At 43.9% G+C, this 288,358-nt stretch overlaps 2 protein-coding genes across 5 annotated transcripts; both read left to right on the top strand.

The window, feature by feature from the left end:
- The first annotated feature begins 24,907 nt into the window (after positions 1-24,907).
- Positions 24,908-241,050, top strand: dip2a (disco-interacting protein 2 homolog A). Of its 4 annotated transcripts, XR_005944546.1 has the most exons (39): positions 24,909-25,031; positions 112,223-112,294; positions 140,336-140,479; positions 154,985-155,104; positions 158,902-159,111; positions 176,264-176,395; positions 177,955-178,074; positions 179,491-179,688; positions 179,956-180,047; positions 181,935-182,045; positions 182,174-182,297; positions 183,039-183,148; positions 187,077-187,179; positions 188,765-188,829; positions 193,195-193,288; positions 194,733-194,852; positions 198,843-198,957; positions 199,711-199,850; positions 200,765-200,901; positions 204,301-204,381; positions 206,303-206,430; positions 206,954-207,068; positions 209,701-209,902; positions 211,735-211,844; positions 214,301-214,381; positions 215,428-215,551; positions 217,451-217,572; positions 219,977-220,088; positions 220,778-220,887; positions 222,126-222,256; positions 223,816-223,984; positions 224,728-224,898; positions 227,363-227,424; positions 232,700-232,757; positions 234,080-234,154; positions 235,861-236,035; positions 236,515-236,638; positions 237,900-238,606; positions 239,183-241,050. XR_005944546.1 is itself a non-coding variant. In XM_041200489.1 (38 exons), exons 1-38 carry the CDS (start codon positions 24,953-24,955, stop codon positions 238,150-238,152), a joined length of 4,689 nt encoding a protein of 1,562 aa, XP_041056423.1. In that variant the 5' UTR covers positions 24,909-24,952; the 3' UTR covers positions 238,153-241,050. The 4 variants fall into 4 exon arrangements, 2 of the variants coding, with proteins under 2 accessions (XP_041056423.1, XP_041056424.1); XM_041200489.1 differs by having other exon boundaries at positions 237,900-241,050; XM_041200490.1 differs by lacking the exon at positions 234,080-234,154 and having other exon boundaries at positions 237,900-241,050.
- Positions 241,051-264,842: 23,792 nt separating this feature from the next.
- On the top strand, positions 264,843-271,402 carry LOC121284734 (UDP-glucuronosyltransferase 1A1-like). The gene is made up of 5 exons (XM_041200286.1): positions 264,843-265,676; positions 265,831-265,962; positions 267,827-267,914; positions 268,943-269,162; positions 271,114-271,402. Exons 1-5 carry the CDS (start codon positions 264,843-264,845, stop codon positions 271,400-271,402), a joined length of 1,563 nt encoding a protein of 520 aa, XP_041056220.1.
- The last annotated feature ends 16,956 nt before the right edge of the window (positions 271,403-288,358 follow it).

The raw sequence follows: 288,358 nt of genomic DNA on the forward strand, positions 1-288,358 counted from the left end.
GTGTGGATACAGTGGGCCGAATGGCCTCCTTCTGTGCTGGAACCATATTGTGACTCTGTGGGTGCTGTCAGATTGATGACAAACCTGGGATAACTGTCTATAGCCCAATACGAACATCTGCGTTCACTGAACTAGCTCTTTGTAACGGGTACAGGAGTTCAGGGAATTGCTGTCTCTAATGCTGCCACTTCATGGATGCCACCAACAGCACTTCATGGATTGCTGACCCACAAGTACATTTGAAGATGCTTTGAACTTTGGTGTTTGTGGAGAACATTAGATGATGTCAGAGAGAAAATTGACTTTTTTTTTAGTAGAATGAATCATGGGACGTTCAAATAAAGCAGCTAAAAGTGCTCAAACATTATTTAAATAAAGAAAAAAAGATTGGCATTTCAATAGCACGTTTGACAAAGAGGCACTTGATACTGTTCTTGTTCCAGAGACCTCGGGTAATGTTCTGGGGACCTGGGTTTGAATCCCCCCCCCCACCCACGGCAATTAATTCAATTATAACCTGATGAAAACCATTACCAATTGTTGTAAAAACCCACCTGCTTCACAAATGTCCATTTAGGGATGAAAAATCTGCTGTCCTTACCCAGCCTGGCCTCCATGTAACTCCAGACCCACGCCAATGCGGTTGACCCTTAAAATGCCATGGGCAACAAATGCTGGTCCAGCTGGTGACGCCCATGAATGAATTAAGAGAAAAAATCTCAGGACATTCCGCAGATCTTTACGGTAAAATGAAGTGTTTTACTGAATTGTTGTAATGTAGAAAATGTGGCAGCCGATTTTATGCAGTGAGGTCCCATGAGCAGCAACAATGGAATAACTAAGTAATCTGTTTTAGTGATGTTGCTTGAGGGATAAATATTGAACAGGACGCTTGGGAGAGGAAACCATTTACCGAGCCATGGCCACATGTTTTACTGTGGTCTTGGCTGCCCAGTGATTTTCTAGCAGTAAGAAACACTTTGCAAAAAGGCAAAATAACAGATGCCAAATTTACTGAGCTGTTATTAAGGGGAAGTGCATTACCCGCTGCAAAGACTCACATTGTCCGCTGGCAAAGAGAGGGAGCTTGAAGCGGAGAGGATGAACTCCCATTACAGAATGAACTGCAAAACGTTGAGGACTTTAAAATGGGAATTTGATGAGGGCAGGAATTGGGTGCAGAAGGGGGGAGGAGGAGTGAAGTAATTTAAACCAAGGGACATCAATAAGTAAGTAAGTATAAATATGATCAGAGTAATTCATTACATCTAAAATTAAATAAGCAGAGAATATCAATATTAAAGAAATCTAAATTGCATTAAATAAAAATTGGGTACACAAATAAAAATGAGATAGACTTGCAAGTAAACGATGGGAGAGCTGAGACCTGCGCCTGTAATTCCTGCTACTGCTACTCATTGGCCTTGGGTAAATTAAGAGTGCAGGGAGGGAATCTGTCCACTCGACTTCAAGAGGATGGTTAATGGTTGGCCATCTGGCAGGGTAGGAAAAGGCAGGGATTGTCGGCAAACCCCGCCAGTGTGGTCCTCACAAACTGGTTTTTGTAGCATAAGGATTCGGTACAGGAAGGGTTAACCTGGCACTGACTACAGCACCGCCCACTGGCGATGTAAGGAGGCATCTGACCTAGAGCTTAGGTCAGCAGTCTGGAGCTAGGTAGCAACATGTAAGGAAGCACATGCTGTGGAATCCTCTCCATACCTGTACCCGCTACTGTAAATATCTTCGTAGTTCAGTAACTGTAATAAAGACTTCTTGGTAACTTGTACAAGACTGCTTAACGGTGTCTAGGCAGCACACACCCACAGGTGGCAACAATCCAACAATACATGGTGGCAGCTGGAGATCAACATCCTCGTCCCCTGTAAAAAGGCTGAGGAAATCAAGAAAAGGACACCAGCAATCAATTTCTGCTCTGACAAAAATCTCGCTTAAGAAGCAAGAAGCTGAGAAAATTCAGCTGAAAAGCTCCAGAGACAGAAGACACTGGCAGCAGAAAAAAAGGCAGGCGTGAAGTTAAAGTCTCCACTGGGACCCTGTAGAAGTAGCTTCAACAAAGCAGAGCTAGCAGCTGGCAGCCTGAAGGGTGAGATACAACTTTCTTAAAGTTCCAGGGAAGCCAGTCCTGTGAACTTTTTCTTTTAAAAATCAGTCAGGCGGGAAACTCAGTTGCACGTTTGTCGCTGGCCCGACCTCCGACTTGGCGGCCGTTCCACATGGCCCCTGAGTCCGGACCGCAGCAGAGGATAAAAAAAACCCATTGAACACGCAGAAACCCCTGTTTAATGAAAGCCTGCATGCCTCGCAGAATTTTCTGCCTCCCGGTCAGCAAGACTTCTACCCACCTGATCCGGACCTGACCCACATGAAAATCTTCTCCACGGCAATGCTGGCGACGCCTTTTTGAAAACCCCCCTATCTCTTAAATGGACATGCACACTTAAAACTATTTTCAACCATGCATCATAATTCCACTACGCCAAATCCAACAGGACTCTTGGCATCCTTGAGAAGGGATTTTTCACATTATTTGACTGCACCAGGCATTAGCAAGAAGATCAGAGCGACACCAGGATAAATGCTTCTTTAACTGGTTTGGTGACCTTGCAAATCATGTCGTCCTAATGTAGGGCATTGACAAATTCGACATCAGTCTCAGGGAGCTGTTAACAGCCTTTGATGGATATTTTAATCTTCAAGCTGAGGAGAATGCAGACCTTGAAAAGAGCCATAAAAAAAAACGAAGAAAAGGCAAAAGGCGAAACCTGAGCAAACCACATGAGGGCGCCAATGAGGCACCCCCCCCACCACACCACACCATTGCCCAAAACCCCAGCCAAGTTATCCGAACGGGGACCTTGGGCCATGAAGACTGAGGTGATTACTTTCTTGACGACCTAGACCTGCTTCCTGACCTGTACCAACGTCTGGTAGGGGCGAATGAGGGAAGAGCTCTGTCTGAAACAGCACAGATGCAAGCCGAAAACGCTTGCCTCAAAGCTGAGCTGGAAGACCTGAACGAGAAATGCAGCCAGGCACGACCGCTGGCAAGAAAGGCGCTCGCCGAACTCGTTGCCTTGAAAGACTCTTTGACAAGCCAACACATACCCCTTAAAGAAAACGAGGAGTTGGCAAAGGCCTTGAAGGCGACTTTGGAGAAAGCGGCGTTGGAGCTGTCAGCAATGACCAACATGCTCACGGTTACACAGCTCGAGAAGGCGAGAGCGGAACAGGAAAATAAACAGTCGAAAGAGCCGCTACTTGCCCTTCGAGAGCAGATTCAACATAGCCCATTACCCTTTGGCAACGTAACGAAATACGGAACACCCGGGGCAATAGGACAGTGGAACAGGCTCGGTGAGACTCTGCTAAATTACAAAGGGACTCAGAATGAAGTACTGGAGCCCCACAGTGGAAAGGAAAACCCGTCAAAGGACCTTCGCACGCGACTAGGATCCCTCAGGTTCCCGTTTGTCCCTCGGAAACATTACGAAGTGAGGCAAAATAAATGAACTATCGACCCAGTTTTCACGGAAGGCTCAGGAATGTTCACTATTCCGGGAGGAAGCCGAGAGGCTTGACCATGAGACTTGGAGCGCTGAAGGAAACGGTTGCACATCTGGAAGGAACCTCGGAACAACGTTACATCCCCAAAGAGGCCTACGGACAGCCGAAGGTCAAGAACGGAGAATGGCAAGCGAAGGCTGAAGTTCTCATTAAAGAGCGTGATTGCAAAATTGTCAAACCAATTGGCAGAAGAGCAATCACAGTATGTGCCCTTGAAAGGTGGCATCGAGGAATTATACTCCACCGGGGAAGAACCGATCACTGGAGACAACACTTCACAGGGCAGAAAGCTGCCCTCAGCCGTAACCCAGCTGAAGCAGCATCCTCCCAAAGGCTCAACCACAAAACCACATTCAGGTGTTGACGTCGTTTATAACCTCTCTTCGCCGGTCGCAGAGATCTGTCCTTCTCCTTTTCAGGTCCCCGAACCGAACCAAAGGCCAGGCCAACCCACAGCACAGGAGGTTACCACAGCCCCTCCAGAGGAGGTGACACCAGAGCCAGAGAGACTTCTAGCAGAGGCTCTGCCTCCACCAGCCACCGGTTGAGCTGGTGGCACACGGCTCCAGCAAGTCCCCCCCCCCCCCACCCCCCCCAGACCCCCCCCCCACCGGAACCAAGTAGCAGCCCGACACAAACACGACCCAACAAAGGTGAGCCGCCTCTACGCTCTTCTTCCATCCACAGGACGGCTTCGACCACCCACCCCCCCCCCCCCAACCAACACCAGAAGGCTTCCAGACCCCGGAAAAAAGTGCAGGAAGACAGAGAAGGGACAGTCGGACGGATACCACTCCCATCCTCCCAGAAAGGAACAACCACCACTCACGGTGCCAAACAACCACTGCAGCAACCTGACCGACAAGGTATGGTGAAACACTCGCCGATGGAAGAAGTGCATAAAGCCGGGCCTGCTCCCGACTCCAACCAACGATCCACCACCAAGATCAACAGCCCCTAAACCCTACCCCCCACACCCCCTGAGGGGACGGAAAATGAGATGTGGCAGGGGTTCAAGACCTCCAGACTGCCTCAAACGTTGATTTCAAAGACTTGAAGGGGGGAGATGGGGCAGTGTGAACTCTGTTAATGCATGCTGTTAATGTTGCAATGTTACTCACAAAGTAGTCGAGAGCGAGAATAGCTATAGTTGCGACACCAAAGTTAAGTACACAAGCCTTTTAACAACACAAGAGTTGAATCAAACTGTAAGTAACTATTGTCAGTCTATATCTAGGGGATAAAGACTTGGGGGCAGGTGCAATAGAAGGATCCGAGACATGAAGGGTTAACCTGAGTACAGTACCACCCACTGGTGATGTAAGAAGGTACCTGACCTCGAGCTAAGGTCAGCAGGCTAGTGCTAGGTAGCAACATGTAAGGACCTGCCATGGGACCCTCTCCATACCTGTACCCTCTACTGTAAATACGTGCATAGTAATGTTAATGAAGACTTCTTGGTAACTCCTACAAGACTGCTTAATGGTGTTTAAGCAGTACACACCACAGGTAGTGACAACCCAGCAAAACAGTTTTCAGTGCTGAATACCCATGTAGTTCACTCAAAGGCCTGTCATCCAGAGCAAATCACAGCAACTGCGGACTGCACAGGGGCACAGAAAAGCATACAAATGCAGTGATCAAACCAAAGTTCAATAGTTTGGGGAAATGGTGGTATAGTGTAGTGGTAGTGTCACTGGACTAGTAATCCAGAGGCCCAGGCTAATACTCTGGGGGCATGGGTTCAAATCCCACCATGGCAGCCAAAGGTATTTAAATTGAATTAATAAATCTGGAATTTGAAAGCTAACCTCAGCCCCTTTTGACCCACTAATTCCTTTAGGAAAGGAAATCTGCCATCCTTACCTGGTCTGGCCTAAGTGTGACTCCAGACCCCCAAGAACATGGTTGACTCTTAAATGGCCTAGCAGGCCAAGCCATTCAGTTTGAGGGCAATTAGGGATGAGCAACAAATGCTGGCCTTGCCAGTAATGCCCAGAGCCATGAAAGAACAAATGAATTAAAGTTAGGGGGATAGACAGGTGTTTAACCATTGAGATGAGTCTTGCATAATGTGTTGCCTCTGGTGGGGAAGAGTGGTCATAAAGAAATATACTGCAAATGCTGGAAGTCAGAAATAAAAACTGGAAATGCTCTGGAGAAAGAAAATTAGAGTTAATGTTTCATCAGGCCACTGACCCAAAATGTTAACGCTCTCCACAGATGCTGCCAGACCTGCTGAGTATTCCCAGCATTTTCTGTTTTAAACACTTAAATGGTACAATTTTAAAGGGGGTGTAGGAACAGAGAGACCTGGGTGTGTACACCTCTGAAGGTCAAGTTGAGGTCGTTGTTTTTAAAAAAAAAAGCACCCTTGCCTTTCCAAACGGAAGAATAGATTACAGAACAATAAAGTTATGTTAAATCTTTATGGATTACTGGTTGGACCTCCAGCTGGGCTATTGTGTTGAATTCTGCAATCTACACTTTAGGAAGTATGAAAGCCTCAGAGAGGGTGCAGAGAAAAGTTTTTTTTTTATTCATTCCTGGAATGTAGGCCAGCATTTATTGCCCATCCCTAAATGCCCATTGAGAAGGTGGTGGTGAGATGCCTTCATGAACTGTTGCAGTCTGTGTGGAGTAGGTACACCCACAGTGCTGTTAGGGAGGGAGTTCCAGGATTTTGACCCAGCGACAGTGAAGGAACGGTGATATATTTCCAAGTCAAGATGGTGAGTGGCTTGGAGGGGAACTTCCAAGAGGTGGTGGTGTTCCCATCTATCTGCTGCCCTTGTCCTACTAGATGGTAAAGGTCGTGGGTTTGGAAAGTGCTGTCGAAGGAGCCTTGGTGAATTCCTGTAGTGCATCTTGTAAATGGTACACACTGAAATGAGAGCAGGGGTAAGGGACTTCAGTTACATAGAGAGCTGAGGGAAGCTGGGGTTATCCTCCTTAGACCAGAGAGGGCTAAGGGGGAGTTTAATAAAGGTGTTCAAAATCCTAAGGATTTTGATAGAGTAAATTAGAAAAAAACTTTTTATTGGCAGGAGGGTAAACAGATGACACAGATGTAAGATAATTGGCGTAAGAGTTAGGGGCAAGCTTGTTTTTATAAACATAAGGAATTGTTATGATCTGGAATGCACTGCCTGAAAAGGTAGTGGAAGCAGATTCAGTGATAACTTTCAGAAGAGAATAGGAGAAATATTTGAAGGGGAAATTCTTACCAGACTATGAGGAAAAGGCAGGTGAATGGATTGAATTAAATAACTCTTTCCAAGAACTGGCATAGACACAAGGAGCCAAATGGCCTCCCTCTGCTGTTTCATTTTATGAACAGCATTGCAGAGATTTTGAAAAAGGCATCTGTGCACTTGAACATAGGAACATAGGAAATAGGAGCAGGAGTAGGCCATTCAGCCCCTTGAGCCTGCTCCACCATTCCACTAGATCACGGCTGATTTCCTCACTCAATGCCATTTTCCTGCAGTGTCCCCATATTCCTTGCTATCTTTAATGTCTAGAAATCTATCGCAGTATCACAGTATCTTTACAGTTCAAAACGAGGCCATTCGGCCAATTGAGTCTGCACTGGCTTTCTGAAAGAGCATTCCATCTAGTCCCATTCCTCTGTCTTATCCCCATAACCTTGCACATTCTCTCTTTTTCAGTAGCAATCCAATCTCATAGAAAACATAGAAAAATAGACAATAGGAGCAGGAGTAGGTCATTCAGCTCTTCGAGCCTGCTCCACCATTCAATACGATCATGGCTGATCCTCTATCTCAACGCCACACTCCCACTCTCCCCATATCCCTTGATGCATTTAGAGTCCAGAAATCTATGTATTTTCTTCTTAAATATATTCAGTGACTTGGCCTCCCCAGCCTCCTGTGGTAGAGAATTCCACAGGTTCACTGCCCTCTGAGTGAAGAAGTTTTTCCTCATCTCAGCCCTGAATTGTCTACCCTGTATCCTGAGACTGTGACCCCTTGTTCTAGACCCCCCCCCCACCCCCAGTCAAAGGAAATATCATACCTGCATCCAGTCTGTCCAGCCCTGTCAGAATTTTATACATTTCAATGAGATCCCCTCTCATTCTTCTAAACTCCAGCGAATACAGGCCTAGTCGACCCAATCTCTCCTGATACAACAATCCTTTCTTCCCAGGAATCAGTCTGGTGAACCTTCGCTGTACTCCCTCTGTGGCAAGTATACCAAAACTGCATACAATATTCCAGGTGTGGTCTCACCAAGGCCCTGTACAGCTGCAGCAAGACATCCTTGCTCCTGTACTCAAGTCCTCTCACAATGAAGGCCAACATACCATTTGCCTTAACTGCTTGTTGCACCTGCATGCTTGCTTTCAGTAACTGGTGTACAAGGACACCCAGGTCCCTTTGTACATCAACATTTCCCAATCTATCACAATTGCAATAATACTCTGCCATTCTGTTTTTCCTATCAAAGTGGATAACTTCACACTTATCCATGTTATACTGCAACTGCCATGTATTTGCCCACTCATTCAACCTGTCTAAATTGCCTTGAAGCCTTTTAACTCCTCCTCATCGCTCACATTCCCACCAAGTTTTGTGTCATCAGCAAACTTGGAAATATCACATTTGGTTCCCTCAACCAAATTATTGATATATATTGTAAATAGCTGGGGCCCAAGCACTGATCCCTTTGGTACCCCACTAGTCACCGCCTGTCTTGAACAAACTCAATGACTGAGCCTCCACAGTCCTCCGGGGCAGAGAATTCTAAAGATTCACCACCCTCTGAGTGCAGTAATTCCTCCTCATCTCAGTTCTAAATGGTCTACCTGTTATTCTGAGACTGTGTCTTATGGTTCTAGACCCTCCAGCCAGGGGAAACATCCTTTCTGCATTTACACTGTTGAGCCCTTTAAGGATTTTTACGTTTCAATGAAATAACCTCACATTCTTCCAAACTCTAGAGCATGTAGGCCAAGTCTCCTAAATCTCTCCTCATAGGACAATCCTGCCACCTCAGGAATCAGTCCGGTGAACCTTTGTTGCACTCCAGGTAAGTCAAGTATATCCTTCTTTTAGTAAAGAGATCAAAACTGCACACAATACTCCAGGTGCAGTCTCACCAAGGCTCTATATAATTGCAGTAAGACTTCTTCACTCCTGTACTCAAATCTTCTTGCAATAAAGGCCAACATACCAGTTCCCATCCTAATTGCTTGCTGCACCTGCATGTTAGCTTTCAGGGACTTATGACCAAGGATACCCAAGTCTCTTTGGACATCAAAATTTCCCAAGCTCTCCCCATTCAAGAAATACTCTGCATTTCTATTTTCCCTACCAAAGTGGGTAACTTCACAATTTTCCACTTTATATTCGATCTGCTATGTTTTTGCCCACACGTTCTTGAAGCCAGTAGAAGGTTTCTCTTTAAGCCGGAATAACTCAGTGGAAAATGGCCTTCCAATTCAAAGGTTACTCCGGCAACAGGCTGAGAATAAGCCAGTCTGTCCGCAACCTTGCGGTCACAATTGATTCTGAGATGAGCTTCTGACCTCATACCCATGTCATCACTGACTGCCTATTCCCGCACTTGTGACTTCTGTCCTGTCTCAGCTCACCTGCTGCTGGAACCCTCTTTCATGCCTTTGTTACCTGGAGACTCAACTATTCCAATGGACCCCTGGCTGGTCTCATGTATTCCACCCTCTGCAAATTTGAAGACACTCAAAGCTCTGCTGCCCGTGCCTTAACTACAGCAAGTTCCATACCCCTCTCACCCCTGTGCTCGCTGACAAACACTGGCCCCAGTCAAGCAACACCTTGAGTTTAAAATTCTCATACGTGTTCAAATCCCTCCACAGTCTCGCACCTCCATTTCTCTGCAATCTCCTCCAACCCCACAACCCTCTAAGATATCTGCGCTCCCCTAACTCTGGCCTCCTGAGCATTTGGGATTTTAATTGCCCCACCACTAGTGGCCATGCCTTCATTTGCCTTGGCCTTAAGCTCTGGAATTCCCTCCCTACACCTCTCTGCCTTTCTACTTCACTTTCCTCTCTAAGAGATTCCTTAAAACCTACCTCTATGACCAAGCTTTTGGTCACCTGGACCCAATATCACCTTATGTTGCTTGGTGTCACACTTTGTTTGGTAATGCTCCTGTGAAATACCTTGGGAGGTCTCATTACCTTAAAGTCGCTACATAAATACAAGTTGTTGTTGTTGTATTTACTTTTGCTCCAGTGGCAAACTGGAAGACCAGTATGCTCCAGGCAGCGGATTACTTCCCAGCACTTAACGCTGCTCCATTTCCGTTCTGAAGTCTGCTGCAGTGGATGTGTTCAGGAGTCATCTCAAGAGAGAAGTGTTGCCCTATCCCAGTGTCTGACACATCGCAGTGGTAGATTTAGAGACCGTCCACCCTCTATTGCAAAACTAGAACAAGAAAAATACAAGCGTTAGTCACTCAAAACTCCACCTCTCTACCAAAGGCTGGCAACAAGTGAGAATACTTTGAATGCACTGAAACCAAACAGAATATCGTAAAGCAGCGATGGGCAACCTAGGCCTGTGACCGGGCCACAAGGTTGAAATCGGGCATGCGCACTAACCATGGCCCCGTGAATAGGAATTTGCGGGGCGTGCCGATTGAACCATAGCAGCGCTTTGACTGGACACAGAGGGAGTGCACGGCTCTCACGGTCAATGTGGTGCGCAGTCAGCACGTAACCTCACTTCACAGGCGCTTGCCTAACGTGCATATAGCTTTAGTAATACCGGTAGGAAAAAAAAACTATGCGGGTGGAAACCAAAGGAATCTGGCCACCCTGTTCATGGGCAATGGTCAACAAAACGTCGCGCAGGCCGCAGTCTGATGGGCCGGATGTGGCCTTCGGGCCACAGGTTGCCCACCACCGGCATAGAGCTTTCTTTCCACACGGAGAATCTGCGCTGAAGGCACGACTAGCATCCCGAAGGTGCAGCACCTGTGTGTGGTACACCTTGGGGATGACAATTCCCCATTTCCACATGAGTATTTGATCGTCTCACCTGCTCTCCTTATTCGAGGCCTACAAGCGAACGAGAATAAAATACTTCATTTCCTGACTTAAAGGGACTTGCAAATGTGCAGTTGTGCAGTGTACTATTTTAAAAATCAGGAACAGGCCAAACTCCATCCACCTATTGGTAACAGACGGTTACGTTTCAGGAGTTTTGATGACTTGATGGAAGAGGAATTTTCAGTAGCTTATGGTGACTCATCCTCGAGGAAACTGAGCTCAGGAGACACAGCCTCCTGGGCATTCATGGCAGGGAACCTTCCAGAGATGCCAGTCGCTCCACATGCAGGCAGCAGCACTGATTGCTTAACTCTCACTTCCAGGACTGCTTGGCTGCTAGTAACTAGTAACTAATAACTAGAGGTTGTTAAGTTAAATTTAGCACTCCAGAGGATGCACTCTCAGAATTTGTCCAGGTTGGTGTTTATTTGCATTCCACAACAGCTTGAGATTAATGGAGTTTGTTAATCATTCCAGCAAATGTTTACCCATGTTGTGATGGATTCATGTGAAGCCTGGGTGATGAATGAAGAGCAGATGCTAGGAGGGCAGTCGCTTGTTTAATTGACAATTCCGTTGGCGAGCATAGTCAGCCACGTCGGAAGTCAGACAGGATGAGAACTCCTTTAATATAAAAACAAAAAAACTGTGGATGCTGGAAATCCAAAACAAAAACAGAATTACCTGGAAAAACTCAGCAGGTCTGGGAGCATCGGCGGAGAAGAAAAGAGTTGACGTTTCGAGTCCTCATGACCCTTCCACAGAACTTGAGTTCGAGTCCAAGAAAGAGTTGAAATATAAGCTGGTTTAAGGTGTGTGTGTGGGGGGCGGAGAGATAGAGAGACAGAGAGATGGAGGGGGGGTGGTGTGGTTGTAGGGACAAACAAGCAGTGATAGAAGCAGATCATCAAAAGATGTCAACGACAATAGTACAATAGAACACATAGGTGTTAAAGTTAAAGTTGGTGATATTATCTAAACGAATGTGCTAATTAAGAATGGATGGTAGGGCACTCAAGGTATAGCTCTAGTGGGGTTTTTTTTATATAATGGAAATGGGTGGGAAAAGGAAAATCTTTATAATTTATTGGAAAAAAAAAGGGAAGGGGGAAACAGAAAGGGGGTGGGGATGGGGGAGGGAGCTCATGACCTAAAGTTGTTGAATTCAATATTCAGTCCAGAAGGCTGTACTCCTTTTCTATTCTTAGTTACCACAAGGATGTACCAGCGTCATCAACCCAAATCGAAAATTAAGTGAACAGAAGTGCCCTTTTTTAAGATGGGCACGAACAATAGGCACTCGATTTATATAAAGGGAACTTATAAAATTCATTAAGAAAACCCTCACAATCGCGATGGACTCCAGTCCCTTGGGTGCCCACTGGTTGCAGAAAGCCTTGCAGGTAGTTGTGAGCAAATGCATATTACTCCTTCCGGGAAAACTTCTTTCCTATATTTAACCCATCTAGTTCCATGGATTTACTTGTCAATGAAGCGAGGTTACTGGTGGAATAATGCTTTGCTAATGTTCTGTTACCAGGAGTGTCATAAACAGATTGAAGTTCATTGTCAACTTGATCTTGTTTTGTCAAGTATTACATGAAGCAATGCCCATTTGCTGATTTACTGCTGCCCTTATCCCACTAGTGTTCATCAGTCAACCTTCTCAAGCTAGTATGTGTGAGGGGAGCTGATGGTGTAGTGGAAATGCTGTTTAGCTAGTAATCCAGAGGCCCAGGCTCTAGGGGCATGAATTTTATGGGATGTAGGCATCGTTGACTAGGCCAGCATTTATAGCCCATCCCTAATTGCTCCTTGAGAAAGTGGTGGTGAGCTGCCTTCTTGAACCGCTGCAGTCCATGTGGTGTAAGTGCATCCACAGTGCTGTTAGGGAGGGAGTTCCAGAACTTTGATCTAGCGACAGTGAAGGAACTGTGATATATTTCCAAGTCAGGATGGTGAGTGGCTTGGGGGGAACTTCGAGGTGATGGTGTTCCCATGTGTTTGCTGCCCCTGCCCTTCTAGATGGTGGTAGTGGTGGGTTTGGAAGGTGCTATCGAAGGAGCATTAGTGAGTTCCTGCAGTGCAACTTGTAGATGGTACAAACTGCTGCCACTGTGCGTTGGTGGTGGAGGGAGTGAATGTTTGTGGATGGGGTACCAATCAAGTGGGCTGCATTGTCCCAGATGATGTCCAGCTTCTTGAGTGTTGTTGGAGCTGCTCTCATCCAGGCAAGTGGGGAGTTTACATCACACTCCTGACCTGTGTCTTGTAGATGGTGGACAGGCTTTGGGGAGTCAGGAGGTGAGTTACTCGCTGCAGGATTCCTAGCCTCTGACCTGCTCTTGTAGCCACAGTATTTCTATGGCTAGTCCAGTTTGTTTTCTGGTCAATGGAAACCTCCAGGATGTTGATAGTGGGGTATTTAGCGAAGGTAAAGCCATCCATTAAATGTCAAGCGGCAATGGTTAGATTCTCTCTTGTTGGAGATGGTCATTGCCTGGCACCGAGCACCTGAAGTGGCCGAGCAAGCCACTCAGTTCAAAGGCAGTTAGGGATGGGCAACAAATGCTGGCCTTATAATTGCCACCAAATCCCATGAAAGACTAAATAAAATGTAAAGACATATGAAAGAATACAGTATCTAGTTCATGTAACATAAGATTGCATAGTCCAACACCTGGATCCGCTCAATATAATTAGATACTGGATAGTAAAGGCAAATTCCTTATGATAAGGGATATGGGATCTGCTTACAGGAAAGGTAGAGGGTGCTGAAGCTGTGTATGTCCAATGCATACCCAAAGTTTATACCACAAACTTGAACTTGAGGAAACATAATAGAATGAGGGGTGACCCAGCTCTATTGCTCTCACAATTGGGTTGTGAGGTTTCAGAAATGGGGCCTCTGGCAGGTAAATAATTGGGCAAAATCAGTTGGGAAGTCTTCGGCCTATTCACTGTTTGAAGATATGTGAACGTTGTTCAATCCGTGTCCAAATGAACCATAGCTTGTGCAACAGACAGAATACAAATCTTCCTTTTCAATAGCGTAGGCCCTTGTGAGATTGCTTACAAGTGCTTTTGGAGAAGAACTAGCATTAACTGCACAGACTCTCCCATGAGAAAGCCAGTAAGGAGAATGTTTCCAGGCAGTGAGTAGCATTACTTTTCCGATGAAGGAATGAACGTTTATCCCCGCCGATAATCAGGAGTATATTTACTCCAGGCTTTCCAAGGACGTCTCATCTGGCTTTTGATATTGGAGCAAATCCTGTCCAAAATAACTGACATGTACTGGACTGCATTAGCGTTAGAGTGTAGCTTTTAAAAAGCCAGATCTGCCTGAATACAGCAGCAACAGAATTGTGAACCAGCAGGTAAATAAGGTACTGTGCTTGGCTCCCTTACCTGACTATCAGCTAATTCGATCGCACATCTCGTGAATCTCTTGCTGCCAGTGGAACAGAGCCAAACAGTACAGCGGGCCTCAGGACAGAAGGTTATGCAACTTCACCGTGTCTCATCTGCAAGGCCTCCTGAAGGAAGTTGAGCTCAGCAGACAAAGGCTCTTGGGTGTTCATGGCACGATACCTTCCAGATGTTCCACCTGGAGGGAGCTGCACTGATCGTCAATGCTCACCCCTCGGGCTGAAGACCAGTTGCTGCAAGTTCAATTACCTCACTCAGGAGAAGGGAGAAAATTGGGAAATGTATTACGACAGAAATTGATGAAAGAAAGCCCAGGCACTGATGTAAAACTTTTGACTTCATAGTTCATGCATAATGGCACAATAAGCAGTATTAAACGCTCAATACCTTTTCACAGTCGGTACATACAGTTTGCTTATGATAACAGGTTGCAACTGACTCAGAGTTGAAAGGCTGTCTGTAAAAGTAGAAATGCGTACGGCAGCTGGAATGTGCTGGTTAGCTGAGAGATCTCAGTCTCACAAAGCTTTAAATAACAATTTTTGTGTTGGTGATGAATTAAAGTCCACGTTGTACAAACTTGCCAAGGCCCGCTTGTGAAATGTAACAAGTGCCAGGGGCTCCAGTTCCTCCTCCTGGCAGCTCTACTGGAGATCCAGGTGGCTGCTCTTCTTTCTGTGCTCACCAGAGGAAGTGCCATTAATAAAAGTGCCTGACCTGAAGATAAACGGGGTCGGACCTGGCTGGCATTTGGTTGCAAGGCTGCCTGGGGCTGTGAGGTGCAGTAGACTTGGCTTGCCACCAGAGGCTGATCAAAGCTGCATGCTTAGCTTGTGCTGCCTGGCCATTTGGGAGACATGTATTCCTCTCCATTGTTACCAGAGGTTTTCAGCAGTGCCTGTGGCTCTTGTTTCTGACGGTGATGCCAGGCGTCAGAGGATTCTGTTTTCCTCTCAATCGCTACACACCCCCCTCCTGCTGGTTATCGCTCCGCAGTTCGCGTTGGACACCTTGCCGCTTGTTTTCATTGATGGCCCACCGAGAATCTAGATCACTTTGCACCCCGCCAGCCTCCGTGTGGGACTGCAGAACTCGAAACCCAAACAGACCAGCCATGATCTTGTTGAATAGCGGAGCAGGCTCGAGGGGCTGAATGGCCTACCTCTGCTCCTATTTTGTATGTTCATACGCATTCAACAGGCCATCCTCGGCCATTTCCGGTGCAATGCCATCATCAAACACATCTTCCCCTCTCCTACCCTTTCAGCATCTTTTTCTTTTATGTAGAATCTAGATTGTGTGCTTTGTGACAATTTTCATGCTATGTATAGTGCCTGTTCCTCTTTCTAATCATTACCCCTGTTTCTTGCAAAGTTATGACTTGTGCAGTTTACCTCCATGACATTTATATCTCCCAGTCACATGCAGTGTATTTCTGTTAATATATTTTAGTGCCACCCCCACTAGGGCTATCTGTACCTTGCTCGTCCTGCTTTCTACCCTTAATTGGCACATTCCTTAGTTAATATCACCATTTTCAACACCTCTTTGTCCTTTTGTCTGTGACATCTTTTGGTTATCTCCACCTATCACTGGCCCGCTATCGAGCTCTTCTTGTCCCCCCACCCCCTTAAACCAGCTTATATTTCACCTCTTTTCTATTTTTACTTAGTTCTGTTGAAGGGTCATTCGGACTCAAAACGTTAACTGTGTTCCTCTCCGCAGATGCTGCCAGACCTGCTGAGTTTTTCCAGGTATTTTTATTTTTAGTGTCAGTTTGGCATTTTTTTTTGCAAAAATATACATTATTCATAATATCTCTAAAAGAACATTACAAAGCATTTCAAAATGGTTGTTACAGAAAGTGCAATGGTATTTAAATTATCTACATACATCATGTTGCACTCTCAGGTGCTTCAATATAATTGTGATACATTCAATATTCACTGCATACACTCATTGTGAGTCATACAGCCCGAGGGGTTGATACAATTCCCAGCCCCTCGGTGCACTATGGCAGAAAGGTCTTAGACAGAGACCTTTTCCTATTGCACCTTTGCGGCGACTGCCCCAAGCTTTAGTGCGTCCCTCAACACATAGTCCTGGACCTTGGAATGTGCCAGCCTGCAACACTTATTTGAGGACAACTCACTCACTGGAAAACCAACAAGTTTCAGGCAGACCAAAGAGCGTCTTTCACCGAGTTGATGATCCTCCAGCTGCAGTTGATGTTTGTCTCGGTGTGTGTCGCTGGGAACAGCCTGTAGAGCACAGAGTCCTGTGTCACAGAACTGCTCGGGATGAACCTCAACAAAAACCACTGCATCTCTCTCCAGACCTTCTTTACAAAGGCAGATTCCACAAGGAGGTGAACAACAGTCTCTTCCCCACCACAGCCACCTTGAGGGCAACATGCAGAGGGGGTGAGACTCCTGGCGTGTAGGAAGGATCTGATGAGGAGGACCTTAGTGTCAGTTTGGCATTGTTGGTGGAGCTCATTTCTGGATCAGAGGTTGTGTTCGAGTGCCACTCCAAGGTTTCTGCCCCTTAATCTAGGCGAACATTTCACTATGTTGAGTGCTGTGCTGCCTTTCTGACCAGATGTTAAATTAATGCTCTGCTTTCCCATGTGAACAGAAAGCATCCCAGCAGTCTCTTTGATGAGTGGTTGGGAGTTCTCCTGGTGTTCTAACCACCGCCAAAAACACAATCTAGTTATTCATTCATATATGCTTTCTCAGGCTCCACTGTGAGAAAATTTGTCCACAGAACAGTTACTGTAGTTCAGAAGTAATTTGGCGGTTGTGGAATGTATGGGGTAGCTTGAGGATGAGAAATGTGCTATATAATTTTTTCTATTCATTCATGGGATGTGGGCGTCGCTGGCTGGGCCAGCATTTATTGCCCATCCCTAATTGCCCCTTGATAAGGTGGTGGTGAGCTGCCTCCTTGAACCGCTGCAGTCCTTGTGGTGTAGGTACACCCACAGTGCTGTTAGGGAGGGAATTCCAGGATTTTAACACAAGTGCTTTCCTTTCTTCCAGTCCTCCTTTCCCCCCTTCAGCAATCCTTAACATAATCCTTTTACAACTCAACCCCAATTCTGACAAATGCAGAAATATTGTCCTTTTTGGCTTACATTAGCTTTAATCTAACGTAGATCTGATCGATTCATTTGTCTCCTTAAATCAACAATAGCCACTCAAGCACTTTTTCTACTCAATAAACTTTTAAATCCTTATAAAATGGATTGTCTTTTCAGGCTATTATGAACCAGGTAGGAGACATGTTCAGCAAATCATCGATGGCAGACACTGAAGACCTAAACCAGCAAAGATTGCTGACATGTATCTATAATTCCTCTTTAACATTCCATGAGGTCTTTATGATATTATAGGTAAATTGTCAGGAATTAGGAAGAAAATCTACACTTTCATACCACATCAATTGTGTTGGTTCCATCACTAAGGGCATTTAGAGTAAGTGGGAAGCGAATTCTTGTTCTTGGTCATATTGGATTCCTGAAGATCCTTCAGACTCTTGAACTCCATCAATCTTAGTTTATGCATTCCAGCGAGAACCACTGATCTGAAAGCTACAGTGAAAGATTAATTTTACGGAGGCTATCTTGATAGCTGGGGAAGGCACAAGGAGAACGCTGAAAGAACCACTTGCTTTTATGCTTATTTTGAAACGGTTACTTATATCATATCACACGTAGCTTATACTTTTGCATTTGTATCACTTAAGTACAAGCAATTGTTTCAGCCTGTAGAAAGTTAATTTTCTAAGTGATTGACTGACTTGGAGATTGGACCAGAAAGTGTGGAGGAGCACAGGGATTAAGATCCCCATGTAGACAAGTCACAAATAGATAATTCAGAAGGTACAAAAATGAATTAAAATCCAGCAAGTGGAATGCTGGCTGTTAATTTAAGGGGATTGAAATACAAAGGATAGGAGGTTATGCATCATTTGCATGCAGCCTTGATCAGGCTGCATCTGGAATACTGCATTCAGTATTCAATTCTGGACAATGAGTTCATTTTTGTGGGGGTTCGGGTTGGGGGGGAGGAGTTGACGGCGGTGGGGACAAATTTTTGGGATGCTTGGTGCTGTAGGATTGAAATCCCCTCCAACTGGGAAATTCGTGGAACATAATTTCAAACCCACAGGCATGTTTTGACCTCATGATTGGAACTATAAATTTCAAAAAGCTGCAGTCAGCAGTACAGAGCTGGGCAGCAAGGGGTTAATTCAGACATTTAGTGAAAACACAGTGACTCATCAAAAGGACATTGACTAACCTGATCAAGAAGCCTGATTACCCAATACAATAGCACAAGGGACATATCATCAATACAATACACTCAGGGAATTATTCAACCACAACAGACAATAGTACTGGAACAGAGTCATTTAAACCCTCATTAACTTTGAAGCCAGGTGTTGTTACTGTGCCGCCTCAAACAGCAGAAGAATTGCTCATACAATGAGAACTAATAATATTTCGTCTGGATACATCTTCCATGGAAAACCCTGTATTGTTTCAACCAGCAGGAGCTGATGACATTTGTCTGGACTTTGTGTGGAATCAACTAAAGGAGCAAATTGGAACAACAGGAAATATGTTTTGACATGTTGGAATTAAATTATTGTAAAGGAAGAGCAGATCTGAGGTTTTGGGCTGCAGTGGGAAGAAGGGTCGAGTTTGGTCAGTTTGACTCAGGCCTACAGTCAACACTGGACAGACCAGCCGTGTCGGGGATTGTAATTTTCAGCCAAATTGTAGTGATGTTGGTCTGAGGGTTTTGTGAAAGTTTGGAGGAAAAACTGGGTGTTTTTTTTGCTGGTACCTTGTAACTTGTTTCAGCCATATCTTGGTAATATTGGTCTTAGGGTTTTTTTTTCTTAAGGTTTCAGGACAGGACATGGTGTTTTGCCTGTGTTTTTGTAAGTTTTAACTGAGTCACGATGATGTTGTGTCGGGTACTGGGAATAGGTTGTTTTAAATTTTGTGTTTTGTGCTGTGGCGTTGTGGGTGATTCAATAAAGCAATCGTGAATTATTAGGAGAAGCTTGCCTTGCTGGTCATTCTGTTCAAGCCATGCACTTGTGAATCTGACATCATGAACTTGAGTTTGGGGAGGGTCCCTGAGGGAAGAGGGGAACCCCTATAGTACTAACTGGCCTACCCAGAGCCCTTGCTCCCGGTGCCTGCCATTAAACTGTCTGTTTCCTGCCCAGATATCGTCTGATCTGTTGTGTTTTTCAGGTATTTCCTGTTTCCATTTACAGGTGATAGCTGACACGCTGGGAGTTTCCAGAATGTTCTATTTTTCTTCTCAGATTTCAGCCCCGTGGTATCTTGCTTTTCCACCTAGGAACCAATTCAAATTCACCCACTTCCATTTTTGGTTATGTTATCTTCACCAAGTTTGGGAGTCCTGTGCAAAGTTCTGGTCTCTGTATCACAAAAAGGTTATGGAGACACTTATGAAAATATAAGAAATATTTACAAGGATATCAGAGCCATGGGAGGTTATGATTATCAGGAAAGACTGATCAGGCTGAGGGTCTTTTCTCTTGAAGGACTGAGAGTTAGCCCGATAAGGCTCGTTAAATTTATGAAGGCGTTCAGTAGAGTAGATGTGGAGAAGATGTTTCCATGACTACATGAGGAAGAAATGACTAGAAGGCTGTACTGATGGGGTTTAGATTAAAAATTTCTAATATTTATTATTTATTATATATAACTAAATATTAAATGAACTTACAACACAGAAACAGGCTGGTGAGGTTAGAACCAGGGGACACATTCCCATAATAATTGGCAGGCCATTTAGAACAGAGATGAGTAGGAATTTCTTCACTCAGAGGGTAGTGAATCTTTGGAATTCTCTATCGCAGAGAGCTGTGGAAGCTCAGTCATTGAGCATGTTCAAGAGAGAAATTATTAGATTTCTGGATACTAATGACTTCAGGGGATATGGGGTTAGTGGGAAAAATGTGTAGGGGCAGATGATCGGCCATGATCTGTTTGAATGGCGGAGCAGGCTCACTGGGCTGAATGGCCTACTCCTATGTTCTGTTGGGCCCATCTAGTCCATGCCGGTGTTTATGCTCCACATGAGTCTCTTCCCAACCCACTTCTTCTCACCCCATCAACATATCCTTCTGTTCCTTTCTCCCTCATGTGTTTATCTAGCTTTTCCTGAAGTGCATCTATGATATTCACCTCAATCACTCCTGTGGTAGCGAGTTCCACATTCTCTCCACTCTCTGGGTAAAGAAATTTCTCTTGAATTCCTGAATGGATTTATGAGCAACCATCTCATCTTCGTGACCCCTAGTTTTGGACTCCACGCAAGTGGAAACATTTTTCTTTAAGTCTAACCTATCGAAACCTTCATAATTTTACAGACCTAGCATCATACAGCATGACACAGCAGGAGGTCATTCAGCCAGTTGAGTCCATGCTGGTACTGTGCAGGAGCAACTCGCTTAGTGTTACTCTCCCACCTTTCACCCTGTAAATGTTTCTTCTTTAAAAATGATCTAATTCTCTTGAAAGTCACAATTGAATCTGCCACCACACTCTGAGGAAGTGCATTCCAGATGCTAACCACTTGCTGTGTGAAAATGCTTTTCCTTGTGTTTTCCTGGGGGAATGGCACTAAGTCAGTTGCTCTTGCACAGAACTGTCATGGACTCAACTGGCCTCCTTCTGTATAGAAAGGTTTATCCTTGTGTTGCCGTTACTTCTTTTGCCAGTCACCCTAAATTTGTGCTCTCTGGTTATTGATTCTTCTCCTAGTGGGAACAGTATCTATTATATTCAAACCCCTCATGATTTTGAATACCTCTATCAAATCTCCTCTCAATCTTCTTGCTCAAAGGAAAATAATCCCAAGTCCTCCCATCTATCTTCATAACTGAAGTTCCTCATAACTGGAATCTTTTATGCACTCTCTCTAAAGCCTTCACATTGTTCCTAAATGTGTGAGTCCTAGAATTGGACACAATACTACAGTTGAGGCCGAACCAGTGTTTTATACAGGTTTAACATGACCCGCTTGCCATTGCACGATCAGGTGCCCTCTCATTCTAGAGAAAAGGCCGTAGCCTGTTGAGTCTTTCCTGATGGTTATAACCTCTTGGTTCTGGCATCATCCTGGTAAATTTTCCTTGCACATTCCCCAATGTCTCCGTATCTTTTTTAAATATAACAATGGACACCAGAAATATTTACAGATCCTCAAAGTGTGCTCTAATCCAAGTTTTGTGCAAGTTTAAATACTAAGATAAAAGCAAAATACTGCAGATGCTGGAAATCTGAAACAAAAACAAAAATAGCTGCAAAAACTCAGCAGGTCTGACAGCATCTGCGGAGAGGAACACAGTTAACGTTTTGAGTCCGCATGACTCTTCATCGGAACTAAAGAAATATAGAAATGTGGTAAAATATAAGCTGGTTGAGGGGGGTGGGACAGGTTGAGCTGGAAAGAGGGCCAGTGATAGGTGGAGGCAAAGAAGAGATTGCCAAAGATGGCATAGACAAAAGGAAAAGGGGTGTTGACTGTGGTGATATTATCTAAGGAATGTGCTAATGGTGACATTAAGGGTAGAAATCAAGACAAACAAGTGGCAGATGGCAAGAGTGGGGGTGGGGTGGGGAGAAGGGATTGAAATGGGCTAAAAGGTGGAGATAAAATGATAGATCGAAATAAATTTAAAAATAGGTGGGAAAAGAAAAATATATTTAAAAAATAAATTACTGGGAAAAGGGGGATTGGAAAGGGGATGGGGATGGAGGAGAGAGCTCATGACCTGAAGTCGTTGAACTCAACGTTAAGTCCGGAAGGCTGTAGCGTGCCTAGTCGGAAGATGAAGTGCTGTTCCTCCAGTTTCCATTGATCTTCACTGGAACATTGCAGCAGGCCAAGGATGCACATGTGGGCTTGAGAGCAGGGTGAAATGGCAAGCAACAGGGAAATCTGGGTCATGCTTGCGGACAGACCGAAGGTGTTCTGTAAAGCAGTCACCCACTCTGCGTTTGGTCTCTCCAATGTAAAGGAGACCACATTGCGAGCAGCAAATGCAGTAGACTAAATTGAGGGAAGTGCAAGTGAAATGCTGTTTCACTTGAAAGGAGTGTTTGGGCCCTTGGATAGTGAGGAGGGGGGAAGTAAAGACGCAGGTTTAACACCTTCTGTGGTTGCATGGGAAGGTGCCATGGGTGGGGTTGAAGTGTAGGGGGTGATGGAGGAGTGGACTAGGGTGTCCCAGAGGGAATGATCCCTGCAGAATGCAGCTGGGGGGGGGGGGTGAAGGGAAAATGTGTTTGATGGTGGCTGAAAAGGCGGAGGATGATCTTTTGAATGCGGAAGCTGGTGGGGTGATAAATGAGGTCAAGGGGGACCATATCATGGTTCTGGGAGGGAGAGGAAGGTGTGAGGGCGGATGCACGGGAGATGGGCCGGACACGGTTGAGGGCCCTGTCAATTACGGTGGTTGGAAAACCTCGGTTAAGGAAGAAGGAAGACATATCAGAAGAACTGTTTTGGAAAGTGACATCATCAGAATAGATGCAACAGAGGCCAAGGAACTGAGAGAATGGGATGGAGTCCTTACAGGAAGCAGGGTGTGAGGAGCTGTAGTGAAGGTAGCTGTGGGAGTCGGGAGGCTTGTAATGAATACCGTCCAAGGGCCCAAACACTCCTTTCAAGTGAAGCAGCATTTCACTTGCATTTCCCTCAATTTAATCTACTGCATTTGTTGCTCCCAATGCGGTTTCCTCTACATTGGAGAGACCAAACGCAGACTGGGCGACCACTTTGAGGAACACCTTTGGTCTGTCCACTAGCATGACCCAGACCTCCCTGTCGATTGCCATTTCAACACTCCACCTCCACCTTGCTCTCTTGTCCACATGTCCGTCCTTGGCCTGTTGCGATGTTCCAGTGAAGCTCAATGCAAATTGGAGGAACAGCACCTTGTCTTCAGACTAGGCACTTTACAGTCTTCCGGACTTAACATTGAGTTCAACAACTTCAGATCGTGAACACTCTCCTCCATCCCCACCCCCTTTTTCTAATAATTTATTTTTTAAAATATATTTTTCTTTTCCCACCAATTTTTAAATTCATTTCGATCGATCGTTTTACTTCCATCTTTTATCCCATTTTGATCCCTTCCCCCCACCCCACCCCCACTAGGGCCATCTGCCACTTGTTTGTCCTGCTTTCTACCCTTAACGTCCCCACTAGCACATCTTTTAGATAATATCACCACCATCAACACCTCTTTGTCCTTTTGTCTATGACATCTTTGGCAATCTCTTTGCCTCCAACTGGACCTCTATCCGGCTTTACCTGTCCCACCCCCCTTCAATTCCACCTCATTTCTATATTTGTTTAGTTCTGTTGAAGAGTCATACGGACTTGAAACATTAACTGTATTCCTCTCGGCAGATGCTGTCAGACCTGCTGAGTTTTTCCAGGTATTTTTGTTTTTGTTTCAAGTTTAAACACAACTCTGTTCAATTTCCCCATTTCAGCACCTTGTTTTCTCACCTAACAACTACTTCCACCCTCCCTCCACAACTGTTTCTCAATGAGAAACTCGCCAAAGCACAACAACCCAGCGCAAGCGGGAATCCCGGAGCAAGCGCGTTTCCCGCCTCCCGTTTGTTTTCTCCCACAGCGCCCGCTCCGCCTCCAGCGCCTCCCCTGCGCCAAATAGAGGGCGGCTGGCCGGCAGCTCCCTCAGTGATTGGATACGAAGGCGCGTGGCGACGGACCAATGAGAAGATGCGCAGTGCCAGGCGGACCAATGAGGATGTGCGCAATGCCGGATGGACCAATGAGATGCTGCGCAATGCTGGACGCGGGTTTGCTGGGGGTGGGGTGCGGGGGTGGGGCAGAGGCGGGGGTGGGGCGGGTTGGTCGGGCATTTGGTAGCCAATGAGAGGGGGAGGGGGCGGGGCACAGCCATGTTTAATTTTCTTTGGCGTTGCTGGGAAGCGCGAGGTAATTGGCGGTTGGGCGGTGCCAGCCTGCGAAGGCCGGGTGGGCGGTGCCAATGTGTGTTGACAAATGGGCGAGGGGGGGGGGCAGTGCGAGATGATTGGCAGGTGGGGCGGTGCCAGCTGGATGATCGGTGGTAGGGTAGGGTGGGCGGTGCCAGCCAGTGACTGGCGGGTGGGCGGCCCCAGCGTGCGATGGGCGGGGCGAGGCGGGATGGGCGGGGAGGGCGGTGCCAGCGGGTGATTGACAGCGGGGCGGGGCGAACCAAGGGGGAATGATCGGCGGGAGGGCGGTGCCAGCGGGTGATTGACAGCGGGGGCGGAGAGGGGCGAGCGAGATGATGGCGGGAGGGCGGTGCCAGCGGGTGATTGACTACCGGGGCAGGGGCGGGACGAGCGAGATGATTGGCGGGAGGGCGGTGCCAGCGGGTGATTGACTGCGAGGCGGGGCGGGGCGAGCGAGCGGGCGGGCGGTACCAGCGGGTGATGGACAGCGGGACGGCTGGCGCTTGCGCTCTGGCGCACAGCGTGTGCGTGTGTGTGTGTGTGTGTGTGTGTGTGGGGGGGCGGGGTGGGGTTGTCCTGGGCGGTTAGGGGGAGGGGGGTTGGGGAAGGGAAGGGCTGTCGGTGCGGCGTACTGGCGCCATGGCAGCGCCGAGCAGGAGCAAGAGGAGGAGGAGGTCGGCAGCGGCGGTGGTGGTGTGAGCCGGAGAGAGAGAGAGACAGAGAGATAGAGCGAGAAGTGGTCTGGGAGAGGAGAGGAGCGGGGAGCCGAGCCGAGCCGAGCCGGGCCGGACCAGGCCGGGGGCGGGGGGCGGGGGGCAGGGGCAGGTTGCCATCCATCCATGGCCGGTATGGAAACAGCCAGCCTCCCTCGCGATGTGAAGGTGAAACTAGCCGAGCTGGAACTGGAGCTATCGGAAGGTGAGAGCCTGTTCCCCCACCCCTGTCTGTATGTATATGTGTGTGTGTGTGTGTGTGTGGGGGGGGGGGATCCCCCGGGCAGACCGGCGGCACCCTGAGCGGGGGCGGGCTGGGTGGGGGGCACACACACACTGCGTTCCCGGTGGCACCGCGACCCCAGTGCCTGGTCCGGGAAGCGAGGGGCGCAGTCTCCCCCTCCCCTCCCCTCCCCTCCCCTTCCCTTCAGATGCCCTTGCAGCTTGCAAAGCATTGGGTTGTGCTGCATGTGGGCTGGGCTGGAGAAGGGGGGAAGGTAGGAAGAGGGGGTTTGTGAGGAGGGGGAGAAGGGGGAGGGGGGTGGTGAGGAAGGGGAGAAGGGGGGGTGGTGAGGAGGGTGGTGTGAGGAGGGGGAGAGGGGTGTGAGGAGGGGGAGGGGGTGTGAGGAGGGGGAGGGGGGTGGTGTGAGGAGGGGGAGAGGGGGGTGGTGTGAGGAGGGGGAGAGGGGTGTGAGGAGGGGGAGGGGGTGTGAGGAGGGGGAGGGGGGTGTGAGGAGGGGGAGAAGGGGGGGTTTGTGAGGAGGGGGAGAAGGGGGGGTTTGTGAGGAGGGGGAGAAGGGATTTTTTGAGGAGAGGGGAGTGAAGAGGAGGAGGGAGGGTGTGAGGAGAGGGGGGAGAGGGGGGTTGTGAGGAGGGGGAGAGGGGGGTTGGGAGAGGGGGGGTGTGAGGAGGGGGAGAGGGGGTTGGGAGAGGGGGGGTGTGAGGAGGGGGAGAGGGGGGTTGGGGGGGGGTGTGAGGAGGGGGAGAAGGGGGGTGTGAGAAGTGGAGGTTTGTGAGGAGGGGGGAGTGAAGAGGAGGAGGGAGGGTGTGAGGGGAGGGTTGTGAGGAAGGGGAGAGGGGGGTTGTGAGGAGGGGGAGAGGGGGGTTGTGAGGAGGGGGAGAGGGGGGTTGTGAGGAGGAGGAGAGGGGGGTGTGAGGAAGGGGGTTGTGAAGAGGAGGGGGAGGGGGGTTTGTGAGGAGGGGGAGAAGGGGGGGTTTGTGAGGAGGGGGAGAAGGGGGGGTTTGTGAGGAGGGGGGAGAAGGGGGGGTTTGTGAGGAGGGGGAGAAGGGGGGGTTTGTGAGGAGGGGGAGAAGGGGGGGTTTGTGAGGAGGGGGAGAAGGGGGGGTTTGTGAGGAGGGGGAGAAGGGGGGGTTTGTGAGGAGGGGGAGAAGGGGGGGTTTGTGAGGAGGGGGAGAAGGGGGGGTTTGTGAGGAGGGGGAGAAGGGGGGGTTTGTGAGGAGGGGAGTGAAGAGGAGAAAGGGGTGAGAAGGGGGTTGTGAGGAGGGGGAGAATGGGGGTGTGAGAAGTGGGGGTTTGTGAGGAGGGGGAGAAGGGGAGATTTGTGAGGAGGGGGGAGTGAAGAGGAGGGGGAGAGGGGGGAGTGAAGAGGAGGGGGAGAGGGGGGAGTGAAGAGGGGGGGAGAGGGGGGAGTGAAGAGGAGGGAGAGAGGGGGGAGTGAAGAGGAGGGGGAGAGGGGGGAGTGAAGAGGAGGGGGAGAGGGGGGAGTGAAGAGGAGGGGGAGAGGGGGGAGTGAAGAGGGGGGGAGAGGGGGGAGTGAAGAGGAGGGAGAGAGGGGGGAGTGAAGAGGAGGGAGAGAGGGGGGAGTGAAGAGGAGGGGGAGAGGGGGGAGTGAAGAGGAGGGGGAGAGGGGGGAGTGAAGAGGAGGGGGAGAGGGGAGTGAAGAGGAGGGGGAGAGGGGGGAGTGAAGAGGAGGGGGAGAGGGGGGAGTGAAGAGGAGGGGGAGAGTGGGGAGTGAAGAGGAGGGGGAGAGGGGGGAGTGAAGAGGAGGGGGAGAGGGGGGAAGTGAAGAGGAGGGGGAGAGGGGGGAGTGAAGAGGAGGGGGAGAGGGGGGAGTGAAGAGGAGGGGGAGAGGGGGGAGTGAAGAGGAGGGGGAGAGGGGGGAGTGAAGAGGAGGGGGAGAGGGGGGAGTGAAGAGGAGGGGGAGAGGGGGGAGTGAAGAGGAGGGGGAGAGGGGGGAGTGAAGAGGAGGGGGAGAGGGGGGAGTGAAGAGGAGGGGGAGAGGGGGGAGTGAAGAGGAGGGGGAGAGGGGGGAGTGAAGAGGAGGGGGAGAGGGGCGTGTGAGGAGGGGGAGGGGTGGTGTGGGGAGGGGGAGAGGGGGGGTGTGAGGAGGGGGAGAGGGGGGAGTGAAGAGGAGGGGGAGAGGGGGGTGTGAGGAGGGGGAGGGGGGGTGAGGGGAGGGGGAGAGGGGGGGTGTGAGGAGGGGGAGGGGGGGGGTGTGAGGAGGTGGAGAGGGGGGGTGTGAGGAGGGGGAGGATGGGGGGTGTGAGGAGGGGGAGGATGGGTGTGTGAGGAGGGGATGTGTGAGGAGGAGGGGGAGGGGGGGTTTGTGAGGCGGGGGAGACGGTGGGGCCGTGAGGAGGGGGAGACGGTGGGGCCGTGAGGAGGGGGAGAAGGTGGGGCCGTGAGGAGGAGGAGAAGGTGGGGCCGTGGGGGGTGGGGGGGGGGGGAAGCGTGAGGAGGGGGAGAAGTGGGGGGGGCGTGAGGAGGGGGAGAAGTGGGGGGGGCGTGAGGAGGGGGAGAAGTGGGGGGGGGCGTGAGGAGGGGAGAGGGGGGGCGTGAGGAGGGGGAGAGGGGGGGTTTGTGAGGATGGGGAGAAGAGGGGGTTTGTGAGGAGGGGGAGAAGTGGGGGGGTTTGTGAGGAGGGGGAGAAGGAGTAGGGGAGTTGGGGGAGGGTGTAGCGGGATTTTAAGGAGGGGGATGGGGTAGGGGGAGTTTAAGGAGGGGGAGGGGGTAGGGGGAGTTTAAGGAGTGGGTAGGGGCAGGGGAGTTTAAGGAGGGGGTAGGGGCAGGGGAGTTTAAGGAGAGGTGTAGGGGGGAGTTTAAGGAGGGGGTAGGGGCAGGGGAGTATAAGGAGGGGGGTTAGGGGGAGTGTATGGAGGGTGGGGGGAAACAGCATCCCAAAGTGACAAGTTCCACTTTGCAGATGCACCAGGGGAAGCAACAGCTTTAAATGCAAAAAAAGAGGGGAAAAGAAATTCAGCTGCAGTATTGCTTGGAAGGTCCCCAGCATGACTTATCTTTGGAAAAACTCAGCAGGTCTGGCAGCATCGGCGGAGAAGAAAAGAGTTGACGTTTCGAGTCCTCATGACCCTTCGACAGAACTTGAGTTCGAGTCCAGGAAAGAGCTGAAATATAAGCTGGTTTAAGGTGTGTGTGTGGGGGGCGGAGAGATAGAGAGACAGAGAGGTGGAGGGGGTTGGTGTGGTTGTAGCGACAAACAAGCAGTGATAGAAGCAGATCATCAAAAGATGTCAACAACAATAGTACAATAGAACACATAGGTGTTAAAGTTAAAGTTGGTGATATTATCTAAACGAATGTGCTAATTAAGAATGGATGGTAGGGCACTCAAGGTATAGCTCTAGTGGGTTTTTTTTTATTTTATATAATGGAAATAGGTGGGAAAAGGAAAATCTTTATAATTTATTGGGAAAAAAAAAAAGGGGGAAACAGAAAGGGGGTGGGGATGGGGGAGGGGACTCACGACCTAAAGTTGTTGAATTCAATATTCAGTCCGGAAGGCTGTAAAGTCCCTAGTCGGAAGATGAGGTGTTGTTCCTCCAGTTTGCGTTGGGCTTCACTGGAACAATGCAGCAAGCCAAGGACAGACATGTGGGCAAGAGAGCAGGGTGGAGTGTTAAAATGGCAAGCGACAGGGAGGTTTGGGTCATTCTTGCGGACAGACCGCAGGTGTTCTGCAAAGCGGTCGCCCAGTTTACGTTTGGTCTCTCCAATGTAGAGGAGACCACATTGGGAGCAACGAATGCAGTAGACTAAGTTGGGGGAAATGCAAGTGAAATGCTGCTTCACTTGAAAGGAGTGTTTGGGTCCTTGGACGGTGAGGAGAGAGGAAGTGAAGGGGCAGGTGTTGCATCTTTTGCGTGGGCAAGGGGTTGTGCCATAGGAGGGGGTTGAGGAGTAGGGGGTGATGGAGGAGTGGACCAGGGTGTCCCGGAGGGAGCGATCCCTACGGAATGCCGATAAGGGGGGTGAAGGGAAGATGTGTTTGGTAGTGGCATCATGCTGGAGTTGGCGGAAATGGCGGAGGATGATCCTTTGAATGCGGAGGCTGGTGGGGTGATAAGTGAGGACAAGGGGGACCCTATCATGTTTCTGGGAGGGAGGAGAAGGAGTGAGGGCGGATGCGCGGGAGATGGGCCGGACACGGTTGAGGGCCCTGTCAACGACCGTGGGTGGAAAACCTGTCTGTCCTTGGCTTGCTGCATTGTTCCAGTGAAGCCCAACGCAAACTGGAGGAACAACACCTCATCTTCCGACTAGGGACTTTACAGCCTTCCGGACTGAATATTGAATTCAACAACTTTAGGTCGTGAGTCCCCTCCCCCATCCCCACCCCCTTTCTGTTTCCCCCCTTTTTTTTTCCCATTAAATTATAAAGATTTTCCTTTTCCCACCTATTTCCATTATATAAAAAAAAACCCACTAGAGCTATACCTTGAGTGCCCTACCATCCATTCTTAATTAGCACATTCGTTTAGATAATATCACCAACTTTAACTTTAACACCTATGTGTTCTATTGTACTATTGTCGTTGACATCTTTTGATGATCTGCTTCTATCACTGCTTGTTTGTCGCTACAACCACACCAACCCCCTCCACCTCTCTGTCTCTCTATCTCTCCGCCCCCCACACACACACCTTAAACCAGCTTATATTTCAGCTCTTTCCTGGACTCGAACTCAAGTTCTGTCGAAGGGTCATGAGGACTCGAAACGTCAACTCTTTTCTTCTCCGCCGATGCTGCCAGACCTGCTGAGTTTTTCCAGGTAATTCTGTTTTTGTTTTGGATTTCCAGCATCCGCGGTTTTTTTGTTTTTTTTTTGTTTTTTTCTCTGACTTATCTTTGGATGGACGGCTTTTCAGTTACTGCTTGCTTCAATGGGGGCAAAAGACACTGGAGCGAATAAGTGGGATCTTTAATTTTAGAGTCAGCCTTACAGGCTGGCATGATTTGACAAGAATTACATTGCCATTGTAAGGGACGCTGACTTTTTTTTCCCACCCCATTTTTGGATTTTGGTCCACAAATGCCGGCTTGCTTCTGACCCTGTTTATTGCTCACTTTTTGTATACTGGTTGTTGTGTGTTGACATCATTTGACAAGCCTAAAACTGAGCTGATGACTAGATTTTCAATATGCTGATTTAAAAAAAAATGTTCTCGATTTTTTTCAAATCCTGTGGGAGTGCTGCATTTGGTCAAATCCCTGTTAAAGATCCAGGGTTGCGAATTGCATACATTTGCAAACTCTGCCTCAAACAATTGCCTCCACCCCTCATATCTGCTGATCTGCTAATGTGGCCTTTAACAGGTGATGTTTCGGAAGGATGTTCCGTGAATCAAAACTCAGTAGATTGCATTCTTGCAGTGTGTGTGTGTACAGCATAATAATGGACATCTGAAAGTAGTTGCAAGCCATTACTTCAGAAGTCCAGATTCTTCAGCAGTGGTTTTCAAATGCGATTCGAAACCCCCCCTCCCCACAAGATTGATTAACTGACTGTAAATAATTTCCCTGGTTGTTAATTCCATAGGATTTTTTTGTGTTTATGTTGGGATTGCTTTTGGTTTTGTGTGGGTAATGATTCTGTGATGTGCATTGAAGCTCTCATTGGCGTATTAATGGCTGCAGCTTTATTTAAGAATAATCTGCTATTGATGTTAGCTGGAATTTTGGATGGATTACAAGTATGTCACTGCTTTTGTATTTTTTTTTCTGTGGAATTTTTTTGATTTTGGCTTTTTCAAATTTGAAGCAGCTCAGAAGCACTAACTCTTTGAAATTATGAAACCCAGGTATTAGCCAACATACAGATACATTTGTGTGTACTTGCTGATCAAATAGGATTTTGTATTGATGGAATTTCTTTTCCAAAGATGCCTGTGCCAGTTTATAAGATCATAAGATGTTATCTGACTTACGCCGAGCCCTTAAGATCATGATCATAGGAAATAGGAGCAGGAGTAGGTCATTTAGTCATCGAGTTTGCTCCACCATTCAATAAGATCATGGCTGATCCGATTGTAGCCTTAATGTCACTTGTCCTCTCTGTCCCCCGTAATCTTTGACTCACTTGTTGATCAAAAATCTATCTAACTCGGCTTTGAATATATTCAATGACCCAGCCTCCACTGTTCTCTGTGGAAGAGAATTCCTAAGAGTAACGGCCCTCAGAGAAGAAATTCCCCCTCATCTCTCTCTTAAATAGGAGACCCCCTTATTTTTAAACTGTCTCTCCTAGTTCTTGATTCCCCCATGAGAGGAAACATCCTCTCAGCATCTGTCTGGTCCAATTTTTCAATAAGATCACCTCTCATTCTTCTAAACTCCAGTGAGTATCTGCTGGACCTTTCCTCACCCCAGGAATCAGCTTAGTGAACCTTGTCTGAACTGCTTCCAATATCAGTCCTTAAGTATGGAGGTCAAAACCACACACTACTCCAGGAGCGGTCTCACCAATGCCCAGTACAGTTGTAGCAAGACTCTCCTACTTGAATGTTTCCAACCACCTTACAATAAAGGCCAACATTGTATTTGCTTTTCTAATTACTTGCTGTACCCACATGCCCACTTTGTGTGATTCATTCATGATGTGCTTAATTATAAAATTATCATAAATTAAACTGTCAAGTTAATGGTGGAGATTAAGATGATACTCAGTTGGAAGAGTTAGAGGGGTGAGATTAATTGAGGAAAACTTTGAGGAAGTAACAGGCTTCAAGTTGAAATACTTGGGGAGCAAAATGATTACAGTAGGGCCATAAAGAGTGAGACTTCAGTGAGCAGAGCAGGGCAGTGACGATCAAGACTTCAGTGAGCAGAGCTGGGGCTGTAAAGAGCGAGACTTCAGTGAGCAGAGCGGGGCTGTAAAGTGCGTGACTTAGGTGAGCAGAGCAGGGCCGTAACGATCGCGACTTCAGAGAGAATAGAGCGGGGCCGTAACGCTCGAGACTTCAGTGAGCAGAGCAGGGCCGTAAAGAGCGAGACTTCAGTGAGCAGAGCAGGGCTGTAATGATCGAGATTTCAGTGAGCAGAGTGGGGCTGTAACGATCGAGAATTCAGTGAGCAGAGCAGGGCCGTAAAGAGCGAGACTTCAGTGAGCAGAGCAGGGCTGTAACGATCGAGATTTCAGTGAGCAGAGTGGGGCTGTAACGATTGAGACTTCAGTGAGCAGAGCGGGGCAGTAACGATCGAGACTTCAGTGAGCAGAATGGGGCAGTAACGATCGAGACTTCAGTGAGCAGAGCAGGGCCGTAAAGAGCGAGACTTCAGTGAGCAGAGCAGGGCTGTAATGATCGAGATTTCAGTGAGCAGAGTGGGGCTGTAACGATCGAGAATTCAGTGAGCAGAGCAGGGCCGTAAAGAGCGAGACTTCAGTGAGCAGAGCAGGGCTGTAACGATTGAGATTTCAGTGAGCAGAGCGGGGCTGTAACGATCGAGACTTCAGTGAGCAGAGCGGGGCAGTGACGATCGAGATTACAGTGAGCAGAGCGGGGCTGCAAAGAGCGAGACTTCAGTGAGTAGAGCGGGGCTGTAAGGATCGAGACTTCAGTGAGCTGAGCGGGGCTGCAAAGAGCGAGACTTCAGTGAGCAGAGCAGGCCTGTAACGACTGAGACTTCAGTGAGCAGAGTGGGGCTCTAATGGTCGAGACTTCAGTGAGCAGAGCGGGGCAGTAACGATGGCGACTTCAGTGAGCAGAGCGGGGCTGTAACGATCGAGACTTCAGTGAACAGAGCGGGGCTGTAACGATCGAGACTTCAGTGAGCAGAGTGGGGCTATAACGATCAAGACTTCAGTGAGCAGAGCGGGGCTGGAAAGAGCGAGATTTCAGTGAACAGAGCGGGCCAGTAACGATCGAGACTTGAATGAGCAGAGCGGGGCTATAACGATCGAGACTTCAGTGAGCAGAGAGGTGCTGTAAAGTGCGAGACTTGAATGAGCAGAGCAGGGCCTTAAAGAGCAAGACTTCAGTGAGCAGAGCGGGGCTGTAACGATGGAGACTTCAGTGAGCAGAGCGGGGCTGTAACGATGGAGACTTCAGTGAGCAGAGCGGGGCTGTAACGATGGAGACTTCAGTGAGCAGAGCGGGGCTGCAACGATGGAGACTTCAGTGAGCAGAGCGGGGCTGCAACGATGGAGACTTCAGTGAGCAGAGCGGGGCTGCAACGATGGAGACTTCAGTGAGCAGAGCGGGGCTGTAACGATGGAGACTTCAGTGAGCAGAGCGGGGCTGTAACGATGGAGACTTCAGTGAGCAGAGCGGGGCTGTAACGATGGAGACTTCAGTGAGCAGAGCGGGGCTGTAACGATGGAGACTTCAGTGAGCCGAGCGGGGCTGTAACGATGGAGACTTCAGTGAACCGAGCGGGGCTGTAATGATCGAGACTTCAGTGAGCCGAGCGGGGCTGTAACGATCGAGACTTCAGTGAGCCGAGCGGGGCTGTAACGATCGAGACTTCAGTGAGCTGAGCAGGGCAGTGACGATCGAGATTTCAGTGAGCAGAGCGGGGCTGTGAAGAACGAGATTTCACTGAGCCGAGTGGGGCTGCAAAGAGCAAGACTTCAGTGAGCCGAGTGGGGCTGCAAAGAGCAAGACTTCAGTGAGCGGCATGGGGCTTAAATTTAAGGAAATATTCTTTTAATTTAAAACAAACAAGAAATATGGCAAGGGAGCTCAGCCCCGTGTGTTGTAAGGCCTGCAGATGTGGGAATTCTTAGACACTCCTTGCAGTCTGGATGATCACGTGTGCAGGAAGTGCCACTGGCTTGACCAGCTTGAGCAATGGTTTTTGGAGTTTGAGTTTGAGCATCAGCTGGAGACACAGTGGTGCATCCACGAGGCTGAGGGTTATGTGGATAGCATGTTTTTAGATGTGGTCACTCTGCAGCTTCAGGAAGTGCAGTCAGAGAGGGAATGGGTGACCACCAATCAGAAGAAGGGAGGCAGGTAGGTAGTCAGGAAAGCCCCAGAGCGCACCTCACTCAAGAACCGTTTTTTCTGTGTTGGAAAATGGTAAGGGTGCTGGCTCCTCTGGAGAATGCAGCCAGAGCCTAGTTCATGGCACTGTGGGTGAAATAAGAGTGCAAGAGCAATAGTGGTAGGAAACTCAATAGTGAAGGGTGCAGGCAGGCGCTTCTGTGGCTGTAGGCGTGACTCCAGGATGGTTTGTCGCCTCCCTGGTGCCAGGATCAAGGATGTCACAGAACGGCTGCAGGGCATCCTGAAGGGGGAGGGCGAACAGTCAGAGGTCATGGTTCACATTGGTACCAATGATATAGGTAGAAAGATGGTTGAGGCCCTGCAACAAGAATTTAGGGAGCTAGGTAGCAGATTAAGAAGCAGGACCTCAAAGGTTGTAATCTTTAGATTACTCCCTGTGCCACGTGCTAGTGAGTTTAGGAATAGGAGGATAGAGAGGATGAATGCGTGGCTGACAAGATGATGCAGGAGGGAGGGCTTTAGTTTCCTGGATCACTGGGTCTGTTTCTGGCGAAGGTGGAGCCTGTACAAGTTGGATGGGTTGCACCTGAACCGGAACAGGACCAACATCCTTGCGGTGAGGCTTTCCAGTGATGTGGGGGGTTGGGGTGTAAGTTAATTTGGTAGGAGGTGGGATACAGAGTGGAGGTACAGTAAGGGGTGATGCACAGCCAAATATAGAAGAGAAACTAAGTCAGGGCAGAGCAAATATAGACCTGTTAAGGCACAAGGGAATAACGCAAGGCTGGATTGCTTTGATTCTAACGCAAGGAGTCTTACAAGTAAGGCAGATGAATTGAGGGCGTTGATTAACACGGAATATGATATTGTTGCCATTACAGAGACATGTTTGAGGGAAGGGCAGGACTGACAGCTCAATATTCAAGGGCATAGAATCTTCAGGTGTGACGGGGGGGTGGGGGGTTGGTGTGGTGGTTGTTGGATGGGTATAAAAGAGGCGGTGGCATTGCATTATTGATCAAGGAGTCAATTACTGCAGTAAGGAGGAATGGTACTTTGGGCTTCTCAAATGAGGCTATATGGGCAGAACATAAAAGCAAAATGGGGGCAATCACTTTGCTGGGAGTGTACTATAGGCCTCATAACAGTCAGGATGAGAGAGAGGAGCAGGTATGTAGGCAAATCTCAGGGAAGTGTAAAAATAATAGGGTAATAATAGTAGGGGATTTCAACTTCCCCAATATTAACTGGGATAGTCTTAGTGTGAAAGGTTTAGAGGGGGCGGAATTCTTAGTGCATCCAGGAGAGCTTTTTGAGTCAGCACATAGTAAGTCCTACAAGAGAAGGGGTGGTACTGGACCTAATCTTAGGGATTGAAGCAAGTGGTAGAAGTGTCAGTGGGGGAGCATTTTTTGGATAGCAACCATAACACTCTAAGATTTAAGTTAGTTATGGAAAAGGACAAAGATGAGCCAGAAATAAAGGTCCTGAATTGAAGAAAGGCTGAATATGATAAAGCAGGATTTGGCCAAAGCAGACTGAGAGCAGCTACTTGTAGGAAATATACATCAGACCAGCAGGAGTCATTCAAAAAGGAAATAGTGAGAGTTCAGGGCCAACATGTTCCTGTAAAGGTGAAGGGTAGGACCAGGAAGTCCAGAGAATCCTGGATGTCAAGGGATATAGAGGATTGGATAAGAAAGAAATAGGAGGCTTTTGGCACACACATGGCTGAAAACAGCAGAAGCCCTAGACGAGTATAGAAAGTGTAGGGGTGGGGGGAGGGCGCTACTTAAAGTAATTAGGAGAGTGAAGAGGGGGGGATGAAAAAACACTGGCGGGCAAGATAAAGGAAAATCCTTTATCTTGCCCGCCAGTGTTTTTTCATCCCCCCCCTCTTCACTCTCCTAATTACTTTAAGTAGCGCCCTCCCCCCACCTTTTTGAATGACTCCTGCTGGTCTGATGTATATTTCCTACAAGTAGCTGCTCTCAGTCTGCTTTGGCCAAATCCTGCTTTATCATATTCAGCCAAAGGCATATGGGATACTTGCCTTTCTTAACCAAGGCCAAGAATATAAGAGCAGGGAGGTCATGTTGGAGCTGTATAAAATGCTAGTTAGGCAACAGCTGGAGAACTGTGTGCAGTTCTGGTCACCACACTATAGGAAGGATGTGATTGCACTGGAGAGGGTGCAGAGGAGATACACCAGGATGTTTCCTGGGCTGGCGCGTTTCAGCTCTGAAGAGAGACTGGGTGGGCTAGGGTTGTTTTCCTTAGAGCAGAGAAGGCTAAGGAGGGACCTGATGCAGGTATACAAAATTATGAGGGGCATAGACAGGGTAGATGGGAAGACACTTTTCCCCTTAGCAGAGATGTCAATAACCAGGGAGCATAGATTTAAGGAAAGGGGCAGGGGGCTTAAAGGGGAATTGAAGAAAAACTTTTTAACCCAGAGGGTGGTTGGAACCTGGAACACACTGCCTGAGAGGGTGGTAGAGGCAGGAACCCTCACAACATTTAAGAAGCATTTTGATGAGCACTTGAAACACCATAGCATACAGGGCTATAGGCCAAGTGCTGGAAAATGGGATTAGAATAGATAGGTGTTTGATGGCCGGCATGGACATGATGGGCCGAAGGGCCTGTTTCTGTGTTGTATAACTCTGACTCTCAGAGATAGCCTGATGAGTATTAACCTCAACTACTTGTACCAAGTACTGTGACCATGGTGACAAAGTGCATTGATGTACAACTTGGGAAAGGGTAATTTTTGCAAGTGGCTTCTCTTTTTTTTGCATTGTTTTTAAGCCTGGCTAAGTATGACTGAACGGCACAGTGAAAAGATGCTGTAATTACAGTTTACTTTTGAGGGGTATTTGGGTTCAAATGATAAAGTGATAACTATGCCATCATCTCCCCCCACCTGAGGAAGGAGAATGTGGTGATTTTGAAAGGAAGAGGCAGTCACTTGAGAGAGGGAACTGTTTTCAGAATTAACTTGGGAGTTGAGGATGAGAGGGGTGGCATACTGGAAGATAAGTTGAGTGGTTAGAATCCAAAGAAAATATCTTTATGATGACATGGGACCAAAGACCACTGACATTTATTTCTTAATTCCTGGGATGTGGGCGTCGCTGACAAGGCCAGCATTTTTTTTTTTTGCACATCCCTAATTGCCCTCGAACTGAGTGACTTGCTCGGGCCATTTAGGGGACACTTAAGAGTCAGCCACATTGCTGTGGGTCTGGAGTCACATGTAGGTCAGACCGGGTAAGGACAGCAGATTTCATTCCCTAAAGGGCACTAGTGATTGATGGTATAGTTTCGTGGTCACCGTGGTCATTTATTAATTGAATTTAAAGTCGTTCCCCCCCCCCCCCCCCAGTGGGATTTGAATCCATACCTCCAGACTATTAGCCTGGGGTTTCTGGATTCCTAGTCCAGTGACATTACCACTATGCCACCATCCTCCCCCTAAAGTGATGTGTTCTTGATGGCTGTTCTACCTGTGCGTCACTTTCACTTCAGTTCCTTTCTTTGCTTGCACCTGCAAAGACTCCTACGGCAGCTGAAGCTATTAACTCCAAGCTTTGTCTTTGTTTCTGAGAAGGCATGCAGCTCTTGCCCCTCAGGATGCCATGGCACAGACATGGCTAATGACAGGGTTGCCTTCACACCTACGTTGTTCTGCGAATTGCTGCTGGCTTGCCAGTGGGAAATCAGTGTGGAAATTGAGAGGAATTCTATATTAAGGTTTTTGTTTACAAGAAGTATTCAGGGACAGGTACGGTGGAGTTAAATCAATTTGAAACCCGTGTGATTTGCTTGTTGCAAAGACTTCGGTAAGATGCTTTTGAATCAACGGGAGCTTGAAAGGCTTACAGAAAAAAAACTGGCATAAGAATTTGATGACGTGTACAGGATCTGGGGACCAGACAATAAAAGAAAAATGAAATCCGTTCACAAATCACTGGTGTTACTGAAACTAATTGGGACTCAACATTAGACTGGAGTTGTAACAATTGAGCACAAGTGCAACTGAAGAGCAGATGAACATTCATCTAAAATAAATGCGCTTTTTATTACCATACTCTAAAGACAAATTTGTACATGAGTATGCCAAGATTGCACAAGAATTGACATTCTTGTCATTCTATATGATCCAGATGTTTCATCGGTGAGAAAGCTTCAAACAGCCCCTCCTGCTCTGGTTCTTTGAGATGGTGCCCACTGTGTGTAGGACTTTGAGTGGTGCTTAAACCTGCATTTGCACGTCCAGGGTTCTTAGCGCATCAATTTGCATAAATGGGAGTTCACTGGAGTCTAATTCCTCTTAATCATTCAATATACCCCCAACCACTAGTGTTAAATCTATACCTTTCCCCATTGCAGTTGTTTTCAACTGTCTTCGATAATGTCACTAATTAACAAAGAACTACTTTGCATCCAAGAATGCAGAAGTAGCATTTCCTAAAAACTGCTCTCTGGTCAGATGTTGATGGGCGCTGCAAAGCCTTTGAAATTACCATTCATTATGAGACAAGTAATTTGCTAATTGGGATATATCGAAGTTTTGTTGCCTATCTGAAGCCATGTTGCAGAGCAGACATTTCGCTAACAGTTTCTGGTTTTCTCAGCAACATACTGAAAACTTGTTATTTTTATTTTGTAGGAGGAAAAACTCGCAGAAATTGTATTTTGGTATTTACCGTGTGTACCCATTGATATTCCTGAATTGAATTTGTTACACTTTAAGCTCCTCTACTTTTTTTTTCTGTTTAAAATTTTTATCTGTCATTTTTATGACATAGTCACTGGCAAATTTTTTTCTGGTCTTTTCTTTCTAGCCTCCTTTACACCAAATAAACTGCATCATGGAATGCACGTGAGAACAGTGGCTTAACAACTACAGATCATGAAATTAAATAGCTCCGGGTGAAGGTTGAAAATGGCTATTCGTGTGGGAAAGGTCTTTTGACTAAGTTAGGCAAAAGGAAAATCCTAAGTTTTAAGAATTATTCACATGGATGGTTGGCATAGTCTCACGTTTAACTACGGCCTTCAAGAAAAGGACAAAGTTCCTTAACCTTGGTTCCCATACCCACGGTTGCTAGCAGCTGTGAGACGCACTATTTCTGTTCATTTATTTGAGCACCAGACGGAAGCAGGTACTAGCATGGTGAATTTTCAGTTTTACAAAAAGGTTGCCTTGAAAATAAAAGCCAAAGCACAGCTCAGGCGATTATTACAGCTTGTTTCTATGTTTATTTTTTATCCCTATTTCTCTCCAGCGAGGCTCCCAAATAAAATATATTCTGATCATCAGCTCCTCGGGCTGGTTGTTGGGACAGTTTTATATCCTTTATGGCTCCATTGCTTCCACAAATAGCTACTTGTGAGTCTTAGAAATCTCTCTCTCTTGGTTTTGAATGGGAGCTGGTTTTCCCGAAATTGCAATTTTAATCCTTCAGTTTCCTAGAATTAATAATTTGGCTTCGAGAGCCCACTATCACCCATGGTCTTCACAGCATATTCAGTAGTATAGTTCAGGGTGGCCTATACACTTAAGTACGACCAGATCAGGTATGATCTTATTGAATGGTGGAGCAGGCTGAAAGGGCCGAATGGCCTACTCCTGCCCCTGAGTCCTTTGTTCCAGACTAGCTGGCAATGAGGTGGCCATGCATCTAGTTATTGCCTCAAATATTTAATATTGTAGTGTCTTATTCTAAGAGGTTTCTTTTCAAGGGGATTGAGATCTAGATTTTTACGATATCTAGTATTCAGTGACTAGTGCTCTGCCCTTTTGCATTAAACAAAATTATTTCGTTGGTATGAAACCAAACATGCTTCACACCAGATTTATTTTCACAAACTCTTCTCAAAGTGTAGAATGGATTCCATCAGCTTAATGGGAAAGAAAAAAATGTGGCTTCAAAAGCTTTAGAAAGAGGGAGTTTGCTGCACTGGCTGAAGCATTTGAGCCACCTGGGTGTGAGTGTTAGTCCTGGCCTGTGCTGAATTAGTTATTCTCAACCAGGACATTGACATCATGTTGTAAAGGTATCTGTTGCTTGTTGTAGTATCTCTGGGTGAGGGAGGGGAAAATTGACCACGGAGCATTCTCTGTGTATCAGTTCACTCCCACACACATGTAGCTTAAGTCTAAATGTGTTCGTCTTTAGCTTCAGGGGAAAAGTCCTGTGTAGACATTTTTTTCCATGGTTGAATATATGGAAAAGTAAACGCACTCCAAAGCAGTGCATTGTGCTCCTGAACTCATTGAAATTGTGCTTAAAATCACAGAAGCATTGATCAGTGTAGTGGATGGAATGGACCTGTCTGTGATTATAAGAAGGCCAACTTAATTCTTTTCATGATACACATGTGAGCTAAGACTTGTTGCTGCTTGTGATTGACCAACCTACTTCTGTTTTTATAATGAAATCCATGACATGTTGGTGGATTGTACTCCCTTTCCAAAAAATCAATTTGAAGGGCTGCTTATTTTAGTTACAGATTGTGCCATAACATTTTGGAGAAAAAATTTGAGTATTTATTGTTGAAAGGCATGTTCTCTGCAAGACGTTGGCCTTGAAGTAGCACACTCAGCTGTGGATCGAATGTTGTGGATTCAGACTTCATTCAGAGACTTGAGCACGTAATGTAGGGTGCAGTGGAGAGGGAAACACACTGTTGGAGGTGCTGCTAAACCGAGACCTCAGCTGCCTGCATAGATTATGAAGCATATTGTTTTGTATTTCCAGCAGCTGAAATTAAGCAATAAATTCAGGAGAGTAGAGCATTAATTTTGTTCCTTTAGTACAACTTGTATACAATTTGTGGTGTGATGTGATGTATTTCCCCATAGACAAAGAACAACTGGAAACATGTCATTGTATTGACCGTTGCAGCCTCTGTGAAAGTCCTGCTGCAGTGCTGTAAAAATATAGCTACAATATCTTTCTCCTCAAGAAGGTAATAAGCCACAGTAAAGCCTTTATGGAAGTAAATGTTTCCCTTATTCTGAATGAGATAGAGGCTAGCAATAAGATATCCCAATCTCTGATTTTTCACTTTGAGTGGCTGTATTCCATTGGTGATTGTCCAGTGATCCCAGAGGACTAGGTCATTGTATTTATCATTGTATTTACCAGCCTAATCCCACTTTCCAGCATTTGGCCCATTCTTCTAGCCAGGGAAGGGACATACATAGCAAGAGCTTCTCAAATAGGCAGAAACATGCAAAGGGACAAAACATGTCCGAGGAAAAACAATCATTCTATTCTTGTGCTTTGAAATACAAGACGACATGTCAGAGAATAATCAATTGTGCCATTTCACCAGCCATTGTGCAGGTTATGGTGCTTGAGGTGTGTATCCAGACACCTTTTTAAACATCTGTTTATTCCACTCCTACTCAGATACACCTTCAGAGTTTCTTCTAATCTTGTTTGATGTATGCATGTCTTTTTGTGCTCGTCATGTTTTCCAGTCAAGTTTTAGGACAGGTGAGCTGGTTACACTGGCGTTATTGATCCTTTCAAAATTTGTTAAAAAAACACTTCTTTTCTTGAAGGTGAAAAAGTGTCTGTTTTTGAATGAAACTATATTCCAGAGCCTGCTTGCCTAAAATAAAAGCAAAATACCGCGGATGCTGCAAGCCTGCAATAAAAACAGAAAATGCTGGAAAATGTCAGCAAGCCTGGCAGCATCTGTGGAGAGAGAAACAGCGTTCGCATTGAGTTGAACAATGACTCTTAAGTTCTGAAGAAGAATCACATTTGGCTCAGTGTTAACTCGTGTTTCTCTCTCCACAGATGCTGCTAGTCTTGCTGGGTTTTCCAGCATTTTCTGTTTTTACTCCAATGTCTTGCCTGTTTACGTAATTTGTAATGTCAAGCCTATTTGCTATTTTTTCTATTCCCATGAATCTTCTGTAAACAGTAAGCGTGGAATTCAATAATTTGCTGGATCAGAAAGAATTCCATTAGATTTGAGGCATTGTATGTTACTTCAAAAACCTTGATGAGTATTCTGTTGGATAAACATTTAATCACATCCTGAAAAGATCTCATATGTTCTTTTACGACTGATCTTAGACAGACAGGCAGGCAAAACTCCCTGATTTGTATCTTGGCCATTGTTTCAATTATGCATATTGTTAAGTCCCTTAAATTAACCAAAGCTCTTTTGTTTCCTCATTCATTTACTTGAATGTTCTGCTTTGTTCCAACTGGACCAGGTGCCCTGTAACCATTCAATGCATTGGATTTCTTAATGCTTGGCTGACTTCATATATATTGGATCATAAGCCAAATTGGTGTGGAAGTTTTCATGTGTCTTTTGTGAAGAAATAATTTAACACTCCTCAGTTTCCTGTTCTGATACACTGATTTTACTTATGATCCTTTGAAGGATTTATATGGCCTTTTAAAAAAAAATTGTGACACTAAAAAGCCATTTTTTATATCTCTTTCTGTTGTGACATTTTAACTTAACTTGACATCTCTTTTAGTTGTTTTCAGCTCCCCTATGTGATCACCCACTTCTGTTCTTTTTACTTCCCCCTGTTTTTGTTAAATGGAGCAATGGATGAAGGTCTACTCTTAGCGTGTCTGTAAATGTCCCAAAAGTATTAGGTTCAGGCAGCTTCATCCTGACTTTCACAACATAAACTGCCCACAGATAGAAGTAACAGGCAATTTCATTTTGATATTGCAAGGTTTGCAGGTGTTAAAGTGGAAAAATTGTATTAGTACGGAGTAGATGAGGAGAAATGGCACAATTGATTATTCTCTGACATGTTGTCTTGTATTTCAGAGCACACGAATAGAATGATTGTTTTTCCTCGGACATGTTTTGTCCCTTTGCACGTTTCTGCCTATTTGAGGAGCTCTTGCTATGTCCCTTCCCTGTCTAGAAGAATGGGCCAACAATATACACCAGACATCTGCCGACTCTACTCTTGGTTCAGCTGCTAAAATGCACAATTTTGACTCAGCACAGGAACTGCTTCCAATAGTTTTGAACTTGTTACGTTTTGTGTATCAGTGACACGGATGTGATGACAAAGTGAAAGGAATTGCTTTTGTCATTTCCACAAACAATTTGTTAGTGCTCCAGCAAAATGGGACTAAATAATTTCCTTACATGATGGAATTGGTAGCTTAGTGTAGGGTCAGATTTGTGTACTTCAATGTCTGCACATTGCCTTGGTGCATCCTAAAGTCATGAAAGGTGCTATATAAATACAAGTTTTCTTTATATGTTTCTCCACCTGGCATTGTATTTCAGCTGTAATGCAGAAATTTAAAAATACAAAAGCAATACCTTATGTAGTCAAAGTTTAATGGTGGTATGTAAATGTGGGTGTTGTAATATAGTGAGGGTTAAGCATGCATTTGAATGCATAGGGCTGCAATAGAGTATAATCTACACTAACCACAAAAATCTTGCAAAGGTATAATGGGAGCATCATGTATAAAAATCAGTCAAGCTTTGCAACCGTAGGTTTCTATTTAGATTTTCTGAGATAGAGGGGAAAATGCTAAAAGCCCAATTTCAGATTTCAGTGCAACAAGCATTGAACTTATTTCACTGAGGAATGTTGGAGCCAAATAGCTGTGATACACCACTCAAGATGCCACTTAAATCACCATTCACCATTTATCCATATTTTCTCCAATCATTTTCTTCCCTGTTCTCTCTCTCCCCAACTCTGATTTTATCCTCTCCTCCACTGATGGCGTTCACTCTTGATTGGGTATGCAGAAGAAACCCTCTTATACCTCTGTCAAATAGCCAAAACAATAATAATTCGCGCTGTTTAATAGGGGAAGGTATCAACGCAAGTCAACACCAATTGAGACAATCTGAGGTGCCTGTTTTGGTTACATACCATGCAATAATGTTTTTTTTTCCCCTTCCATTCTTTCTTGGGATGTGGACATCGCTGTCAAGGTCAGCATTTGTAGCCCATCCCTAACTGCCCTTGAACTGAGTGGCTTGCGAGGCCATTTCCAAGGGCAGTTAAGAGTCAGCCACACTTCTGTTGGAGTCACATGTAGGTCAGACCAGGTAAGGATGGCAGATTTCCTTCCCCAAAGGACGTTAGTGAACCAGATGGGCTTTTAACACAATCAATGACAATTTCATGCTCACCATCGCTGAGGCTAGCTTTCAATTCCAGATTTATGCCATAAACTGTGTTGTAGGATTTGAACCCATTTCTCTGCAGCATTAGGTTGGACTTTTGGATTACTAAGTTGTGTGACATTACCACTATGCCACCATCTCCCCCACTTATCAACTATGTGATTTTTTTTTACATTACAGAAGATTACATTTTGTACTTCTGGTATTAATTTGACTTTGTGGATGTTATTATAAAAATGTGAAAAAGTTGAGTTGTTGATTTTCTTTTGTTTTGGATGCACTTCCCCATTCCCCAATTTCGCCCCCCCCCCACTTGCCGGCCGTGGTAGAGAGCCACATTTGGGATCCTGATAAAGAAATTGGAAGGCAGGAGCAAGGACTGTCAGATGTTAATCCCATTAACTACAAAGGAGAACTTTTTGAGGTGTTAAATTTATTACCCATTTTCCAATGGGCCAAAAAAAAATCCCTTTCAGTGGAAATTATTTTCTAGGTCAGTTTTCTGTCCTGCACTCCTGCATGGAAAACATTTCTGTAATAGCAGCTAAAACTCCTCGAGTATCATGTTCAGTTTTGGTTGGATTATGATTTTGTTACGATTGTGGGTTTTTCACAGGGCCCTGATCAGTTCTCTATCTGTGCTGTAATTGATGGCCTGTCCCTTTTTTGCTTCTTTTGACTTATTTTTTCTTCCAATAAGTGTTGAAATTCTTCAGGGGTTCTTCTCTCCCACATCTCCCACTGTCCCCATGGATTGAGCCTTAGCCTGACTCCTTTAAAAAAGAAACCTGGTTTTGAAACTGGACTGAAATCTCCTACCTATCGTAATTTAGCTAGCCTTCATGTCAGCAACAGAAAAGATCATTATCTGAGGAGCAGCATTAGAGGTGAGCATCTAGGTCATAATTTGGAGGAACTTATTCTGGTCAAATGATTTCAAGGCCATGGATAAAATTGTCATCTCCTACCTGGGAAGCACTCTGAGGAGGTTTAGATTAGAGGAACAGCAGTTCCTTCAAGGCAGAATCATACCATCATCGAATGAGACAGCATAGATGAAGGAGGCAATTGGCTCATTGTATCTGTGCTGTCTCTTTCATGCCTAATGAGTCTCCCCCCATTGCTCTTTACCCATAACCTTGTAAATTGTTTCCCCTTCAAGTATTTCTTCAGTTCCCTTTAGAAAGTTATCTTCGTATCTGCTTCCACCACAATTGGAGACAATGCATTCTGGATCACACAAATTTGCTGTGTAGTTTGTTTCCTCTTCCTGTTACCTGTAGTTCCTTTGCTGATCGTCTTAAATCTTTGTCCTCAGGTTATTAACCCTTCTGCCATTAGAAACAGTTCCTCCTTAATCAGTCTATGACTGTTCGTACGAACATATGAATTAGAAGTGGAAGTAGGCTATTCAGCCCCTCTAGCCTGCTCTGCCATTAAATGAGATCATGGCTGATCTGTTTGTATTTTGAATACCATTTTCCCATCTGTCCCTGATAACCTTAGTTTCATGTTAGGTAAGGGAATCTATCTACCTCTGCCTTAAAAGCATTCAATGACCCCGCCTCCACTGCCTTCTGAGGCAGAGTGTCCCAAAGTCACACAACCCTCTGAGAGAAAGCAATTCTCCTCATCTCTGTCCTAAAAGGGCAACTCTTAGTTTTAAAACAGTGCCCCCTGGTTCTGGACTCACCCGTAAGAGGAAACATACTTCCCACGTCCACCTTGTCAAGACTGTCCAGGAACTTTTATACTTCAATCAAGTCGCCCCTCACTCTTTGAAACTCAATGGAGACAAGCCCAGTCTGTCCAGCCTTTCCTCATAACACAACCCACTCATTCCAGCTATCAATGTAGCAAACCTCCTCTGAACAGCCGCCAACGCATTTACATCCTTCCTTAAATAAGGAGACCAAAACTGTACACGGTATTGGAGGTGTGGTCTCACCAGTGCCCTGTATAACTGAAGCATAACACCCTTACTTCCTTCATGATTTTGAACATTCATCAAACCTTCTCAACCTCCTCTGTTGTAAAGAAAGCAATTCTAGTTTCTTCATATAATTGAATAATATCCTGTGCACCCCCTCTAACATCTTGATATTCTTTCTAAGTTGTGGTGCCCAGAATTGAACACAGCACCCCAACGGAGGCCTAACTGGTGTTATATAAGTTTAGCATAACATCCTTGCTTTTGCACCCTACACCTCAATTTATAAAGTCAAACATACCATGTGCTCTTTTAACAGCCATCTCAACATGTCCTTTCAACTCCAAAGATTTGTGTACATATACCCTCAGCTATGTGTTTCCTATATCCCATTTAAAATTGAATAATTTAACTTATAATACCTCATTCTTCCTACCAAAATTGTCATGTCACACTCCACTGCGTTAAATTTCGTTTGCTGTGTGTGCCCATTTTGCCAGCCTATGTCCTCCTGAAGTCTGATGACCCTTCTTGCTATTTATTACATTTGAGTTTCATGTCATCTGCAGAGTTTGAAATTATGCCCTGTATGTCCAAAACCAGAACATTAACATGTATTATAAAGATTAGTGATCTTAATACGGACGCCTGGAGAATACCACTGTTTACTTCCCTCCAGTCTGAAATGCAGTATCATGGGCATTACTGCTTGCTTTCTGTCCTCCAGCCAATTTCATATCCACGCTGCCCATGTCCCTTTAACCCCCATGAGCTTAATTTCACTAATGAGTCTGTTATGTGGTACTTTATCAAATGCCTTTTGACAGTCGATTTATGAAGTATCAACAGTACTACCCTCACCAACCAGCACTGTTAGTTCTTCAAAACACTAAACCAAGTTAGTTAAACATCATTTGCCTTTAACACATTCGTGCTGACTTTCATTTGTTAGCACATACTTTTCCAAGCACCTGCTTATTTTGTACATGATTGTTGTCTGTGAAAGTTTCCCCTACCGCTGATGTTAGGCAGACTGGTTTACCCCTGTCACCCCTCACCTATTTTTTTGAACATGGATGTAATATTTGCATTCCTCCAATCCTCTGGCACCTTTCTCATATCTTTTTATCTCCTCTAAATCTGAGGAATAGAAGGTGTGGCCAGAGCCTACCCAATTTTCTCCCTCACTTCTCTCAGTAACTGAGTTGCATTCTATCAATTAGCCTTTCTGCTTTGATTACTTCCATACTTTTAAATACTTTCTATTTACAAATTTTTACCCTACCCAATATTACTCGTCTCAAATGAAGACAGCTGCAAAGTGCTACCTGTTTAGCACCTCAGCTGTGCCCTCTGTCTCCACATGAATACCTCTTTTTTAATCCAGAGTTAGCTTCACCTTCTTTTGCCTACCCTGGTAATAGTTATTTATCTATCAAAGACATTTGGAGTCCCATATATGCTAGCCAAAAGTCTCTTCTCGTAGCCTCCCTTTGCCCTCTTCTTATCTTCATTAGATCTCTGTATATTCTGTCTTCAAGATGATGATTTGGGCAATGTTGCTGTCACTGCTAACATTTTTCTGGCAGTGAGAAGTCACAGTGACCTCGTGTTGCCAGTAAAGGATATGTTGGCATTACACGAGAGCACAATTTCTGTTTGTTTAAAAGAGGCTAGAGAAGCTGAGTGCATTTTCACATTGTTTTTAATAAATCAAATGAAGGGGAAGTAGCAAGGTATCACAAAGTTAATGCAAAAGCTTTATTTCTAAAGGTGTTGTTTGTGTGGTTGGCTGTGCTCATGTTTATTAGGTTACAGGACACCCATTAAATTCAGTTTTGTATATTTATCAAACTTGCTTTTGCAAATAATCTCTGATATGCTTTGTTCATTCTGACTGAATTTCCTTATTCCACACCCAACTGTTGTCCTTAAGCTGACTGCAAGAATGGCTGTTGGGAAGCCAAGGGTATGGTTTGAAAATCTTGGCTTTATAACATCCGCTTAAGCGAAGTATTGTTACTTTTGAAACAGTACTGTTGGGCAATTGCAGCTAAATTGCAGGTATTGCTTGCTGTGATGGTGCCTTACTTTATAACCTAATAAAGATCTGCAGGATCTTGCTTTGGTATAGGAGTAACGGAGTTTTGGTGTGGTGCTGGACAAGCAGACTAGAGGCTGTGTGTTCAAATCCACCAAGTTGTGAAACTGAGCTCTGATAAATATGCCAACTTATCGGCTTGCTCCACTGAATGACTATGAACACTGCTACATTATTGTTAACTCGATTGAAGCATTACTGTCCTCAGGTCAGGAAACCCTCCAGGCTTACCAGTCTGGCCTATATGTGGCTCCAGTGGCACACTGGCTGATTCCTTCCTTAATGTCCTCAGGGCAACCAGGGGTAGGCAATAAATACTGCTTTGTCAAGACTGGTCCAATCCCAAAAAGAAAGGAAAATATATAGAGATATGTGCCATCGCAAATTCATAATAAATCTGCATGTGTCGTGAAATTGAACCATCAGAAACTTTAAAAGATGGCAGATTGTCACCTCTTGTCATCCTTGGCCTCTCTACAGCCTTAGACAGTGTTAACCACACCATCCTTGTTCAGACCTCTCTTTGGTTGTCTAGTTCCTTGGCACTGCCTTTACTTGATTCCACTCTGGGTTTTTGATTGTAGCCAGAGCAACTTGAGCAATGGTTTCTCTTTCTATCCCTGCACTGTCATCTCCAGAACCCCATTAGGATTTAATTTGTTTCTCATTTCCATATTGCCTCTTGACCAACTTGATGCACAGGTGAGGTCTGCTTCCATGTGCACTATGTTGCCCAGCTCTACTTAGTTAGCCCCTCTCTTGGACCTTTATGTCCTACATAATCAATGTTGATCCTTGGATGAGGTAGAGCTTCCTCCAGTTAACCATAGGGGCCATTGTCCTGCCCTTTGCTGCAGATTCTACTGTCTTGCTACCAACTCCATTCCCCTCCCAGGCGGAACCATATTGATAGCGACCACAGCATCCTGAGCTTTCAACCCCATATCCTGTCCATGACGAAGACCACCTACATAACATGCTTCCACCTCCGTATGCTTTTTCCAGAAATCTTTGTTCATTGTTTTGTCTCGTTCAAACTCCATAACTTCACTGGTGCCCCTCTAATGCAGCTCCAATAACCTCCAGCTCACCAAAACCTGTTAGTTGTATCCTACCTCTAAACAAGTCCCACTCGATTATCAATGCTGTCCTTTCTGAGCTACATCGGCTTCCAGTCTGCCTTTAAAATTCCTGTCCACTTATTTAAATCCTTTTGTGTCTTGGCCCCATCTCATCTTTAACCTCCCCTACCAATGTAACTCCCAACTCTCCATTCTTCTCCAACCACTCCCACCCCCATCCCCAACCTCCCCCAAGCTCTTCACTCCTTTGGGCTCTACAGAATAGGTGACACAAAAGCCAAAACTATCTGCTGTGTTGAGAGGAAAAAAGGACAAAAAAACTTAGCCAGTGATTTTTAAAACGTAGTACTGGATGACAAGGGTACCTGTCTGAAGTTTGCAGCCTGGTACAAGGCAGCTTGAGTGGTTTGTTGAGTCTAATGCACACAGATTTCTCCAGGCTTGACTTTCCCCCTCCCCCACAACTCCAAATTTGGGATAAGAGGGTCATTGAGTGCAAATGAGAAGATAAGTCCAGTATTCATGGAAGTGGCATAGTGTGCGCTGAATTCTCTCTTGTTTCTCTATTGTATGTGTACTTCAAGTGATGCAATTAGTGTATCCGTTTTACTGTATGTTTTGGCTGCTGCCTGTGGTAACTCTGCTACTGTTAAACGTTAGCTCTTTCCTATTTTTGTGACAACTTCCTGTTGTAAAGCCTTCCCGTGGCTCTAGTTTTACCATTCAAACCTGAACAGACATTGTGCTTTGTTATGGCTGTGGCTTTTTCATTTTCATTCTTCATTTTTCATTAATAGTGAGAAAAGGTTGGAAATTGGGGTCAAGGTAAATCGAAGTTCCTAGGGCCAGAGGCATGTTGTTGTTTTGGCACTTTTAGCTGCATATCTTCACAAAAGCATTTATTTAATGAGATATTATGGCAGCCTAACCATTTAATCATCCAGCCTCTAAATCTAGTAAACACCAAGCTTGTTTTAGCAGGCTATTGACATGTCATTAAAAAAAAGATGTATTTGATGCTTTTTTGGCTTATTGACTATAATCAATGCATTAATTTTGCCTTCAGACAAATTTATGTTTAAACTGCTGGTTGAGTTACTGCTATAAATAGACATGGAATGAAAATCACAAATATTTCACCTTGTATGCTCTACTGAAAGCCAAGTGACAAGTTTCTCTTTGCATCCCTACACTGTCACTTCCAGGATTTGGTCTTTTTCTCATTTATATGTTGTCTCATGATGCACATATACGAGGTCAGCTTCTGTATGTACTATGTTGTCCAGCACTACTTAGCTACCCTCTCGACCCTCTGTGTGCTGTCGGATTCTTGGATGAGGTAGAACCACTGCGGACATCGTCAGAGCTGCTGTCCTGCCCTTTACCACAGACTCTCCTGCCTTGCACCATCTCTATTCCCCTTCCAGGCTGAACTATACTGGTAGAGACAATAGCACCCTGAGCTTTTAACCCTGTATTCTGTCCATGAGAAGGACTGTCCGTATCCACCTACATGACATTCTTAGGCTTTGCTTCTACCTCTATACGTTTTCCCCAGAAACCTTTGTACATGCTTTTGGCCAAAATCCATTACTTCGCTGCTGTCCCTCTGGTGCAGCTTCTGTAAACTCCAGCTCACCAAAACCTGTTAGTTGTATCCTATCCCTAACCAAGTCCCACTTGATTATCAACACTACCCTTTCTGACCTATGATGGCTTCTGGCCTGTTTTTAAAATTCTCGTCCACTTGTTTAAATCCTTTCACATCATGTGTTGTGGATTAACATTCCTTTCTCAAAGCTTCTAACTGTCATATTAATATTGCTCTATTTCTTAAAGCTTGGAATCCATATGATGGTTGCTTTTTATGGCTCTTATGCTAAATCTGAAACCTTGATGTTCCAATATTTGTCTCATGAAGCCAATGGCTACTTCTGATTTATGTTCCAGCGTATCCATATTTGTGATTTAGCTGCTTTCTGATTGACCTCCCACCTGCCCAACCCCATATCATGCTCCATTTGGTGGCAAAAAACCTGGCAAGTTCCCAAGGGGTGTCTGTGGAAGATGTGAAAATGACCATTGCTAACACAGTTTCCACCCCTTCCATGTGGAACTGCCTTGTGCTTTCCTACTGAGGGCTGAAACTGGGAACATGGTACATGAGAAGATGTTCTTGTGATCTCACATACTGGCATTCAGTGTCATAACATGCAAGTACACCTATGGTGCCTCTGCATTCAGTATATCAAAACCCTCATCAAACAAGGGACTGTTCCTTCTGCTATGCCTTTATGCATGTATTCCATCGAGTCTAGACAGACAATTCAGCAATAAGAAGACACTGCATTGTTAATCAGCATACTTTGAAGGAATTGTTAAATTGAGCCCCTGTCTGCCTGACAATAGTGCTATGGAGTGGGAGGGGTGGTGGAGGGTCAGGGACAGCAAAAGGGGAAAGGTCAGGTGGGTTAGAAGACAGGCAAGATTAAATAACAAAGATATCATGGAACAGAAGGCAAAAGGAGAGGTCGTGGTTGTCTTAAAAAAACAAAGCATGAATCCTGCGTAAAAGTTAATGGCAGAATAAAGAACAGCTCTGCCTGGAAGCAAAAACATGAAAACTCTCTCTTGTTTCCCCTCCCCATCCAAAAAACCAACCCCACCCAGCGAGAGCTGTTCAACCTGGGTGTAACACCTGTCATTTTGCCTCTTTTCTCTTCACTGTCCAAGGCCCCAAACATTTTTTCCAAGTGAAGCAGCGATTTACTTGTATTTCTCTCAATTTAGTATTTACTGTGTTCACTGCTCACAATGATGTCTCCTCTACATTGGCAAGACCAAACACAGACTAGGTGACCACTTAACAGAACACCTCCGCTCAGTCCACAAGCAGGACCCTGACCACCTGCTTTCTTGCCATTTTAAATCACCGCCTAGTTCTCACACTCACATTTATCTCCTCAGCCTGCTGCAACATCTCGGTGAAGCTTAAGGAACAGAATCTTACCTTTCAATTAGGCATTTTACAGCCTTCAGACTCAATATTGTGTTCAACAACTTCAGACCAGGAACTCCATTTTGATACTTTTTTTTCGTCAAGCACCAGTATGTATCTTGTTTTCATGCTTTTGCTTTCAAGACAGAGCTGTCCTTTATTCTGCAATCAGCACTTACTCTGGCCCAATATCTTTTTTTACTATAACAATTACACTCCCTTTGCCTTTTGATCCATGACATCCTTGTTACTTGATCTTTCCCGTCCTCTAACCTATCCCTGACCTTCCGTTTTGTTCTACCTGACCCTCTCCCTCCCACTTTGTTCAACAGCATAAAACCCATCACATTTCTACCTCTCTTTCCAAGTAAGAGTCATATTGGACTTGAAACATGAACTCTCTTTCTCTCCCCACAGATGTTGATGGACCTGCTGAGTTTTTCCAGCAGTTGGTGTTTTTATTGAAAGGTAGTTATGTCGTAATTTAGGAAACATGGCAGGCATTTTGCACACAGAAAGCTTGCATAAACTATAATGAGATAAATGACCAGATATTCTTTTTATTAAGTAATTTTGAGGGGCAAATATTAGTCAGGACATGAAGGAGAACCCCCCCCCCCACTCAAAAGTAATGCCGTAGATCTTTTCACGCCCATTTGAGGGGCAGCCTATTAATGTCTTATCAATTACATTGCTAAGGTTAGTTAACATCAATTACATTGCTAAGGTTAGTTAACATCAATTACATTGTTAAGGTTAAAAATAGGTGATGGGTATTAATTGTCTTTGAGCACATATAAATGGGTGGGGAGGGGGGAAGCCTCTTATTTATTGATTTTTGTTTAATTTATTGCCTTTTGTTTTACTAAAAGAGTATAAATAGGGGACAGCTGGGACACTGGGTTGGGTGGGAGTGGAGCTGTGAGACTGAATAAGACAATAAACTTTTTCAATAAAACAAAGTTCTGTGTTTTGGCTTCGGCTTCACCAACTGGCTTGGATCCTGTTAACACGGACAAGACCTTACTAGATATTGCATCCAAAAAATGGAACCTTCGGCAATGCAACAACCACTTAGTACTGTGCAGGCGTATCACTCTGGAATATGCCCTCAAGTCGCTGGAGCTGGGCTTCAGCCCACAACTTTGAGTCAGTGGTGAGAGTGCTGTCAGTTGAGCCATTGCATTTGCATCCAGACTTGTCAACAGAGGAAAACTCCAGGCCATAGATTCACCAGCCCCATACTTCTCAGTACAGTTTCCTTGTCAATATCATTTTAGTTTTTGTAATTAATTTAATTATATCCATTATGCACCATAGATATACTCCAGTCTCATTGAAATATTACATTGCTATTTTCTTCAGTTATTTTAATTATTGTTAATATGGTAAATATGCATTTCCTGAGATTAGACTAGTCTGCTTCTATCAACACAAAACCATTGCTCCTTAGCCCATATTAACACTGCAGCTACTGTATATTCCCCTCATTCCTATACTTACAGTTTGTTCATTCTGACGCAGTTCTGCTGTACCATGGTTTTATTCTCACCCTTCTGGCAGCTTAGCATTCACTATAAGTACACAGTAAACAACGGCTCGGCAGTTTTATTCATTACATGTGCTGCTATGCAAACGTTTTTCGTAGTTTAGGTATCAGCTACTCTAGCAAATTGGTGAAAACAGTGCTGACTACTTTACTGATTAATTTAGTTAAATGACTTCTGTACTTCAAAGACAACTAACTCTCTCCCAAGTCTCTACGCTTAATGCCAAGATACTGAATCTGGTAATAACAGGGTCAAAAACTGATTAAATAGCAGCTAAAAGACACAGCCCACTAATTCAGCAGAAACTAAACCTGCACAATCTCTCCACATACAGCTATTTGCCGGAGGCGGTTTGTAAAAAGTCCACACTAGAAACTTCCCATGTGTGGGAGCACAATGCACCAAGCGTGTGATTGTGGAAGGAATTCAATGGGACAGGACTCAAATGCTGACTCGCAAAGAGTGATCACATTTCAATTCAGCTGGGTCAACTTCAGCGATATTGCCTCATGCAAAGATCTGTTAATGAATGCAATAAATCCACCTATCAGCATTCTGCTGCCTGTTCTGCGTCTATCAAGCTTGGATACTAACACTGAAATTGCTGCATTGCAGATCGTATGCATGCTGAACTCTATCCAGAGTCTTACAGGGTTAACCGTAGAAATGCCCGATTTTTTTTCTTTCTCTCTCTGCTGTGTTGGTTAACCTTACAAAACTGAGATTTTTAAAAAAGGATACTTTTCAATACATTTCCTCCTTCGAAGCAGCTGGCTCTCTCATAGGATAGCCACAATGAAAAGATACAATGCAGCTTCCTGTTGCTATAGGAAATATGCTGATCTGCCGCCTCAGTACTCAGCTGCAGATTAAAGCACACAACTATACTTTTGAATTAACATTATTTCTAAAAGTGTGAGATGGGGAAGATGAATCCAAACCAGATTCATTTTCAAAAAGAAAAATGTAATTAACACTGTAACACTATGACAGTTGTTTAAAGACACTTCTACCCTGACTAGCTGTGAAAGATGTACACAACTATTGTTACAAAATACAGAGAACTTATTTAAGCCTCTTTTCATTTCCTGTGGTTTGATATTTGCGATACAGAACAGATAATAAGCTACAAAAGAAAACTGTTTTTTCCCCTCAGTAGAAACAAAATGCAAATTAAACTTGTGCTAAGCAGCCTCTGCACCAGAGTTGGGCTGTTTAGGGAAAACAAGAAACCTGCGCCAGAATAGGAGAAAAAGTGGCTGAAAACAGCTCCTGCAACAGCTAGGCTAACAGGGCGCACATTTTGTCTTGCTACTTCCTTCTCCTCCCATAAAATTCCCTGAACATCCACCTCGATCACCCAACTTTTAGCCAGTCCTCTTAATATCTCCTTGCCAAAAAAGGCTGAATTCAGCATCAAGTTGCATTTAAGACAGCTCCACATACTGAGTCATTTCTGTCTGTTCTGCTGCCCGACCCAATTGCTCATGATCATGTTGCTTTGGTGTCAGTGAACAGCTTTGGCCCCCTTAACTGAGGAAAGATATACTGGCATTGGAGGCAGTCCAGAGAAAGTTCACTAGGTTTATCCTGGGGATGGAGGGATTTTCTTTTCAGGAGAGGTTGAGTAGGTTGGGCCTGTGCTCATTGGAGTTCAGAAGAATGAGGCGTGACCTTATTGAAACATTTAAACTCTTAGGGGGCTTGATAGGGTAGATGCTGAGAGGTTGTTTCCCCTTATGGGAGAGTCTAGGACCAGAGGACATAATCTCAGAGTAAAGGGTTTCCCGTTTAAAACAGATGAAGAGAAATTTCTTCTCAGGGCAGTTAATCTGTGGAATTCTTTACAGCAGAGGTACTGTAGAGGCTGGGTCGTTAAGTATATTCAAGGCTGAGATAGCCTTACTTAATCAGTAAGGGAATCAAGAGTTACGGGGAAAAGGCAAGAAAGTGGAGTTGAGGATTATCGGATCAGCCATTGAGTGGCGGAGCAGATTCGATGGGCCGAATGGACTGCTGCTGCTGTGACTTACAGTCTGATAGGTCATATTCCTGAACAGGTGATAATTGCTTTATACTTTGAAAGAATACTCTTTGTTACAAGAGGATTTGAGCATAAGAGTAAAGATGTCTTACTGCAATTATATAGAGCCTTGAATTCATCTGGAGTACTCTGTGCAGTTTTGATCTCCTTACCTAAGGAAAGATACACTTACCACAGAAGGTTCTTTCAATTAATTCCTGGGGATTGTTCTATGAGCAACAACTAAATAGACTGGGCCTTTATTCTCTGGAGTTGAGAAGAATGAGAGGTGATCTCATTCAAACATACAAAATTCTTACAGGGCTCGACAAGATAGATGGAGGAAGGATGTTTCCCCTGGCTCAGAGTAAGGGGTAAGCCATTTAGGACTGAGATAAGGAGGAATTTCTTCACTCAAAAGGTGGTGAATCTTTGGAATTCTCTGCCCCAGAGGGCTGTGGAGGCTCAGTCACTGAGTATATTCAAGACTGAGATTGATAGATTTCTTCATATTAAAAAGATCAACGGATACGGGGGGTAGTGCAGGAAAATGGTGTTGAAACAGAAGAGCAGCCATGATCTTATTGAATGGTGGAATAGGCTCGAAGGGCCGAGTGGCCTACTTGTCTTTCTTATGTTAAAGTATTCTGAAGGCTCACACAGTATGAACAAAGTGGCTGATATAGTAATGGAAGCATAGAACGTGGGGTTTCATTTGTTGCCCTCGAAGTCATATCCTGTTAACAGTGAATAAAATGATGGCAAAGCACAGAAAGATGCCTGGCAAGAAATGTATAAAAAAGAAAGAACTTTCTTTTATAGAGTGGCCTTCCGTCTACACCCCAAACTATTTCACAGGCAGTAAAGTCCTTTTGAAGTCTAGTTGTAATTTAGGAATTACAGCAGGTAATTTGATCACCGCAAGCAACGTTGAAATAAATGATAATCTAACGAGTGGAGTTGGTTGAGGGCTAAAAGTTGGCCAGCACACTTGATATATTCCCCTGCTGAAAGTGCCAAAGGACTGTTTATGCCCATCTCCGAGAGCATGCAGGGTCTCTGTTTTTAAACATCTCATTTGATACACAGGACCCTCAATAGTGTAGTGTCCCTCAGTACTGCACTGATGTGTCAGCCGTTATAGACACTGAAGCCTCAAAGTGAGGCTTGAACCCACAGTCTCGCGATTCAGAAGTGAGAATGCCACAGTTGACCCAAGATTAACCCCTCATGAGTTGTAAATACGACTTGGAAGTAACAGTGGTTTCAAGTTACTTTGATGTTGGCACTGGTGCCCTGAATCTGCCCTGTAATATAAATGGGGCAAATATTAAGAAATCTTCAGCTTCACCAAATTGTAGCATAAGACACTGATGAAAATAAACAGAGGTGGTGCTTTAATAAGTTGTGTGAAGGTCAGAAATTAATAAGAAAATTAGCATATTAGCCACAGAAGTTGCATGGAGGCTTCCGTGGTGTAGCCAATTATCATTGGTGAAATTTTGAGATCAGTTGCTCTGACCTGTAATTTGTGTTTAGACTGACCAATTTCAAATTAACGTTTAAAATGCCATGATTGTTTTACGGTGCAAGGAGATGGAAATTAGCAATGAAATGCAAGAAATGTTTTCTAGTTCTTTAAGTGACATGAGGTATTGACTGAGGAAGCAAAGCAGGACTTGGTTGCAGGAGAAAAAGTGTAAGCAGGACAATCGTCATGTTTTAGCTTGCGGTGATATCTACAGAATGATACCAGTGACAGCAAAAAGTCACCTGGTAAGCAGAAAAACAACCAGTGGTTGGAAAACAGAGAGCTGTTGCTACAGGACTTCATTCGTGCCAGCTGGTTCACTGAACTGCCAGTACCATTCATCCTTGTTTACTTAAGAATAACTCTGTCTGAGGATGCATTGTACTGTGGTTTGCCTTTACAGTTATCTGGGATAAAGTACTGTGATTGCACGTGTGATAATCCACCAGTCTGTATGTTGACAATGTTCAGAGTAGTTTGTTTTATTCGTTCATTGGTTGTGGGCGTTGCTGGCTCATTCCCAATTGCCCTTGTTCATGGGGCATTTAAGAGTCAACCACATTGCTGTGGGCCTGGAGTCACATGTAGGCCAGCCCGGGTGAGGACGGCAGATTTCCTTCCTTAAAGGACGTTAGTGAACCAGGTAGGTTTTTACAACAATCGACAATGGTTTCATGGTCACCATTAGACTTTTAATTCCAGATTTTTATTGAATTCAAATTCCATCATCTGCCATGACAGGGTTCGAACCCGGGCATTACCATACATCTCTGGATTACTAGTCCAGCGACAATACCACTATGCCCTCGCCTATGGGAAATTTGTTATTGTGTGTGGAATGATTTAGGCTTGGTTAAATATTGGGTAAATTTCCTTTTAATAAGGCACCGACTTGCATTGGGAGAGGGATGGGTGGAGAGTGAGGGAGCTACATAAAATCAGTTTCTTGTATTTTTTTAAATTGAGAAGGGTGGAGAGTCACATCAGACTAATTGGCTGAATACAGTGGTGTGTTGCTGGACTAGTAACCCATAGGGCCAGGCTAATGCTCTAGGGGCACAGGTTCACATCCCATTACGGAAGCTGGTGGAATTTAAATCCAATTAATGAAATCTGGAGTTGAAAGTTAGTCTCAGTGATGGTGACCATGAAATTATCATTGATTGGTGTAAAAACTCAACCATTAGGAAAGGAAATCTGCCATCCTTACCTGGTCTGGCTTACATGTGACTCCAGATCCATAGCAATGTGGTTGACTCTTAACTGCCCTCTGAAATGTCCTAGCAAGCCACTCAAGAAGGGTAATTAGGAATGGGCAACAAATGTTGACCTTGTCAGTGATGCAGACAAGCTACAAAAGAGTAAAGAATTCTTGGTTACCTCCTCTATTTTGCATAATTTTGTGCTAAAATTGCAGAGATTGAACTTCAACTACTGGATTGGCTACTTGTGTAATCGATAGTGATGTTTTTGAAGTTAACAATAATATGGTGAGGAGAAATTAAAATCTAACCATTTTTGGGATTTTAGTGATGACTCAGGATGAATGGACTGTGTTACTGGGCAGGATTTTCAGGTTACTGCAGTATATAGACACTATATTTACTTGCTGGTTCCTCCAGACTGTGGAGGTGATTTCTATGCTATGCATTTTAAGTCATTGACATAACCAATGTGCAATCGTTGGCACACCTCAAAAATTTAGAGACATGCTATGTGATGGAACTGTGCATGCCACTCACTGGGGCAGTGTAGGGGAGACAGTGAAATGCTAACTAAGTGTTTAGATTTTTGAAATATATGAAAAAAGAAAATGCAGGAAGCACTACAGCGTCACAAAGCTGGGAACATTCAGCAGGTTTGGCAGCATCTGTGGAGAGAGAAACTGAGTTAATGTTTCAGGTGGTTGATCTTTCATGGGATCTGTCCAAAAATATAATGGAACAGTGCAGGTAGGTACAGATCAGCTGGTAATGGTGTAATGAAGGCCTCGTGATGTGAGTTGGAACAGAGTAGAGATGAGTTCTGATGAAAGGTCATTGGCCTGAAATATTAACTGTTTCTCTCTCCCCAACTCTCTCCACGGATGCTGCCAGACCTGAATGTTTCCAGCATTTTCTGTTTTTATCTCAGATTTTCATCATTTGCAGTAATTTTCTCCTGCTTTCGGAGCTCCATTGCTTGGCTGCAACTGAGTGTTAGTGGATAAACGTTTGAGACAACATGAAGGCTGTAATGTTTTCCTGATTCCTGGCTTTCGAAATTTACACACTACTTCTGGATTTCCCCTTGTTCCCCTGTTTGAGAGAGGAAAAATATTCACAGTTCAGTCTGAGAAGACCATGTGTTATGCAGCATTTAAATGCTTTTAATCATTTGAAAATTGATTTAGTACAGAGTTGAGCACTGAATTCATTTTATAATGCTGAGAGGTTGTTTATGGTTTCTGGAAGTGATAAAGCACTAGTCATTCAGGCATGCAGGTGCAGAGTTTTTAATAACTGGTTCATCAAGGCTGATGTGATCCAAAATTGAAGTAGCTATTCTCTTGGGCACTCTAAAAAGGGAGTTCTTATATTAATTTGGATCTGTGGTCCATCAAAGTTTTTAGTTTTAAATGTTATTTACTTAATTTATATGAATTCCCAAGGAAAAAGACGCAAGTTGAAAAGATTCAAAGGTAAGCACTGGCTTGAGATTTGAATGACTGATGTTACTGAGCTTAAAATGTCCTTTTTGTATTTTGGAAAAAAATTATGAAAGGTGCCATTATCCCAGTTTGCAATCTTTTTAAATTGTGCTTTAGCAGTGTGCGCACGCATCTTTTCTATGTTTATTTAGACAGTGCTTTTTGTTTACCTATCTGCTTGTATGGTTTGTTCTCTTTTGACAACTTGTAAAGGTCAGCATCCTTGACTTTTCACTCTAAGCATTAGGAGAGCAACCACCAACAACTTGCATTAATGTAGCACATTTAACATAGGAAAAGGTTCCAAAAAACTTTGTGGAGATATCAACAGAAGGACAAAAATGGAAGATTAGCCAAAAAGATGATCCGAGTGATCACCGAAAGCTTGAGCAGAGAGATGAGTTTAAAGAGTCTTAAAGGAGAGAGAGGCATCGAGTGGGGTTCAGGGAGGGAGTTTCAGAGAGTGGGGTTGAAGGCAAGACTGGCAATGTTGGGATTTGAGACCGGGGAGCTGAATGCAAAGAAAAAGGGCAGAAGCAAAGTAATATATAGTTCTTCAGGGGAGGTTTCTATGATTGGAAGACGTTGGAATAGCATGGGGAAATGGCCATGGGAGAGGTTAAATGAGGCACAAGTGCCGTAGAACAACGAAGGAAGGATGGATGGATGGTTGGGAGTTCCTATTAGGATGAAAGTAACCAGTTGTTGCACCTTTTTTTCATATCTTCCATGTATTTAGCTTGGCCATGCATCAGCTGAAATTATTTGCCCCTTTCAAGCTTTTGCCAGTTCTATTATTGAATGATTTTTTTTTAGTGGTGCATGTGTGCAAATTGAAGATTGTGTGATTAGATTTTAAGATCCCCATTATCAGATGCGACTAGTTTCATTAAAGCAGTGTGGTTGATAGTGACAATGCAGCAAACTGGCAATTTATAGCATTGCATTTTTGGTGCTCCAGTGTTTTATGCATATTATTGTTGTGAATTCCTTACTTCATTGACTAGATTGTTTAGGAATGTCAGACAGAAGTGGAACTAGCCTGCGAATAGCATAAACAGTGTAACGTTGAGAAATATATAAGTGAAGACCTGTGAATGGAGCAGTTCAGGGAGAGATTTTTAAAGCTATATGCAAGAATGTTGAAAATTAGATTAAAATAGTTGATCTCCAAAGGAAAAAGACTTGTATTTATAGCACGCCTTTCACGGCCTCACAACGTGCCAAAGCACTTTGCAACCAATTAAGAAAAACCAAAGTGTAGTCAATATTGTAATGTAGGAAACTTAGGCTTAAGAGATTTGGCTTCCTGATAATGTTAGTTCTATGTCAGAACTGCAGCCTTAATTGTAATTCTATATTGTAGTTTACTCAAGAAGTGAGCATTGTCTCTAATTTCCTTTGCAGATGAAATTACTCTTGGTGGTTGCCAGCTTATCAGCTCTGGTGGGTTTATGGTTTATATTTTGTCTACTCCACTGGGCAAGGATTGGCACAAGATCATTATGTTTGCATTGGCTGATGTTCTTTGGCCTGGTTTTCTTTTGCTGGGTAATGAAAACATTTATCCCTTGTCCCTGTTTGCATGCTTTTTCATTTGATCAGAATAATGTGTGCTGAAATTCAGTTGAAACGACAATTAAAGATTAAAGTGTAACCAACTATTATAAGGTAAATCCAATAATGTTTGTAGAAGTCATGTGACCTCTGTCATGTGATTGGATGTCACGGCATTTGATGTCACAAATCATATGGTTGGAGCATCACTCACTCAAACCTCCAGGAATGCCTTCAACCAGAGTTAGCAGCCTTCCCACCAGTATCTTGGGTACTGATGTGCCACCAATAATCCCCACCCATTTCTCAGCACCTGGAGCGACGAGGTCCCAGACAAGGGCCTACGGGACATGACTTTCCCCTCAGTTTGACTAGGATTTTTCAGGTGCTCTGGGCCTGCAACAGCCACCTTGCCCTGCACATTCTGCCACCATGGCAGGTCCCAGGGTCAGGCCATCCCTTCCTTGATGGAGAAGGACCATGAGATGACAATGTATTGGGAAACCCAATAAGAGAACATGAACTGAAATCACACATTACTGGAAGGACTTCATACTAGGCACGATCCCAATTGAGAGTGGAAAGGAGCAGCAGCGCTGCAGGAAATGAAGCCAATCCTAGGATAGTTGGCTCATTCAGTTTACTGTATATACATTGATCATTTTGAAATAAAGGACACCTGATGCAAGCCCTTTAGGTGACCTTAATTTTCAGGTTTCACACTGTTGGGAAGACCAAGCCCATTGTCTTTGGTCCCTGCCACAAGCTCAGTTGCCTAGCCACTGATTCTATCACTCTCACTGGCCATTGCCTGCCTACTCCTAACCTCACCATACTGTTTGATGCTAAGCTGAGCTTCCACGTTTCCTCTTGATCACCAAAAACCACTTACCCACTCCGCCATCATCTACTGAAATTCTCACCTGTACTTTTGGTACCTTTTTTATTTAGAATTGAGCATTCAATACTGTCTTGGCCCACCTCCTACTTTGCACTCTATGTAAATTTGAGCTCAACTAAAACTCTGCACATATCCTAACTCGCAACAAGTCCCATTCACTCAAGACTGCTCTACTCATAGACTTACAGTACCTTGATTTTAAAACTCTTACCCTTGTTTTCCAGAACTTTATCTTTCCTTGTCTCTTCAATGTCCTGCTGCATTACAGTTGTCCATGGTCTCTACATTCATGCGAATTCTGGCCTGTTGTGGATGCCTGATTTTTATTGGTGCAACATTGGCAGTTGGGCTTTTAGCTCCCTGTGCTCTGTAATTCTTTCTCCCCCCCCCCCCCCCCCCCCCCCCACCACCACCAAATGTCTCCACTTCTCAAGATCTCTTTTTTCCTTTAAGATGCTCATTCAATCCTACCTCTTTGACCCAGCTTTAGGTCATGTGTCCCAATATCTCCTATGTAGCTCAGTGTAAAGTTAAGTTAATATTCCTGTGAAACACCCTGGGACTTTTTTTTTTACTATGTTGAAGTTTTTGGTTAAACTTAAAACCACTAGAATGCAAGGAAGATTATGTTAACAGTTGCTTGGTAGTACAGAACTTGAATATTGCTGAAAAGAAAACGGTTTTGCTGAAGCTTTTCATCTTGCACTCACCTGGACAAATGCAAGAATGCTAAATTTCAAGCAATCCTCACAACTTATATCACAGGAGGAAAAGGTGCTGATTGATTGAGGCGTTGCCATGGAGAAAGCAACATGGAACTTTAGGCTCCCCAAGCTTCCAGGTGATTCTGAAGAAGTGCAAGGCTTAAGCATATTTTTGTTTGCAGAGAACAGGCCCCTGTGTGTGAATGTATGTTGTTGCTAGCAGGCGAAATGAGCCATGTTATGAGCTCAACTGATCATCTTAAATTGTTTGTTAGTGTAGCTGTTAGCACACTGCGCACTGTTCAACAAGTGTTGCCCAAGCGTGGAATCACATGTAACAGTAACGTTCTGCTTTGGGCTGTGCAAATACTGGCCGGTTGAGTATGGTCTGCACTCTGCCTATTCCGAGCAACCGAAGGGTGTATTACTAATAGCTTGCTTAACAAGGAAGTGAGCAGAGATGGCCTTATTTGTAATTGATACTATGGGACTAACATGAGCACGTGAGATGGCAAGGTATAGGGGGTGGCTGTGAATATAGAGGCAGGGATTTAGGGAGGATAAGAAGTTGGTGAATTTGGAGGAGAGAAAATGATAAGATGAAGGTTGAAATATAGAAGAATGGTTGCAAATGTAATGCGAACCTGTAAGGAGAGATGTAAGCAAATCTCAAGTTTCCACAGCGTAGAGAGAGGACAATTAATGGGGAAAACATGTCTGAAATATTAAGTGGTTTGGACAAGGTAAATCCAGAAGATGATAATGATAGGCCAGATGCTGGAACCAGAAGTTGTAGTACAAACTAGTAAAACGTACATTTTATAAAAATCTGGTAAGTCTCTGAACTTTTCCATACAATTGTCCATAAAAGTCTGGAATAATATGCCAGGCAATTGAGAAGAGGTAGAAACTTTAGGGATACTTCAATTTTAGGCTGGGAGATTTGGCCAATGACAAAAACAGATTTTCTTGCATACAACCACCTTTTTTCACCTGCTTAAGTTTTGTTGACTTTTTTCATCATAAATACTGCTGATAGCTAATTATTCAGAAGGGATAATGTATCTATACTAAATAAAAGTGTCAATTCATTAATAATTTTGCTTTCTGTAGAGGTGTACTACTGAGAGGCTTCTTTAGTAGAACAACAAACTTTATTTCCAGAGCTGCTGTATTAGCTGCAGGCCTCCAGCAAGGCTACAATACACATTCTAGATGAGGAAAATTCCACCCCTTATAAGCTTCCTTGTGCTCGGTGCTGATTAGCTGCTCTGGCCATGTGACCATTACTCAGGCTGGCCTTAAAGCAACAATCACCACATTCCTCCCCCTTTAATTGCTTGTTTTACATTCCTATTTACACATTACTTCATACGGGTGAATGGAAAACAATTTCAAAAATCTTAGAAATAATCACACTGGTGCTTTGTCATGAACTCAGATTATGCACTTATATACATTGGTCCAGTAATTACAAATCAAGTTGTTGTGGGGATTTTCTGTTCCGGGTAGTGCGGCCTGAGGCCCTCCTACAGCATCGACACTAACAGGAACTTTGATGATGGGTACCTCTTTTGGCACAGGCAGTCCATCACTAATTGATTCAATGGAGACATCAGTTATGTCTTTAACAGGTCGATCAGTTACTTTAGTGTTTACAGGTTCGATAACATTTCTTGGTGACAACACTGACTTTGGAAGCATCTCCCTGCTCCTCAGGTGATCTATGTGTATATGAACAATCCAGCCTTCCACATCTACTTGGTATGAAAGGGGTCCGGTCTCTCAGACAATAATCCCTGGGATCCAACTTGGACCATTATTGAAGTTTCTTACATATACGGCTTTATCTACCATAAATTTCCGGGCTCTACTATGCAAATCACGGCTTGTTTTCTGATTACCTTGGCTCTTCTCTGATTGTACAACAACATGCCCAGAAATCTTTAAGTAAAGACTTTGTTGAACACCAATTACCTTTTGATTTCAAGATGTTCCTTTTTTGTCCACCCTCCTTTTGTGGAAGATCAGCCTTGACATTGTTAAAATTCAGAGTGGGCTTGAAGGGCCCCAACGCCTACTCCAACTCCTATTCCTTAGTTATGCTTTTGGCTAAAAAGCATTGCTATCTTCTGGCAAACTCTGATTTCATAACTAGGTGCAGCGGTCATTCCAATTGTCCCTGTTGGAATGTGGTGATGTAATGAAATATAGGTCCCCATATGCACTGGTTTGGTGAGACCTTTCATTATAAGTTAGACTGCTTACAAGGTTGCATGAATTGTCTGAAGACTGGCAAAAAAAAACAATCGCAAAGATTCAGAAGAGAGAGAGAGATTTGGAGCAGGGGGGACAACAATTTATACTGCATGAGATTAGTTGCTAATTGGTTGGCTGATTGGTGGAAGTGTTGACATGGAGAATCCAGTATGGAGCAGTTAACTGCCCAGCTTTGTTCAAATTTAAACTGGGCATTAGCCAACCAAGTCAACACTCTTATCTCATGCAGTATAAATTGTTGTTCCAACATCACTGTTGGAAAATTCTTGTAGGCTGACCTGATGAGTGCAAGACAAAAAGCTTTGATAGCGTGTCTCTTTTTTCAGCAAGTTCTTCTGATGAGTGCAAGATGAAAAGCTTTGATAGCATGTCTCTTTCTTAAGCAATACTGAAGCTATAGAGTCATAGAGGTCTACAGCACAGAAAAAGGCCCTTCGGCCCATCGAGCATGCGCTGGTGAAACAAGTACCTAACTATTCTAATCGCATTTTCCAGTACTAGGCCCACAGCCTTTTATGCCATGGCATCACAAGTGCACATCCCTGCAATCTCCTCTGCTCCAGGGAAAATAACCCCAGTCTATCCAATCTCTCCTCATAACTAAAACTCTCCAGCCCAGGCAACATCCTGGTAAATCTCCTCTGCACTATCTCCAGTGCAATCACTTCCTTCCTATAATGTGGATTCCAGAACTGCACGCAATACTCTAGCTGTGCCCTAACCAGCGTTCTGTACTACCAAACGACTATTTGAAATTATTAACGTGGCTGCTTTTGTAACGTGGTAGTCACTGTTGAAAGTATGACGTTGTGCAACATAATGCATATTTTCCAGATATATAGCTGACCTTGCATTGTCACGTATAACTGGTCCTGAAAATTAGTGAGTTTGTTGCATTTAGAGTCATAAAGTCATAGTTATGCAGCACAGAAACAGGCCCATTGTGTCCGTGCTGGCCATCAAGCGCCTATCTATTCTAATCCCATTTTCCAGCACTTGACCTGTAGTCCTGTATGCTATGGCGTTTCAAGTGCTCACTTAAATGCTTCTTAAATGTTGTGAGGGTTCTTGCCTGTACTGCCAGACAGTGTGTTCCAGATTCCTACCACCCCCTGGATGAAAACATTTTTCATCAAATCCCCTCTAAACCTCCTGCCCCTTACCTTAAATCTATGCCCCTTGGTTATTGACACCTTTGCTGAGGGGAAAAGTTTCTTCATATCTACCCTATCAATGCACCTTAAAATTTTGTATACCTCTGTCAGGTCTCTCCTCAGCCTGCTCTGCTCTAAGAGAAACAACCCTAGCCTACCCAGTCTCTCTTCTTGGCTGAAACACTCCAGCCCAGGCAATATCCTGGTGAATCTCCTCTGCATCAATTTTCCACAGTTGCTCAGACTTGGTGGAAGGAAAGAGTATCACGTGAATGATAAATGTTTGCAGTATATTGGATTTTTTCATAACATGTAAAATTGCAGGTCTGGACATTATCTTTATATTGCAGTTAATAAAACATAGACTGCAGAAATTCACTTTCCTTCGTGCTCCAGATGACAGGGTTTACATGTCTAATTGCAGAAAGCCTAGGTTTTATTCTCAATCACCTGTTCTTTCTTGAAATAAAAGTAAAGCAGTCCAGCCTTACAGTATTCAAGATTCTGCAACCTATCTGTGTTTTGAACCAGGAGACTGCAAAAAAGCAAAGTCTGTTGAAAACTACTTATGGCTCTGGCTTTTGAAACTGCAATCTTGTGTGTGAGGTGGAACTCCTCCATTGCTTTCTTAATAATTGTGCATTTCACCTGACCATTCACATCAGTTACATGATTCCAAAATAAAGTAAATTCTGAGATAGGATTTTAGATCTTTATTGGTCCAGATAATGACATGCATTGTTTGAAAATTATTACTTGCTGCTGTGCAAAATACTTGTTACCCACCTGGCTGAATGTTCAAGGATTACTGTATAAGTATCCTGTTTTTCATAAAAGGATATTCCAGTTAAAACGTGAAAGCTTGTTTGCATTGGTTGGAGTTCAAAGTGGATCATGGATGTGACAGGACAGAAAGAGGGAGCAGATGAAATAGAGATGGAAGCTGGTGTACCTTTTGAAATTTCAAGTTATTTTCACATTGGAATTTTGTGATGCCTTATCTTTTGAAGTGGGGTACTAATTTTCACAATATGAGGAAAACATTTGTAATGTAATGCACATAAAACAAGCCTTGTTGTGGTTTATTTTAATTTCGGGAATGATCCTGCTGCTTTGGTATGCAGTGGATGTTACCTTCTTGAAACCCATCAAGTCATGCAAAGCTTGTATTGGATTACTCAAAATATTGTTAACTCTTAGCCTTCTGAATAAACAGGAGCTGCAGTTGCAGAGCAGACTTGGAAACTAATCCTTAAAGGCAGCGTGTGTGGTAATGTTTCAGAGCTTGAAATTAACACTTGCTCGTTGGAAAACTAGTAATTTTAAAGACCACCCACATTGCAGAGTCTGATCTCTTGAACTAAGTGCAACCAGTTTGCAGTAGTTCATCTATTAATGTCAATTGATGGAATCGCATGCTGGTATCAGACATCAGGAAAGTTTGAAAGTTAAAAGTTTGTCTTGTTATAAATTTATTCTGATGTTTAGTCATTTCAAATGGTTTGTGGTGATAACCCAAAATGTGATCTAACACTGGCTGTTAAATCTGTTTTTTGTGGCACTGGGTATCGTAATGATTTTAGAAAGCAATTATGTGAATTGAGTTTCACCGATAACTTTGGTTACTAAGTTGCTGCTTTGTAAATAATGAGCCGTGTTTCACAGGAACGCTAACTATCTCACAGGAATTCTCGTGTCTTAGAGACTGTGTAGGTGAACAGATGAATCTGCGATTTGAATTTGTCTGTGAGAATCTTGCCAGCTGGGCAGCAGCCAGTGGACTTTGTGATCGCCTGTCATAATATTGGCACACATTAGCTTGAAAGGAAAGCAAAAGCAATCCTCTTGTGTAATGATGAATGCAAGATCAAAACTGGTTAACTAATTACCCAGATAGTGTTATATTTTTCCTGTGTTAAGATGTGAATCTCTACTGTGTTTGTTGAACAGTGCCCAGAGGACCACATCTAGCACGTATTTATTATTGTTCTGGACTAAGGAAGGTCCCGGGTGCCTGTACAACCTCTATACCACCTTTTCATTTCTGACTGCAGCCTAAATTTCGGCTGTATGTGTGTAACCTGCACAGCACAATCAGATATTCAGCTAAGTTTAGATACTTTGTCAGTTGATGTGCTGCTGTTTTGTTCCAGTAAGCAGTGTAACTAGTCAAGTGTGTACTAATCAACCTCATTTCCTGCATTATTGTCTAGGGCGCACAATCTGTAAATACTCAAGTGTGAATATGGTCGCAACAATAAACTTGTTTGATCATTTATCAAATGGACTGCATAAGATCAAAATAAAAAGTTCACAACTTGTCAACTGCATTTTACTCGAGAGGGTTAACTTGAGACTGTGGATATCTTTGTGGATTGAAAGGATTTGAAGGAAAGATTCCTCCTTGTCTCCAGTTCTACAGTGCTCTCTACTTCTGTAAATACCATGAAATAACGTCTGGCAATGATGCAAGAATATTATCTCAAGTAATAGTCTTTCTCCCCAAAAAAAACCAGGCAGATCCGGATAGATAAATTAACAGATGTTGAAGTATGTTTACTTGGGGAGACTGTCCTTTCAGTCATTTATATTTTAAAAAGAGCTCTGTTTAATCATTTGAGGATGTATATTTTACTAATATTCCTTGGCATGGATATGAAAGGGTGTACACGGTTTTACATTACCATCACAAGCTACTTACTAATGAGGGAGGTCATTTGTTGTAGGGTAGATTAAATATATTCCTACTTGGAATTAAGACATGCTTCTGAAATTGCTAGTGGTGATGGAAAGAACAGAAGAACGCAACAATGTTCTAACATCAGCGCAAGTGCCAAAATCAGTTTAAATAGTAATTTGCTCATCCTCATAGTGTCCCAAAGCATTTCATAGCCAATGAGTATCATTCAAAATGCAGTCACTATCATGTAAGCATATGCAGCAGCTGGTTGGAGGAATTAGCTCATCTATTTGTTTTTGGGAGGAATGTTTGTTATGACACCAGATATGGCACTGCAGTCTTGTACATTCACAAGAGCAGGCAGGCAGGGCCCTTGTTTTCTATCTCTCCGCCCCCCACACACACACCTTAAACCAGCTTATATTTCAACTCTTTCTTGGACTCGAACTCAAGTTCTGTCGAAGGGTCATGAGGACTTGAAACGTCAACTCTTTTCTTCTCCGCCGATGCTGCCAGACCTGCTGAGTTTTTCCAGGTAATTCTGTTTTTGTTTTGCCCTTGTTTAACATCTCATTTGAAATGCAGCATGGCCATTAGTGCAGCACTTCCTGCAGTTCTGCTCAGTAATGGATTATATGCTGAAGTCCTCGAATGTAGCTCACATCCACAACCAGAAGTTTATATATACAGAACAAGAAGATGCATCAAGTCCTTAGATGCTTGCTACTGCCGGAATTCACCTGCGAGGACCAACCCTCCCATTACTGCACCTCTTGCAGGAGGTGGAAAAAAAACCTGAGCCTATGAATGCTCCCTTGGCCTTTGTCCCAACACTTGTCTTTGACCATAGCATAGAGTGATGGAAAATACTTGTATGCCTCAAACTGTCCTGCCCCTGCAACCCCACCCAAGTCCCAAACACACACACATTGTTCAAACTTACAAAACCTGCATGTCGTGGGTGATATCCTAATTTTTGGTGTTTCGATCCTCTTTCACTACTTTTGAGGGTTACACCATAGAATTTCCTCTTGCATCCTGTGACATTGAGAGCAGCACTGCAAAGGAACTCGGGAATGTTTCAGGTTTGTTTTGAAGTATCATCTTTGTCAGTAGAATTTGGTTGAATGTGATGTGATAGCTGCACGTGGCTAATTGTGTTTTTAATCAGTACATCAAAAATGCTAGCAGCAGGGATACCTACACATGAGGTGCCAACCTGATGAAGCTACAGCACAGGACTGTGTACACGCCAAACAGTGGAAGCAGCAAATACTATTGACAGGGCTGAGCGATTACACATTCAGTGGAACAGATGAAAGTTCTGTGGTCCTGCCATATTCAGTTATGAATATCCTTATCATGATGATGGAGCCCAGCACATGAATGCAAAAGTCAAGGCTGAAGTGTGCAAATATCTTCAGCCAGAAGTATCAAATGGATTATTCATCTGTGCCTCCTGCTGAGGTCCCCACATGCCAAACTTCAGCCAATTAAGTTCACACTACGTGATGTCATGTGATATGCCAAGAAATGGCTGAGCACACTGGATACAGCAAAGGCAGTGAACCCTGATAATATCCTAACTGTAGAGCTGAAGACCCATGCTCCAGAACTAGTCACGCCTAGTCAATCTGTTCCAGTATTGCTGCAACACTGGCATCAATATGACAAAGTAAAAAAACTTCCCAAGTACGTGCCGTGCTCAGAGAGCAGGACATATCCAATCCAACCAATTGCTGTCTCATCAGCCTACTCCCTCAATCATCAACTAATTGATGGAGGGTGTCACAGTGCTATCAAGCGACATTTACACGCCAATAACCTTCTCACTGATGCATTTTTGGTTCAGCAGGACCACAGCTCCAGACCTCATTACAGCCTTGGTCCAAACCTAGATCTGAATTGCAGAGGTGAGATGAGAATGATTGCCCTCGACAACAAAGCAGCATTTGACTGAGTGTGGCATCAAAGAATTCTCATAAAATTGAAGTCGCTGGCAAACTCTTTGCTGGCTGCAGCCATACCTAACACAAAGGAAGATAGTTGTGGTTGTTGGAGGCCAATCTTCACAATCCCAGGACATTGCAGGTGTTCCTTAAGGCAGTGTCCTAGGCCAAACCATTTTCAATTGCTTTATCAGTAACTTTCCCTCCATCATAAGGGTAAGAAGTAGGGATGTTCATTGATGATTGTACCGTGTTCAGTACCATTCAGAGTTCTGCACTCACATGCAGCAGGACCTGGACAATATTCAGATTTATGCTGATAAATGTCAGGTAATGTTTGTGCTACACAAGTGCCAGATAATGACCATCTACAACAAGGGAGAGTCTAACCACCACCTCTTGACTTTCAGTGGCACCACTATTGCTGAATCCCCCACCATTTTACATTCTGGAGATCACCATTGACCTCTTAACTGGATGAGCCACATAAACAAACACTGTGGCTATAAGAGCAGGTCAGAGGCTGGATATTCTGCAGTGGTCAACTTTGCGCTTCCTGCAAGTTATAAGCCAGGGATGTGATAGATTTACTCTCTATTTGCTTGGGTGGGTGCAGCCTCAACAACACTGAAGAACCTCAACACCATTAAGGACAAAGCAGCCTGCTTGAGTTTCACCCCTTCTACTGCTTCAAGCGTTCACAACCAGAAGTGTTTATAACAAGAAGATGCATCAGGTCCATCACCAATGACACACCATGGCTGTAGTGTGTACCATCTGCAGCAACTCAGCCACCTCAACAGCACCATCCAAACCTTATGATATCTCCCACTAAGAAGGGCATGGACAGTGTGTGCATGTGAGCATCACCACCTGCAAGTTCCCCTTGAAGTCATGCACCAAACTGAGTTGGAACGATATCGCCGTTCCTTCACCGTCATCCTTACCTAACAGCACTGTTGGTATAGCAACAGCATGTGGACTGCAGCGGTTCAAGAAAGCAGTTCACATCACCATTTTTTCCCAAGGGATTTAGGAACAGGGAATAAATGCTGGCTCGATGCTGCTTCTCATATCCTGTGAAGGTATATATGAATAATAAAAAAGTAGCCACTAGCCACATGTGATTAATTGGAAGCCCAGATGTGTTTAGTTGCATTTTTGATTCGCATATAAAAATGAGTAATGGACATCATCGTTGGCCATATAATCTCAGTGCCCATTTTCGCGGTGCCTGCATATTTACTTCATTCTTTTTGGGCATTTATAAAAATGGTAAGGCATAAAACGGTTCTGGAGCATCAACATGCTCAACCATCACCTTGATGAAGTCAAAGTGCTGCTTGCAACTGCTGGATAAAAAAGATTCAAAGTTATACTAATGTTCTGTGTCTGATTTGGTCAAATAAAATTTTGCATTAAATGTATGTAAATATATGCTGAAGCACTTTTATCTGAGCTATGCATAAGGTGTTTTCTACTAAAATTAGTGGATGTAGCTAAAATGGTGTCACCATAGACATGCCTATGGGCAATCACTGCATTCTATTGACCAAAACTGTGGTGGAGGCAGTGAGCTACAAGTTAGCACAACATTAATTATACCTAATAAATTAACGCAGAGTTGTAGGCCTTGTCCTTGAAGGTATGACTTGCAGTGTTTCCTATCTGTGTCCCAGAATTTCAAACACAAGTACAATTCTGGTGTTGCAGATAAAATGCAAGGCAGGAAGTGGAAAGTAGTGATTAGCAGCATCCAGGAAAAGTACTGTCTTCCTTTTAAGGAATGACAGGCAACTGTTTTGAAAACTCAACTTAGAGTTGCAGTGAAAATTTTACCTTCCTGTATTTGCATAATTGTACTGTAACTTGACTGTTATTTGTAGTTGTACAGCTTATGCACTAGTGGTACTGGGTTTATGACGAGTACAAGTTTGTTCTATTTAAATATTGTTATGAAGGTGATTAACTCAGTAAATTTGTTGTCGGTGCTTCATTTTGCAATGAATTTCATGTTTCTGTTGCAACTGAATAAATACATGCTGTTTGAATTGGTGCTAATTTTGAGCTAAGTACCAAATTAATGCCAAACTGAATATGGTTCTGAATTGATAATTCGTTTGTGCTTATGGGATTGATTCTTCAATGTCTAGTTGTTAATATTGACTCCACGCTTTTTTAAAGAAGACTTTATTTCTGTTGAATTATAATTGCACAAGTAATTGCGGGGAGGCAGTGGCATAGTGGTATTGTCACTGGACTAGTATTCTAGAGACCCAGGGTAATGAGTGATGGACGGGTTTGATTCCAACCACAGCAGGTGGTGAAATTTGAATTCAATAAAAATCTGGAATTTAAAGCCTGATGAGGACCACAAAACCATTGCCGATTGTTGTAAGAACCCATTTGGTTCACTAATGTCCTTTAGAGAAGGAATCTGTCATCCTTACTTGATCTGGCCTACATGTGACTCCAGACCCACAACAGTGTGGTTGACTCTTAAATGCCCTCTGAGCAAGGGCAATTAGGGATGGGCAATAGATGCCGTCCTAGCCAGCGATGCCCATATCCCGTGAATGAATTTAAATAAAGTATCCAGTATCTTAACCAGGTGGCTATTTGAGTTTGAACCTTGTTTGTATGTGCAGTTTCCTGCAGAAGTTATTTGATAACCTGAGCTGATTTCCTCTACACCTCCACGAAAACCTAGTACTGGGATGAGTTGTAGCATTCCAATTCCCAGTGTGAAGATTGCTAACTCAAGTTAGACTGGGAATTGATTCTTGGTGATTCTTGTCTGTTTGGTTTACACGTGCTGTTAGCAGCCGGGTGCAGAATTTTGATTTTTTTTTTGTCAGTTACTATTGCGCTCTGTGGTTCAAATTTCACAGGAAATCTGAAAATGTTTCTCTAGAATTCCTTTCCCAGTTGCAATTATTATGATCCAGTTAGGGACCAGTCATTTTTGTTGTCAAGTAGGCAAAATTTGAAATCCCAAGTATTCACTAAGAGAATAAAACCACAAGATTCCATGGTTTTAAACAAACAAAGAACTTTTTCTATACAGGAGTCAACAAAGCAAACAGTCAATACTCTCGATGTTGTACTCTAACATCTAGAATTATCATGAGATAAACACGAATTAACAGGCAAACTTGTTGAACATGAACTACAAACTACACACCAAATGGCAGACACAACCAAGACAGATCCCACAGATTTCTTGGCCATCCACCCAGACATCAGTGATCACTGAGTCATTCTAACTTGGTCTTCCTCACGAGGGATTTCAGCTCTCTTTTGAGGATTTAGCCTTTCATTTCCCTAAAACAGCAACTCCAACTCACCCTGGAGGCCCTCTTGCTGCTTCTGCCTGCAGTGAGTTTTCAGGCAACGGGTCTCCAACTTAGAATGCTCCAATGACTGCTCACCACCTAGTTGCTCAATCTTTTCTCTTCAGACTGTGTCCCACTGGATTTACAAGGCTATATCCCAGCATCTCATCATCGGCATGATCCCAGCTTCATGGCAGCACTGAGCAGGCAACCACTGCTTATGGCTTTTCTTTGCTCCAATGCCCAACTTCACTAAGCTAATGACAGTCGCTGCTCCCAGGCTTCTTTGAGCCTCAGCTGCACCGAGCAACTACTGCACCTCGGTCTCTCTGAGCCCCAATTCCCAGCTGTGCCAAGCAACAACTGCCCTTCAGCCTTGTGCTCCTGCTGTTTCTCCAGCTCAGCCTAATCGTGTCACATGGGTTCACTTTCGTGCCCAAAACTCTGGTCACCTGAGCAATTTTTTGTGCCATCTCCCTCGATCATGTGGTCCAGTTTTCACACCATCTACGAGCATGCGCAGCCTGTTTCTCTGCCGTTCTCTGCACCGGAGCCCCGAAAACACACAGAAAAATCTGAAAATATCAATTCCCTCACACACAACTTGCCAAGGATTCACACGCTATCCAAGAAAATGTTTAAAAATTATAGCACTAAAAAATTGTTGCCCCTGTGTTTAAGTAGAATACTATGTGGATCCTGGTGTGATAACCACATAAAACAAATCATGAATTTAACTGGAAATAGTTGCGTGTTTTGCCATTAGTTACACTGATGGTTTAAATATATTACACTGGGTAGTGTGGATTTATGAGGTAACATTGGCTGTTTATACAGCTCCCTGTGCCTAAAGTGAATTAAGTATTTTAAGTATTTATATTATTAGTTGTTTTTGACATAGTATTATGTTATGATCTCATTGAGGTCAACTTGAGGTACATTTCAACTTGTTTGCTGTTTTCTACTCGACCTCTAAAAACTCTTTCCTATACTTCATTGTCAGTAGAACATACTTGTGTGGGCATTTTGTTTCCTTTCCTTCCTTGGCTCCTTTATGGGGCCCTAGGAAATGGATCAAACGTTTGAAGTTTATTGTCTCTGTGGAAGTGGCTGTGACAAAAACTGCTTAAGCTAATTTGAGCCAAAGAAATTCCAAACTTTGTATCAAACCTGTGTAACGTGAATTTAGTTAACTTATGATGACTGCATGTGCATTCATAGCTATTCCAGCAGGACAAACCCTGTTATTTTTCATGTTTTGTACAATTGCCATGTGTTTGGGCTATGCTAATTTTAATGGCATAATCTATGTACAACCTTGGGTATTGCTGAAAAAAGATATGTTGAAACTTTTCGTCTGAATTCATCAGGACAGTTACATACACTGTGCCTTTTCCAACTAAACAAAATGGCAGGAAGCCGTTATCTGGTTCATTCCCTGGGTCAATGCTTTGACCAAGAGTCAACCTGCTTGATTTGAATTAAAACAAAGCTTGGCAGTTAACTGTCAGTTATCAGTTAACTGGTGCATTCTCTATGGCAACGCCTCTACCAATCAGCGTTCTCTTCTCATTCAGTATAAATTGTTGTTCCCTTTACATTTGGCCTTCTTGCGAATTGTCCTGATGAGTATGAGATGAAAAGCCTAGACAAAAAAGTCTCTTTTTTCAGCAATACTCAAGTTCTGTACTATAAGACGACTGGTTATATACAACCTGTTGGGGACACTAATTTTATTTTATTATATGGTCTAAATCAGATATAAGGAATATGAATAAATAATAGGGAACAGAATATGATCAGGCTGAGATGTAAACTGAAGAAAACATTATCGTTCTAGATATAAAAGAAAACAGAAATTCACATTCTTCTACCATAAAAGAATAGTGCTATACGGATTTCTTCTTGAGTAATTTTTCTGATGCCATACTCTGCCTGATCTACTCAGACTCGCACATTAGTTTAGAGTCAGGGGTTTTTTAACCATTCAAAATTTGGAAGTAAGAGTAAGATAAATGTACAACAAACCAGATCCCTATGTGCCTGGTTTTTAAAAAAAATACAAGAGTCTTGTGGCCAGGTTAGTATACCTCAAGAAATATTTCAAAGTCTGTGATGAAAAGGACTTTTATTTTCTGACATTGCAAATTTTAGATCCTGTATTAAAAGCCTCTTAAGCTACCGTCAGTCTTGTACATGGGCAAAATAATCTTGTTTAAGATTTTTGCAAAACACCAGGCTGAACACAACATCATTGCTCCCCCGCAAACCACCAGGTCATGGGTTACTATTGTTAAAAATCTAGCTTCACATCTATTCTGTGTTATTCTTCTTGTTCCCAGAAGTTGTAAATAATTTTAGACTCAGAATGCTGGAGCCTCATAAGTGTATTTCTTACAGTTCTCCATGTGGCTGGTGGACTGATAGATTATTGCTTGGCACCTGACTGCAGTGTGGTAGCAAATGTGGCACCTTGAATGCAAATTCACTAAGCAATAACTAACTCTGAATAATATAGCAATATAACACAGAGCCGCCAGTTTCTTTGCTCAGTACCTAGGAGCATTCTCCCCCTTTTCAAAAGGCTCCAAAAAAGAACGAATCTCTGGGACATTGTCTTCAGTTACCCCAATCTTCAGTCATCACTTCACATGGTGCAGTTTTGCTTGTATGGAGTAAGCTATAGCTGTGTGCATCTACCACACTTGGACTGAACATATTACTGTGCTTATGCAGACTCTAACCCTGTCTGACAGTGCTGTTATGCAAAATTCCAGAATAAATTGAAAATGCATTTGTGATCGTTACAGATTACGTAGCACATTATTGTGACGATGCAAATGAAGTGAAGGATCATCAGGCCTGTACTAGAAACCTGTTCCATGGAACAGAATTGAAATTTTAATGTTTTATTTGGTTTATAAGAGAAGATGAATTAATTAATCTGTTGTTCAGAAAAGCGCAAACTCAATAAGTAGATTGTACTGGAACAATATAAGGTTGCAAACTCATAGGAGAAGCATCTTATGTTGGATTTGTACTTTTCCAAGGGGGGCATTGGACATGGATGGTAAATGGCCTTGAAGACAGCTTACCAAGATGCAAAAAAAAACACAAAACCAGCTGTTGCAGACACACTCACCAGAGCCAACAGTGCCCATCAGCTTCATTCACTGCTGCAATATTTGACCACATGACAGACTCTTAAAGCGAGAGACCAAAAGAACTTATAAAAGAACATGATAGAGATAATTTTACCAATCTGCATTGACGGCGTCAAAATGATAGTACTTATTTAACAATTGTTTATGCATCTCAAACCTTGGTTTTCTTTTCTGACTATAGCTTCTCGCCCTCCTCGAAGATTCAGTGTTGGGTGAGCCCTGATCACATAACTATCCCCTCACTCTAGATTTCCCAATCACTCTACCTCACTTGACCCTTGAATTGAGTCACTGGTGTTAGCCTCTAGAATCTTAGGAGGTATGGAAGTGCATGTAGAAATAATCTTGGACTTTCAAACTTGTCACTATCGATGGGTGTATCATTAGCCTGTGAATGTGTGTCTGCAGATTCACTTGGTATGAGCTCTTGACTGTCCTGACTTTCCAGGTATTCTAGACGAGGATTGTTTTACTTGATGTTTCCACAGATTTCTGTTGCACTTGAATCTTGTAATTGAGTGAACCTTCCCTGCCGACTGTGGTTCCTGGGATCCTTTCCTAATTGCTGATGTGATTTGTAACAAACACTACTTCCCTCCTGAGAACTCTGTTTGCCAACCCTGCTGTGCTTATCTTGGCCGCATCTCAGTTTGTGCAACTGCTCTTTATAATGGATATCAATGTTTGGGTGCATGTTGTCCAAGTGTATACATAGGGATCCGCCCATGAATTAAGGGGAGATGGTGGTAAAATGGTAATGTCACTCGACCAGTAATCCAGAGGCTCAGGCTAATGCTGTGGGATATGGGTTCAAGTCGCACCATGGTAGCTGGTGGAATTTAAATTCAGTTAATAAATCTAGAATTAAAAGCAGCTCTTAGTAATGGTGACCATGAAACTATCATTGATTGTTGTAAAAACCCACCAGGTTCACTCATGTCCTTTAGGGAAGGAAATCTGCCATCCTTACCTGGTCTGGCCCACATGTGACTCCAGACCCACAGCAATGCCCTCTGAAATGGCCCAGCAAGCCATTCAGTTCAAGGGCAATTAGGGATGGGCAACAAATGCTGGCCTTGTCAGTGGCACCCACAGCTCATGAAAGAATGGGCAAGGTAGATGGAGATTCCTTGTGAATGAATAGTGTTTCTGTAAGCTAACAAGGACTTGGCTAACCTAGTCCAGATTGAACTTCTGCCCTGCCTAGCTGCTTGCCTTGCCTGTATCAATGTTTGAAAAAGGTGCTCTGTTGTCCATTTGTGCTTGGATGATGTGATGTGCTGAACTTGTGTTTTATATGTGCATAAACTGTTGAAATTCTTCAGACATGAATTGACGACCATGAGGTAATCCGTATCTACTGAACAAACTCTGCAGAGTAGCAACGGTGTACTTTATTGTCAAATTCTTCATGGTAACCACTTCTGGAGACTTTGAACAAAACATCCAGAAAGGGTCTGCAAAATCAACATGGACTTGTTCCCAAGGTTAGGAAGCATATATCGAAGGGTGTAAGGTATCCTGTGTAGGATTATTCTGTATGACTTGTCATGATCCACATGCTTTGGAACACCGTTCAATCTGGGGCCACCCGACCTAATCTCTTGGGATGGATTTCACCTTCACAGCTCCCAGATGACCTTCCTGTAGCTTGGAACAGTGCTGCGCAGCTTGACTGGAATGATAATTCTCATTCTCCACCTGAGAATTCCGTGCTCCGTCTGATGCTTTACTTATGATTGCAGAAGGGTTTCAAATTCCCTCCTTCCAAGAGCTTGTTTGGTATCCAAGGTATACCTCATGATTTTAGAAAGGACGGTGTCCTTGTGCTTTTGTTTGCAGATTTCTTCCCTAGTGCACGGCAAAACGTAAGCATGGCATACCGATACATTTGATTCATGCGATACCGAATCTGCGTTAGTACCAGCTAACCTCGACTAACAATCCGCATGGGTGTTTTCCTTTGAACTGCAGTATTTAATGTCATATTCAAATTCTGAGAGATATATTGCCCATCTTTGCATTCCCTCATCTGCAAGTACTGGTAACCCTTTGTTTGGGCCTATCAAAGCAGCTTGTGGTTTATTATCCATAATGAGTATGAACTTGTGTCCTTATAAATGCATGTAAAACCTTTTCCATGTAAATGTGTTTATTAACTGAGGCATAAAAAAGAAGAGAAGGGAGTGTTATGACACAGCAGGTGGATCAAGATAACAAGGGAAACTTGATCACGTAGTCACAACTGTTTTGCAATTTGTATTTTATTTTGAGATGCATGCCCTAATTGAGAAGTAATAAGACTACCACAACTTGAGGTTTTTAGAAAACTAAATTAAACATTTATTAGCAAAAGAAAATATTTCAAACACTTACATTGGTCTACAAATTACGACTATAATAACTCCTAAAACCCCTAATTAACCTGGCTCCCAGGTACACCTCTGCTAAGGCAACAGTAAAAAAGCAAATAGATTTAAACAGATCCAGGCAAAGCAACACAACACCTTAGACAGTGAGTCAGCTTCGGTTCCTGTAACTTGATTCGCAGATGCTGGAGGCTTTTCCTGCTTGTGTTAGATCTTAGTATGCCTTCCTCTCTTACACATAGCCTTATCTCCTTTTTATATGTTTACCCTTTTTAATGCAAAGCCCATTGTTCCAATATATCTTTGGAACTTTACTGTTCTCATAATATAAATCTTTTCATAGCACTAATTTTACCAGTAATCTTTGGAAAAATAAATACAGTTTGGCTTAGCTTCTTCTGGCTAACATCCTAACATCTGTTTGAAATTCAAACTACCCTAATTAATCTAAGAACACAACTTTCCTTATACCTCACATTTGAAAACTTCAGCCATGTTTATATATTTAGCATTTCAAACCTAGCTTTTTTGATGACTCAAAGCCTCCAGACCAGCTATCTCCAATTCAGTTAAAACTCTCTCTCTCTCATTCTCTCACTCGCTCACACACTCTTTCTCTCGCGCACTCTCACTCGCGGGCGCGCTCTATCCAAACCCCACTATTAACCTACCTTTACAATAAATCTCAATATTATGAGAATTATTATATTTTCAAGGCAGGAGGTTATGCTGGAACTATATAAAATTCCAGTTAGGCCACAACGGTGTGCAGTTTTGGTCACCTCATTACAGAACATGTGAGTATTGGAACAGGAGTAGGCTATTCAGCCCGTCAAACTGGCTCTGCTATTCAATTAGATCATGGCTGATCACCTACTTCAAAGCCATCTTCCGGCACTATCTCCATATCCCTCGATGTCGTTAATATCCAGAAATCTGTTGATCTCTGTCTTGAACATGCTCAATGATTGAGCTTCCACGGCCCTCTAGGGTAGAGAATTCCAAAGATTCACCACCCTCTGAGTGAAGAAATTCTTCTTCATCTCAGTCTTAAATGGCCTACCCTTTGTCCTGAGATTATATCCCTTGGTCCTGGACTCACTAACCAGGGGAAACATTTTACCTCCATCCACCCTGTCACGCCCTGTAAGAATTTTGTAAGTTTCAGTGAGATCACCCCTCATCCTTTGAAACTCTAAGGAATGCATACTCAGTCTCCTCAATCTCTCCTCATAAGACAATCCTGTTATCCAAGGGATAAATCTGGTGAACCTTCATTGCACCCGCTCTATGGCAAGTATATCACTCCTTAGATAAGGGGACCAAAACTGTACACAGTATTGCAGATGAGGTCTCACCAGTATAACTGCAGCAAGAGATCTTTGCTGTTGTACTCAAATCCCCCTGTGATGAAGACCAATGTACCATTTGCTTTCCTAGTTGCTTGTTGCACCTGCATGCTAACTTTTAGTGACTCATGAACAAGGACACCCGGGTTCTTTTGGACACACACACTTCCCAACTTCTCGCCATTTAAGAAATGTAAATGTAGTTGAACTCGAGAGAGAGAGAGAGTACAGAAGAGATTTACGAGGATATTGCCAGGACTAGAAGATTGCAGCTATGTAGAATAATTGGATAGGCTGGGATTGTTTTCCTTGGAAGTGAGGAGGCTGGCGATAGATTTGATTGCGGTGTACAAGGTTGTGAGGGGCCTGGATAGAGTGGATGGGAAGGACCTTGCTTCCCTTAGCAGAGAGGTCAGTGACTAGTGGTTTGGATTTAAAGTGATTTGAAGGGTTAGAGGAGAGCTGAGGAAAGATATTTTTCATTCAGAGGGTGGTCGAGGTCTGGAACTCACTGCCTGAAAGGATGGTAGAGGCAAAAATCCTCAACTTATTTAAAAGATGTCTGGATATGCACCTGAAGTCCTGTAATCTCCAGGGCTATGGGCAAGTGCTGGAAAATGGGATTAGGCTCGATGGCTCGTTTTTCGGACAGTGCAGACACAATGGGCAGTGTGGCCGCCTCCTGTGCCATAATTTTTTCTGTTTCTAAATATCTGAAAAGGAGCAATGTGCAGGGATATGGGAAGAGGGTAGAGAGTGGTAATAGCTGAATTGCTCCTAAGGAGAACCAGCATGAACAAGTTGGGCCAAATGGCCACTTTCTGTGCTGTAACAATTCTATGATTCAATGAAACACAATAGCCAAAGCTTCGCGCTGTATCTGAAGATATTTCCGCTTAGTTTTTGTTAACGGTTTTGACACAAACTGTATCCTCCTTTCATTTCCATTATGAAAGATATTTGAGAGATCTGCTCCAATGCTGATACAACTTTAATCAGTAGCAATCGTTATTGATGGTTTTGGGTCAGAATGTGTCAAAAATGCTTTATCTCCGAACAACTGCTTCAATCGCATGAATATATCATCATCTTGTGGCCGCTCATATTTCCGAGTCACTTCTTGCAGTGCATCCAATGGCGCAGTTTTATGTGCTAGGTTCAGTACAAATTTCTGATAATTAAGTATTTTCGGGAATGACCTGAACTGAGACATACCTGTAGGTCTAGGCATGTTCTCAATTTGCTGTAACTTCTCTTCTAACTTGTGTACCCCTTGTGCATCTATCATGTGTCCTAAGAACTTGACCAAGCCATGCATGCATTTACGCTTCTCTTTCTCGAACTTCAGGCCTTGCCCCTCTCAGCATGTGAGCACTCTGTCTAGATTTATCATCTGCTCCTCTTATGTCTGACCCTTGACCAAAATATCATCCAGATATACCTGCACCCCAGGTAGTCCTTGAAGAACCTGTTCCATTGCATTCTGCCAAGAAGCTTGTGCAGTAGTAAAGCCACATACCAATCTAATCTGTTGAAAGAGACATTTCTGGCTGGAAACGACCTAGTACTGCTTTGACTCTTCATCTAGCTCTAACTGACTGTAGGCATGTGATAGGTCTAACTTGGAAAATACTACTTCACTCAAATTTGAAACTATGTCTTCAGTATTTATATTCGAGGCTGGTGCTGAGCTCAATATCTGATTAATGGTACAGTCATACAGTCACAGTTGTAACGTACTGTTTTTGGGAACTCGACTCACTGTGGGACTGGTGGCAGGACACCGGATGTTTGGAGACAATCCACCTTCTGTTCCACTTGCCCTTTGGTTGCATAAGGAGCTTTGTATGGCTTTATTCTGACTGGAATAGCACCTTCTTTCACAGCCATCTTTGTCTTGACATGCAGGAGCTTATCTAACTCTCCATCGAACAAGTTTGAATGCTTCTCCAACAGGAAACCTATGTACTTCTCCCTACATTGTAGACCTGCCTAAAGACTTCCACTTCAAAGGAATTACCTCCAATTAATCTCTTCCCAGCAATATGCACTTTGTACGTTGTACAGCACGTGTGTACGTACGTGCGCGCGTACACACACACAGCTCATCTTTGAAGTTAGCTTATCTAATCTTCATCTTCACCTTCACCTTTCCAGTTGGCTTCATACCTTCCCCTGTGAAATTGACAAATGACTGTCTGCTCTTAGCGTAGGTAGCCTGCTAGCTTCATAGAAAGCCAAAGGTACTATTGTCACACTGGACTCAGTACTTTCCATGGTAACCTTGCCCTCTGTTGGAGTAGTCCCTTTTCCAAAAATTGCATCATCGTAGAACTTCAACCTGTATAGGCATATTTATGGGTACCATTATTCTCACTCTTACTACCACCTGTACTTCATCCCATTTGTGAGTTTCTTTATTTGCACTGTCTTTGTTTACCCTGTCTTTGCCTCTGCTTGTATGGTTCTGATGTGCCTGTGGATTTTTCTTGGGCTTCAGCATTCCCTGTGTCCAGTTTTTGAGTACTCTCCGTAAGTAGCTGATTCTTCCCTCATTGAAAGCATGATTTTTGCTTGTCACAACTCTTCTCCTTGTTTTGCGAATTCCTTTGTGGCTTTCCATACTCAATGGTTACCATGTTGTCCGATTCTCCCTGTGTGGGCATAACTGCCATCCCCAGTGATTCAGTTCTACAACACGTCCTTGCTGGACACCGATCCAGATTTTGAAGGTGTGTGTTTCAGATCTCCCACTGAGGACAGTTGCAGTCATATCACTATGCAGCAATTGCAGGATTGTGGTGAACTTTCTTGGACATCCAAATCTTTGGAGCACGTCCACAGATTTACTGAATCAAATGCTTTGGTCAGGTCAATGAATACAATGAAGAGTTCTTGGTGTTATTCTCAACATATTTCTTGGACTTGCCTGGCAACAAAGACCCTGCCCCATACTATTTACAATCTTACTGACAGTGATTACTTATTTCATCAAAGACCGTCTGCCTTCTGGTGTGAGTATTAAATACTGTCCAGATGGAAAACTCTTTAACCTCTTTCGCCTCCATGTCAAAACTAAACTGACCGCCATAGATACACATGATCTATGGTGTGTGGATGGCTGCAATGTTGTTGCCCGCTCTGCATCAGACTTGCAAGCCACTCTTGACCTCTTCAATTCTGCAGACAAACTTGGCTTATCCTTGAATGTTGCCAAAACAAAATACAGTTATCAAGCACACCTGCTCAGCCAAATATTCCACCTCCTGTTTATGTGAAAAGAGACACCCTGGAATATGTTGATTGCTTCCCATATCTTGGCAGCCATGTCTGTCCAAAGGGCACCATAGATGAGGAGACCCAACACCAGATCAGCTGTGCCACCTCAACCTTCTACAAACTACAGCAGTGAATGTCTGACAACAAAGACCTCCGCAAGTCAACAAATGTCCTAGTGTACAGAGCAGTTGTCGTCACCACACTCCTGCAATGCAGTGAAACCTGGACTCTGTATCAGAGATGCAGAGCACTAGAGAAATTGCATCAGCAATGCTTCCACCGCACCCTCCGGATTCATTCGGAGGACTGTTGAATAAATGTGAGTGTCCTTGAAGCCAATTCTGCAAGGCAAAACTGCTGCAAAATCAACTTTGATGGACTAGACATTGTGTCCAGATGGCCGAAAAGTATCTTCCTCACCAGGTCCCAGTTTCTCAACTCTGAAATGGCCAACTTTCCGTTGGAGGGCAAAAAAAAACATTTCAAAGACACTCTGAAGCTTTCTTTGATGTGTGGCAGCATTGGCATTAATGACAAGGAGGAGCTTGCTACCAGTTGTTCAGAGTAGTGCCAGCTTGCCCATCAAGCTGCATTGTGCTTTGAGCCCCACACCTCAGTGCTGAAGTAGAATAACAGCAGAGAAAGAAATGGAAGTAAATCCTGTACTCTGGATCCCACTACATTGTGTGTCCAAAGTTCTGTGGAACAAAAATCAGCCTGTTCAGTCACATGAAGACCCAAGGGAGAAACTCGAGATCCTGAGCAAACATCATTCTTGAATTGAGGAACAGTCGATGACGATGATAGTTCAGTTCTCATCGCCTGTGTCCCCCCTGCTGTTACTTCACATGCAAGCCTGTGGACCACTGCATCTCAAACCATCAGCCTTGGGTCTGCACTCACTCTTTCAATAAGCTTGAGTGACTTGGATTTACTCTATAGAGCATGAATGAAATGATCCCGCATTGGCATTTTTTTTTTTCAGGTGTTTTCATCGTATTCTCAGATAATATAATTTGCTGCTGGCTTTGTCTACTAATATAAGTCTTTCAGTACGCCATAATAGTGTGCTCCTATTGTATTCAGCAGAATAGTCACCACCTGCATGTTGTTTGCAATATTGTCTGTACCAGGCATCTCCATGCCATTTGCAACAACAATAATATATAACTCTTGAGTCTTCATTACCATTGAAATGTTCTTAACATGGGCTAATCAGCAAATGATGGCATTCCAACCGCCATACGGAGTGAGTAGGAAGCAGTGACGAAGATGCATGTTCTTCCTGATGATTGCTTCTGCCTTTTGCTGTTTTAGTCTTCAGCAGTCACTGGTGCTGTAATCATTGAGTATTGTTAATGTAATTTAACTGTTCATTTTTAATGGTGTCAAACACTTGAGAATGTTCACTTCTAACTGGTGTACAGTTTGCATGCAGCTGTAGGCATGTAGATCAGTCCTTTTAGTACAAGGTGTGAGTGAGTTACTTGGTTGGCTGTTTCTAAATTTTCAATGGGCAAACTACCCAATGATAAAATTGTTGGTAACTTTACACATTTGGAACAAAAAGGAGATTTCCATTGAGTCATGAGCCTATAATTGTCTAACCCTGTTTTAGATATTCAAATGGTGTTTTTTTTCCCCTTCCCTTGTAAAGGTTTAAGAAAATACAGAGCACTCTGTGTGTTTGTGTGTGTTTTAGACAGCTGTAGCCCTAGATACAATATCTAGTGCATTTTAAGCTGAAGAACCGATTGAAGTAGGATTTCCTGTTTGGCTTTCATTCAAAATTTGCTCAGCGTATGCACTGCAAAGCAATGCAACACATTTTGTTGCAGACCAGGCTTGCTAGATTTGCTTCTATTTTGCCCATTAGTTTGTATATAGTAGCAGTCAAATCTTTTGAAAATTTGATTCTATGTTAGACTGAACAAAATACAATAATACTAACAATAAATATAATACTCAATATCCTAGAACCATGTTTATTCAGTTGAGTACATTTTGTAAAGTTGGTTGATAGTTATTTCATACAGTGAATTGAATTCTATTGTGCTTATAGTTGATATGGTGATATACGCCCCAATTCAGGTAAGTTAATGCGAATGCAAAACAAAAACAGAATTTCCTGGAAAAACTCAACAGGTCTGGCAGCATCGGCGGTGAAGAAAAGAGTTGACGTTTTGAGTCCTCATGACCCTTCAACAGAACTGGTCTTTCTTTACAAGGAGAGGGAAATATAAGCTGGTTTAAGGTGGTGGGTGAGGGGCGGGAGAAGTGGATGGGGGTGGGTGTTAGGATAGGAACAGATCATCAAAAGATGTCACAAACAAAAGAACACAGAGGTGTTGAAGTTGGTGATATTATCTAAACGAATGTGCTAATTAAGAATGGATGGTAGGGCACTCAAGGTATATCTCTAGTGGGGGTGGGGAGCATAAAAGATTTAAAAATAATGGAACTAGATGGGAAAAGAAAAATCTATATAAATGATTGGAAAAAAAAAACAAAAGGAAGGGGGAAGAAACAGAAAGGGGATGGGGATTGAGGAGGGAGCTCAAGACCTAAAGTTGTTGAATTCAATATTCAGTCCGGAAGGCTGTGAAGTGCCTAGTCGGAAGATGAGATGCTGTTCCTCCAGTTTGCGTTGAGCTTCACTGGAACAATGCAGCAGGCCAAGGACAGGCATGTGGGCAAGAGAGCAGGGTAGAGTGTTAAAAAGGCATGCGACAGGGCGGTTTGGGTCATTCTTGCTTAAAGACCGCAGGTGTTCTGCAAAGCGGTTGCCCAGTTTACGTTTGGTCTCTCCAATGTAGAGGAGACCGCATTGGGAGCAACGAATACAGTAGAATAAGTTGGGGGAAATGCAAGTGAAATGCTGCTTCACTTGAAAGGAGTGTTTGGGCCCTTGGACGGTGAGGAGAGAGGAAGTGAAGGGGCAGGTGTTACATCTTTTGCGTGGGCATGGGGAAGTGCCATAGGTGGGGGTTGAGGAGTAGGGGGTGATGGAGGAGTGGACCAGGGTGTCCCGGAAGGAACAATCCCTACGAAATGCCGACGGGGGGGGGTGAACGCGCATCCACCTTCACGCCTTCTCCTCCCTCCCAGAAACCTGATAGGGTGCCCCTTGTCCTCACTTATCACCCCACCAGCCTCCGCATTCAAAGGATCATCCTCCGCCATTTCCGCCAACTCCACATCTTCCGTTCACCCCCCCCCGTCGGCATTTCGTAGGGATTGTTCCCTCCGGGACACCCTGGTCCACTCCTCCATCACCCCCTACTCCTCAGCCCCCACCTATGGCACTTCCCCATGCCCACGCAAAAGATGTAACACCTGCCCCTTCACTTCCTCTCTCCTCACCGTCCAAGGGCCCAAACACTGCTTTCAAGTGAAGCAGCGTTTCACTTGCATTTCCCCCAACTTAGTCTACTGTATTCGTTGCTCCCAATGCGGTCTCCTCTACATTGGAGAGACCAAACGTAAACTGGGCGACCGCTTTGCAGAACACCTGCGATCTGTCCGCAAGAATGACCCAAACCTCCCTGTCGCATGCCTTTTTAACACTCCACCCTGCTCTCTTGCCCACATGCCTGTCCTTGGCCTGCTGCATTGTTCCAGTGAAGCTCAACGCAAACTGGAGGAACAGCACCTCATCTTCCGACTAGGCACTTCACAGCCTTCCGGACTGAATATTGAATTCAACAACTTTAGGTCTTGAGCTCCCTCCTCCATCCCCATGCCCTTTCTGTTTCTTCCCCCTTCCTTTTATTTTTTTTTCCAATAATTTATATAGATTTTTCTTTTCCCACCTATTTCCATTATTTTTAAATCTTTAATGCTCCTCCACCCACACTAGAGCTATACCTTGAGTGCCCTACCATCCATTCTTAATTAGCACATTCGTTTAGATAATATCACCAACTTCAACACCTCTGTGTTCTTTTGTCTGTGACATCTTTTGATGATCTGCTCCTATCCTAACACCCCCCCCCCCCCACCCCCCCCCCTCCACTTCTCCACCCCCCCCCCACCTTAAACTTGCTTATATTTCCCTCTCCTTGTAAAGAAAGATCAGTTCTGTTGAAGGGTCATGAGGACTCGAAACGTCAACTCTTTTCTTCTCCGCCGATGCTGCCAGACCTGTTGAGTTTTTCCAGGTAATTCTGTTTTTGTTTTGGTTTTCCAGCATCTGCAGTTTTTTGTTTTTATATTAATGTGAATGCATCCTGACATTCAACTAGCAAAAGATGAGCATGTATAACATGCCTAATAGAGGAGGAAAACAATCCTGCAATCTGACATGATGGAAAGGAAGATCTGGTTATCAGGGTGGTTCTTTTGAATTCACTTTGAGAAGGGCTGACTCATCTCAATAATAGTTTTTCACCAAACTATTTGTATTGGGTTTGACCATTCTTTAGCTAATTTATTCTGAATGTGTATGATGCTGAGTGAGATTTTGAGCCATGTTGGTAAATTCCAACTCTAAATTAGCCTCTGAGGAGCAACACTTTACATGCATCAACCTTAGCTTTGCTTTGATCCTCAGTTTAGATGTATCTTACCCGATTTAGACCTGAGTTTGACCGTTGACTTCCGAAGTGTCATTGACCGCAAGCTTCAAAAGAAACCTATTGGAGACAGCTCAAGCCACCATGGTCTTGACGCATTAGTGGTAGCACTATGAATGCTTTCTGCTTCCAGATCACTCACCATAACTCAAGTGTCAATGTTCAATTAATGGGTGTATGTATGGCACTTGGTGTTGAGTTGTGATTCTCGCCATGCCAAGTTACTTCTGCAGAGTTCTTAAATCCTAGCTCTGTTCAATCATCAAAAAACACTCCTGACACTGGGTTATGTTGTGTGTTGAGTTTGCATGCATATTTATGGAGGCTTGCCTTAGTTAGCTTCCCAACAATAGAAACAGCAGCCTGCTTATCACCCCACTAGCCTCCGCATTCAAAGGTTCATCCTCCGCCGTTTCCGCCAACTCCAGCATGATGCCACCACCAAACACATCTTCCCCTCGCCCCTCGGCAGCATTCTGCAGGGATCGTTCCCTCCAGGACACCCTGGTCCATTCCTCCAACACCCCTACACCTCAACCCCCACCCACGGCACCTTCCCATGCAACCGTAGAAGGTGCAACACCTGCCCCTTTACTTCCCCTCTCCTCACTGTCCAAGGGCCCAAACACTCCTTTCAAGTGAAGCAGCATTTCACTTGCACTTCCCTCTGTTTAGTCTGCTGCATTCGCTGCTCCCAATGTGGTTTCCTCTACATTGGAGAGACCAAACGCAGACTGGGTGACCCCTTTGCGGAACACCTGCGGTCTGTCCGCAAGCATGATCCAGACCTCCCTGTTGCTTGCCATTTCAACACTCCACCCTGCTCTCATGCCCACATGTCCATCCTTGGCCTGCTGCAATGTTCCAGTGAAGCTCAACGCAAACTGGAGGAACAACACCTCATCTTCCGACTAGGCACTTTACAGCCTTCCGGACTGAACATTAAGTTCAACAATTTTATATCATGAATTCTCTCCTCCATCCCCACCCCCTTTCCGATCCCCATTTTTTCCAATAATTTATATAGATTTTTCTTTTCCCACCTATTTCCATTATTTTTAAACGTATTTCCATCCATTGTTTTATCTGTACCTTTTAGCCTAGGGCTATCTGTACCTTGCTCGTCCTGCTTTCTCCCTTAATGTCACCTATTATCACATTCCTTAGATAAAATCACCACCTTCAACACCTCTTTGTCCTTTTGTCTGTGACATCTTTTGGTTATCTCCACCTATCATTGGCCTCCAATTCTGTCGAACGGTCATGAGGATTCGAAACATCAACTCTTTTCTTCTCTGCCGATGCTGCCAGACCTGCTGAGTTTTTCCAGGTAATTCTGTTTTTGTATTGGCCTCTATCCAGCTCTACTTGTCCTACCCCCCTTAAACCAGCTTATATTTCACCTCTTTTCTATTTTTCCTTAGTTCTGTTGAAGAGTCATATGGACTCGAAACGTTAACTGTGTTCCTCTCCGCAGATGCTGCCAGACCTGCTGAGTTTTTCCAGGTATTTTTATTTTGGTCTGGTTCCCTGCATGCTTTGTTGTGAAAGCCGAGGCAAGACTGCATCCTAGAATGAAGTCCAAGAGGAATGTTATTGTCCTTTTTTATGATGGCTTTTTAGGCAGCAAGAGAAAGAAAAAAGCCTGACTATGAGAGCAGGAATTACCAGTGCAGTTCCTCCACTCCCGCCCCCACCCACCAAATCTCGGGAGTCGAGTTGTTCTGAGCAGTCTGGATTATTTGCTGTGCAGATGGCAACAGTGTACAGGAGTCTTCAGTATTGAACAATGTGGGTGAATTTTTAAGATTCATTTCTGGGATGTGGGTGTCGTTGGTTAGGCCAGCATTTGTTGCCCACCCCTTATTGCCCCTTGAGAAGGTGGTGGTGAGACGCTGCCTTGAACTGCTGCTGTCCAGGTGGTATAGGTACACCCACAGTGCTGTTAGGGAGTTCCAGGATTTTCGTCCAGTGACAGTGAAGGAACAGAGATACATTTCCAAGTCAGGATGGTGAATGGCTTGGAGGGGAACATCCAGGTGGTGGTGTTCCTATGATATCTGCTGCCCTTATCCTTCTAGATGGTAGTGGTCATGGGTTTGGAAGGTGTGGTCGAAGGAGCCTTGGTTAGTTCCTGCAATGCATCTTGTAGATGGTACACACTGCTGCTACTGTGCGTCGGTGGCGGAAGGAGTGAATGTTTGTGGAAGGGGTGCCAATCAAGTGGCTGCTTTGTCCTGGATGGTGTAAAGCTTCTTGAGTGTTGTTGGACTGCACTCAACTAGACAAGTGGTGAGTATTCCATCACACTCCTGACTTGTGCCATGTAGATGGTGAACAGGCTTTGGGGAGTCAGGGGGCGAGCTACTCACTGCAAGATTCCTAGCCCCTGACCTGCTCTTCAGCCACAGTATTTATATGGCTCGCCCAGTTCAGTTTCTTGTCAGTGGTAACCCCCAGGATGTTAATAGTCTGGGATTCAGTGATGGTAATGCCATTGAGTATCAAGGGATGATGGTTAGATTCTCTCTTGTTGGAGATGGTCATTGTCTGGCACTTGTGTGGTGTGAATGTTACTTACTACTTATCAGCCCAAACCTGGCTATTGCTGTTAAAGGGGAAGTTAGGATACTGAGGGCAGAGTTGCAGGTTGCATTTAGTCCTTACATGAGCTGTGGATCATCTTTTTTGCATTATCAGAATTTGCTTTGAAAGGATCTCCAAGCTGACCGCTGTTTTAGCTTAATTGCCCCTAAATATTAGTTCACCATAACTATTGAACTTTTAAACTGGAGTAATATCACATTTCAGTCAGTATTTTGTTTTAGAATGGCTGTTTAGTATATGATTTATGTAAGCCATTTTAATTTTTCTGTGCCAATTGGGATATTTGTTTTATAGTTAGTTTGCTAAGTCTTTTGAAGTGGATTGCTGTGTTTATTTGAGTAATGGTTGTTCATCAGTCATTGTGATGCTGTTATTTGTGCAATGAGTGCTATCTCTTGTGGTCACACAACTTTGGTCTGCGTTGTAAAATTTTGCTGATAAATTCAGTACTTGAACTGAACAAGTACTCATTCTCAGTCAGTACTTGTACTTTTAGGCTTTGAAGGCAAAGATAATAACATAGGTATAATGCATGAACCTTTGATTTATTGTATACACACCATTACCTTGAAAATAATGGAAACCTGTGGCTGCTGGTGTGAGGAGATATGTAAACATTGCACTCACCAAAGGCAGTATTTGTGTTTTGTATGTTTGTGTTTTCTCCCTCCTTGGGCCTAATCTAAGTCCTCCTTTCAGAACTCAGAGGGACTGTTGTGGTTGTATCCTTTAAAAGGCAAAAATCTCCAGGACTATAAAACTTAAGATCATTTTTCATCTTTCTCCTCTTCTCCCCCCCATCTCCATTCTGCTAAATTATTCTCCTCAGATGGATAATTGTTTGTCGATTTCAAATTCCTTAATCTGACTGGCATTTTTCCAGGTAGATGTAATGAATCCAAGACCGTGGTGACAGCACCATTGGCAGGCTTATAGCTTGAGGTTTGGTCTCCAAACTTGTCCTGTAGGTCCTCGGAGAATCCTGGTGGTTGTTGGCTTTATGAACCAACGTGCTACGTTTAACCCCTGATTTCCCTGTGCTAGTATTTCCATTTGGCTGCATTTCAACAAGCATGTAACATGTGGGCTGAGCATCTGACTTCATTGGGAGGACAGTGTGGGACACATATTGTACAAGGGAAGGTTTACTGGAAATGCCTGAAGGTTGTATGTGGTGAGACACATAATTTGTGTAATATGGTCACAGACTATCATAAATTATGTAGCAGTATCCAGTATATGCTTGAGCCAACATGTGCTTTCAGTTTGGCTAATGGTGCATCCTGCTATTTATGTGCAACTTCAGCAAGGGTAGATGCACAGTTAACCATGGAAACCCAAAAGCTGCTGTCAGTCAGCTTGGTGAAAATGGCACCTTGCTATCAGGCTCACCATTGAAATATATTGAATGGCATGAAGTTGCTGTATTTGTATGGTGGTTACCAACTAAATTCACCACAGAAAATTAAATCTTCCCATTTCAGCCTAAGTAACATATAATGATGCGGTAAGTGTTAATTACTGCCAGTCAACCCCTCGGGCTCTGAAAATTAATTATTACAAGGGTGGAGTCTCATACCTTAAGGTTTTGATCGTTGGAGATCTTAATGTAATATTTTAATTGTTTCCTTTTCCTTTCCCTTTTTTTGAATTCCTCTCTTAATCTAGTCCTGCTTTCTTTCTCTTTCTGTACCTGAATGCTCTGATCTAAACATCCTTCTCACGCCTGGTGCTATTAATTTCACAGCCCTAGAATCTGATTTGTTAAGGAGATGCACTTTCCCTGGCCCTGTTCACTCGTGTCCCACATTCTCTGTTTCCTTTGCTGTCATTTTGTCAGCTTGAGCTTTCAGGGCGGAAGTTGGCTTGCAAAAAATTTCAAAAACTTCCATGTGCAACAGTCTCTTAGTTTTGCTCCCGTAGCAAATTATTGCCGATAACTATCCTCCCTGTAAACACCTTGTCTTTCATTTAGTACCTCCCAAATTACCTTTGCTGTTATTAGTTTGTGTAGTGCAGGATTAAAACTGCTTTTCCCATTACTGTGGTATAGCACATTGAAACTTCACAATTACTATTTAAAAAAAAACTAACCCAAATTGAAGACTGAAAGGCAAACGAGAATTGTTTCCATTTGCAACAAAAACATTTAAAACTGCAAGTGATTAGAATGTTAGGAAAATAATCGATTGGCTGAAACTTTTTCTCTGAAGTCACAACCACGTAAGAAACCGTTTGTTTTATGCAAGATAGAGGTTAATTTCTGTGAAGAAATTGAGAGCATTAATAAAATAGTTATTGCTAGAATACATTTGGAAGCTTGAATCTTTCCCATTTGCCTCATTTGTTCTCTTTCTTCTTTTTCCCTTCTGCTATTGTAACTTTTTGGCCTGTTTTGGATACTCTCTGGCATGACCATGCTAGTCACATCTCTAGGTTGTCTCTAAGTGCTTTGTCTTCAGTGATGTGCCCGCAATGTCCTACATATAATGATAGGGTTCTCTTCTGATCTGAATGGGATATCATTTCTTTTGGACATAGTCTCAGACCCTTCTCCAATGTTTCTGAAGGCACATTCAAACATCTAGTGAAGGGAAGCCAGGTGTGAATTATTCCAGAAGCACCAAGTGAACATGAGCTAAAGTCAAAGCAAATCCCATTTTAACTACCTCTTTCTTTCCTCAAATAGAAACAAGAGTGGCCATTTAGCCCCTCGTGCCTATTCTGCCATTCGGTTAGATCATGGCTGATCTGTACCTCAGACTCATTTACTCACCTTTGTTAGAAATTTCCTTGCTACCCTTACCTAACAAAAATAGTAATACTATGTTCCTTTGATGTCTTGCTGAATTGTTTTCAGCTTACTTTTCTTTCCAGAGACCTGGATAACTGCAAAATCTGGCCTGCTTTTATTTTTGAAGGTTCTAGTTTCCAAACTTGTGCTTCACATTCTCTTGTTGACACCTGGAGGAGGTGTAAGGAGGGGAGAGATGCTGGAAGGGAAAAAAGCTTGTTGGCATAGTAGGCTCAGAAGCAAGTGTTCCATTCATTGAGGGCAGCTCCTTATCCACCAAATCATTTATTCACCAAATCACGCAAATATTCTTTGCTGAGCATGTCGAAAAGAAGCATTGTCACCCCCAATGCACTGTATGAAGATAGAAGTCAAAGACAAAAGCAAAATGCTGCGGATGCTGGAAATCTGAAATAAAAACGGAAAATTCTGGAAAAGCTCAGCAGGTCTGACAACATCTGTGGAGAGATAAGCAGAATTAATTGTTCAAGTCCGTGTGACCCTTTTTCAAAGCTGAGGACAAGGTTGGTCAAGGCATGTTTCAGTTGTGGGTCTGATGTTTGCTGGCCCAGTTAGCGAGAAGATGTGCTGTCAATAGTGGAGTTTGAAACCTTTCTCTTGTGCGAGATGCACACAATGAGTCTCTGAATAAGCAGGAAATTCTCCATCAAAATAAGGGTAACTATCGGTCACTGGAAATTAATACAGCATTGTATTTAGTGACTTAGGGTTAAATTGTATGATGCTGAATGTTATCCTGACAATGAAAGGAGACCCTTATGAGACAATTCCTTTAAAGATTTCCATAGCAAGAAGTTGCTAGGCAGCATCTGTTACTCAGGGCTGTGAGTAACTGAGAGTTGGAACCTTGTGCACTAAAGTTGCTTGTGTGTGTGTGTGTGTGTGTGTGTGTGTGTGTGTGTGTGTGTGTGTGTGTGTGTGTAAGCTGTGTGTGTGTGTGTGTGTGTGTGTAAGCTGTGTGTGTGTGTGTGTGTGTGTGTGTGTGTGTGTGTAAGGTGTGTGTGTGTGTAAGGTGTGTGTGTGTGTGTAAGGAGTGCATAAAGCCTGCAGTCAGAACTTCCTTGATGAAGGGCCTTGACCTTTGATTAACAAGCTTGAATCAGCCCCGCTACACTGATCACTGTGTGCCTGTACTTTTTATTTCGAACTAGTTATTATTTTATCTTCCTTTTAGGAGGTGTATGATAATAATCACCTCACCATTTATTTGAGGAGGGAGAGGAACTGTGTGCATTTATCAGTTTAATGTGAAATAACAGCCAGGCTAGTAAGACAAATCTAAGAATTCTACAGAAAGACTGAATGCAAACATTGACCATAAAATGTAGTTTAAATCTCTTCATTGAGGATTGCATTTAACTACATCACGGTTCTTTAAGCCATTTTAGTGGAATCCAACTTATCTCTTCTGCAGATATCCATAGTACAGTCTTATTATTTTGAAGTGCTCACAGATGTAAAACCATATTAATGATTTGTAGGATACACAGTGCCATTATGCTGTCACTTGAGATTCCTCGGCACAAAATATAAGTACTCTTAAATGTTACAACTGTATGTTATCTAAGCTGAGCTGTTAAAGCTTATTTAATAACCGAATAAAAATTGTGAAAAGTGACATTTGTAACTCCTGTTGCAAGCATGCACCTTATATTCATACTGTTTACGTTTGGGACTATCCATTGAATGAAATCTGAAAAAAGTGTATCAGTGGTATAGGAGAACTTCAAAATAAGCCAAAAGGGGGAATTAAGTAGATTTAATATAAGCAACAGTATAGTAATTAAAAAAAAAACTTCAGGTAGTTAAACCTCCGGGACTTGAAGGTTCAATCGGGTGTTAAGAGAAACAGGTGAGGGAATTCCAGGTGAGTAAGCCATAATTTTACAAAGCAGTGTAGAGTTGGGAATTGTGCCAATGCATTGGATAATTGCAAATATCATTTCATTAAGACAGGATGGAAAGAGCAACAAATAAATTAGAGATTTGAGAATTTAACATCTGTTGTGTAGAAGTTGCAAGAATCTAACATCAGAAAATAGGTGAGCATTTACACAAGTAAATGTCAACATGGTTTTGTGATGGGTTGGTCAAATCTGACTAAATTTGTCAGGTATTTGATAAGGTTCCACATGAGACTGTTAATGAATATTAGTGTGCACAGAACTGAAGACAACCTTAGGACATGGGCTGATGGTTATTTGGGAGATATTTCTCCCAAATTAGCCTCCATGATATTTGTGCTCCTCTAATTCTGTCCTCGATCAGAATTGCTCTCATTGGTGGCCATACCTTCAGCTGGCTGGGCCCCAAGCACTGGAATCGCACCCCCCCACCCCCGCCAGCCCCACAGCTCTCCACCTCTCTACCTCGCTTTCTTCCTTTAAGGCGCTCCTTAAAATCTACATCTTTAACCCACCTTTCGATTATCTGCCCTGGCATCTCCTTATTTGGCTTGATGTTAAATTTTGCTTGATAACAATCCTTTGAAGCACTTTGGAATGCTTTATTGCATTAAAGGCACTATATACAAAACCACATTGTCATACATAAAGCTGTGAAGTCTTAAAATGAGTGTTTACTGTTGTTTCTGTTCTGTTGATCTCTTTGCCATTTTGTAATCAGAAAGTGCTGGATTCTCATTGAGATGAAGGATGTCGGGTGAGGGAGGGTAGAGAGGAGCTACATTCAAACTGTTAACTGTTCACTATTCTTTCTGTGTTAAAGCATGTTTGGTGAATTGACCTTTCTACTTGCCAGCTGTTTTTGGCAGGGAGTGTCACCACCACATTCTGTCTATGGTACGGCATCTCAATTGAAACCTTGTATGAATATGTGGGTGAAAAATGATAATCTCAGTAATGACGAAAATTCTTTTTTTCAGTTCAGGGCATGCTAATAATGGTTACTTTGTTTACTAATAAAATGAGACTCAAACTTAATGAGGTAGGGTCAGAGCCTTTAATTTGCTGGCTAGAAAATACATCACACTAGAAGACTTGTTTTTTTTGGGAAACACGGGGCCCTGTCACGGTTACTTGGTGGTTGGCTGCATCTCGGATTTCACTTTACTGGTTGTTTTTGAAGAGGATCAGCTTGCTATAGCTGGGAGGTTTCACACCTTCTGCTTGCCCTAGATGTCTGTATTGCCGTCACAAGACAAATGAAAGGGGGGAATGTAGCCATTAGTGTGAGCGTTGACTTACTGCACTCCTGTTTGATTTAGGCAGGCCTGATAACTTCGTAATAACCAGTCAGTAGTTTGCCATTTGCTCTGATTGCACATTGGGAAGACCAAAACCATTGCCTTCAGCCTCCACCACAAAATCCGTTCCCTCGTCACTGATCCCTCTTGCTCCTGGGCCACTGTCTCAGGCTTAATCTGACTGACTGCGACCATGATGTCCTATTTAACCTTGAGCTGAGCTTCCAACCTCATATCCTCATCACTGCAAAGGCCGCTTAGTTCCATTTCCATAACATCACCTTGCACTCCTACCTCAGTTTATATGATTCCGAACCCATCATCCATGGTTTTGTTACCCCCAGACTCAGTTATTCTGATTTCTTCCTGCTGGCCCTCCCTTTCACCATCTTCTATAAATTTGAACTCATCCACACCTCTGCTGCCTTGCTTTCTAACCTGCATTGAGTTCTGCTCACTCTTCACCTTTGTGCTCACTGACCTGCATTTAGCTCCTGGTCCACCAACCCTTGGATTTTTAAAATTTTTATCTATGTATTCATTGGCATTGCTGCTCCCTATCTCCATAATCCTTCCAACCCTACAACTGTCCAAGAATTCTGCATGGATCCAACTTGCAACTCTTGTGTATCTTTCACTTCCTGACATTGGCACTTAAGTCGCTTTAAACTCTGGAAATCTCTCCCTAAAACTTTCTGCCAACCCACCTCTGTCTTCTTTTAAAACTTGCCTTAAAACCTTTCTCTTTGACCAAGCTTTTGTCACCTGTCCTGACATATCCTTTGGTCCTGTGTTGATTTTTGTCTTTTTGCACTCCTGTGAAATGACTTGAGGTGTTTTCCTACATTAAAGGTTTTCTATAAATTTAAATTATTGTTTAATTATCCCCGAAGTCTGTATGTGAGCTGATTAATTGCTTGTATTAGCTTCAGACACTGATTCACATGGGGTGGGGGAGGGGGCAGGCGGAGGGGAAGGGAAGGGTGGTAGTTGCTGCAGGAAAGTACACTATATGTCCAAATTAACGATTACAGATCGTGAATTGCGCAATGTTACTATGGTTAAAAATGCTAAATTACATACATTTGCTATAGTGCTTTGGAGGTTAGTTGGTGTGGTTAGCGTTTGCCGCGTTCCTGCTATTTAACAATTTTTCAATGCCCCATGCACATTTAAGATTTGTGTGTTTAGGTGGTATAACCAGATTTTTATTTTTGTGTTCTGTCTTAATGAAACGCCTTAGCAATACAAAGTGCTTTTAGGTTATTAAAGCCCAATGAATAGTGAGTTGGTTGCAGTTAGAAGTAAAAACCATGGATTTATCTTGTTTTAGTGGCACTGCTAATAAATTATTTTGGGCCTTTGTGAGCTACCAGCGAATTGATTGATTGGCTCCACATCTGATGGCGAATGACATTGGGTGGGGATGTAAATGCGTTTTAGGGGGTGGGTTGGGGCTGCAATAGTGTGGTTTGAGGTTATACCAAGAAGGCAGTTTGGGTTGCTCTCCTGAAATCATGAACCTCAAAGTTAAAGCATGTTGTGTGAATTAAATATTATCTGGGAGATGCACGAAGTTGTTCCAGTGCCAGTCGGAAATGTAATTTAGCAATTAATGAATCTGCAGCATGCCAGGAGGGGTCTCGCCGCAGCGTGATAAAACAATGACCTCGCACTTGCATAAATTATCAGCCCTCCGTTACTTCTGACCTGCTGAACCCTGTGCTCAGCTGTTTGCCTTGATTCACACTGTGGTGTCTCAGCTAAACTGGGGTAGTAGCTGCATTAGACTGCTTTGTCACATCTTAATAGACTTTGAGAAAGCTGCCAGAGCTGAGTGACGACAGCTGCTTGCCAAGTGTACCAGATGTGCCTGGGGGCTGAGATGAATTTTGGGTTGGGGGGGGGGTGGGTGGGATTTGCTAGAGCTCTGGGTGATGGTCTGATTGCAGAGGATGTTAGTGCTTTGTGTTTAGGAAACCATCGCGTGGCACATTCAGCCTCTGAGCTCTTAAAACAGGAAACAAAGAGGCTGCACTCTGTACTGTCTTGACTCGGACGGAAAGGGATTGATTGGCCGGAGCTGCACATCCAAACCACTGTGTTCAACTCTCTTTGACTGCCTCTGATACAATAATTGCCTCAATGCTGTTTCTTGCTGTGGTGTAGACCTTGCCCATGATGCTGTTTTATTTTTTAAAAATTTTTTAAAAAGCCTGGAGAGCGTTCAGATCCCTTCTTGACATGACTGTGACTCCTTCAGCGGCAAATTAATCTGCTTGGAAAGACTTGGAAATTAAAATCAGTTCTGCAATTAGCTTAAAAATAACTATTGATTGTATGGATTGGCGCATGGAGATTTGTGGTTTGCACACTGTATTTGCAGTGACACTATAAGGTATGAGAAACTGCCTCTTTGTGATCCAACAATAGTAATGGTGTGTGTTTGAAAAGGAGTAGTTTGCCTCTGGCTCCTACAGCACTATTAATTTATTGAAAGCTGCACATGGTCACACTTGGTATACGCTCATTTGGTTCAGTTCTTTTTAAACCTTTTCCTTGCAATTGTTTGGCGTAATTGTCATGTTTCTAGTAACTGATAACCTAGTGTAGCAACTGTATGCATTCATTCTGCTAAAAATCTGAAATGTTTAATTTATTTAGTTTTCAGTTACTGAGCTGACTGCAAATCTGCTCCAATGTTGAGATTTTTTTAAAACAAGTTTTTTACCCCCTTTGTGGCCATTTGATTGGATTTCAGTGATCTGTTTATGTTACACCAAGTTTTTCCTCTGCAATGACAATGAAGCAGCTAGAGATTTGTTTAGTGTACTTTTTAAAATATTTCTACTCTTGCCTACTTTTGTTTCATTTGGCTGTCAGTTTGTGTGCTTCTGGCTTGTGCTCTCTCCCTACCCTCCCCCCTCCCCACCGAGCTGAATTGTCTGATTTTAGTTCCCAGCTGGCTATCTATTTTGATACCCTGCTTCATTGCCCCATTACGCTGTAAGTTTTGAAGCCTATCAGTCTGGTTTTGTTGTACCCCTATTTTCCTGTTTAGTCTTATCAAATCAACAACTTGAATTCATATTTTGGAGGATAGCCTTTTGGCTGTGATGCAGGTGGGAGGTTTTTTAAAAACCAGCTAAAAACCAGAAATATTCTTGATCGCGTGTAAGGTAGGTTCATATGATGCCACAGCTTGAGCTCTGGTCCTCTGAGTGATGGGTCATTTGCTACCCCACAACACTTATTGGATTGTTCTCGAGCTGTCATATGCTCCATTTCCAATTTATTATCTAAGTGAATGGAAAACCCTTTGAAATGCTGCACTCTTTTGAGGCCAATATCACAGCAGATAACAGTAAAAACAACCTGTATGTACATAGTGCTGTTAACAGAGTAAACTGTCCCAAAGTGCTTCACAGAAAGGTCAGTAAGAGGCTCACGGTCAGAGAGGGGAGACTTTGGCCTGAGTGAGACAGAGACCGAATGATTATATTTAGGAATTTGGTCCACAGTGGGAATTCAACTGGTAAATTTTTTTCAAGTTCAATTTTAGAGTAAGAGTTAGATTCTGACCTAGAACTAGCAACTTTTAATTAAGTTAAATAGCCTAGTTAATCCGGCAACTGCCTTAGTGGCAGTTAACTGTCAATCACCTGAAAACCCTTGCCTGAATAGGTGTTGATTACTGTAGCAGGAAGCTAAGCTAGAGAGTGACTCATTACAGTTCTATATATGTAATGAAGCCAGACAGGTGGCTGAGGTGGTGGTGGGGAGCATTTTAGTGACAGCGACCACAACATGCTACAGTTTAAGCTTGTTATGGACAAAATTGCAAAAAAAGTGTTTTGGATTGGGGGAGAGCAGATTTTAGTAAAATAAGGCAGCGCCTGGCCAAGGTAGACTGGGAACAGCTACTTGTGGGGAAATCTACAGAAGAGCAGTCGGGGGTGGGGGGAGGCGTTCAAAAAGGAAATGGGGAGGGTACAGGCTCAACATGTTCCCTCTAGGGTGATAGGAAGGAATAACAAGCCCAGAGAACCATGGATAACCAGAGATATTAAGGATACGCTGAGAAGGAAAAGAGAGGCTTTTAGTAGGCACAAGAGAAGCAAATCAGCAGAGGAATTAGTGGAGTACAGTAAGTGCAGGGTGGAGCTTAAAGTAATTAGGAGAGCAAAGAGAGGATATGAGAAAGCACTGGCTGGTAAAAGTAGGGAAAATCCCAAGATATTCTACAAGTAAATGGATGGGAAGAGGATAACCAGGGAAAGAGTAGCGCCCATTAGGGACCAAAGGAATAATCTATGGGTGGAGCCAGAGGACATCGGTAGAGTGTTGAATGAATACTTCACATCCGTCTTCATCCAAGAGAATGAGGATGAAGGTGTCGAACTGGGGGAGAGAGACTGTGAGGTTCTTGAGCAAATTGATATAGGGAGTGACAAGTTATTGGAGGTGTTGGAAGCTTAAAAATGGACAAGTCTCCAGGTCCGGATGATTTGTGTCCCAGACTGCTGAGGGAGGCAAGGGAGGAGATCGCAGGGGCTCTGACCCAAATTTTTTATTCCTCTCTGGCCACAGGGGAGGTGCCAGAGAACTGGAGAACAGCTAATGTGGTTCTGCTATTTAAGAAGGGTTGTAGAGATTAGCCAGGGAATGACAGGCCGAAGAGTCTGACGTCAGTGGTAGGGAAACTATTGGAGAAAATTCTGAAGGAGAGAATCCATCTCCACTTGGAGAGGCAAGGTTTGATCAGGGATAGTCAGCATGGCTTTGTCAGAGGGAGGTCATGCCTAACAAATTTGATTGCATTTTTTGACTAGGTGACCAGGTGTATAAATGAGGGTAGTGCAGTTGATATAGTTTCTATGGATTTCAGCAAAGCCTTTGACAAGGTCCCACATGGGAGACTTATAAAGAAGGCACATGGGATACAGGGTAATTTGATAAGGTGGATTCAAAATTGGCTTAGTTGTAGGAGACAGTGTGAGATGACAGAAGGATGCTTTAGTGACTGGAAGCCAGTGTCCAGTGGCGTACCACAGAGATCTGCGATGGGTTCTCTATTAGTTGTCATTTATATAAACGACATAGATGACTATGTGGGGGGTAGGATTAGTAAGTTTGCGGATGACACAAAGATTGGCCGGGCGGTTAACAGTGAGGTTGAGTGTCTTGAGGAATATATAGACGAGATGGTCAAATGGGCAGATAAGTGGCAGATGGAATTTAACCCTGAAAAGTGTGAGGTGGTACACTTTGGAAGGAGTAATTTGACAAGCAAGTATTCAATGAATGGCATGACACTAGGTAGGAAGTTCTGAGGACCAAAGGGACCTTGGTGTGTGTGTCCTTAGATCTCTGAAGGCGGAGGGGCATGTTAATGGGGTGGTGAAAATGGCAAATGGGACAATTGCCTTTATCAATCGAAGCATAGGTTACAAAAGTAGGGAGGTCATGCTGAAGTTATGTAGAACCTTGGTGAGGCCACACCTCTGGAGTACTGTGTGCGTTCTGGTTGCCACATTATAGGAAGGATGTGATTGCGCTGGAGAGGGTGCAGAGGAGATTCACCAGGATGTTGCCTGGGATGAAACACTTAAGTTATGAAGAGAGGTTGGATAGGCTTACATTGTTTTCGTTGGAGCAGAGAAGACTGAGGGGCGACCTGATTGAGGTGTACAAGGTTATGAGGGGCATGGACAGGGTGGATAGGGAGCAGCTGTTCCCCTTAGTTGAAGGGTCAGTCACGAGGGGACACAAGTTGAAGGCGAGGGGCAGGAGGCTTAGGGGGATGTGAGGTAAAACCTTTTTACCCAGAGGGTGGTGGGTGGCCTGGAATGCGCTGCCTGGGAGGGTGATGGAGGTGGGCTGCCTCACATCCTTTAAAATGTACCTGAATGAGCACTTGGCGTGGGACAATTGCCTTTATCAATCAAAGCATAGGTTACAAAAGTAGGGAGGTCATGTTGGAGTTGTATAGAACCTTGGTGAGGCCACAGCTCTGGAGTACTGTGTGCGTTCTGGTCGCCACCTTAGAGGAAGGATGTGATTGCACTGGAGAGGGTGCAGTTCAAAGCTATGGGCCAAGTGCTGGTAAACGGGATTAGGTAGGTAGGTCAGGTGTTTCACACGTGTCGGTGCAGACTCAATGGGCCAAAGGGCCTCTTCTGCACTGTGAGATTCTGTGATATGAAAGGGATTTTTAAGGCGCATGGTCAGAGAGGGGAGACTTCGGCCTGAGTGAAACCGAGAATGAGCGAGTATATTTGGGAATTTGGTTCCAAGTGGGAATTTGATGCATCAGGGGGAAAGGTGCTTTTGGTAAGGTTTACTGGAAGAAGTAAAGTGTGCTGAGTTGGGGAGTTCGGTGAATTGTAGGGAGGAGGTGCTTTTATCTTCTACTCTTTTTTTAGCCTCCAGTATTTGATTTCCACCTTGCAGCAAAAGATGTAGGTAAACCAGTAACTGGTGGTATTAGTTTTATCAGTATTGTAAGTACAGTGTTGTGTAGTTTACTGGCAGTGCCAAAACCTATTGGAAGGTGTAGGCTTTAGTAATTATAATTAATTAATTAGCAATTATTAATTAACAGATATTGGAGATGGCAGGGCAGTTGAAGTGCTGCGATTGTAGGATGTGGGAGCTTTTGGATACCGGTGTGATCTAGGGCAAACATCTGCGGTAAGTGTTTGCGGCTGCAGGAACTTTGGCCCTGAATTATTGAGCTAGAAGCCAAGCTGCAGATACTGCGGCACGCCAAGGAATGGGAAAGTTACCTGGATGCTTTATTCCAGGAGGCAGTCACACCTCATAGGATAGGGTCTTCTGATTTGGTCAGTGATCAGGGACAGGAGGGTGTTACTGCACGTGAACGAGGTAATGGGACCCGGTGCCAGGGTTCAGGACGTCTGCCCAGGGCTGGAGAGGAACTTGTAGTGGGAGGGCGATGGCCCAGTCATTCTGGTCCATGTTGGTACCAATGACATAGGCAGGACAAAGAAGGAGGTTCTGCATAGTCAGTATGAAGAGCTTGAAACCAAATTAAGGAGCAGAATTTCAAAGGTCATAATCTATGGATTATTACCTGAGCCATGTGCAAATCAGCATAGGACAAATCAGATTTGGGAGATGAATACTCAGTGTGGGAGACCTGGATTCCAGTTCGTAGGGCACTGGCACCAATACTGGGGAAAGTGGGATCTGTACCGTTGGGACAGTCTGCACCTGAATTATGCTGGGATCGATGTTCTTGTGAGCTGTATAACTAGGGAAGTAGAGAGGGTTTTAAACTAAGTAGTGGGGGTGAGGGATCAAACTTGGCAAGATGTGGTAAATGAAAGAGTAGGGACCAAGCAAAAGAGAAAGGTATTATTATGGGAAATGAAAAACAGACGGTGACAGGAAGGGATAGAGAGTACACATCTAACGGTAAATCAACAGATGAGGCTAGAGGTTATAAAAAACATGAAAGGATAAAACTAAAGGCTCTGTAAAGAGTACATGAAGCATATGAAACAAAACAGATGAACTGAGAGTGCACATAGAAATAAATAAGTACAATTTGATAGCCATTACAGAGGCGTGGCTGCAGGAGGACGTGGATTGGCACCCTGAATATTAAGGGGTATAGGACGTTTAGGAAGGACAGGATGTGAGGAGAGGGTGGGGTGGGGGGGTGGGTGATGGGGTGGGTGGGTGGCTGGCTGGCTGTGTTAGTTAAATATGGCATTAGCACAATAAAGAGGGATGACCTAAGTTCAGGAAACCAGGATGTGGAAATGGTTTGGGTAGAGATGAGAAATGGTCACTTGTGGGAGTCTTATACAAGCCCTCTAATCATAATCACATGGTAGGATGGAGCATAAAGGAAAAAGTAATGGGAACTTGTCGGAAAGGCACAGCAATAATCATGGGATATTTTAATCTACATATAGGCTGGAAAAGACAGATGGGCAAAGGTAACCTGGATGAGTTCATAGAACGTTTCCGGGATAGTTTCTGAGAACAACATGTTCTGGAGCCAACCAGAGAGCAGGCTGTACTAGACCTGGTATTGTGCAATGAGATGGGATTAATTAATGATCTCATAGTGAAGGCACCCCTAGGCAGCAGCGACTATAATATGATTGAGTTTTACATTCAGTTTGAGGGAGAGAGGAGTGGGCCCGAGACTCTTTTTAAACTTAAGGGCAATTATGAGGGCATGAAAGCAGAGCTGGCTAAAGTAAATTGGAAAATTAGGTTAAGGGATTATCAATAGAGATGCAGTGGCAAACATTTCAGGGGATATTTCAGAATACACAGAATAGATGCATTCCAACGAGTAAGGAAAAGTCCAAGCGACGGGGACACCATTCACGGTTAACTGGAAATGTTAAAGATCTTACCAGACTTACAGAAAAAGTATATAATTGTGCAAAGATAGGTGGAAGGCCAGAAAATTGGACAGAATATAAGGAACAGCAAAGGATGACTAAAAGTTTAATAAGGAAGGAAAAATTAGAGTATGAGAGAAAGCTATCCAGAAATATAAAAACAAATAGTGTTTTTATAAATATTTAAAAAAGAAACAAGTTAACAAAGTGAGCATTGATCCTGTAGAAAGTGAGTCTGGAGAACTGATAATGGAAAACGAGGAAATGGCAGATGAATTGAACAGGTATTTTGCATCAGTCTTCACTATAGAGGATACAAGTAACATCCCAGAAGCAGCTATAAATCAGGAAATAGACAGGAGGGAGGAACTCGGGAAAATTACAATCACCAGAAAAGTGGTACTGAGCAAATTGTTGGAGCTGTGGGCTGACAAGTGCCCGGGTCCTGATGGACTTCATCCTAGGGTCTTAAAAGAAGTGGCTAGTGCGATAGTTGATGCATTGGTTTTAATTTTCGGAAACTCCTTAGACTTGGGGAAGGTCCCATTAGATTGGAAGATAGCAAATGTCACTCCATTATTCAAAAAGGGAGGGAGACAGAAAGCAGGAAACTACAGGCCAGTTAGCTTAACATCTATCGTAGGGAAAATGTTAGAAGCTATGACTGAAGAAGCTATAGCAGAGATAAGTTCAAGGTAATCAGGCAGAGTCAACATGGTTTTGTGAAAGGGAAATTTTGTTTAACCAACTTACTGGAGTTCTTTGAGGAAGTAGCATGTGCTGTGGTTAAAGGGGAACCAGTGGATGTACTGTACTTAGATTTCCTGAAGGCATTGATAAAGTGCCACATGAAAGGTTATTGTGGAAAATAAAAACTCATGGTATAGGGGGTGACATATTGGCATGGGTTGAAGATTGGCTGGCTGACAGGAAGCAGAGAGTAGGCAGAAATGGGTCATCTTCAGGTTGGCAAGATGTAACGGGTGGTGTGCCACAGGGATCAGTGTTAGGACCTCAATTGTTTGCAATTTATATAAATGACTTGGATGAAGGGATAGATGGGATGGTTGCCAAATTTTCTGATGACGCAAAGATGAGTAGGAAAGTAGGTTCCGAAAAGGCCATGAGGCTACAAAAAGATATAGCTAGGTTATGTGAGTGGACAAAGATCTGCAAATGGAGTATAATGTGGGAAAATGTGAAATTGTCCATTTTGGCAGGAAGAATAAAAGAGAAACATATTATCTAAATGGTAAGAGATTGCAGAGCTCTGAGATGCAGAGGGACCTGGGTGTCTTAGTGCATGAATTGCAAAAGGCTAGTATGCAGGTACAGAAGAATTAGGAAAGCTCATAGAATGTTATCATTTATTGCGAGGGAAATTGAATGTAAAAGTAAGGAAGTTATACTTCAGTTATACATGGCATTAGTGAGACCACATCTGGAGTACTGTGTACAGTTTTGGTTTCCTTATTTAAGGAAGGATATAAATGTGTTGGAAGCAGTTCAGTGAAGGTTTACCAGACTAATACCTGAAATGGGCAGGTTGCCTTATATGGAAAGGTTGGACAGGCTAGGCTTGTATCTACTGGAGTTTAGAAGAGTAAGAGGTGCCTTGATTGAAGCATATAAGATTCTGAGGGGATTGACAGGGTGGATGTTTCCTCTTGAGAGGATCTAGAACTAGAACACCGCTTAAAAATAAGGGCTTACCCATTTAAAACGGAGATAGGACAAAGTTTTTTCTGAGGGTTGTGTGTCTTTGGAATTCTCTTCCTGAAAAAAGTGGTGGAAGCAGAGTCTTTGAATATTTTTAAGCCAGAGGTGGATAGGTTCTCGGTAAGCAAGGGGATGATACTCTGTTATCGGGGGTAGGTGGGATGCGGATTTCAGGTTACTATCAGATCAGTCATGATCTTATTAAATGGTGGAGCATGCTCGAGGGGCTGAATGGCCTACTCCCCCTTGTTTGTATGTTATCAAATAAAATTTGACACAGTGCCACATGAGACATTCAGATGGCCAAAAGTTTAGTTAAAGTAGGTTTTAAGGAGCATATTAAAGGAGGAAAGAGAGGTTTATGGAGGAATTTCAGAGCTTAGGGCCCTGGCAGCTGAAGGCCTATCTGTCTTCATTGGGGCAGATGTGCTGGTTTAAGTACAAATCCAATTGTAAATGATGCATTCAGATGCTACAACCTCTGTGTAATTGTCACGAACTGCTTCAGAATAAACCCATCCCTGACCAAACTTTTTGTCATTACTCCGAATATCTCCTCAGAATCCAAACTTTCTCCTTGCTATTCTTTGGATGTTTTCCCATGTTGAGGATGCTATCTAAATAGGTATTGAAGAGGAAACAATTTTGTTAACAAAGATATGTGGGATTAGTTAATAATTAGTTCGTGACATGGGAGTGGTTTGATGTCCGCTGAAAGATGTTTGTGTGTGTGTGTGTGTGTGTGTGTAGTAAAATTGCATTTGCATTGGAAGCAAAGAGCATTTCATTGTTTGATGTTCTGTGCAGTAAGCTGGTAACTTGGAGTACAAAGTTGTTTGGTGTTTAACCCTTCTCTTTTGCACATTAATGTCACTGATTCATGAGGACTACGGGAATATATCGTTGTCATGTCTGGGGGAGAAAGAAGTAGTTATCTTTTGCGAATGATCTTCCTTCTGAAAGTTTTCACATAGTTAACTGTTGTGTTGCTGCTGACGCAAACATTATTGATGTATGCTTCCCTGATGTTGGTGGAAACCAACAATGCAAAAATGCCCTCATTTGTCAAGCCCAGTAACGACAGGCTGGGACTGTAAGTGGGAAGACTTGACTTCCTAGATAGTTGGCTTGACTTAATATCCCACTCCACTTTCATCCTATTCAGCTGGGTTATTATTGAGCAATAAAAACTTTCGTGGGAGGAATTGCACAAGCACTCATCACCTCATGCTTGGGTGTGGAACATATGAAATATGTCGAAACAAAAACTTTATTAAGCATAGCACTTCAGAGGTGATTTAGTATACTACTCAATGTATGTTAGGCTAGAAGTGGTGGTCCTGATAAATATTCCTATGGCTACCAGAGATATATCATCAAAACCTAACCCACTATGCTGTGGTGTATGAAGTGAAGAAATGATACATACAGTACACATTAGGGAAACTTGAGTATTGCTGAAAAAAAAGACATGCTGTCGAAGCTTTTTGTCTTTGAACTCATCAGGACAGTTCGCAAGAATACCAACAGTAAAACGAACAACAATTTATACTGCACGAGAAGAGAGTGCTGATTGGTTGGCAAATCGATTCTGATTGGTAGAGGCATAAGGGAAACATAATGTGGTACAAGCACACTAAGATGCTCCAAAGATTGAGCAAACAATGTACAAAAGCCGTGAAACATTCCTGTTTAATGTTAACAAACAACTGTTTTCATATCCATTGTAGGGAGAAATCTATGCAAATAAGTATATTTCTGCTTAATACTGGTAAGATAGATGATAGTGAGAGCACCAAAGTGTAACAGGTTATCTTGGTGGTTCTCTTTGTTACTGCACTTCAAGTTTTATACTCTGATTCACTGAAAATTGGTGAGGCCAGTGTCTAGAAATCCAGAAAGACAGAAGGACTGATGTGTTTAACTCTTGATCAAACACTCAAAGCCTTTCAAAAGCAACAATCTTAACCCAAAAAGCTTTGTTCTGACATTGCTACACGTAAAATTTTTAATACAAGTTAATTGTTCCCTTAATTTTCTTACTACTGTAAGTTTTTTGATACTGTTGTGATCCTCTTGAGGAAACTGTAAACCAAATTTACCAAGCGACCCCCAAATGAAAGTACCAACAAGATTTCACGTATTGTAACTTTTCTTTTAACTCACAACAGAATTAACACAAATTAACCATGAATTAACAGAAAAATGACACTTCAGATGAAAAGGTAAATCTCACTTTTAATAGTTGATACAACAAAGATTCGTCTTATGCAACCACGAGCACCCGCATCACTTCTGGCAGACATATGGCACTACATTGGTACGCAGTTGCACAATATGCTGTTATTTATTTACGCAGGGTAGGTCAGGAGTCCGATCTGACAACAGCTTTCACCTTTTAGTTTCGCAGGTATGATTGTCATCAGCAAGGCACACTTCCACAACCCTCTTTCCCTCGGGCCCTGACAGCTCTGATGGTGGAGCTTTTCAGAGTTTCTTTTCAACCAATCAATAACAACCTGGTTCATGGCTTGGCCACTTCTGGGAAAACATTCAGCTCTTTAGTGTCTCTAAGCTATTCACACACATTTCCAGGTTTTAGACATTTTTTGCCAGCTCATCCAGCACTTCCACGAGCTCCTGTCTCCTTTTCTGCCAAACGGAAAAACTGACGACCTCCTGAGAAAAATTTGCTTTTCCTCCTCAAGAATTTTCTGTGTTCCCCTTTCTCTGACTGCTTTCTCTTTCTGTCTGCATCTGTGCACTGATAACCTTCATTCTCCAGCTCTTCTGCTTGTAGCTCCTTTGTGCCTGCAGCTCTCCTTTGTGTCTGTCAGCCTCATGACATCTTTCTTAACTTTCTTCTTGTTGCTACTGCTTCCAGATCAAGGGTTGCTAGGTCATTGGACCAATATTTTATAACATCCAAGAAAATTACAGTTGGTTCCTTTGTAATTGATGCAAACTCTAAAGTCCTTTATTAAGATTCTTAAAAACAATTGCAGATTCCACAGACCTTTTAAAGAAATTAAAAATTTTCCTTGCTATATTGCTTCTGGGTCAAAGTTAATTACTATACAAAAGTGAATGTTTGTTATATTGGTTTACGAAATGATAAATTCAGAGGTTCAGATGACCTAAACAGTGCGATGAAAAATTTGAGACATTCATGTAATTTGAGCCTCTGAGGCTGCTTTCATTAATATTTTAGTTCGTGTGGCAGATTTTACTCTGATTTTGTCAAAGTTTTTTTAGTCAATATCATGACAAAAGTTAACAGGCATTGTACTCCAAATCGTATGGTTAAAAATGCAGTAACATACTAAAGGGAAATTCATATAAAGTGAATATATTGTTCAAACACTAACTGCATATGCTGCCCAAACTTTTTTTGAAGGTTAAATTTTTGTGTGTCAGAATTTTTGTTTGAAAGAATGGAACAGTGTTATGTTTTGGACACTCAGAATCAAAGATGAACATTCTGAGACTAGATCTTGCGTTGCCAGATGTGGAATAAATCCACTCTGCCCCAACAATGTGACTAAACACTCTAGTCATAAGAGGTATTCTCTATTGCACCACTGTTTGCATATCCCACACCTGCCACCCTTCTGTCACTGTTAATTGATGCCAGATACTGTTCACATTTGTTTGTGGATTGTCACCCACTGGATTGCACCCAGATCAGTTTCGTTTTAGTCTCTCACAGCTGGAAGAGGAGAACACACTTTCATTCCATCAGTTTGGCGTGGGTTCAAGGCCAGGTCAACCAAAGCATAAAAATAGTCTTGTAAGCTCATTGCACCTCCCAGCAGCCTCCAATCCCTTCTAACAATGGCCTTTTTTCAGAAATCTTTGTGCGATTCTAACCCTTACGCAGAGTGCAGGTAGTGTTTGCGTGTCAGGTAGACCAAATGAATTGTGAACTTAACCATCATTTTAATCAGAAGCAGAGCTCCCTGAGTCATGTCTCCATCATTGGCAACAGTGATCCTGTAAAATAACTGAGCATTGGGTTAGCAGCATTGTTTTGGTATTGTAAGTATTGTTAACCAAATGTTGAGATATTAAGCCTATTTTGTTTCTTTCCATTCAGGTGATATCACTCAGAAGGGCTATGAAAAGAAAAAGGCCAAACTGCTGGCTCCATACATACCACAGACTGTAGGTAAGATGACCAAGATTAACACAGTTGTTGATAAATGAAAAGGAATTGGCTCAATCTTGGTCACAAAGACTATCTGTTCAGCCACCGGTGCCATATCCCTCCCCTCCCCTTGTCACCATCTCCTGTTTCTCTCCTATTGCTCCTCATGCCCTCTCTGAGCTCACCATATCCACGAGACCCAACTCTTGCTCTCTTGACCGTATTCTCACTAGATGACTGACCAGCCAGTCGCCTGACCTCCATGCTAACTGTTTTTGTTAGCTGTTCCCCACCCTTTTCAATCTGCGATCATCACTCCTCTCCTCAAAAAACCCACCATCTTTCCTCTGCCCTTTTTAAACTACTGCCCATCTCCAACCTGTTTTTCCTTTCCACCATCCTTGAACTCGTTGCTTCCCAAACTCATACCCACCTTTCCAGCAACTCTCATGTTTGAATCTGTCCAATCGAGTTTCCCACCACTTGGCAACAGTGGCCTTAAGTAATATTTCTCTCCTTATTCTTCTCCATCTTTCTGCATTCTCTGACACAGCTAACCACAAAATCCTCCTTCAGTGCCTCCTTTGTTGCCCAGTTTAGTGGAATTGCCTCACCTATTTCCACTTACCTATCCACTTGTAGCCAGAGAATCTCCTGCGATGGCTTCTTTTTCCACCCCCACGCCGTTGCCCCAGAGACCCGCAAGGCTCTATCCTTGGCCCCTCCCTATTTCTCATCTCCATGCTGCCCCGAGGCAACATCATTCGAAGAAATGATGTAGGGTTCCATATGTATGCCAACGACATCTAACTGTTATTATCCATCATCTCTCTTGACCCCTTCACAACCTCTGTATTGTCAGACTTCTTTGTCTGACAATGTGTGTTGGAATTTCTTATAATTAAGCTTTGGGAAGACTAAAATCATTGTCTTCAGTCTATTCTACAAACTCTGTTCCCTAGCCACCAATTCTGTCCCTTCCCTGGCCACTACCTCAGACTGAACCAGGCAGTTCCCAGTCTCTGTACCCTCTTTTTACCTGAGCTGAGGCCCAGTCTCTCATCCTGTCCATCGCAAACACTGCCTAATTCCATCTCCGTGATACCTCTTGCCTGCACCCCTACTTCACCCCATTTACTGTTTAAACCCTCATCGGTGCTTTTTTTTTACCCTCCAGGCTTGACTATTTCAGTGGTCTCCTGGTCAACTCCCCTATAAACTTTACTTCATCCATCACTGCTGTGCTTGCTGGTCCATCAAACACACGCATTTTTAAAATTTGCATCTTGACATTCAGATCGCTCCAGGGTCTCATCCCACCCTATCTGTATAACCATCTCCAACTGTGCAACTTGCTAAGATCTCTGCATTTTTCCAACTATGCCCTCTCATGCATTCTCCCTGTGACACATTTTCACTTTCACAATGCTCACTAAAACTCTCTACCTTCTTTATGACGGTCCTTAAAACTTTTTGTTTGACCAAGTTTTTAGTCTAGCATCTCCACCTTTGGCTTGGTATCCTATTCTGCCTTTAGTTGCGTCCATGTGAAGTGCCTTGAGCCTCTTTGCCACATGAAAGATGCTATATAAATACCAGTTGTTGTGTCTACTTCATAATGTTTTCGTTCTGACGTGAGGGTATAAATATAATGGGGCTTTATATTTCTGCTGGTGTTGATTCAGTTGACAAAAATAGACTTGAGATTTGAATAGCAAATTAATGTGTGGACCAACAGTACAATGGTAATGCGGGAAATAAACAGAAGAGACCTTATGTGGGTTCTTGTCGTGCTTTTGTCAAACCTTAAATCATCTCTGTAAAGTGGTGGGGAGGTGCAACCATTACATCAAGACTTTGAAGGACAATAGGATCTATATTGTGGAAAGATGGATGATTTTTGTAGATTGGTTATCACGAAATCTCCTTTCCGAAGGCTGCACAACCAGCATCAAATGAGCTGAGTGTCTCTTTCCTGGGTAGAAAATTTTCTGTGATTTTTGATTTGTTCCTCTCTACGTTTGAATTGTTTCCTATATACTGAACATTGTTCAGAAAATCTGGGGATTACCATAATCCTAGTGTTTCCAAACTGTCAGGGAAGAACTGTTTCTGGACTTGTTGTGGGGGGGAAATAAAAGCTGACACTTTCTTTGGATGTGGACTACGCATTTTGCTAATGGTTTGCCATATAATTGAGCCTTCATTGGGTGGCTCAGTTTGTTTTGTTGGGGTACCAGCCAAATTAAATAAATATTGTCTTTATGAAACTTTACAACAAGAAAGGACCAGTTGCCCAATCAGGTTTGTGCCACATAATGATGCCTGCAGCATCACTTCCTTACCATCTCCGTTCCACCACACCCTGCCGAAACCACGTAACCCAGGAAAAGCAAAGATAACCAGGGCCCGTAAGAGGGGGAAAAAAATGCTCAATGTCCCTGTCTGACCCCTTCAGGTGATCTAAACCAGTCCAGGAGGTCACATGAGACAGATGTTATACGGGGAGACACTGTGATGCAATCTTTGCCCAGGTGAAGAATTCGGTTGCTAATTCTTCAAATTGTCTATGGAAAGCCTTCACCATAAAAATGTAATGATCCCATGGGGACTTGCATTAGGATAAAAGATTACAATGCTTTGGTTATGATATTCTGTCCAAACCAATATATTGACGATCATAGTTTTCTCATCCTGCTTGTCAGCACTGCCTGTCTCTCCTTGAATGCTCTCTGCTTCCAATATGTTTATCTGCGAACTGTTTCGGGATTTTTTTTACATTAAGTGTAGAAATGAAAGTTGTCATTGTCAAGCTGAGATAATTTATAGGCCGGTTAATCTTGCTTCAGTTGTTGGTAAACTGCTGAAGGCTGTAATATGGGATTAAATTGTAATGTGGGATTGAATTACTAAATACTTGGAGCAACATGATTCAGTCAGTACACATTTTTTGATTATGTTTGAGAGAATAATTGAAAGAAATGTAGTGGATATTATAGATAATTATTTCAATTTAAAATTATGGCACATGTAATTAAATGGATGTTGGTGCATGAATAAAGAGATGGTTGGAGGGAAGACAGGCAAAAGGTAGCAGTTAGGCAGGTTTCTTATGTTGGAAAGATTAGTGGTTTTCTGTCGAGTCCTGCGTTTGGGCTATTTTTACTTATCGGATTTGCAAGTTGAAGGCAGTGTATTGAACATTACCGATGGCCTTCAAATTGGTGGTTGCTGATTTGTGATGAGAATTGTGGAGGATGATAGGCTAGCAGAATGGGCAGAGATCACAAACGTGGGAAGTGATTTTGCAAGCAAGAAAAAGCAGAGAAAATAAATTTTGAATGCTAAGGTTTTAAATGACGAACAAAAATTGCTGGAAAAACTCAGCAGGTCTGACAGCATCTGTGGGAAGGATGACATAGATAGGCCATGGTTTGCAGATAATGGATCAATAAAGAGAGGTAAGGCTGTATAAAGGCAAATAAAAACCCTGAAATTGTACCTAGAAAAAAAAACACAGGGAATGAAACATTGCTGAACTTGCATAAGATATTTGTTAAGATGCTGTTGTTTCTTGCTTTTGGGCACCTTTTTAGGAGCAATATCAAAGCAAAGTAAAAGTTGCACTGATAATGAGAGGTTACAGTTATGAAGGGCAACTAAAGGGATTGGGGGCATTTTTAACTTGAGGTGAGAAGTTTAAGGGATTACCTGTTAGAGGACTAAGATGATGATCGCAACACCCAGTTGGTCCGTTTTTCAACTTTGAGGTTTGGCATATGTGCAGAATAGCTTAGAAATCTCAAGTAGCTATCAATGATTTCGCACTCTTCCAGGAGGGAGTGCTGTTGAGCCCCACTCCCCCCCACCCCCCAGAGTGAAGTCTGAAGTAACCCAGTAAGTCAGGAAAACTTCCACTTCCATGCTATTAGCCTCACTGTAAAAACCTTTGCAAAACTTCCGCACTCATTCAACAAAGTGTAACTGTTTTTAATGGCATATTAACTTCGTAATTAGTGCCGGATACCCTCAACATCCCTACGAAATTAGTTTTATGTTTGTGGGATGCCAAATTTCTCCATTATAATTCCCCATTTAAAAAAAAAAAATTTTTTTAAGGAGTTTTTAAAATATTTTTATATTGATATTTTGGCTTCTATTTAAATCCAGTCATAATTTTTTTTTCCATGAAAATTGAAAATAAAAAGTTACGGATGAAGTGCTTTTAATGCTGTCTGCAAGAATACTTCATTGCGATTGGCTGCTTACGCTGCTTTCTGACATTGCTGCTGCACTCTTGGCGATTCCCCACAGTTTAAACCGATGTTGGGGAAGGGGAAGCCGGCAGCATAGATTTGTTGGTTCTTTGTGGGCAGCATTTTTTGAGGTCAGTGGTGAGCTTTGTTGGTTCATTGCTGACCATAAAATCTAGCTCATCATGTGGGAAGATATCCACAGTGGTTTGTGGAGGCGTAAGGGAAAAATAAATAGCAAACCAAAGCTGGAGATATTAGGAAAGGGTGACTTCAAGTTTGCTGCAAGCTTGGAGGGATTTATGGAGTTGAAGGCTTGAGTGACTGAAGACATGGCTACAAGCAATGGGGCAGGCATGCGTGCACAAGTCTAGAGTCCAAAGAACAGGTTGGGGAAGTTGACATGGGAAGAGGCAAGGCTGTGGAAGGTTTTTAGCACTGCTTTGCAAAGGTGTTGATCTCCTGGTGGGTCCTGAGGATGATTTTGATCTTCCCAGTGTTTAATTGGAGGAAATTACTCATTGAAGATGGGAAGTTTGACAAGCAACCTGATTGGCAAGGTTGTGGAGGGTTAGAGAACTGTGTAGAACTGTGTGTCATCAGCTTGAAGACTATGGAAAATTGTGAACTGTTTCTACTGGCCTATCAAATAATGAGGGAGCACAAATTTGAGATAATCACAAAAGGAATCTTAAGTTTAAACAAAATTAGAGGATAAGTGTAGTGTGCAATTTTCTGCTGGAAGTAGAATTTGTAAATAATTTTCAAACGGAATTGAGTAGCTGTTTGAGAATAAAGAATGTTAAAGGTTGTAGGCAGTGAGAAAGAGAGTGGGATTAGATTAGATGGCCTTTATGGCAAAAAAAAACTACCAGTTCAGATTTAACAAGCCAAATGATTGTATGACCTTCTGGCTGTAGTTGCATGACTCCTTTTAATATGGATAAAGTAATTTATCTTTAAAGCTATGGAATTGTTTGTGTAAATGAACATTTTTCTCTCGCTTAACAATAAATATTTTGTCTTGTTGTGCCTCATGTCACGAGCCACCTTACTGTTACCCAACCATATCTTGGGTCATTATGCTTCTGCAGATGCAATTTGGCCTGCTTTGGGGGCCTTGTGCTACTTCTGGACCATTGTATTGTCCTGTTCAATTTGTTTCAGTTCCAGTTTCTCTTTGTTTCAAAATAGTATGTCAGAGGTCAAAAATTGTATGTGCAGCCCCGTTGGCGAAATCAAACCATTTGGTAAATGGCTTTATGTAAAAGTGCTTGTTTTCATTACAGTAAGATTTAATAAACTGACGAAAGGAGTAATACATGTTTAGTAATGGGGACATGTTTGCCGAACATGAGATTGAGCTGAAATTGTTGAGTGGCTGAGGTTTTCTTGACTCACTTCCAGCACCATTCAACAGTCAAGAGAGCAAGACTTCTTTGGCGTAGTCCATTGTTCCTCAGCTAACCGATAGCCTTTGCTACTGTTCACTCCAGTCTGAGCAACTTGCAGCCTACATTTCACGTTCGTTGTTTTTCAATTAGCTGAGGCAGCTTCATCCATGGACAGAGCATACTATTTCCATGTGAGTCCATTCTCTCCAAAAAAAACCTTCATTTTCTCTGCTTGTCTTTTTTTTCCAAGTTTCCTTGTGTCACCCACCCACTCATCTCTGACCAAGAAGGTGGAGGCTCCAACTATTATAGATCCTGCCAATATTCTTTTGTGACCTGCGACAGTGGTTCTCAAAATGGGGTCCACACATCTCTTGGGCGTATGCAGATACATTCCAGGGGCCTGTGACTCAGAGCTGACCTTGTGAGTAAACGACTTGGGCGATTGCCAAGTTGTTGTGGTCAGGAATGAGAGAGTGAACAGCAGCCAGAGTTGTGCTCAGTTCCCCTTGCCCCTCTACTCCTGCACTCCCTCTGGACTTCTAGTGCTCCCTTTGGGCTTTCCTAGCATTTTCTCCAATATCGTCTTCCTGAGCTGCTGTTACTTCTATGTTGTTGCCAAAGATAGGTCTGCAGTGAGAAGCAGAGCCATCTCACTGATATCCGTAAGCAAATACCAGTTTTCTTCAAAGAATTATTAAAACACTTCTTTACGTGCAGCGTTTTCATATTATGAGTATCATATACTATTATAATTTGGATGAGGGTCTGTAATTCTTAATCCACTTGAAAAGGGGCCCTTAAGCGGAAAAATGTTTGTGTACCACTGATCATCTTAGCGTCAATCTGCCCTCCTCCATGGTTTTTCCTTCAAACTGATTCCTGTTAGTCCTCAGCAGCATGGGGCTCATTTGCTATTCATTTCCAGATCTACAGCAGTGTTGGTCCAATAGAAATTGCTGACTAGCCGCAGGTGTGGCTACACTGGCATCATTTAAGCCATATGCATTATTGCAGGGGAAAACACCTTACACACAATACTGGTAAATGCACCTTTATGTATATTTAACAGACGTGCACTGCCATTTAGTGAAACTCTGAAAACATTCTGCATCACCAAATTTCCAAGTTCCAGCATGAATGTGTAAGACACAGCACACCTTGGTGCAGTTTCTAGGTTTTTATCTATAACTTGAGTGATGCTTTGATTTTATCAGGGTGTTTGCAGAGAATGTTGAACTGCATGAGCTGTACCATGGTCTTGACATTCTATGTTGAAGCTGCTCATTACCAATTGGGCTTGTGTTCTTCTAGCCTGGAATGGTTTATTCAGATTGATCAAGTTGACCAGGACGACAGCCTCACAAAATGCTGCCAGAGTTTGTTTTGCTGAAGTCGGGTGTTTGCACCCAAGTTTTGCATCATTTTGGCAGGTAACCAATAAGCAGTAGCCAAGGAAGACAAGTACATAATCAAAAACAAAGGTACGCTCTGCTTTTTGTCTCAGCATTTTACCAACAAATTCACAAAAAGAGGTTGAAGTCCATATGTATGCTGTGCCATTTGAGTAATGAGATCTCATTCTCAGCGACCATGTCTCACTCAGTTTTATGTACTAACCAGAAATGCAATCAGCCATGTTGTTAATTAACCACATGTGGCTGGTGGGAACCATGTTAGACCATACTGATATCCACAGTTGCAATTGCAGCATTACCGACAGTGATGGCTGGTACTAGATTTATCATTTTTGCAACTATTGATTGTGATGTTTGATTATTTGGTAATTGAATGCAGCTACAATGAGCCTGAGAAGAAACAAGCTGCTCACGCACTCTTGCATTCTTTCTTACAGAATTATCTTTCAGCAACTTCCATCTTTTATGTAATGCTTCATGAATGGTGACCACTAGTTCTCCATAGCTAACAAATGTTCAGAGCTCCACAGGGGCTAGTACTGCTTCACAAAATATCCCAAAGTTTTACCTCAATGACATGGCCCAAACCTTCACGATACAGCCACTTCACCACCGGTATTGTTCTTGTGCATATAAAAAAAAATCCAAAGGATGGAATTACAGTAAAACCCTGCTGAGTTGAATCCCATGGGATCCGCCCATAAATTTGTGTTAAATGGAGCTTTGTACTCGGTAAGGAGGCCCCATTCCCATATGGCTGCATCTCTATGGAACCTGATGTGCCTCCAAACATGGTCTATGTCAAAAACAACAGATTCAAATGAAAACACAGTAAAGCAGTGACAAAGTCTTATTCAATTTGTTCACACCTTAAAATGGCCTGACCTTGGAAAAGGTCGAGCTTTGCATCGACAGATGCCAGGAATTAGCTCCGGGCAATCTCCGTAATCTTTCTCTGTTTAACACGTTGTTTGTGGACGTGTGTGATACAGTCCGCCATGTCTTCAATGCTGTCAGTGTTTTTGTGTTGCTGAAATCCCAGAGCGCTTCTATGGCCCTTGTGGCATCAGCTGGGGAAACAAGTGGGCGAGCAGCCATTGGACTCTTCGGGGTCCTCTGTCTCCTCGGTTGAAGAACGTACTGCATCTACGATGCCATTATCTGTCAGTTCCATCATGCATCCTATGGCATTGCCCACCTTTGAGTAAATTTCTGTTTTTGCCTCTGCTGGAATTCCCATGCTGGGCTCCTGCAGGTGAGCGAAAAGTACCTTGTCATCAGGTTCATTGGCCTCAACTTGCTCCTTGTCGTTCTCGAAACCTTGTGCAGCCGTAACCTGTTTGAACCCAGCATGGTGTAAGCAGTTGGTGATTGTGGCTTCCATTACCATCTGCCCTATCTTTTTCATCGTGAGTACAGCCTCTAGTACAGTTGATTGAACTCCCCCTTATCGATGGCCTCAATAACCTTAAAGATCAGCTGCCATCAGTAGTGGGCTTTCCAGTTCCTAATCCTGCCTCCGACCCCATTGGTTGGAGTTGACCATGGTTTTGGGAAGCAAGAACATCAGCTTGATGCTCTTCAGAACAATGATGTCAGGGTGTGCAGGGTAGTTGTCTGTAATGATGATAATGTTCCTTTTCTTTTGTTGATGCATTTTGTCCACTTTCCTGATCCATGCTTCAAAAACACGAGGGGTCATTTAGGTGGCTTTGTTAGTGACATTGGTGAAGCAGTGTGGCTTTTTGAAGTTTCCCAACACAAAAAATGGCAGCTTTTCGGTACCATGCATGTTGACACAGACTGTAGCAGGGACACGTTCCTTGCTCCACTTTCCACCAATACATGTTTCACCTTTAGACATCAAAGAGCGGCCTGGCAAGAGACAGTAAAACAGTCCAATTTCATCCGCATTAAAAATGTCTCTTGGTACATACTCGTTCAAGACTTGGGTGAGACCATTTTGGAGCCAATCATCTGTCATTGCTGCCATAACTGCTGTACCCTCACCACTTACCGTGTGGAAAACAATGTTATGTCTTGTCTTGAATCTGTCCAGCCATTCATTGCTGCAGGTGAACTTCATGTGGCCCAGCTTCTTTGCCGGGGTAGTTCCCCTTTCCTGCAGATTGAACTGGAGATGGGAACGTTGTCTATGCGGTCTATGCTGGAAAGAATGCCTGCTTGTTGAACTGTTCCTGTATGTTCACCTTGTGTTTCATAATGGTGGACAAACTTGAAGGCGGAATCTCCCACTCCTTCACAATGTCCCCTTTCTGCTTCGTGCCACGTTTTTCCACTTGGTGTATCAACTTCACCTTCTCTCCGGTCGACAATATTTTTAACTTTCTCGCATGTTTAGCCATACTCGCAGGTTTTGCATGTCCTTTCACAAGGAAATCATGTTGTCAAATGATGGCTTGCCCAGCACACCATAATTTTGCACCCTTGGTGCAGCTCCATTCTGGCCGGCGTGGTCATATGACGAGCTTAGACAAGATCTACCAATCCGGAGTTATCAGTGTGGAATTTCGATTTATCACGGGCATCAGTCGATGGGATTTGCTATTCTGCCAGCAGGGTTATTTGACGACTTCAACATAACCAGAATTTGGTGTCATCTGCGTTTGACATGGTTTCACTGTTTTCAAATGCCTTTTGCTGAACAGCATGGCCAAATGTGCTGCATGTTTCAAATTGCCTCATCGGTTTAAAATGTCATTGAACAGTTCTGGTCTCCATATTATGAAAAAGACATAGAGGCACCGGAGGAGGTGCAAAAAAATGAGGAGATTCAGTAAACAAATGGTTAGCAGAATGTGGTGTTTCGTTACATTTTGCGCTGTTTCATGTACCCAAGATTTTTGGCAGACATAATTATTTTAAAAACAAGCGTCAAACCATAGAAACATTGTGTTGAACTGTATTTTTGCTTTGGTTACCTTTTTAAAATGAATCAACTTCTGTTTTTTAATGGAAGCCTTATTTATGTTCACTTTTTCATGAATGGAATCCAGTTTCCTTTTACTTTAACACTTTACATTTTCATTTATGAATACAATAGAAAACCCCTCCCATAAGAGCAAGACAGATGGCAAAGATTTTTATTGATTGTTTTTAAACTGACTCTTTCATCGGTGTGATTTTCCAAATTCTTAATTTCTATAAAACTGTTTTAGTAGCCCTCAAAAAAAATCAAGTTGGAATTATTTATTAAAAATGTTTAACTGTCACAAGAGACTGTAAGTATGCATATACAGTTCTTTTTGCAACATTTCCTTTACTCCCTATGCCACCTTGAAAAGCAGAAGTAACCATTTGGGTGGCCAGACCTTTTCCTTCACCCACCACATAATATATATTTTACTAATTTTTCTCCTGGATTCATCCTTCTAAAGTAAGCAAAATAACTCTGAAGTTGAAGCCCGAAACTTGAAATTATTGGGTACTTCCTGTGTAATTGTGAATGTGTGTGCCCATATGTTCCAAATATTTGCTGTGTGCTTCTGTTACTGAATAATTGCCACGTATCTGTGTGCACATCTATCAGAAGGTCATTGTTGCCTGTGTCTGTCTTCTGCAGAGTAATACATCAAAAGCACTTGATGATTATATTGTATCTTTGTTCTGAGGTTTGCATCGAATGTATTTGCTATTAATGAGGCATGCATGTTATATTTCTGCTACATGTATTTGGATATTTACACTGGGTATTGACTAAGATTTGCAGTGCAAGTATTTGCACTTTGGCTACTTATGGTGCTTACTTACATTGAGAGCCTGCTGATATATAACAGGATATTATGGCATTACTGTATTAGATGTTTAAATGCATTTGTGGGTAGTAGCAGTGTTTTTGGTAGCTTTGTGATGTTGGGGAGTAATGACATAACCAATTCCAGCCTGAAGTTCTGTTGTGAAGTTAAGAAATGCATGCCAAGTGTTTATATTTGTTGAGGTTGCTAACTGATCACTTGATTTCAATCTTTTATCCAACTTGTAACAAGCTAACCTCAATGCACTTCGATCGTCAAGCCTAAAATGCCGAAACTTTCACCAGCAGGACTATTTGTGTCAACATGGTTTGCTTTGCTGCAAAGACGTGTTTATAATATTTTCCTGCTCATTGCATGACACTCCATCTCCTATCATCAATGTATGGTGCACTCATGTGATTTAGGCAGAAGTATTTCATTCCCCCTGGTTAGGTTTAAGGTTTTGTCTAAAATGATCCTTAGCAAACAATTAAGAGAAGACTGATGGATAGAGCTGAGAGATGATGTGAAATATCCAAATCATTACTGAAAGGCAAGTCTTCAAAGCAGTCTTTGAAGATGACATTGTACAGATTCCTTGAGGGTGCTGTGTAATGCCGATGATTTTATGTGAGGTTTGCATATCTAGATGAGATCATGAAGGAATGTTGGTAGTTGAACAGACTGCTTTGTAATGTGATTTTCAGACATCTCAGCTATTACCGAGTCCCTGCTTCTGACTCACAATGGACCACCTTCATAAGAATGTAATGTTTCCCCTAATGAAACCAAGTCGACTTGCTGCTTCTTGACCTTTCCCACAGCTGACAATGCCAAAGTACAGACAGTCTCTAATGACATAAATGACTGTAACAACCAAGAATCTGACTGCACCATAGAAATAGAAACTTTTATTTACTGTTTTATAACCCCAAAATTGTTCCTGTTATTGTCTAAAGAAATGGCCTATCTTTGTTCAGCATTTTGACATCTGTTGAGTGCATAGATTGTCCTATTGTCAACTGACAATTGCATACTTAACACCGATGCTAAAATAAAATACTGCAAATTTGAAATAAAAACGGAAAATGCTGGAAGTACTTGCCACGTCATGGAACATATGCAGAGAGAGAAATAGCATTTCAGTAACAATCTTCATTAGAACTGGAAGAAGTTATAAATGTGAGTGGTCATAAGCAACTACAGAGGCAGGGAAAGAGGTGGGGACAGAACTATAAGGAAGGTTTGTGATAAGGTGGAAAGCAGGAGAGATTAAGTGACATGGGATGATGGTGTAAGGAGAAAGGAAAAAGAAATAAAGAACAAAAACAAAAATACCTGGAAAAACTCAGCAGGTTTGACAGCATCTGCGGGGAGGAACACAGTTAACGTTTTGAGTCTGAATGACACTCCTTCAGACCTAAGGAAAAATAGAAAAGAGGTGAATTATAAGCTGGTTTAAGGGGGGGTGGGACAGGTAGAGCTGGATAGAGGGCCAGTGATAGGTGGAGAAGCAGGACGAGCAAGGGACAGATAGCCCTAGTTGGGGGGGGGTGGGGGCGTGGGGGGGAATTGATTCCCCACCCCACCCCAACTAGGGCTATCTGTCCCTTGCTCGTCCTGCTTTCTACCCTTAATATCCCCATTAGCACATTTCTTAGCTAACATCACCACCGTCAATGCCTCTTTGCCCTTTTGTCTATGACATCTTTTTGGCAATCTCCACCTATCACTGGCCCTCTATCCAGCTCTACCTGTCTCAAACAACTTGACTACGCTCCTCCTTTTCCCACTTCCTGTAAGGTCTTTTTCATTCTCTGTTTCTCTGTCTCCATCGTGTCTCATCTGACAATGCCACCTTCCATACTCATGTTTCCTCCTCAGCCAAGACTTCTGTTCCACCATGGTTGAAAGTGCAGAGAGATGCCATTTCAGCCTATTGTCTCATTCCTGCCCTTAGGAAGAGCAACTCACTTTGTCCTGCTCCTCTGCTGTTTCTTTGTAGCCCTGCAATTTTTTCTCCTCAAATAATATCTCCTCTTCTCTTCACTCCCTCTTCAAGGAAAACAGTCCCAACTTTTCCAATCTATACAGATAACTGAAGTTCCTCATCCCTGGAACTATTCTTGTAAATTGTTGCTGTGCCCTCCCTAAGGCCTAAAGTGTGGTGCCCAGAACTGTTTACAATACTCCAGCTGAGTCCGAACCCATTTTTTTATACAGGTTTATCAAACCGTCCTTTTTACTGTTCTCTATGCCCCCTTTTATAAAGCCCAGAATTCCCTATACTTTATTGACCATTTTCTCAACCTGTCCTCCCACCTTCAATGAATTGTGCACATATACCACCAGAGCCCTCTGCTCCTACATCTCCTTTAAAGATGTTTCCTTTCATTTGTACTGTCTTGCCTCCGTCTTCCTACCAAAAATATCACTTAACACTGCTTTGCATTAAATTTCATCTGCCACTTATCTGCTAATAACACTCACCTGTCTGTGTCCTCTTGACACAGAATTGGTTATCACTATCCTCTTTACAGTTCACAATACTTACAAGTTTTATGCCAGAGCAAATCTTGAAGTTACGCCTTGTACACCCAAGTTGAGGCATTAATCATCAGCATCCTTCCATCTGCGTAAGATGATGGACGTGCAAATCCATTGGGGATGGGATAGCTTCAATGGTGCACTTCTGCTGTTGGCTGACAAGACCAATCTGAGAGAGGCAGGTTCTAAAAGCAGGGGTCCTAACACCAACCCTTGGAGGATTCCATGATATACCTTCCCCCAGTCTGAATAAGAACAGTTCACAACTACTTTCTGTTTCCTATCACACTGACAATTTTGAATCCATGCTGCTAATGTCCCTTTTATTCTATGGGCTCTAAATCTTTGCAACACCCTGGTTCACTCCTCAATTACCCTGCAACATCCCTTCCCCCTCCCATGACACCTTCCTGTGAAAGTGCAGGGGGTGCAACACCTTTTCTTTTAACAACCCCCCCCTTCCCATTACCCAGGGTCACAAACATTCTCCAAGTGAAACAGCGATTTACATGCACTTTCAATTCAGTATACTGCATGTGCTGCTCAAGATGGGGTCTCCTGTATATTGGTGAGATCAGACATTGACTGGGTGACTGCTTTGTGGAACATTCTCCATTCAGTTTGTATGTAATTTTAATCACTCTTCTGATCTCTCTATCCATAGGCTCTTGCCCTGTTCCAATGAAGCTCAACAAAAAGTTGAACTTTTGGTTAACCTTTGGATTTGGATATTTACAACGCCCCAGCATTCAACTTTGAGTCCAACAATTTTGGATCATAACCTCTTTCTCTGTTATTTGGAAGCAGCTCCCAGCAATGATTCTGCTATTCCCATTTACTCCTCTTCTTGATGTATCTTTTGGTTCTTGTTCCATTACCATCCCCTCCTTGCCTTACTCTATCATCCCTTTCGTCATTTAATCTTTCCACCTTATTACAGACCTTCCTTTTTGTTCTCTCCCCCTCCCTCTCCCCTTTTCCTGCCTTTATACCTGTTTTAAACCTGTTCAATCTCTTACTTTTTTCCCCCCCCCCCCCGAGTTCTGACAAAAGGCCTTTAACCTGAAATGTTAACTCTTGCTCTCTCCACGATGCCAGACTTGCAGCACTTTGTTTTTATTGCACACTTAACACCTTTTGGCAAATTCCTGTGCCACAGTTTGTTTGCTGCCGGCCATGGCACTATACATGATACGCATCTAACCTTTCATTTTTTTTAATTAAAAATAGATTATGTTGTCAAAAAACATTCTTGTAATTGATTGTGTTTGAATTCTGCAGCGAGCCACTTGTGATTAGAAGTGTACTGGCTTTCATGTACTTGATGCAGAGCTTTGTGTTGAGAACTGAAGTATTGAACTAGGCACTTATATGGTCGAATTTCTGGACAGTTAATAAAGCCTATTTAACAGTTGAAGTGCACAAATTTGTGAAACATTCTCAGGAAGAACTTAAAAATACAAATTCCAAGTCTTCTGTCACTAAGTGGTATAAAAGTTATATTCTTTCTGCTGAAGCAAATAGTTCTTGATCTTTGCTGACCCCTAGATTGGCAGACGCTGGCGTTCACAATGTACTAGCATTGATGTCATGGTGAGCGTTCTGTTAGAACTGATATAGTAGTTATTAGATTTGCATTACTACTTTGTTCAATCCATTGTAGCAAATCATCTTTGTTTATGTTTGACGTAGAACTGGTTTATTGTGAAGAATTTCCAGTGTTCAAATTATTATACATTATATTGTAACCTGAAGGGAATAATGGTGCTATGCTTGCACAGATTTTCCATTGTTTTGTTTGCTACAGGCATCCTAAGAGTATGAGTGAAAGCACTAATTCTTGCTGTGGTAAATACAGTGAACTGAATGTGCTTTCTCTATGAATATTGATAACGATGTGACATGGTACCAGCAACAAGTTGCACCTTCAAAGTGCCATCATTATTTATGGGACAGCAATAATTTTAGTAACAACATACAATGATGGACTGAAATGTTCTTAAGGTTTTGAGTTTGCAATTGCTAAACAGTAACCAAAGAATTATTCTGCATTTACCATTTGTGTACATGCAGAATTCTGCTTGCCTTAGCTTTTGAGTCAGATTTGTTCAAGTAATGTTTACTTGCTGCAGTACAAAAGGATTGTGCTGGGGCCATACAATTAAACCGTTTGTCATTGGATCAGGGAACATCTCTACCGAACAATTGAGGAGTTTGGATAGGAAGACTTTTATTATAATCAGAAAAGAGCAGAATTGCAATCATCAGTTTTGCATCTACTAACAAGGATGTATTTCAGCGCAAGAAGTGTTATGAGACTCTGTGGTACCATTCCAACATTTATACTTATATGCCACCGATATTTTTAAATTGGAATACTGAGCCTTTGAACAGTAGCGATGTGAAAGCCTTTATGAGGAATATAAATAGATTCAGATGGTGAATGGAAAATATTAACATATGGTCTGACTGTTTCTCCACATGGTGTCAGGAAGAAAGGTGAGTCTGGCCCAAACAAGCCTAATTTTCAATAGTTATTCATTATTTCCATCTGGTTTTGCATATCCCAATCTCAAAACGGAGCCTCCTTTTTTTTTCCTGGTAACCCAGTTTAGAAGAATTAATAGTTGCTTATCTGGGCACAGTTCACTTCAGGTCAGCATTATGTACCACTACCGTAAGAACGCTCTTGATCTGTAAGACTACGCAGGATTTAAATGAACTTGATCTCTGCCGAGAAATGACACATTAAGCAGCAATGAAGGGCACGAGGCCACGCCTTCCTACCATTCAGCAAACTTTGTGTACGGATTCCATGGTGTGCTTTCAAAACCCTGTGTATAAAAGATACACTGAATTCTTTTGGAAGCAATATTATGCATATTTAACGGTTGCTGGAGCTTTTGATGAAGGTATCTTGTGGTTCTTTTAGTTCTAATCTTCTTGGTCTGCAAAGACTGAGGGTGTGCACAATAATGAGGAGTAGCCTAATCTGTTTGCTGGCACATAGCCAGCCGGCATGTTCATGATATAAAGCTCTTGCCATGTTTTATTGCTAATGTGATAAATCAGAGCCAGAGGTAGTACTTAGTGGGGAAAGAGCAACTTCAGAGAATACTTTCAAGTTTGGAAGTCTAGCAGTGCTGTCTTTTCAAGGCAAAGATGATGCTGGTTATTATCATAGAATTGCAGCGGAATTCGAACATGGAAACAGGCTGGTCGGCCCAGCCATCCTGTATTGATGTTATTTAACCGTGTGAACAGCAATCCTTGTCTTATGCACCGACACTTAGCAAATCTCCTTATTTCCATTTCCTTCAATCACCTATGCCTTTTGAACCTGAACTCTTAAATCTCCCTGCTCTCACATATCACCCACTCCTTTGCACCACTATTTTATCAGTGTCCCCTTTCTGCTTCCTTTGGTCTTCGATCGTTTACAATGGCTTTTTTAATATATTTACATCGCTCCCTCAAGCCCGATATCCAAATCAATGATGTAACCAGTAAAGAAAAGCAGCTTCAGAGCAGGGCCCTGTGGGCCACCAATATCCACGACCTGCCACTCCCTCGAGAATTTTTAATTCAGTTTGCTACCTTCTCCTAATTGCATGATCCCTAATGTTAAATAGTGTCCTTTGTGGTAACACGACAGAGGTTCTACAAGTCCATGGACACTGCATCCATATCATTTTCCTCATCTATCATATCTGCCATCTCTTCAAAGGATGCTTGATGCCAGGTTTAGCTGAATTGTAGGCATGTTTCAATGCTATGTGTCCAAGATTCAAAAATAACAGCAGGAGAACGTAGACTAAACATGATTAGGCTGGCCTTCATTTGAACCAGCCAATAATATACAACATGCAAGTAGAAATGATGGTGACTGACTTGTAACTATGAATTCTTGACCCTATGCACAGTACACAGTGTGACAGTGAACTAACCTTTGGGCATAACGTTGAGCCCTTGCTGGTTAGTTGCATTGCTGCAGTGAGGCACTTTAAATTGCTGATGATGTTGCGCTAGTCCCTTTAACCTGAGACTTGGTACAGCCGGAAATAAATTATTTTATTGGGTTCAGCACCCTTTCTGCTGTTGATGCAGAGAAGAAACACTGGGCAGAACTCCAGGGATGCTGATGACATTCAGCAGTCGAAATTAAGCGCTTAAATTTGGCAACTTTTCCGGCAGGGTTGCTGTTTTATTTGAACAGAATTTGTTGACAGTCAGTAATATCCTTAATACAACGATGCACTGATTGAACAGTTTGTTGGCTAGCATCAAGTTTTATTATAGATTTTTAGAATACCAGGTTTAATTTTCACTGTAGTAATGCCATGTGCATTGCATTTATTGTCACTTTTTAGATGGACTACTGAAAGAATAAAGAAAGTTTACTTCAGTAAAAGGCCAGAGTAGTATGCTCACCAGTTAGATGGTTTGCAACCGCATTGAGGCTTCGATGCTGCATTTGTCTTTCATAGCCAGAATTTGGGTTTTAACCAGTCACTACTTACCTTGTGGCCTCTTAGCCAGATATTTTTCCTGGTGGTAGACCACCTATTTGCTTTCCTTCAGCACTTGGAATCAGGTCAAATATTGCCCCCTTATTATATATGGGGGCAATATTTGACCTGATTCCAAGTGCTGAAGGAAAGCAAATAGGTGGTCTACCACCAGGAAAAATATCTGGCTAAGAGGCCACAAGGCAAGTAGTGACTGGTTAAAACCCAAATTCTGGCTATGAAAGACAATGCAGCATCGAAGCCTCAATGCGGTTAGATATATATTCTTCTCCGCCGATGCTGCCAGACCTGCTGAGTTTTTCCAGGTAATTCTGTTTTTGTTTTGCCCCCTTATTGTTCGGTTCAGCATAGAAATGAAGCATCTCCTCAGGTCCTCTAAGCACCCCAAATCACTATATCCATTAAATTTCTTTTGAAGTGCAGTCATTGCTTATGTGTGGCACACAAAGTTGCACAAACCATAAAATTGCAGTAAATTTCTTGGTAGCGTTTGAGGAACAAGTCATGGTACAGTCATTAGAAAGCTCATTTCTCTTCAAATAGTGCCATGTTACCTTCTGTGTCTACCTAAACAGACTGAGTTTTGATTCATTTCTAGCCTGATAAAGGGGATCTCCGAAAGTACAGCACATCGCCTCACTGCACTGTATTGCATTGAAGTGCCAGCCTACACTTTGTTCAACTCCTAGAGTAAGACTTGAACCGATAGCACTGTGAATCGGAGATGCGAATACTGCCAAGTAAACAAACCTGGCACTTGAAGTGACATATTGGCCGGGATTTTCCGTGCCTGCCAGCAACGGGAGTGTTTGGTGGCATGAGCGGACAATATGGCGCGATTGGTTTCATGATGGCGTGAAGCCAGTTTATGATCGTCCGCTCAGCCCACCGATGGCAGGCCATGTTCTTTGCCATCACACGTCGGGAACCTCATTGTAATACATCAGCATATCATTATAAGGCCAGCCCACCAGACTCATCCCCCCTCGCTGGATCATCTGCCCACGTTGGCGGGGAAACACATCAATGTGTTTCACAAAAGCGCATAAGCGACGTGCACCTGGCAGGCTGTGCTTTGCTTGAGACTTCAAGGTTTGTTTGCCTACTTTGCTTTGGTCAGCGTTCGCAGTCATCAGCGCCAGGCTTCACAGTGCCACATCACTTTCAGGGGGACTCACAGCTGGCCTCTGCCTACCAGATCAGCCATATGTGTGTGGCTTTTCAATGGCTGCATGGCTAGAGCTTGCTTGGGGAAGGGGGAGAATTGGCCTCAGGCAAGGGAAGAAAAAGACTGCAGGACAAGAGTTGTACTGTGGAAGGAGGGTAACTCAAGGTGTGTGTGGGAGCACATGTTTATCTGTGCAAGTGGCCTCAAGGTGGTGAGGGCTGAGGAGGCAGTCTCCAGAGGGGATGAGACCAGATGGACATGTGAGGGCATGTGAGAGAGAATGGGTGGTGATGTCCCTTGAGCTGGCAGCGAGTGAGATGCCAGTGAATGCGTGATGGGCTTGAGTGTGTGGGTTTAGGGTGATGAGATGATTGCCACACCCTGGCTGCATGGATGAGGCCATCCTCCATCTGCATTGGATGACCAACCTTTTCTGTGCAGCATTGGCACTGATCACTACTGCCACCTCCCAAGCCTGGTTGATGATGCTGCTGCCCATCCTGTGGCCAGAGCGGGGTTAGACGACATCGTGGCAGGCCTCCATGGCGTCCAAAAGGCATTCCACCGACGCGTCGCTAAACCTGGAGGCTGCCTTTCGTGGACATCTTCCCTGCAGTAGTCGTGGGCTGGAAGCGCCGAGATGTGCGTGGACGACTGGACTTTAAATATGGTGCCCAGCATGATGAAGCGGTGAGGTGATGGCTTGGCAGGCGAATGAGAGCCTGCCCGCCATGGAAACAGCATGTTTCCCTGGAATGCATAACTAATGCGGCAGGTTTGGGAGGATATGGCGTGAAAACCCGCCATTGTGGCTGGTGGCTAAAACGTCGTTTAACCTGCCCGCTACCGCACTTAGTGCAAATCTGGTATGATTCTGCTCATTGGCTTGTCATATACTGCAAGATAACTATGCCTCCTTTCAAACATTTTCCTTTTCCCAGTCTACTGTTGGGTCACTAAAATATCCTACAGTTATAGTTATTAATGCATACCTTTATTAGTCTGCAAATTTCATCCTGTCTTTACTTTTTACCGTGACCGATTGCATACACCCCAGTAATGAGGCAAATCCATTGCTAGTCTGGTGCTGAATCCAAAGGGGGATTCTATTTGAAACATTTATTCAAATCCTCACTTTCTAGTCCTGTAATACAGTCTCTGATATCATTAACATTGCTCTTTCATGCCTTTACTTCCTGAAGCTTTTATATCCAGTACACTTTACTCCCAATCCAATCCTGACCCAGCTGCAACTATATTTGTTATTGATTTTGTCGTCATTTTCTATTTTAGTGAACTCCACCAGTTTCCCAGTTTTGTTTTTGTACTCCGCACATTTCACACGATGTTACTTTGGATTTCCTTGCTTTGAAAGATTTCACCTTTTTTTGCCTCTCCATCCTAGTTTCTTCTTATAAACTTTCCTGTTATGTTTAACATCTTTCATACTCCATGCCGCCTTAATTTCTATACACCAAATTGCCGCTTCTAATCTCCTCTTGCCACCCCTGTTCTTTTTCACAGCTTTAATTAACTTGCCCGTGAGAACATTGGTCCTATTGTTAATTGTAGATTTGCCCCATCACTCTATTTGGCTCATGCCTGCCCTAAAACTGGGCACACCAATGCCTCAGCTTGCATTTACCTCCTAGATCTGTTTTGTTCTATCCAGTGCAGGGCTCTTCTTGCAGTTCTGAAGTTGTGGCCTTTTGAATTCTGTATTAACTCATGCAGGTCATGAATCCAATTCTTTCCTGTGTATCGCTGAAAAAAGACATTCAGAGCTTTTTGTCTTGCACTCATCATGGCATTCGCAAGAATACCAAATGTAAATGGAACAACAATTTATACTTCATGAGAAGAGAATGCTGATTGGTTGGCAAGTGGATTCTGGTAGAGGTGTTGCCATGGAGAATGCACCAGCTAACTGATGACTGACAGATAACTGCCAAACTTTGTTTAAATTTAAACCAGGTAGGTTGACTCTGGTCAAGGCATGACCCTGGGGAATGAACCAGAGAATGGCGGTCGCCTATTTTGTTCAGTTGAAACAGGCAGGAAACTCATACATGCAGCTGCAGATTCAAATATAGCAAATATATCATCGACATATCAGATGATAATAGATGTTTCTGAAAACATTTGCTAAACAATCCTGAGTGTACTGAAAACGAATTGAATCAGTCAGAATTAATGTGGAACACTTATGCGTGCTAGAAGCTACATATATTAGTATGCAGGGCCCTTGACAGAAAGAACATGCACAACATTTCACCTGCCACAAAATAAATGACAGCCATTCTCTGGTTCATTCCCTAGGGCAGTGCCTTGACCAGTCAGTCAATCTGCCAGGTTTAAATTTAAATAAAGCTTGCCAGTTAACTGTCAGTCATCTCCATGGCAGCGCCTCTATCAAATCAGAGTCCACATGCCAGCCAATCAGCATTCTCTTCTCATGAAGCATAAATTTGTTGTTCCCTTTACATTTGGCATTCTTGCGAATGTCCTGATGAGCTGCAAGACGAAAAGCTTTAACATGTGTCATTTTTCAGTGATACTCCAGTTCTGTCTTTCCTATGTCTTTGCTTCTGACTAAAGCCACAACTTTTGGCTAATTTCTCTTCCTCTCCAGAAGCTTCTGCGTTCACTCCAGTTTGCTGAAAAAGAGACATGTCTAAGCTTTTAGTCTCGCACTCATCAGGACACTTGCAAGAATGCCAATATAAGGGGGAAAGCAACAATTTATACTCTGTGAAGATAGTGCTGATAGGTTGGTGTTGCCAAGGAGAGTGCACCACTGATGCTGACTGACAGTTAACTGCCAAGCATTGTTGAAATTTAACCCAGGCAGCTTGACCCTAATTGGGCCAAGGAATGAGTCAGTGAAAGGCTGTCACTTACATTGTACCTGTTTCAGCTAAACAAATTATGTACATGTTCTTTCTGTCTGCAAAGACAGGGCCATGTGTATTGACATATGTAGATTCCAGTGCACGCAAATGCACCACACTAAAAGTCTGACTGACAATCTTAAATTGGTTGTCAGTGTAATTCTTAGCACACTGAGGATTATTTAGCAAATGTTGTCCAATATTGGAATCACATTTAATGTTGGACACTTCTGAGTTTTGCAAGCACGGGCTGGTTGGGTACAGTTTGTACCCTGCCCCTTGCGAACAGCGGCCGGGACATGCTGTTTGATACAACCTGCTAGCCTTTGGAACATACAGCCTACGTACCTAGCATCACACTGGCACTGAAATTCATACACCACATTACTCATTTGTGTGATAGGCAGGGCGTCTTTTTGGCTTGACAGCAGCATCCTGTTAGTGGTGAATAGCACTTGTGTTGCTACTGCATAGTAGCAATGTGAAACAGCTAGGTTCAATTGTTGCTTACATTTTTGAGATACCTTGCCCTTCCAGGGTAATCTGAGGTAGACTGGGTGCCTTTTAGGGCTGAAAGTGATGGCCTTAGGCCCATTCATGAGTTTGCGTGATATACAGCGCAAACTGATCTGATCAGGGTAGCCATTATCCTGCAGGATGCTTTTGATTTGTCCTATCAAGCTTGCATAGCGAGCAAATGGCTCGGGCCCTATTTACAAGGTTTCCGCGAAGACCAATCTTATAGTGTGTGGAACTGTAAGAATCCCAATGTGTATATTGATCAGTGAAGGTAGGTTTGTGGAGACTCTCTTCACATACAGTATAAATTGTTGTTTTCCCCCTTGTTTTGGTATTCTTGCAAGTGTCCTGATGAAGATGAAAAGCTTAATGTGTCCCTTTTTTTTCAGCAATATTCAAGCTCTGACCTACCAAATCACTTTTTATTCAATACTCCAGCTCCTACAAGGCAATAACCATTTGGGACTTGTGTTCACTTACAGAATTAACTCAAGTCCTCACCCAGGGGTTTTTTGTAACTTACTGTGAGCCACATGACGACCTCCTTGCACACTAAGCTGAAACATCTCCTAAATTGTTTTGTGATTGGCATCAGTCTGTCATTGTTGCTTTCCACTAGTTTAAAAAAAAACTTAGGCGAATCTTCTGGTCAGGAATCAACTTTTAATTTGTTTCATTGCCATGACATCGTTGTTTCCAGGGTAATTTCCTGGAAATTTGTCAATTTTATTAACTTTGTTGTCCTGCAACAAGATTTGAGTTTGAAGCATGTTAGTAAATCCCAAAAGTGATGGCAAATGACAATCAGGCAAATGACAATCAGGCAAAGGACAGCTTCCTTCACAACATATTTCATACCATACGTGAAAAATCGAAATTTGTCTGTAGTCTAGCACTGACATTAATTTGCACTTCAGAACATGGGAATTCTTGAATTGTCCTGTTTTTGTTTCAGAAAATCAGTTATCCAGTCATACTCAGGATATTGTTTGTCTGGGTTTCTTGCAACCCCAAATGACTGAACAAGATATGTTTCTAATATTCTGAACCATGCCATCAGCATTGGAATAGCTGTTGTTGACCATGCATTTAAATCTAAATATTTAATCCCTACCAATATTGTACACTGTGCTTGAGTGTAAGATAAGTTGGAGAAGAAAGGCCAGTCAGGCTGTTCCCATTCATTGACCCTGAAAGATCTTGAATTTATCCCAGTTCATTGCTTGATAAAAGGAACCAGATTTTTTTGTGCCAGGTACTATTTCTGAAGGTCTCATCATCGTTGTCGGCTGTTTCTCAATTCAAGGATAATGCCTACTCAGGGCCGTGAGTTTTTGCCATGGGTCTTCATGTGACTGAACAGACCAATTCTCAACCGCAGACCTTTTGAGCACGTGGGGCAGGATGTCCCACGAGGTCGTGGGATCTGGAGTGCAGGAATTGCTTCCCTTCCAGAGGGACAAATCCAAATTTCTACAATCTTTCCTGGTAACCCCATCCTTTAGACGCTAGAGATCACATGAGCTTTTTTGTATCCCTTGTGTCTTGATTTTTAGAACTGGTCATAGTGTGCAACGCGTGATCTGATCAGACCACTATACAATATGGGCACAAAATTTTCAGATTCATTTCTGCTTCTTCAGTTATGTAGGGTTGGCTTTCTGGTTTGCTACTGCGCAGTGGTTGGGTTCTTGTGTTTGGTGTCTCGTAAGCTCCAAAATCTCCTTTGGCTTTGTCCTTAGTTATTTCAACACAATTAATGGGAGTACATGTCATTTATTTTTTCCTTACTCTATGTAATTCCCATGCACTACTAAATACAATTTCATCTGATGATGGATTCCTCCTTCACAGCTTCTTTCACCCTCTTTGGGAACCTTAATTCCATTTTACTTGGAGCACAGTCGCTGGTCGATTGACACGTGAATGGGCTTGATTTGGGCAGCATGACAGGCCCTCTTACTTGTCCAGATTAAATATATGGCCAAACATTGGGCAGGCAATATATCTGTTGTGCAGTAAATAAATTGGGAGAACTCAGTCCTGTTCTTTTTTCTGAGTGTGCTTCAGATAAATCAATGATGTTTGCCAGAATCAAATCACTACGTCTGTGCAGTACTTCGCAAGCATACAGAATGTGCTGATGAATTTCCTCATCAAGAACTTGAAGCACCACCATGAATTGTCCCTTAATTGAGTAGCAACGCTATGGCAGGTATGTTTTCTGAACATGGATCTGATGGTCATTCTTAAAGAAACGAAAAGCTGGCTAAGCTTTGTTAACATGTACAAGATAGTTGAGCTTTCCCATAGGAGACTAACCTTGGACAGTGACAAATGGACACTTGTCCTTGTAATGTTTACGTTGGACTGCCCCGGGGAAGTGTGATTGGGAAACCGTTTCTCATGGTTATTGTGCTGCAAAGCTGATTGTGCTGCTGTGAACAGAGTTTGAAAGTCATGCATGAGAGCAATTTGAGCAAAGCTTCTCGCAGAGTGTTTGGAGAGAATACAAATGAGAGTTTTGGGAGCGAATGCATGTGACTCATTTGAGCAAGAGCAGCTACACATTGAAAGCAGATGGCGTGTGCAACTGGGAGAAAAATAGGGATAGAGTACAGTGCATTTTGGAAGTATGTGAGAAAGGGGAAGTGTTTGCAGCTGCAAAGAAAAGGGAGAGGAGATATAGTTAGAGTAAATCTATATGGAAGAAGGCAGCAGAAAGACCTGGTCAATTCTTGAAGGGTAAGGGAAATGTGTCACTGGGGCAGTTTTTGAAGGACAATATGAATTGTTAGAGAGCATGATCATGATAGAGAGTTTAAATTAAAAAAAATTGAATTCATTCTTTCATGAGTGGTGGGCGTCACTGTGAAGGCCAACAATTCTTGCCCATCCCTATTTGCTCTTGAACTGAGTGGCTTGCTTGCTAGGCCATTTCAGAGAACAGTTAAGAATCTACCACTTTTATGACAAATGATGATAATTTCACCATTACTGAGACTAACTATATATTTCAGATTGATTTATTGTATTTAAATGTGGGATTTGAACCCATGTCTGCTAGTCCAGTGACATTGACACTACACCACCGCCTCCCTCGTGTTGTGGTAGATTAATAAGACATTGGAGAGAAGTGCTGAAGTTTGAACTGATTGGGGTCAGCTGGTGCTCTGTCTTAGTTCCTCGAATTCAGTTGCAACATCGCAGTCACCCCCAAGCATGTTTGTAACTACAGGTTACCACATTTTACTTGTAGTTTTGCTTTTACTTTTTATGTACAGTATACAGAGGTGAATTGCTTAATGTGTGGCTGAATTGTCATTCATCGATCACACATCAGCACCTGGTTTTAGCTGAATTCTGTCATTTCAGCTGATGATCGTGAATCCAGTATGAATGGTAACATTTATGCTCTTTTATCAGAATTACTATTTGTGCTTACCATTCTTGATTTCTACACTCTGATTGTGAAGTTAAATTTTAAAAATAGATTTTCCAGTAAGTTTAATTAAATCCTCTGATGTAAAAATACAGCAATATATCCTGTCGAAGAAACAATTACCGTTTCCTATTATATCTTTGCAGAGCTCCTAGTTTATATTTAGCCAGTGAAGGACATTTTGATTCTGTTTGGGTCTGCACAATTGTATTGTATCTACCCCAAATACTAGAATCAATGAGCTCTTATTAAATTGACACCATCAACTAGATGAATGACAGATAGCTGTGACCTCAATCAGGGCAGAATGACCTTTTATTTTACATTTACAAACTGTCAGTTCAGCTTAGCATGTAATTTGACTCTAGTATGTATGAACTTGTGGATTTGGGAGCCATATGAGGATTTGAGCTCTTAATTTGATATTTCAGTTCAGTATTGAGGGAAGATTTCCTTTTTTCCTCAACCAGTGTCGCCATAAAAATTAACTGATGATTTAAGTCATTGCTGTGTGGGATATGACTAATGCAGGATGGCTGCCTTATAAACTTGCACTTAACAGTTCTTGCACTCCAGAAAATAACATGTGTGAAGCATTTGAGATGTTTCGGTGACATAAAGCACAATAAAAATGCTATTTTTTTTGTACAAAAGTTGTTGGCCAACACTTTCTAACTGTGTAAATGATTCTTGATTAACTCCAGTTAGTGTGTCATACATCGAGCTTTGTGTGTATTGGTATTTAGTTTAAATTCAGATAATCTAGAGTATGTTAGAAATTAAATCCTGCTGTTTCTTGATGTTGCCTAGAAATTCATATTTGCCTGATGGTGCATTCTGAAAATGATCTAATCTAAGTGGTTGGATTGAAAAAGTCAGTGAAGATTTGTTTGTGAAGTATGTTAACATTTACAGTTAATGATTAGTCTATAGCCTGTTGTCCGTTCTCTCAGGAAACAGGAATGAAATTGATTGCTGTTTTCTGAAGTTAGACCATATTTCAAACCATTTAATATTGCAATTGATCTTTGGAATGCAGATTGAGGATTTTTCCCATTATTGGTTTGCTCGTATTTTTGTCTAGCTCTAGAGCGCTTTTCCAAATGCAAATACTAAATCTAATGCCAGCCCAAACTTTCACATTTAACATCAGAATTACAGCTAAAACCATTTAGAGAGGAAATGCCATCCTTGATTCTCTGGTGAGAGGAGTTGTCGTGCACCAGTCAATTGTCAGCGCATTACAGGTCGAGTATCCTTTATTCGAAACCCTCGGGGCCGATTGCATTTTGGATTTCAGATCATTTTGGTTTTCGGACACTGCATGTAAATTTACATTACATTAGCCTAAGCCTAGGCTAGCTATAGTCTGAAGTAAATAAAATAGCTAAAAAAGTAAGATGCATCACTGAATAATAAATAGAGGGTACCTGTAATAAGTTTCTTTTTGACATGATTATCAAAAAAAATCACAAGGGTAAACAGTGCAGACAACAAGACTTCCCGTACTAAAGGTTGATGAGGTTCAAAGAAAGTGTGTGGCTTTTAGATGCATTTGGTGTTCAGATTTATGGATAAAGGATATTTGACCTGTCGTATAAATTAGTGTTGGATAAATGGGGCATTCAGTAGTTGAAACTATATAATCTAGGATGCTTATTTAAGGAAATTATAGCTTGCATAACTCGAGTGGGTCAATGTGTAATTGTGATTCTTTATCATGCGTACTTATTTGGGAAGGGGGAATTTGTCTAATTAATTATGTTGATCATTGTGAAGTTTTAGCTATATGTGCTTGGACCTGAATAATGTTCTTGAAGTTCCAGCTTTCTGATTCATTCCTCTAAATGATCAGCGTCTACCTTCTACCACAGTCAAACACAATGTGGTATTAATAGTAAAGTGCAGCTGTTGCAGTGAAAATAGTATAATTTCTTGAATTTGAGGGGAAAAGAAGAAAGGTCATATGTGTGAATATTTTAGGATACTGTAGAATTCTTGCCTTTAGCCCCTACCTGCTGAATAAACTGAAGTCCAGTGTAGCTGCATGGTAAGTATTCCTCAGCATGCTGAATAAACTGGAATTACCTATGGCGGGCATGTCGAGAGAGTCATCTTAAAGATTAAACCTCTTTTTTTCCTACAGGTGTAGATCCTTCTTTTCAAATTGAGTCCAGGCTCCCAGGTCCTATCCAGCCTTCACCATTTTCCTCCTCTGTCGCTTTTGTGGCTGCAACCAGGCAGCCCAAATCCAGAGCCTCCAATTCCAGGGATGAACGCTATCGATCGGGTAAGTCACGCTTCTGTTAGGCAGAGGTGAAGAAAGACTGTCACTGTAATAGAATACATCTTTTGCCATCAAAAACTGCATTTTAAGGAGTTTTATTGATCCAGGAATTACCGGTATGGAAAAAAAAACACCTATTCTAAACCCTTACAGCTTGCCTTTGTTAGTAGTTGTCCTGCATCCCTCCCTACAATAGCCACTCCTTGGGCTGTAAGAGTGGATGGTCTGATGCATTCAGCCTACATTAACCATCTAGGTGGATGTTTTCTGTTCCATTCTAACCTTTCACTGGAATTGGAATGATGGTCTTCATTTGGCACTTCCCAATACATTTCTGTTTCCGCCGATACAAGAGCAAAATGGTCCACTAAACATTCTGCCCTACATCTCTGATCTTTCGAGGAATACACCCATTCCTAACATATTAAAGGCTGACTCAGGAAGATATAGTAATGTTATTGGAATTTATTATAAAATAAGTGTGTGTATGTGTGTGTCTTAATTGGATTAAAGGTAGCTTTGATGTTTTAGAAGATGAGCTAGGTTTGAAATGTTAAGTAGGTAGACATAGGAGTAAAAGGCCATTTGCATTTTTAAATAAATCAGACTAGATTGTTTTGGAAGCAGGGGTGAAATGTGTCACCTAGCCAGGTGAAGTTCAGAAACTGTGTGTTTATCTTTCCCAAAGATTACTGGTAAAATGAGTATGATGAGAGATTTTTATTATCAGAAAGGTAAAGTCCAAAGATATAGTGAAACAATGGGAATTTGTATTCTAAGGGGAAAATATGTATAAAGGAGCGAAGGCTGTGTGTAAGGGTAGGCATTTTAAGATCTAACAAGTGTGAAAAGCCTCCAGCATCTACACCGCAAGCTGCTGTCTGCAACGAACTGAAGTTAAGAAAACTCACTTTGAATTCAACTGGTTCAGGGTATTGTGTGCCACCTTGCCCGAGTCTTTTAAAATCTGTGTCTTACTGTTGCCTTAACGAAAATGTAACTGGGAGCTAAGTTAATTAGGGGATTCAGAAGCTATAATAGTAGTAATTTATAGACATATGTATGTGCTTAAAATCATTTCTCTTATTAATAAATGTTTAATCTAGTTTTGTAAAAACCCAGAAGACTTAGTGATCCTTTTACTACTGAATGCAAGGCATGCATCTCAAAATTTATACAAATTGCATAACAAGTTGTGGCAGTTGTTTCAAGTTTCCCTTTGGGATTTGAAAAACTCAGCATTTACCATTGGCTGTGCCATAACATTGACCTTTAACATTTTCATTTTCCTGCAACAGTAAAAGGACAGAAAAGGCTTCCATTTATATAGCGCCTTTCACAGCCACAGGACGGCTTGAAGTCTTCACAGCTAATGAAGCACTTTTGAAGTGTAGTCACTGTTGTTATGTAGGAAACATTGGGTGCCTGTTCACACAAAACATGGTATCATCCTGATCTGTGTAATATTTTTAGTTCTCTTGGGCCTGCAGTCTATGCCCAGAGACCATGTTCCAAGAATATTTGTATAATAACAGGTCAGTTTTAGCCTGATACACACTGCAATGACTGTCTTGACCCCTCACGGATTATAAGAACATAACAGGAGCAGGAGTAGACCACTTGGCCCATCGAGCCTGCTCTGCCATTCCGTATGATCATGGCTGATCTTGGGCTTCAACTCCATTTTCCCGCCCATTCACCATTATTCTTAATTCCCTGAGAGACCAAAAATCTGTTTATCCCTGCCTGAAAGTATTCAACAATGGAGCATCCACAACCTTCTGGGGTAAAGAATTCTGAAGACTCACAACCCTTTGAGTGAAGGAATTTCTCCTCATTTCAGTTCTAAATGATTGTTTAGTATGAGAGGGTTGGTAATGAATTGTCGATATCTACGACTTTTTGGAAGGTTAGTATGGCATTCTTTAGGCTGGTTATGTGTGACCATTCATCACTCTCCCCCACCTTCCCCCCCTTCCCCACCCCCACCCCACCTACAGCCTGCATCTCTCCTTCACTTCCCTCAACCCCCAAATTTTGTCTCCTGCTTGGCTACTGAATTGATTTAATAACAACTTAAAGTAATATAGTACTTTTAACGTCCAAGAACGTATGTAGATGCTTCACAGGAGTGTTATCAGACAAAATTTGATACCAAACCACATAGGAAGCATTAGGAAAGGTTAACAAGAGCTTCATGAGAGGTGGATTTTATTATGAAGTGTCTTCAAGGAGAGAGAGGTGAAGAAGCAGCGAGAATTTGGTATAGCATTATCTATCGCTCATTTGGTAGCACTCATATCTGAGTCGGAAGTTTGAGAGTTTGAGGCCTACTCCACAGAGACTTAAATGCAAAAATCTAGGCCCACACTCCAATAGTGTGGGAGTGCTGCACTGTCTGTGGTCCTGTCTTTTTGATGAGACATTGAACTGAAGCCCCAGTTGCACTCTCAGGCGAGCATAAAACATCCCACAGCATTAATTCGAAAAAGAGAAGGGGTGTTGTGTCCTGAGCAATATATTATCCATCACCGAACATCAGTAAAACCGATTATTTGGTGATGACACATAGCTGTTTCTACGACTTTTGTGTGTGCAAATTGGCTGTTGTGCTTCCTATAATTTTTTTCATTCATTCAGTGGCTTTGCTGGCTGGGCCAGCATTTATTGCCCATCCCTAGTTTCCCTTGGGAAGGTGCTGGTGAGCTGCTTTCTTGAACTGCTGCAGTCCATGTGGTGTAGGTACAGCCACAGTGCTGTTAGGGAGGGAGTTCCAGGATTTTGACCCAGCAACAGTGAAGGAACGGCGATATATTTCCCAAGTCAGGATGGTGAGTGACTTGGAGGAGAATTTCCAGATGGTGGTGTTCCCATCTATCTGCTGCCCTTTTCCTTCTAGATGGTAGTGGTCGTGGGTTTGGAAGGTGCTGCCTAAGGAGCCTTGGTGATTTCCTACAGTGCATTTTGTAGATGGTACACACTGCTGCTACTGTGCATCGGTTGTGGAGGGAGTGAATGTTTATGGATGTGGTGCCAGTCAAGTGGGCTGCTTTGTCCAGGATGGTGTCAAACTTCTTGAGTGTTGTTGGAGCTGCACTCATCCAGACAAGTGGGGAGTATTCCATCAAACTCCTGACTAGTGCCTTGTAGATGGTGGACAGGTTTTGGGGAGTCAGGAGATGAGTTACCCGCTGCAGGATTCCCAGCCTCTGACCTGCTCCTGGAGCCACAGTATTTATATGACTAGTCCAGTTAAGTTTCTGGTCAATGATATCCCCTAGGATGTTGATACTGGAGGGATTCAGTGATGGTAATGCCATTGAACATCAAGGGGTGATGGCTGGATTCTCTCTTGTTGGAGATGGTCATTGCCTGACACCTGTGTGGCGCGAAAGTTACTTGCCACTTGTCAGCCCAAGATTGGATATTGTCCAGGTCTTGCTGCATTTGGACATGGACTGCTTCAGTATTTCAGGAATCGTGAATGGTGCTGAACATTGTGCAGTCATCAGCGAATAGCCCCACTTTTGACCTTAGATGTAAGGAAGGTCATTGCTGAAGCAGCTGAAGATGATTGGGCCAAGGCCACTACCCTGAGGAACTCCTGCAGTGATCTCCTGGAATTGAGATGACTGACCTTCAACAACCAGAACCATCTTCCTTTGTGCTCGGTATGACTCCAAAGGCAGAGAGTTTTCCCCCATTTCCCATTGACTCCAGTTTTGCTAAGGCTCCTTGATGTCACACTCGGTCAAATGCTGCCTTGATGTCATGGGCAGTCACTCTCACCTCACCTTGGGAGTTCAGCTCTTTTGTCCATATTGGAACCAAGGCTGTAATGAGGTCAGGAGCTGAGTGGCCCTGGCAGAACCCAAACTGGGCACCATTGAGCAAGTTATTGTTAAGCAAGTGCCACTTGATAGCACTGTTGATAACCCCTTCCATTACTTTACTGATGATTGAGAGTAGACTGATGGGGCGGTAATTGGCTGGGTTGGATTTGTCTTGCTTTTTGTGTAGAGGACGTACCTGGGCAATTTTCCACGTAGCCGGGTTGATGCCAGTGTTGTAGCTGTACTGGAACAGCTTGGCTAGGGGTGCGGTAAGCTCTGGAGCACAAGTCTTCAGTACTGTTGCCAGAATGTTGTCAGGGCCCATAGCCTTTGCAATATCCAGTGTCTTCAGCTGTTTCTTGATATCACATGGAGTGAATCAAATTGGCTAAAGGCTGGCATCTGTGATGCTGGGGACCTCCGGAGGTGGATCATCCACTCGGCACTTCCGGCTGAAGATTGTTGCAAATGCTTCAGCCTTATCTTTTGCACTGATGTACTGGGTTCTTCCATCATTGAGGATGGGGATATTTGTGGAGCCTCCTCCTCCAGTGAGTTGTTTAATTGCCCACCACCATTCACGACTGGATGTGGCAGGACTGCAGAGCTTAGATTTGATCCGTTGGTTGTGGGATCGCTTAACCTTGCCTATCACCTGCTTATGCTGTTTGGCACACAAGTAGTCCTCTGTTATAGCCTCACCAGGTTGACACCTCATTTTTAAGTATGCCTGGTGTTGCTCCTGGCATCCTGCACTCCTCATTGAACCAGGGTTGATCCAGTGACTACACTTGAAACCAGTGTTTAATTATCTTTAAATCTTTGGGGTGCACTGAAAGTTATATTAAAGGAAATATTTCTCCTTTCTTTCTTTGATTTATATTTTCTCCCCCTCTGCCACAGTTTTTATCTTCAGATGGTGGGCCAGCTACAGATAATGCTCAAAACTCACCTGCCCTTTATGTTGTCTAGTATGGAGGGCTAGCTGCTTCCATCATATGCAAATACCCTCACTGTGCCCAGGAATCAGACCCAGCACTCTGGTTCCCAGGACTGGTGGAGTGAAGCTGTAATCCAGGCCTTGTGGTTCAGAGGTCGAATGCTGCCACTAATTTTGTGTTCATTGCAACTGGTTGTGAGTACATATCTGGATGTCAACCCATGACTGTATTCAGGTCTCCACTCTGGAGTGGGGCTTGAACCCTTTATCCTTTTGACTCAGAGATAGGAATGCTACCAATAAACCAAGGACTCATTCCCTACCAGGCAGGAGCAGGGATTTATTCTCAGAGATTGGTGTAGAGGGATGAGAAGATGACTGTGTTCCTCTTTCTTTCTTCATGATGTCTACTGTTTTTAATTCAGCTCAGAGCCCTTGAGCATATGGCCCAGTAACTTCTCCGTCATGAGTGGAGTCTTTGTATGACCTTTGAGGTCATATAATGTTGGACAAGTGTATGATTGGAATATCTGTTGGGGTTCGTGCGCCCACATCTGCTGACAGATTTCTCACACAAGCAGACTTTACTTTTTGTCACAAGTCAGGACGACTTGTGGTTTTGTCAGGACATGTTGGTTTGCATTGTTGAAGGATTCCTGCTACATAACTAATTAATTTGCTCAGTGCGGGAGTTCGTTCTGTTTTCATATATTGTTCTGCTGAATTGCTTTAGCATCAACGGAGCCCTGGACCATCCCAGTAAACTGTTTAAAAGCACTTCCAATTTCTTTGTGTTTAGCAATCTCATCTGAGGGTTTAAGTCGAGTCAGCTGCCTTTTCATTGCACATATCATGGTCTTATGGCTGAATTCAGTGGGCAGGATACTCTGTCCTTCAGTTCCAGTGTGACTGCCGACATGGGCTTTTCATTTTCATGTTGTCATTTAGCCATATTTTAGCCCACACCTGCTGAATAAAGTTCATGTTCAATTTCTAGATGAAAAATTAGACATACAGGGAATACCTTGTCACTTTTCCCAACCTCCAAGATGTCCTTTAAATATCCTTCAAATTATTCTTTCACCTGCAGCCAATTCTTTAGCAGTGGCACTTGTATTTCATATCTGTATTTAGTTGACTAGTTTCAGAGCTCCTCAAGAGATTGCTCGGGTATCAATTAATTAAATTCCCACTACTTTCCAAGTTATCAGGTTTCTTGTCATTTACAAAAACTGTCCTCAGTGGGATCTAGTGCAGCAAGTCGTCTTACCGTCAGGCTGTCTTATTCCCCTGCAAGGAAGGTGCTGGCCCTCAAAGGAAGGGAACATGCCTTTTGTGTCTTCGTGCAAATGGCTACCGCCATTTTCATGTCTGTTTATACAAGAATAGCCTTAAAGTTAACCTAATCTGTTTAGGATTGAGGTTATTAAGCACCTTCTCAAAAGTGGTAGTGCGAATATGGAACACTCTCCCTCAAACTGTTACGGGTTGGTCAATTGAAAATTTCAAAACTGGAATTGATAGATTTTGAGTTATTAAAGGTTATGGCACCAAGACCAATGTGTGGAGTTGAGATACAGACCAACCATAATCTAATTGCATGGTGGAGCAGGCTTGAGGAATTGAATGACCTACTGTTGTTTCTATGAATGTTCATGATTTCTTTCAGTGATTCTGTAGCAGCTCTCCATTGTTCTGGCTAGTGGAGATGAGTGGTCACCACAGAATCTGAGGTGGTGGGTGACCCAAGATCATAATCTTTGTCACTTCCTTCCTTAGCATGGAGCAACTTGCACTGAGGGGTTCAGACTGAGGGCCAGTGACACCTAAGTGGTGCTTAAATAGTTTGAAAGGGAGAAATACAAAACATCTACTAAGATGCTGGATTTAGTTAAGGTTGACTTTTTAGGCAGGGTAACTTTCCACAGTGATCTGCCAAGCCTGTTAACGGATAAAATGATAACAGTAGATCGGTGGGAGGTGTTTAAAAAAAGTTACAGAATCAGTTTATGTCTTTAAGGCACAAAAGCCCTACCTGCCAAAAAAAAGCAGCCATGGACAACTTGAAGAGGTAAGAGACAACAGAAGAATAAAAGAAAAAAACATCCAAAAAGTAGTGCAGATGTTGGTGACTTGAAGAGATACAAGGAACATCAATGGGTGACAAAACAGATAGCAAAAGCTAGTGAGTTTGAAAAAATAAGAAAGGGATATCAAAATCAACATAAAAAATATTTACAATTATGTTGAGCAAAAGGGGGTAGTCAGGGGCAATCCTTTAAAATTGAGAAGTGTGACATCAATGAAAATAAGTAAGTGGTGAACATGCTGAAGAACAACTTGGCATCAATATTTCCAGTAGAGGAAAAGGTCAGCATGCTGGAAATCCCAAGGGAAAATAATGCTGAAGTAGGGGCAGTGACTCACAAAGATTAACGCAAGCAAAACAACAGTAATGAAAATGGTAGCACTGATGAGTGACAGGTCCCCACAGTTAGTTAGTTTCTATTCCGGTTTTAAAGGGAGTAGGTGGGAACACTGTACATATCTCTACTATAATCTTCCAAAGCGCTGTCAATTCCAGAACCGCTGCTTCAGATGGACATTTTTCTTTGTCATTTTGCTATTAAAGAAAGGGATGCCTGGAATTACAGACCAGTTAGCCTAATATCTCCTGTCAGAAAATTACTAGTTTCTATAATTGGAGGTAAGGTGACTGAATGCCTAGTTGATGAGAGAACCAGCATGGATTTGTGAAGGGTAGGTCACACCTGATGAGCCTGATTTAAATTTTCTGAAAAGGTGATTAGAGTAGTGGATAGATGAATATCTATGGATGTTATTTATATGAACTTGCGTTAATGACCTGGTTAATAAGTTGGCTGAGTGGTAGGAAATATTGATAGATTAGGTAAATGGGTAGAACTGTGGCAAATGAATTTCAGCGTAGGCAATGAGAGGTCATTAAATTTGGATGTATTTACCTTGGAGGGAGTGTAGCATAGATTAACCAGGATGATACCTGGAATCCAAAGGTTAATTTACAAGGCGATAGCTTTCCTATTAAATCTGGAGTCAGGCAGGGCTGCCCTCTCTCGACTGTTCTTTTCGTGTGTTGCATAGAACCCTTTGCTGAGTCCATCAGGAAGGATCCGGGCATAAGAGGAGTGACGATCCCAGGCAGTGGAGGCACTTAGGTCAAAATCTCCCTGTACATGGACGATGTCGCCGTCTTCTGCTCGGATCCGCTGTCGGTGCACAGACTGATCCACATCTGCAACCAGTTCGAACTGGCCTCGGGAGCCAAGGTAAATCGTGGGAAGAGCGAGGCCGTGTTCTTTGGGAACTAGGCTGACCGATCCTTTGTCCCCTTCACTGTCAGGGCTGACGGCCTGAAGGTGCTGGGGATATGGCTCGGAAGGACCAGGGCACGTGTTAGAAACTGGAAGGAGTGAGTGTCTATGGTGAAAAGGAAACTGGGCATGTGGGAGAGACGCTCCCTCTCCATTGCGGGTAAGAACCTGGTCGTCAGGTGTGAGGCACTCTCGCTGTTGCTGTACGTGGCGCAGGTCTGGCCCATTCCACACTCCTTTGTGGTGGCGATCACCCGAGCCATCTTCCACTTTATCTGGAGGTCGAAAATGCATCGTGTCTGCAGGGACACGATGTACAAGCCTCTAGATAAAGGGGGGAAAAACGTGCCCAACATCGCCCTCATACTGATGGCCACCTTTGTGTGTGGCTGCATTAAGCGGTGCGTAGACCCTCAGTATGCAAACACCAAGTGTCGCTACATGCTGAGGTTCTACCTGTCCCCAGTGTTACGAAGGATGGGTCTGGCCACGCTGCCGTGGAACGCTCCAAGTAGTTGGACCGTGCCGTACCACCTGTCCCTCGTGGGAAAATTTATGCAGAGAAACACCTTTGACCACAAATCCATCAGGCAGTGGTCGGCATGTAACGTCTTAAAGGCCCTGAGGGAAAAGGAGAGGGTGGATCCTGTGGGATGGTTCCCTGAGCAGACTGACAAAGTCATTTGGCAGAATGCCTCATCACCAGAACTTTCCAACAAGCACCAAGACGTAGCTTGGCTGGTGGTGAGAAAGGCCCTCCCTGTAAGATCCTTCCTACATGCCAGGAGTCTCACCCCCTCTGCACGTTGCCCTCGAGGTGGCTGTAGTGGGGAAGAGACTGTTGTTCACCTTGTAGATTGTGTCTTTGCGAAGAAAGTCTGGAGAGAGATGCAGTGGTTTCTGTCGAGGTTCATCCCGAGCATTTCTGTGACACAGGACTCTGTGCTCTACGGGCTGTTCCCAGGGACACACACCGAGACAAACATCAACTGCAGCTGGAGGATCATCAACTCGGTGAAAGACGCTCTTTGGTCTGCCTGAAACTTGTTGGTTTTCCAGCGCAAAGAGTTGTCCCCGACCGGGTGTTGCAGACTGGCATGTTCCAAGGTCCAGGACTACGTGCTGAGGGACTCAGTTAAGCTTGGGGCAGCTGCCACAAAGGCGCAATGGGGAAGGGTCGCTGCCTAAGACCTTTCTGCCATAGTGCACTGAGGGGCTGGGAACTGTAAAGAGCCCCTTAGGCTGTACAGCTTAAAATGAATGTCTGCCAATGATTGTAATATTCATTGTTTGTACTGATACACCTTGTGATTCATGTTGTAAAAGTTGAACCTGATTGTATTTTTGTAATGGTGATATTGAAATGGTTCGAAATGTTTTTGAAGATTTATGAATAAAGTATATTTTTGCAAAAAAAAGTTAATTTACAAGGCGATACAAACTAGCGTTGCATTTCCTGGAAAATAGAAGGTTAAGGTTAATTGAGATTTCCAAGATATTAAGGAGAGCAGATAGGGTAGATAGAGAGAAACTATTTCTGCTGGTGTGGAGTGTCGAACAGAGAGGGTGTAGTCTAAAAATTAGAGCCAGACCTTTCAGGAGTGAAATTAGGAAACACCCCTGTACACGCAAGGGGTGGTAGAAATTTGGCATTCTCTTCTGTAAATGGTGATTGCTGCTTGATCAGTTATTAATGTTAAATGAATGACTTCCAAAAATCTGAAGGGACCTGGGCAAAGGGAATATGGAGTTGGATCTCGGGTCAGCAATCATCTCATTGAATGGTGGGTGCAACAAGCTCAGAATAAAATGTTTTCTACACTGTCCCATCAAGTATTCCCACTGCAGGCAAAGCACTGGTTAGAAGCAGAATAAACCTTCCCCTGCTCTGTCCCACCAAACACTCCTCAGTCAGGGATAGCACTAGATGGATACAAGTAAAGCTTCCATATTTGATTCCATTGAATACTCCCAAGACAGCATGAGTATAAAGCAAAGCTCCTTCTGCTCTGTCCCATCAAACTCTTTTAATCTAATGCTCTTCTTACCCTTTTTAGTTAGCCACAGATGGAACACATTTTCCATGGAATTTATTTTTTCCATGGATACATATTTATTAAGAGTTATGAAATATTTCTTGAAATACCTGAGTACAGAAATCACAATATTTGCTGCACCTGCATGTTAACTATCAGGAAAGCAAATTATTGATATTGATTACAAAGGATTGGAGTATGGGTAGATAGATGCCTTACTACAATTGTGTAGGACCATGGTGACTCTGCACCTGGAATTCTTCATACAGTTGTGCTCTCCTTACCTAAGGAAGAATATAGTTGGCTTAAAGGGAGTGAAGCAAAGGTTCATTCAACTGATTCCTGGAATGAGGGCATTTTCCAAGAGGACAGATTGAGTTAACCAAGCCTAATTCCTTGAAATTTAGAAGAATTTGAGGTGATCTCATTGAAACACACAGAGGCTTGACAGCTTAGATCCTAGGGGGATGCTTCTGCAGGCTGGGGAGTCTAAACCAAGGAGTCACAGTCTCTGAATAAGGAGTTGGCCATTTAAGATTCTGAAGAGAAATCTCTTACTCAAAGGGTTGTGAATCTTTGGAATTCTCAACTACAGAGAGTTGTTGAGTATAATCTAGCTAGACATCGGCAGATTTTTGGATGAGGAGGAGATCAAGAGATCAAGACCTAGGGGTGAGACATTGGTGAGGTTGAAGTAGAAGATATCAGCCATGATCTTATCAAATGGTGAAGCAGGCTCGAAGTGCTGAATGACCACTTGTTCCCATTGCTTGTGTTTTTATATTCCACTTAAATGACATGGTTAGACTTGGACTTTTGTTCAGAACTTGAGGGTGGACTTTCGGTGCAATTGTGGCTTTCAAGATGTACATCTCCAGAAAATTGAAAAAACCTGAGCGGCAGTGAAGAAGTCAAATCCATTGTAATGTATTCTTTGCAGGAACTCCTAACCATCGTTATGGCCTATATTCAATCTCAGCAGGTTATGTTTCACTAATAACATTCCATATTTTGAACAATGTAGGAAGCATTATGTTCCATTTAGTGTTTTATTACTTGTAATATTTTGGTATGCTTATAAATTTTACAATAATTACATAACCCCAGTTCATCATACACAGTAGAAGGAAAGGCAGCACTTTACACTAGATTTTACCATTTTAATTGTCACCTGGAATAAGCAGGTGTCTGCATTAATGAGGGAGGGTAGCTTTATGATCATGGTTAAGTATGATGAGAAAAATATATTGGAGCAATTTGCTTATGATTTACAGCTCTCTGTGTAGAAAGCTAGTCATTAAATAAGTGAGAATAGTTAATGCTCCCATCACTTTAGGGTAAGAATGAGATAGGCCTTCAACCTTTGAGGACTCTGACTTATAAAATATTATCTTGGCTTATTTTTGTAATTTTTCTTTGCTTTGAAGCAAAAGCACGAGGAAATATTTTTTATAACTCATCAAGCTTTTTGATGTTTAGATTGACATGGTGGGTCAATATGGAGTGGTGGGTTTCTGAACTTTTCAGAGGGGAAGCGTTGTCATCAGGAACCTATTCTTTTCTGCCCTCCAACCCCACCTGACCCCAGTTAATTTCTTTTATCGCTCTCTTTGAAAATGATGCTAAACTGTTGTTTTAGTTTCAGAAGTCACTTTAGCTGATATTTAGCTTGGGGGTGTGGGAAAATCAAAGCTGAAGAGTATCCTATCCCTTGTGACTGCATGCTTACCACTTTCCAGCAGTTATCATTGAATAATGGATCAGGATTGTTTGGAAAAATAATGGAAGCTTTAAAGATGCTTGCTGTTGTTGATGTACAAATTGTCCAACAGTTTGTGGCAATAAAGAGTTCCCTGTGAGCAGGGCACTTTATGCTGATCTGCTGATAGCCTTTCAAAAACAGCAGTTTGCAATTAAACTCCCTGTGAGTTTCAGCAAATTGTTCCACTTATGCATTCATTATCAATTAAGGTTGCCATTGAAAGTTAGGGCTGATACATAACAGTGCAGGTACCTTTTTAGTGACTAGATTTACTAGCATGCCTTTCAACCTCCGCAGCCCAGAAAAGCATTTATCTGGAGTCTCATTCCTACACTGGTAAATCATTCATGTTTTTTAGAACAAATATAAGGTTATATTTTTTCTCTGGTCCTTTGTCTCAATACCTGTCATCTCTGTCACCCTGCTCTTTTTTCCCCTCTTTGTTTCTTTCTGTATCTGTTTTTTGACTCTTAATTCGCCCCATTTCCTCCTCTATTGTTCCTGTTTCTTTCTCAATCCTTAGTCTATCTCCTTAACTGAGGTGATTGATCAGTCCCATTGTTCACTAAAGCCCACCTAGCCCTGCCTTTGCCATGCTCTAATTAGGCTGCATTTGCAGCAATTTGTGATGTAAATTTTTTTTGAGTTTAAGTGTAAGATATCAGGCCTGTCTAACAGGCACGCTTTGAGGTGTGGCACTTTGTTAATTCAGGATAATTTAATCAACAGTCAATCCTTTGTCTTGTTCTTTGTTGCTTCTTCCTATCGTGGGGATATCAGAGCAAATCATTATTGTGCTCTCACTTCTGTCTCAGCTGGGATAAACTAGTTCAGCACAAACCAGGTTTGGAATTTCACAATTCCTTGGTTACTGCTCACCTGGTTTACTATGATTGAGCCATTGCTGAAGGAGTGAGAACCTCAAACTCGTGATTTTTATTCTGCAATTGACGACTGCAACCAGAAGCTAATGAGGAAGTTTGTGTGGCCACACCTCTGAAACAAATGGTCAAATTTGAGATCTTTTTCAGTTTCTTCAGATAAATTGGACCACTTAGCCTCAGCTAAGAGTGGGACAGCTAGTGTGCTATACCTGTGCGGTTCTTATCAGTAATGAGAATTGTTGATTAAAGTGATAACAGGACTTGATGTTTGTCAGTGCCTACTTTTGACAACATTGGTTGAATGGCTGGGGAATGGTATCTTGAGTGACTGCTTTTCTATTGCTCCATTGTGGTTCTCTTTTAACAGGGACTATTTACATATTTAATATGATTGCACCAGCTATGTTCAAGGGAAAGGAAGAGATGTGCAAATCTCCTTGAATTTTTTTTTTGCAGTTAAAATGCCCTCAGATGGCTGTCTGAATCATTTTCTGCTATCTCAGTTATTTTGAATAGATCAGATTTGGAGCCCCTGTTGTGATGAACCAAGACAAAATATTCAGAGTTCGCACTGCAAATTTCCTTTGGCTTCTCCGCAGTTCTGTTGCAAGGGCTCACAAGCAGGGCATCTGTAACCAATCCAGTAGCCTTCAGAGCAGTGCAGTTAGCTTGATGCAAATTTTAAACTCCAATTCAAAGAAAATAGGTCTTTCTCTGGATAGGCAATGCCATCATAAGTGAGTATGGAGGGATTGATCTTCATGTTCTGTGCTGGAATATTCTTCTGATTGGAATTCATATTAGAACCATGGACAACACCTCAGTACAAAGTTGCTATAGGCAGTTGAAGAATGGATGCTTGGTTAGCAGGTGAGTTTTTGAGACTTGGTTTCCCCAAAGGTAGATTTAGTAATCAAATATTGATTGCTGTGGTAAACTTTGAGATCCAGGTATTTTCATTTCATATGATTCCCAGTGTAATATAGAAAATAAAAAGAACAGGACTCCGATTCTGATAACCTCATTGGTCATGGAGTTTGTAATCCTTGGTTATTGGCCAATGTTGCAGTGATCTCACAATCTTCAAGGAATATACAATCTTACTGAACAACCCAAGTACTTCATATAGATTTGGCACGCTGCTCCTTGGCTTGGTTATTGCAGCATTGGCAATGTTTCTGAATATTTTTAACCTTTGTAACCAATTTCCATTCGAATTGTATGGTGCAGCTAATGCAAATTTCTTTATCTTTCCAGAAAGATTTTCTTGGAAAATATCTTGTATTTTGATTCATGAAAGAGGCTTTCATTTACCATTGAGTTTATGAGAGATACTGGAACTGCCTCTCACTTTTCCTTCCTCCAAACCACCACCCCACCCCCCCCCCCCCCCCCCCCCCCCGCTCCCCATGCCCCTGCACTCCCCTCAACCTCACCACTCTTTCCCACTACCCCCCCCCCCCCCCCCCCCCCCCCAATCCAAGTGGAAGCTGGATTTTGGTAACTCCATACAGTAGTAGAGTCAAAATTTAAAATTCTGTGGAGTGGCGATAAGATTTACTTCCCACCATTCCATGGAACAATGCATTTGCCCTCCGTACTTGACGACCCAAGATTTCCTTTAAGATGTTTACTTAAGTTGCAGTGATTGTCCATTATATGTTTGTTCATGTTGTTTGCTGATTTTTCTGTCTCCACAGACTTGCATACTGAAGCAGTCCAAGCAGCTCTGGCCAAATACAAAGAGAGAAAGATGCCGATGCCTTCGAAGAGGCGCTCTGTGCTTGTACATTCATCACTAGATGCATACACTCCACCAGGTACACAGACAAACCTATTATTATAATCTGCATATTAATTTCTACTGTTGGTTCCATTTGTTGAACTGGCGTCCTATTTTGGCTGAGACACAACATCACAACATCGCTGCTTGAGATCATAGACTTCAGATAGTGATATTTTGTTCTTTTAATGAATTCCTTCTCTCTTCTGTCCCTCCTCCACAAAACCATGAGGTTGCATCCCAGCAATAAGCAGTGAAGGCTGTTTCTGTTGGAATCCACCTTAAACAATGAACCCCTTCTGCAATCATTATTTTTAGGTTGGCTGTGGGGGGGGGGGGGGGAAGTCTCAGAAAGAGATTAGCATGATTAATTAAATAAATTTAGACTGGAACTGATAAATGGGGATGAAAGACATGAAGATTCTGACGTTTTATTAAATTCTTCTGCATATCACAAAGGACGTTTGCTTAGTGAGTGACATTGGCAGAGGCCTGTAACTGTCTTATTCCAGTAATGTGTAGTATGTGAAGATCTACAGAGGAGGAAAAATCTTTTCAAATGACTTGACTAAATTAAATAAATTGTCCCCTTTGGGAACAGAAAATTAGACTCCTATGTACTTTTTCAGTTCCATGTTCCTTACTTCACAAGTAGAGTGCCATCACTCTAAACAAGACTACAAGTTGGTCTGCTGCCAGTGATGCTTGTGAACTGGCTACTTAATGATATGTCTGATTGACAAAGTGACTGTCCCTGAGTTTCCCCACTGGTATGTGATCAATGTGTATACATTCACTGAGCTGTGCATGCTCTATGGAATGTGTTTATACTCCATGTGTGTCTGTGGAAGAGTTACCTTGAAGGAGGAACAAAGTATATTTTCAAAATAGCTTTAGAGCTCATTTGGAAGGTAGGTGTTAACCTCATCGTGCTGAATGAACTGGAGCTTCATGCATAGACATGAATAGGACTGAGCCATTCATTTAGATTATGTCTGCTCTGTATCTCAACTCCATTTACCCCCCTTTGTTTTATATCTATAATGTCCTTATCTAATGAAAATTGGTTGTTCTCAGTCTTGAAAATTCCAGTTTACCTCAGTTCATCAGTTTTTTGAGGAAGCGAGTTCTACGTTTTCACTTCCCTTCATGTGAAAAATTGGTTCCTGATTTCACTCCTAGTTTTTAAGGTTGTTCCCCTTGTTCTGGATTTCCCAACCGGAAGTAGTAGTTTCTCTGTACCTACCCCGTTGAATCCCTTAATTATTGTAAGCACCTTGATTTGATCATTCCTCAATCTTCTCGGCTCAAGGAAATATGGTGCAAGTTTATCCAACTTGTCTCCAGAATTTAACCCTTTAAATCCTGGTGTCGTGGTGAATCTGAGCATTTCCCCTGCCTAGGCCAATACATGTTTCCTGTGGTGCGGTGCTCAACACTGAATGCAGCACTGCAGATGAAGCCTAAGATTTTATAACGAAAGTGCCATGATCCACTATTATACCCAGCTCCCTTACGATAAAAGACAGCACTGATCACATTTTTGCTTTTTGATCGCTTACTGTACACTGCGCATGAGCTTTAGTGATTTGTGCATGTGGGCATGTAAAGCCCTTTGCCCCTCCGCAGCTCCTAGTCTCTCGCCATTAAAATAATCCCTTTGTCTTCCTTGGATCCAAATGGATGACATTATACAATGTTGAAATTATGCCCTCTTGATCAAACATTGAGCCAGCTGCAGATTCAATAATGTTGGAATTGGACCAGGTAAGGGTAGCAGGCCTGGGTGATGTTAGTGGACCAGTTGGACTTTTATGACGATCCTGCAGCTTTCATTGGCACTAACTCTCAAATTATAGTTTTATTGAATTCATTATGGTACATCTGAATGAGGTCACCAGTCTTGTGCCAAATGTTCTAAATCATAAACAATTTTTTTCAGTAGGCCTGTGCTGAAACTGAGTGAACTCACTCACATGCAAAGAGCAAAGACTTTATTTGCTGTAGCTCCTGCGATTTTTGAGCCCAAGCCCCAGTGGTATTGGAAAAAATTGGTACCATGCTTGCCCTTTCTGTTTAAAGTTAGGATATATGAACTATTTTCCTACCTCTGAAGTATTTGTGCTGCATGGTGACGGTGTGTGAGAGAAATTATGTAATTGTGCATATTTTTATGAAGGTGAAGACTAATCTAATGGTGGGATGTGTATCTCATGCCTTGAGGAATGCATTTGGTTGGTAGATGTAGTTATATTTTTAAAAATTGATATAATTCATCTAATTTTTAAGGTATCTGATTCTGCTTGATTGTTTTCGCTATGATCAACATTTGAAGGAACTTTTTCTGTCATTTGTGAAGTCAGGCAGCCACCTAAATTTGCTAGAAGCTTGCCCATATTTCAAGCAAATTAAATTAATCACAGAATCAGAGTAGGAGACGGGTAGACACAGTCAGATGTGGAGTCCAGAACCAAGCTTAATGGATTACATAATTTGTATTGGTGGTCAATGTTGGATTTTGGGTGGGTGTTCAAATAACTAACAGTTCTTGGGAATAATCATAAATCTGGGAATGCTGGGGATCCTGGGAAGACTAGTCTTCTCCTTCCTGCTGTGCGATCTTAGCCTAGATTTCAGCCTCCAGTCAATACTGAAACATACGTACAGGACAGTATCATTTGACCTAACGAGTAGTGTCACTCCACAACCAGAATGGTGTAAGTGCATTTGAAATAACAAGCATCAAAGGAAAATGAAAGCCCATCAATTGTCACTAGACGTTGTGAATGTGTTTCAGTGACTGGTGGAATTAAATCACACATGACAGTTTTCACTCACATTGCTGGTGAGATAGAGGGATAGCCCAACTTAATTTAGTTTCCATAAGCCTCTGACCCCCCTGTACATGGGCACATATTGATAAATAATGTCATGTTAAAAATAAGGGTGAAATGACGTTGTTATAATTCTCTTTGCAGTAACACCATTAGGTAATAGTATTGCTGCACCATTTCTGGAGGTGTAATAAAATAATTGTTTTTGCAGTTTGAATTGACCAGTGAAGGAATTAAGTCTTGCAGCTACAGTAGAAAAACCAGAAACGTGTTGTATTTGCGCCATGTAGTGTTTATGATAATCATTGTAGATCTGTATAATGTTAAACCAACAGCTAAATTAATGGTCAGAGTGCATGGATTTATTTTATGCAAATGAGAACTTAGCACAGTTAAATATTGGCACAACCATTGTATGAAAACATTAAATCTTTCTGTTGTGTGAAATTAGTGAAGAATTACACAGATGAATGAGTTTGACAAATACTGTTAAGGAAACTGGGGGAATGAAACTTTGAATGACAGCAAATAGGAGAAGGAATAAGAGCAAAATACAGTGTCCTTAGCTCAATGCTTCCAGTTCCTAAACATGGTTTAGGAATAATGTGAAACTATCTCTATGGAATTATTTTCATTGCCCATAAAAAAAAACACATAATGGAGAACATGAGGTATTAAAGCAATGGGAAGTAGCATTCCATGTGAGGTATTGTACAATCCACACAACCTTAATGTTTGCACTCATATTAATATTTACATCCAGTTTTTATCGCTTTTATGTTGCGTGTGTGATGTGTAATATGAAGAGTTCATAATGAGGATCTGGGCTAAAAACTGTGTTCTCATCAGGAGCTATCCAGCCAGGCTACTTGTGGGATGCAAATTGTGTCCTGCATATCCCTTGTGCTGCACGTGTGAAATGCTCCCTCTGGGGCTGTGTTACTGAGTTTAATAGAGTAGAGACTACACTGTCCTAACATTAGTATTATATTGAATGCAGACACATCTTCAGCATCGGAAGATGAGGGCTCACTCCGTCGCCAGGGCCGGATCACGTCCACTCCAAACCAGGGCCATTTGAACGTAGAGCACTGGCTTAACAAGGTTATCCAGAGCTCCTCCACCTCATCTTCTGCATCGTCCACCTCATCACATGTAGGAGGGAAACCTACTGCTTCACTAGCTGACCTCATGGCGCATACCCATTTAGGTCAGTAAACCTTTATTTAATTTTACTTCCTCTACAGCATTATGAGAAACAAACCTTAATATACAGTAACTATTGTCTAAATTATTGTTGTTAACTGCAACTGAGTAGTGCAGAGTCAGGTTGAGAAGATTTGAGAAGAGAAAGGTCAGGGTTATTGATCTGCTGTTATATGCTTCAAATTAATAATGCCTAGTATAGTTCAAAGTTGCTCATGCTAAAAGGTTCAATGCAGGGACAGCATATCGTAAAAGGAACAGAAAGCACTTACATTACAATGCACTTTTGACAACTTCAGGATGCCCTCTGGCACCTTGCAGTCAATGAAATACTTTTAAATACCACACACAACATCCAATTTATGCGCAGCAAGAGCTCTCAAGCTCAAGTGAGATAAATGGCCATTAATCTGTTTTTGGTGGTGGTGTTTGAGAGATAAACGTTTGTCAGGAGAACTCCATTGCTCTGCAGTTTGTGCCAGAGGATCTTTTTACACGCACCTGAGACGGGTCCTTATTTTAATTTGTCATCTGAAAGATGTTTTTTTTTTAATTCCCCTTACTGCTCATCCTGTACTGATGTACCAATAATGTTCAGCCATGACACTTGCATATCACATTTCCTTTTTATATTTGCAGTTTGTACATTTATTTTTATGCTGAATCAATATATTTTACGACACTGATAACATACAGATGGGACTGTTTGTTCAGGGACAGTATTTCAGATTGCTTCATGACAATGTTGATAGTGAGTTGTTAGGTGAGAGAAAAAAACGATTTTGTTTAAATAATAGATTTACTGATATTTTCATGCCCTTTTGTAAAAAGTGTAATCATAAAGATATTCCTGCAATTTCTTTTCAGTCGTCACGATAGCCTGCTAACAAATACTGTTGTAATGCTTTATTTGCGGTTGAAACAGTGACCAATGGCAGTTTTGTCAGCGAAACGGAATTTGAGAGAGATTTTCTGTTGCCCCTACTTTTTTTTAGATATTTTTCATTTTTTCTCCAACTCACCAGTTTATTTTCTTTTAAAAATGAGGTTTGGGATTTTAATATATTCTCTCCTATTTTCTTAGCCCCTTTCTTTTCAGCTGCTCAAGAACGTGTGTTTTTTTTTTCCTGTACAGCACCACCCAGAATAAGAATGGAGCACTAGAACAGAACAGCTTTATGCTATATTTCAGTTGTGTGTTTGTGTGCATATGTTTGTTTGCAGGTGTATTCACACAACGCAAAGACAATGGAGCCAAATCATATGTTGTCGACATTGTTCCAGCAAATTGGAGCATACCACTTTGTGAATGCCTGGGATCCTGGCAGCAGCCATGATGCCTATACTGTGTGACAGGCTGTTGCATTTGAGCAGCAAGTCAAACCCGAGGGTAGCCATTTGGTGACGAGGCCTACCCAATGACCGCCTGGGTTATAACTCCGGTGCACAACCCAAACACAGGTGGGCAGCATCTATGTAACAGCCATGCTGTCGCAAGGAATGTCATTGACCATTGGGGTGACCATTGGGTTGCTCAAGCAACACTTGCGCTACCTGGTGGAACCGTGCAGTATTTGCCAGAGCGTGTGATATGAATTATAGTGATCTGCATCCTGTAAACTTCTCTAACACAAGGGCACAGCCCTTGTCACCAGGTAAATGGTGAGCAGCAAAGGCAGAAGGGAGAAAGCAGCCAACACAACCCCAATTCCTCATTCAGGATGACTTTGAGCAGCTCTGACCCTAGAAAGCCAAGCTTTGGAGAATCTCAGCGCAGGGGCAACAGTCTGGGCTGGCTGGAGGATGGGCAGCAAGAAGGGTAGAGGTGGAGAGGCAGTGACGAGAGGACAAATGCTGACATCCTGAGGATGGACAGCAGGTTCACCTACTACAGAGTCACTGCCCCTGCGGGGTGCCTCAGCAAGTCTAGTAATCTGTTGTGGGCAGCTTTCTAGACTGAGACACCCTTGAAGTACTGGTATCTGCAGCCATGATGGCAACAGTCTGAGTCTGCAGGGCAACAAGCTGAGCTAGTGTGACTGCAGTTTGAGCTTCCGCTGCAGCACTCTGATGTTGGGAGGCTTCTGTTTTTGCTGCCTGAAAGCAGAGACATCAGCCATCAAGACACTGCATCATGGGTGGGTCCGCAAGCATTCTCATGAAGTTGACCACCATGTCCACACTGGAAAGGATGGACTCAAAAGTTCTCAGCAAAACCCTGTGGAAGGTTGGTGCAGATTCTTCCAGGCTCCTTGGCAGTGACGGCAGACTTTCTGACAAGCTTGCTAATGCACCCAACATTTCTTTGTGCATATCCATCAGCCTTTTCCTGTATGCTGCCCCTTCAAAGACCTCAGTAGCAGGACTATTTAACCCTATGGTGAGCTGTCCTTTCCCCTGGCCCTGGCTGCAGACCACCCTTGCCTGGTGACTCATCACATGCAGATCCCGCCCCTATGCTATCTGTGATGGTGGCTGTGCATGTCGGATTGAGTGAAGGTGTTTCTCCATCTGTTTTGTTTTCCCCTTGCAGGAGTGTGAAGTTCCTGGCCAGGTGACATTTCTTGGGTAGCTGAAAGAAGAAAAGCAGAATGTAGGGTTGCTGTGATGGGATCGGGTGAAGGCAAGGGGTGCATACTTACACAATGTTCAGCATGGGAATCAGAGGAAATTGTATGATGAAGGAAAAGTGGGATGTGAGAAGCAGGATTAGTTATGAATATACCATTAGTTTTGATTCTTTCAGCCCCCCCACTTCAGCCCCACAACCTCAGTCATGCCCGCTGCAATGATGGCAAGCCCTGTCTCCTCCACTGGGGAAGGGCATATTGCTGTGCCTTTCCCCCACTGGTTATCTGCTGTTGCCTTCAGTTGTGTGCTGTCCCTGTCCTACAAGACAAAGGGAATGGTGTTAGTAAGCGTGGTGCAATCAATCTGTTTGGATGGTATGGCTGTTATGGTTGAATAGCTGGCACTGTGTGCAAGCTGAGAGATGTGGATGTGAGGCCTGCAGCAGTGTTAAGTATGCGAGGGTGAAATGAAGCTATGAATGTGAAGTAAGAGCCATGTTGATGGAGATGGGTTGGTTTGGGGTAAGAGAGAGGCGTATGGTACATTGAGCAGTTTGTGAGGCTGGTGGTGGAGTTGGCGGAAGTGGCATTTGAAAATGTGTTCCTAACTGATCACTGGTGAGAGATCATTGAGCTTCCATCCGGGCCCTTAGCTATGCTGCTTGGAGCCCACTTTCTCTATGTTGTGCCATTAATGTATTTTTCCCATGTCAAAGTCACTTGTGGAAAGAATTCCAGCACCTGCTCCAGTACTTCCCTTGAAGAGGTGCAGGCTTGGTTAAAATAATGCAATGCTCATGCTAGCCTCCCACGATTTTATGCACCCCCCCCCTCCCCCAGGCTTTGTGCTGGCTGGACGCTGCAGTCAATATAATGACAAGCAGCACAAAGTTAGTGTGTCGCCTGCACATTTTCGGGCTTTATCCCATCTTCCCTCAGACTTGTTCACAGTGCTCAATGTGGTCTCAAAAAGGTTCTTTACAAGTTCAGCATAACTTCTCTGTTTTCCGGATCTCTCCCCATGGAGATGAACCCCAGTGCCAAGTTTGCTGTTCGAAGCCTTGTTAACCTATGTTGCTACTTTGTGATTCATCTATCTGTACCCCAGATATCTCTATTCCATGACCTCATTTAGGCATTTCTTTTCCAAGAAACTTGTGGCCTCCTTATTCTTCCTACCAAAATGTGCTGCCTCTCACTTTTTCTTCCCCCGCTATATGCCCATTCTGCTAATTTATCAATGTCTTTCTGTATTTTGTCAGCGCCCTATTCTGTATCAACTAAGCCACCAATCCGTTGTCAACTGCAAATTTTAAATTGTACTTCGATTCCAGAGTTTGAATCGTATATGTAAAGCGTGAACAACCCCAAACCTTGTGGAATACCACTTTCTAGTGTTTGCCAACCTGAATAACTACCCAAAACCTCTACTCTCTGTTTTCCGATTTGTAGCCGGCTTGCTTTCCATTATGCAACTTGTGTCCTGATGCTACATGTCCTGACCTTAGTCACGAGTCTACTATGTGCTATTTTATCAAAAGCTTTTTGGAAATACAAATATATTTCATTTACTGCATTCACCCTTTTCTACACTTTTCTGTTACATCAATTGATTCCAATAAGCTTGGTCAAGCATGATCTTCCTTTTTGGAATCCATGCTGACTATATTATATTTTCAGATACTACATATTTTTCGGTTACATTTTTGAGTGATGTTGCTGATGTGGGCTTGGCTGACTTGGAACTATGTCGCCATTCCTTCACTGCTGCTGGGTCTAAATCCTGGAACTCCCTCCCTAACAGCACTGTGGGTATACCTACGCCACATGGACTGCAGTGGTTCAAGAAGGCAGCTCACCACCACCTTCCTGAGGGCAGTTAGGGATGGGCAATAAATGCTGGCCCAGGCAGCGAAGCCCACATTCCATTAACGAATGTTTAAAAAGAGGTGTAAGGGACAGCAGAGAGGCAAATGAAGAAAATGGTACTTCAGCTCCTTTGCCTGGTGATTTGCTGCTACCCACCTACCCTGTATGCATACTTGCTTGTTCCTCCACTATTGCTTCTCTTCCCCCTTAGAAACCTCCCTAATATCTCATTCATAATCATGAGCAGTGCTTCACAAGTCTTCAGTTTTGTCTCTCAGTACTGTGAGATAAATACCATCTATCTGTAGGGATTCTCTTGTTTTATTCCTTTTAGATCATTAAGAATTCATACTCTTTTATATTGAAGTCATCAATTCTACTTGGGTTATCACTATTGAAAGAAAGCATATTGTATCCTCCCTTGCGACTGTTTGGAGGAAGTTATCATGTGGAACCTAACTGTCCTGCTCATCTTTTTTCAGCCCCGTCTGTATATTTATATAGTGAATTGGAAATTCCAGCTTGGCTAATCATTGGACCTGCGCCAGTGCCCATGCCACTCAGGAGTTATTTTCTGTCTCTTTTTCCTCTTTTCCTTGTGTCCTTTTGATTTTTTTTTTCAGTTATCCAATCCCCTTTTAACAGCCGTTTGTAGAATTCTGTAGTGCCATAACTTTGGTGTCAAAAATTTTCTTCTCACCATGTGAATCTAGTACTTTGCAATTTGGGATTTGTACTGATTTTCCACTGGTGAGGAAACCAAATTGACACAATTTCAAGTTTGGAGTTTTGTAAAATACAACTTTATTAATGAAGCAGAATGAGCAGTTTTAGTTACCTGAATACGTGATATGAGACCCTGTGAACTTATATGAACCGGGAATGTCTTACTATGAATTACTGATCATAAGAAATAGGAGCAGGAGTAGGCCATTTGGACCTTTGAGCCATCTCTGCCATTCAGTAACATCATGGCTGATCTGGTTGTGCCCTTAACTCCAAATTCCAAAGATAAATGACCCTCTGAGAGAAGGAATTCCTCCTACTCCTCCGTCTTAAATAGGAGGCCTCTTACTTTTAAATTGTGCCCCCTAGTTCTGGATTTCCCCCAAGTGGGAAAACATTTTCTCAGCATCTACCCTATCAAGCCCGTCAGAATCTTGTATTTAAATAAGATCACCTTTCATCTTCTAAACTCCAATGAGTATCAGCCCATACTGCTCAACCTTTCTTTGTAAGACAACCCTTTCATCCAGATAATCAGGCTAGTGAACCTTCTCTGAACTGCTTCCCCTGCAACTATAATGCTGGTTCTGCTTAAGCTGAATTCCCATACAAATTATTCTGACTTGACAGCTCTCATTGACAATAGAATGCTTCTGCATAAGTTTAATGGGCTTCACCAACTGTAGGCCTTGATTCCATGCTAACAACCTATGCAGAGGCTTGTGTGCTTCCCCCTCCAATTCTAATGTAACCTCGTATTGTACAACAAATCCTGCTGTAAGTTTCATAGCCCAGAATGATGGAACAAATTTGTACCACGTAGCACCCAGTCCAAAATAATTAAGTGGATTCAGATTAGATCTCAAATTGTCCAGAGTAGCATGCTTTTTTCCTGCATAAATTAACCCAAAACAGTATAGACAGAATCCAAATGATCTGATTACAGCTGTTATGATGACTGATATTGGTCACAGAAAATATAATTGACTTTCCTTTGGTTCATTGCCAGAAGTTTGGGTGTACGAGTGAAGATCTGGCCAGGTCACCATTTTAAGAAAAAACTGAGAGAAATGTGTGCATATGCATGATGCGAAAGCTATCAAGATCCATGCACATTGAAATAACTAAGCTAATTGGATAAGTTTTTGTGATGTGGCGTGTGGAGGTATGTGTGGATCATGTTTCCACTTGTCTCTGCTAGTTATATCATTGCAATCCGGGCAGAGTAGGCTGAAGCAGCGGAAAAGATCAGGGAAATTTAAACCGACGTGAGTTACGGCCAGTCGCACTTGTGCTCTCCTCTGTCTTTCCTCTTGTTCAAGGTTCGTCGTCTTTTTTCAGTGGTTTGAAATCAGCTTACTCGCAACTGACCACCCCTGTTAAAAATATGTTCTTTTAGTGATAGTGTTTTTCAGCCATATTCATAAACTGTGCCAGGTTACCACTGTTGAGTACATTAGAAAATACCTTTTGAATGGAAAGAAGGGGTGGGGAAAAGAATTAAGTTCTGTTACAGTGCCTTATTTTATGTTTGTGATTATGCAAGTAAATTTTAGTGGAAACTTGAAGCCTAATTTGTCTAGTTTGCTCTGGCCTCAATTTTCTGATAATGCCCAAAGCAAAATCTAAACCCCTGCCCCCCTTCTATCTGTAGAGTAAGGATTGAACATTTCAATGCAAGTAAATAGGGCCATGATGAGGATGGAGGACAATGCGAAGAGAAGGCATTTAGAAATAAAACTGGTAATTACAACAGTCAGTAGTTTTGGAGGTCTTCCTAATGATATAAACCTGGATTGCTTGCATGTGTTGGAGGTTGGAAAACTGATAATAGTTCAAGTTCCAAAGGCAGAGTGGAAATTTATTTAGAATGTGTGCACCTCCCTTTATGGTGTAGTTTGCTGACTACAATGGCACTGTGTGGGAGCAGCTTTAAATAGCACTTCCCTCTCTGTCGTTACAAGATAACACCGTTGTGCACACAGAGCAAGGGAACTATTGTAGAAATATCCGTAACAACAGGGACATTGTGTAGCCATTTTCCATAACTAAGGATCCTTTAGTCTCCTGAAGTATCTACATTTTTAAAAAGTTCCTTAAGGGGTTGTCCTCACTTGAGTTGTGTGTGTGGGCGTAAGTTTCCAGGTTTGAAACTGGAGACTATTTTTTAAAAAAGAAATGAGGTGCAGCAGCTATTATAAGAAGGAAAAGAAAAACATTGTGAGCAAAGTGAATGAGATGACAGTGTGCTCCTGTTTCACTAGACTTCTCCTTGAGTTCTGTACCCAAAGGCAGGCCCTTGGCGATTATTTGCTGAAGCACCGCAAAGTGCCATGATTTATTTACTGCGGGTAGGGTGAGGAGGCAGGCCTCTGAGTCTACCTCAGCCGAAATGGGAATTGGACCTGATGCTGTTGGTCTTAAAATGATCCACACATTAGCCTTCCAGCCAATTGAGCTAACCACCCCGCCTGCCCGATTTAGTGGTACAATGAAGTACAAGAAACTTGCATCAATTTAAAATGTTGAATCTAGATTACTTCTCCAGGGCCCTTCCACTTCTCTCTCCCACCCCCCCCTCTCCCCATTACAAAGGCCATCTGTCACTTGTTCTATGTTCTTTCAAAGAGTGCTGGCCATTGTTCTGCTATTAACACATTCTGCTTTCGTAACCTTATGCCACTTATCAGCACCTTCTTTAGTCTTCACCACCACCCATTAACACTCCCTTTGTTTTGTGTCTATGACTTTTTTGTCAATTTTTCCTTAGTCCCCTATCCTGCTTTAACTGTTCCCCCCCCCCCCCCCCGCCCACTTAAACAGTGTAAATTCTGCTTCTCTTTAGCTTTGAAGAAGAGTCATACGGACTCGAAACGTTAACTCTGTTTCTCTCTCCACAGACGCTGCCAGACCTGCTGAGTTTTTCTAGCATTTTCTGTTTTTATTTTGGATTTCCTGCATCTGCAGTATTTTGCTTTAACTTCTCCAGGGATCAGCCTCAGTGTAACAGGAAAATGAATCATTTGTATGTTGCTGGGCCTATGTTCAAACCTTATACAAAGTATTCTGACTATCTGCATGAGTGGATGAGGCGGGGACTTTCTTAATTGGTTTTAAACAATAAAATTTAACATTAGATTAATGTCAGTGGCAGGAAAAATAATAGGACCCCTAATGCAGGAGAAAATAGGAAAACATCTAGAATCCAAAAATATAACAATGAATAGTCAGCATGGATTCCAAAAGGAGAATGAATTCTTTGAAGAGGTAACAGATAGGGTAGACAGGATAATGCAGAAGATGTAATTTGTCTGGATTTCCCAAAGGCCTTTGATAGGTTCCACCTTCTAGACTAATGAATAAGGTTAGAACATCTGAAGTGAGGGGACAAATTACAAAATAGACAGCTAGCTGCATGTCAGCAAGCAGAGAGTAAGTGGCAAAGGGTAGCTATTCAGAGCAGCAGAAGGCGGAAAGTGGTGACACACAAGTTTCAGTGTTGGGACTACTGTTCATAATTTATGTTAACGGTCTAGACTTGGGAATCAAATGCACAATTTCTCAGCCCAATCCTGCTGACTCATTTTCACTGTTAAAGCAATTTTCTCTGCCTTTCAACTAAATGTTGATCAACTTATCTCTTCAGTTTTTATCTCGATTCAGATTGCGTGTTGCTTTCACAAGTTTTTATTGTACCACCTTCCTGTAGCCTCTCATAAATTCGCTGTTAAAGCTATGTGTACGTCGTTTGCTTGTGTTGTGGCTTTTGAAGAACAAAGGATAGTTTTGCTTTTGTTTATTTTCACAGTGAGGATTGCAGTTTGTGTGTGTGCTTGTGTTATGACTCTTGAGTTGGTTGATATAGTATAACTTGTGTGGTGCCCTTCACAGACTAAATTTGTAATTGTATCATATCCTCAAAACAAATGTTATTGTAAAGGCCTTGTGGCGTTCTCATAAATAGTACCGTTGCAGAAGATGTGTGCAAAGTGGCTGCCAGAGATGAGTCACCGTGAATTTGTTTTCCAACTTTTTTTTTGTAAATCATTTGCACAGGTTGTTAAATGGGCCCTTTTAAAAGAAATCTCTGGTTGTGAAATTTAGGACTTTTTCATTTGCATTTAATATAGTGGCCCTGATTTTGCGGTAGTAATGACGCCAAAACTCTCAACAATTGCCGTCATTTCTCTGTACAGATGCAACTGAATGCGGAAATCCAGAAGTTTCTGTTAGTAACTCTGCGCTCTGTTGGGTGTGCTATTGAAGTCCCCACCAATGGCAGTCAGTTAGAAATCACTGAACCGATGAGAACTTCCCCCTTTTCACTGTAATATTGCTGTTTAAAAAAAAAAACCCTGAAGAAGTTATGGGTTTCTATTGGCATGTTAATTTTCAACAGCTGCTGAAGGACCCGCCTGACTCTGGAAAACAAATTTTATATTTGCATAGTGTCAGATTTTCCAACTTAATGCCATAGCTTTAATGTTTTTAAAGTTTGTTCATGATATTTTTCTCATGTGTATGTCCCAATCTTTATGTTGTTGAGTGTATAAAAATATATATATAAAAAGTGAAAGATAATCAATACATTTTTCTTCCCGATTTGCTGTCTGTGAGAATTCCTCAATGTAACTTGAAAAGTGATAAAGCAAGCGCCATTGCTTTGCTGAGGAGCACAAAATCCAGGCCAGTGTTGTTCTTGTGAAGCGAATAGAGTGGCAGCATGTGTGTGGCTGCTTTGTGATTGGAATCAGCGTCATGTACTGCTTTGTGATTGACTGCAATGTAAAATGCCAATCAACAAACGTGGAAACTTTTTTCTGCGTGCAAAACAAGCTGGCAGAGCTGGCACACGCTTTAGAACACAATGCCGAAAATAGCTGGTTCAATATTTTTGGTTGCTTCTCTGTTTTACTGCTTTGTTACGTAAAAACGTAGTTCACATACTACCAAGCTGAAAAGGCGCTGAAATGGCTGTTTTCCTGCCATAAGCCCTGGCAACAAGAGCCAGACTGGATCAGTTTAACCACCATGTCAATTGTTGAGTGGATTCCCATGAATCTTTCACAAATACTGTGCACAACTTTCAATATGCCACTTGAATTACTAGATAACTAGAGACTGAAAAAAGTTTTTTTTAAAACTGATTTTCAAAAAAATTCCCAGATTATTCCGGGCTGATGATTCTACTCGATTCTGACTTGCAGAAAGAGGAAAACAAAAACAGAATTACCTGGAAAAACTCAGCAGGTCTGGCAGCATTGGCGGAGAAGAAAAGAGCTGATGTTTCGAATCCTCATGACCCTTCAACAGTTCTGAGGACTCGAAACGTCAACTCTTTTCTTCTCCGCCGATGCTGTCAGACCTGCTGAGTTTTTCCAGGTAATTCTGTTTTTGTTTTGGATTTCCAGCATCCGCAGTTTTTTGTTTTTGTTGCAGAAAGAGGAATTGGCCCTACTTCTGTGTCCCAGAATCCCACAATGTGCACATCTTGTGTTATTGATGTTGTCGTGCACATTGAGTGATAACACTTGTGCAACATGCACAGTGTGATGGATGTGCTTCTTGGGACCTGACTGAATGAATGTCAAATTCTGGAACAGAGGCAAGTTGCAGTTGTTTTTTTAAGCTAATAATGAATGTGTGCAGTCTGCGGATCTTTGGAAAAAGTTGAGGTTATGTGGGGTATTGATTTTTTTTTTTCTGAATCTACCCATTATTTTTTAGGCTCTAATTTTCTCACCGATTTTTTTTTTTGGGTCCTAGTATTTGAAAATAAAACCTAGTAACACCCTAGAAAGACTTTCAGGATTTTAAATCTAATTTAGAAGTGGCTTTTATGAAAGACACGTTGTTATTGTGGACAATACTTCATGGTAAAAATTAAATGGAAGTAAGTGGTAGCTTGCCTTGTTCTCATGGGGAATTTGCTGCTTTATTTTGGTGTTCATTTTTTCTCTTGCACATATTTATATGTGTAAGTGAAATGCCTGTTGGAGAGAACTCATCTGATCCAGCAAGTGGAAGGTGCATGTGAGCAGCTCAGTGAGCATCGACTCATTTGAATCATCTTTTCTGCTTATGGGGAAGCATTTGGCCTATGCAGGCACAGCTGAGAACAGAACTTCTATTATGTACAGTGTTGTGGGTACAAACTCATTTACCACTCGCAGCATTGTATGTTGGCACCACACAGCACTCATGAATTTTAATAATATCATTAAGGATGGGGTGACTTATTGAATGACGTGTTTTACCAAGCAAGTATTGGCACTTGGTTGGAGAAAAGCTTCTGTTCATGATGTGGTTAAACTAAACATTCAAAGCAAATGATCTTATTAATAACAGCCTTCCACCTTTTGAAGGAATTATGCATGTTCATTGTATTAAAAAGGAATTACCTGCGGATTTAGGAGTACTTTTAGAACCTGTAAGCAGGAGAGACTTATAATGTTGCTCCCAGGCACATGATACTGAGTCATTTATTTTGAGTTGAAAAACATCTTGTATGTATAAGTGGTGCTGAAAATTTCCGTTCTTCACTGGAGCACGAATTATGTAACCAAAACTATATACTTTTTAAATTACGTATTAACCATAGACTTTCTTAGGTTGACTGGATTTTAAAATTCTTTCCTGGGACGTGGACGTCCCCGGTTAGGCCAGCGTTTATTGCCATCCCAAATTGCCCCTGAGAAAGGTGGTGCTGAGCTGCCTTCTTGAACCGCTGCAGTCCATGTGGTGTAGGTACTACACCCACAGTGCCGTTAGGGAGGCAGTTATAGGATTTTTGAACCAGCGACAGTGAGGGAACAGTGATGTATTTCCAAGTCAGGATGGTGAGTGACTTGCAGGTGGTGGTGTTCCCATATGTCTGCTGCCGTTGTCCTTCTAGATGGTAGAGGTTGTGAGTTTAGAAGGTGCTGTCGAAGGAGGCTTGGTGAGTTACTGCAGTGCATCGTATAGATGTTACCCACTGCTGCCATGGTGCGTGAAATGAATGCTTAAGGCGGTGGATATGGTGCTGATTAAGCGTGCTGTTTTGCCTTGGATTGTGTTGAGCTTCTTGAGTTTTGTTGGGGCTGCATTGATCCAGGAAAGTGGAGAGTATTCAATTATACTCCTGACTTGTATCTTGTAGATGGAGAAGTCAGGGAGTGAGTTGCTCTCTGCAGAATTCTCAGCCTTTGACATGCTCTTGTAGATAAATTATTTGTATGGCTGGTACAGTCAATGGAAACCCTCAGGATGTTGATGGTGGGGATTCAGCAATAATAATGCCATTGAATGTCAAGGGGAGATGACTAGACTCTCTCTTGTTTGAGATGGTTGTTGCTTGGCATGTATGTGTTGCAAATGTTATTGCAATTACCAGTCCAAACCTGGATATTGTCCAGGTCTTGCTGCATTTGGACATGGACTGCTTCAGTATCTGAGGAGTATGGTACTGAGCATTGCGTAATCATCAGCGATCATCCCCACTTCTGATCTTATGATGGAGGGAAGGTCATTGATGAAGCAGCTGAAGATGGTTAGGCCTAAGCCACTACCCTTAGAAACTCCTGCAGTGATGTCCTGGGACTGAGATGATTGGCCTCCCACAACCACAACCATCTTCTTTTGTATGACTGCAGCCAGTGGAGCGTTTTCCCTGATTCCCATTGCCCCAGTTTTGCTAGGGCTCCTTGGTTCCACACTCAGTCAAATACTACCTTGATGTCAAGGGCAGTCACTCTTACCGCGCCTTGGGAGTTCAGCTCTTTTGTCCATGTTTGGACCAAGGCTTTAATGAGGTCGGGAACTGAGTGGCCCTGACGGAACCCAAACTGAGCATCAGCGAGCACATTATTGCTGTGCAAGTACCGCTTGATGGCACCTTCCATCATTGCTGATGATCAAGAGGAGACTGACGCAGCGGTAATTGGCTGGGTTGAATTTGTCCTGCTTTTTGTGACAGGATATACCTGGGAGATTTTCCACATTGCCGGTTAGATGCCAGTATTGTAGCTGTACTGGAACAGCTTGGCTAGGGATGTGACAAGCTCTGGAGCACAGATTTTCAGTACTATTGCTGGAATATTTGTCAGGGCCCATGGCCTCTGCAGTACCCAGTGCCTTCAGCTGTTTCTCAATATCATGTGGAGTGAATCGAATTGGCTGAAGACTGGCATCTATAATGCTGGGGCCCTCCTGAGGAGGCCGAGATGGATTGTGCACTTCTGGCTGAAGATGGTTGAAAATGCTTCAGCCTTGTCTTTTGCACTGATGTACTGGGCTCCCCATATCATTGAGGATGGGGATGTTTGTGAAACCACCACCTCCTCTTAGTTGTTTAATTGTCCACCACCAATCACAACTGGATGTGGCTGGACTAGAGCTTTGAAATGATCCGTTGGTTGTGGGATTGCTTAGCTTTGTCAATTAAATGAAATACAAGAAGTGCAGATGCAAAATGACTGCCCTCAATTACTTTGTCTAAAGGAAAAATTCTGAGCTAAACCATGCTCAGCAATATGATCAACGAGTGATGATAATATAGTTATTTCAGAAAAGATTTTGTAGGGGGTTGGGGAAAAAAAATGAATACTTGGGTGCTGTGCATAGCACTGGATACCTGGCAGTTGTAGAGAGATTATCAGATTATCCATTCTCGTGTTCTCCATGTAAAATTGGAAGTGGAGAAAATTATAAAGGACGTTGAGGTACTATCCTTGTGTTTCCTTTTTCCTTTCCACATGAAAGCACCTTCCTGTTCACTTTGTTTCTCCTCATTGTTCAGATTCTCTGGCATCATTGCTGAGGTTTGGAATTTTTAAAAACTCACACTTGGGTGATTTATATCTACGGTGTGTGGGTGGAGTTCTTTATTTTCAAGAGTTCCTGTATTACTTGGTTAGAATTAGGGAACAATGCAAGAGCTATTACACTGCTGAATATGCCACCAAATTGTGAGAAGGAGGGAGGAACAAATTTTCAGGAAAATTGCAGAAAGATGCCATAATTTTAGAGTAGTGATAATTGGGGGCTTGACTTAAGCAATTCTTAGCTAGCGAAGAGGATGCTGCTGATGTTAGAGTGGAGGAGGAGTTGGTAGAAAAATTAGATTGGTTGAAATTAGATAAGGAAGGGGAGGGAGAAAGATGCTAGTGTAGTGATAATGTCACTGGGCCAGTCGAGAGGCCCAGGCTCATGCTCTAGGGATATAGATTCAAATCTCGCCGTGGCAGCTGGTAGAATTTAAATTCAATTCAATAAGCCTAGCCTCATAACGGTGACCATGAAACTATCATCGATTGTTGTAAAAACCCATCTGGTTCACTAATGCCCCTTTAGGGAGGGAAATCTGCCATCCTTGCCTGGTCTGGCCTACATGTGACTCCAGGCCTACAGCAATGAGGTTGAGTCTTAACTGCCCTATGAAATGGCCTTGCAAGCCACTCAGTTCAAGGGGCAATTAGGGATGGGCAACAAATGCTGGCCTTGCCAGTGATACCCACACCCTAAGCAAAGATAAAAATTGGTTGGCAGTGCTCAAAAGTATTAAATTCAGCTAGCCTAGATAGGATGCCGAGAGAAGTAAGGGTTGGAAATTGCAGGCCCTGGCCACAATCTTCTAATTGTCCTTGGATATGGGTGCAGTGAGAGAGGACTGGAGGATTACAAATATTCAAAAATGGGGTGAGGGCTAAGACCAGCAATTACAGACCGGTCAGCTTACACCTGTGGTGGAAAACTTTGAGACTCAAAATTGATCCTAATTTTCTCTGAGAGTTAATAAATGACAGCCAGCGCAGATTTATTGAAGGCAAATTGTGTTTGACTAACTTGATTGAATTCTTTGAAGTGGTGGAGAGGTTTGATGTAATGCGGTTAAAGTGCATAGGGACTTCTCAAAAGACATTTGCTAAATTACCACATAATAGCTTTATTAACAAAATTGAAGCCATGGGGCTAAATGCGATATCAATGGCTGCATGGGTAAGAAATTGAGTGAGGGTCAAAAAGCAGAGTCACGATGAGTCTTTCAGACTGGAGGGAAATGTGCAGCAGGGTCCCTGGGGGATAGTGTTTGAATCGCGGCTGTTTGATTTATAGTAATGATCTGCACTTGGCTAAGGAGGGCAGAATTTCAAATGTCATTTGCAGATGACACAAACCTTAAAAATTTAATAAATAGTGAGGAAACTATAGATGTGTTGGTGGAATGGGCAGATACATGGCAGTGAAAATTTAACACAACTGTGAATTGATGCACTCTGATAGTAAGAACGTGAAGAACAATATAAACAGAATGGTGTAATTAGGAAGAGAGTGTAGGAACAGGGACCTCGGATTGTCTGTACACATTTTTGAAGGTAGCAGGACAAGTTGAGAAGGCAAGCAAATTCTTGGCTTCATAAATAGCGTCTTAGAGTGCAAAAGCAAGGAGGTTATGCTAAACCTTTATAAGACACTGGCCCCAGTTGGAGTATTTTAAGCAATTTTGGTCAGCACACTTCAGTGAGGATTCCCAGATCTTGGAGGGGTGGGTGGGGTAGAGGAGAGATTTACTGGAATGGTATCAAGGCTGGAGAACTTCTGTTAGGTGGAAAGATTGGAGAATTTGGAGTTGTTCTCCCTAGAGCAAAGATTATGAGGAGATTTGATAGATGTGTTCAGAATCACGAAGGCTTTCGATAACTAAATAACGAACAAGTATTTCTGGTGGTGGAAGGGTCAATAGCCAGAAGACATAAACTTAAATTAATTGGCAAAAAATTGAGTAGTGACATGAATAGGGGGCAGGAGTTGGGGGGGAAGAATTACACAGCAGTTATGTTCTGGAATGAACTGTCCATAGGGTGGTGGAAGTAAGTTCAATAATAACTTTCAAAGGAGATATATACATGGAGGGGAAGCATCTACAGGGATGTAGGGAAGGATCAGGGGAGTGGGACTAATTGAATAACTCTTCCAAATAGCTGTCCCGATGAAGGAGAAAGGCCTTGTTGTATCATTCTACAGTTCAAGACATTTATTGTGGAAGATGGGCAGCCAGTCAAAAGAGAAGTGGTGCATCCCCTCCTGCTGTGACATGTCATGTTGTTCTCATTTTGGACGTTTTTGTACCAGCTCATTGAGCCCCCCGCTACAGAGAATGTCACTGAGTGGAAGGAATTCTGTTATATGCACAGTACTGCCTAGCTTCTGATCTTAGCACATGAAATGGAATGAGATTTTTATTCATGTTCTTTGTATTACTCTAAGGTTTGTAACACAAACAAGGATTAAAATCATTTGAGAACCAGTTTTAAATTTTGTAAACAATTGCATGCTGAGTACTGAGACTTGTATTGAGTGTATTTACAGAGTAGCTCAGCTGCACAACCCAAAAAGGTTTAATCACAGAATTTTACAGCACACAAACAGGCCATTTGACCCAGCAGGTCAATGCTGGTATTTATGCGCCATGCTAACCTTCTCCCACTTTACTTCATGTCACCCCAGCTGCAAATCTGTTTTTATTCCCTTCTCCCTCATATATTTGCCTAGCTTCTTCTGAAATGTGCCCATCTGATTCGCCTCAGCTGAAACATGTGGTAGCAAGTTCCGCATTCTCACCAATTTCTGAGTTAAGTTCCTGAAATCCTTCTGGATTTAAGAGTGACAATCCATACTTATGGACCTGAGATTTGAATACACCCCCCCACCCCCCATTAGTCAGTGTGTGCAAACATTGGATGAGGAAAGGATTGAGCCATGTTGTGATGTCTCCCTTGATCTGTGAGCATATTGCCACCCACTGTAAAGATTATTACGGTAGCCTGCTAAGCAAGTTCCTGGAGTGTAACCAGCTCCTATGGAGCTGCACGTCAGCAAGAAAGGGAGAGGAGAAAACTGTTTGCGAAAGTAAGTTGTATTTTGCACATGGAATGCACCAAGTGGCTCATTCTTCAATTCTCACCAGATAGGATAGCAAATGTTTTAATAATTTCTTTACCTTCTATTCAGATAACCACTCAGCACCACCAGATGTGACCACTGGTGCCTCAGAGCGCGTTACCCACTTTGAGCGACCACAAGTTTCCTCAGTCCGTGGAGTTCCTCGTGGTTTCAACAGCAGTGTAATGGAAACTGCTGATGGTGAGTTTGTGATGGGTTTCAACATCGAGTATATTCAAAGTGGTTTGACTGTGCTTTTAAAATCATATTTGGCGAGAGTTTGGAGCAGAGCACTTGAGAACGTATGCTGACTGGAATGGGGATCCAATTAAAAGTTTTTGCTCCATTTTTAAATTTAGATTTTTTTTTTGGCAAAGGCAGGGTGGATAGTGATTTTTTTGCCTACTTCAAAGAAGGCATGTTATAGTTCAGAAATAGAGCAAGTTAAACTCAGGGCATCCAGTGCCTGAGTAAAGAATTCCCAAATTGGCTATGAAAGGAGCAGATGCAAAATGAGGCATCCTTTACCCATCCAACCCAGACTTGAAAGAGCAGCACCTGTTGTTGTGAATGTTTTCATTGCTATACTATACACCTTTGTGTCTTCACTGAATCAGATTTCCAGACTGGTATAAAATGCAGTAAAAACACAAAATGCTAAGCGGATCAGGTGACACCACTGGAGACAGAAAGTTGTTGACTTGTCATTGGAAAGTTCTGGTGAAGGTTTCTCGATCTGTAATATTAACTCTGTTTCTCTTTCCAAAGATGTTGCCTTATCTGCTGGGTATTTTCCAGCATTTTCCTTTCTTTATTTGAATACCAACATCTGTAATATCTTGCTTTGACATTTAATACATTCTGGGTCTCCAGCATCACACTGTGTGTCAAGAGCGTTCAAACCTATTTCACATAGATCCCTTGCCACCAGAAAAAAGGCATTTGTTTCATTGACCTGGGTATGATTCAGCCCCGAATGCCAGAAATTAAAAAAAAATGTCAGGACCTCTCAAAGTGCTTCTCAGCCGTTGAAGTTCTTTTGAAGTGTTGTCGTTGTTGTAATGTAAGAAACAGGCAATTGCGCATAGCAAAGGCCCACAGATGGAAATGTGATAACGATCAAGTAATGTTTTGTAAGTATTGATTGAGGGATAAATATTGGCCAGGATGCTAGAGAGAATAGTTCACTTCTCTTCGAAATAGTGTTTTGGGATCTTTTTACTTGCACCTGAGAAGACAAATCGAGCATTAGTTTAATATCTCATCAGAATAAAGGCACCTCTGACAGTGTGGCATTCCCCCAATATTGCACTCTGGTGTTAACCTCAATTGAGTACTCAAACCCCTGCAGTAGGACTTGAATCCTTGAATCTTCTGACTCTGAAGCGGGTGAATTACTACTTAGCCAGGATGACAAATGTGAGCCCTAATAATATCCGGCACTACAAACGGCCCAAGGGAGAATATGATATATGTCAGCTGTTAACTCGATGCATCCCCACTACCGTGTACAAACTAGAGACGGGAGCCAAAAGTGCATCAACTGCACCAAATTTTGTAAAACTAAAAAATTGCTTTTCCTTTGTAATGCCATCTGTCATTTTTAACAACCATTCAAGTTCCCTCTTGAACCTGACTTTTAGTGATGTACCTTTTGTGGTCTTTAGTATAGAAAATTGTTCATCTTCAACCCAAAATAAAAGGCCAACATGACAGACAAGATTTGAGAGGAATATGTTTCTTTTGCTCACTTTTGTCAGGTGTACCTGTGAATAGCAGAGTCTCTTCAAAAATTCAGCAGCTCCTGAACACACTCAAGCGACCGAAGCGGCCACCACTGAAAGAGTTCTTTGTCGATGATTTTGAAGAACAGCTGGAAGGTACATGAGTCTAAATGAAGATGAAGCAGCTTCTATTGGAGTGTTGAAAACTCAGATACGTTAATGTGCAGTTTCATTTTCAGAAGTGTTTATCAGTCAAATCCTTTAAATTTTCTATTTTTTTCTGAGTTTTTAAAATTCATTCAGGGGATATGGGTGTCGCTGGCTAGGCCAGCATTTATTGCCCACCCCTAAATGCCCTTGTTCAGAGGGCTTTTTCTTAAAAAATAGTCAACCACATAGCTCTGGGTTTGGAGTCACACGTAAAGATAGCAAATTTCCTTCCCTAAAGGACATTCGTGAACCTGATGGTTTTTTACAACAATCGGCAATGGTTTCATAGCCATCATGACTTGATATTCCAGATATTTATTGAATTCAAATTTCACCATCTGCCTTGATGGGATTTGAACCCAGGTCCCCAGAGCATTACTCTGGATTACCAGTCCAGTAACAATACCACTACACCACCGCCTCCCCAAGGTATTAATAAGATATTAATGCTGTGTAAAGACGTGATCATTCTGCTCAGTTCTTTTTACCTCCTCATTCCCATTTTGTGTACAGCTTTTATTTTGGTTGCTTACCTCAGTTTTTTCTTTACACTTTCAGCAGCAGTTCACACTGGTGCTTCATTGGAAAAGCTGATTGTTCCTTCATGTTGCAGTTATCATCTTTTGTGGGGGTGTTTTTGAACACGAATTTAGACATTGAAATTTTTGTGGGGGAGTTTTTACAACTTTGCGAAGGCGGCTACATTCTTGAACGAGGCCTACATTAGTTGGTGACGTAGCTGGAGCATTTTGAGCTGTGGTTTCTCTTCTCAATCTTGCACCGCTCCCTTGGGAGACCCCCAAGAACCCATTCCTGGCCACTGTCTCTCTCTCACCTATATGCTGCCCCTTTATGTCACCATCTACTTAAATGAGTACTGACCTCTCCACTTAAAATATGGCTCACAGCTCTTGAACCCTAGTAGTGTCGATTTTATTTGACACAGCGCAAATCTTTGCTGAACTCCAGCAGGAATTGCTGGCTCACTCATGTGATGAGAGTTGGCTCCATGGGCGAATTCTTTACAAAAAAAATACTGTGAACCTGGCTTGACATCTTAAAATTTGAGGAGGAAAATGCAATCCCCTGTCATTATTCCCAGGGTATAGTCACTTTTCACTTATTGATAGTTTATACATTGTTATTAATTTCCCAACCCTGCCATGAGGAGTAAATTTTTCTTGTCCTTTCCCTCTCCCACTTTTAATGCAAATAGTCATTCTCAATAGCATCTGAGTCAGTTTAGCCCCATCTCAAATACACTGAAAGTGGTATGTGGCAGAGAATGTAAAGAATGAGGACAGTCACATCTTTTCTGATCATCTCATAATGCTTCTCTTTACTATCCCACTCTAACTTCAGTTCCACAAGCAGACCCCAATCAGCCAAAACCAGAAGGTCTTCAAACGACACCATTACAAGGGGAGCCACTAGGAGTAGTGACGAATTGGCCCCCATCACTGTTGGCTGCTGTGCAAAGATGGGGAACCACACAGCCCAAGGCTTCTTGTTTGACCTCACTGGATACTACAGGGAAGCCAATTTACACACTCACCTATGGTAAGCACCTGCCAATTGAATAAAGCGATTGTAATAGACATCGATCATTGCTACCAATGGGCATCCTGTTTGTAGAATACTTAATTCAAGTGTTGAATGAATGTGGACTGATCCAGGATTAAGCAATAATGCATAAACTTATCAGTTTATAATGGGGTTAATGTGATGAAAATACCTTTGAGGAGTGTGGTATTGTTTCATGGAACTACAGAAAGTCTCGCAGTACAGTATACTTAATGTTTGATTCCTTTGTTTTGTGTGTTTTAGGGAAGCTGTGGACTCGGAGCCTCAAGCTAGCTTACACACTCCTCAACAAACTGAGCAATAAGAATGATCCGCTTCTGAAGCCTGGTGATAGAGTAAGTTACTCTTCCCCAGAATTGTACCGTTTCTTTTTTGCAGTATTACAGGAATTACAACATGAAAGGAGGCTACTACTCATAAATGATGGTGCTAATTGCTGAACTAAACCTATTTGTTTGCCCCTTCCCCTGTGTACTTTTACATTCAAGATTGATTTAATGGATGATACTCAGATGTTTTCTCTGGAGCATTATGTCAATTTTCAAATCAGTGTAGACCATAAGATTACAAATTACAAGACTCTGCAGATGACTCAACAGTTAAATGTGTCATCCATGGTTTGGTTGGTAGCACTCTAACCTTTTGAGTCAGAAGCTTGAGGGTTCAAATCAATTCCAGAGACTTGAGCACAAAAATCTAGGCTGGCAGTGCAGCACCGAGGGGACGCTGCTGTTGAGGTGTCACCTTTTGAATGACATGTTAGACTGAGGTTCTGTCTAATGCCCTTTCATGTGTACATAAACTATGGCACCATTTCCAAGAAGAGCAGGGAAGTTATTCACAATGTCCTGGCCATTTTAACTCTCAATCAGAATCGCATAAAAAAAAACCCAGAAGATTATACAGCCATCATCACAAGAACTTACAATGTACATATTGGCTGCCACATTTCCTACAACAATGACTATGCAACAAAAATCTTCCATTGGTCAACACATGCTTTGGGATGCCCTGGCGTAGTACAAGGTGCAAAATGAATGCCAGTCTTTGTTTTACCTGCAGTGCGTAATGGGGTACCTAATCATTCATCACTAAGGTCTCCACCTCAAACCTAGTGTTTGCTGTGTTTTATAACTTTAGCCAGGGTAGTGACTAGGTGATGGAATTGGACTGCCCAAAACCTGCTAGAGTTCCTGCTCCTGATCACTATGCAGTGATCTTGCTAGAAATGTACATGTGTGGTCAAAGGTTGAAGACTGGATCAATCTTAGCTGTTATGCCCATCCCACCCACCCCATCATCAAATAAGCTACAGAAGCTCATAACCTGGGCTCACACTTGAAGATAATAAATAATGGCCACAGGAAAGCTGCTCCTGACATGGGGAGCAGTGTTTCAAATGAGTCATTACCTTTGGGGGAGGCAATGGGCTGAGGAAAGATTTTGGGGATGGCAAAGAAAGAGAGAACTACAAATCAATCATTGCTGTATTCAAAAATAAAAGATTGCTGGAGACTAAGCAAGCAGGATATGAATCATGAAACATTTGAAAGGCGATCATAACCTGGCAAATTGATTAGTGTGGTTGAACCTACAAAATACCACTGCCATACTGAATGGTTTAGCATCTGGCAGATGCATTTAAGAGAGAGCTTCATAATTAAATGAGGGAGAAAGAAAGAGAAGGATATGTTGATAGTGATATGAATATGGATGAGAAGAGGGCCATGTGGAGCATAAACATCAGCATCAACGTATTGGGCTGAATGGCCTGTTTCTATGCTGTAAAATTATATTTGATTCTACATAAAATACTCATAGCTCTTTGTGACTCAGTAATGACCTCGAAGAGCCAACATAAAATATGTTTTTCCCTACAAAAAGGGGCATCAGTTAATTATTTGGGAAAGGTATAAAGAAATATATTGTTGGAAGAAAGGCAAAGTTTATTTTTGTTGCTCTTTCATCGGTTGTGCCAAACTCTTGACAATGCCTCTTTCTAACCAGGAATTCATAAACATGCACAGGTTTTGATAAACATCTGAAGCTGAATTGTGATTTAAATATGACCATCCCCCTGGCCCCCAATGTTTTCCTCTGAACATTAGTTTGATCCAAACATCGCATTTGCATATTTGTTACATCTAATGTAGAAATAATGGGAGCATCTTGCATTTTTTTTTCAGACCTAGTTATCAAATGAAATTTCTCTTCTGTTATAGGTGGCTTTGGTGTATCCAAACAATGACCCTGTGGCATTTATTGTGGCATTTTACGGTTGCCTTTTAGCAGAATTGGTCCCTGTGCCCATTGAAGTACCACTAACTAGAAAGGTAATGTCAGCTATCATCTAAGCCTTTGATCCCAAATTGGTGTTGGTTCTGTAATGCCAGATTGGGGCCATTGTAACGCTAAATTTTTCTTCCCGAATACTACGTAATGTTTCCTTTGCTCTTGGCAGGATGCTGGTAGTCAGCAGATTGGCTTTCTACTTGGCAGCTGTGGTGTGTCAGTCGCTCTCACTTGTGATGCCTGTCACAAGGGATTACCAAAGTCTCAGAATGGGGATGTGGTGCAATTTAAAGGTAATATCACACATTTATCTGTAACCAGGGGACAATGAGTAAAATAACCACAATTGCTTTGAAAGAAGTCTTTACCAGAAAGCCCTTCACAGGAGTGGTCAATATGTGGAACGGACTGAAATAGTTGAGGCAAAAACCCTGGAATAATTTAAAAAACCGCTGTATATTGCAATGGTGCGGAAAAGGGGAGCTGCCGGTTGTTAATGGGTGGATGAAGATGGACTCAACAGCTTGTCAATTGGCATATGCGCCATGAGTCACAGTGCATGTGCGAAAAAGCCCCCTGAAGCTATGCCTTCACTAATGGTTGGTTGATCTATCAGAATATGTTGTCTCATCACAGACTCAAATTGAAATGTTTCCCCTTTTGTTCAAGTTCAGTGATTGACACCAGCAGGCAGCGGATTTGGTTGGCATATGCAGTGAATAAGTATACAGCCTGTTAGCACAGCAAATGTAACTGAAGCCTTGTCACACAAATGGCGCAATGTTTTGGTAGTGAATTTTTATTTGAGTGCCATTTCTTTGACAGCAATATGCTGGTACCAAATTTATTAAAATTACCATCAAAATCCGGTAATACGTTTCAGTCCACAACTAATGCAATAAAATCTGAGCAGGTATTTTTGAAAATAATTATAGTGAAGTATTGCTGCCAATTTGGTTGTGGATATTTGATCTCCCCACTCTGCACCAAGAGTTTTGATTACCAGACAGATTAAACTATTGTTCTGTTTGTAGGTTGGCCTCGTTTGGGTTGGTTTGTGACAGATGTTAAACACTTGTCAAAGCCACCTAAAGATTGGCACCCCATGATCAGGGATGCCAGCAACAATATTGCTTACATTGAGGTAGGTCCTGAACTGATCTTGCTGTATATTGTGCTTTATTGAGCTTTGATTGTAATTTGATAAGCAAGCATTAGCCTTGTCATGTTTTTATAATGATTTAAAAGTGCCAATCACTCATAAAGGACTTTACAAACACGTTGTGGGTTTATTTATTGAAACTAGGCACATGGGAACAGATATACAGAGATATAAAGCTTGAAGACATCAGAACTGCAGAGCTGTCTGTGTGTGCTCTGCTTAAAAGCAAAACTAAACCTGGATCGCCTGACACACTTCCTTTCTAGAAATGTTATGCTTCTATCCCTGAAAGGCAATAACAAGCCCTTTGCAATATTTCTTATTCAGCAGACGGGAAGCTGTATTATTTTTGTAAAGGTTATGGTGGTGCCTTAAATTTAAAACGTGTAATAAAATTCAAAGCACCATGTCAAAAATTCTTCAACTACTGTATCGTAGCAAAAAGGTAGCTTGAAAGCCAATTCATACTATTTTAAAAAAAAACATATGGATGAGAATGAACGGGAAATAATCATTAAATAACGACTACTTGGGAGGTTTGTACCATGGAGAACTTTATCAGTGTACTATCCAGCATCAGACATTAACAAGGCAGTAATTCTAGCTGTGACTGTAAGGGTAAACCCTAAGGGATGGATGAACAGCCGCCAGGGTACTTAGATGACAAGATTTGTCAAAAAAAACACTTGACAATCACGTTGCAGCAGCCAGTGTATATTGGCCGCATACAATTTCCACATTCAGTGAAGGCAAACAATCACATCATGGCAATTACAGACCCATTAGCCTGGCCTGAATAATTGGATAATTAATAGAACCAAAAATCCTGAGAGGATTGTGCAGACCTTGAAGATTGTCAGAAGGAAAGTTTTGAAACTGATACCTAACACTGGAGGATAAGCCATGTAGAACGAGTAGATGAGCGGTTGAGGCTTAAAATAGAGATCTCCGGGGAACTTGAAGTGTATAAAATACTTAATGTAAAATGAAATTAAATCCAAAACAAGCCTTTAAATATGCCAGTGCAGGAGAACTAGCTGAGTTTTGATAGACAAATTTAGCTTTGACGACAAGAAATATTTGTTTGCTAGGCCATCAACAGCTGAAATGAGTTGCTAGGAGGAGTGATGGAAGACAAGACATGGGAGTCACTGAAGAAACAACTAGATCTTCAAGTGGGAAGATTGTTAGTTCATAGCTGAAGGGATAAAATGAAATGGGCCATGGACCTTCATTCAGACCTGTTTTTGATATTGTACGCAGCAAATTGTTGAGGGCACTTCATTTAAAGTTGACTTCAGATATATTCTTGTCTGGTTTCCTTGTTCGAACGGCTTGTTCAGTGCTACAATCAGGGCACACCTATCTGGCAGGTGATATAAAATAATAAAGGTATAATAAGCTACAAACAATGAGTGAAAAGATTGAAATGAGTAGCTAGCCACTGCTTTAAAATGCTGAGAACGTGATTCTGTCTGGTTATTTGTAGTACACCGCAAAGTGCATTTTAAATTTATTCTTTCATGGGATGTGGGCATTGCTGGCTAGATCAGCATTTATTGCCCTTAAGAAGGTGGTGGTGAGCCGCCTACTTGAACCACTTCAGTCCATGTGGTGTAGGTACACCCACAGTGCTCTTTAGAAGAGAGTTTCTGGATTTTGACCCAGTGTCAGTGAAGGAACAGTGATATAGACCCAAGTCAGGATGGTGTGTGGCTTGGAGGGGAACTTGCAAGTGGTAGTGTTCCTATGCGTCTGCTGCCCTTGTCCTTTTAGATGGTATAGGCCATGGGTTTGGAAGGTGTTGTCGACGGAGCCTTGTTGAGTTGTTGCAGTGCATTTTGTAGCTGGTACGCACTGCTGCCACTGTGCGTTGCTGGTGGAAGGAGTGAATGTTTAAAGTGATGGATGGGGTGTCAATCAAGTGGGCTGCTTTGCCCCAGATGATGTCAAACTACTTGAGTGTTGTTTGAGCCACACTCATCCAGGCAAGTGGAGAGTATTCCATCACATGCCTGATTTGTGCCTTGTAGATGATAGACAGACTTTGGCGAGTCAGGAGGTGTGTTACTCACCACAGAATTCCCAGCTTCTGACCTGCTCTTGGAGCCACAGTATTTATATGGTTGATCCAGTTGTGTTTCTGGTCAATGATAACCCCCACAGAATATTGATAGTGGGGCATTCGATGATGGTAATGCCATTGAATATCAAGGGAAGATGGTTAGGTTCTCTCTTGTTGGCGATGGTCATTGTCTGCCACTTGTGTGGCGTAAATGTTATTTGCCACTTCTCAGCCCAAGCCTGGGTATTGTCCAGGTCTTGCTGCATTTAGATACGGGCTGCTCCAGTATCTGAAGAGTCATGAATGGTGCTGAACATTGTGCAATCATCAGCAAACAACCCCACTTCTGACTTTATGCTTGAGGGAAGATTATAGATGAAGCAGCTGAAGAAAGTTGGGCCTAGGACACTATCCTGAGGAACTCCTGCAATAATGCCTCCAGACTGAAATGATCAACCTCTGACAACCACAACCATCTACCTTTGTGCTAGTTATGACTCCAATCAGCGGAGAGTTTTTCCCCTGATTCCCAATGACTTCAGTTTTGTTCGGGGCCCTAATGCCATACTTGGTCAAATGCTCCCTTGATGTCAAGGGTAGTAACTCTCACCTTGCGCCTCGAGTTCAGCTCTTTTGTCCATGTTCGGAGCAAGGCTGTAATGAGGTCAGGAGCTGAGTGGCCCTGACGGAACCCAAACTGAGGGAAGTCAGCATGTGTTTATAAAGGATAGGTCCTGCTTGAACAGGTGATTAAAGCAGTGAACAGAAGAATGCATGTGGATGTTATATAATTTTGTTTCATAATTCTTCTGTGAAATTCCTTGCGATGCATTATTACATTAAAGATGCTATGTACATAGGTTATTTAGATGGACTTTAATAAAGGCATTTGACAAAGTTTTCCATAAGAGTCTTTCAATGAAACTTGAAGTTCATGGAATTGAGGGCAAATTATTGACTTGGTTAGGAAACCAGCTGAACGCTGGAAGCCAGAGGGTAGGAATAATGGGTAGGTACTCTAATTGGCTAACATGACGAATGGTGTACCTCAAGGAACTTGTTGTGGCCTCAGCTATTCACCATATTTATTTACGATTTAGATGACGGGGGTAGAAAGCCATGTATCTAAAGTTGCCTCTGACACAAAGGTAGATGACATTGTAGATGGAAGTGTAACAGTACAAATAAATGTTGATAGATTAAGTGAGCGGGCCAAAGTCTGGCAATGGATTTGAGTGTAGGCAAGCATAAGCTCGTTCACTTTGGGCCTAAAATAAAATGATAGAATAGGGTACTTTCTAAATGCTGAGAAGCTTAAAGCAATGGAGGCCCAAACAGACTTTGGGTCCAGGTACATAGAGGATTAAATATCATGGACATCTACCTCATTTCTGCTGGTTGGGGAGTCTTAAGACTTGGAGTCATAATCTTAAAATTGGAGCAAGACTGCTCAGGAGTTGAATTAGGAAATACTTCTATATACAAAGGCTGGGAGAAGTTTGGAGCTTTCTTCTGTAAATGGTAATCGATGTTAGACCAATTGTAAATTTTAAATCTGAGATTGCTAGATTTTTGTTAACCAGAGATATTAAGGATGTGAGGTAAAGAGAGGTATATGGAATTGGGTCTCAAATCAGTCATGATCTCATGGAATGGAGGAACAGCTTGGAGGGGAAAAATAGTGTATTCCTGTTCCTATGTTCCTAGCTTAACTGATGATTTGGAACACCGGCGTCATAGGACCACTTCTGAATGCAGCTGAACTTCTCCACATTGCTGTGCTTTGGAATGCAGACAGTACATGATTTTTGAATATTAAGTTATCTTTTTTTGCTCCTCCTTCAGTACAAGACCAGTAAAGAAGGAAGTTCAATGGGCATAACCATATCTCAGACTGCCATGTTAGCACATTGCCATGCCCTTAGCCAAAGCTGTGGATACAGTGAAGGTGAGCTGATTGTTTCCAATTGATATTCAGCCAAAAAAATATCTTTGGATTGAATCCAAGAAGCTTTTAGCTTGAAGATGAAACATGGGGACCTCATGGATAAGATTTACAAAACAGGCTGATGGGAGGACATGCTGGCATGGGTATTGACCACTAACTAAGCCAGTGTGGAGTATGCTTTTGCTTTGCATCATTTTCCCCTTACCCTATTGAAGGTGGTGACTTGTCTGTTTTGATTCTAGGAGTAACAGCAGCCCCCTGCTAACTCACCAGAGTCCCCATTCTTCATCTCTGAGCTTAGACAATGAATATTTGCTAATTAGTTGACCTTGGGAGGCAGGGAAGGCTATCTCAGTCAAGTCTGAATCTGGTTATATGGTCACTCCATGTCCAAATAGTCACTGGAAGATGGAAACTTGGACTGACTCTTCGTCTCCCCCTCCCTAACCTGGGATGTTAGGATGAATTGTAGAACCCCTATTGCCACCTTGGCAATAGAAATCAGATCACTTAGTAAAGTCCAGGAATCAAATCTAAGACCTTGCTGTATGTTCAGGATGACATCAGTTAAATCACCTAGGGGAAGCATTTTTATTACTACATGATGGTCTGTGTTTCTTTGTTCCCATTGATTTTGTAAGGTATTTGAAATGGTTTGTAATGACGTGCACTTCTATAGCAAGGTTTCACAGACCTTTACTGACTGATTCATTTTATGTGCCTGAAACTGATCAACATAGCTTTGAAATGGAAGAGATTGTTAATGAATCAGAAGCTGCAGCCCTCAAGTCAGAGTGCAGCTGTGACGGTTTTTAAAATTCATTCATGGGGTGTGGGCGTCGTTGGTTAGGCCTGCATTTATTGCCCATCCCTAATTACCCTTGAGCAGGTGGTGGTGAGCTGACTGAACCACTGCAGTCCCTGTGGTGTAGGTACACCCACAGTGCTGTTAGGGAGGACGTTCCAGCATTTTGACCCAGTGACAGTGAGTGGATGGCGATTATATTTCCAAGTCAGGATGATGAGTGGCTTGGAGGGGAACTTCCAGGTGGTGGTGTTTCCATGTGTCTGCTGCCCTTGTCCTTCTGGATGGTAGTGGTCATGGGTTTGAAAGATGCTGTCTGAGGAGCCTTGGTGGCTCTATAACTTGGATACTCATGTCCGGGAGCGGGAGACTCCCTTTCGAAGGAGATTTATTTTCAAACCAAAGAGATTTTAGAATCTAAAAGCAAAAAACTGCGGATGCTGGAAATCCAAAACAAAACAGAGCAGAAACAGAAATACCTGGAAAAATTTAGCAGAGGTCTGGCAGCATCGGCGGAGGAGAGCACAGTTGACGTTTCGAGTCCTCAAGGCTCTCCTCCGCTGATGCTGCCAGACCTGCTGAGTTTTTCCAGATTTTAGAATGTAATTGATTTGTATATGTGGGACATAACAGTAGTGCCCCAGCAGTAGTATGGAGAGAGTTGTAAGACATCTGTTTGCAGTGCTATGAAACAGATTACAGTAAATTTGTCAGAGCAGCTGCATAAAGGAAGTTAGAGCTGAGCTGTGTCGGAACTTATATTCTAAATTTATATTGCAGGGGAGACATTAACAAATGTTTTGGACTTTAAAAGGGATGCAGGCCTGTGGCATGGCATTTTAACCGTAAGTATTATCTCCAGATTTGTCGTCTAGAGACAGAGCCCGTCTGTATCTCCAGACACTGTTAATGAACATGACAACATGTGTTCACAGAATAAGCTTACATACCTATGGTATATAGTATCTGTATTGTTTCCTGTGACAAACGATCTACTAAGATTTTACTGCAGATTGGATCACTTGGTCTCATCACATGCATTCAAGAGGAAAAATTAGATGAGTCAAATGGATAGTATAAACAGAGTTGCCATTATTGCCCCCACCATTGAAACCACCCACATTTAAATCTGGCAAATAGCGCAAATCATTACTATTCTTGTCAATTACAAAACCACCATTTACACTGTGTGGTCTATTTTGGGCAGACAAAGGAGTTTACTAGGTAGTTTGCAACTTTAGATATACAGCAGCTAGCTAGCTAGTATCCTTAACCTTCTTTAAATGCTGCCAACTAATACTGAATGTTTTCGAAGTAATTATGAACATGGTGTTTGACAATGGGCGAACAGGGTCAGCTTTCAAGCCTCAATGAGATTTAAAAAATTAGTTACTAACAGAGAATTTCACATACAACAGCGACCTTCAAAAAACTTAGCCATTTCCTGATTTTAATCATTTTTTGCCATGACTTTATTTGCAGCAGTTTGTAATTGAAGCTTCAGTTCCCCTCACAAACAACATAAGATTCATATTAACTACCCAAGGCATAGACAGGGCAGATCATGTTAGATCGAACGTGCCTGCTATAAGTGATGAGGGCTCTAATGAAGTTTATTCACAGCCTTCACATTCAGGCATCGAGTGTTTCAGCCGTGGCTCAGTTGATAGCAGCTCTGAATCACAAGGTTTTGTGTTCAAATCCCACTCCAGGCTTGAGCTCAAAAATCCAAGGGTGACACTCCAGTGCCATACTCAATGCACTGATGGAGAATATCCGTCCTTTGTACGTGATGTTGGACTCAGGCCCCATCTGCCTGCTCAGGCAGATGTAAAAATCCCATGGCATGATTTCGAAGAACAGCAGAGGAGCTTCCCTGCTGTTGTGGCCAATATTTATACCTCAATCACTGTCACAACAATCAGCTTACCTGGTCACATTGCTGTTTGTGGGAGTTTGCTGAGCGCAAATTAGCTGCTGCAATCCCTACACTTAGAGCAGTGACTATACTTGCAAAAGCACTTCATTGGCTGTAAAGCACTTTGAGACGTTTGGTAGTTGTGAGAGTCGCTATATAAATGCAAGTCTCTTCCATTCACAGTTTGCTTTTTTTAAAAAAGAAAAAAATCTGCCAGTCTCTTCTCTCTTTCTGTTGTGATACGGCAAAGTTCAGTTGCTGTTTCTTCCAGCACAGGCGATAGGTTGGCAGAAAGCTGATTCACAGCAGTCACTACTGCTGCAGTAGCAGTTAGCCCTTTTCATTGTGATTGATTTGGATTCCTCCCTGGTGTGCTTAAGCAGTGTTGCCAGCTTAACACCTATTTTCAGATGAGTAATATCCTATCTCGGTTATCTCGTTGAGTGAGAAACTAGTGCGACACCTCCTCTTTCAAAATCTATCATGGCCTAAAAATTATAAAACCACATGATCTTCCCTCTTGGCTTTGTTCTCCTTTTGCACTTCATTGATTCTTTTCCCATTATTTATCACAGTTGTTATGATATTGATCGCACACCAGGAAGAAGTTAAAATTGTGTCATCCTGCAATCTTTCTCTTTTCGTATTAATGCTACAATTATAGTGCATTATATATTGCTTCGATGGTGTGTAATTTGCAATAGCACTTTGATTGCGCTGCCATTATGCATGTTTACGTTTACCCTCAAGAATTTGTGTGTGACTTTGGAGATCAATGAGCCCCATTGTAGTGAGCAGCGAGATATCAGAGCATACTCTTTACATGCCTGGAGGAACCTTGTAAATATGGATCTTGCATACTGTTTCTTTTCGTATCATGCTTGGAGTTTTGGTGGAGCTCTGCTTTTACTTGTGGTTTGTGCCGTTCAGTTGTTTAATAATTTGCGTTCGCTTGCCAAAACTGTTATTGAAATGAAGCTTAACTCCCTCTAGCTGAATATTGGCAAGCTTAAAGCCATTACACTTGGCCCCTCCCACAAAACTCCACTTTCTTCCCTTTCTTTCCATCCGCCTCCTCAGGCTGAAGAAGAATGTGAGCAGTCTCAGTGGCCTGTTTGTTCCAAAGCTGATTTTCTGACCCCATATCCCCTAAGACAATCTCCTTTCACCTCTGTAACATTGCCTATATCCACACCCTTCTCAATGCATCCTCTCCAGAATCCTCATTCCTGCCCAAGACGATTACTCAGTTTTCTTTGCACTCTCCAGTTTGCCAAAACTCTGCTGCTCATATCCTGATCACACATCAGCCTGTCATCACTGATATTGGTCAGCTTAAAATTCTCATGCATATATTTGCATCCCTTTATGGCCTCTCTACTCCCTTTCTCTGTAACCTACAAACCCCTACCAAACTTCCCATTCCTCTAACATTGGCCTGTTGTGCATCCCTGCATCCTTCACCTTACTGCTGGTGATTGTGCTTTTCATTGCCTTGGTCTGACTATTTTGAATTCCTACCCCAAACTTATCTACTTCAGTGCTAAAGCTTTTGAAATATCCTCCTTACCTAGCTAAGGATTCCACATCACTGTAGTAGACAGGGCCCTCAACTGTGCCCGTCCTGTCTTCCACACTTGTACTCTTGCCCTTTTCCTCCTTTCCAGAACCATTATTTGTCCTTACTGATCACTCCAGCCTTTGTATTCAAGGGAACATCCTCCACCATTTCCACTGCTTCCAGTGTGACCTCACCCCCAAATACCTTCCTCTCTTTCAGCATTATGAAGAGACTGTTCCCTCTGTAACATCCTAATCTCCTGGCCCTCAATCATCCTTAGTCCATCTCCTCTTCCCCTGGCACCTTACAATGCATATGCAGGGTATCCCATATCATCATCTGCCGTATTCAGTGCTTACGATATAGCTTCCTGTACATTGGGAAATTCAAATGCGGGTTGGGTAATTGCTATTCTCTACACCTCTGTTCCATCTGCAGGTATAGTCCTGAGATTCCATTAGCATGCAATTTTGATTCCCTCTGGATTAGCCTCCTTTATCATTCCAGTGCAACTCAGTATTGAGGGACAGCTCCTCATTTTAGGTACTTTGCAGCCTTCTGGCCTTAGCATTGAACTTAACTTCAGACCTTAAGCAGAGCTCCCTGTCTGCCCCTTCACTTCTTGGGAACCTACCATGTATTGTGTATTGCTTTCTTGTTTGCCCTCCGCAGGTGCATTACCTTACACTTCTCCGGATTAAATTCCATTTGCCACTTTTCTGTCCACCTGTCCAGTCCATTGATACCTTCCTGCTATCTGCAGCTTTCTTCCTCAGTATCAGCCATGTGCAGTTTGTTTATTGGGCCTGTGTTATCATCTGCCGTTCTGCCCAAATCTCTCTACCCTGGAGAGAGTTACCAGTTGTGGAAGTATCCAGCTGATGTCCCATTGAACAATGCCTACTCACAAACTTCTGGCTTTTTAAAATGCTCCTGAGAGAACTGCATGTATTAATGTGGCATTCACTGGCAACTGTCTCAAGAGCATCAAGGCTTGGCCAACAGCACAGAGCGTTTATTATTCCTTATTAGAAGCCCTTTAACTAAAAACATAATTTCATCCTTATTAACGCACACTATTGCAGATGTTGCAAATCTGAAGTAAAAAAGAAGTGTTAACTCTCTTTCTCTCTCCGCAGATGCTGCCTGACCTGATGAACATGTTCAGTATTTTCTGTTTTCGTTTTAGTTCCTCTAACAGTAGTGCTCAAAATCATGGTTCTTTTTGGTGTCCCTCCACTGATTACTTGGCTGAGGTTCCCCCTATCTTCACCTCCTCCCAGTTAGTCTGTTTGCAGTCTCGTCATGAAACCAAATCAGTTCTCTCCTTTAATCAGAAACTAAATCTGAACAGTTCAGAACTCTACTAATTTGGAATTATCCATTTCCAGAATTGCATACCCTGGCTTGTCCAGCAAATACCACTTTATCTGTTAGGTTATTTGCAGTCCCTAGTGACATGGCTACCCATTCAAGGTCCATGTGCACCATGCAAGCTGGTTAGTCATTATCTGCATCTTTGGCTCAGTTTTCACATTGCTGAATCAACAACAGAAGGTTGACATGGGTCTGAACCCTCATTGGCAGGCATGTCACCCTGGAGCCAAATTAAACCCTGCTTACCTCTCTTCCCAAAGATGATGGTCATTAGTTAGTTGTCAGTCACTAATCAGTGTGCAGTTTGAGACATTGCAGCACCATTGACCGATGTTTTATACATCTTGTTGGCAGAGTGTCATGAACAGGATGCATGTGATCAGCATTCCCTACGCTCTGATGAAGGTGAACCCTCTTTCCTGGATACAGAAAGTTTATTCCTACAAAGGTAAGATAATAACAATGTCAGAAGGCACGGAACAAGCAAAAGGAGGTCACTCAGCCTACCTCATACTCTGCTGTAAGCTGTGTACAATTTTGTATTTATGTGAACTTGCTTTACTTCAAATTTATAACACAGTCAGAGGCCACTTGGCCCAACAGTGCTGTTCTTCATACGAGCCTCATCCCACCTTAGTTCATATCAATCTATCAACATATGCTTCCTTGCTATTTGTCCATCATGAACTTATGCACACAAATTTTTGGAGGTAACAGGGCAGGTTGAGAAGGCTGTTTAAAAAAAGCATATGAAATCTTTGGCTTTATTAATAGAAAATGCAAAAACAACATAGTTATGCTAAACTTGTATAAAACACTGGTTTGTCCTCAGCTGGAGAATTGTGTTCAATTTTGGAGACCACACTTTAGGTAGGTTAAAATTCCAATCAGTGTTATAATCTCTCATACATGGATTTGGGAGGACACAAGGACTGGAGGCACAATCCTTATTTTGTAAGGAGACTTGATGCATGATTTTCAACAGAAAATTGAGTTTTTTTCTCACACTTTTTTGAGTAGGCCTTGCATTAAATGAGAATATTTTACCAGGTTTTATGTATTTTTTTCATTGTCTCTTCCCACTCTCACTCCATTTACCTCTTGACTTTCAGCCCTGTTATGCTATGTCGTATCATTTTGAGGCCATTCAACTAGGCATATAGATTAAGAACTTGAGTATTGCTGAAAAAAGACATTTTGTTGAAGCTTTTTCATCTTGCACTCAAGACAATCACAAAAATACCAATGTTGGTTTCCCTGATAGTGGTATTCTTGCGATTGTCCTGATGAGTACAAGATGAAAAGCTTTGACAAAATGTCTTTTTTCAGCAATGCTCAAGTTCTGTACTACCAAACAACTATTCATATAGATTTAGTTTTAGAATGGAGTATCATTTGTTCTGCCAAAGAGTACATGTTTGGGGTGAGAGGTGAATATATATCTGAGCTGAACTTAGAGTTCTGCTCCACTTACTGCAATGAAGTGATAAGTACAATGTGAAAATTTAAGCAGCAGCAGCAGCTTACTTTGCACCTGGCACCAGCAACGCTTCAGTTCCCTAATATGGCCTGAAGGTTTCTCCTGCAATGAGCTTTTCATCAGCCATTTTATCGGAATTGAAGTGGTGCAAAATTGTGGAAGATTTGGCAGACCCTGTTCAAAAGTATATTTTAAGTGCTGTGCCCCAGTTATTCCTCCCATCAGTGCCACTGTTTGAGGACCACTACTCGAGCGTGTGCATTGACTCTTGTAGAGTTATGTGGACTAAACATTTACTATTAATGCATCTTTTTCATTTTAAGATTATATAAGTTTCAAATTTGTACGTTTAACGTTAAGAGGTCTTGAGCCACTGGAGTGTAACAGCAAATCCTGCTTCATTGCCTTGCAGCTCACATTGCTGTAGTAAAATCTCGGGACATGCATTGGTCTCTCTTAGCTCAGCGGGATCAGAGGGACGTAAGTCTCAGCTCACTGCGGATGCTGATTGTAGCAGATGGTGCAAATCCATGTAAGTATGCAGTTTACCTTGTCATCTCTCGCCCTCTCTACTCTCAAAGTCTTTGTCACAAGGTGGAGGCGTAGTCAATGAATATTTTTAGGACAGAGGGAGATAGATTCTTCACTAACAAGGGAGTCAAAGGTTATCGGGGGTAGGTGGAATGTGGAATTGAGGCCACAATTAGATCAGCCAAGATGGTGGAGCAGGCTCGATGGGCTGAATGGCCTACTCCTTCTAATTCTTATGTTCGTATGTACAAGAGCTTGTGACCAGCCACATTCCCTTCCAACTTCACTTCCTCCTGCGTCTATCTTTGGAAATCAATTTTCCCTAAATCACTTATAATTGCACTTCCAAACTCCCAACTGCCTAGATGTTGGCCTTCCAGCTGTTGATAACTCAGCCATCCCCTCAGCTCCATCTATGATGACTTTGCCCGTGGAAAATTTTAGTCTCTCGGAAAGCCTCTAGTCTGTCCGATCCCAGTTGTTTCCCATGGAGTGGAATCCGCCTTCACTCCTCCAGGCACAAAGGGCACAAACTTGAGTACATCTGGTGAACAACTAGTCCAGCCATCCATCTGAGATCTGGCTGCACGACATCAAGCACTGTTGGGCCTCGCCTTCCTCTGTCAAGACCACCCACTGCTCCTGGATTGTCCTGGAGAACAAAGATAACTCCCAACCTTTTTCTTTCAACCACCAACAAACTCTTTAAATCATGCTATCCCAGCCTTAAATCCTCATTTCAAACAACAAGTCTGAGGCACACTTCGACTGACTTGTCACTGAGTTTGATATTATTGGCTCACCTATCATTGTTGCTATCTCACCTTCCCCTTTCGCACCAGTCCAAAACACCAGCTCTCCCCTGTCCTAGCACTGAATGTGTCTTTCTCTAGTTTCCTTCCACCCTCTCCTCGTGTGCCTCCTCCAAGCCTATGAGACCCACCTCCTGCTTCTTCAAGCTCATTCCTAGGAAGATGTTGAAGAACCAACTTCTCGTCCTGGTCCCCATGTTAGCCAGCATTGTAAATGGCTGCCAACCCAGGTACTCTCTTCCTCCATTTCAAAACCATCATTACCACCCCCACCCCCTCAACCTTACTATCCTTGCAATCTGATTACTAGCCTCTCTTTCCTCCCAAATCCTCGAATATGTTGTTTCTTCCCAAATCCATGTGCACCTTTAGCGCAACTCCCCGTTTCTATCACTCCAGTTGAGTTTCTGTACCAGCTACAGAGCCATTTGCTTAAAAAGCCATGAATGACATTCTTTGTGACTGGTGCATTCTCCCTCTTTGGCCTCCATGAATCTCTGTACTGCCTTTGACACAGTCCATCACACTCTCTCCTCCTCAAAACCCCTCCTCCATTGTGTGGGTCAGTGAGATTACTCTCACTTGTCCCCAGCCATACCTATCTAATTATTGCCAGTGGTTTCCAGCTCACCCCTACTCCACTGTTAGCTCCAAAACACTTCAAAACTCAAAACTTGACATGCTTTTCTTCCAAGCCTATGTGCTGCCCCTCTGTGATATCACCTGCTAAAGTAGGGTCAGTTTTCACATGTATGTTCATGACTCCTAGCTTTAACTCTCTACTCCCTGTCACATCCCTTCCCCGTCTGTGGCAAGCTGCTAGCCCGGCATCCAGTCTTGTTCTTTCCTCCAGCTAAACATTTGAAGACTGAAGCCCCGGCGACAAACTTTGCCACGAATTTCATCACTGTCCTTGGTCATGCCCTCAGGCTGAACCAGACTGTTCACAACCTCGGCATCCTCTGTGACCATAAGCTGAGCTTCTGACTCCACGTCCTCTGAGTTACAAACATCAACTGCTTCCACCACAGTAACATCACAAAAAAACGTTACTGCCTGCTGCATACCGCTAATCAGTAAACCTGCTAGTTTTCCAACAATATACGGGGCAGAGGGTGTGAACAACCTGCTGGCTCACTGTTCTGAGAAGGGTTATCGCCAGCAAATGATCTGCAATTAATATAAGCTGTAAATAATAGCTTGAGGTGGATCCCAACAAACGTTGAGCAACTTTGTCTACAAAGGCTGGGGTTCCTTACAAATATTGGTATACTACAACAGAGCCCCTTCAAACACTAGCGCATTGCTGGGGGATCTCCTACAAATATTGCTGCACTTCAGGGGGAAGCCCCTATTTCACTTCCTGAAACGCGGCATAATGGCCAAGGAAAGTAATACACTATCATTCATTTTTTATAAAACTTCAAATCACTAATAAATCAATAAATATAGACATTTTCAATGACGCTACACTACACATATTTTGCCAGCCTGAGAAATCTGATGCCAATTGCTCCCTGAAAAGAGAGAATGTGCAAAGTCACTGGGATAAGGCAGGGGGAGTGGGACTGGGTGGAATGCTCTTTCAGAGAGCCAGTGCAGACTCGATGGGCTGAATGGTCTCCTGCACTGTAAACGATACTGTGGTAAAAATTTCTTAGAGTCCTTTTGAGGATCTTTTAAGATCCATGGATAGCAAATTTTCTTCGAAAGTCTTCAGTGGCATGTAGCCTACGAGCTAGTCTTACCCACCAAAGTTATATCTAATTGAGGAAATATTGAGAGGTTACTTTGGGCAAGTTGCAGGGTTCTGCTCTGCTCTCTCCGCGCACCCCCCCCCCCACCCCAACCCCACGCGTGCGCGCGCGCACACGCACACACACACACACAAGAAACTCCATCATTTTCACCATGGGAGAAACTCCTGTTTAAAAAAAAAACCCATGGATTAAATTATCAAGAATTGGCAGGAATACCTGATGCACAGAAATGAATGGAGCAAGTAGGTGAAATAATCTGAAGTTACCACCCTCAATATAGTGTGTTGTCAGTGGAGTGACAGAATGCTTATTGACTTTATTGACTTACTACATGACCACTTCAGCCATGCCACCTAGGATAAGCCACAAGAAGGCACTTGGCATTTGCCAGCAGCGTTCAACAGCTGAACAGAACGCAGATGAAGAGGAAACACTGGCTCCCAAGAATGAAGAGCATGTGCAAGCTTGCAGTGCAGCATTGACTGAGTGTGTGTGTTGCTGACATCTAGTGACAATAAACTACAATACAGCCAGTTTAGAGAAGGAAAACCGAATTGAGTTTGACTTGACCTTCTGTTTCAATATCTTTATGCAGTGCCAATTATTCTTGTCAATGGAAGTGGTGGGGAGGAGGAGAAATTCATGTGCTTGTATAAGTTTTTCTAAGTTTCTAAACTATGGCTTTATTTCACAACTAGGAGTGAGGTAGACAGTTTAATCCTAAGCCTCTACCAGAGCTATTTGTTGCAGGCTGCTAGATAATGCACAGGAGTCGCTGAGACTCTTGTTCTCTGGCTGCTTTCCCTCTCCCTTCTCGTGGTTATCTGTCTGGCTGACACTTGGCCCCCTCATCTAATAATTGGACCTAACTGAGGAAACTTCGATATGGACCCACAATCTTACTGCTCCATTGGATAGTGCACTTATAGATTCACTATATTGTACCAATAGATCATGTGTTTCACAGAGTTTTATATAGTGTTTCAAAACGAACAACCTCGGGACTGAGGCCATATCAGATTTCAGATCTCCTGGCCGGGTGGTTTAGGCCATGGGCGGTTCGGGTCAAGCTGAGTTGGGTGGGGTCATGGGTCACTGAGTGTGGGAATATACCGGCACACGCAAATGGTAAAGGGGATAACTAGTCAGGGGTCACACTGAGCCAGTGCAGTGCCTAGCCAAGTTATCCAAGTAAGTTTTTTTAAAAATTTACTCAGTTAAAAATATTCTTTAAAAAATCTGTCTTTTGGCCAGCAGGATGTGAGACACTGCTGTATTGTGAATTGAGCAGGTAACCTTATTAAAGCATTAAGATTCCTTGATCGATGCCGATCAAATGATAAGCTATTGTTTGCCTAACACTAATGAGTTTCTTCATCAAAATAGTGTCTCCTTACTAAACATCTTGTTTTGTTGCAGGGTCAATATCATCTTGTGATGCATTTGTGAACGTTTTTCAGTCACGTGGTTTACGACCTGAGGTGATCTGCCCATGTGCTAGCTCATCAGAAGCTCTGACAGTGGCTATTCGCAGGTACAGAATGCTCTTTGCAGTGTCAGAATCCGAGGGTTTCACTGCCTCTCCATGTCTTTGAGTATTGCCTCCATGCCTTTGAGTGAGGCGATGTTTCTAAAATATGTTGCATATAAATATATCTTCTCTCTTCTACATATCTATAAAGGGTAGTGAGCAGCATCATTGCAGTCAGTGATTTCTCCTGGTTTACTCATAGATGTTGCAGTAAGATTTGGAGGTGCTGTTTTGACCTCCTAGGCTCTTGGGTGTAGAGGAGTGATCATGGGCAATTTTCAAATCTGATCACCATCCTGACTTGGAAATGTATCGCCGTTACTTCGCTGTCGCTGGGTCAAAATCCTGGGACTCCCTAACAGCACTGTGGGTGTATCTACGCCACATGGACTGTCGTGGTTCTAGAAGGCAGCTCACCACCACCACCTCAAGGGCAACTAGGGATGGGCAATAAATGCTGGCCCAGCCAGCAAAGCCCACATCCCGTGAGCGAATAAAAAAAAATGTCTCAATCCTTTTGGTTTTGGATGTGTAAGAGTATGCGAGCTGGAGGACGTATCTGTGTTGGCGTGAGCCCTTCCACATCCCTGTTAATAGCTGAACAACCACTAGGTTCAGATTGCCTGCTGATTGTTAGACAGGATCACGTAATCATGATTTGAATCTGATGCATCTAAAGGATTAGAGATCACTATGTGAAACACCATGTGACTTGGGGATAACCTAGTGACTGTAATGGGTTCTCTTTCCATTCAGACCTGGCGACTTAGGAGGACCTTTTTCAGGGAAAATGGTGCTATCCATGAATGGCTTGAGCTATGGAGTTATACGCATGGACACGGAGGAAAAGCTCTCTGTTCTTACTGTCCAAGATGTGGGTGCTGTTATGCCTGGAGGTATATTCCCTCTGTTAATTGTGTTCATTAATATTGATGATGCTTCCTGCAGAGAACAGTATAGTTTATTTTTATTATTGATTTTCACTTTCATCTCATTGATTCAGTCAAATGTTAGATGCATAGGTCAGAAAAGACATTTTTAAAACTGCCTACCCCTTTGTAGACAGTTTTAAAATTACTTTTTCTGACCTATGCATCAAATATTTGACTGACTCCATTGCAGTGCCAAAGACTGTTGCCAGCCCCTGCTCGATTTCCATCACCCGCTTACCCCCACTCCATTACATGATCATTCTCTTACTCTCCTGGTCATTGCTTCCCCCTCCCTCTCCTGGTCTCTCTCTTTTGATTGATTCTTCCCTGCGTCCACTTCCCTGGACCATCGTCGTCATGTTGACCGCCTAAAATTGAAATACCCTAGCTGATACCTGTTCTGGTGCAGGGGTTGTTCCCTGTGTCCAGTTTGCATTGGCCAACTGCACAAACCAATATCTAGGCCATAGAATTTATTGACCCATTGTCATGAACAAAAAATATATTGAACTATAAGGCAATTTGTGTTGTGAAGTATATCAGCAAACCTTTTTGAGGTGTAAAAGTTAACAATAACAAAGACCTTTCAGTATAAAAAATAGCAGAATTGACCGCTATTTTGTTAGCTTTCGCGCCCCCCCCCCCACTCTACTTCTCTTTCCTCCTTTAAGGTGGTGTTCTATATCTACCTCATCGACTCAGCTGTTGGCCATCTCCTCTAATGTCTCCTTTATGTGACTTGGCATCAAATTTTGTTTAACGTCACCCAAGAAGCACGTTGGGAAATTTTTACTTCATTAATGGCGTTATATAAATTCGGGTTGTTGCTGATGTTTCTGACAACTGGTACCCTTTCTTTCCGTGTACCTGCCTTTCAGCATTGGTGTGTATTGTAAAGTTTGAAGGTACCCCACATCTCTGCAAGACAGATGAGATTGGTGAGATCTGCGTGAGCTCGCGTGCATCAGGGACATCGTACTATGGGCTGCCAGGAATGACAAAGACTGTATTTGAGGTATTTGAAATACTTATTTTGCTGAAAGCGCATGCTAATTCTTCTCATTCATTCATTGTTCACATCCAAATTGGAAAGTTCCTCCATCCACTGGGACAAAGCACTGCTGTCTTGTAAAATTTTCAAACTTGCATTTAGGTTTTTTGCCCCTTCCCCCTCACCTACACCTCACACCTGCTGGACCCTCAAATATTTTTGTAGTGTGTGTGTGCAAGCCATTGACCTACTTGCTCTTTCACTGGGGAGAAGCTTTCTTTTAAACTGCTGATGATATCTTGCTTTAAGTTCCTTTTAACGTGAGCTGAATTTTTTGGGTTGATTTTTAATGATTTTCACAGAATCTCAGTGCAGAAGAGGTTCTTTGGCCCATCAAATCTGCACTAACACGTAAGAAACATGTTGGAAGTTTTTTTGGTAGTTTTTAAGACTTAGATGGTGCCCAATGTTTATTACAAGGCAATTACCACTCTGGCCTCTGAGCTCAATCTTCTTGTGCTTTATTTGATACACTGTGAGACAAAAATGAAGTTTCAGCATGCTTGATAGCATGGATTGTGGTCAATTCCCTTGATGATTCGTATTTAATCTTAGCAGCGCAGATAAGCACTACTTTACCTTTATCTGATGACTGGACAGCAAAAGTGTTTGTCACGCCCATTTCACAGACATCAGTTTGCATCAGTTAATTCTTGTGGAGCAGAAGTTGATTTTCATGCCTGTTAGTTGCAGAACCTTAGCATTATGCTGTCCAACAGTATCCCTAATAGCTGCAAGGATGTGTTAATTTACTGAGTGATTGGAACATGTCAATTGGTTTCTACAAAAAGGATCAAGGCACCCAATTCAAATAAAATAGCATCCTGACTACCTCATGTAGCTGTGGGAAATCCCTTGTTCTAGAAATTTAGAGCTATATCTTGGCTGCATTGCAAGCAGAGATGAAGGGTAGGTCAACAACTCAGATGCAGCCTATGGCCCTCTGTGAAGTAAAGGAACAGAGCTTTAATGTCATGATTACACTAGAGAAGTGTTGTTACTATTAATAGTTTGTTTGTGCTGAGTATTTATTTATCTGCTACAGATTCAGTAAATGTGCCTAGTGGTTTATAGCCAGAATCTGGTATATATTTTTCCTTGTCCCGCAGTTGAGAAGACCCTGTATTTGGCATGTGATATATCCCAATATAAACTGGGGCACAGTGACAAGTTCTCTGTTCAATGTCTGGGTCTTGATGTATTTATCTGTAGAATGTAGGTAAAAGGCACATTTTGATTTATTGGAATCTTATGGGTCCAGCCACTGCTACTGAACTTAAGGAAATATCCATCATTTTAAAAAAAAGTAACATCCTAGTTAATGCCAGTACTTCGTTTCAAGATTTGTCCAGTTTGTCCAGAAGAACCTACAATCCCAGATATCCAAGATTCTCCTCCGATTATTATGCTTGTTCTTTTTAAGCATTACAAAACTTGCAAAGATAGAAAAAAAAATCATTGGAAAGGCACCCTAGCCTTGGATGTCAGCATTTAGTTCTTTGTGACATATGGAGGGTTGCTTCAACCTCCAGCCAGGGAGAGAATTGAGTAGGTGGTGGGAATTCCTCTTCTCCAAGATGTGCCTGTTAAAATTTATTATGACACAGTCAGGAAAAAAGGCGTGATTGGAAAGGAATGCTGACGTCCAGATGCCTGACTTAATTTATTTGCTGGAGACTTGGATTATGTTGCGCATATCATTTGTCACCTGTAATGAATTTTTTGCATTGCACCAAGGGACGTGGGGGAGAGTAGTTGCTCTTGCAGGCTTGAACACGGTCTCAGTCTTGGACCTGGTGAGTTCATTCTCCAGCCAGACCTTTGCTTGCTTTGCTCTGCTTTTCATAACGTGGGCACTGGCCAAGGGAGCGTAGGTGATCATATTGGGATCCCTGGCCGGTCCCTTTCAACCTCAGTTAGGCTGTGCCAGTCCTCCAAGCTTCAGATGATGCCAGTGGCACCAATCTCAATTATCCCACGTTTATTATTTTCTTCGGCCAAACCTATTTTCCCAATGCTTCCTATTACCCACATCATTGGAATGGAAAGTTTCACACTGCATTTGAGCCCTTACCCAGTACCTTCTCAGGAAAGCACGGAGGCTGCAGCCAGAGCCAAACAGTGAGTCAGAAGAAGCTGAGAGGAATATCACTTGATTGCAAGTGTGAAAAGTTTAAATGTGTTACATACAAAAGCATTTGAGGTGCATCTGCGTCCTAGCTGAGTTCTCAAGTGAAGCATTTGATCCTTCACTGTGTTTAATGCTTTACCCTTGTTACTTTATATTGCTTTAGCCTGTCTTAGTTACGCTTGTCTATGTTATGATCCCCATAGAGATCGATAACTTCCTCAAAAATAATTGAACTTCCAGTAAATTGTTGAAAGGATCACATGACCAGGTTTAAATTTGAAGACTTTTAACGTAACAAACTTTAAAAAATAACATTGACTTAACTGTTTAAGTAAGCAACTTAAACTCTAAATCACAAAAAAGATCCCATATTTAACAGTTAAAACAACTGCAAGTCTCCTTCCACAGTTTTCCTTTACCCTGACTCTTAAGTAGACACTCCATGCTCCAGGAGATCAGTCCAATGCTGTTCTCAGCTTTTTCCTTTTCTAGCCGGATAACTTCTACTTTCAAATCTGACTTTCATGGTGAGGGATGAATCTCTCTAGCCAAAGCTAGACAAATTTTCCAGCTTAGTTTAAACCCTCATGAACTTTGTCTCTTCAGTCCAACCGTGGGCTTCCACCTGCATCCTGCATGGAGAGCAGTAGAGATTTGCTGCCTCCCTCTCTCTCTGTCTTGGATTTTACCAGTGAGGTTCAGTGATATTTTAGGAAAACCTTATCCTACTATGGCTTCTTATGGACTCTTCCCCTCTCAAAGCCCAAGTTAATGGTGATGTGAATCACATGGGCCTTGTATCCAGGTAGAAATACAAATTAGCTATCCTCTAGACCTCCAACTTCATTCTATCTTGGAGTTAAATAGACAGTTTAATGTATACCTGATTACAAAACCTGACACTTTTAACAGCTGTCTGGGACTTGGAGACTAATAGTCGATTCTCCATCAGCACAGTTGCTCAGGTCATTAATTACAGGTGTGAATATCTTTCACCCTCTTCCCAGTTAGACAACCTGGACCCCTTAATCTTTAGCAGCCAAGCCACCCAAGCGATTTATTGGAATTCAGAACAGGTCACATAACCCACTTCATTCTTCCACCTTGCCCGAAAGAAAAGAGAGTACCAAAATGCAACAATCTTGTTTCTCTAGGTTGGGACAAATTTCTGTGAACTGATTGCTGCTTTCTGAATGATGTTGGGATAACTTTTGCTGTTAACTGTTTTCTAGGCTGTGCCAGTGAATGCTGGAGGAGCCCCCATCACTGAACATGTCTTCACCAGGACTAATTTACTGGGATTTCTAGGATCTGTAAGGAAATGTATTTGTTTTACATTGACTGGATACAGTATTTTTGAAGTGTTCATGTTTCATTCTCAGTTTATCTTGCTGTGACTTTCAAGGGCGGAATCTATTTTTTAAAAAACAAACCTGGAGTAAAAAGCTGACATCAGTAATGGCAACCATGAAGCTATTGGATTGTCATTAAAAACTGCAAAGTGTTCATTCTTGACCTTCATGAAGCAAACCTACAGTCTTTAGTGCTTACGGCCCCAGACCCGCACCTATGTGGTTGACTCTTAACTGCCCTCTGAATCAGCCTAGCAAGCCGCTCAAGTGTATCAAACCACTGCAAACAGGTATAATATGAATAAAATTAGATGGACCACCCAGCATTGATCTAGGCATCAGATTCAGACACCACAAAGGCACAGTGACAAGTTCTCTGTTCAACCAATCATCTTAGCCCCAGGAACTGATGCAGGAGTTCCTCAGGGTAGCATCCTAAGCCCAACCACTTTGAACTGCTTTATTAACTATCTTTCCTCCGTTGTAAGGACAAGGGGGGGTTTGCTGATGATTTTAGTGTTTAGTTCCTTTCTTAATTCCCCAGTTAATAGTCTGTATCCACATGCTGCAAGACCTGGACAACTTGAGTGATCAGTAACATTCCTACCACAAAAAAGTGCCAGGCAATAGCCATTTCCAACAGGAGAGAGTCTAACCATGGCCCTTGACATTCAATAGCATCAGCAGTGTCAAATTTCCTACCATCTACACTCTGTGGGACCAGGATCCTAACTGGATCAGCCACCTAAATACTTTGGCTACACGAACAGACCCAAGGTTTGGTATCCTGAGGCAGGTGACTCATCTCCTGACTTAAAATTTTTTCCATCTACTGTAAGGCACAAGACGGGAATGTAATTAAATACATTACACCCTCCCAATACCAGGAAAATGTGGCTGCTCTGTGCGCTATCTACAAAATGAAAAATGTTGCAATTATTATGAGACATTGGTTTGTTGGGAGATTTCTAGTAATGTTGGCTTCTGAATCGGGTAATACTCTTGTTCCAAAAGAGACAGAGAGAGAGCAAACCTTACTTTCAGCCTGTTTCCTCTGCTGAAAACCTTATTGCAATCTCTCTGCAGTGGCTCCAGCCTGGCCTCTTATAATTCACCCAATGTGTACTTCCTAGAGTTTTTGAATGTGTCTGTCTGTAGCAGCCATTGTGTCAATGTCCAGCATTTTGCATTTTAATGCCTCTTCTTTAGACAGTTTCAATGGGTTCCTGAATTACAAGAAATGTCTCTCTCCTCACACTCCCCTGAGGGTGTCTTGTTTGTTTCTTCACCTTCGCCTTGGAAGATGGCCTTGCATTTCTAAGTACAGGTCGAGTATCCTTTATCCAAAATCCCTGGGCTGATTTCAGATCATTTTGGTTTTTGGATACTGCATATAAACTTACATTACAATAGCCTAAGCCTAGGCTAGTTATAGTCTAAATTAAAATGGCAACAAAAGTAAGATGTGTCACTGATGATAAATACAGGGTACCTGAAAAAGTTTCTTTTTGACATGTTCACCACAAAAGTGGCGAGGTAAACAGTGCAAACAAACAACTAGACTTTTCCTGGGCTAAAGGTCAATGAGGTTCAAAAAAAAAGTGCAGTTTTTGTTTGTGTTAGGATTTCAGATTTATGGATAAAGGGTATTCAACCTGTAGTTTGTTCTGTCTCATTTCAAATTGCAAAATTTCCAGTCATTTGAAAGGTTAAATCACATTCTCAAAAATAAAGGGGCATAGCCTTGTGACAACAGATTATGTGTTCCGTTTTATGTGGTAAGGCCCAGACACTGACAAACTCATGGGCACTGATTCTGGCCAGCAGATACCTGAATGGGATGAACATTGCTTTGATTATTTTCTGTTTTCTTTTGCTTCAGGGCAACCAAATCTTTGTGGTAGGCAAGATGGATGGCCTGATGGTGGTGAGTGGGCGTAGGCACAATGCAGATGATGTTGTGGCAACAGCATTAGCAGTGGAGCCCATGAAGTTTGTGTACAGAGGAAGGTAAGTAAAGGACCAAACATGGATCTAATAATCTCATAGTTAAGGGTACATCTAATAGTTTTACCTCATTTGCATATTCAAAGATCGCCCATGCATCTCTCTGTATTACTAACCCTGTTACTTTTAATTCTGTTTCATATATCCCATGTGCGTTTTGCAGAATTAAATTAGTAATTTAAATTTTATTATAAAAATTGGTAGTTTTTGGCCGTTGGAGGTTGGCTGTATGAGGTTGCATCACACAGATTGTCTGTCTTTAAAGAGGAGACATAGTAACCTTTGATAGAACCTTACTCATTCCTTAGATTACAGCCTCTTCATACAAAACTTCTTTCCTACCTTCCGTGTTACAGAATGAGTTTGCAAAGTTATTCTCCAGTCACACTATAAACTGAGTGATGTTCTCCCATTGTGATGTGTCTATATGGTTTATTGCAAGCAAAGAGTCTAATTACTTGTGTATCTCTCAATATGCAAATGCCCCCAAACAGGATTTTTATTTTGCCCCTTTTTTCTGTTTTAGGATAGCAGTGTTTTCAGTGAATGTACTGCATGACGAACGCATTGTATTGGTGGCAGAGCAGCGACCAGATGCATCTGAGGAAGACAGTTTCCAATGGATGAGCAGAGTCTTGCAGGTAATTAAGCTGTTTTATCCCTGGAGGTGGGCTGTTTTGATTTTGTGGAAGAGCACTTAAAGCACATGGCCACCTGCGAAAGGCATTTAATCCCACAAAGATCTTCAAGCACTGCAAATATTTCATATGTTCATTGGTTTTCTTTGAAGTTTTATTTTGTATCTACCTTAAGATTCTATTTAAAAGCAATATGATGTTGTGTATAATTTGGTATTGTGCCCTATCAATGTGTTACGATCCCCATAGAGACTGAAAGAGAATTTCCCAGTGACTGACGGAATTGTACATCAAGATTTAGCGTTTCAAGGCTTCTACTTCATCAAACTAAAATCACATAGACTAAACCTTACTTAGTAGGCACCTCATATACCAAATGACAGAGAAGCTACTTCCCCATTAAATAATTAACTCAACCGAAAATACGACTCGTTTGTACGTTGCACCACTCTCTCAACAGCTATGTAGTCTTGAAGATTAAGTTCCGCATTCCTCCCGGCTTTTCAGCAGGCCCCCTTCTTACCTGCTGCACTGGGGCGAGTCGTCCAGTTTCCTTTGAAAGTCGCTTCACTCGGACTTCTGAGCATCCCCGACCTGACTTCCAGCAGCAAGGCCCTCTCCGGCGGCTCCTTTGGCCCTTAAATCTCAAGTCCCATCTTTTTAAAAAGATCAGTTCTCCTCTGCATCCTACGCTGTGGTTAACACATAATAGCCCTTTCCTGCACTTAGTCTCTCCTGGTCTTTCAGTATCTATGGGGATCGTAACACATTGATAGAGCACAATACCAAATTATACACAACATCATATTGCTTTTAAATAGAATCTTAAGGTAATTACAAAATAAAACTTCAAAGAAAACCAATGAACATTTGAAATATTTCGGAGTCTGAGTGCGTGTGTCCAGAAAGACCAGCTTACCCCTCTTTTAAGTCAAAGTTTGAAAACGGGTACTTGATTTTTTTATAGGTTTCGTCCTGGGCCTCGTTTCCCATGACAGCCAAATCACATCAGCTTGTATCCGGGCAGAGTTTAGTATGATTTCACCATCCCCCATTCTAGGGCATTCGGTTTTATCATAAATCAATGGAGATACTTTGAGGCAATTAGTTTTTAAACTATCGTATTTACAACAGCTGTTACAGTTTTGGTTGCTCAAAAGTTTTATACTTGTATCCACCTCAGTAAGCTGATGGGGAAATGATCTAGCAGCTCAGGTAAAGTGTGATTTTATACTGAAATTAGAAATTAAATGAAGCACAATGTTTACACCCTACCTTTGTTTCCATCGCCTGGGAGTTACAGTTACCACTATTAACAGTCAAATATTTAAATAAATATTTATTTGTACCATATTCTTCATGATTTTAATATGGATTAAGCAATTTATATTGAAATAGTACGCAGTGGAATGTCATACAAATGTAAGTGTTCATTAATGTCACCAGCAGCAATTTCTTGGCTTATATCTCAAAGAACTTTGTAAATATCATGAGTGGAATGCTTCATTCAGCTTTGGGATATTAGCCCATTCCACTGTCATATGAAAGGCATTTCCTTAAAGCGCCTGAAAGGATTTGTATGTAGCCCCCTTTTAATTTGAGTGACTCAATAAACAATAACCCAGCAGTCAAGCTTTAGCCTCGAAAGAAGGCTTATTACAAAGACGACTGCTGAAAGTTAGGTAAAAGTGATAGTTATTAACTGAAAATGTAGATACAAAGATTAAAATGAAAATAAAGGAAAAATATACTTAAAGCTGAGATTTCAAATCAGTTGCTGTGAAATATCGTTGCGGGCCTGTTGCTTTGAATTCCTTCTTTCTGAAGTGAAGGGCTTGAAACTTGAAGTCCAATTCAGTAGCCGCAATGGCTTCGCTAATTGACTGTCGAAAGTTGCCTGTACAGCTGGACTCAGTAAATGAGGGTCGTTTTTTTTACGGGTTCTGCCAGTATGAAACATGATGATTGCCTGGCTTCCTCTAGGATGTTTTCCTTTGGGGCTCCTTCCTCTGTAGTGGCAGAGAACCCAGCTGTCTCTTGAGTTTTAGCCGAGAACTGTCTGCTGATAGTGTCTTTCAAAACTGCCACACCAAAATGGCTTCTTGCAGCCCATTTTATAATTCAAAAAACGCAAGATGGCTGCTATGTTAATTTAGGTGAGCCATTGTTCCACAGAGCAAAGAAGTCAATTAAATTGCAGTCTTTTAAAGAAGTTTTTCCTATCTACTATTCCCTCAGAGGTAAAGGGGATTTTCACACCTTTTAAGAGATTCAATTATGTAGCTCAAGGCGTCCTTGCATTTCAAGTGCCTTGTGATCCTTCTTGAGATAAGGACAGTCTGGCTGTCAGCCATTGGACTCCACAAGAGAAGTCGTGTTACTTCTGGGAGCCATGTCTTAAGGCTCTTTTTGTCAATTTTAAAAAGATATTATAGTTTGTTACAAAATCCATGATAATATAATTACACATCCATGACACTACCAGTGGCAGGCTTACAGAATGCTGTCAGCGGCTGATTGAACGTTCCTTTGAAGCTAATGAAGAGGAAATGTTTTTTGCTATATCACAGGTTCTGGCAAAGTTTGATTCTTCGGATCAGAAGTATGATAATCACCTTCTGTTGATCTCTTCCAGGCTATCGACAGTATTCATCAGGTAGGAGTGTACTGCCTGGCCCTGGTACCTGCCAACACGCTTCCCAAGACTCCTTTAGGAGGCATCCACCTATCTGAGACCAAACAGCGCTTTCTGGAGGGCATGTTGCACCCATGTAATGTCTTAATGTGCCCCCACACCTGTGTCACCAACCTTCCTAAGCCTAGGCAGAAACAGCCAGGTAGGTGTGATCTGCGATAGTGTGTTTGGTCTGCAGTTGTGAATTTGTTGTGAATAAAGGTCTTTTCTCATTTCTAGTCCTGTGCTGCACAGCTTCCTTTTTTGTACTGTTGTTACACTCCCATGCGCTGTCGGTAGGCTTGGAGTTTGAAGTTGATAACACGCTAAATAACACACATACTAGGCACTGGTGTTAACTCTATAAATGCCATGTAAACAGTAAAAAAAATTCTTAGCCGATAATTTTCTATTTTTCATTTCGTTATCCAACAATGCTTTCTTGCCCCTTTCTCTTATATATCCAAGTTAAAAGGGAAATTGCTTTTGGTGATTTTAGAAGATGAATTTATGAACTACACAATTTCTCTTGTGCATTGCAATATGTTTAAAATTATCAAGTCTTTAAAATTGGTATTCTTCGTTTTTTTTCTTTGTGGCATTAGGGACACAATTGTCTGCTTAACTGGTTGTCCACAGCACCTTGTTCTATTCTGGGAATTGTCTAACTGTGAGCTAAGACAGTAAATTTAGGCTATAGCGACCAAGGTGATGTCCACATCAGTGCTTCCTGGCTGATGTTACAGAAGAACCATGTTTCAAAGTTTAGTCGATTTTTCACTTCTCTAGCTTGAGGGTTTCTAAGATTCCCAACAGGGCTGAGATTAGCCGGCTCAGCACAGGTCAATGATCAAACCTGCTTCTTCTGTGTGGTGCAGTTTTACAGCCCTTGCTGCAATTACAGACTGAACCATTAAGTGAACATCGATCACTTCTTAAATTGGATGATTTCCTTTCGGGTAAACATTAGTAGATTTTGTGTGGCTGAGTCATTGACTTACCTGCATATCTCATTGTAGAGTACCCCATGAAACAATTATCTTCCCACCTGGCTGCATTGGGTTGGAATCCTCGAGAGCTTGTTACCCCTTTCATTAAGATTTGTGTTGGAGTGCTAGAGTCTTGTAACATATTGATTCCTCTGTGGGTGTGGTGGAATTGTACACATTAACCCCTATCTTTCATCTGTTTAAAAGGGGCGATGGAATAAGAAATATAAATTCAGGAAAAAAATAAAATCAAATCTAGTCCTTCATCTTCCAAGTGTCAATGATTTAAATTTCCAATCTTAATTGCGAGTATTGCTGATAAAAGCGACATGTTGAAACTTTTCGCCTTGCGCTCGTCAGGGCACTCGCAAGAATACCAATATAAGGGGAAAACAATTTATACTGGTGCATTCTCCATGGCAACGCCACTTGCCAGCCAATCAGCATTGGCTTTAAAACAAAAATAAAAATAGCTGGAAAAACGCAGCAGGTCTGGCAGCATCTGCGGAGAGGAGCATAGTTAACGTTTTGAGTCTGTATGGCTTTTCAACAGAACTGTTCTGTTGAAGAGTCATACGGACTCGAAACGTTAACTCTGTTCCTCTCCTCAGATGCTGCCAGACCTGCTGCGTTTTTCCAGCTATTTTTATTTTTGTTTTGGATTTCCAGCATATGCAGTTTTTTGCTTTTATCTTAGCATTCTCTTCACACACAGATAAATTGTTGTTCTCCCCTTAATATTTGGTATTCCTGCTGAAGTGTCCTGGTGAGTGCAAGACGAAAAGCTTAGACATGTCTCTTTTTTTTAGCAATACTTAAGTTGTGTACTACCAAACAACTAATTGTGAGTAATATGTCCTGGGAAACAGTTAATTGATAAATACAGTTCAGTGGAAGAACATTTTGTTTTTGGTACAGGCTACCTGACTAAAACGTTGAGAAGTAACTCTCTACTTTCTTGTTTCCTTCCCACTTTTTTTAACCCCTTATTTGTTCTTGAATGCAGAGGTGGGACCTGCTTCCATGATAGTTGGTAACCTTGTGGCAGGAAAGCGAATAGCGCAGGCCTCTGGCAGGGATGTCACCCAGTTTGAGGACAATGATCAGGCTCGAAAGGTATGGATTCTAGTATAATGTAAGAATGGTAATTTGAATACGTACTGTATTATACTCTGTTCCGGTCATAGGATGTTATCAGTTTTATGCTACGTGATCAATAAGATGAAATATAGTGCACCTTGAAGTGTTGTCTGTCCTAAGGATCATGCACAGCAAGAGCATTTCAGAATGTATTCCAGGCCTTGAAACAGAACTGCGAGTTCAAAGAAAAATGATCCCATTCCAGCACAAAGTACGAATTACTCTTCAAAACAACGTCGGAGTTCTCAGAGTTGGAAGAGCGAGGCCTCGGTGGAATTTGAAAACAGCAATCAGAATTTCAAATTCGAGGCATTGCCAGACCAAGAGCCAGTGTAGGTTAGCGAGAGTGGGTGTTGGGTGAACAGGACTTGGTACGGCTAGGGTGAAGTTCTGTGTTACAGTCGAAGAGGTTTACCTGAAATCTCTTCAATTTTTTTTTTTGCTGTAATTTTCTTTTCCTATTTTAAATGTGCACATAAAATTGGTGAATTGCTCCATGTATTAGAGCCAGCAGTAGCCTGTGGTTTGACAGCATGTGTAATACCAAATCAAAAAGCAATCCGTAAAGATTGTTCTCGTTATTTTAGTATCTTTACATAGATTCAAAGGAATGATTTGCCAGGTATACATTTATTGCAAAGCTGCTATCCACAAATAACCTGCAAACCTCTGCTTTTATAAACCCTGAGGAAAGCAGAAAACATTTTCAATCCTTATATTTTCTGTCCCCCAACCGAGTAAGAGGACGCAGACCGATCTTGGGATCACAAACAACAAACTAATTCCTCAAGATCATTTCAAACTAACATCTTGACGCAATATTCAGTTTTAACCCAATATGAAAGCATGTGTGTGACAGAAGCTATGCTGATGGGGAGGAAATGAAGAGACATTTTATATGGTAGAGGTCGTCATGATCTGGAATGCGCCACCTGAAAGTGTGCTGGCATTCAGATTCAATTGTAACTTTCAAATGTGTACTTGAAAAGGAAAAATTTGCACAGTAATGTAGGAAAAGAGCAGGGGAGTGGGATGAACTGGATAGCACCTTCAAACAGGTGGCACAGGCACAATGGTGCAAATGCCCTCCGCCTGTGCTGTACGATTCTATGAATCTATGAGTTACTGACCACCATACTCTGAGAATAACGAGCTTCATATCAGGAGTTAACAGCATGCAGGGGAAAAAAAAATCTTCTCGTTCCAAACCCAGGGAATAAAATACTTTGGCTTTCTGCCTTCAAAATGAAAGATATTATACCAAAAGCTGTGATTGTTAGCTTAATCTTCCCTGGCTAGAAGAAAGCCACCTGCTCATGCTGCTACGTTCTGCTGTTTGTTTCTAAGGACAAAATTTTGCCCTTGGGCAGGCTCAGTGGGGGCCATCAGGAAGCCAACCGCCACCCGCAATCTGGGCCGGACCACGATTTTACGCTGGCAGGCCAATTAAGGCCTGCCCGGTGTGCAACGCATGCTGCAGCGCTTAGCGCTGCCTGTGTGGGCGGGTGGGTGAGGAGGGCAAGTGGGGAACCATGCGCACGAGTGAGTGCTTGAAAATCTCCCTGAAGCACAGGGCTGCCTCAGGGACATGAAGAGCTTTAAAAATTAGAATTAAAGATTTTAAAAATGTTATAAAACATTTCCCCTCATGTGACTCCCTCACATGAGTAAGGACATGTTATAAATGAAAGTTAAAACATTTTACTTTATTTTTATTTGATGTTGGAAACCTCATCCTGCCCGTGGATGAGGTTTCCAAAAAAATGCCAAGGCCTCTTGGCCTTTTTGCCTATAAATGGACAGGCAGTGAAAAATTTAAATTAATTAATACTCTAATGGCCTTAATAGGCTTTCTAATTGTCTGCGGGCGCACTGCCAATTCTTGCATGAGCCCGCCGATTGAACAATTGCGCGACTGTGCGTTGACGTCTGGACACCCGCCCGATGTCATCGCGCGTCATTTCACGCTCGAGCAGGTTGGGCGCGCGTCCGCCTGCTGAGGTGAAAATTCTGCCCTCAGTGTATGTAAATTGTTTGTGCAGCTGACGCGCCTCAGTGATGCTTGACACGCCATTGTATAAGGTGTATTGAGACACAAGAATTCCTCTGGCCGCTATTTGTGGCCACCTCTTAAATAGCATTTTTGAACACTTCCTGCGTTGTTGCTGGCAGAAACCAGAGCAATTACTCCCCTCCCTTTCCCCCATCCCCAAGTTAAATCCACCTGCTCAGTCTTCTCTACCAACAAATTACTTGAGTACAGGTTTATTTTAAGGAGTTGATTTCTGCTTGGGATATCTGCTTTGTGTTGCCTTGAAAGCTGATGCATTATTCAGGTGACAAGAAAGGATGCATTTTGTTGTCTTATAACAAATGGCTTGATATTTTTACTGCCTTTAACTGCTCAGTGATATTTCCCCTTCTTTTCCCAGTTTCTGTTCTTGGCAGATGTTCTGCACTGGCGTGCTCAGACCACACCAGACCACCCCCTTTTTCTCCTCTTGAATGCCAAGGTATGTTCAGAGGGAGATGACTTAACTCTTCAGAGACAAGGAATTCAGCTCGAAATGTAATGAATAAGAATTGTTTTGTTCTTTCAGTTAGTGGTGTCTAGCAATTTCATCTGGAGTTGTATTGGTATTTGGCTGAAGACCCAGCAGGCTGCAGTGAGGCTTCGAGGGTGTAGTTATAAAAAGAGAATAACTCATGGGAAACAATAGGACATGTGTTTTGGTTTCAGTGGTATTCTGTGTCCCCAAATGCATCTGCTTAACTGACCCGATATGAATTTACCCAGTGTTTACTTAAAAGATATGACCTTAATTGACCTTTCCATTTTTAAGTTGTTAATAATTAGATTTTGTTGCCTCCATGGGTTAAGCAGTTCTACCTGGTATAATGCACCTGATGCTGTCAAGCGTGACACCCTTGACTTTGTGTGAGCAACAACATGGGAAACTTGCTAGTATGCATCACTCGTACTCCCAACATCATACGCTAAATTTCAGACTTTGTTACAGATGCAAAACAATTTTAATACTGGCTGTATCCACCTGGCTTTCTGAAGTAACAAATATGTCCCAATCTGTGAAATTTCCTGAGCAAATAACAATTAAACACTGCCCGCAGCTTGTGTTTACTTAACATGTCAACTCTAGCTTCACAGGACCTAACTCAGCCTTCGTAGCAGCATTATACACTATGCGTTACATACTAAATCATTACTGCTCTTTTAAATCAGAACATCATAATACTTCCATTGAGCAATGACATGGAAGATCCTTTAAAATGTGTGTATTATTAAAGTGATATTGAATATTGTGGAGCAAAGAGATGGAGAGGCAAAAAGATTTTTTTGAGTGGGGGAGGTGTGTTGTGTTACAAGCTGATGTAATGGAATAGGTGGGTATAATAGGGGCTAATAAAATCTATGTTAGAAATTATGGAGTGCACTGATCACCAAAGTGCAGAGAGAAGAATAAAGTTTGAGAGAAGCTTGTGACAGCACTTTCATCTTCCATCATGAAGCGTTAAAAGTATATATGTTTTTACCCATCAGGGCACCGTTGTGAATACAGCAACCTGTATACAACTGCACAAGAGAGCAGAGAGAGTGGCTGCAGCCTTGTTAGAAAAAGGACGCCTCAACACTGGGGATCATGTGGCCTTGGTTTACCCACCAGGTAAACAAAACAGTGTGCTGCCTCTTTGGCAACCTGTTTGTGGTTAAACGGGCTTGTTTGCTTCATACAGGTTGCTGTTGAATTGGGTAACTCCAACAGCAGAATGCTTGCACGTTTATCTAAGTCATGTGTTATGGGGTTTCTTGCTATTTGGCCAAGGAAGGATTTCGGGTCGTTTCACAGTCGGATGTCATTAAACTTGGCTCATGAGGTACTAAATGCACAACAGATCGCAGTGGGGGATTGCAGAATAAAATTCGACACCAAAAAGATTAGATTCAGACAACTGGCTCACGGTGCTTTCAATGTCAGCTTGAGACGATGGAGAGTTATAAATTGTATATTTCCAATGCCTTCATTGTTAGCTCAGTGGGAATGAGTACCTAGAGCCCAGACCCAGGAGATCAGTACCAGGTGTGTTCAGCTTGACAAACCATCATCAAGCACGAAGCTATACAGGGTCAAAGGTCTAGCTTTTGGGTTCCTAACCCACCGAGTAAAGACACACTATAGAGAGATTGGTTAAGAAAGTTAAGCACAAAAAATGAGAGCTCCCTGCTTATGTTTAGTGTAACTAGTTTCAGGTAAGCTATTAAGTGTACTTAGCCTGTCAACAGGGATAGTGTGACCTGCTTTGTTGTTTACAAACCACATCTTAAAATAGTTTAAAATTCACTATGAATTGTATTCTGTTGTCGTATATTATACCTAAAATAAAGTGGCTTGTTACTTCATGACTAGCCTAGTCTCACTACTGTTCATTAGCATTTTTTAGTCCGCTTCCAGAAGATAGAAACGCAAAATGTTCACGACCAGTTAACATAGCATGGGGCTTCATTGTTTCCAAACCCCAGGTTTCCCTATCTCATAACTAGATGGGAAAGTAAAATCAAACTCTTGGTCATGGGGGAGATGTGGTCTGGTTAAAAGACAGACCAGGTGATATTGAACCTGAGAGAATATCTTGTGGAGAAATTACTAACATTCCAGCAGTTTAAACATTTTGTTCAAGCATCTTGGCTGTGCAGATGACCCAGGCAGCACTTCTTTATTCTGTAAATAATGGTGTTCAACTTTTTATAATTCAGCAACTCAACGTGCAAGTTATTATTTAGACATAGCCAAAAGCAAAATATTGCGGTTGCTGGAAATATGAAATAAAACTGAAAATGCTGGAAATACTCAGATTTGGCAGCATCCGTGGAGAAAGAAATAAAATTTTCAAATCAGTGACCTTTTGTCGAAACTAGTTTTACTTGGTTTTATACTGTCAGGGCATTAAGACTATAAGGAAAGTACCTGACAAAGCAAGTACAGGTCGCATATCCTTTATCCAAAACCCTTGGGGCCAATTGTGTTTTGGTTTTCAGATATTTTCAGTTTTTGGGTCTATGATATATATAGTAAGCCTAGGCTGGCTATAGTTCTATAGCCACTTACTAACACTTATTACACCTGTAATATAATGTTACGTTGCTTTATTAACATACAAATTAACTTCATAGCCGTTCAAAAAATGTTGGGGTTTTTGGATGTGTTCGATTTTTGGATGGTCGAATAAAGGATATTCGACCTGTGCATTGTGTGGGCAGGAAATAGTGGGATTCTCTCAGTCTGATATGAATTGTCACAACTTAATTTTGTTTCCGTATCAATTAACCTGGTACTCTAGTCAATTTGCCACACTTAATCGGTGCAGATTGTGACATGGATGGATACCATTGAATTGGTATCTATCCCCATTTAACCTCCTAACCAATTGTGAATAGAGAGTGATTTGTCTATGATTTGTGTCTCCGAGATGTTGAAATTCCAAGGATTCAATTTGCAGAGTGATTTCTGCGAGTTCAGTAGACCACAGTACTGTACAAAACTGTCTCATTCTGCTCCTTCCTCCAGGTATCGACCTCATAATGACTTTCTATGGGTGCCTGTATGCAGGATGTGTGCCTGTCACTGTGCGACCCCCTCACCCACAGAACCTTGCCACCACTTTACCCACTGTCAAGATGATTGTAGAGGTATATCATCAAACAATAGCACCATTTTCTGAAATGATTTCATGCTGTTACATTTAGATCTTGCTATCTCTAACTTTAGGAATTATGCCATTAACTGTATTGATTTGGAAATTGATGTTCCTGACCATAGGAATTATAATATTAGCTACTTTGCCCACATTGTAGGTTTAAATAAAAATCTTGTACCATTAAGTACGTTGGTACCCTTGAATGAGCGAGCCACATGACAGTCCATATGAAAGAATTTATGGAACTGTAACTCACTGATTTCTGTAAATAGGGAGTAACTGCTTGTTATATCATGAGGCATGCTTGAATTAGTAATCGCACTCCCACGCACGCAGTTATACCACATGTTGCTGCTATAACTAATGGAGTCATCTTTTAGGAAGGCAATAGCTGGTGAAGTAATGTTAGGAAGCACTGTACTGCCTATACAGAGGGATGTACTGATCGTAACACATCCTGTGTTATTTTGGTGTACGTGCAGAGGAAAAGATTGATAGACATCTGCATGGAGGAAATTTGGAACTGTGAGAAAGCTGCTGCAGTTTTACATTGCTCTTGAATGTAGCTTGTTTATACTACCCCTTTATAGCAATGTTGGTGTCAACTGTGCTAGAACTAAGATCCTGGATTGAAACCAGCTCAAACATATTTGCTAGATTGTGGCTTGTTCACCATGTGCACTAAACTGAAGTAAATCAATATTTGTATTCTAGCAGCCTAGTTTGTTCCATGGTCATGCAGATCTCGCACTTAATAAAAGGTTCTTTTTCTTGTTTATAATCAGAAAGACTATCTTCTACTCCAGTGTAAATGGGAAAATCTTCTCAAACCAGCTCCTGAAAAAGTGAAAACCTTTGCACCAAATAATTGTGTAAATTTAAGACAAGAGATGAGAATTTTTTTCTGAGGGTAGAGTGTCTTTGGAACTCCATTCCTCAAAAGGTGTTAGAAGTAGAGCCTTTGAATATTTTTAAGGCAGAGGTAGATAGATGCTTGATAAACAAAGGAGTGAAAGCTTATCGGGAGTAGGTGGGAATGTGGAGTTGAGGTTACAATCAGATCAGCCATGATCTTATTGAATGGTGGAGCAGGTTCGAGGGGCCGAGTGGCCTACTCTTGCTCCCCATTCGTATGTTTGTAAGTTACTATGTGTCCACTGTGGCTCAGTTGGTTGCATCCTCACCTCTGAACTGCAAGTTTCTGAGTTTAAGCCCCACTCCAGGGCTTGAGCACAAAAATCAAGGCTGACACTCCAGTGCAGTACCGAGAGAGCACTGTGCTGTCAGAGATGCCATTTTTAAGGTGAGATGTTACATCTGGCAGGTGTAAAAGATCTCATTGCACTATTTTGAAGAACAGGGGGTCCTGGCCAGTGTTTATCCCTCAATCAACATCACAAATATAAAAACGGATTATCTGGTCATCATCACTTTGCTGTTTGTGGGAGCTTGCTGTGAGTAGACTGGCTGCTGCATTTCCTACATTGTGCTTCAAAAGTACTTAATTGGCTGTAAAGTGCTTTGAGACATCCGGTGGTTGTGAAAAGCGCTGCATAAATTCCTTTCCTTTTTAAATGGGATGTTGGAATTCAGGATGAGCTCACACTGAGGAGCTGATTTATAAATATTATTTCATACCTGACAGATATAGCCTCGGGCTCATGAGACCTACTTCAGGTATGTCACTTGCCCCCAGGCCATTGGATTGAATGTGGAGCTCTGCCAGTATAATGTTGGGATGGATTCCAATGGGTCACCTCACCTACTTTACCTGGTGTCTTCAGCTGCAAACTTGCCAAATAAAAAGAAAACCATTTTATGTTTGCAGTATAAAGTCAGAGCATTTTCTCTTTAGCAGAAAAATGTTCAGAAACAAGTGGCTCTTGTCACTGTGTTAAATTACTCATTTATTGAGGCTCATGTACATCATAACCAAAAAAATAAGTTGCTGCTAGGTTTAACCATAATTTAAGTGAATTGGCATTCATTTTGGAGATGAAAATCATACTCATGGTTGCTGCAATTCTGAAACAAAAACAGAATGTGCTCAATTGATTGAGAAGTGCCACCCAACATGCTGGCTATCTTTTTCTCTGGTGCCAACCCCAGTTACCTTACTGTGCATTTGCAGCATCTTTTTGTTTCTGATTTTTGGCTTTTGTAGCGTAGGAAAGCTAGAGCAGTTCACCTGTGTGAAGAATATTGCCTTGTTGTGGTGCCGACAGCAAAAACAAGCATTGAAGAATAATGGATAGTTGGGTGAATGAGGTAGTGTTTGGGACAGCTCAAGTCTTTGCGTGTACATCCACTGTTACACACCAAATTCTGGTGATTAACTGAAGATCCCAATGATCATGCAGCAATGTGGTCACTGTTTGTTCCTTTTGTTCCTCTAGGTAAGCAAATCTGTCTGCATTCTCACAACGCAAGCTATATTAAAACTACTCCGCTCAAAGGAGGCAGCTGCAGCTGTGGATATCAAGAGCTGGCCCACAGTTTTAGACACCGGTAGGCTTTTGTTGTTTATTGAACAAACTATAAGTTAGTTGGATAATATTTTTGACCTCTTTTGATAGGTTTGTGATATTACAAGGGAGTTAGAGTTGTAGGGGGTGCAGGCCAAGATCCGATCAGCCATGATGTTATTGAATGGTGGAGCAGGCTCGAGGGGCCAGGTGGTCTACCCCTGCTCCTAATTCTTATGTTTTTGTTCTTAAAACATGCCTTCATGTTTATCAATCTGTGCATTCATTGTTAACTGTAAGATAGCTTAATGTTTTGCATCTAGTTTTATCTTCAGCTTCAGCAAGGTTGGTGAAGGGCACACATCAGTGACTGTACATCTAGCTGGGTTCACAAGGGCCTCATGTCACACTATAAAATAACTAGATATTCAACCCACTGCTCATTGCAAGGTTCTCTGACAACTTAATAAAAGTTGCCAGCCCTGCTATACCTAAAAATATCAAGGGCAGATGTGAACCTTGTAAATTGCACCCTATTTAAGTACATTAATCTGATCCAACCCATGACTATTTACCTCTTGTAGGAAGTGAGTATAGAATTATTGAATGAGGAAACAATTATGTGGGAAATAAAACTGCTTAACTTTTTTTTGGTGAGTTTAAGACTCATGCTTTAATGATTTGTATTAATAATGTTTAATAATTGATTCTTGACATTTGTATTTCAATTAGATGACTTGCCCCGAAAGAAGCCTCCCCAAATATACAAAGCACCAACACCTGAAATGTTGGCGTACTTGGACTTCAGCGTATCCACTACTGGAATCCTTGCAGGAGTGAAGGTATGGAGTCTTTCCTTTGGATAGCTGCACACGCTAACTGAGGCAGCTCTGACAATTATAACAATCTGCAAACTGCACAGCACAATTTGACTTTCCCATGCCCCTCACTGTGTAAATGTTTTTCATTGGGAATTCAGTAGATGGGGTTAGGTGACGGGCATTACAGGAGTAGATTGAGCCTGCTCCCAGTCTGGGTTTTGGTGAGGAGGCTGAAATGGGTAGAACTATCGTCACACCTCTAGCAAGTGGGCACGTGTGAAGCCTTCCCATTTCTCAAGACTCAAGTACAGTGAAGGCACATTTCTTTATGTCGGGTAGCACTATGAATTTCAAGTGGTAAAATTGCCTAAATCCATCATCATAAACAGTAACTGCTTGAGTAAGAAAGAAACTTTTTCATTTATGTAGTGCCTTTCTCAACAGTAGAACACCCCACACTGCTTCACAGCCAATTAAGTATTTTTTGAGGTGTAGTCACAGTTGTAAATGTAGTTCTCATAGCAATGTCATCATGATCTGGATAACAAACCGGATAGTGCTGTTGGCTGAGCGGAAACTTTTGGACAGGACACCAGGGAGAACTCCCCTGGTCTCCATTGAATAGCGCCACCGTTTACGTATGCCCGATGGGCCCTTAGTTTAACATATCACCTAAAAGGTGGCACCTCTGACAATTCAACACTCTTCAGTCCTGTAGTGGAGCGTCAGCCTAGATTTTGAGTGGGCCTTTAACCCATGACCTCCTAACCTGTGTGAGTGTGCTCCCAACTGAAGCACAGTTGACACACGGCTGCTGGACTGCATCGACTGCCCGTAAAACTTACTTCATAAAACCATTATTATCACGTGGCTCCATCATAGCAATGCAGCTTTAGTCTGCATTAAATTAGTACCTGTAAGCCTGTATGATGATATCATAGAAATACTTAAAGCATTCCTAACCAGTTCCTTTGTTTGCTGTTACAACTGAGGAGTTCATATGTTGTAATAAATAGGTTCATGTCTTCAAAATGGCGGACAGGAAATTGACACAAGCATATTAAATGTTCTATGATAAAATCTCAGCATAACTGTGGGCTGCACTGGCTTTAACTGTGGACTGCACTGGCTTTAACTGTGGACTGCACTGGCTTTAACTGTGGGCTGCACTGGCTTTAACTTTGTGATTTACTTTGGGGAAGAGGGAAATCTAGATGGATAGCTCTTCACTTTGAATATTGTTCAATTGTTGGCAATAGATGTCCCATGAAGCAACGAGTGCCATGTGTCGTTCTATCAAGTTGCAGTGTGAGCTATACCCTTCCCGACAGATTGCAGTTTGCCTTGACCCCTACTGCGGCCTTGGTTTTGCTCTCTGGTGCCTCTGCAGGTAAGACCATTGTTCCTAAAACTCATCAATCCTAATGACACAAATTGAACTGCAGGAACTCAATCCCTCTATGGTAGTTGCATAATTCACCAATGTGTACCAATGCCAGAGACTGGAGGTGCCTGCAACCACCTATTTAACTTAATAAATGACAGTAAGTGTGAGACAGAGACAGCATCATTAAAGCTATGTCTGTCAGGTATGCAGTCCTAAATGAGCAAAACAGAAATCCGAATTCAAACCACAATGCCACCTTGTGATACACCACATCCTGCTGCAGTAGACGCATATCAATGGTATGGAACTGTGATCATTATTTACCAGTGTTTATGATCAATCCTAACCCAAGTCAGGAAAAAATTTTAGGTTCAGAAATATATTGTAAACCACAAGTTTTGTGTGGTGTTTATACCATATGCAAAGATTTTTTTTCTCTGTTATAAAGACATGGCAGGATTTCATAGGGTGACACAGCATATTGGTGAGTTAACCTGTGAAAGTTGAGAATACTAGAGTGAGTTCAAGCTCGCAATCTTTTGCATCCGAGTTCCTGGTTCCTTCCGCACTGCTGAGAGAAGTGGGGAAGTGGGGTGCCAAATAGTCAGCACCCCACAGGGATGGAGCAGAAACTGAGAGATATAATTATGTGAACTAATTTTAAAATGACATGAGCAAAGGTCTGGTGACAGGTCACTCACCCAACTTTGCATGGCACGAGAAGAATCAGTTAAGAGAAAGCCCTTTAAAGAGCACGACATCGCTCTCCCGAAATGCTCGACTCTCGGAGACTAGTGAAGAGATTTCTGCTGTTGTGACAGCTAGAAATAATACTGCCAGGAATTTTAGACCTTCACTTTTCTGGAAGAGACTGTATGAGATAAAGAGGATTGAAAGTAGACCTTATAACTATGGCAGGATATCATCTACGTTTTCACCTGAATGAATAAATAACAGTACTGGTTTAAGTTCTGGGGAGCATTGTTGGCACAGACTGAACTATTGTTTATAATCTCCTGGCAATTTATTTTGGAAGTGAATGATATTTACATTTGTTCATGCTCATATCTCTGAATGCAAATTTTGTCACCTTTATTAGTTTAAAACCAAACGTTACATGTCCCTTTCATCAAACAACTTCCTAAGCAAGCATGCTGGGAATAATCATGAGTCATTTGTACATTTCTGAACACTGAAATGTCACAATCTTCATCTGTATTTTGAACGTGTTGAACTTTCATGCTACTGGGCATCTCACATCACTGAACAGATTTTCAATTCTTTAACTTGGTGGCGGGTACGTTTGAATGATTAGTATTGCTTTGAGGTTTAGAAACCATTACTTGGGTCAATGAGTTGTCAGGTTAAGTAGTATCTTGATTTACTTTTAGGACACTTTTTACCCACACAAACTATATTTATACTTTTGAACGTTGATTTTTTTTTTGAGCATTTCTTTGGTGAACTGTTTAAATGTAAGCACTCTGCACAATGTTGGACTATGAGAGACGCCAGATACACATTTTCATAATGGCCAAACATCTGTTGTTCTCTCTTCCCAGTGTTTATTCGGGTCATCAGTCCATCCTGGTCCCTCCACTTGAATTGGAGAGTAATGTCTCCCTCTGGCTGTCTGTAGTTAGTCAATACAAAGTGCGTGTAACTTTCTGTTCCTACTCTGTAATGGAGATGTGCACCAAAGGACTTGGTGCACAAACAGATGCACTGAAGGTAAGAGTCAATCGTGTATCTGGAATTTATCTAAGGAATTGTGCTGTGTGACTGAGTCATTTTTTTTTGTCTTTATTCTTTCATGGGATGTGGGCGTCAGTGGCAAGACATTTGTTGCCCATCCCTAATTGCCTTTGAATTGAACGGCTTGCTCAGCCGTTTCCGAGGGCAGTTAAGAGTCAATCACATAGCTATGGGCCTGGAGTCACATGTAGGGCACAGACCAGATAAGGATGGCAGATTTCCTTCCTTAAAGGGGTTGAGACTGGGTATGGATCGCAGAATGTCCTCCATAAAGCACATTAGTGAACCAACTGGAGTTTTTTTTTAAAAAGAACAATTGGTAATTCTTGTCATGGTCACCATTACTGAAACTAGCTTTATATTCCAGATTCATTAATTGAATTCAAATTCCACCAGCTGCTGTGATAGGATTTGAACCCGTGTGCCCAGAGCATTAACCTGGGCCTCTGGATTACCAGCTCAGTGATATTACCACAACACCACCATCTCCCCATACTTGAAGATGCTGTGGCAACTTGATGGCAATTTTCTTTTTCTTCAAATCATGTTCCTCCTTATCAAGGTTCAGGACTACTTGAACTTAAATGGCACATCTTGCGATAAGTGTCTAGTGAAACTACTTTGGCTTCTGTTTTTAAAACCTAAGGAATGATATCCTTTTATCTTTTTTGTCATTGTGTGCACTGGGATCTGCGTGTAAGCATATTTTCTTTCTTTAGGCTAAAGGTGTGAATCTGTCCTGTGTTCGGACATGTATGGTGGTCGCAGAGGAGCGGCCACGAATAGCGCTTACACAATCCTTCTCCAAGTTATTTAAGGACCTTGGATTATCTCTGAGGGCTGTCAGTACAACCTTTGGCTGCAGGGTCAATGTGGCCATCTGCTTACAGGTGAGAATTTCATCCTGTAAATTAAATATAAGTTGAGAACATATTGGAATAGCTTTTCCTTTCAATGAGCTGTAATCTCCTCTTTGCCTGTACTTTTGACACAGTCTCCTATTTAGAGAGGAATGCTCACCCACCCCAAGCTTCCTTGCTGCCATCAGAAAGCCCAATATTGCAAGTTTGATGGTGATGTCAAGAATTGTGTAACCAGTAAGTTGCAAGAGATAAATCTGTAGTAAAACGGTTTGCGCTGTCGGGTATGGTATCAGCCATCTGACCTGACTGACTGATCCAAAGCTGTGTTGTTTTCTGAGGGCCTATCCAGTGCAAAATGGTCCTAACACTGCCACCATCCCACCTCTCAAAAAAAAGACAGGAGCAATCGAGTTAACACAATGGCAGTGTGACTTTACAGTCCCATTCCCACATTGCACTAATGAAGGGACTCGTTTAGCATTTTGGAGGCCTACCCCTGTGTAGTAACACTTTGGAGGAAGGTCCCAAACTGCATTCTTGGTTTGGACTATGTTTAGACTTTGGCTGATATAAATTGAGAATGCGAACAGTGTAAGAAGAAGAACCGATGGACAGGTTTTATTTTCTGATGTATGAAACTGTTTAAACCATCATGCCTTTCTCAATGCTTTGTTAAGGTGCCCTGTACTAAAGCAGTGATTTAAATATGGGCTGTGCTTTTGTATATATTTTTCCTGAGGTCCTTGTATTATAGCAGCAGAGTGACTTTGCTAATGGCTGTTCCAGTGTCTCCAGTAACTGTTTTGCTGTTTCTGTTTGTCTCTTGTCTCTTGCTTATGCTTCTCTCTCTTTAAATCTGGCTGTCCCTTCCTCTCTCTGGGCTGACCTGTGCCATCTCCATTCCTCGCTTCCTCCTCCCTCGCACTCTCAGCCACACAGGCTGGGCAAGCTGGCTGAGCAGGTAATTTTGTGTTTTATTTTGCCCAAGGTCCTTTCCTTGTCCAACTAGCAAAATCTTAAACTTACATTTATCTTAAACTGACAGAGCTAAGAATCACTACTATATTTAAATATCTGAAAAAATTAGTAATCAAGAAATAAGTTAAATTTCATGAAAAAACGACTTGGCAATATGTAGCTAACTGATATGGCTTAAGAGTACAGACAGTGGCATTGGGTTAAATTGTTTTTTTAGTGTAGATTTAGCCTAGTTAAGACACAAGCTATTAATGTTTGCACTTGATTACAATTCTTATTCTACTGTGTGAATGAAGTCTCAGGGCAGATGCCAATTTGAACTACATTTCAATAAATAACCTGCTGTCCTGTTGTCCAAGAGTTTCCACTGATGAGTACTAGATGCTGGAGCACAGTTTGCTGCCTTAAAATATTTTCTCACAGCACTTTGTCATGGTTATTACCGGACATTAAAGTAGCTGTATCACTGATATAAACTTGGACAGAACAGGATTCCAGCAGAGCTTAGGGGAGCACCAAGTAATTTAGATTCCCAACATTCACAGTATGTATTCGTGATCAAGTATCAGTATTGTTTTGGAGTGAGAATGCAAAACTCCTCTTTCCCCCTTTATTCCCAGGACCATGAAAAAAAGTGTGGCCAAAAGGATGGTTGGATGACACTTTCCCCTAACTTGATTAATACAGCCTTGATTTGAGCATTCAGTGTGGTCTGGTACTAAGTCCCCAGCTGGTTTTCTGTTCCCCCTGTAGTGCAGAGTTAGGACCAATCCTCTTAGATCAGATAAAAGGTGCAAAAGTACTGTTGTATTAGACTGCAAGTTTCATGGCAAGCTGGTAAACATTTCAGTCTCACTTATGTACAACACAGCCCAGAAGACTGTTGTACTATCTGATTAGGCCAGGAATAAAATCCTATTCCAAGTCCCTATTAAATCTGCTGCAGAAATCTATCAGTGGTGTCTGTGCCCGTCTCTCTCACTCTCTTTCCTCTTTAATTGATTCTTCAGGACTGTTTTTCCACTGGTAAAAGTTCTATTATTTTTACCCAGATTTACAAATAACATTCTAGACACAGCAAGGTGCTAGATCCCTCCTGCTGCACAACAGCATTCACTCTTACCAATTTTCAAGCAAGGAAGCAAAAGACAATCTTAGCTAGAGGCCGATTCGAGAGTTGATCCTTGTTTGTTGTTCAAGAAATAATTTCTAAATTGAAGAGATTTGTAATCCTGAGTGTGTAATCGGTTTTGGTAACACCTCTAATGCTGAATGTGTAATTATGCTTTTAAGGATGTGTTATCCTGAATGTATAAATAATGCTCTGTAATTTTCAATGTTTTGTGGCGAAAGCTATTTCTGGTATCTGTAGATCTGGCAGGACACAATGTTACAGGCCTATTTCTGAGAAGTGTTGTGAAGTTCCATTTATTTAAGCAACGTAAAGTAGTGGCTGCGTAACCTTTGTTCATCTGACATTTCTACTGTTAACGTCAATGCCTTTGTTTCCTAGGGAACATCTGGGCCAGATCCAACCACAGTATTTGTGGATATGCGAGCCCTCCGGCATGACAGGTATGCCTAAACCGTTCCTTTTGGACTAATTTTTATTGGCAACTCCTCATAAAATTTATTACCTCCTTACATCACCCATCTAGGCCTAGGGAAGTATGGTGTATCCAATTACTGCCTTTACTCAACAGCGTATCCAAGATGAAAAATTTGCTTTCGAGTGACTTGGCAAAAAAATAAAGAATAGTTACAGCATAGAAATATTATGTTTGGCGCAATAGATCCATGGTGGCGATTGCACTCCATATGAGCCTCTTATCACCTAGCTCAATCAGCATATCAGTCTGTTGCTTTGTCCCTCATGTGGTTAACTAGTTTCCCCTTAAATACATCTCTGTTATTCACCTTAATTAATCCTTGTAGCTGTGAGTTCCACATTCCTGTCATTCTCTGGGTAAAGAAATTTCTCTTTTTTCCCTTTTCGATTCATTGGTGGGTGACCATTTTACATTTATTGCCCCTAATCCTGCTCTCAAATGCAAATGGAGACCTCGACTCTGTCTATCCGATCAGAATCCTTATATAATCTTAAAGACTTCTACCAGGTCACTTCTCATTTATCTCTTTTGCAACATGTTGAATCATTCCTGATCCATATATCATCACAGTTCTGGTACCATCCTTGTAAGTCTTTTTTTCATATTCTGCAGTGTCTCTGCATGCTTTTTATAAAATAGAGATTAGAGCTGTTCACTGCTCTAGTGTGGCCTAACCAAGGTTCTACACAAGCTCAACATAACTCGTCTGCTTTTCAATTCTCCCCTTCTAGAAATGAATGCCATAGTTTTGATTGCTTTTTATGGGCTTATTAGCCTGTATCATTACTTTCAGTGCTTTGGTTATCTGTGATCCCTTTACCTCATTTAGGCACACATTTTCTAAAGAGTATGTGGCCTCCTTGTTCTTCCTGTCCAAATGTATGACCTGGTACCTGTCTATATTTAAGTTAGTTTTCTATTTGGCAAGTTTATTAATGTCCTTCTGTATTATCTATAGCCCCCAATCAATTCACCAATCCTTGTGGTACACCACTTCCAACCTTGTTGCCAATCTAAGTAACTATCTTAAACTCCCTACCCTCTGTTTTGTAATCAGCTTGCTATCCATGCTGCAGCTTGCCTCCTGATTCCACATTCTCTGACCTTGGTCATGGATCTGTTACACAGAATCTTATTGAATGCTTTTTGGAAATCTAATATGTTACCCTTTCTTTCCTTTCTGTTATTCCAAAGAATTCAGTTAAGTTGGTGAAACACAACCTTCCTTTTTTTTCATGCTATTTATCATATTTTCGGTGTTGAGATGCTTTTCTATTAAATATTCAAGTAAGGATTCCATTGTCTTACCTACCCCTGATAGGGAAATATAGACCAATTGCTTGAGTTTATTTTTTAGCTCTTTCCCCAAGTGTGCGCGCACCTACACCGTGTGGGGCTGCAGCAGCTCGCCACCACCTTCTCAAGGAGAGTTAGAGATAGACAATAAATGCTGGCCTAGCCAGTGTGGCCACATCCCATGAATGATTAAATTTGAAAAGAACTTGTCTTTGTATCTTTAATATATCTTTTAATGTCATGTCCACCATGTTAGTTTCCCTGGTAAATATCGAGGCAAAGTAATTAATATTTCTGTTCTGTGCTACACCTTGCTTCAGCTGGTACGTTCTCCATTTAATATTCCATCTCCTCTGGGAGCAAGAAGTGCTGCAGTGCAGTATGATCATGTGACTACTTATTGAAGAAGAGCAAAATGCTCTGGATGCTGGAAATCTGACATTTTTTTTTAAAAGTGCTGTTAAACATTCACCAGGTCAGATGGTTTCTGTGAAAAGAGAAACACTGTTATGTTTCAGATTGATGACCTTTCATCAGTACCAGAATTTAGAGTTTAACAATCTTTAAGCATGATCTGGAAAAGATAGAGCTGGGGGAGTGGGAGAAGGGGAAAAATAAACAGAAGGGTGAGGTCTGTGATCGGGTGGAGGGCAGGAGTGATTAAATGACAAAAGGACTGATAATGGAAGGCACGTGGGAGTGGTGATGGGACGAGTAAAGAAACAAAGGATGGGTCTAGAGGAGGTTTAAATGGTGACAGAAGAACAACGGGGGGTGAGGTGGGGGAAAGGAAAATATGGCTCGAGGCGATGGTTCTAATGGCCCAGGACCGTGGCAGCGAATGTTTTGCTAGATCCTGGTCGTGCAGACCACTCTGCTGACCGTGTACTGGTGGTGAATTCCCACTCCAAACACCAGGCTGCACCACCACCACTCCCAGTAGTCCAAGTGCAGCCATCCTCTTTAACCAGCACCTACTGTCTCAGAAAATGGGAGAGGCGGTTAAGATCTAATTGACATCTTTGCACATAAAAAGCAGAATTTGCCTTCCTGGTGCCCGTATGAAATTCTTCAGTGCACTATTTTAATGAAAATATTGGCTCATTTACTCTAAACACACATCCAGAGTTTGATTGGGATTTCTACCTCGAAGTTGCTGTACATATGAACATTCGAAATAGGAGCAGAAGTTGGCCATTCAGCCCTTCGAACCTGCAGTGCCATTCATTAAGATCATGGCTGATCTGTTTGTGTTTTGATTTCCACATTCTCATCCACCCCCAATAACCTTAGACTCTTGTTAGGCAGGGGAATCAATCTACCTTTTGCCTTAAAAATATTAAGTGACCTCGCTTCCACCTTCTGAGACTGAGTTCCAAAGTCGCACAATCTTTGAGAAAAAATTTCTCCTCATCTCTGTCCTATAAGGGTGACCCCCTAATTTTAAAAAAGTGCCCCTAGTTCTGGACTCACCCACAAGAGGAAACATCCTTTGCACGTCCACCTTGTCAAGATCATTCAGGATCTTGTGTACTTCACTCAAGTTACCCCTCACTCTCCTAAACTCCAGTGAAAACAAGCCCATCCTGTCCAACCTACCCTCCATTAAACAACCCGCTCATTGCAGGTATCAATCTAGTAAACCTCCTCTGAACCTTCCTTAAAAGACAGTGTACAAATTTTTCAAAACTTTCCCCAAAGATTAAAGTGAACTTAAATTTCCCTTTGTGTTCCAGAAGACCACATATGCCATTGTGTTCTTAACATAAGGCATAGGCGCAGGAGAAGACCATACGGTCTGTCCAGCTTGCTCCGCCACGCAACATGATCACGGCCGATCTTCTGCCTTAACTCCACCTTCCCACCCACTCCCCAAATGCCTTGATTCCCTGAGAGGCCAAAAATCTGTTTATCTTAACCTTGAATGCTGTATACTCAACAATGGCGCATCCACAACCCTCTCGTGTTTAAGTCCAAAGATTCGCAATCGGCTTGAGTGAAGAAGTTGCTCCTCATCTCAGTCAAGTCTATTGCGTAGATATGGCCCCTTTAATATATTTCAGTGGACAAATGTTGACAAGAAATCAGAGATAGAGTTGGTCTCTGCCTTTATTCAAACCTGCTAAATATAATAGCAAATTAAGAGATTTGTCATCCTGCATACACAAGCTGCTCTGATGATGTATCTAGCACTGAATGTCTAAACATTGCCTTGCAAGGATCCTGAATGTATAAATAGAGCTTTGACAGCTCTGTAATTTTGAATGTTCCATGGTATGGGCTATTTCTGGTATATGTCAACTTGATTAGATGATTTTAAAGCACTAACTCCGAGAAGCCTTGCTGTGTTCCTATTAATTGAATAACATTCAAGTAAATAACAGGTGTACTCTTGTCCCTTACTATGAGATCTCTGAGACTAAGATAACTGTGGAATGACCTCCTGCAGTGCTGGAAGCACCTTCCACTGCAAAATGTAGCAGCAACAGGGATATCAACATAGAGCCTCCATAAATTCAGAGAACCATGTGCTGCGTTGCAGCTTTGCCCAAGTTGGAAAGTCTGAAATTCTCTCTCCCCCTTATCTCAACATTGTACAAAAACGGCTACTGCTAAAGAAATAGCCAAGTTCCTTGCTGCATCAATTTGAAACATAAACACCATATTTATGGTGGATTTTGCCCATCTTGTGGCTGCCCATGAAGTTCGTACAAAATTCTTTCCTTGTAGTTGTTTGGTAGTACAGAACCCGAGTATTGCTGAAAAAAAAGAGACATACTGTCGAATCTTTTCATCTTGCACTCATCAGGACAGATCCGCAAGAGTACCAAATCAAACAGAACAGCAATTTCTACTGCATGAGGAAAGAGTGCTGATTGGTTGAGAAGAGGATCTGATTGGCAACAACAGCGCCCTTTCATCATACAGTATGTGTTGTTGTTCCCTTTGATTTGGTATTCTTACAAATCTGTCCTGATGAGTGCAAGACACAAAGCTTCGACAGCATGTCTCCCTTTTCAGTATTACTCTTCTCTTTGGTAGAGGAATTGCAATTTTCTTGTGAAATAAGAATGAAAATTCTTTGTCTGGCACCTTCATCATGTGAGATGAACCTGGATTCGATTTGGTCACCTGTCCTAATAGCTCTTTATCTACCTTGGTGTTGGATTGTGTCTGATAATGCCCCTGTGAAGCAACTTGAGACATCTTATTATCTTAAAAGACCTTGTGAAAATTGTTACATCAGGGCTTTTTTTCCTACATGCGCAGACTAAAAGGTTAACTCATTTTGTGAAAATCAAACGTTCAACGCAGTATTAAGTGTCTTGCAAATTAGGTTCAATAATGTGTTTTGCTTCAGGAAACTGATGGTTTGTTCTACCAGAGTACCTCATGAGACTATTGTACCGGATTGCACTTGCAAAGTTACTACAAGGGGCAATCCTTCAGGAAGTGTTATGTTTTCAGTCTCCTTGTAAAGGTAGATTTGTTTTCTGGTATGGAATTTCCTATTGTGAGTCTTGAGATAAAATTACAGTAACCACTTCAAATCACTGTACTGTGATAGAGTCAGTTAGTATGTGGAGGACCATTCTGTTCTTCAGCTTGACACTTAAGCCTTCGAAAACGTTTCGGTTGATGAGAAGGTGGAAGTGGCCCATAGGCTTTGTTGTTAAGTAGCATGAGTGCTATATAAATGTAAGTGGTAGTGTAAAGTTTCAAAGAGACAGGACTGTCCTTCACTTCCCTCCCTTGCACATGCTGCATAACCTATATTTGAAAAGTGAGACCATTTCAAAGGTAGCTCATTCTTAAAGTGAAGTTCCCAATCTGTGAGAATTTTGAACTTGGAGGGTAGGGGGTTATGCACAATGTGCATCAGTTGCACATGATTTTTTTAACTGTATGGATTTTTAAAAAAAAACTAATTTCTCTGCTTGCAGGGTACGTTTGGTGGAGAGGGGCTCCCCACATAGCCTTCCGCTGATGGAATCGGGAAAGGTAAGTGGATCAAGTACACAAAAGATGGGGGAGAAGAGCTTTCAAAAAGGTTTCAAGAAGGTTGCTGATCAGCCAGGTATCATTAGAGATTAAGCAGGATCCTCTAGTTTGAACAACAGGTGTGAAAATTAATTTTGTAATATCTTGAACCAAACTGCTGGTGGGCTTGCATGTGGTTAAAATTGGACTCAGTAATACTGGGAAGGTTAAAATTTTCCTTCCGTTTGCATCAGGAGATGAAATGTTTTATCTGTGAAGAGCCGAGGTTCATCACGTTACATGTCACTGAGGCGTAAGGAGAAGACCAAGTAAAACAGGAAACAGTGATTCGTTGACGCTGACTTTTAAGTTCTTTTCAAAAGCTGAGAGTGCAGAATAAAGGAAAGACTGAGGGAGGAAAAGTGCTCTAAGGTCCTAGAAAAGTTAAAGTTGGGGAAGCTGCATTGAATCCTAATTGTAGCATCATGTAATGTAGTGAAAAGGAAGAGGGTGTACAATGCTCTATTTGCAGGTTAGCAGGAAGGAAGGCCAGTTTGGATTCACCAAACCAACTCCAGCTTGTTGACCTGCCCAAATGTTGGACATTTGTACTCTTTACGTGGTCCTGTGAACATTATACCACTTATATATATGGGGAGTCTTACACGTGTTCTGTAGCAGCTAGACTCTCAGGTTCTTTGTTCCCTTAACGGTTGGCCATGTCTCAAATTCTGTAAAAGCAAAATATTGTGGATGCTGGAAAACTGAAATAAAAACAGAAAATGCTGGAAATACTCAGCGGGAGGACAGAATCTGTGGAGAGACAGAGAGAGTTAACTTCTCTAGTCGATAACCTTTCTTCAGCAGAACTGGGTAATGTTGGAGATGTAGCAGGTTTTAAGCAAGCCTTGTCCTCTGTAATACAAAAGCAAAATAACTGCGGATGCTGGAAGTCTGAAACAAAACAGAAAATGATGGAAAAACTCAGCAGGTCTAACAGCCTCTGTGGAGAGAGAAACAGAGTTGACGTTTCGAGTCTGTCTGACTTAAGAGTCATACGGACGGAAAACATTAACTCTGTTTCTGTCTCCACAGAGGCTGTTCGATCTGCTGAGTTTTTCCAGCATTTCTGTTCTTGTCCTCTGTACTTGCTCAAAACCTGTAGCACCTCTAAATTTTTCTAGTTTTGATGAAAGCAGAACTCTGGCTGTTTAACGATTGGCTGATTTTTTTTAAAAAAAAAAGATGTAAGGGACTATTGAATCAGTGATAGCTCACGGCAAAAATAGTTAACTGCCTAATTTATCTTCAGCTCAGTCTTTTTAATCTCCTTTCTTTTGCAGATTCTCCCCGGAGTTAAGGTTATAATTACTAATCCAGAGACCAAAGGCCCCCTCGGAGATTCCCACTTGGGAGAGGTGAGATCAGGAAGAGCAAGTTGATGCTACAGTTAGTCCCTAATTTCCAAAAGTTCGAAAATGCAGAGTTGGAAAATGATCCTGCTAGTAATATTTATTAATTCAGTGATAGTACAACAGTATTATGCGTTTTTGGTGTGTGTTTAATCTATTGCACGCTAATGAACCTATAATAGGTATGTTTTCTAAAGAATTTTGTAATTGAAGGCTGGAATGAAAAGCTACATTTGGTTTTGGCTACATTCCTAGTTTTTCTTTATTTGTTCATGGGATGCAGACATCACTGGCTGGGCCAGCATTTATTGTCCATCCCCAACTTCCCTTGTTCAGAGGGCATTTAAGAGTCAACCACATTGCTGTGGACCTGGAGTCACATGTAGGCCAGACCAGGTAAGGACAGCAGGTTTCCTTCCCTAAAGGACATTAGTGAACCAGATGGGTCTTTGCAACAATCGGCAATGGTTTCACGAGCGCCATCAGACTTTTAATTCCAGATTTTTTTATTGACTTAAAATTTCACCATCTGCTGTGGTGGGATTCGAACCCCAGAGTGTTATCCTGGGGCTCTGGAAAAGTAGTCAGTGACAATACCACTATGCCACCACATGCCCAATCACACATTTGCTGTGTACTGTCTTCCTTCACCTGGTTGAAGTGCAGAGACTGGTCTCTTTGTACCTGGGCCTTTCCATAATTATCCTATTCTTTTGTTCCCCTCCGTAGTATTGAAGGAGGAGTTGAGTGCAGTTACCGTTGAGCTATAGGTAGGCATGGCCCAAAATAATTCCCACCGCAAACTGTGAAACGATTGAAAGGTCGATCTGTTTTGGGGTATTTCCTGAGGCATAAATGTTGCTCAGGACACTGGAAGAACTTAACTGCTCCCTTTCAGATAGTGCTACCTGAGGGCAGATAGAGCTTGATGAAGCATCTGACCCAAAAGATGGCACCTCTCCATCAATCCAGCACAATCTCAGCACTACACTAAAGTTTTGTTATCAGTCGTGTTGCACCAGCCCTTTTTTTTTTTATTTTGTTGGAGGCTATGAATTAAACTGCCCGATTCTGTCTACCTGCTGATTAAAATTGGTTCATGGGTTGGAGAGTTAATTGTATAAATTAAGGTTGTGTCTGCAAGTGGGGTCATTCATTGGATGAATGTATGTATTGGATATATGTGCACATGCTAAGAGACGCTCCCCCTGACCTTTGACCACCTTGTTGGCCTGCTCCTGGGCCTGGCCAAGGTGGCCATTAACACGTCCAGGCAGCGGGTGGTTTAGGGGATTGTTAGACTCGACTGTCTGCCCCTTTTCTGTGTCTGCGTTCACGCCCGGATGTACCTGGAGAGGGAGCACGCGGTGTCCACTGGTACGCTTTACGTGACCAGTGGACACTACAGGGGCTGGAGTGCATCATCAGCCCGGGAACAGCACCTTAATTTAAATAAATTTCCTTTAAAGTCTTGATTTTTTTTTCCACAGTGCCTCTTTAAGGGGCTGTTACCTTGCTAATGTGTTTACTATTTGTTAATTAGTTCATTTGTTATTGGTATAAAGAGACACTTCTTGACATGGGTAGTGGGTGGTAGAGTTAGGAGCAAAACATTTGTCATGTCTCACTTTGAGTGAAGATTGACCTCTGTAAGAAGTTTAACACGGAGGAACTAATGATTTGTTGCTGATTGTGACATTTTCCTTGCACAGATCTGGGTGAGTAGCCCTCACAATGCTACTGGGTACTACACTGTTTATGGTGAAGAGTCCTTGCATGCTGACCATTTTAACGCCAAGCTTAGTTTTGGGGACACACAAACCTTGTGGGCACGGACAGGATACCTGGGATTTCTTCGCAGGACGGAGCTGACTGACGCAACCGGAGGTGAGACTGGGAGGGGTGGTTTCTGCCGGGGTCGCTGGGAGGGGTGGTTTCTGCCGGGGTCGCCGGGAGGGGTGGTTTCTGCCGGGGTCGCTGGGAGGGGTGGTTTCTGCCGGAGTCGCTGGGAGGGGTGGTTTCTGCCGGGGTCGCTGGGAGGGGTGGTTTCTGCCGGGGTCGCTGGGAGGGGTGGTTTCTGCCGGAGTCGCTGGGAGGGGTGGTTTCTGCCGGAGTCGCTGGGAGGGGTGGTTTCTGCTGGAAGGATATAATGTATGTAGGAAGCAGTTAATGAACTGCAAAAGAGTGGTGGTGTATTGGGTGGTGGAGGATGTGCCTGCACTTGCAGTAAAATGTGGCATGTGGACTGATTACATTAATTTGAAGTGAGGGTGGCTGGCCTTCCAAAAGGATGCTTTCATTTCTTTCTGTAAGCTTAACCAAAGCTGACTTCTCTTGATAAGTGATGTTTCTCTCCCCTGTTGCAGAACGCCATGATGCCCTTTATGTGGTTGGGTCCTTGGACGAGACTCTAGAGTTGAGAGGAATGCGTTATCATCCAATTGATATTGAGACCTCAGTGCTTCGATCTCACAAGAGCATTGCTGAATGGTAAGGCACACAGACTATAAATTAACCAGACTCAGTAATGAAGCATTCAAAATGATTAATTGGTACAAAGCAGCTTGCTGCTCGATCCACTAACCCATGGTTTATGATAAAGCTGCTCTTTCCAGCTAAACTGCTCAATTTAGTGCTGCTTGGGAAATATTCCACCATGCGCACCCCTCATTCTTTCTCACTGATGAGGGCTTATTCAAGGGGAAGTCCAGGTTGGGGCAGGGCAGGAAGAGTAAATAGGTGGGGAAATTAATGATGAGCTGCGAAAGGATTGTGAGCGAAAAGTATCCGAGAGGGGGAGAAATAAAAGATGGGATGAATGGGTGTCCAGCAGAGGATTGAGGAAGGTAAAAAGTTGGGGGGTCGGGGGGAGATCAGAATAGTTGGGCATGGGTCCAGGTGAGCAGACCATGTTTAACTGAATGGATATAGCGGATTCAGGTTACGGAAATGTGGCACGAGTCATGAGAAAAGTCAAGGGTGTAACTAGAGGACCAGGAAGGGGCGATGTGACACAGTCCAAAGTTAATATCTGAGGCCCTGTGTTGGGATAAAGTCAGCTTGTAGACAATAACCTTTTGAGCATGCACAAACCAGCACACGGATTCCTAGTCCATTACATGGAGCTAGCGAGTACTTGAGGGCTGAAGAGGAATGGAGGTTTGACCATGAGCCAGCAAGGGTTAATCCTGGAGCTGTAGTCTCAAAAAGGACCACTGTCGAGTCTGAGAACCTCAGCCACCCAAGCAGCCTCTCAACGGTACAAAGTTTGCAGCACATATTTATGTAGTTCTTATTTTCCTGCTTTCACTACAATGTTTCTGGGCAGCCATTAATCCTTAATTGTACAATTCTATCAGTGAACTGGGTTATGTAGGCCCGACAAATGATCCTGTTGTCTCAACCTTCAGCCTTATTCTGCAGTTTCCATGGTGACTCAATTGCCTTGCCTGGCCTTCGGTTCCCCCCCTCCTTCCTCTGTATAATGATGAATAGAATGTTTATACAGGCTGTTATTGCTAGCTGCTGAGTCAGCATCCCCAGAGCCACCTTTGATCAAGTGTCGCATCATGCTTAGGAAAATAACCCTCATAACTACTGTGCTTATTTTAAGATTAGCAAAGCATTTTAACATTAACCCTACTAGTATAAGCCCCCTGGTCCCATTTCACCACCATCTTCCCCCCATTGTATAGCTCATTAATCTGCATTTGTGGCTTTTTCTGATAATTGTGTTTTTGTTCTGCCACAGTGCTGTCTTCACATGGACCAACCTGCTTGTCGTGGTGGTGGAATTGGACGGTTCTGAGCAGGAAGCACTGGACTTGGTTGCCTTGGTGACCAACGTTGTTTTGGAAGAACATTATCTAATTGTGGGAGTGGTAGTTGTGGTGGACCCAGGGGTGATTCCCATCAACTCACGTGGCGAAAAGCAGCGAATGCACCTTCGGGATGGTTTTCTAGCTGATCAGCTTGATCCCATTTATGTGGCCTATAATATGTGAGCCTCGTGCTCCGGGACTACTTACTGCTACTGCTGCCTCAGTGACGGTGTTCGCCGGTGCCCCGAATGTCCATATTGATCTTAAATGCTGCACTAAAAGTGAGAACAAAGAAAGCCAGACCTTGCTGGGCGGTGGTGCTGTGCGTGTCAAGGCCACACATCCAATATGACCTGTTGTCAGCCACTTCCCATGGTGATGTGTTCCGCATAGCTCCAACGCCCGTCATATCAAAAGACGATGGGCTTGCCTGCCACACCACTGCTGGTGCCATATTAAATGTGAAGTAGTGTTCCTAGAAAAATCACTGTATCACAGCACATTGAAGAGACTGCACAGCAGCAGCAGCAGCAACAGATCTCCACCAAGTGTCACCGGACTTCCTGCAAGATTGGGAAACGAATCCAGTCACCAGTGTTATATTTTTCTGAAATCCCTGCTCATCTTTGCAGTTCAGGTTGCCACGTTTTCTGGATGTGGCTTTGGATTTGAAAATTCTTTTTAAAACTATTTATTCTGTAAATCAGTGGATGCAATTGGACGGCTGAATGGACAGGCGCTCGGAAATCCCAGAAGCCAGGGGTTGAGGGCTTGGTTGGGGGGGGGTGCGGTGGGGCCCATTCTCTTTAAAGCTGTACTGTTCAATCTAATCCACTGTTCACCTCGTTAAGAAACAGTGAAAACCGGTTGTGGGCAAGGGTAATGTCGAGGGCTCGGGCCATCCTGGGGCGGTCTCACCGTTGACCTGAGAGCGGAACTTTTGGGAGTTCCTATCCCGCTATTGTGTTGTGATCTGTAAAGCTGGTGAGAATATCGCCAGCTTGTGTCACTGTTGTGATCGTTGCTAACCATGATAATCAGGCCTGAGCAACAGAAAACCCACTTCGGACCATCTTATATCCCTAGGAAAAATAAATAAAACTAGTATCCTGTCATTTTAATGATTAGAGCATTGTGATACTTTTTGTCAATCCATCGACAGAATCCGACTGCAGTGCTCCCCATCGTTAACGAGTTTCCTTCCATTTTATAGAAAAACGCCAGGCCTGGAAATGCCACAGGAGTCGATCGTCCATCTTGTTCCAAAAGATTTTCTGAGGGTTCTCTAGAGTGGCTATAATCATGAAGTTGCAAAACGGTTGAATTGATGTGAAATTAAAACCTTTCTATTTGATTATTGAGCTCCATTTGCACCATGTTGCTGACATGCACTTGCATATCTGGCTGGCTTTTTTTGCATTCTGGGCCTTGAGACATGAGATAACTCGGTGATTACACAAATAAATAAAGTTATTGCAGACGTTTGCAGATTTTGCTAAAATCATTTACCCCCTCCCCCCGTGTGGGATAGCAGCTTGTGGGCAGTCCATCTGCTTTGTTCATACTGTGGGGTGGTGGCGGGGGGGACCTCTTGAATTCTTGCTCTGCTGTTCAGGTAATGACACAATACGACTTCAGTCTTCAGCACCTCACTGTTCTTAGGGGCTTTTTTTGTTTTTCAAATCACGCTAAGTGAATCATCCGCACTGATAGAAATAATAACATTTTGCAATGTTGTGATATTTGCCAGGCCAATCAGCACTTCCCTTTGCTCTTTTAAAACACGAGACATTGCAGCTTAATCCCAGATCAGAAAATGGTCAGATGTGCCAACTGCCCACCAATTCGATATGGCCCCACGCCCGTGTTTCAGGCACGTGACCCAATGTGTGGGCAGGCATTAGAAGGCGGAAGTGTGCCGCCCGCCATATGAGTCAGGCTGCTCTCCGGACATCCAGGACAGATGACTGAACTGTTGAAGTTGCTGATTCAGATGTTGATGTCTGAAATTGGGCTCCTCAGATCAATGCGCCTATGTTGCTAGCAGGCTGGAAGGGACCCTTCAGCAGTGTTATTTAGAGGGCTCATCCACTGCAGACGGAGCTGTTGCATTATAATTGCGGAGGACACGGAGCACCCAAAGCTCTTTTCCTGCCTGTTATTGTCCAACCATTGTCTTGGTAAAGAAACCCCTTCTAAATCCCTTAGTGGATTGGTTGGTGACCATCTTACATTTCGGGCCCTGTGTTTTGGACAGCTCACGAGTGGATCTTCCCTGTGTCTACCTTATCAAACCCCTTCCTAATTTTAAAGGCCTGTGAAAGATTTCATGCTCAGTTCAGACCAGTTCTTATCCCCAGAGTAATATTACTTTTTCCCCTTCACTTCAGCTTCTGTTGCACTGTGAGGTTGTCTTCATTTATTCTGTGCAGACAGCAGTCACTGGGCTGTTGTCATATGTTCCCCCGTGCATCTGTCCTGCAGAGAAGTCTCAACTGAACCGAGCATTACAATTACTGGCATCTATTAGGAGTTCTGAAATTCCAGAGTTTTGGTTTGGTCTTTAAATAGAATTGCATGCATACTGCCTGAAAGCGGAGTGGGTTAGCGCTCTGTTCCAATACACCAATACAATTCAATATGTTCTTCAACAAAATCTGTTTTAAAGAGTAACCCTTCGTTCAAGCAGAAACTTGATGTTGATTGAATCTACAATGCTTCCCGGTTCCTGGTCTTTATTGCTGCAAATCCTAAATGTTGGGGTTAAATCCAGACGTTTTGCTGTCCCAGTCACATGGCCTTTGACACATCTGCAAGAGGAGGTTAAGTGAAATAATCATACTAATGGGCTGTAAACTGACTTGACCAGTGTATGGGGAGACTGAAGTGTTAGACATGTATTTGGCAGATTTCATATGCTTGTTAGTCAGCAAAAAACATTCTCGTCAGAGAAGCAAAGAATAAGATAGCGAATTTTAAAAAAAGTTTGTAAGAACAACTTTTTCATGGATGTCAGTTGGATGGAAATTATGTAAATATTAAGCTGACCTCAAGATAAACAATAAATACTTAAAATCTTAAGTACGTTTGGTGCAAATTGTGACTCCTGGTAAGTCCAGCTGGATAAAGCCTCGCCAAAGCTGTGCACGGGAATTCAGATGTGATCGCAGTTTGTTCGTTATAGTATTCCAGGTGAGGTAGTTTCAGATGATGGCCTCCAGTTTGCAAGAGCAGAGCTCAGGAAATCTAGCAAGGCCCAACAGATTCCGAGACACCACCTCGTCAACAAAATAGCTGAACTCTGATGGGAAATTGGAGAAAGTTGTTTAGATTGGGGGGCGGAGAAAAAACTTGAAGACGTTTGATGAAGACACACGTAGGCTCTTCATGAAGATAGAATAATATTCCCAGCACAATTGACGAAGCGCCATAGGAGGAAATAAGACTTCATGTCACCGAGCGACTGATCAAACTAAATCTCATCAAAGGATACAAGGGCTAAAGCGTGACAAAAAGTGCGCAGATGCACCATTACAGAGGAGCAGTTCTTTTAAAAGCTCTATGACCAGGAGACAGCGCATGGACTGAAATGAGATACATGGAAGCTGGTAGTTCTGTGCAGCAATGACTAGTCAATAAGATCTGATGATGGAGAGTTGAGAAAGAATAGCAGAAATTTAATCAAAATGTCTTGAAAGTTTGTAGCCAGAAAAGAAAAGATGATTGAAGAAGATAAACATCGGAGAAGCAAACTAAGCCCAAGATGAGTAAGTGTCGACCGGCCTGAAAATGAAAGCCACACTTGATTACATTTATAGTTTACCTGAATGAGAATATAGTTGTGTAATAATAATCCCCAGCGTAAAGTTTACTTGAATTTTAAGTTTACTTGGGGGAGAGGGAGAAGAGTATTTTGAAAGAAAGGAGGGTAATGATGGGTCTGCAGTGTGTCCTTTCACCTCAAGTTGGGACATATGTGGGGAGTGCTGCATCGTCTGAGGTGCCTTCTTTCGATGATGTGTTGCATTCTGTGACTCTGGATGAACATAAAAATCCCGTGGAAGTTTATCAGATAAGAGGAGGGAGATTTCCAGGTGTCCTGACCACTTCCATCGTTTGACCAAATGATTAAAACAGGCTAACTATGTGGAGAGACTAGATTAACTGGGTTTGTTCTTAAAGAAGAGAGGGTTCAGGGGAGATTTGATAGGAGTGTTAAAAACCTTTATAGAGTAAATTAGGAGAAATGGCAGGAGAGTTGGTAGCCAGAGACAACAAATTTTAAGGGGATTGGCAAGAGAACCAGAAGTAACATAAGGAAAAAATATATTCACGATTTGTTTATCAGCTGGAATGCAATACTTGAAGCAGATTCAATAATAATGAACAGAATTGGATGGATGCTCGAAGGGGAAGCGTTTGCAGCGATATGGGGTAAGAGCAAGGAAGTGGGACTAACTTTGATAAATCAAAGAGCCAACACAAGTTCAGTGGCCCAAATGGCTGCTTCCTATGCTGTATCATTCTATGGTTCAATGGGCTAATCATCCATCTGATTGTTGTTTATGGATTATTGCTATGTACAAAATGGCTGCTCACCCAACACTGGTAACTGTATCTGAAAACTAAGGAAGGAATTGGCTGTAAAATGCTTTAAGATGTCCCTGTGCTCACCACTTCTAATTTCCTCTTTTTTGTTCTTCATTTGTCTATACCCCTCCCAGGCCCATTCTCTTGTCCTCAGAGCTCCTTCCGTTTCTTCATCTGGCACTCTGCCCATTCCCCTTCACTCCTGAACCCCCATACTCCCCTGCCACCATCCCAGGCTTGACGGCCCTTGTGGATTAGCCAGCGAAGGGCCTGTCATTGCAACCCGGCTTCTGAGCAGCAATGCCAGCTTGCTCTGTCCTGCTTTCTCACTGAGCTTCCCAAGCAGCCTGCCCTCTGGGGCTAACTTTTCTCCCCTCCTTCGCTGACGTGCCATTCTCCCCTCCCAGAACTGACTCTATGGATTCTGCTGGTGGAGGAGTTAACAACGCCCGTCTTCGCCTGCCCCCTGCATTTGGGGATGTTTGTATCGAAATCATGATCTTGACAGAAACTAGGCTAAAGGGCGATGTCGGCTCCTGCCATAATCAAGCCTCAACTGCCATACCATCCAGCACCGGTCCACTCAGACCCCTAGAGTGATGGCCTTATCACCAAACCTCCCCTCACTCTGTCCCCTATTCCTCTGGCTCCCCCTGCACCTTTTCACCCTGTTCCATCCCCTCCTTTAAAATCTTCTTTATCTCCAGCCGCGTTCCTCAGCAGAACCTCCCCACTGTTTTTCTTCCTCCTGCCTCTGTGCGTAACTTATCTGTGGTGATCCATCTGAATTCATCATTCTCTCTCTCTCTCTCCACTGAATTCACTGGCCTCTGACCCTTGCAATAACCCCTCCCTCTATACAATCCCGTCCTGCCACCTCCTCAACCTCGCTATCTCACCGGCCTCTTGACTCCTGTTGTGCCCATTACAGTTAAGGCCATCTCTGATCACTTCCTTGTATCCCTCCCCGCTCACATGCCCCTTTCACCGCTTCCTGTGTCTCCCTCCGCACAAAACTAATCCCCCCTAATTCTCTTAAAACTCTTTCCGATTCCCAGTCATCTAGCTGTTGCGCCCCCCCCACCCCCCCCTCCATTTGCCACAAACAATTTTACAGCCTCTGATTGGCTCAATCCACGTTTGATAGCCTCGTGCCTGTAAAAACCATTACAATCTCTCTGTCTGTTCCTCTGATACCGCACTCACTTTGGCTCCCTGTAGCAGAGGCATGGATTTGAACATTTATGGCCAACAATTTGAGGCGGGGAGGGGGTGGGGTGGGGGTTGTGGGTGGGTGGGTTGTGGTGGGGAGAAGGCAGTGGCATAGTGGTAATGTCATTGAACTCATAATCCAGAGGCCCCAGGCTCACACTCTGGGGACACGAGTTCAAATCCCCCCACCCTGCCCCCACCCCGCCACAGCTGCTGGTGGAATTTAAATCCAGTTCATAAATCTGGAATTAAAAAGCTCGTCTCGGTAACAGCGACCATTGTCGTAAAAATCCATCTGGTTCACTAATGTCCCTTCCTTGCGGAAGGAAACCTGCCTCCACATGACTCCAGACTCTCAGCAATGTGGTTGGCCCTTTTAGAAGCCCTGTGAAATGGCCTGGCATTCCACTGTGTTGTATCAAGCCGCTTCAAAGCCTGCTAAAAAGGAATGTGACCTACACCACATGGAATGCAGCAGTTCAAGAAGGCAGCTCAGCTTCGGGGGAGAAAAGGCTGCAATCCTTTTAAAGAGCAGTTTTCAGATAGAGTAAGTGAACGCGAGGTTTAGTGGTTATGGATGAAGCTGAGTTGCCCAGTGGTCACGGTTAAGTGCTATTCAACATTTACCCCAGAGCAGAGGGTTTAACCTAGCAGTTTAATAATACTGGGTTGTGGCTGGGAGAGAAGCCTCATTTGACATGTGAATCCTCCTGTTTTTTTTTCAAATTCCTTCCCACTAGATGGAGCAAGCTCATCGACATTGCCAACTTTGAGGAAGAGGAAAGGTACAATCAACACTTTGCTTCAGTGTTTTGTGCAAAAATCCTGGTCACAGGGCTGGACTGTTTAAACGGGCTGTGTTGCTATGTGAAAACTAGTGGCCTTTGGGGGTATCTATGTGGACAATTATTTAACAGCAAACAATGGAGCTGGCTATTATACATAGATAGACTAGCATTTACAAAGCATTTTTCTTAACTTCCAGACATCCCCAAGCACTTTTCGGGCAACGTTTGAAGTGTGGTCACTGCTGTAATGTAGGAAACGAGGCAGCCAATTTGCACACAGCAAGCTCCCACAAACAGCAAAGTGATACTGACCAGATAATGTGTTTTTGTGATGTTGATGAAGGGGTGAATATTGGCCAGGACACTGGGGAGAACTCCCCTGTTCATCTTTGAAATAGTATCACAGGACCTTTTACATCCACCCAAGATGGCAGGTGGGTCCTTGGTCTAACGTCTCATCCAAACGATGGCACCTCCGACAGTGCAGCACTCCCTCAGTACTGCATGGGTGAGTTTGTGCTCCAGCCTCTTATAAGAAGCCACATGCAAAGTTGATTTCAGTTGCAGCTGGTCTGCCCATGGGAGAGGTGAAAAAGAACTTGCATTTGTATTGCACCTTCCATAATCTGAAGATGTACCAAAGAGCTTCATAGCCAATAAATACTTTTGAAGGGGAGTCACTATTGATGGAGGAAAGCAGCACCCAATTTGCACACAGCAAGGTCCCACAAACTAATGTGATAATGATCAGATAAAATGTTCATAGTGCGAACGTTATATTTGCATGTCTTATTTCCATTTTTAGGCTCTTGTATGCCATGGAAATGCCCAAGAGAACTGTCCAACCTTCGGACAGTGCGTGAGGCAGCAAGTCTATATAATGCGCTTTGCCTTAATCTGTGTTACCATTATTCCCTCAACGTTGAGTGAAGTGAGAGTCCAATGGTCCAGGAACCACAGGATTTCATATTGTTGGGTTTTCATTGTGTTCCCGGGATTGTCCAAGTGCAGCCTTTTCGAATCCAGTTTGTTAGAAGGATCATTGGCTTCCCCAGTGTGCACCAGGTACTGACAGGCGATGTGATGAGAACGCTGATCCATTGCCACCAGAAAGCGCGCACTCACCGTAGACCCCTCTACTCGTCCACCTGGCTTTGATCTCCAATGCTGACGGTGGGCACTTTTAAACCGGTCCCAGACTGACCAATGCCCTTGTGCAGCCACTCAACATCAGCGAGGTTACCAAGGTCACCCAGGCTGCAAATGTGGTGCAGTCTAAACACTGACTCACATTGTCGAGGAGTATCCGCTGACTAAACTTGAAGGTAGTTGTAAAGAACTCCCATCTAGCCACTGACGAGGCTATTGCTTGACTCTATGACTATGCACATGCTGAATAAATACTATTATTCCCAGTCCAGCTGTTCTTTAAATAATCTTCATATTTACCAAAAACAAATGTAATTGTTTTCTTCTTGCAATAACCACACTCCTCATGGGAACATATATAATAATTAGACCCTTAAACCTGCTTTGTGGAAACATTTAAGATGAAAACAATTGTTTTATTGGATTTAATTATTAGCAGAAGCTTCATGGTGCCATGGGCAGCTACCTCACATGATGCGGTTGGTACTGAGCCCCAACACACCAGGAAGGCCCCAAGAGCCTCGGTGCCCAGTTACCTAATCTTTGCCAGGGCAATTGTGCTGTACCGGTGTTAGCATCACTACCCCTAAGTTAACAGAAAAAAAAAACACCAACTTGAGTAATCTCAGGTGGTCCCTCCAAATATGTGCATCTTTGTGAATATTGTGGAAGGAGAGAATCCAATGTGGCTGATTACTGCCCCATCAATCTAGCCTGAATCACCAAACAATGCATGGAAGGGGGTCATCGACAATACTATCAAGCGACTCTTACTTGTCAATAACCTGCTCACCTTCACTCAGTTTGGGTTCTGCCAGAACCACTTGGCTCCAAATTTTAAAACAGCCTTGGAGCACACGTGCATAAAAGAGCTGAATTCTAGAGATGAGGTGAGAGTTGCCTGCTCTTGACACCAAGGCCGCATTTGAATGAATGTGACATCAGAGAGTTATCGGAGAATTGAAGGAAATGGGAATCGGGGAAAACTCTGGTTGGAGTCATACCAAGCACAGAGCAAGATGGATATGGTTGTTGGATCATCTCAGTTCCAGGATATCACTGCAGGAGTTCCTTAGGATAGTGCCCTCGGCCCAACCATCTTCAGCTGCTTCGTCAATGACCTCCCTATTATAAAGGTCAGAGTTGGGGATGTTCACTGATGGTTATATAAGGTTCAGTTACATTCACAAGACTTCAAATAATAAAGCACTCTGCACCCACAAGCAGCAAAACCTGCGCAACATTCAGACTTGGGATGGGTTAGATGGGCCGAATAGCCTCCTCCTGTACTGGAACTATTGTATGATTCTATTACCATCACAATCCCCTCACTATCAACATCCTGGGTGTTACCATTGACCAGAAACTGAACTGGACTAGCCATTTAAATATTGTGGCTACAAAAGCAGGTCAGAGGCTGGGAATCCTGCGGTGAGTAACTCACCTCCTGACTCCCCAAAGCCTGTCCACCATCTACAAAACACAAAAGTCAGGTGTGTGATGGATTTGAACATTTATGGTCAACAACTTAGGGGGAAGCCGGTGGTGTAGTGTAATGTCATCAGAGTAGTAATCCAGGGGTCCAGGCCAATGCTCTGGGGGCCACTGGTTCAAATCCTACCATGGTAGCTGTGGAATTTAAATGCAGATAATAAATCTGCAATTGAAAAGCTATTCTCAGTAATAGCGACCATGAAACCATTGCTGATTGTCGTAAAAATCCATTTGGCTTACCGCTACCAACCTACCCTCTGCTGGATACTGTCAAAATCACACACACAAACACCTTAACCAAACTACCCTCTGCCAGATACCATAAGAATCTCACCCACAAACAAACCTTTACCAACCTACCCTCTGCTGGACACTGTCAGAATCTCACACCTTTACCAATGTGCCCTCTGCTGGATACTATCAGAATCTCTTTATTTGCAAAAAAAATATACTTTATACATAACATATCTGAAAAAAACATTGCAAAACATTTTAAATTGGCCATCACAAAAAGTGCAATCATATTCAACAAAAAAATGCTGGAAAAACTCAGCATCTGTGGAGAGAAAAACAGTTAACATTTTGAGTCTGTATGACGACACAGAGCTAAAGAGAAGTAAAAATGTGATGAAATTTATGCTGTTTAAGGGGGGTGGAGCAGGTGAAGCTGGATAGAAGGCCAGCGATAGGTGGAAGCAAAGGAGAGATTGACAAAGATGTCATGAACAGAAGGACAAAGGAGGGTTAATGGTAGTGGTACTGGCTAAAGGAGGTGCTGATGGAGAGCCCATTTTTGTCAACGAGCCCAGATGTTGATCGGTAAAGGGGACTTAGTTTGAGGATTGATAAAGGACAGAAAACAGAGTCGGAATGAAACGAGTCATTTTCAGGCTGACACTAGAGGGTGCCAGAAGGACCATTGCTGGAGCCGCAGCTATTTATAATCCAAATCAATGATGTAGATGAAGGTATGTTGTGTTCGATATCCAAGATTGCTGATTACACAAAGTTAGGTGGGACAGTAAAATGCGAGCAGGACAGAGTGGCTGCAAAGGGGTTTGAACAGGTTAAGTGAGTGCGCAAGAAAATGGCGGCTAGAATATAATGTAATTTTAAAATTCTAGCCGTACTTGTAAGTTACCTTTCTGTGTGAATTGTGTACAAGGACACTCAACTCCCTCAGGACACAAATATATCGTGCAATTTTCCTCTAAATTGGAGAGACCAAACGCAGACTGGGTGACCGCTTTGTGGAACACCTTCGGTCTGTCCACAAGCATGACCCAGACCTCCCTGTCGCTTGCCATTTCAACACTCCACCCTGCTCTCATGCCCACATGTCCGTCCTTGGCCTGCTGCATTGTTCCAGTGAAGCTCAACGCAAACAGGAGGAACAGCCTTCCGGACTTAACATTGAGTTCTCTCCCCTCTATCCTCCCCTTTATTATTCCCCCTTTTTAAAAATTTATTTTTATTTTTTATTCACTTATTTTTAATCATTTATTCTTTGCTTTATCCCTCTTTTTTTTAACCCTTTTTCCCATTCTTTTTCCCTAAACACCACCCCCTCCCCTCACCCCTTCCCCAATAGGGGCTATCTGTCACTTGTCCCATGTTGTTCTTTCACAGAGTGCTGACCCTTGTTCTGCCGTTCACACGTTCTGCTTTCTTACCTTTATCCCACTGTCAGCACCTTCTTTAGTCTTCGCCACTACCATTAACTCTCCCTTTGTCTTGTGTCCATGACATTTTTGCCAATCTCTCCTTTGCTCCCACCTATCGCTGACCTTCTAACCAGCTCCACCTGCTCTCCACCCCTCCCCCCCCCCACCCCCCCAAACAGTATAAATTTCATCAGGTCTACTTCTCTTCAGCTCTGGAGGAGAGTCGGACGGACTCGAACCTTTAACTGTGTTTCTGTCTCCACAGATACTTTCAGACCCGCTCAGTTTTTCCCAGCATTTTTTGTTTTTGCTTTATATTGTGTAATATAATCATGTAATGTCTGCTAGGGAGGTGGATAATGATTTAATAGTATCCTGTGCGATAGAATGGGCTAAATCATTGAGAGTAACATGCAGGATTATGGGGAAAAGAGTGGGGGGGGTGGTGGGGGGTGGGGGGGGTGGTTAGTGAGGCTAACTGGATTCCTCTTGAAAAAAGCCAGCATATCTGGATGGGCCGAATAACCACCTCCAGTGCTGTACTATCGTATGGGCAGAAATTTTTGCTTGGCGGGCAGGAGAAAAGGCCAAACGGTTTTTGCACTTTTTTAGGAAACCTCACCCACGGGCCGGATGAGGTTTCCAAAAGCAAATAAAAAATTTTTAATTTTTTCATCAGTAACACGTCCCCGCTCCATGTGACCATGTTCTATTACATTCTTTTAAAATTACTTTTCTTTACACCTCTTCATCTCCCTGAGGCAGCTCAGCCGCCGCGTCTCAGGGAGGTTATGCAGCGCTCACTTGTGTGTGAAGTTCGCTCTCGGCCGACTCGCACCCCCCGCCACCCACCCTGCCCCCTGGGATCAGTGCTGCCCCTCACGTTTCACGCTGGGTGGGCCTTTACTGGCCAGCGTGACGCCGCAGTGCGGTGCCGATCGTGGGCAGCGGTCAGCTTCCCAGCCACCCCCACCGAGCAGCCCGGCCAAGGGCCTACGACTCCATCTATGGCCCTTTACTGATCACTATTATTTACATCCGCGCACGTTCGCTTCAGGTACAGTTTGTGAATAAACGAAAACCCTGTTCAACACAAATCCGTTCAGCCTTCCGCACTCCCCCCCACCCACCCCCCACTGGCTCCACTCTGGCCTCTCCTTAGCTACAAGACAAGAAGAAACAATCCAGGGAACATGGACTTGGGGAGAGAAAGGCATCACCTGATCTTCTTCTTGGTGGATTCCCTGCTGCCTAAGGGGTCACTGCAGGTCCTACAGGAAGTAACAACTGATTAAAACAAGGCACAGGATTGGAATAAAATAGATACAAGAGAGATGGAAGCTTTCTACTTGACATAAAAAGCAAAGTGGTTGCCCAGTGTCCTTCAGGGAGAGGCCTGGCTGGCCTATATTTGACCCAAGTCACACGCTGACTCCGAATGTCCTCACAGCAACTTGGGCATGGACATTTCCAAAGCACCTTTCATGACTACCGGGTATCCCAAAGTGCTTCACAGGCAATGGAACACTTTTGAAACGTGGTCCGTGTTATTTAGGAAATGGGCAAGCCGATTTCAGAGAGAGAGAGAGAGATACAGAGCCAGAGGGACACAGAAACAGGATGAGATTGTGCCGTGCATGTTTCACAGCTGACACTGAGACACACACGCGATGTACAGTAACAGATGGGAGTGAATCATTCTCTCTTACCTTATTGGACATAGACAGAAGCTGACACACGAAAGAAACAACAACGTGCATTTGTATAGCACCCTGAATGGAATTATCCCAAGATGCTTTATCACAGGAGCCTTACATTGAAAAATTTGACCCTGAGCCACAGGAGAGTTTAAGGGCACATGCCCAAAGGTTTGGTCAATTAAGGGGTTGGTTTTAGGAAGCATCGTAATGGAGGAAAGGAAGGTATTAAGACAGACAGGTTCAGGGAAGGAATTCCAGAGTTCGAGCCCAGGCAGTTGAAGGCGCAGCCACCAATAGCAAGACGATTAAAATTGGGGATGCTCAAAGAGCCAGAATGAAAGGGAAACAGATATCGGAGGTTGGTGGAACTGGAGGAGATGGGGAGGGGTCATTTACAAAACACAGCTTCTAGCACGCCATAGGTGAAGACGCATTTCTTAATTTCATTCTTGAATGGGTTTCAGACTATTGTTGGATTTTTAGACTATGATGACTCCACAACCAGCAAGAAGCGTTTCTATCAACCTATCAGTTCCCATTATTCTCCTGAAAACTTTGATCAGATCGCCCCTGATCCCTGGGAATTCCAGGGAATGCAACCCTCTGTGTTATTTTATCACCTTGTAATTTGACCCTTGCTGTCCAAATATCATCCTGGTAAATCTACAATGGACACCAATGGACATGGATCCCAAGTCTCTTTGGACCTCCACTCTTTCCAGCTTTTCACCATTTATAAAATAATCTGTTGTTTCCTTTTTCAAGTGGGTGACCACATATTTGCCTACAATGAAATCCACCTTTCACTATTTTGCTCATTTACTTAAGACATTCATGCCCCTTTGCAATTTTAAGCTTCCAGCTACAGAGCTGACAGCGCTGCCTATTTTTGTGCAAGTTTGCAAACTTGCAGCGTTCTATCTCATTACCTTAAATCGCTAATAAACAGCGAAACTGAGATATACACACACAGGGGCTTTGCAGCAGCAGACAGAATGTGGATCAGTCCATCCTGCAAGTATTTAAATTCCACATTCAATTTCAGCAAATTCAGAATTCAAAATCACAGCAGCAAAGTGTGGGATAGGAAACTCTGGCTTTCTGAATCATTCGCCCAGGTTTATAGATTAAAACGTAAAAAATTCACACTCTGACATAGAAAAGGGCCTCACAACTTTAATTCTGTGATTCTCTGGCATCTCATGACCTGTATATTACAATCTCTCTGCCTTCTTCAAGTATCTGAAGACTGGAATGTCTCTGCATATGTTTTTCCACGAGGGACAGGTGATACAGCACAGTCCAACTACTTGGAGCGTTCCACAGCAGCGTGGCCAGACCCATCCTTCGCAACACCGGGGACAGGTAGAACCTCAGCAAGTAGTGACACTTGGTGTTTTGCGTACTGAGGGTCTATGCACTGCTTGTTACAGCCACACACAAAGATGGCCATCAGTATGAGGGCGATGTTGGGCAAGTATTTTCCCCCTTTATCTAGAGGCTTGTACATCACGTCCCTGCGGACACGATCCATTTTCGACCTCCAGATAAAGCGAAAGATGGCTCGGGTGATCAAAATCGCACAGGAGTGTGGAATGGGCCAGACCTGCACCATGTACAGCAACAGCGAGAGTGCCTCACACCTGATGACCAGTTCTTACCCGTAATGGAGAGGGAGCATCCCTCCCACATGCCCAGTTTTTGCTTCACCATAGCCACTCGCTCCTTCCAGTTTCTAACGCATGCCCCGGTCCCTCCGAACCATATCCCCAGCACCTTCAGGCCGTCAGCCCTGACAGTGAAGGGGACAAGGGATTGGTCAGCCCAGTTCCAAAGGAACATGGCCTCGCTCTTCCCATGATTTACCTTGGGCTCCCGAGGCCAGTGCAAGGAAAAATTTATGCAGAGAAACACCTTTGACCACAAGTCCATCAGGCAGTGGTCGGCACGTAACGTCTTAGAGGCCCTGCGGGAAAAGGAGATGGTGGATCCTGTGGGATGGTTCCCCAAGCAGACTGTCAAAGTCATTTGGCAGAATGCCTCATCACCAGAACTTTCCAACAAGCACCAAGACATAGCTTGGCTGGTGGTGAGAAAGGTCCTCCCTGTCAGATCCTTCCTACATGCCAGGAGTCTCAACCTCTCCGCACACCTCGAGGTGGCTGTGGTGGGGAAGAGACCGTTGTTCACCTCCTTGTGGAATCTGCCTTTGTAAAGAAGGTCTGGAGAGAGATGCAGTGGTTTTTGTCGAGGTTCATCCCGAGCAGTTCTGTGACACAGGACTCTGTGCTCTACGGGCTGTTCCCAGGGACACACACCGAGACAAACATCAACTGCAGCTGGAGGATCACCAACTCGGTGAAAGACGCTCTCTGGTCTGCCCGAAACTTGTTGGTCTTCCAGTGGAAAGAGTTGTCCCCGACCGGGTGTTGCAGACTGGCACATTCCAAGGTCCAGGACTACGTGCTGAGGGACGCACTAAAGTTTGGGGCAGCTGCCGCAAAGGCGCAATGGGGAAAGGTCTCTGTCTAAGACCTTTCAGCCTTAGTGCACAGAGGGGCTGGGAACTGTATAGACCCCTCAGGTTGTATGACTCACATTGAATGTATGCAGTGAATACTAATTGTATTATAATTGTGTTGAAGCACCTCAGAGTGCAACATGTCAATAACTTGAATACCATTGCACTGTCTGACTGTCTGTAATGACCATATTGAAATGTCTGTAATATTCATTGATTGTATTGATGCACCTCTTGATCCATGTGGATAAGTTGAATCTGAATGTACTTTTTGGTAAGGCCATTTAGACATGTTTTGTAATGTTCTTTCAAGTATTTTATGAATAAAGTATATTTTTCCAAAAAAAAATCTGAAGGCTGGAATGTTAGTTAGACCTTGGTAAACCATTTCGTTTTCTCAGGGCATTTCCTGTGAACAGCTACTGGCAAAGAGACACAATCCAATTCACATCTCCTTCAATCTCCAAAAGCTGAATCTCCATTCAGACAGCCTTATTGTCAGTCCATAGATAACCCCCAATTCCACAAGACAGGAATGTCAGCTTTTGCCACAGTCCCCAAAACAGTTGTTAACACTATTTCGGGATGAGTGAAGTAGACTCAGCTGGCAGATTCTGGGCCCCAAATTTAATCTTTCAGATATAAGAATGAGATGAAACTGTCTTTCTGACCTTGCACCCATTTTAACACATTGTCCCATTTAGTTTCTGTTGCCTGTCCTCAGTTTTTCATACCAAATGCATCACTCCATGTTTCCCAGTATTGAAGCTAATTGCCGTGTGTCTGTCTGTTTCATTTCAATCTCCTCTGCACCCTCTCAAGAAGCCAAATAATTGAGTTGTATAAAATTATGAGGGGCCTAGATAGAGTGGATGGAATGGACCTATTACCCTGAGCAGTAAGGTCACCAACCTGAGATAATAGATTGAATGTAATGGATGGAAGGAACATACGAATTAGGAGCAGGTTGTAGGCCACCGGGAGCCTCGAGCCCGCTCTGCCAGGATTAGAGGGGAATTGGGGAGAAATATTTTCACCCAGAGGCTGGAACTCACTGTCTGAAAGGGTGGTAGAGGCAGAACCCCTCACCACATTTCAAAAGCATTCGGGTATGAACTTGAAATGCTGTAACTGACAATGAAGGAGAAAGTAAAGCCTGTTAGAGGCTGAAAACATGAGTCCTAGAAGGAGTACAGTAGAGAAGGAGGCCATTCAGCCCATCAAGCTAGTGTCAACAAAGCAAGAACAATTTCACAAGTTCCAGTCCTCCACCCTTTCCCTGAAACCCTGTAAATGTTTTCACTTTAAGTTCCTAACCGATTGCATGATTGAAGCTGCTACCACCTCACTCTCAGGCAGTACACTCCAAATCCGAATCACTCTCAGTACACTCCAAATCCGAATCACTCACAGTATACTCCAAATCCGAATCACTCTCAGTACACTCCAAATCCGAATCACTCTCAGTACACTCCAAATCCGAATCGCTCACAGTACACTCCAAATCCAAATCACTCACAGTATACTCCAAATCTGAATCACTCTCAGTACACGCCAAACCCGAATCACTCACACTACAATCCAAATTCGAATCACTCACAGTACACTCCAAATCCCAATCACTCACAGTACACTCCAAATCCGAATCACTCACGGTGTTAGAGTTTGTCCTCATATCACCTTTGCTACATTTGTCAATCAACTTAAACATGTTCCCATCAAACACTTCCAAGACAGGGACAGCAGGGGGTTAGATACAGAGTAAAGCTCTCTCTACAATGTCCCCATCAAACACTCCCAGGAGAGGGACAGCACGGGGTTAGATACAGAATAAAGCTCCCTCTACACTGTCCCCATTAAACACTCCCAGGACAGGTACAGCACGGGGCTAGATACAAAGTAAAGCTCCCTGTACAGTGTCCCCATCAAACACTCCCAGGACAGGTACAGCACGGGGTTAGATACAGAGTAAAGCTCCCTCTACACTGTCCTCATCAAACACTCCCAGGACAGGTACAGCACGGGGTTAGATACAGAGTAAATCTCCCTCTACACCGTCCCCATCAAACACTCCCAGGACAGGTACAGCACGGGGTTAGATACAGAGTAAATCTCCCTCTACACCGTCCCCATCAAACACTCCCAGGACAGGTACAGCACGGGGTTAGATACAGAGTAAATCTCCCTCTACACCGTCCCCATCAAACACTCCCAGGACAGGTACAGCACGGGGTTAGATACAGAGTAAATCTCCCTCTACACTGTCCCCATCAAACACTCCCAGGACAGGTACAGCACGGGATTAGATACAGAGTAAATCACCCTCTCCACTGTCCCCATCAAACACTCCCAGAATAGGTATAGCACAGGGTTAGATACAGAGTAAATCTCCCTCTACACCGTCCCCATCAAACACTCCCAGGACAGGTACAGCATGGGGTTAGATACAGAGTAAAGCTCCCTCTACACTGTCCCCATCAAACACTCCCAGGACAGGTACAGCACAGGGTTAGATACAGCGTAAATCTCCCTCTACACTGTCCCCATCAAACACTCCCAGGACAGGTACAGCACAGGGTTAGATACAGAGTAAAGCTCCCTCTACACTGTCCCCATCAAACACTCCCAGGACAGGTACAGCACGGGGTTAGATACAGAGTAAAGCTCTCTCTACAGTGTCCCCATCAAACACTCCCAGGACAGGTACAGCACGGGGTTAGATACAGAGTAAAGCTCTCTCTACACTGTCCCCATCAAACACTCCCAGGACAGGTACAGCACGGGATTAGATACAGAGTAAAGCTCCTCTATACACTGTCCCCATCAAACACTCCCAGGACAGGTACAGCACGGGGTTAGATACAGAGTAAAGCTCTCCTCTACACTGTCCCCATCAAACACTCCCAAGGACAGGGACAGCACAGGGTTAGATACAGAGTAAAGCTCCCTCTACACCGTCCCCATCAAACACTCCCAGGACAGGTACAGCACAGGGTTAGATACAGAGTAAAGCTCCCTGTACAGTGTCCCCATCAAACACTCCCAGAACAGGTACAGCACGAGGTTAGATACAGAGTAAACCTCCCTCTACACTGTCCCCATCAAACACTCCCAGGACAGGTACAGCACGGGGTTAGATACAGAGTAAATCTCCCTCTACACCATCCCCATCAAACACTCCCAGGACAGGTACAGCACGGGGTTAGATACAGAGTAAAGCTCCCTCTACACCGTCCCCATCAAACACTCCCAGGACAGGTACAGCCAGGGGGTTAGATACAGAGTAAATCTCCCTCTACACTGTCCCCATCAAACACTCCCAGGACAGGTACAGCACGGGGTTAGATACAGAGTAAATCTCCTCTACACTGTCCCCATCAAACACTCCCAGGACAGGTACAGCGCGAGGTTAGATACAGAGTAAAGCTCACTCTAAACTGCCCCATCAAACACTCCCAGGACAGGTACAGCACGGGGTTAGATACAGAGTAAATCTCCCTCTACACTGTCCCCATCAAACACTCCCAGGACAGGTACAGCACGGGGTTAGATACAGAGTAAAGCTCCCTCTACACTGTCCCCATCAAACACTCCCAGGACAGGTGCAGCACGGGGTTAGATACAGAGTAAAGCTCCCTCTCCACTGTCCACATCAAATACTCCCAGGGCAGGTACAGCACGGGGCTAGATACAGAGTAAAGCTCCCTCTCTACTGTAGCCATCAAACACTCCCAGGACATTTACAGCACTGGTTTAGATACAGAGTAAAGCTCCCTCTACACTGTCCCCATCAAACACTCCCAGGACAGGTACAGCACGGGGTTAGATACAGAGTAAAGCTCCCTCTACACCGTCCCCATCAAACACTCCCAGGACAGGTACAGCACGGGGTTAGATACAGAGTAAAGCTCCCTCTACACCGTCCCCATCAAACACTCCCAGGACAGGTACAGCACGGGGTTAGATACAGAGTAAAGCTCTCTCTACACTGTCCCCATCAAACACTCCCAGGACAGGTACAGCACGGGGTTAGATACAGAGTAAAGCTCTCTCTACACTGTCCCCATCAAACACTCCCAGGACAGGTACAGCACGGGGTTAGATACAGAGTAAAGCTCCCTCTACACCGTCCCCATCAAACATTCCCAGGACAGGTACAGCACGGGGTTAGATACAGAGTAAAGCTCCCTCTACACCGTCCCCATCAAACACTCCCAGGACAGGTACAGCACGGGGTTAGATACAGAGTAAATCTCCCTCTACACTGTCCCCATCAAATACTCCCAGGACAGGTACAGCACGGGGTTAGGTACAGAGTAAAGCTCCCTGTACAGTGTCCCCATCAAACACTCCCAGGACAGGTACAGCACGGGGTTAGATACAGAGTAAAGTTCCCTCTACACTGTCCCCATCAAACACTCCCAGGGCAGGTACAGCACGGGGTTAGATACAGAGTAAAGCTCCCTCTACACTGTCCCCATCAAACACTCCCAGGACAGGTACAGCACGGGGTTAGATACAGAGTAAATCTCCCTCTACACTGTCCCCATCAAACACTCCCAGGACAGGTACAGCACGGGGTTAGATACAGAGTAAAGCTCCCTCTACACTGTCCTCATCAAACACTCCCAGGACAGGTACAGCACGGGGTTAGGTACAGAGTAAAGCTCCCTCTACACTGTCCCCATCAAACACTCCCAGGACAGGTACAGCACGGGGTTAGATACAGAGTAAAGCTCCCTCTACAGTTGTGAAGGAATGCAATTATAAATATGAAGTTATAAAAGAATCCAACTATAAATAAGAAATTAGAAGATTAAAAGGATTGACTCTCCTGTGAAGCAGAGTTCAAATTAAAACCATAGTTCATTTGCTGCAGAAAAGTAAAATGTTCAAAAAGTTTGTAAACATGTCTGGCTATAGTTAAATAACAAAAGTTGGTGAGATATCTCTTGTCCATCTTTAAAGTGGAGGGAGATCCCTTGTCCATCTTTAAAATGGAGTGAGATCCCTTCTCCGACTTTAAAATGGAGGGTGATCCCTTCTCCCTCTTTAAAATGAAGGGAGATCCCTTCTCCGACTTTGAAATGGAGAGAAATCCCTTCTCCCTCTTTAAAATGGAGGGAGATCCCTTCTCCCTCTTTGAAATGGAGGGAGATCCCTTCTCCCTCTTTAAAATGGAGGGTGATCCCTTCTCCCTCTTTAAAATGGAGGGAGATCCCTTCTCCGGCTTTAAAATGGAGGGAGATCCCTTCTCCATCTTTAAAATGGAGGGAGATCCCTTCTCTGACTTTAAAATGGAGGGAGATCCCTTCTCCGTCTTTAAAATGGAGGGAGATCCCTTCTCCGACTTTAAAATGGAGGGAGATCCCTTCTCTGACTTTAAAATGGAGGGAGATCCCTTCTCCGTCTTTAAAATGGAGGGAGATCCCTTCTCTGACTTTAAAATGGAGGGAGATCCCTTCTCTGACTTTAAAATGGAGGGAGATCCCTTCTCCAACTTTATAATGGAGGGAGATCCCTTATCCGACTTTCAAATGAAGGGAGATCCCTTCTCCGTCTTTAAAATGGAGGGAGATCCCTTCTCTGACTTTAAAATGGAGGGAGATCCCTTCTCCCTCTTTAAAATGGGGGTAATACAGGTGATTGAGGAATGTCATATCAACATCAAAAACAGATTTGCAGAAACTGACAAAATGGAGGTAGGAGATTTAGATTACACATTAACACAAAGATGGAGTTTGAGAGCCTTCAAGAAGAGGTAGAGAATCCATTTGGAGGGGGTGTGGGGAAAGGGTTAGTGTACCCTGGGTTAGTGTCAGGGAATGTGGCTAATGGAGGAGACATATTGGGCGGAATCATCCCAGATTTGCACCGTGTGGTAGCGGGCGGGTAAAGTGATGTTTTACTGCTGGGCGCGATGGCAGCTTTTCATACTGTATCATCCCAAACCCACCTCATTAATTACTCATTCCCGGGAACCACGTCATTTCCATGGCGGGCGGGTGGAAGAGAGCCCACCTGTCATCACCTGGCCACTTTATCACCCCGGGCACCATATCTACAGTCCAGCTGCGCGCACTCACCTCAGTGTTTCCAGCCCACGACTACTGCACGGGAGACATGGCCCTGAAAGGCAAAGAGACTGCAGGCCCCAGGCTTAGTGACGCACCCCTCAAGCGCCATTTGGATGCCGCGGAGGCTCGCCGTGATGTCCACTACCCCCCGGTCTGGCCGCAGGATGGGCAGCTGCATCACCCATCCAGCATGGGAGGCAGTGGCAGCGGTGGTCAGGGCCAACACCCTGTAAAAGAGGACAGCCACCCAGTGCCACTCCAGGGTGAATAGTCTCATCTGTTCCGCCAGGGTAAGTCACTCTTCTCATCACTCCCAACTCACACACTCACAAACCCATCACACATCCACAGGGATCTCACTCACTGCTGGTTCAAGGTGCATCACCATTCGTTCTCTCACACACACCTTCATCTGCCCTGCGGACTGTGTCCTCATCCTGTCCATGGCACCACTCACCACCCACACGTGCCAGGCATCTTTCTCATCTGGCCTGGCAGATGTGCTGCTTACACTCTCTCCATCTCTATTCACACAGGACAAGCTGGCACACAACAACAGGGGGAGGTCGCAGACCGGTGGAGGAATGCCTGAAATCAGGATCCACACGGACTTTGGAAACAGAGCCATCCAGCTGGCCGGCGATGACCGGGTCCAGTCCTGTGCTGACAGTGAGGTTGGTGCTGCTCTACCACGTGAGGATCCAGCAGTGCAACATCCATCAACCATGCTGTGAGTGATGTGTCCTGTTTCACAGGCCACTGCCAAGCACTAATTATCTCCCCTTGCTTCCACAGACACATCTGGGAAACAGCCAATGGAGTCCATGACCCAGGGCCTCCAGTCAAACCCTGAAGAAGCCTCTGAAGAGGAATCTAGAGGTACCCTCCCTGAAGTCCTGTCACAGCGCTCACCCACACTCTCCACCAGCACAGAGACACACACCTCAGTGGGACCTAGCTTTAGAGTAACCTCGGGATCACAGTCTGATGAGCACATCGCACAGTCTGATCCACAGCAGGCAGCGGCAGGGACTTTCCAGGTCCCCGGCACTCGGAGGGCTGCTGGAGACCAGAAATCTGCTGAGTCCAAGTCAGGTGATGAGCCTCTGGACTCGGTCATGTCACAGTTGCTGCAGAGGCAAGCTCGAGAACATCAGGAAGGAATGCCCACTGCCCTCCTCAGATTGCAGGGCACAATGGAAGAGTCCGTCCATCTTCAGGCTGAGGTGATAGCACCAGCATTGCAACGCACCGAGGTCAACACTGGTAGGGTGTTGGCCGCCATGGTGACCTTGGTCCAGGACTTCGGTCTTGTACTCAACTCCATCGCTGATTCCATAGTTGGCCTCTAACAGTGTGTACGCGAGAGGGGTGCTGGGCAGCTCGATCCCTCTCCAGCCACCCCTTCTCCTTAAGGGAGTCAGCCAAGGGCCCTCGGGCACCCATAGGCAGGAGGATCAGCAGGTGCACACTCCGGGGTCATCCACCCAGGTGATGCTGGGAGTGACCGGCCCATCCGAATCCCCCCTTCCTGTGACCTCTGCAGCCCCAGCTCCGCTGACCGAGGAGGGTGCCACTGCCAGGCAGCAGGACCCCGAAAGCAGGCTGGGGTCCTCCAGGTCTCAGCCCTCCAGAGGATGCCCAGCATGGTCATCACAGACAGGACGTAGCATTCAGCAGGCTGCCTCCAACCCCGCTGTGAATGTCGTAGCAGTAAGATTCAGAGAGTTCAGGACAACGAGGGACAAAATAAACACAGCCTCCAAATTAGGGAAACTGCAAAAAAAAACCAAAGACAAAATTTAAAGGAAATTTACCAACATTAAATCAAAATGTGATTAAAGGGGGTCTATAAAGCACCCCAGACCCCGCAGTGTTCACCAGGCATGGAAGGCCTCGACAGTGCCGGCAGACGCTCTTCAGGGACACCTGGCCGCGAACATAGCCGTGGAAGAGGAGCAGAAATCGGGTGGGACGAGCTCCTCGATCGCCCGCTGCCTGGACCTGTTAATGGCCAACTCGGCCAGGCCCAGGAGCAGGTTCACGAGGAGGTCCTCCTCCTTCCCGACTCCCCTCCGCACCGGGTGTCCGTAGATCAGGAGCGGGGGGGCTGAAGTGCAAACAAAACAGTAATAAAAGGTTTTTTAAATAGCTGAAAAGGGGGTGCAGCCAACGAGACCCTATATAAGTGTGGTCCACAGACTCCACAAGACCACAAAAGACGCAGATCTCTTGGGAGTCCATGAACCAACACATTCTACGGTTATAGGGGACTGCTCTGTGCAACACCCTCTACCCCAGGTCCCCAATGGAATGCAGGAGGACACCTCCGTAGAGGGGGACCTCCGCCGCCAGACGGCAACAAGGTATGCCAGGGCATGTCTTGGGGGGGAGGGGTGGCGGGGAAGTGAAGGGTGTGCAGCAGCAGCTGGTACAGGAAACCCCTCCGTGCCGTGCTAAAGGACACGGGGGGAATTCCCACCAGGCGACTCAGGTTGCAGGACACCGGCTCCTGAGGGAAGGTTCGGGGTTTGGGGCCAATGTAGAATTCCATCCAAACAAGGGTACGCTCGGACAGAAGACTACCACGCGCCTGGCCCACCTCGAGACCCAGTATAACATCGGGGCCGAGCATGACCGTCCTAAGGTCTTGAATGGCACTGGCCACGAGCCAGATGTCCACAGATGTGCGATGTGCCAGCTCCTGTGGAAGCCCACTCCTCCGCCACCCAGCACATCCCCGATCCTGGTCACCCCGGCAGCCGCAGCCCTCCTCTCCGCCAGCCGCTGAAAAGGCCGGAGGGGCGGATTCCTGAGCAGCGACTCTCTGACAGGGGAGAGCTGCGTCACGAGGTGACCATGTTCCAGGCTTTGATCAGGTCCTGGTAAAAGATGGACAACGCCTGCAAGGAGCCATGAAGGCCCCTCAGGTCTAAAAACAGAAGCTGCACGTCATAACTCAGGCTGAGTTGCACAGCCTGGGCATGGGTGTTGATCACTTGTACATACTGTTCACTATTGTCAATAAACTCCCAATAATGTCTCCCTGCCTCTGGCTCCTTGTTCTGATGAGCAGTGTTTGTGTCACTCAGATGTGAAACTTTTCTGCACAAGATAAAGGCAGGTGTCTCTGTCCAGGGCCTCTTCCCTGTTCTCTGTGCAGCCTTCAGACCAAAGTGATGGTCCAGCCTCAGACTCACTGGACACATTAGTGATGCTGGCACCTCGATGGTGCTGGTCATTGCTGCCAGAATGTCGTGGGCAGGTGTCACAGAGTTCCATCATTCTCTCTGTGCTCTCAGCACCTTTAAGGTGGGTCTAGTCCCCATCTCTTCAGCATCTGTGACCAGTGATGCTGTGCTTCAGAAGGGGACAGGTGCTGAAGGCTGACAAAGGATCAGATGCTTCTAAAGTTTCATGGCTACTTCTCTATGATATGACCCTGATCACAGAGCACAAACAAGCTGCCCTTGGCCAGACAGGAGCCAGCGTCTATGTGAAGATTTATGGAGTGTCCTCACTGAATGTCGTCATCATCCTCCTGCAACCGAGCGACTATTAGGGCCTCCACTGTGTCTCCACAACAGGAGCATTCTCTCAGAGAGTATTAGCGCTGCCATAAGCCAGACTAGAGTCAAACGTTCACAGATGCAATGTGAGGATCTATGGGGTCACCTCACTGCATCTCGTCATCATCCTCCACGACACTAGCAGCTCTGAGGACCTCCCGAGTGTGCCTGCCTTGTCTGGCCAGTGCGAGGGCCTCATCGCCATCATTGTCGCCTCCGAGGACCTCCTCTCTCTCACACCGTTAATGTCCTCTTCATCGGAGGAGACCTCCAGCTCCTCCATCTCCTCCTCAGCCAGCTCCTCTCCCCGTCACAGTGCCAGGGTGTAAAGGAGCGCAGCATATGAAGACGATGATACGGGACACCCTCTGTAGACCTTTGGTCCCTCAAGCCAGTTAGCCATTCAATAAGCTGCTCTGATTGTGTCCTTTCCTGCCTGTCCCCATGACCCTTGCCTCCTTTGTCAATCTCCCTCACTTAGCCGAAAAGGCAACTTGCTGCTTACACACAAGGACATATGAAATAGGAGCAGGAAGAGCCATTCGGCCCCTCGAGCCTGCTGTGCCATTCAATGAGATCATGGCTGAACTGATTGTGGACTTAACTCCATTTTCATGCCTGCCTCCCCCCACCCCCACCCCACCATAACCCTTGGCCCCCTTGTCTATCAAAAATCTGTCTAACTCCGTCTTGAATAAGTTCAAGGATCCAGCCCTCCACTGCTCTCTAGGGGGAGAGAATTTCACAGACTAACGACCCTCTGAGGGGGGAAGAAAAAGCTCCCCCTCACATCCATCTTAAATTGGAGGTCTCTTATTTTGTAGCTGTACCTTCTTCAGCCACCCATCTTCGACTAGATGCTGAACCCGAGCTCCGGCTGCTAAACGGCCAATTTGGGATAGATCCCCAGACAGTGCAGACTCTGAGCCCCGCACTGGAGCCTGACAATGGGATCCCGAAGCCACAGGGGAAAACCTGCCCTCCGTTTTTCCGGGGAACATAGGACGGAAGCCAGTACCATCCCAAATATCTTGGCCCCCACCCCCAGGCCACTGCCTGGCTCGGCAGTTGAGGGCAGACTATTCCTACAACCAAGTCCCCTGTCCAAATCTAATCAGCTGCTTCTTTCGCATGATGAATAAAATTATGCAAAGTTATTATTAGCAAAGCCGCAGCGAGGGATCTGTCACTCTTCTCTCTGCAGATAGTAAATATTTCGGGAAGTTTGCTTTTAATCGTCCCAGCATGGAGCAGTGAGGCAGTGAGATTGACTGCAATCAGAACACTGAGGGCGGTAATGCATTTCCCTGAAACAGTGAGAAAATTATGTAACTGATGTCAGTGTTTTGATTTTTGAAGTGTAATAAAAAAAGCCTCATCCAACATAGTTTTTTTTTTGGAAAAATATACTTTATTCATAAAGTATCTGAAAGAACATTACAAAACATTTCTAAATGGCCATCACAAAAAGTACAATCAGATTCAACTTTTACACATAGATCACGAGGTGCTTCAATACACTCAGTGAACATTACAGTCATTTCAACATGGTCATTACAGACAGTCAGACAATGCAATGGGATTGGAGTTATCGACATCCATCATGTTGTACTCTGAGGTGCTTCAATACAATCAATGAATATTACAGTCATTTCAATGTTAACTTGGACAAGCTCCTAGAGGGTGTCACCACTTCTGAAACTCCCCAGGTATGGCTTAACACTGTTAACCTTTGAACCTGATCACAAGTTTCTGAGGGGATGCCTTCATTAATCATTAATCCTTCAGCTTGATCCTGGTGGTGAGGCCACTCTTGTTTCTCTCAATCTTCATCTTGCAAAGCAAACGCGAATCCTTTCTTTGAAGAAAATACGGCCAGAAATTCTACATTGCTTTTTTGCAGTTCTGGGAATTAAATTGAATTGTGCATAAATAGTTAAAAACTGAAGCGGCAGCAACATATGAATCTGAGATGCAAACCTGCTCCCTAGCAGCTCTGTGCACTTTGCCTCACTTGGCAGTTAGTTGAACCCAGTTTCAGTTGCACTTCAAACAAGCGCTTATTGGAATAAGCTCTGTGCAGTGACCGAGGCGGTTTGAGTTTGTGAAATGGCTTCCATCCCTCACAGGCTGTTGTTTCTCCTCACTTCCCTGTGGGGAGTGACCGAAGGTGGGCACCTCCTCGTGGTGCCCATGGACGGAAGCCACTGGTTAAACCTGAAAGCTCTGATGGACGAGCTTGGCCGAAGGGGTCACGACGTGGTGGTTGTAGTGCCCGAGATCAACATGAAAATGGGCCCATCCCCTCACTACACAACCAAGGTGTTCCCGGTGCCTTACAGCAGGGGGGACATGGAGAGGCTGAGGCCAAGCATCTTCGCCAACAAGACTGTGTTCGAAATGATCAGCACTGGCTTCCAAAAGGCAAGCAGTCTTCAGCAGCTCCTCTTAACCACATGTGAGAGCCTACTGTACAACACAGAGCTGATGCGGGAGCTGGCCCAGAGAAAATTTGATGCATTGCTGACTGACCCTTTTGTCCCCTGTGGCACTATTGTTGCAGAGAACCTCTCGCTGCCCACGATCAATCTGCTGCGGGGGCTGCCTTGTGGCTTGGATAACTTAGCCACGCAATGCCCCCAGCCGCTCTCCTACGTGCCAAGGATTTTGTCAGGGAACACCGATCGGATGACCTTCCTGCAAAGGATGAAAAATGTACTGCTCAGCTTACTGGAGCCGCTGTTGTGCTGGTTCATATATTCGCCTTTTGAAGAGCTGGCCCAGAGGTTCCTTCAGAGAGATGTGACACTGGTCCAGCTGCTGAGTCAAACTTCCATCTGGCTGCTGAGGTACGACTTCACGCTTGAGTATCCGAGACCTCTGATGCCAAATATGGTGCTGGTTGGAGGCATTAACTGCAAGGACAGGAAACCCTTACCACAGGTATGGACAAGGCTGAACAAATGGATGTGACATTAAAAGCTTGCCTGGTATTTTTCGGCTCCTAATTGCATTTTGATTGATTGCGGGAGCTGGTAAGAAAGCATTTCAGCTGTAACCCGCACTTCGAACAAAATCTCCATTTTGTGTCTCACAGGAACTTGAAGTATTTATGAACAGCTCTGGGGAGCATGGCGTCGTGATCTTTACCCTTGGGTCGATGGTGTCGGAAATGCCTGCTGAGATATCTAATCGTATTGCAAGTGCTTTGGGGCAGATTCCTCAGAAGGTGAGTGAGTGGAAAAACTGAAGCTGTGTACAAATTTAAAAAATTTAAATTTCGAACAATGCTGGGCAGTTAACCGTCAGTCACCATCACTGGTGCATTATCCACGGCAATGCCACTTGCCAACCGATCAGCACTCTCTTCACATACAGTGTAAATTGTTGTTCTCTCCTTATATTGGTATTCTTGCCAGTGTCCTGAAGGGAGCAAGACAAAAAGTGTTGACTTTTTCAGCAATATTAAAAATGATTTAAAGAGGGTAAGAAACATATTTTCAGAACAAATTCTAAACATACTTTAAAACCTCACTAAACTGCCCAATTTTCAGTCTGAAGGTCATGGCTCAAGACTCAAGGAAGATACCCGAACACAAATGCTGGACAGACACTCATGGTGCAGTGCCGAGGGAGTGCTGTATTATCCGGTTGGAATATTAAACCACTCCTGCAGATGTAAAATATCCCATGGTATTATTTTGAAGAAGACCCAGGGAGTCCACCTCAACATCCTGGCAACACATCCACCACCTTAAACATTCACTCCCTCCACCACCAATACACAGTGGCAGCAGTGTGTGTACCATCTACAAGATGCACTGCAGCAACTCACCAAGGCTCCTTCAACAGCACCTTCCAAACCCACGACCACTACCATCTAGAAGGACAAGGGCAGCAGACACCTGGGAACACCACCACCTGGAAGTTCCCCTCCAAGTCACTCGCCATCCTGACTTGGAAAGATATCGGCCATTCCTTCACTGTCACTGGGTCAAAATCCTGGAACTCCCTCCCTAACAGCACTGTGGGTGTACCTACACCACATGGACTGCAGCAGTTCAAGAAGGCAGCTCACCACCACCTTCTCAAGGGCAATTAGGGATGGGCAATAAATGCTGGCCTAGCCAACGACGCCTGAATCCCATGAACTTATTAAAAATAAAAATTCTAATCCAATTCAGGGAAACAGATTTTTGGGAAATCTCTCTTTGATCTGAAAAAAAGTTAAAAACTTTAAAATCACAGTTTTGAAGGAGGCCATTCAGCCCTTCACACCTATGCCAGCTCCAACTAATCCTTTTTTAAAATTCTTTCATGGATGTGAGTGTCACTGGCTAAGCCAGCATTTATTATTGGTGGAGGGAGTGAGTGTTGGAGGTGCTGGATAGGGTGCTGATCAAGTGGGCTGCTTTTTCCTGGATGGTGATGCTGTTGGAGTCCTGCTCCCTGATCTTTCCCCATAGCCCTGCAAATTTCCACCTCAAGAATTCATCCAATTCCATTTTGAAGGTTATGGTTCAAGGTTTGAAGGATTTTAGCTGCAAGGTTAGGATGGAGAAGCTGGGGTTGTTCTCCCTGGAGCAAAGGAGGTTGAGGGGAGATTTGATAGAGGGGGACAAAATTAGGACAGGTTTAGATAAAGTAGGCAAGGAAAAGCTTTTGCCATTGGCTGTTGGTGGGGGGCGGGGGGGTGGTGGAGTGGGGTGGGGGCGCGGTTACAGGATTTAAGGTTTTGGGCAAGGGATGCAGAGGGGTATGAGAGGAAGAACATTTTTACACAGCGAGGGGTAGTGACCTGGAACTCGCTGCCCATGAGGGTGGTGGAAGCAGAGGCGATTGATGATTTCAAAAGGAAATCGGAAGGGGACTTGAGGGAAATAAACTTGCAGGGCTAGGGGGATAGAGCGGGGGAATGGGGCTGACTGGATTGGCCCAGGGGGAGCTGGTGTGGAGTCAATGGGCCAAATGGCCTCCTTCTGTGCCATAATGACTCCATTATGTTACTTTTCAAATTTACCCTTTCTCTCTTATTACCTCACCATTTCCTGTCCTCTCCTGGTAACTTGGCACTGTTATTTCTCTTCTGGAAGGTTCTGTGGAGATATACTGGAGAGCTTCCTACCACACTAGCACCAAATACAAAACTATTAGAATGGCTACCACAGAATGACTTACTCGGTAAGATACCAATATATCATTATCTGGGCTTAGTAAATTTGGCTGACTAATTGATGGTAATCTTGGTTTAATTATCGGTTTTCCGACTGGTGAAAAGGAGCCTTGAACTGCCTCAGGAATTAGCACTGGGATTTTCCTTGTTTTCCATTGATGTACAATGATTTAGGCATTGGCACAAGTGGGTTGACAGTGGAGCTTGCACATGCTTACCAACTTAGAGTTTGAGGCAAGAACTTGCATTTATATATCGCGCCTTTCACAACCTCTGGATGTCCCAAAGCACCTTGCTTCACCTCAGGTGAAGTATCCGTGAAGCCTGGTCATTGTTGTCATGTTGGAAATTTGGCAGCCAGTAGGTGCACAGCAAGATCCCACAAACATTGACGTGCCAATGACCAAATAGGTTTTTTTTTCAGGTGATGTTGATTGAGGGATAAATAGCGGGCGGGACACCGGCGAGACCTCCTCTCAGAACCAGTGCCCTGGGATCATCTATATCCACCTGAGAGGGCAGAAAGGACCTTGGTTTTAATGTCTCATTTGAAAGATGGCACTTCTGACAGAGTGAACCCAGATTTGGTGCTCAAGCCTCTAGAATGAGAATTCTGATTTAGAATGGGAGCCTAGCCATCAGCTTAAAAAGCTGGTTTTAACCTCAAATCCGACTTCTAAAGATGGTTCAGAATTCAGAGCCTCTCACAGTGTGGCCACACTCTACCTCAGTCCAGCGTTCACCTGTGAGTGATGGGGTACATGGACTATATTCTTTGAAATGATGCCCATCTGTCCTAGCTGCAACGGTTCAGGTGACCTAGCGCCATCATTGAGTGGGTGAAGCTGCTGACTGGAGCCATAAGCTCATTAAGTTGCCAGCTTTAGGCAGCCTGGTCCCTTGTAAACCTTGAAAACGCTGGTCGAATTGCCTCATTTTCCTCACTGCCCAGCTCCTTCCTGCTGAGGGTTTTACTAGTTGTTGAAAGCTTTCAAAGAACCTTGGTAATTTTTGTCCCAACTCTCATGCGACCCAGGACATCCCAAAACGCGAGCCTTCATCACCCACGGAGGGATCAATGGGATCTATGAGACCATTTGCAGCGGTGTACCATCTGTCATGATACCCTTGTTTGGCGATCAAGGTTATAACGTAGACCACATGGTGGATCGTGGTGCTGGAGTTAGGCTGGATATAGAACGCATGAGCTCGCACGATCTAGTCATCGCATTAAACACAGTTATCAATGATACCAGGTCAGTAAAATTGATGATTCCACCCTTATCTTAAAGACTCTGACAGTAACAACAAATTGTGTTTAAGTAGCCCCTTTGACATGGTGAAACCTCCCAAGGTGCTTCACAGGAGCTCTATCAAAGCAAAGAATGACACTGAGGTACATGAGGAGATATTAGGTTACATGACCCAAAAGCTTGGTCAAAGAGACATGGTTTTAAGATGTGCCTTCAAAGGGGGAAGGAGAGGTAGAGAAGGGGAGAGGTTTATGGAGGAAGTTCCAGAGCTCGGAGCTTTGACAAATGAAGGCAAGGCCACAATAGTGGAGCGATTAAAATCAGGGGTGCACAAGAGAACCGAATTAGAGGAGTGCAGAGATCTCGGAAGACTGTGGGGCTTGAGGAGATTACAGGGATAGGGAGGGGTGAATTTTTAAGATGTTGCTTGACTGGGAGCAGTCAGCGGGCACAGTGGGGAAAGGGGAAAGGGGTTTGGTGCAAGCAAGGGTGCAGGCTGTAGAGTTTTGAACAAGATCAAGTTTATGGAGTGTGCAAGGTGCGAAGCCAGCCAGGGAGAGCATATTCACATCCAGATGGAGCAAAGGCATGGATAAGGTTACAACATGTGTTGATCTGTGGCATGGATGGAGTTGATGGAGGGGGTTGGCGGGTGGAAATAGGTGGTCTTAGCGATGACACAGATATGTGGTCAATAGCTTATCTCGGGGTCAAATACAACACCAAGGTTGCAATCAGTTTGGTTTAGCCTTAGGAAGTTTACAAGGAGAGGGATGGCCGAGATAGTTGGGGAAGGGAGCTCGGAATGGGGACCAAAGACAATGATTTCAATCTTCCCAATATTTAATGGATGGAACTTTCTGCTAATCCAGTACTGGATGTGTTGGATAAACAGCCTGACTTGCATTTGGATAGGGTTTTTTTATAACCTCAATGTCCCAAATCACTTGACAGCTAATGATGTACTTTTGAAGTTCAGTTACTGCTGTAATGTAGGAAACGCAAGAGCCAACTTACGCACAGCAAGCTCCCACAACAGCTATGTAACAGATCATCTGGTTTTTGGCGATGGCAGCTACCCATTGAGCCACAGCTGATATATAAAATGAGCTCTGCGAATCTGGAGTCACTGATTTGACTGATAGAGAAACTAGACCTGTGGAATCAAACAGATTGACAATAGCTGCTCTGAATTTAATGGAGGCTGTCTCTATACAATGATGTAAATCGGATATCATCGCATGAAACCTAAATGAAAGTTAACAGCCCATTTCCTTATCCATTTCTATGAAGAAATATATATGTTGAAAATTCGGCACCGGTTCCCTTTCCCACCTATCCTGGGTTTGAATGGTCCAATAGTTGACTTTCTGAAGTTCCAAACCAGAATCCAATTTATGTTTGTCTATAAACCTGGTTCCCTGGTAGATATCTGGCTCTGATAGGCAGTGATGCTCTTTAATGTCCAATTAATTGTCTCTCAGTATCTCGGCATAATTGTAAATGAGGACATAAGTGCTAGGAGCAGGAGTCGGCCCTTTGGCCCCTCGAGCCTGCTCCACCATTCAGTAAGATCATGGCTGATCTGATCTTGGCTTCGACTCCATGGTTCCTGTTCCTAGGAGCCCTTGAGTCCTCTACAGCCCAAAAAACTATCTACCTCAGCTTCGGATATATTCAGTGTCGCATGCTCTCTGTCACAGAGAATTCCAGGATTAACAACACTCTGAGAGAAGAAATTCTTCCTCATCTTCACCTTAAATGGGCGTCCCCACATTCGGAAACTATGCCCTTGGATTCCTTCATGAGGGGATCCAATTTTTCAGCTTGATAGGCAGAAGGGCAACTCACTACAATTTTTCCATATTATTCTTCTAACAATGGCCTATTCAGCATCGTCTCGCCGCGTTGCCATCCATTTAAAACAAATTTTGACTTCCTTTTCCTACCTTAGCTACAAAGAAACCATGATGAAGCTGTCTTCACTGCACAAGCATCGTCCTGTCCATCCCATGGACCTGTCTGTCTACTGGGTGGAATTTGTGATGAAGCGCAGGGGGGCAGAGCATTTGCACCCAGCAGCTCATGACCTCAACTGGATCCAGTACCACAGCCTGGATGTCATCGGTGTGCTTCTCATCTCTGTGGTGGCCTCTGTGTGGTCAATGGCTAAGTGTTGCTCCTGTTGCTGTAAGCGATGTTTGTGCGGAGCGAGGTATCGGATGAAGAGAAAACCAGATTAGAGCGGGCGTAAATCGTTCCTAGAAATGTCTCTGCAACTGCTGAAAGCGTAACTGGGACCAAGTAGAGCGAACACTGCTTATTACCCTCTGACCTCGAATGTTAATTGTGGGAATGAATGGGTAATCGACATCACTTGCATTCAGATTCTCTTTGTTCTGAGTGCCATACAGGTGTGTTAGATTTCGAATGATCTGCATAAGAGTTTCTGATTTCAACTTGAACCTAAATATCAGGAGGACGAATGGAATGAGTGACAGATTGAACCATTTTTAATCATTGTCAATATTCGTCACTTTGTACTTTACAAGGGGCCTTGCAAATGCTGAAATAGAAATGTGGGTCAACACTGTGATTTTTAAAAATAATTCATTTATGTGACTTGGGTGTCACTGGGGCTAAATTTTCACCTCTGCTGGTGGGAAACAGGAGTCGGGACTGTTTCCAGGTCCTCAATCCGCCCTCTCCGGGAAACAGTCACTCATCGGAATTTTGACCCTTAGTTTCCATGGAGACAGGTTCCCCGTCCAATTAAAGGTGGCGGATGCGGTCTCGAAGCTGGAGAGCCAATGAGAGGCCTTCCCAGCTTGAGAGAAGCAGTAGGGTACAGTACAGGGTAAGTAACCGAGAGGCTGCTTCAACGTGCTTTAAAAGCTTTAAATTAAAAAAAAACTACAAAGAGCATCCAGGCCATCACTGTGGCCTCTACAAAAAGAAAATAAAAGAAAGGCTTGCATTTATGTAGCGCTTTCCATGACCACCAGGCACCTCAAAGTGCTTCACAGCCAATTAAATACTTCTCAGGTATTGTAGCCAGTGTTGTAATGCTGGAAACATGCCAGCCGTTGGCAGCACCCGCACCCAGGCTGGCAGAGAGGGCCTGTAGGCCTACCTGGAGCACGGGCACTAGGGTAGGCCGCAGAGTGCCAATCTCCAGTCAGTAAACGAGCCCCCGTTGCACCAGGAAGCTGGAGGCCTTGTGGGTTTGAGCAACCCCCACACCCACCTCCAGGCCCCAAACACCCCTCAGGTCAGAAAGTGGGTGGGGAAGTCGATGTTCCGGCCAGCCTTGTATTTTCCAGGCCCCCCCCCATCCCCTGGACCACCACCCCACACACATCCCCCACCCCCACCCACCCCCCCTCCCCCGCCACCATTCCTAGAGTCAATGGGACCTGAAAATTCAGCCCCGTAACTCGGTCTAACCAGCAAGAATCTTTACGTTCAGTATAAAAGCAGAAAATGCTGGAAACACTCAGCAGGTTAAGGCAGCATCTGTGGAGAGAAGAACAGAGTTAACCTTTCCGCTTTCTGCAATCTTTCACCGGAACCAGGAAGAGGTGGTGATATGATAGGTTTTGAGCAACTGGAAGGTTGGAAGATGGGGACAAAGTACAAAAAGAAAGTTTGTGATAGGTTGGAAGACAGGAGGGATTAAATGACAAAGGATTTGATGGGGCAGGGAATGGGGTTGGGACTAATAAAGAAACAGAGGATGTGTCTAGAGGTGGTGTGAATGGCAGAATGATAAACAGCTGACATCCAAAAACGAAAATGAGAGAAAAATGAGAGTGAAACAAAACCTGCAAAGAAAGGGGGGAACAAAATGGGGGCAGAGATTACACTTAGAAATTGTTGAACTTAACATTGAACGTGGAAGGCTCTAAAGTGCCCAATTGAAAGGTGAGTTGCTGTTCATTTTTCTCCCATTTTCTGTTTGTTTTACTAATCTTTATGAATTAGCAAGTTGGGCACATTCTCATTCTCAAATTCTTGATATGTTTTGACTTTCATGAGAATTGATTCCGTGCAGATTTCTTCATTTCTATGCAAATCACACAAGGAATCACAATATCTTTATTTGCTAACCTGTCTCTTGTATTGGTCCATGTTTGAACAGGGCTGGAAAAATGAGCAAGGGGTTAAAGGTGTGTGAGCCTGAGGCTGAATTTGAACTCATGGCCAAAAGAGTGCGATGGGGAAATAAAAGCCACAGATAGTCACTCGGTAGTACAGAACTTGAGTATTGCTGAGAAAAGAGACATGCTGTCGAAGCTTTTCATCTTGCACTCATCAGGACAGATTCGCAAGAGTACCAATTCTCAAAGGGATTTGGTATTTTTGCAAATCTGTCCTGATGAGTCCAAGATGAAAAACTTTGACAGCATGTCTCTTTTTTCAGCAATACTCAAAAACCCACGGACTGAATTTTAAGCTCTCACCAGAGGTGGGGCTTAAATATATTGCCGCCAGCCTACTTGCTGGTTCCTTGTGTCCAGCGATCCCTGGGCCATTTTCCCAGAGGCAGGATATGGTGGTCAGGGGATGGTGGGGGGGCAGGGGGGGGAGGTGCAGGGGTGAGGGGGGGGGGAGTGTGGCAGGGCTACTGCCTACATGTAGTGGGTAGCCGATTAAGCAGGTTGGACAGCTATTTGGTGCCAATTGAAGGAGGTCAGCTGGGATTTTCCAGCCTGCATCCAGGTTCTGAGAGGTGGTGGGTGACATTTTAGCTGGGGTGGGGGCAGCACTCCAGGTAGACCCAGGTGACCTTCCTCCCTGCCTGGAGATACAGGAGACCACCCTGTCAAGGGGTACCCTCTCCCCAGCCATGGCTTGGCTGCCAAAGCTATTTTTAATTTCACATTTGAAAATGCTGGAGAGCGGGCACCTTCTTTTTTGAAGTGCCCTCTCTCTTACTTACCCTTCATTTCATCCTTCCCCTGCCTCCAAGCTGGAAGGCCTCTGATTGGTTCTCCAGCTTCGTGAAGTTGCCTTCGTGAAGCGCTTTAATTGGACAGCAAGCCCAACCTCTGGCCTCTCACAAAAAGCAGGATAAATTCAACCTGTCCAATTACCACCCCTTCAGGTGATCATCTTGATCATCAGCAAACTGATGGAAAGCTCTGGGAGATATCTGGAGATGGGGTCATTGACTGTACAATCAAGCAGCATTTATTTAGAAACAGCCTGCTCACTGATGCTCAGTTTGGGTTCAGCCCCTAACCTCATTACAGCCTTGTTTCAAACATGGACAAAGAGCTGAATTCCAGAGGTGAGGTGAGAGTGACTGCCCTTGACATCAAGGCAATTGACCGAGTGTGGCATCAAGGAGCCCTAGCACAACTGGAGTCAATGGGAATCAGAGGGAAAACTCTCCGCTGGTTGGAGTCATACCGAGCGCAAAGGAAGATGGTTGTGGTTGTTGGAGGTCAATCATCTCACTTCCAGGCATCACTGCAGGAGTTTCTCAGGGTAGTGTCCTTGGCCCAGCCATTTTCAGCTGCTTCATCAATGACCTTCCTTCCATCATGTGGTCAGAAGTGGGGATGTTTGTTGATGATTGCACAATGTTCAGCATCGTTCACGACTCCTCAGATACCGAAGCATTTCATGTCCAAATACAGCAAGACATGGACAACATTCAGGCTTGGGCTGACAAGCGGCAAGTAACATTTGTGCCACACAAGTGCTAGACAATGACCATCTTTAGCAAAAGAGAATCTAACCATCTGCCCTTGATGTTCAATGGCTTTATCATTGCTGAAACCCCTACTGTCAACATCCTGACCACAAACTGAACTGGATCAGCCATATAAATACTGTGGCTACAAGAGCAGGTCAGAGGCTGGGAATCCTGCGGTGAGTAACTCACCTCCTGACTCCTCAAAGCCTGTCCACCATCTACAAGGTACAAGTCAGGAGTGTGATGGAATACTCCCCACTTGCCTGGATGAGTGCAGCTCCAGCAACACTCAAGAAACTCAACATCATTCAGGACAAAACAGCCACTTGAATGGCACCACATCCACCACCTTAAACATTCACTCCCTCCATCACTGACACACAGTAGCAGCAGTGTGTACCATCTACAAGATGCACTGCAGCAACTCACCAAGGCTCTTTACATAGCACCTTCCAAACCTGTAACCTCTTCCACCCAGTAGGACAAGGGCAGCAGACACTTGGGAACACCACAGCCTGCCAATTCCCTCCAAGACACTCACTATCCTGACTTGGAAATGTATCGCCGTTCCTTCACTGTCGCTGGGTCAAAGTCCTGGAACTCCCTCCCTAACAGCAATCTGGGTGTACCTACACTACAGGGTCTGCAGCGGTTCAAGGAGGCAGCTCACCACCACCTTCTCAAGGGGCAATTAGGGATAGGCAATAAATGCTGGCCTAGCCAGCGACACCCACATCCCATGAATGAATGAACAAAGCGAGGTAGCTCAAATAGAGCTAGGCCGGTGGAACAAAACAATGGTGTAAAAATATGGACTATCATAGAGGTAAACTTAACGTTCTTAATTTTAAGGGGAAATATTTTAAAAACAAACGTATTTGTTATTTGATAAATATTTTGTATTCATCTGGGCCACAAATAAAAACGACAGTCCAGTGAAAAAATGGTGCGGTGATAGCGAACAGCTTGATTCCTGATCAGAGCAGCCACAATCCTATTCAGCTCCAGGAGGTGCTATGGCTCTGGTTTCAGCTTGAGGATTGCTCAGGTATGTTCTGTACGTGATGAAACAAGATAAATCTAACCCCAGTTGATTGCTGAGGAGATTTTGTAGCTCGGGTGTAGTGCCCTCATTGCTAAGCCAGAAGCCCTGGTCCAAGTCGCACCACAGGGCTTGTTGGTCATGGAGGGCGCCATCGTGACATAGTTCAACCTGCCTCTCCTCCCAACGCCATCCCACTTTTCCCCAAAAGGAAGATGAACAAGCCAATGGCTGCTCTATGATCCTCCTCCCAATGCGAGTGAATAACAACTCACGTTTAGATAGCCCCTTCACGATAATAAAAACATCCCAAGGCGCTTGACAGGAACGTTATGAAACCGAGGCCAGGATTTCCCGTGCTTGCCGGCATCGAGTGGACAGTATGGCGCGATCGGTTTCACGACGGCGTGAGGCCAGTTCCAGATCATCCGCTCAGCCCTCCGTGTTCTCCACCATCGGATGTGGGGAACCTCGTCGTAATACATCAGCATGTCATTATTAGGCCAGCTGACCGGAATCGTCCTCCCCAACCCCGCTGGATTGTCCACCCACGTTGGCGGGAAAACACGCCAGTGCAGAACACGTCTTGACAACTGTGACGAGCAGAAGTCGGGACTTACCGCCAGGGCCTTGCTCACATCGCGGACATCGGAGGAGCAGGAGATGCTGGAGCCCAACAGCAACAGCACATTGGGGGAAAGTCCATGGATGCTGGGTGGATTGTCATGGACGTGGCTCCGCCGTGAAGCAGCTCACGGAAGTTAGAAAGTCGCCATTGATGCTCACAACGGGTGATGGTCAAGTGGGTGGGAGAGGAAGGTCAAGGATCGACTGGAAAAGGAAGGGGTACTGCGGGGAGGTGAGGTTGGCATGGGGGGAATGAAGGTGTCAGGAGACGACGGTTGGGTCGGGGTGGGGGTGGGAGAAAAGGGAGGAGGGGGTAACAGTGGAGAAGACCACAACTGGGGAGGTAGGTGTAAGAAGGGGTGAAGGAGAGTGGAGAGGACAGGGTGTCCGGGGGGAGGAAGGAGAGCAGAGAGGGAACGGTTTCTCGGGGAGGAAGGGGCTGAGAGGGGAGAGAGTGTCAAGGAGGAGGAAGGAGTGAGGAAAGGAGAGGGTGTCTGGGAGGAGGAAGGAGTGAGGAAAGGAGAGGGTGTCCAGGAGGAGGAAGGAGTGAGGAAAGGAGAGGGTGTCTGGGGGAGGAAGGAGTGAGGAAAGGAGAGGATGTCAGGGAGGAGGAAGGAGTGAGGAAAGGAGGGGGTGTCTGGGAGGAGGAAGGAGTGAGGAAAGGAGAGGGTGTCTGGTAGGAAGGAGTGAGGAAAGGAGAGGGTGTCCGGGGGAGGAGGAAGGAGTGAGGAAAGGAGAGGGTGTCCGGGGGAGGAAGGAGTGAGGAAAGGAGAGGGTGTCTGGGGGAGGAGGAAGGAGTGAGGAATGGAGAGGGTGTCTGGGGGAGGAGGAAGGAGTGAGGAAAGGAGAGGGTGTCTGGGAGGAGGAAGGAGTGAGGAAAGGAGAGGGTGTCTGGGAGGAAGGAGTGAGGAAAGGAGAGGGTGTCTGGGAGGAGGAAGGAGTGAGGAAAGGAGAGGGTGTCTGGGAGGAGGGAGTGAGGAAAGAAGAGGGTGTCCGGGGGAGGAGGGAGTGAGGAAAGGAGAGGGTGTCCGGGAGGAGGAAGGAGTGAGGAAAGGAGAGGGTGTCTGGGAGGAGGGAGTGAGGAAAGGAGAGGGTGTCCGGGGGAGGAGGAAGTGAGGAAAGGAGAGGGTGTCCGGGAGGAGGAAGGAGTGAGGAAAGGAGAGGGTGTCTGGGAGGAGGAAGGAGTGAGGAAAGGAGAGGGTGTCCAGGAGGAGGAAGGAGTGAGGAAAGGAGAGGGTGTCTGGGGGAGGAAGGAGTGAGGAAAGGAGAGGATGTCAGGGAGGAGGAGGAAGGAGTGAGGAAAGGAGAGGGTGTCTGGGAGGAGGAAGGAGTGAGGAAAGGAGAGGGTGTCTGGGAGGAGGAAGGAGTGAGGAAAGGAGAGGGTGTCCGGTAGGAAGGAGTGAGGAAAGGAGGGGGTGTCTGGGAGGAGGAAGGAGTGAGGAAAGGAGAGGGTGTCCGGGAGGAGGAAGGAGTGAGGAAAGGAGAGGGTGTCCGGGGGAGGAGGAAGGAGTGAGGAAAGGAGAGGGTGTCTGGGAGGAAGGAGTGAGGAAAGGAGAGGGTGTCTGGGAGGAAGGAGTGAGGAAAGGAGAGGGTGTCTGGGAGGAGGAAGGAGTGAGGAAAGGAGAGGGTGTCTGGGAGGAGGAAGGAGTGAGGAAAGGAGAGGGTGTCTGGGAGGAGGGAGTGAGGAAAGGAGAGGGTGTCTGGGAGGAGGAAGGAGTGAGGAAAGGAGAGGGTGTCTGGGAGGAGGAAGGAGTGAGGAAAGGAGAGGATGTCTGGGTGAAGAAGGAGTGAGGAAAGGAGAGGGTGTCCGGGAGGAGGAAGGAGTGAGGAAAGGAGAGGGTGTCTGGGAGGAGGAGGAAGGAGTGAGGAAAGGAGAGGGTGTCTGGGAGGAGGAGGAAGGAGTGAGGAAAGGAGAGGGTGTCCGGGGGAAGAGGAAGGAGTGAGGAAAGGAGAGGGTGTCTGGGAGCAGGAAGGAGTGAGGAAAGGAGAGGGTGTCTGGGAGGAGGAAGGAGTGAGGAAAGGAGAGGGTGTCCAGGAGGAGGAAGGAGTGAGGAAAGGAGAGGGTGTCTGGGGGAGGAAGGAGTGAGGAAAGGAGAGGATGTCAGGGAGGAGGAAGGAGTGAGGAAAGGAGGGGGTGTCTGGGAGGAGGAAGGAGTGAGGAAAGGAGAGGGTGTCTGGTAGGAAGGAGTGAGGAAAGGAGAGGGTGTCCGGGGGAGGAGGAAGGAGTGAAAAAAGGAGAGGGTGTCCGGGGGAGGAAGGAGTGAGGAAAGGAGAGGGTGTCTGGGGGAGGAGGAAGGAGTGAGGAATGGAGAGGGTGTCTGGGGGAGGAGAAAGGAGTGAGGAAAGGAGAGGGTGTCTGGGAGGAGGAAGGAGTGAGGAAAGGAGAGGGTGTCTGGGAGGAAGGAGTGAGGAAAGGAGAGGGTGTCTGGGAGGAGGAAGGAGTGAGGAAAGGAGAGGGTGTCTGGGAGGAGGGAGTGAGGAAAGAAGAGGGTGTCCGGGGGAGGAGGGAGTGAGGAAAGGAGAGGGTGTCCGGGAGGAGGAAGGAGTGAGGAAAGGAGAGGGTGTCTGGGAGGAGGGAGTGGGGAAAGGAGAGGGTGTCCGGGGGAGGAGGAAGTGAGGAAAGGAGAGGGTGTCCGGGAGGAGGAAGGAGTGAGGAAAGGAGAGGGTGTCTGGGAGAAGGAAGGAGTGAGGAAAGGAGAGGGTGTCTGGGAGGAGGGAGTGAGGAAAGGAGAGGGTGTCTGGGAGGAGGAAGGAGTGAGGAAAGGAGAGGGTGTCCAGGAGGAGGAAGGAGTGAGGAAAGGAGAGGGTGTCTGGGGGAGGAAGGAGTGAGGAAAGGAGAGGATGTCAGGGAGGAGGAGGAAGGAGTGAGGAAAGGAGAGGGTGTCTGGGAGGAGGAAGGAGTGAGGAAAGGAGAGGGTGTCTGGGAGGAGGAAGGAGTGAGGAAAGGAGAGGGTGTCCGGTAGGAAGGAGTGAGGAAAGGAGGGGGTGTCCGGGGGAGGAGGAAGGAGTGAGGAAAGGAGAGGGTGTCCGGGGGAGGAAGGAGTGAGGAAAGGAGAGGGAGTCTGGGGGAGGAGGAAGGAGTGAGGAAAGGAGAGGGTGTCTGGGAGGAGGAAGGAGTGAGGAAAGGAGAGGGTGTCCGGGAGGAGGAAGGAGTGAGGAAAGGAGAGGGTGTCCGGGGGAGGAGGAAGGAGTGAGGAAAGGAGAGGGTGTCTGGGAGGAAGGAGTGAGGAAAGGAGAGGGTGTCTGGGAGGAAGGAGTGAGGAAAGGAGAGGGTGTCTGGGAGGAGGAAGGAGTGAGGAAAGGAGAGGGTGTCTGGGAGGAGGAAGGAGTGAGGAAAGGAGAGGGTGTCTGGGAGGAGGGAGTGAGGAAATGAGAGGGTGTCTGGGAGGAGGAAGGAGTGAGGAAAGGAGAGGGTGTCTGGGAGGAGGAAGGAGTGAGGAAAGGAGAGGATGTCTGGGTGAAGAAGGAGTGAGGAAAGGAGAGGGTGTCCGGGAGGAGGAAGGAGTGAGGAAAGGAGAGGGTGTCTGGGAGGAGGAGGAAGGAGTGAGGAAAGGAGAGGGTGTCTGGGAGGAGGAGGAAGGAGTGAGGAAAGGAGAGGGTGTCCGGGGGAAGAGGAAGGAGTGAGGAAAGGAGAGGGTGTCTGGGAGCAGGAAGGAGTGAGGAAAGGAGAGGGTGTCTGGGAGGAGGAAGGAGTGAGGAAAGGAGAGGGTGTCCGGGAGGAGGAAGGAGTGAGGAAAGGAAAGGGTGTCTGGGAGGAGGAAGGAGTGAGGAAAGGAGAGGGTGTCCGGGGGAGGAAGGAGTGAGGAAAGGAGAGGGTGTCTGGGAGGAGGAAGGAGTGAGGAAAGGAAAGGGTGTCTGGGAGGAGGAAGGAGTGAGGAAAGGAGAGGGTGTCCGGGAGGAGGAAGGAGTGAGGAAAGGAGAGGGTGTCTGGGAGGAGGGAGTGAGGAAAGGAGAGGGTGTCTGGGAGGAGGAAGGAGTGAGGAAAGGAGAGGGTGTCCGGGAGGAGGAAGGAGTGAGGAAAGGAGAGGGCGTCCGGGGGAGGAGGAAGGAGTGAGGAAAGGAGAGGGTGTCCGGGAGGAGGAAGGAGTGAGGAAAGGAGAGGGTGTCCGGGGGAGGAGGAAGGAGTGAGGAAAGGAGAGGGTGTCTGGGAGGAAGGAGTGAGGAAAGGAGAGGGTGTCTGGGAGGAAGGAGTGAGGAAAGGAGAGGGTGTCTGGGAGGAGGAAGGAGTGAGGAAAGGAGAGGGTGTCTGGGAGGAGGAAGGAGTGAGGAAAGGAGAGGGTGTCTGGGAGGAGGGAGTGAGGAAAGGAGAGGGTGTCTTGGAGGAGGAAGGAGTGAGGAAAGGAAAGGGTGTCTGGGAGGAGGGAGTGAGGAAAGGAGAGGGTGTCTGGGAGGAGGAGGAAGGAGTGAGGAAAGGAGAGGGTGTCTGGGAGGAGGAAGGCGTGAGGAAAGGAGAGGGTGTCTGGGTGAAGAAGGAGTGAGGAAAGGAGAGGGTGTCCGGGAGGAGGAAGGAGTGAGGAAAGGAGAGGGTGTGCGGGGGAAGAGGGAGTGAGGAAAGGAGAGGGTGTCTGGGAGGAGGAAGGAGTGAGGAAAGGAGAGGGTGTCTGGGAGGAGGAGGAAGGAGTGAGGAAAGGAGAGGGTGTCTGGGAGGAGGAGGAAGGAGTGAGGAAAGGAGAGGGTGTCCGGGGGAGGAGGAAGGAGTGAGGAAAGGAGAGGGTGTCTGGGAGGAGGAAGGAGTGAGGAAAGGAAAGGGTGTCAGGGAGGAAGGAGTGAGGAAAGGAGAGGGTGTCCGGGGGCGGAAGGAGTGAGGAAAGGAGAGGGTGTCTGGGAGGAGGAAGGAGTGAGGAAAGGAGAGGGTGTCTGGGAGGAGGAAGGAGTGAGGAAAGGAGAGGGTGTCCGGGAGGAGGAAGGAGTGAGGAAAGGAGAGGGTGTCTGGGAGGAGGGAGTGAGGAAAGGAGAGGGTGTCTAGGAGGAGGAAGGAGTGAGGAAAGGAGAGGGTGTCTGGGAGGAGGAAGGAGTGAGGAAAGGAGAGGGTGTCCGGGAGGAGGAAGGAGTGAGGAAAGGAGAGGGTGTCCGGGAGGAGGAAGGAGTGAGGAAAGGAGAGGGTGTCCGGGAGGAGGAAGGAGTGAGGAAAGGAGAGGGTGTCTGGGAGGAGGAAGGAGTGAGGAAAGGAGAGGGTGTCTGGGAGGAGGAAGGAGTGAGGAAAGGAGAGGGTGTCCGGGGTAGGAGGGAGTGAGGAAAGGAGAGGGTGTCTGGGAAGAGGAAGGAGTGAGGAAAGGAGAGGGTGTCTGGGAGGAGGAAGGAGTGAGGAAAGGAGAGGGTGGCTGGGAGGAGGAAGGAGTGAGGAAAGGAGAGGGTGTCTGGGAGGAGGAAGGAGTGAGGAAAGGAGAGGGTGTCTGGGAGGAGGGAGTGAGGAAAGGAGAGGGTGTCTGGGAGGAGGAAGGAGTGAGGAAAGGAGAGGATGTCTGGGTGAAGAAGGAGTGAGGAAAGGAGAGGGTGTCCGGGAGGAGGAAGGAGTGAGGAAAGGAGAGGGTGTCTGGGAGGAGGAGGAAGGAGTGAGGAAAGGAGAGGGTGTCTGGGAGGAGGAGGAAGGAGTGAGGAAAGGAGAGGGTGTCCGGGGGAGGAGGAAGGAGTGAGGAAAGGAGAGGGTGTCTGGGAGCAGGAAGGAGTGAGGAAAGGAGAGGGTGTCTGGGAGGAGGAAGGAGTGAGGAAAGGAGAGGGTGTCCGGGAGGAGGAAGGAGTGAGGAAAGGAGAGGGTGTCTGGGAGGAGGGAGTGAGGAAAGTAGAGGGTGTCTGGGAGGAGGAAGGAGTGAGGAAAGGAGAGGGTGTCCGGGAGGAGGAATGAGTGAGGAAAGGAGAGGGTGTCCGGGGGAGGAGGAAGGAGTGAGGAAAGGAGAGGGTGTCCGGGGGAGGAAGGAGTGAGGAAAGGAGAGGGTGTCTGGGAGGAGGAAGGAGTGAGGAAAGGAGACGGTGTCTGGGAGGAGGAAGGAGTGAGGAAAGGAGAGGGTGTCCGGGAGGAGGAAGGAGTGAGGAAAGGAGAGGGTGTCTGGGAGGAGGGAGTGAGGAAAGGAGAGGGTGTCTGGGAGGAGGAAGGAGTGAGGAAAGGAGAGGGTGTCCGGGAGGAGGAAGGAGTGAGGAAAGGAGAGGGTGTCCGGGGGAGGAGGAAGGAGTGAGGAAAGGAGAGGGTGTCCGGGAGGAGGAAGGAGTGAGGAAAGGAGAGGGTGTCTGGGAGGAAGGAGTGAGGAAAGGAGAGGGTGTCTGGCAGGAAGGAGTGAGGAAAGGAGAGGGTGTCTGGGAGGAGGAAGGAGTGAGGAAAGGAGAGGGTGTCTGGGAGGAGGAAGGAGTGAGGAAAGGAGAGGGTGTCTGGGAGGAGGGAGTGAGGAAAGGAGAGGGTGTCTGGGAGGAGGAAGGAGTGAGGAAAGGAAAGGGTGTCTGGGAGGAGGGAGTGAGGAAAGGAGAGGGTGTCTGGGAGGAGGAGGAAGGAGTGAGGAAAGGAGAGGGTGTCTGGGAGGAGGAAGGAGTGAGGAAAGGAGAGGGTGTCTGGGTGAAGAAGGAGTGAGGAAAGGAGAGGGTGTCCGGGAGGAGGAAGGAGTGAGGAAAGGAGAGGGTGTGTGGGGGAAGAGGGAGTGAGGAAAGGAGAGGGTGTCTGGGAGGAGGAAGGAGTGAGGAAAGGAGAGGGTGTCTGGGAGGAGGAGGAAGGAGTGAGGAAAGGAGAGGGTGTCTGGGAGGAGGAGGAAGGAGTGAGGAAAGGAGAGGGTGTCCGGGGGAGGAGGAAGGAGTGAGGAAAGGAGAGGGTGTCTGGGAGGAGGAAGGAGTGAGGAAAGGAAAGGGTGTCAGGGAGGAAAAAGTGAGGAAAGGAGAGGGTGTCTGGGAGGAGGAAGGAGTGAGGAAAGGAGAGGGTGTCTGGGAGGAGGAAGGAGTGAGGAAAGGAGAGGGTGTCCGGGAGGAGGAAGGAGTGAGGAAAGGAGAGGGTGTCTGGGAGGAGGGAGTGAGGAAAGGAGAGGGTGTCTAGGAGGAGGAAGGAGTGAGGAAAGGAGAGGGTGTCTGGGAGGAGGAAGGAGTGAGGAAAGGAGAGGGTGTCTGGGAGGAGGAAGGAGTGAGGAAAGGAGAGGGTGTCCGGGGTAGGAGGGAGTGAGGAAAGGAGAGGGTGTCTGGGAAGAGGAAGGAGTGAGGAAAGGAGAGGGTGTCTGGGAGGAGGAAGGAGTGAGGAAAGGAGAGGGTGTCTGGGAGGAGGAAGGAGTGAGGAAAGGAGAGGGTGTCTGGGAGGAGGAAGGAGTGAGGAAAGGAGAGGGTGTCCGGGAGGAGGAAGGAGTGAGGAAAGGAGAGGGTGTCTGGGAGGAGGGAGTGAGGAAAGGAGAGGGTGTCTGGGAGGAGGAAGGAGTGAGGAAAGGAGAGGGTGTCCGGGAGGAGGAAGGAGTGAGGAAAGGAGAGGGTGTCCGGGGGAGGAGGAAGGAGTGAGGAAAGGAGAGGGTGTCCGGGAGGAGGAAGGAGTGAGGAAAGGAGAGGGTGTCTGGGAGGAAGGAGTGAGGAAAGGAGAGGGTGTCTGGCAGGAAGGAGTGAGGAAAGGAGAGGGTGTCTGGGAGGAGGAAGGAGTGAGGAAAGGAGAGGGTGTCTGGGAGGAGGAAGGAGTGAGGAAAGGAGAGGGTGTCTGGGAGGAGGGAGTGAGGAAAGGAGAGGGTGTCTGGGAGGAGGAAGGAGTGAGGAAAGGAAAGGGTGTCTGGGAGGAGGGAGTGAGGAAAGGAGAGGGTGTCTGGGAGGAGGGAGTGAGGAAAGGAGAGGGTGTCTGGGAGGAGGAGGAAGGAGTGAGGAAAGGAGAGGGTGTCTGGGAGGAGGAAGGAGTGAGGAAAGGAGAGGGTGTCTGGGTGAAGAAGGAGTGAGGAAAGGAGAGGGTGTCCGGGAGGAGGAAGGAGTGAGGAAAGGAGAGGGTGTGCGGGGGAAGAGGGAGTGAGGAAAGGAGAGGGTGTCTGGGAGGAGGAAGGAGTGAGGAAAGGAGAGGGTGTCTGGGAGGAGGAGGAAGGAGTGAGGAAAGGAGAGGGTGTCTGGGAGGAGGAGGAAGGAGTGAGGAAAGGAGAGGGTGTCCGGGGGAGGAGGAAGGAGTGAGGAAAGGAGAGGGTGTCTGGGAGGAGGAAGGAGTGAGGAAAGGAGAGGGTGTCTGGGAGGAGGGAGTGAGGAAAGGAGAGGGTGTCTGGGAGGAGGAAGGAGTGAGGAAAGGAGAGGATGTCTGGGTGAAGAAGGAGTGAGGAAAGGAGAGGGTGTCCGGGAGGAGGAAGGAGTGAGGAAAGGAGAGGGTGTCTGGGAGGAGGAGGAAGGAGTGAGGAAAGGAGAGGGTGTCTGGGAGGAGGAGGAAGGAGTGAGGAAAGGAGAGGGTGTCCGGGGGAGGAGGAAGGAGTGAGGAAAGGAGAGGGTGTCTGGGAGCAGGAAGGAGTGAGGAAAGGAGAGGGTGTCTGGGAGGAGGAAGGAGTGAGGAAAGGAGAGGGTGTCCGGGAGGAGGAAGGAGTGAGGAAAGGAGAGGGTGTCTGGGAGGAGGGAGTGAGGAAAGGAGAGGGTGTCTGGGAGGAGGAAGGAGTGAGGAAAGGAGAGGGTGTCCGGGAGGAGGAATGAGTGAGGAAAGGAGAGGGTGTCCGGGGGAGGAGGAAGGAGTGAGGAAAGGAGAGGGTGTCCGGGGGAGGAAGGAGTGAGGAAAGGAGAGGGTGTCTGGGAGGAGGAAGGAGTGAGGAAAGGAGAGGGTGTCTGGGAGGAGGAAGGAGTGAGGAAAGGAGAGGGTGTCCGGGAGGAGAAAGGAGTGAGGAAAGGAGAGGGTGTCTGGGAGGAGGGAGTGAGGAAAGGAGAGGGTGTCTGGGAGGAGGAAGGAGTGAGGAAAGGAGAGGGTGTCCGGGAGGAGGAAGGAGTGAGGAAAGGAGAGGGTGTCCGGGGGAGGAGGAAGGAGTGAGGAAAGGAGAGGGTGTCCGGGAGGAGGAAGGAGTGAGGAAAGGAGAGGGTGTCTGGGAGGAAGGAGTGAGGAAAGGAGAGGGTGTCTGGCAGGAAGGAGTGAGGAAAGGAGAGGGTGTCTGGGAGGAGGAAGGAGTGAGGAAAGGAGAGGGTGTCTGGGAGGAGGAAGGAGTGAGGAAAGGAGAGGGTGTCTGGGAGGAGGGAGTGCGGAAAGGAGAGGGTGTCTGGGAGGAGGAAGGAGTGAGGAAAGGAAAGGGTGTCTGGGAGGAGGGAGTGAGGAAAGGAGAGGGTGTCTGGGAGGAGGAGGAAGGAGTGAGGAAAGGAGAGGGTGTCTGGGAGGAGGAAGGAGTGAGGAAAGGAGAGGGTGTCTGGGTGAAGAAGGAGTGAGGAAAGGAGAGGGTGTCCGGGAGGAGGAAGGAGTGAGGAAAGGAGAGGGTGTGCGGGGGAAGAGGGAGTGAGGAAAGGAGAGGGTGTCTGGGAGGAGGAAGGAGTGAGGAAAGGAGAGGGTGTCTGGGAGGAGGAGGAAGGAGTGAGGAAAGGAGAGGGTGTCTGGGAGGAGGAGGAAGGAGTGAGGAAAGGAGAGGGTGTCCGGGGGAGGAGGAAGGAGTGAGGAAAGGAGAGGGTGTCTGGGAGGAGGAAGGAGTGAGGAAAGGAAAGGGTGTCAGGGAGGAAAAAGTGAGGAAAGGAGAGGGTGTCCGGGGGCGGAAGGAGTGAGGAAAGGAGAGGGTGTCTGGGAGGAGGAAGGAGTGAGGAAAGGAGAGGGTGTCTGGGAGGAGGAAGGAGTGAGGAAAGGAGAGGGTGTCCGGGAGGAGGAAGGAGTGAGGCAAGGAGAGGGTGTCTGGGAGGAGGGAGTGAGGAAAGGAGAGGGTGTCTTGGAGGAGGAAGGAGTGAGGAAAGGAGAGGGTGTCTGGGAGGAGGAAGGAGTGAGGAAAGGAGAGGGTGTCCGGGAGGAGGAAGGAGTGAGGAAAGGAGAGGGTGTCTGGGAGGAGGAAGGAGTGAGGAAAGGAGAGGGTGTCTGGGAGGAGGAAGGAGTGAGGAAAGGAGAGGGTGTCTGGGGTAGGAGGGAGTGAGGAAAGGAGAGGGTGTCTGGGAAGAGGAAGGAGTGAGGAAAGGAGAGGGTGTCTGGGAGGAGGAAGGAGTGAGGAAAGGAGAGGATGTCTGGGAGGAGGAAGGAGTGAGGAAAGGAGAGGGTGTCTGGGAGGAGGAAGGAGTGAGGAAAGGAGAGGGTGTCTGGGAGGAGGGAGTGAGGAAAGGAGAGTGTGTCTGGGAGGAGGAAGGAGTGAGGAAAGGAGAGGGTGTCTGGGAGGAGGAAGGAGTGAGGAAAGGAGAGGGTGTCTGGGAGGAGGAAGGAGTGAGGAAAGGAGAGGGTGTCTGGGAGGAGGGAGTGAGGAAAGGAGAGGGTGTCTGGGAGGAGGAAGGAGTGAGGAAAGGAGAGTGTGTCCGGGGGAGGAAGGAGTGAGGAAAGGAGAGGGTGTCTGGGAGGAGGAAGGAGTGAGGAAAGGAGAGGGTGTCTGGGAGGAGGAAGGAGTGAGGAAAGGAGAGGGTGTCTGGGAGGAGGAAGGAGTGAGGAAAGGAGAGGGTGTCCGGGGGAGGAGGAAGGAGTGAGGAAAGGAGAGGGTGTCCGGGGGAGGAGGAAGGAGTGAGGAAAGGAGAGGGTGTCTGGGAGGAGGAAGGAGTGAGGAAAGGAGAGGGTGTCTGGGAGGAGGATGGAGTGAGGAAAGGAGAGGGTGTCTGGGAGGAGGAAGGAGTGAGGAAAGGAGAGGGTGTCTGGGAGGAGGAAGGAGTGAGGAAAGGAGAGGGTGTCCGGGAGAAGATGGAGTGAGGAAAGGAGAGGGTGTCCGGGGGAGGAGGAAGGAGTGAGGAAAGGAGAGGGTGTCCGGGGGAGGAGGAAGGAGTGAGGAAAGGAGAGGGTGTCCGGGGGAGGAGGAAGGAGTGAGGAAAGGAGAGGGTGTCTGGGAGGAGGAAGGAGTGAATAAAGGAGAGGGTGTCCGGGAGGAGGAAGGAGTGAGGAAAGGAGAGGGTGTCTGGGAGGAGGAAGGAGTGAGGAAAGGAGAGGGTGTCTGGGAGGAGGAAGGAGTGAGGAAAGGAGAGGGTGTCTGGGAGGAGGGAGTGAGGAAAGAAGAGGGTGTCCGGGGGAGGAGGGAGTGAGGAAAGGAGAGGGTGTCTGGGAGGAGGAAGGATTGAGGAAAGGAGAGGTTGTCTGGGTGAAGAAGGAGTGAGGAAAGGAGAGGGTGTCCGGGAGGAGGAAGGAGTGAGGAAAGGAGAGGGTGTGCGGGGGAAGAGGGAGTGAGGAAAGGAGAGGGTGTCTGGGAGGAGGAAGGAGTGAGGAAAGGAGAGGGTGTCTGGGAGGAGGAGGAAGGAGTGAGGAAAGGAGAGGGTGTCTGGGAGGAGGAGGAAGGAGTGAGGAAAGGAGAGGGTGTCCGGGGGAGGAGGAAGGAGTGAGGAAAGGAGAGGGTGTCTGGGAGGAGGAAGGAGTGAGGAAAGGAAAGGGTGTCAGGGAGGAAGGAGTGAGGAAAGGAGAGGGTGTCCGGGGGCGGAAGGAGTGAGGAAAGGAGAGGGTGTGTGGGAGGAGGAAGGAGTGAGGAAAGGAGAGGGTGTCTGGGAGGAGGAAGGAGTGAGGAAAGGAGAGGGTGTCCGGGAGGAGGAAGGAGTGAGGAAAGGAGAGGGTGTCTGGGAGGAGGGAGTGAGGAAAGGAGAGGGTGTCTGGGAGGAGGAAGGAGTGAGGAAAGGAGAGGGTGTCTGGGAGGAGGAAGGAGTGAGGAAAGGAGAGGGTGTCCGGGAGGAGGAAGGAGTGAGGAAAGGAGAGGGCGTCCGGGAGGAGGAAGGAGTGAGGAAAGGAGAGGGTGTCTGGGAGGAGGAAGGAGTGAGGAAAGGAGAGGGTGTCTGGGAGGAGGAAGGAGT

The sequence above is a fragment of the Carcharodon carcharias genome, chromosome 12 (assembly GCF_017639515.1).
Source record: "Carcharodon carcharias isolate sCarCar2 chromosome 12, sCarCar2.pri, whole genome shotgun sequence".
NCBI classification, from domain to species: Eukaryota; Metazoa; Chordata; class Chondrichthyes; order Lamniformes; family Lamnidae; genus Carcharodon; species Carcharodon carcharias.

What these genes read in the sequence shown, in the direction of transcription:
- dip2a (XM_041200489.1), top strand. Translation starts at nt 24,953, where the DNA reads ATGGCCGGTATGGAAACAGCCAGCCTCCCTCGCGATGTGAAGGTGAAA. An exon ending in GAATCCTTGCAGGAGTGAAG is followed by an intron (nt 220,888 to 222,125) that starts GTATGGAGTCTT and finishes TGTTGGCAATAG; the next exon opens with ATGTCCCATGAAGCAACGAG. An exon ending in GAGATTCCCACTTGGGAGAG is followed by an intron (nt 234,155 to 235,860) that starts GTGAGATCAGGA and finishes TTCCTTGCACAG; the next exon opens with ATCTGGGTGAGTAGCCCTCA.
- LOC121284734 (XM_041200286.1), top strand. Translation starts at nt 264,843, where the DNA reads ATGGCTTCCATCCCTCACAGGCTGTTGTTTCTCCTCACTTCCCTGTGG. An exon ending in TGGGGCAGATTCCTCAGAAG is followed by an intron (nt 265,963 to 267,826) that starts GTGAGTGAGTGG and finishes CTCTTCTGGAAG; the next exon opens with GTTCTGTGGAGATATACTGG. An exon ending in ACAGTTATCAATGATACCAG is followed by an intron (nt 269,163 to 271,113) that starts GTCAGTAAAATT and finishes TTCCTACCTTAG; the next exon opens with CTACAAAGAAACCATGATGA.